The 282936-nt window shown below is 45.8% G+C and overlaps 8 protein-coding genes and 4 pseudogenes across 28 annotated transcripts in view; 8 read left to right on the plus strand and 4 right to left on the minus strand.

Moving 5' to 3' along the window:
* Nucleotides 1–26469, plus strand: part of LOC100299045 (adhesion G protein-coupled receptor E2) — a 295684-nt gene extending 269215 nt beyond the window's left edge. For 3 of the 4 annotated variants that reach the window (XM_059888533.1, XM_059888532.1, XM_059888530.1), the window contains 2 exons: nt 9503–9671; nt 9753–10208. In XM_059888533.1, coding sequence (XP_059744516.1) covers nt 9503–9671; nt 9753–9899 — 316 coding nt within the window. In that variant the 3' untranslated portion in view covers nt 9900–10208. Of the gene's footprint in view, nt 1–9502; nt 9672–9752; nt 10209–23443 lie in introns of those variants that run through there. The other variant, XM_059888531.1, reaches the window with a different exon arrangement.
* Nucleotides 26470–54067: 27598 nt separating this feature from the next.
* Nucleotides 54068–84705, minus strand: ZNF333 (zinc finger protein 333). 4 transcript variants are annotated; one of them, XM_010806678.4, is made up of 12 exons: nt 84621–84705; nt 77304–77347; nt 76146–76269; nt 75074–75172; nt 69642–69724; nt 68305–68484; nt 66792–66879; nt 61990–62078; nt 61115–61241; nt 60598–60693; nt 59823–59899; nt 54068–58673 (listed from the first exon to the last, which is right to left on the minus strand). In XM_010806678.4, the coding sequence occupies exons 2-12, from the start codon at nt 77304–77306 to the stop codon at nt 57555–57557; spliced, it is 2085 nt and encodes a 694-aa protein (XP_010804980.2). In that variant the 5' UTR covers nt 77307–77347; nt 84621–84705; the 3' UTR covers nt 54068–57554. The 4 variants fall into 4 exon arrangements, with proteins under 4 accessions (XP_010804980.2, XP_005208658.1, XP_005208659.1 ...); XM_005208601.5 differs by having other exon boundaries at nt 75074–75175; XM_005208602.5 differs by lacking the exon at nt 77304–77347 and having other exon boundaries at nt 75074–75175.
* LOC101907410 (large ribosomal subunit protein uL15-like) lies at nt 62090–63285 on the plus strand (annotated as a pseudogene).
* Nucleotides 84706–89802: 5097 nt separating the features above from the next.
* LOC100138723 (group XIIA secretory phospholipase A2-like) lies at nt 89803–90336 on the minus strand (annotated as a pseudogene).
* A 9208-nt stretch (nt 90337–99544) lies between these two features.
* Nucleotides 99545–164549, plus strand: ADGRE3 (adhesion G protein-coupled receptor E3). 6 transcript variants are annotated; one of them, XM_024994847.2, is made up of 16 exons: nt 101552–101811; nt 110730–110780; nt 112810–112932; nt 116181–116336; nt 120391–120428; nt 128720–128897; nt 133798–133914; nt 145104–145288; nt 150777–150944; nt 152358–152555; nt 152825–153060; nt 153772–153838; nt 154254–154345; nt 156963–157131; nt 159162–159257; nt 164348–164549. In XM_024994847.2, the coding sequence occupies exons 1-16, from the start codon at nt 101787–101789 to the stop codon at nt 164354–164356; spliced, it is 1908 nt and encodes a 635-aa protein (XP_024850615.1). In that variant the 5' UTR covers nt 101552–101786; the 3' UTR covers nt 164357–164549. The 6 variants fall into 6 exon arrangements, with proteins under 6 accessions (XP_005228688.3, XP_059744520.1, XP_024850615.1 ...); XM_024994846.2 differs by lacking the exon at nt 101552–101811 and adding an exon at nt 101819–102210; XM_005228631.5 differs by lacking the exons at nt 101552–101811; nt 164348–164549 and adding an exon at nt 99545–99572 and having other exon boundaries at nt 159162–161947.
* Nucleotides 164550–164652: 103 nt separating this feature from the next.
* On the plus strand, nt 164653–170611 carry LOC132345689 (thyroid receptor-interacting protein 6-like; annotated as a pseudogene).
* A 6336-nt stretch (nt 170612–176947) lies between these two features.
* Nucleotides 176948–199176, minus strand: CLEC17A (C-type lectin domain containing 17A). Of its 3 annotated transcripts, none has more exons than XM_010806679.4 (12): nt 198932–199176; nt 198715–198789; nt 195776–195808; nt 195643–195693; nt 195518–195559; nt 194853–194894; nt 193503–193640; nt 193259–193321; nt 190934–191029; nt 190557–190708; nt 184530–184639; nt 176948–179275 (listed from the first exon to the last, which is right to left on the minus strand). In XM_010806679.4, exons 1-12 carry the CDS (start codon nt 198972–198974, stop codon nt 179140–179142), a joined length of 981 nt encoding a protein of 326 aa, XP_010804981.2. In that variant the 5' UTR covers nt 198975–199176; the 3' UTR covers nt 176948–179139. The 3 variants fall into 3 exon arrangements, with proteins under 3 accessions (XP_010804981.2, XP_010804982.2, XP_002688782.4); XM_010806680.4 differs by having other exon boundaries at nt 176949–179275; nt 195664–195693; nt 198715–198792; nt 198932–199173; XM_002688736.7 differs by having other exon boundaries at nt 176951–179275; nt 198715–198792; nt 198932–199171.
* Nucleotides 199177–210827: 11651 nt separating this feature from the next.
* Nucleotides 210828–215217, plus strand: NDUFB7 (NADH:ubiquinone oxidoreductase subunit B7). Its single transcript, NM_176660.2, has 3 exons — nt 210828–210960; nt 214498–214666; nt 215022–215217. Exons 1-3 carry the CDS (start codon nt 210849–210851, stop codon nt 215152–215154), a joined length of 414 nt encoding a protein of 137 aa, NP_788833.1. The 5' UTR covers nt 210828–210848; the 3' UTR covers nt 215155–215217.
* Nucleotides 215218–215283: 66 nt separating this feature from the next.
* Nucleotides 215284–242813, minus strand: TECR (trans-2,3-enoyl-CoA reductase). Its single transcript, NM_001034748.2, is given in 13 exon segments — nt 215284–215533; nt 215624–215669; nt 215968–216056; nt 216136–216193; nt 216290–216333; nt 216441–216513; nt 216623–216728; nt 216809–216924; nt 216999–217102; nt 217197–217241; nt 217535–217586; nt 218274–218324; nt 242710–242813. Coding segments are annotated over 13 exon segments (927 nt in total). The 5' UTR covers nt 242725–242813; the 3' UTR covers nt 215284–215405.
* Nucleotides 242814–243268: 455 nt separating this feature from the next.
* On the plus strand, nt 243269–252210 carry LOC100295585 (small EDRK-rich factor 1-like; annotated as a pseudogene).
* On the plus strand, nt 244144–256001 carry DNAJB1 (DnaJ heat shock protein family (Hsp40) member B1). 3 transcript variants are annotated; one of them, XM_059888306.1, is made up of 3 exons: nt 244144–244161; nt 253714–254294; nt 254593–256001. In XM_059888306.1, the coding sequence occupies exons 2-3, from the start codon at nt 253803–253805 to the stop codon at nt 254821–254823; spliced, it is 723 nt and encodes a 240-aa protein (XP_059744289.1). In that variant the 5' UTR covers nt 244144–244161; nt 253714–253802; the 3' UTR covers nt 254824–256001. The 3 variants fall into 3 exon arrangements, with proteins under 3 accessions (XP_059744289.1, NP_001028935.1, XP_059744290.1); NM_001033763.1 differs by lacking the exon at nt 244144–244161 and adding an exon at nt 252321–252567; XM_059888307.1 differs by lacking the exon at nt 244144–244161 and adding an exon at nt 252621–252782.
* Nucleotides 256002–268172: 12171 nt separating this feature from the next.
* On the plus strand, nt 268173–281174 carry GIPC1 (GIPC PDZ domain containing family member 1). 6 transcript variants are annotated; one of them, XM_010806688.4, is made up of 10 exons: nt 268173–268219; nt 268778–268902; nt 271982–272036; nt 273579–273663; nt 277225–277545; nt 278394–278579; nt 278683–278863; nt 279631–279743; nt 280091–280172; nt 280316–281173. In XM_010806688.4, the coding sequence occupies exons 5-10, from the start codon at nt 277258–277260 to the stop codon at nt 280465–280467; spliced, it is 1002 nt and encodes a 333-aa protein (XP_010804990.1). In that variant the 5' UTR covers nt 268173–268219; nt 268778–268902; nt 271982–272036; nt 273579–273663; nt 277225–277257; the 3' UTR covers nt 280468–281173. The 6 variants fall into 6 exon arrangements, with proteins under 6 accessions (XP_010804990.1, XP_015327433.1, XP_010804991.1 ...); XM_015471947.3 differs by having other exon boundaries at nt 268778–268832; XM_010806689.4 differs by lacking the exon at nt 268778–268902.
* The last annotated feature ends 1762 nt before the right edge of the window (nt 281175–282936 follow it).

Consider the following 282936-nt stretch of genomic DNA (forward strand, 5'->3'; position numbering starts at 1 on the left):
ATTGTTTTCCCACCTATTTGCAGTGAAGTGCTGGATCCAGATGCCATGATCTTAGTTTTTGAATGTTGAGTTTTAAGTCAGCTTTTCTCTCTCCTCTTTTCACTTTCATCAAGAGGCTCTTTAGCTCCCCCTTTGCCTTCTGCCTAAGGGTGGTGTCACCTGCATATCTGAGGTTATTGATTTCCCTGCAGTCTTGAATCCATCTTGTGCTTCATCCTGTCTGGCATTTCACTAGACGTACTCTGCATATAAGTTAAATAAGCAAGGTGACAATGTTCAGCCTTAAAATACTCCTTTTCCAACTTGGAACCAGTCAGTTGTACCATGTCTGGTTCTAACTGTTACTTCTTGACCTGCATACAGATTTTTCAGGAAGCAGGTAAGGTGGTCTGATAATCCCCTCTCTTTAAGAATTTTCCACAGTTTGTGTTGATCTACACAGTCAAAGGCTTTAGTGTAGTTAATGAAACAAAAGTAGATGTTTCTCTGGGATTCTCTTGTTTTTTCTATGATCCAACAGGTGTTGGCAATTTAATAGTTACAGAATCACAGAATGGATGCTCATAAGTTTTCACAATTGATAGCCAGACAAAAAATAAAAGATGATTACAATTGCAAACCATAGTGGGAACATGATTAATCTAACAATATAAAATAATTACATACAATTGGGGGGGGGGGGGTCAAGCAGAGTGATGTGGTAAATGGAAGTACATACCTGGACATGTTTTCATCTGCTCAGCCAGTCTATGTCTTTTGGTTGGTGCACTTAATCCATTTACCCTTAAGATAATTACCGATATATATGATCCTATTATCATTTTCATAATTGTTTGGGGTGCATTTTCTCTATGTAGGGCTTTTCCTTTTCTGTTTCCAGCCTACAGAAGTTCCTTTACCATTTGTTATATAGCTGGTTTGGTGGTGCTGAATTCTCTTAACTTTGGTTGTCTGGAAAGCATTTGACTTCATCAAATCTGAAGGAGAGTCTTGCTGGATAGAGTATTCTTGGTTATAGATTCTTCTCTTTCATCACTCTAAATACTTCATACCATTTGCTTCTGGCTTGTAGAGTTTCTGTTGAGAAATCAACTGATAGCCTGATGGAAGTTCCCTTGTATGTCATTTGCTATTTTTCCCTTGTTGCTTTTAATATTTTATCTCTGTCTTTAATTTTTGCCAATTTGATTACCATGTGTCATTGTGTTCCTCCTTGGATTTACCCTGCCTGGACTCAATGTGCTTCTTGGACTTGGTTGACTATTTTCTTTCCCATGTTAGGGAAGTTTTTAGCTATTATCTCTTCAAATATGTTCTCAGGTCATTTATCTCTCTCTTCTCCTTCTGGGACCCCTATAATGTGACTGTTTGCGCATTTAATATCCCAGAGTTCTCTTAGGCTGCCTGCATTTCTTTTCATTCTTTCTTCATTCTTTCATTCTTTCTGCCTATATTCTGTTCTATGGCAGTGATTTCTACCATTCTGTCCTCCAGGTCATTTATCTGCCTCAGTTATTCTGTTATGGATTCCTTCTAGGGTATTATTCATCTCTGCTTCTTTGTTCTTTAGTTCTTGTAGGCCTTTGGTAAACATTTCTTGTATCTTCTCAATCTTTGCCTCCATACTTTTCCCAATATCCTGAATCATATTCATTATCATTATTCTGAACACTTTTTGTGGACTGTTGCCTACATCCACATCATTTAGCTGTTTTTCTGGGGTTTTATCGTGTCCCTTCATCTGAGATGTAACTTTCTGCTTTGTCATGCTGATTAACTCTGTGGTGTGGTTTTGTTTTGGTTGCTGTGGGATTGTGGTTCTTCTTGCTTCTTCTCTTTGTGTAAGCTTCCTAATGGCAGGGACTGGTGGTTGGAAAACCTGGGTCATGCTTTGGTGGGCAGGGCCTTACTCAATAAAGCTTTAATCCAATTATCTGCTGATGGATGGGGTTGCACTTCCTCTCTGGTAGTTTTTTGGCTGAGGTGACCCAACCCTCAGGTCTATGGGCTCTGTGGTCAGGTTAATTTCTCCAAGAGGGTTTACACCAAAGGAGACATTCCGAGACAGCTGCTGCCAGTCCCCTCTGTCCCTGTGATGAGCCCCTGCTGACCCACACCTCCACAGGATACCCTCCAACATTGCAGGTAGTTTTGGTTCAGTTTCCTGTGGAGTCACTGCTCTTTTCCTTTGAGTCTTGGTGCATGCAAGGTTTTGTTTGTGCCCTCCAAGAGTAGAGTCTCTGTTTCCCCCAGTTCTGTGGAAGTCTTGTAATCAAATCCCACTAGCCTTCCCAGTCAGATTCCCTGAGGATTCCCAGTTCTTTTGTTGGGCTCCCAGGCTAGAAGTCTGACGTGCGGTTCCAAACCTTCACAATGGTGGGTGATCTTCTTTTGTATTATTGTTCTCCAGGTTGTGGGTTACCCACTCGGTGGGTATAGGATTTGATTTTATCGTGATTGTGCCCCTCCTACCATCTCCTGCCATTTCTTCTTTATCTTTGGGTGTGGAGTATCTTTCTTTGGTAGATTCCAGCGTCCTCCTGTCTGTGGTTGTTCAACAGCTAGTTGTGATTTTGGTGGTTTTGCAGGAGGAGATGAGAAGAATCCTTCTACTCCTCCATCTTGAACCAGAAGCCCTGGACATGCTCCCTTTCACTTGTAGGTCTCTTCTTGGTTGTGACTCAGAAAGGCCAAGTCCTCATTCTGTATGACTCCAGGTCTGTCTCTTCAATTTTTCTGCCTGTTTGCTAGTTATGATCCTCTCCTCAATCTGGTTAAGTATTCATGTCAAGTATTGTTCTTCTGAAAACAGAATTTCTGTCTCTAATACCAAGTTCAACAGTGATTCCTTGCCTGCTTGCTTAGTCACTAAGATGTATCCAACTCTTTGCAACCCCATGGACTGTAGCTTTCCAGGCTCCTCTGCCCATGGATTTCCCAGGCAAGAATATTGGAATGGGTTGGCATACCCAGGGAATCTGCCTGACCCTGGGTCAAACCTGAGTCACTTGCATCTCCTGCATTGGAAATCAGATTCTTTACCACTCGCCACCATTCCCCAAAAAAGGACACTAATTTTAAATAAAGATTTCTCCAAAGATAAGTAAATGACAATAAGTGCGTGAAAAGATGTTCAACATCATTAGTCATTATGAAAATACAAATCAAAACCCACAAAAGAACACGTCACTTCATACTCATTCACTTAAATGATTAAAGGAAATAAAGACTGACAATTAGAAAAATGAAAAGTTATGGAACAATTAGAACCCTCATATATTGCTTGCTGAAATGAAATTAGTGCAACCACTTGTAGAAAACAATTTCTCAAAAGTTTTGATATGTAGGTACCAAATGACCCAGCAATTCCACTCTTAGGCATATATCCTAAACACATGAAAATCCACACAAAAAATCACATCAGTGTTCATTGCAGCATTATTCAGAATACCCAAAGCCTGAGAATGACATATGTCCATCAGCTGATGAAGGCATACCAAAATGTAGCATAGCCACATAATAGAATATTATTCAGCTATGAAGAAAGACTAAAAATGAGTTTTCAGCCATAAAACCATGTTGCAACATGAATGAACCTTGAAAACATTAAGTGAAAGAATCTAGTCACAGAAGACCACGTACTGTATGATTCCATTTATGTGAGTATCCTGAACAGGCAGGTCCACAGTGACAGAAAGTTGATTAATGGTACCCGGGGGCTAGGATCAGGGTTGGATGCATGGAAGTGGGAATGAGGATTTCCTCATGCTATTGTGAATGCAGTTTCTGTTTGAGGAGTTGAAAGTGTTCTGAAGTTAGACTGTGGTGATGGTTGCACAACTCTGACTATCCAGAGATCGCTCAACTGTACAGTTTTAATGGATAAATTTCATTGGATGTGAAATCATATCTCAATAAAACCATAATTTAAAAAAAAAAGCAGTGGATGAGTTTTACAGTAGACAAAAAATTAAATTGAATAATGCAAGAAAGGTTCAGAGGACTCTCAAAAACTAACACATTTACAGACTTCCCTGCTTCAACCCTGATTATCTCAGAAACATCTATTCATCGGTCTTCTTTCTACTGAAACATGATTTCTTTGGGAATCTTCCTTAACCCATTCTATTTCCTTAGACCCAAAACTGAGCATTACATTCAAACATACATTGTCATAACCTCCCTTTTTTATCATTAAATTGTGTATCTCCTGCCAATACGGGATTTACATGTATAGTCTCTTCACCACTTTATTGTCAGAGAAAATCACAGAATCTATCAAAAAAGAGATGCTCAATACGTGTTGAATAAGGAGTGAATTATATAATTATTATAGATCCCTAAGGATAAATGCATTTTTTAAATTTTTTAAGGGAGTCACTTTTTAAATATCTGGGTCTTTTTATTTTTTATATATTATATTTTATTTTTTAACTTTACAATATTGTATTGGTTTTGCCATATATCAATATGAATCCACCACAGGTATACACGTGTTCCCCATCCTGAACCCTCCTCCCTCCTCCCTCCCCATACCATCCCACTGGGTCGTCCCAGTGCACCAGCCCCAAACATCCAGTATCGTGCATCAAACCTGGACTGGCGACTCATTTCATATATGATATTACACATGTTTCAATGCCATTCTCCCAAATCATCCCATCTTCTGCTTCTCCCACAGAGTCCAAAAGACTGTTCTATACATCTGCGTCTCTTTTGCTGTCTTGTATACATGGTTATCGTTACCATCTTTCTAAATTCCATATATATGCCTTAGTATACTGTATTGGTGTTTTTCTTTCTGGCTTACTTCACTGTGTATAATAGGCTCCAGTTTCATCCACCTAGTTAGAACTGATTCAAATGTATTCTTTTTAATGGCTGAGTAATACTCCATTGTGTATATGTACCACTGCTTTCTTATCCATTCATCTGCTGATGGACATCTAGGTTGCTTCCTTATCCTGGCTATTATAAACAGTGCTGCGATGAACATTGGGGTACATGTGTCTCTTTCAATTCTGGTTTCCTTAGTGTGTATGCCCAGCAGTTGGATTGCTGGATCATAAGGCAGTTCTATTTCCAGTTTTTTAAGGAATCTCCACACTGTTCTCCTTAGTGGCTGTACTAGTTTACATTCCCACCAACAGTGTAAGAGGATTCCCTTTTCTCCACACCCTGTCCAGCATTTATTGCTTGGAGACTTTTGGATCGCAGCCATTCTGACTGGTGTGAAATGGTACCTCACAGTGGTTTTGATTTGCATTTCTCTGATAATGAGTGATGTTGAGCATCTTTACATGTGTTCGTTAGCCATCTGTATGTCTTCTTTGGAGAAATGTCTATTTAGTTCTTTGGCCCATTTTTTGATTGGGTCATTTATTTTTCTGGAATTGAGCTGTAGGAGTTGCTTGTATATTTTTGAGATTAGTTGTTTGTCAGTTGATTCATTTGCTATTATTTTCTCCCATTCTGAAGGCTGTCTTTTCACCTTGCTTATAGTTTCCTTTGTTGTGCAGAAGCTTTAAAGTTTAATTAGGTCCCATTTGTTTATTTTTGCTTTTATTTCCAATATTCTGGGAGGTGGGTCATAGAAGATCCTGCTGTGATGTATGTCGGAGAGTGTTTTGCCTATGTTCTCCTCTAGGAGTTCTATAGTTTCTGGTCTTACGTTTAGATCTTTAATCCATCTTGAGTTTATTTTTGTGTATGGTGTTAGAAAGTGTTCTAGTTTCATTCTTTTACAAGTTAAAGATCATACACCATGACCAAGTGGGCTTTATCCCAGGGATGCAAGGATTCTTCAATATCTGCAAATCAATCAATGTAATACACCACATTAACAAATTGAAAAATAAAAACCATATGATTATCTCAATAGATGCAGAGAAAGCCTTTGACAAAATTCAACATCCATTTATGATAAAAACTCTCCATAAAGCAGGAATAGAAGGAACATACCTCAATATAATAAAAGCTATATATGACAAACCCACAGCAAACATTATCCTCAAGGGTGGAATATAGAAAGCATTTCCTCTAAAGTCAGGAACAAGACAAGGGTGCCCACTTTCACCATTACTATTCAACATAGTTTTGGAAGTTTTGGCCACAGCAATCAGAGCAGAAAAAGAAATAAAAGGAATCCAAAATGGAAAAGAAGAAGTAAAACTCTCACTGTTTGTAGATGACATGATCCTCTACATAGAAAACCCTAAAGACTCCACCAGAAAATTACTAGAACTAATCAATGAATATAGTAAAATTGCAGGATATAAAATCAACACACAGAAATCCCTTGCATTCCTATACACTAATAATGAGAAAACAGAAAGAGAAATTAAGGTAACAATTCCATTCACCATTGCAACGGAAAGAATAAAATACTTAGGAATATATCTACCTAAAGAAACTAAAGACCTATATATATAAAACTATAAAACACTAGGAGAAGGCAATGGCACCCCACCGCAGCACTCTCACCTGGAAAATCCCATGGACGGAGGAGCCTGGTGGGCCACAGTCCATGGGGTCGCTAAGAGTCGGACAAGACTCAGCGACTTCACTTTCACTTTTCACTTTCATGCATCGGAGAAGGAAATGGCAACCCACTCCAGTGTTCTTGCCTGGAGAATCCAAGGGCCGGGGGAGCCTCATGGGCTGCTGTCTATGGGGTCACACAGAGTCGGACATGAATGAAGCGACTCAGCAGCAGCATAAAACACTGGTGAAAGAAATCAAAGAGGACACTAATAGATGGAGAAATATACCATGTTCATGGATTGGAAGAATCAATATAGTGAAAATGAGTATACTACCCAAAGCAATTCATAGATTCAATGCAATCCCTATCAAGATACCAACGGTATTTTTCAGAGAGCTAGAACAAACAATTTCACTATTTGTATGGAAATACAAAAAACCTCAAATAGCCAAAGCAATCTTGAGAAAGAAGAATGGAACTGGAAGAATCAACCTGCCTGACTTCAGGCTCTACTACAAAGCCACAGTCATCAAGACAGTATGGTATTGGCACAAAGACAGAAATATTGATCAATGGAACAAAATAGAAAGCCCAGAGATAAATCCACGCACCTAGGGACACCTTATCTTTGACAAAGGAGGCAGGAATATACAATGGATTAAAGACAATCTCTTTAACAAGTGGTGCTGGGAAAACTGGTCAACCACTTGTTAAAAAAATGAAACTAAATATCTGTTTTTAATTGGAGGATAATTGCCTTGCAGTGTCCTATTTGTTTCTGCCATACAACAATGTGAATCACCCATAAATATGCATACATTTCCCCTTCTTGATACTCCCTCCCACCCACCCCCATCCCATGCCTCTAGGTTGTCACAGGGCATTGGGTTGAGTTCCCTGTGTTATGCAACAATTTCCCACTAACTATTTTACACATGGTAATGTACACGTTTCAATGCTGCTCTCTCAATTCACCCCACATTCTCCCCTCATTGTGTCCGCAAGTCTGTTCTCTATGTCTGTGCCTCTCTTCCTGATCTACAAATAAATTCACCAGTACCATTTTTCTAGATTCCATATATATGCACTAATATGCAATGCAAATTCACTTTTTTTTTAAACTTCACATAATTGTATTAGTTTTGCCAAATATCAAAATGAATCTGCCACAGGTATACATGTGTTCCTTCATTGGAATATAGTTGATTTACAATGTTGTGTTAGTTTTTGCTGTACAGCAAAGTGAATCAATTATCCATATACATATATTCAGCCCCTTTTCAGATTCTTTTTGCATATAGGTCATTACAAAGTATTGAGTACAGTACCATGAGCTCTATAGTAGGTACTTATTAGTTATCTGTTTTAAATATAATAGCGTGTATATGTCAATCCCAGTCACCCAATTTGTTCCCTCCTTTCCCCCTTTGTAACTATAAGCTTGTTTTCTACATCTGCGACTTTATTTCTGTTTTGTAAATAGGCTCGTTTATATACTTTTTTTAAGATACTGCATATAAGCAATATCATATGATATTTGTCTTTCTCTATCTGACTTACTTCACTTAGTATGACAATCTCTAGGTCCATTCATGTCACTGCAGATGGCATTATTTAGTTCCTTCTGACTGAGTAATATTCCACCGTAAATATGTACCACATCTTCTTGACCACAAATGCATTTTTTATTCTCTCCCTTCTCAGCTGCTGGCTCCACTCAGAAAAGGGATTTAAATGGGGTTTCCTTGGACCAGTCTGTGCCATCTTCTCTGTGAGTGATGACATCAAAGCATCTTTAATACTCAGCTTAAGCATCATTTAAAGAGAACAAAAAGTGGGGGGCATGGGTTGGTGACAGAGGGGACAAGAACAGGAGTGTTCCTGGGTTATCATGGGTTTGGTTGCATTTTCTAAGACCATTCTTAAAACTACACACTAATATGGTTAAAAATAGAAACTACTTAAGTGTGGAAATGATGTTGGACAGGCTGGACAGGGACTGAAATTTTACTCAATAAATCTTTTCTGGTTTCCTGAAGGTCAATTTAGCCTTCTTTCTGATGACCCTTTGGATTTTGAAAAGAAAACTCTGTTCCCTCAATAGTGAGGTGTCCACCCTCCAGAACACGAGGTAAGATGGAGAAGAGACTGACAGCCCTGCAGATGTGTGGTTGCAAAAGTGAAGGCATGTGCCTGAACAGGTCCTTGTGTCCATTCTCAGGTTTTCTAAGGAAAGCCAGAGTAAAATGAATGGAGGTGTCCTAAGGCAGCAAGTTCAGACCCAGTGGTGTTCTCTATCCATCTCTAATTCCAGTTTGTGACCTTGTGACTCCCTCAGCAACATTCTCTGGACTTTGTCAGCAGTCCTATGACAAATGTGCAGAGAACAATTATGTTCCCATGAAGCACTTAGAGGAATATGTGACCACTTCCACAGTCTAGTACACTTTCACACCCCACATTTCAAGCTCGTTCTCACCTCTCTCCACTCCTCTTCCTGGTAAAAATCCCAGTGAACATTAAATCTTCTAAGAGGTTTAGGCAGACCTTTGTTCCAGGAAATCTTGTGCATATCTGATGCTCTTTCTTTTGCATTTCTACCATTATCTTTTCTAAATTATGCATCTTACTGTTTTGTTGTATTAGTCATTTGAGTAGATCATGAGCTTTATGAAAATAGATATCTCGCCTTTGTGATGTTTAATGCCCAGGACCCAACACAGAGTGTGATGCATGGTACTTCCTCAGGAACATTGGTTGAATGAAATTAGGTATCTCCACAGAGGATCATAAAGATTTTGCAACTTATGAAGTGTCGCTTCCCTTTCCATCCAAATCAAAATGTCATTCTAGACCTCAGTGGCATTTCTATTGTGGAGCATCATTGACAGCAAAGAATAAAACCAATCACAACCCAGTCTGAGAAGTCATTACCAACAGGGAAAGGAAGGAGCATCCATGAGTGAAGATGAGAATGGCTCTGGTTGTATCAGGAACTTACTTTCTCCTCCTACTCAGGATGCTGACATTTAAAGCCACAGCTCAGCTCTTCATCTTGGGATGCACGTGGTTTCTGGGAATCCTGCAGGTGGGACTGGCTGCCCGCGTCATGGCCTACCTCTTCACCATCATCAACAGCCTGCAGGGCGTCTTCATCTTCCTGGTGTACTGCCTCCTCAGCCAGCAGGTACCACTGTCTTGACTCCCTGTCAGGACCCATCCCACCCTCACTCCTCTCAGGTGAGCTGACTCAGAGCATGCTTTGCAGGTCCGTGAGCAATACAGGAAGTGGTTGAAAAGAATCAGGAAAAGCAAAGCCGAGTCTGAGAAGTACACGCTCTCCAGCAGGACCATGTCTGATGGTTGCAAACACAGTGAGGTAAGATCATGCACTGCCCCCAGAGCACTTCACTAACCAATTCATTGATCAGCACATGCCTAGCACACTGGACAGCTGCGTATGAGCTGTTGCTATCTTAGGATGGCTTACCCTTTGTTTACTGTTTGACTCATTCTCAAGTGGCATTGGTGGTAAAAAATCTGCCTGTCAATGCAGGAAGATGCCAGATACCTGGGTTTGAACCCTGAGTCAGGAAGATCCCCTAGGTAGAAAATGGCAATGAACTCCAGTATTCTTGCCCGGAAAATTCCATGCACAAAGGAGCCTGGCAGGTACAGTCCATTGGGTTGCACACAATCGGACACTACTGAGCATGCACGCATGTGCACGGCGCACACACACACAACACACACTAACCATTAGCAGTGGTCTCAGTTTGTTTACAAAATGTATTTCACTTGTATTCCTTCGGGGAACTGTGTCCATCTTGACTCATATCAGTATTCTTATTGAAAACTTACTATGTGCCATGCATGGTCAACTAAATAAGCAACTATCAATGATCTGAAATGGTGAGGTACATTCTATTCAGAGTCCCATTATCCTACCATTTTGCTGTACACCTGTCTCTATGTAACACTCAGCAGCACCCCTCAAAAATGCAGAAAATGGGGGGAGATTATGTACTTATCTGTGCACCAAAGAGAAAGGTGTTAGCTGGAATTTTAGACTTTCTTAACAAGATTGCCTGATATTGGGGCACTCTCTGTGCTATGCTGTGCTGTGTGCTGTGCTGTGCTGTGCTGTGCTCCATCGCTTCAGTCGTGTCTGATTCCGTGCTTTCCTATGGACTACAGCACGCCAGGATCCTCTGTCCATGGGATTCTCCAGCAAGAATACTGGAGTGGGTTGTCATGCACTCCTCCGGGGGATCTTCCCAATCCAGGGATCAAATGCAGGTCTCCTGCACTGCAGACAGATTCTTTACCCCTGAGACACTGGGAAAGCCCCTTGGTTCCCTCTACCCACCACAGAACCGAAAAAGATAAGCAGTAGTGACACAAGATAATTCATGAGAGTGATGACCAAGAAACAACACTTACTGGTTTAGACTTACAAACTTATTTTCCTTATATTTTCTGACCTCTTCCATCTTCTATTTAATGCCTTCAATCTTCCATCTCACTGAAAGGAAACTACTATTTGCCTGGAAGCCCTTCTGCATTTCTCACATTACCTGTCCCCCCAACTTCCATAAGCACTGATTCCACCATTGAATCTTCTACCACTTTGCCCTTTCTCAACAAATGTTCTCAGCACTTATTTCACAAAGAAAATCAACCTTGTCGTGATGATACTTTGTGAACTCTATGCCATAAAAACTATCAGTGTGCATCCTCTTGTATCATTGAGACAATGAACCTTCTCCTCTCTGAAGACAATTATTCCACCTCTGCTTTGAATACCATTATTAATGCTTATCAATTTCCCTTATACTCTTTTTCACACATATTCTCTCATTCTCTCTTCCCCTTACCCTTCTTCCCTCACTCTTTCCTCTCATTTTCAACAGTATTTTCCCCATAGCCATGGATATATGTTTGGTTCTCTTCTGTCTTACAAACATGTACTACTTGGCCATCTTCTAGCTACCAGCCAAGAGTTGACATTTCTGTCTTTATTTCCCTGCCTTAAACTCATGCCTTCAGCCTACCGGGGTCCCAGCCCTGGTTGGATCCAGGGATTCCCTCGGGAGGACAGCGTTGGCAAAAGAATAGCAAAAGGGGAGAGACAAAGGCTTGATCTAACTGGTTTACCCAGAAAGCCAATAAAACCTGTGACATCAGGTTTGCACTGACCACGGAGGCCACAGGCGCCCTCTCAAATCGTGGAAAGTGCCCCACCTCTAGGCACCTTCTCGAGTGGGTCTTAGAAGCCCGGGCAAATAAGTGGTCTCAGAGGGCCCCCACGCTCCAAGTTAGTCATCCTGAAGGAAGAACAGAGAAGAAAACGAGAGAAAAGGAAACGAGAAAGATGACACAGGGAGACCAAGCCTGATGAGCAAGGCCCACAACTTTATTTTCCAAAGTAGCTTTTATACCTTAAGTTGTGCATAGAGGATAATAGGGGGTAGAGAGTCATGCAAGGTCAGCAGTCCTTGACCCTTATCGAAGCCAGGCTTTCTTTCTGCAAACTTATCACATGCAAAGGCTTTAGGTGATTTACATCATCTTCTGGCCAGGAGGCCTGTTAACATTTTATGACCCTTTCTTCTGAATAATGGTTAGTCAATCAGAAAACTTATTTTCTCTAAAGGTGATTATTCTAAAGTCAGGCACCACCCTCCAAAAGCATTAGATAAAGTTGCATTCCTATAGGGCAAAAGTGTGGTGGGCTATAATAATAAAAGAATTAACTCAAGGGTCCAAGGTTATTAACTCCAAGGTTACTACTTATTTTCCCTGTATACCAACTATATCAATTAATATACTCCCAAGGACACAATACAGGGGATGTGGAAACTTGGCAGCAAGTATTGGCTTAACAATAAAACCCTCCACCAGTGCTATTCTAATAATTTCTTAACTCTTCAAGAAGCTCTGCGTTGTTAGACTATCTTAAGCTTCCTGTGCCTCTCATGGTTGGGAGGCTGTGAACAATCACATGTGTAGCTGCAGGAATCTGAACAAACCTGTCAGGCAAGCTAAAAAGTCATCAGAGGGGTTTGAATTGGAACACACCTATTATACCTTGGAGACTTATTAACTAGAGCTCTAAGTTGATTTTCTTCAAAGAAAGGTGGTCGGGGATAGCCCCCCATTAATGCCAGAAAAGTTGGTGAAAGTCGTGAAATAGTAAAACAGACAGATTTTGGTTTTGGGGTAGATGCTCAGGCAGGTCCAGGCGGCCTCTCGAGTCCTGATTCGCCTTTGAATGTCAGGTCCTCTCCGCATGACCTTTGTCATGGGTGGGAACTCCCATGCTGGCTCCCATGCAAATTAAAGTTTCTTTCCCCTATAGTTCACCAAAACAAATATCTCTTAGATTTACAATGATCTCCATCTCCAAGAAAGTCTTTCACAATTTCTGATCATTCTCTGCTGTTTTCTCATAAAACACTCCATCCTTATCCTCACTAGATTCTACTTACACATTCCTCTTTGTCTTTCTTCCATTCTCTCTTGCTAATCTCTGTCTCCTTTGTAGTTCCATACAAGGGATTGGTTCCAGAACAACTTTAATTCCTGTTTTATTCTTTTCTCCTAGACAACATTTATTCCTTAGATTCAGTCACAATAGCTGCAAACGGTGACCATTAGTTTCTTTATCTCTTACTTCTCCTCTTAAATCTAAAGGAGTATGGAGTATTTGACATTCTTGGTATCTCAAAGTCTTCATCAACTCAGCTTTCCAATTTAAGGCTTGCAATCTTTACCCTAATCCAGTTCTTTCTCATGGTGTCCTTCTCAATCTTCATGATACCACATTCATCCTTTGGCACAAGTTTGGATCCTGAAAGTTACTCTCAACAGCTATCTTATTACCATCACAACATACCACCTTTGATCTTTTTGTTCTTATCTTTTCAATATGTCCACAATCTCTCCTGCTATCTCAACTTCCATCACCTCCTCCTTAGCCAGGCTGCCAGCTTGCCTAAACACCTGCTATGCTCACCTCACTGATTATTCTTTCCATCCTTGTCACCTCCCAATACATCCTTTACCCAGAAATCAGAAAGATCTTTTCAAAACACAAATAAAATCATTGCACTCTTTGGTAAAAACAGTACATATAGGGTCAAAACCAAGAGCCATACATCAGTGAGAATTTGTTTGATTCATCTCCTGCTTTCCTCTCCAGCTTCATATACCATGTACTCACCATTATTCCAGCCACATCAAATTTCTTTCAGTTTTGAAAATTCAGTGTGCCTCTTTGGGACAAAGGCTTTGCACATATTCCTTCTCTTTAAAACACTTTTTTATTCCTTGACTCAAAACTGTGTACGCCTTCAGACATATCTCTATATGTCAATTGCTCCATGAAGCCTGTACCTGCTCAGATTAGATCATATTCTTCCATGTTTCTCTCCAATAGCCCCTAGAGAGTTTTGTCAGTCAATTTGCTCTTGATTTTCTCTATTTGATTAATATCTGTCTCCTTCTAGATTTACCATCTGCAGGCACCATTTTGCTTTTCCTGTCTGTTATATCTTCAATATTTCACACAGTGCCAGACATGTAGAACTACTCAATGCATAATTGCTACATGATTGGTTAAATTAATGAGTGAATAATCTGCACCTGAAAGAAGGGGCAGAAACTGTATTATTCATCAATCTCTCTCTCCAGTGTTTAACATTTTCCAAATGATCAGAAATTACTTACTAAACAAAAATGAATGAATGAATAACTGATCATTAAGGGGGTAAAATATCAGACAAAATTATTGATTATTTTATGGTGCCTCTTTCCTTTGGAAATATCAAGGTAATCTCTCTCCTACTATATTTTTTTTATTATTAACCATCCTGCCTACCAATTAAACCCAAGTATTTCCTTATGATCCCAGAGCATTGTGTAGATCCTAGTTCCCAGGCTGAAACAAATCTGGAATGAAATATTAGCTCAACCAAGTGTTTGCTGTGTGAGCTAGGTCAAATTGCTTTTCAAATTGTTTCAAAATTGTGAAACATTTAAACTCTCAGTTGCCTCATTTGTCTCCTCCCTCCAAATTAAGACCATTTTCTTAGATTAACTCAATCAGAACTAACCACATGCTTCCCTTTGCAGACTCTAAGTGGGTCAAGTCTTGGTGGGAGGGGCTGAACTTCCTCCTCACACTAAATTCTGATTCAGCCAAGGTTGCAGAGTGTAACCTAGCGGGAGTTAATGTGGCTTCCCTCATACAATTGATGCTGTCCACATGGGGAGGACCCCACAGATCTAAGAGATTCAATGACTTGCTCTACCACAGCCCTGTCCCACTCATGGATTACACTCATTCAGAGAGAATAGAACAAATAACTCATGAGTCTCTGCTTAAGGGAATGCTAACGGTGTGTGACTCTCCATGTTCTTGAGTCAACTCAGCCTCAGCAAGGACATTACCCTGTCCCTGGGAGACACAGAACAGAATCTGAGCTTCCCTCACTTTAGAATCCAAGAAAACTTACACTTCCATAGTGTAGTTTCCTACCGTTGCTGTAACAGGTTACCACACACTTGCTGCTAAAAACAAACAAATTCATCCTACAGATCTAGAGGTCAAAAGTTCAAAATGGATCTTATGGAACTAAAATCAAAATGTCTGTATCCCTTCTGGAGACTTTAGGGAAATACACATTTCTTCACCTTTTTGTAACTTCTTGGTGCTGCCTGCATTCCATGGTTAGTGGCCTCGTAATTCACTCAATCTTCAAAGTCTGTTTAGTGTAGCTTTTCAGATCAGTCAGCTCACCTCTATCCTCCTCATCCTTCTTTCCCTTCTTCTTCCCTCCTCTTTCATCTCTCTCTCTCTCTCTTTCTCACCTCCAACATTATATCTTTTCCCACGTCTTACTCTCTTACTTCCCTCTCTCCTTTATGAAGACCCAGATCAGTACATTGGCTCATCAGGGTAATCCAGGATAAATTTTCCACCTAAAGATCATAAAAATTCATTTTTCCATGTAAGCTCATATATTTGCAGCTTCCAGAGTTAAGATGTTGACATCTTTGTGGGACCATTATTCTGCTAGCACATCTATTGTACATTGGGTTTGATTTGTAGTTCAGTTCAGTTGCTCAGTCATGTCCAGCTCTTTGCAGCCCCATGGACTGCAGCACGCCAGGCCTCCCTGTCCATCACCAACTCCTGGAGTTTACTCAAACTCATCTCCATTGAGTCAGTGATGCCATCCAACCATCTCATCCTCTGTCATCCCCTTCTCCTCCTGTCTTCAATCTTTCCCAGCATCAGGGTCTTTTCCAATGAGTCAGCTCCTCGCATTAGGTGGCCAAAGTACTGGAGTTTTGGCTTCAACATCAGTCCCTCAGATGAACACTTAGGACTGATCTCCTTTAGGATGGACTAGTTGGATCTCCTTGCTGTCCAAGGGACTCTCAAGAGTCTTCTCCAACACCACAGTTCAAAAGCATCAATTCTTTGGCGCTCAGCTTTCTTTATAGTCCAACTCTCACATGCATACATGACTACTGCAAAAACCATAGCTTTGACTACACGGACCTTTGTTGGCAAAGTAATGTCTCTGCTTTTTAATATGCTGTGTAGGTTGGTTGTAACTTTCCTTCCAAGGAGTAAGCATCTTTTAATCTCATGATTTATACAAGAAATACTGAAATCTTTTTCATATTATATATATATATATATATATATATATATGAATAAATATTTGCCACTGCCCCCTACTTCCTGCAGAGATGTTATACATAGTGAAGAAACGAAATTTATTTTCTCTATAGAGAAACACAGTAATGGCATCAGATAGCCATTGAAGGATTCTAAACTTCAAGTAATCTGGTCAGCTATTTCTACTATCTATGGGCAAAGGACCAAACAAATCCATGGCTTAATGAAATTACATCTTCTACTTTCTCCTAAAATTTGGTGTCTCTTGTGCTTAAAAGTGGACAAGGCAATGGCAACCCACTCCAGTACTCTTGCCTGGAAAATCCCATGGACGGAGGGGCCTGGTGGGCTGAAGTCCCTGGGGTCGGTAGGAGTCGGACATGACTGAGTGACTTCACTTTATTTTTTCACTTTCATGCATTGGAGAAGGAAATGGCAACCCACTCCAGTGTTCTTGCCTGGAGAATCCCAGGGATGGGGGAGCCTGGTGGGCTGCCATCTATGGGGTCGCACAGAGTCGGACACGACTGAAGTGACTTAGCAGTAGCAGCAGTGCTTAACAGTTAGGGATATCTTTCTTTCATCCTGGAATTTTCTTCTATGGCTTCCTGTCATCTTGTTCAAGAAAAACATAATTTATCTGTGTTCCATTGTGCATAATTTCCTGGAGCACAATATTTGAAACCTTCTTGAGTAAAGTTGCCCATCCCAAACACCAGAAATTACCCTGAGCTTTCTATAGACCTAGGAATAAATAACTCATACTGGGGATGGTAAGGATTGTCCAAAAGGACTTCAGTGATTTTTCCTTTACATCTCAGGCAATTAACAACAGACAACATTTCTAGATTTTTATCAACTTTCAAACTGCCATTTTGTGACTCCATGAAGAAAACATTTCCTAAACTCTGATTGGAGGAATCAAGACATACATTTAGAAACAGATAGATTTTTTTTTTGAAGGACATTTAACTGTTATTATATTCTATAACTTCAGGGTTAGGAAACGTAGGGAGATGGGACTTCTGAGAAAGACCAGGCTCAACCAAATTTCATCCAGTCTGATAGGTATTTTGATCTTATCCTGACAAGTCCATCTGACAAGGAGATTTTTTTTAACTAAAGGCTTCTTAAATTTCTTTTCTTTTTTTCAAAGAAAATATTTATCTTTCTATGGTCTCATGTATCGTTTCTAAAATATTACCTTTCCAAGTTACTTTAAAAGATCTTTGATTTTTCACAGAGCTAGGACAAATAATTACACAATTTGTATGGAAACATAAAAAACTTTGAGTAGCCAAAATAATCTTGAGAAAGAAGAATGGAACTGGAGGCATCAACCTTCCTGACTTCAGACTATGCTACAAAGCTACAGTCATCAAGACAGTATGGTACTGGCACAAAGACAGAAATATAGATCAATGGAATAAAATAGAAAGCCCAGACATAAATCCATTCACCTATGGACACCTTATCTTTGACTAAGGAGGCAAAAATATATAATGGAGAAAAGACAATCTCTTTAACAAGTGGTGTTGGGAAAACTGGCTGACCACCCATACAAGAATGAAACTAGAGCACTTTCTAACACCGTGCACAAAAATAAACTCAAAATGGATTAAAGATCTAAACATAAGACCAGAAACTATAAAACTCTTAGAAGAAAACATAGGTAGAACAGTCTCTGACATAAATCACAGCAGGATCCTCTATGACCCACCTCCCAGAGTAAAGGAAATAAAAACAAAATAAACAAATTGGGCCTAATTAAACTTAAAAGCTTTCGCACAATGAAGGAAACTATAAACAGGGTGAAAAGGCAGCCTTCAGAATGGGAGAAAATAATAGCAAATGAAGCAACTGACAACAAAGAATTGAACTCCAAAATATACAAACAGCTCATGCAGCTCAATACCAGAAAAACAAATGACCCAATCAAAAACTGGGCCAAAGAACTAAACAGACATTTCTCCAAAGAAGACCTATAGATGGTTAACAAACACAGGAAAAGATACTCAATATTGCTCATTATCAGAAAATGCTAATCAAAACCTCAATGAGATACCATCTCACACCTTTCAGCATGGCTGCCATCAGAAAGTCTACAAACACTAAGTGCTGGAGAGGGTGTGAAGAAAAGGGAACCCTCTTATACTGTTGGTGGAAATGCAAACTAGTATGGCCACTGTTCTCTATGGAGAACAGTGTGGAGATTCCTTAAAAAGCTGGAAATAGAACTGCCATATGACCCAGCATCCCACTGCTGGGCATACACACCAAAGAAACCAGAATTGAAAAAAACACGTGTACCCCAGTATTCATTGCTGCACCGTTTACAATAGCTAGGGCATAGAAATAACCTAGATGTCCATCGGCAGATGAATGGATAAGGAAGTTGTGGTACATATACTGAATGGAAAATTACTCAGCTATAAAAAAGAATGCATTTGTGTCAGTTCTAATGAGGGGGATGAAGCTTGAGCCTATTATATAGAGTGAAATAAGTCAGAAAGAGAAACACCAATACAGGATATTAATGCATATATATAGAATGTAGAAAGATGGTAATGATGACCCTATTTGCAAGACAGCTAAAGAGAGGCAGAGGTAAAGAACAGACTTTTGGACTATGTGGGAGAAGGTGAAAGTGGGATGATTTGAGAGACTAGCATTGAAACATGTATACTACATATGTAAAATAGATGACCAGTGCAAGTCTGATGCATGAAACAGGGCACTCAGAACCAGTGCTCTGGGACAACCCAGAGGGATGTGGAAGGGAGAGAGATGGGAGTGGGGTTCAGGATGGGGGGACCTATGTACACCCATGGCTGATTCATGTTAATGTATGGCAAAAGCCACCCCAATACTGTAAAGTGATTAGCCTCCAATTAAAATGAATTAATTAATTTTAAAAAGATCTTTGGAGGGATTCCCTGGCAGTCCAGTGGTTAAGATTTGGCACTTTCACTGCTCTGCGCCCAGCTTCAGTCCCTGCTCAGGAAATTAAGATCCCTCAAGCTGTGCAGAGTGGAAGAAAAAAAATCATTTGGACTGTATCTTCTTATTGCATGGAAAACCTGAAGTGTTATTCTTTGAGCCATTAAGTGAGAACAAAAGATACTTAGTTGTGTGTGTTTCAAGAAATTCATCATGTCATCAGTGTGAAAGAAGTCATGGTGGTGGACTTATTGGTTACTCAATTCCTGCAAATCCGGAATTTTACTGTGTCCCAAGGACTGATGTTGAAGCTGAAACTCCAATACTTTGGGCACCTGATGCGAAGAGCTTACTCATTTGAAAAGACCCTGATTCTGGGAAAGATTGAGAGCAGGAGAAGAAGGGGACGACCGAGGATACGATAGTTGGATGGCATCACCGACTCAGTGGACATGGGTTTAGGTGGACTCCGGGAGTTGGAGATGGACAAGGAGGCCTGGCGTACTGCAGTTCATGAGGTCACAAAGAGTCGGACACGACTGAGCAACTGAACTGAACTGAACAGTGCATTCAAAAAAACTGTAAACACCTAAGACAAATCATAATGGAAAATAATATAAAAAGAATGTATATATGTGCATAACTGAGTCACCTTGCTGTATCTAATTATTAGAGAAACCTTGCCCCACTAAGAGCAGCCTCTTGTGGCCACTAACCATGAAACAAAATTAAAGTTTAAAAGGAATTGCAGGTTATGATGGGGCTACAAAGAAAGTCCATCTAAAAGAGGGGTCATGTTGGGTACTCCCAGATGTCAATCTTGTCCTTGTCCTGCAGGTCCTATGGTAGTAGGGCTTATCTCCACACCTGGGATGGGAAAGTTGCTGGATAAAGTCCCCCTGGTCCTGGATACTGAGGAACAGGCAATTGCACATGAGACACACAGGGGTTTGCTGTGGAAAGTCTCCCCCATCCTGATGTCAGATGGTATATCCACCTTTATCAGCAACAATAACACCCAGAACCTCAGCTCCCCTGTCACCTTGGTCTTCCAACATGTGAGTCCTGCTGGGATGGAACTGTGGATGTGGAAGAGTCCTGAGTCCTTGGCAGAGCCTTGGGTTTCAGAGGGCTCCCCCACAAGTGCATCATATCCCCAGGAAAGCCCAGCATAAGCTAGCTCTGGGTCAGCATTTCTGAGCAATAGACCCACCAGCTCACACCTACTTCCTGTCCCTATAGTCAGTGATCCTTGGGCCAAAGAAGAAGGCGTACTGCATCTTCTGGGAGTGTGGCCAGAATGTAAGTGGTCACCAGGCCACCAGAGGCTGCAAGATGGTGGGAACCACCTGCCAGTGCACCCACCTCAGCAGCTTTGCTGTCCTCATGGCCCACTATGATGTGCAGAGGAGAACCCTCAGAGTGGCTACATTCAATGTGTGCTGCTGGGTAACAAATTCCCACCCATGTAAAACAAGAAAAAAATTAAATCTTGCATGGTACAACTGGGATGGATGCTCAGATTTTTACAATGCTGAAATCATTCTGTCCACCTGGACTGCATTCTTATTGAGGCTCGGAATCCTCATCCAACCCTCTGACTTCTGGCAAGGTTCAGTTCCTTGTGGTTGTTGGACTGAGGTCTCATTGTCTTCCTATCTGTCAGCAAGGGAGCTGGTATAGCTCTCAGGGCCTATATGTGTTCCTTCTCAGGTGGCCTCTCCTGGACCCTCTCACAGTGTCTCTATCTGGAAGCCACCAGGAGAAGCTCCCTTACATGAAAACTCTCTAAACTTTGAATGTTTTCTCCAAAAACAAAGAAAGCTCAGTTTGTGTTTTTGCTTTTTTTTGTAGAGGAAGTTCTTTTTTTGTTTGTTTGTTTGTTTGTTTTTCTCAAACTGGAGGATAATTGCTTTACAATGTTGTTTTGGTTTCAGTGATAAAACAATGTGAATCAGCCATGGTGGTTTAGTCTCTAAGTCATCTCCAACTCTTGCAACCCAGTAGGCTGTAGCCCCCAAGACTGCTTTTCCATGGACTTTCCCAGAAAAGAATACTGGAGTGGGTAGCCATTCTCTTCTCCATGGGATCTTCCCAACCCTGGGATGAAACCTGTGTCTCATGTCTCCTGTGTTCTTTACTGCATTCTTTATCACCACCTTGGAAGCCCACCCAGATTCGCATTTGACTTCAAACCTGGAAGTGGTTATGTATACCACAGGGGACAGTGATATGGTTGTCAATAGAATTCTCAATAACATGAGGGTCTTCTGGAATTGAGTGCACAAGGGCTGTAGAAAGAAAGATTTGATGATGGCAGAGGTCAGAGGGGACCAGAGGAACCAGTGAGTACAGGTGAGTCAGGAGCAATCTTTGCCTCTTCACCTGACCAAGTGAGCTGCTTACTTTCTCTGGTTCATCAAAACCAACACTCTCTGGCAACCTGAAACAATGGGGAATTTACTGAAATACAAATGGCACTCACATGAAAGTAAGCATGAAATGACTGTAGCACAAAATGCTTAAGAATCACAGGAGCCCCCAGAAGTCTGAACAACAATCCAGGGCCATGTTTCCTACAGCCATGTGACTAGATGTCAAAATATCCATACTTAATACACAATTTTACACTTGTTGAAGAGTTAAAATATTGGGGCTTTGAAGGCCAAGACAATAAGAAAGGAACCATCTCCATCTCACTTCGAACCCCAGACACTGAATTCCTCTTGGTCCAAAAACCAAATTTGGCTTCTCCTGCACATGTCAATAGATGTTTTACACAGTAAATACAATCTGTGTATTTCTTATTTGATCCTTCTTTTTTCACACATCTGTTTATTCTCTTGACTCTACAATGAGATTCTCCATTATTTTTTGACCATGTAGTGTTCTGTTGGATAAATTACATATCAAGGCTCTTATAGTGAGTGTTTTTGTTAGATCATTTGCTAATACAAACAATGTTGCAACTGTTTACACTTACTTCATTGATCTCATTTTTGATTTTGCAGTTAGGTTGGATACTGCGTCAAATTCACAACTGCATGTTTGTAGATACTTCCATATTTCAACATCTTGAGGTCATTCCATCGACCCTGACAACAGTAGTATGTGTGTGTGTGCTCAATTTTGGTGAACTCTGTTGTGATTCCATGTACTGTAGCCTGCAAGCTCCTCTATCCATGGGATTTTCTGGGCAAGAATACTAGAGTGCTTTGCCATGTCCACTTCCAGGATCTTGCCAACCTAGGGGTCAAACTCACATCTCTTGCATTTCTTGCACTGGCAGGCAGATTTTTTATCCTGAGCCACATGTTTCCCTACAGCCTCACCACAAGGTTCTTATCCAATTTTGTACTTTTACCCATCTGAGAGGAAAATAGCATATCTAGGGAAAGATGTGTATCTTTGTATCCTTTTTATTATTCAGTGAAAGGGAACATCTTTCTTTATGAGTCAGTAATATTTCAATCTCTGGAAACAATTTGTTCATATCCTTGGTATATTTTTCTATTAGCTTGTAGTACTTTTCTTATGGGTTGGGGGACACTCTTTAGATATGCTGTTGGTGAAACTAAAGACTCTCAAGTCTTACAGTACATCAAAATCATCTGGAGGGCTTGTTATTTATTTGACATTTTACTGATAAATGTCATACCTAACCTAGGACCCAGCATACCAATTCATGCCCATATCTTTATTCATGAACTTCCCACTACCCTCATCCACACTACTGTACCTGGTGAAATCAGGTTCACTGATTTCAGGTTCACTGATTTCCACTTATCACATCTTTTAAGAAGCCAGGGAGGTCCTTTGTTTTCTTTTCATTAACACAGAGAGAATCATCTGGACAGAGAATGCTCTAGGTCATTTCATGGAGAGCAAAAAGATAGGGACATCATTGGAGGGACCAGGCCAGAGGGACCTCCCGTTTCACAAATATAATTGACCATTTGTATTTGTCTTCCCACTAGATGGTAAGGTTTGTGAAATCAGAAATCTTGCCTGTGTTATTTTTAATGCACAGGGTCAGCACAAAGCCATGTGCACAAAACATCCACAGTAATATCAGTTGATTGAAACTGGGGATATTTATTCAACATCATAAGGTTACTGAGATGTTGATAAGGATTGCATTGAATCTATAGGTCAATTTGCTGCAATGCTACCATTTTAACAGTATTGTCTTCTGATCCATGAATGTGGCATGTTGATCCATTTCTTTGGGTCTTCTTTGACTTCTTTTGACAATCTTCTTTAGTTTTCGGTGTAAAAGTTTTGCAGTTTCTAACAAAGTGTCATTTTTACATATTCCTTCTCAGGAGACTTAAATTAACGGCTAAATCAGATGATCTTGTATCCTGTTCGGCAAGGAAAATTCTGAACCGTCATCTTTGGGCAAAACTTTTAAAATATGTTTTCATGTTTGTTACAGGAACTCTTCACAGAACCATTGTGTAAGGAAGTATGATGGGAATTGTTGATATTTAGATTGCTGGGAGAATTTTGCTTTTCTACTCCATATGGTATGCTCACCTCACTCTTGGCATAGTCAAAGGGCTCTGATGTAATTCCCCAGTTGCCTTAGATTAAATCACCTGCTTCAACCTTTTTCTACAAAGTTCCCCAAGTTTGTAGGTATATGAAGATATTTGAAGGTATATGACAAGGAAAATGAGCTTCAGAAAACTGACTTAAAATACCATAACACAGGAAAGTAAGATTCAAATACATACATGGAGGGTAAACAATTGCTATGGTGTCCCAAATTTTTCCTGGATTATGTCCTAAAAACACTTGAGTTACAAGCAAGCAGGACAGTTGGTTTCAATACATACATGCTTCAACTTCTTCACCCTCAAACTTATGCATGAGAAAAATATATTTTACTACTCACCATATGTGTGGGTGTTTGTAAGTCGCTCCATAGTGTCTGACTCTTTGTGACCCCATAGTCCATAGCCCACCAGGCTCTTCTGCCCATGGAATTCTCCAGGCAAGAATACTGGAGTGGATAGCTATTCCTTTCTTCAGGGGATCTTCCTGACCCACGGATTGATGTCAGGCCTCCTGCATTGCAGGCAGATTCTTTACCATCTGAGCCCCCATGGAAGCTCAGTACACACCATGTACTGCACTAAATTAAGAGATCTAGTTTCTAATTTCACAGAGCTTACATGTTAAAGAAAAGGCTTTGTTAAGAATGAAATCAGAATCCTGTAAATAAATAAAATCTCTACATCCTTACAATTGTAAGATGTGCTGGGTTAGAAAGAGTATATTGCTACTGCACATTTTTTAAGTTTTACTTACATGTATAACAAACTATTTCATTCTCAGAATGAGATCTTGGCAAGATCCAAGACCAGTGGGACATAGAAATGTCCCATGGACATCCACTGACCAGATTTGTATCAATTTAAACCAAATGGAAAATGACTTTAAATGATCATAACGTGTTAAATTTAAAATATCCATGAGTACATAATGATACTTAACATATTTGAAAATAAGTGTAGAAGATATGACAGAAGTAGATAATGACAATTTTTCAGTATCCAGTAAATCACCACTAAAAGCACTGGGGGAAATCTTGTTGAAAAACTGGCCAATCTCACAATGCTAAAGAATTCTCTTAAGTGATTATTGATTTATTACAAGGCCCAAAGTGTATTTTTGTAATGTTAGATCAGATAGGCACCAAATGAACTTAATGATCAATCTTAACATCAATAATATCAGTCTGATGTTATATATTTCCTGATAAGACATGAATTAAAACATCCCATTTGTGCTAAATAAAGGTTTGTGTCCATATCATAAGTGTGTGTGTGTGTGTGTGTGTGTGTGTGTGTGTGTGTGTGCTGTCGCTTCAGTCATGTCCAGCCCTCCAGGCCCCTCTCCAGGCAAGAATACAGAGTGGGTTGCCTCTAGTATTGATCTCTTCCAGGGCATCTTTCTGATTGAGGGATAGAACCCTCATCCGCCTGTGTCTTCCTGCATTGCAGGCAGATTCTTTACCCACTAAGCCATTGGGGAAGCCCAGTCAATTTAACCTATATCTAATTGTCACGCCAGTGTATGTTCCTCGGTTCTTTGTCTCGTCACAACAAAGATTTGGAGCAATGGACATTAAAGCCCTCGGCGCATCACAGCTCTTGGGTCTTGGGCAAACCGTGTTACAGCTCTTAGGCAAATCAGTGTTACAGCTCCATTTTATTTAGAAGATAGCAGGAGAATCCAAGACTCAAAGAGAAGGGAGTGGAGGAGTGCGTGGGGAGGGAGAAAGAGAGAGAGAGAAAGAGAGAGAGAGAGAGCGTGCGCATGCACGCGGGAGAGAGAGTCCTTGAGAAAGCTCTTTGGCTCCTCCTTTTATATGTTTTTTTCCTCCACCTGGGCCTGCCCTATGCAAATTGGGCTTAGACAGGAGTGCTGTTTGTTCTGCCTGAAGTTTTCACTCTGGTCCTCAGACCTTCCTTTGACCGTCCTTGTCTTTTAGCCACCGCCATTTTGGACTCCTTTTCCCTATTCTACCTACCTAACATAATCTAACCTTTAGACCGAGGCTTAGCAAATCCAGGAAGCTGCCTGTCTTGAGTGTTTGTGAAACAGTCTGCATTGCGGGCTGATTCTTTACCCACTATGCCATCGGAGAAGCCCAATCAATTTAACCTATATCTAATCTAACCTTTAGACCGAGGCTTAGCAAATCCAGGAAGCTGCCTGTCTTGCAAATAAACTCTTACTGATTCAGAACCACACTGTTCACTGGTTTATTGTGCTTTCAGGCTACAGTGTGAAGTTGAGTGCTTGTGAAACAGTCTGAAAGACCACAAAGCCAAAATTGTTTACTATCTGGCCCTTTCTAGAAAAACCTTTCTGGTACCTGTTCTTTGAGACCAGACTTTCAGTACACATGAAACACAGGGGAAAGACACACAAGTTAAATAACCAGTCTGTTGTTCCATGTCCAGTTCTAACTGTTGCTTCCTGACCTGCATACAGATTTCTCAGGAGTTTTGCTAAGAAAATGCACTGGTCATAGCAAACACCCTCTTCCAACAACACAAGACAAGACTCTATACATGGACATCACCAGATGGTCAACACCGAAATCAGATTGATTATATTCTTTGCAGCCAAAGATGGAGAAGCTCTATAAAGTCAACAAAAACAAGACCAGGAGCTGACTGTGGCTCAGATCATGAACTCCTACCAAATTCAGACTTAAATTGAAGAAAGTAGGGAAAACCACTAGACCATTCAGGTATGACCTAAATCAAGTCCCTTATGATTATACAGTGGAAGTGAGAAATAGATTTAAGTGCCTAAATCTGATAGATAGACTGCCTGATGAACTATGGAATGAGGTTCGTGACATTGTACAGGAGACAGGGATCAAGACCATCCCCATGGAAAAGAAATGCAAAAAAGCAAAATGGCTGTCCGAGGAGGCCTTACAAATAGCTGTGAAAAGACGAGAAGTGAAAAGCAAAGGAGAAAAGGAAAGATATAAGCATCTGAATGCAGAATTCCAAAGAATAGCAAGGAGAGATAAGAAAGCCTTCCTCAGCAATCAATGCAAGGAAATAGAGGAAAACAACAGAATGGGAAAGACTAGAGATCTCTTCAAGAAAAATTAGAGATACCAAGGGAACATTTCATGCAAAGATGGGCTCGATAAAGGACAGAAATGGTATGGAACTAATACAAGCAGAAGATATTAAGAAGAGATGGCAAGAATACACAGGAGAACTGTACAAAAAAGATCTTCACAACCCAGATAATCACGATGGTGTGATCACTGACCTAGAACCAGACATCCTGGAATGTGAAGTCAAGTGGGCCTTAGAAAGCATCACTATGAACAAAGCTAGTGGAGGTGATGGATTTCCAGTTGAGCTATTTCAAATCCTGAAAGATGATGCTGTGAAAGTGCTGCACTCAATATGCCAGCAAATTTGGAAAACTCAGCAGTGGCCACAGGACTGGAAAAGGTCAGTTTTCATTCCAATCCCAAAGAAAGGCAATAAAAAAAGAATGCTCAAACTACCGCACAATTGCTTCAGCAATACATGAACCATGAACTTCCTGATGTTCAAGCTGCTTTTAGAAAAGGCAGAGGAACCAGAGATCAAATTGCCAACATCTGCTGGATCATCGAAAAAGCAAGAGAGTTCCAGAAAAACATATATTTCTGCTTTATTGACTATAAAGCCTTTGACTGTGTGGATCACAATAAACTGTGGAAAATTCTGAAAGAGATAGGAATACCAGACCACCTGACCTGCCTCTTGAGAAATCTGTATGCAGGTCAGAAATGCAAAGGATCATAAGAGACTACCGTCAGCAACTATATGCCAATAAAATGGACAACGTGGAAGAAATGGACAAATTCTTAGAAAAGTACAACTTTCCAAAACTGGGCCAGGAAGAAATAGAAAATCTTAACAGACCCATCACGAGCACGGAAATTGAAACTGTAATCAGAAATCTTCCAGCAAACAAAAGCCCAGGTCCAGACGGCTTCACAGTTGAATTCTACCAAAAATTTAGAGAAGAGCTAACACCTATCCTACTTAAACTCTTCCAGAAAATTGCAGAGGAAGGTAAACTTCCAAACTCATTCTATGAGGCCACCATCACCCTAATACCAAAACCTGACAAAGATGCCACAAAAAAAGAAAACTACAGGCCAATATCACTGATGAACATAGATGCAAAAATCCTTAACAAAATTCTAGCAATCAGAATCCAACAACACATTAAAAAGATCATACACCATGACCAAGTGGGCTTTATCCCAAGGATGCAAGGATTCTTCAATATCCGCAAATCAAACAACACACCACATTAACAAATTGAAAAATAAAAACCATATGATTATCTCAATAGATGCAGAGAAAGCCTTTGACAAAATTCAACATCCATTTATGATAAAAACTCTCCATAAAGCAGGAATAGAAGAAATATACCTCAACATAATAAAAGCTCTATATGACAAACCCACAGCAAACATTATCCTCAAGGGTGAAAAGTTGAAAGCATTTCCTCTAAAGTCAGGAACAAGACAAGGGTGCCCACTTTCACCATTACTATTCGACATAGTTTTGGAAGTTTTGGCCACAGTAATCAGAGCAGAAAAAGAAATAACAGGAATCCAAGTTGGAAAAGAAGAAGTAAAACTCTCACTGTTTGCAGATGACATGATCCTCTACATAGAGGACCCTAAAGACTCCACCAGAAAATTGTTAGAACTAATCAATGAATATAGTAAAGTTGCAGGATATAAAATCAACACACAGAAATCCCTTGCATTCCTATACACTAATAATGAGAAAATAGAAAGAGAAATTAAGGAAACAATTCCATTCACCATTGCATCAAAAAGAATAAAATACTTAGGAATGTATCTACCTAAAGAAACTAAAGACCTATACATGGAAAACTATAAAACACTGGTGAAAGAAATCAAAGAGGACACTAATAGATGGAGAAATATACCATGTTTATGGATCGGAAGAATTAATATAGTGAAAATGAGTATACTACCCAAAGCAATCTATATATTCTATGCAATCCCTATCAAGCTACCAATGGTATTTTCCACAGAACTAGAACAAATAGAACAAAACTAGAACAAACTTCACAGTTTGTATGGAAATACAAAAAACCTCGAATAGCCAAAGCGATCTTGAGAAAGAAGAATGGAACTGGAGGAATCAACCTGCCTGACTTCAGGCTCTACTACAAAGCCACAGTCATTAAGACAGGATGCTACTGGCACAAAGACAGAAATATAGATCAATGGAACAAAATAGAAAGCCCAGAGATAAATCCATGCACATATGAACACCTTATCTTTGACAAAGGAGGCAAGAATATACAATGGATTAAAGACAATCTCTTTCACAAGTGGTGCTGGGAAAACTGGTCAACCACTTGTAAAAGAATGAAACTAGAAGACTTTCTAACACCATACACAAAAATAAACTCAAAATGGATTAAAGATCTAAACGTAAGACCAGAAACTATAGAACTCCTAGAGAAGAACACAGGCAAAACACTCTCCGACATACATCACAGCAGTATCCTCTATGACCCACCTCCCAGAATATTGGAAATAAAAGCAAAAATAAACAAATGGGACCTAATTAAACTTTAAAGCTTCTGCACAACAAAGGAAACTATAAGCAAGGTGAAAAGATAGCCTTCAGAATGGGAGAAAATAATAGCAAATGAAGCAACTGACAAACAACTAATCTCAAAAATATACAAGCAACTCCTACAGCTCAATTCCAGAAAAATAAATGACCCAATCAAAAAATGGGCCAAGGAACTAAATAGACATTTCTCCAAAGAAGACATACAGATGGCTAATGAACACATGAAAAGATGCTCAACATCACTCATTATCAGAGAAATGCAAATCAAAACCACTATGAGGTACCATTTCACGCCAGTCAGAATGGCTGCTATCCAAAAGTCTCCAAGCAATAAATGCTGGACAGGGTGTGGAGAAAAGGGAATCCTCTTACACTGTTGGTGGGAACAAAAACTAGTACAGCCACTAAGGAGAACAGTGTGGAGATTCCTTAAAAAACTGGAAATAGAACTGCCTTATGATCCAGCAATCCCACTGCTGGGCATACACACTGAGGAAACCAGAATTGAAAGAGACACGTGTACCCCAATGTTCATCGCAGCACTGTTTATAATAGCCAGGATAAGGAAGCAACCTAGATGTCCATCAGCAGATGAATGGATAAGAAAGCAGTGGTACATATACACAATGGAGTATTACTCAGCCATTAAAAAGAATACATTTGAACCCGTTCTAATGAGGTGGATGAAACTGGAGCCTATTATACAGAGTGAAGTAAGCCAGAAAGAAAAACACCAATACAGTATACTAACGCATATATATGGAATTTAGAAAGATGGTAACAATAACCTTGTATAGGAGACAGCAAAAGAGACACTGATGTATAGAACAGTCTTTTGGACTCTGTGGGAGAGGGAGAGGGTGGGATGGTTTGGAAGAATGGCATTGAAACGTGTATAATATCATATATGAAACAAGTCACCAGTCCAGGTTCGATGCACAATACTGGATGCTTGGGGCTGGTGCACTGGAACGACCCAGAGGGATGGTATGGGGAGGGAAGAGGGACGAGGGTTCAGGATGGGGAACACATGTATACCTGTGGCGGATTCATTTTGATATATGGCAAAACCAATACAATATTGTAAAGTTAAAAAATAAGATAAAATTTTTTAAAAAAGCATCAACTCTTCGGCGCTCAGCTTTCTTCAAAGTCCAACTTTCACATCCATACATCACCACTGGGAAAACCATAGCCTTGACTAGATGGACCTTTGTTGGCAAAGTAATGTCTCTGTAGATAACTACAGATAAATGCCTGTAGAAAGCAAAGCACTGAGTACCCAAGTATTTTCTGTCTTACAGCTTTTTAGTGAAAGAAGTGCATTGGGTTGGTGGGTTGCTTCTAAAGGCACAGGAGAACTTGGAGAAGGAAATATTGAACTCAGGATTTGAAATGCTTCAGTTCCCAGTTCAAGTTTCAGGCAAGGAAAATCAACAGTCTGTTACCAGAAGTATTTCATAAATTTGTTCTACTATCAAGTGCTTGTAAGGTGCAGAGGTATTGATTCTCTTCTGTACTGTGCTAATTCAATAGACAGATAAGGCAGAGAGTGATGTCAGCAACATGGTGGAGTGAAAAGCTGCCTTTGTCTTTCCCCATCAATCTACAACCAGCAAAACAAACACAGTTCAGCAAACGTGCTCCAGCATACCAAGATGCTGGATTATTACATGCATCTGTACATCTAGAGGTGGATAGACTGAAATATATAGAGGAGGTGAAACTGAGGGAATGATGGAGGCACTGCCTGCAACCCAAGTACCTGTCTGTGATAGCTGAACCTGCAGCCCCAGAGAACCTGGTAGGATTTAGGGGACGAGGAACACAAGACTCTGGCCTCCCAGCCACAAGGACACTTGTGGCCATTGATAACTGAGTAACAGTGGCAGTGGGCCCTTGGATCCTGTTCTTCCAACCAGTGAGGTGGCCATGACTGTGGACCCCCATCCCCACCTTGCAACAGTGGAGCTCATGAACCTTAAAACACTAGGCACAGCAAGGGCACCTGCATGACCCCAGCTCCCCTGGGGTAGTAGTACCTGCAAATCATGCCATCCTGGATATGAAGGACGAACTCAACATCAGCGTGAACCAGGCAGCAATAAATGGTAGCAGCAAGGCACCAGCAACCTCAGAGACACAACAAATGATAATGAAGGCACAGAGCCACACCTTGCAGGCAGCATATAGTTGGGTCTTATTTTTAATCCATCTAACTCCTTGACAGAAGCAGTGCAGGATGGAAAGTGCAGTTTCTCAAACAGGCAGCTCAGGTAAAAGAAATAAACAAACAAAATGCTATATTGCCACCTACTGGAAACAAAAGAGAGGTCTTCAAAGTCTGATGCATTGAATCATTAGAAACAAACAGAAAGGTGTTTCATACTTCAAATGTGCAGAAGTACAACTCATCACCACCCTTATGGCAGAAAGTGAAGAGGAACTAAAAAGACTCTTGATGAAAATGAAAGTGGAGAGTGAAAAAGTTGGCTTAAAGCTCAACATTCAGAATATGAAGATCATGGCATCCGGTCCCCATCACTTCATGGGAAATAGATGGGGAAACAGTGGAAGCAGTGTCAGACTTTATTTTTCTGGGCTCCAAAATCATTGCAGATGGTGATTGCAGCCATGAAATTAAAAGACACTTACTCCTTGGAAGGAAAGTTATGACCAATCTAGATAGCATATTCAAAAGCAAAGACATTACTTTGTCAACAAAGGTCCGTTTAGTCAAGGCTATGGTTTTTCCAGTGGTCATGTATGGATGTGAGAGTTGGACTATAAAGAAAGCTGAGCGCTGAAGAATTGATGCTTTTGAACTGTGGTGTTGGAGAAGACTCTTGAGAGTCCCTGGGACTGCAAGGAGATCCAACCAGTTCATCCTAAAGGAGATCAGTCCTGGGTGTTCATTGGAAGGACTGATATTGAAGCTGAAACTCCAATACTTTGGCCACCTGATGCAAAGAGCTGACTCATTTGAAAAGACCCTGATGCTGGGAAAATTTGAGGGCAGGAGGAAAAGGGGATGACAGAGGGTGAGATGGCTGGATGGCATCACCGACTCAATGGACGTGGATTTGGGTGGACTCCGGGAGTTGGTGATGGACAGGGAGGCCTGGCATGCTGTGGTTCATGGGGTCACAAAGAGTTGGACACAACCAAGAGACTGAACTGAACTGAACCGACAACTCATCAAGCACTATGAAGAACCAGAATAATGTTATCACAGAAAGAAAATTATAATCCTCTAGAAACCAAGCTTAAAGTCACAGAGTATAGAGACTGAACTGACAGAGGATTCAAACAGCTGCCACGAAGAAACTCAACCAACTATGAGAAAATTCAGAGAGGTAGTTTAATGAGCTCAGAAATAAAATTAATGAACAAAAGGAATACTTCAAAAAAAAAAAGATTGAACCTCTAAAAAAGAACCAAACATAAATTTTGGAGCTTAGGAATTCAATAAACAAGGTAAAGAATGCACTAGACAGCATTGGAGATTGAGCAAGGTGATAAACACAGAATCAGGGAACTGCAACTCTTTATCAGCATAGGTTTATAACAATTTAATACAGCATAAAGGCTAAAGGGGGAAATAAAGCAGGAAAATAACTATAGTTACCTCAACTTGGTAACAAATTCACAATATAAAATCAGATAATTTGAGACAACCAGAACACAAAATAAAAAAGATGGAATCCATGTAGGTAGGTGTAGATAAGATGTTATCAACAGAAAAAAAGGACTATTTAATCTGAGACACTGTATACAAACCTCATGGCAACCACAAAACATAAATCTAAGTCAGAGAAGCAAAACATTAAAAAAAGAGGAAACTGAGAAAAACATCTAAGAAAACCACCAAACCAAAATTGGCAGACAAAAATACTTGGAAAAAGGAACAATGAATATATAGAACAACCAGAAAACAAAAGATAAAATGGCACTACTAATTCTTTTATCTACCAATAATCATCCTAAATGTAAACAGATTGAATTCATCCAAAAAACGGAGAGTAGCTAGATTGATTAGAAACAAGAGGCGGTGGGGCGGTGGGGGGGTAGGGGGTGGGGCATGGTCCTAAGATGGCGGAGGAATAGGACGGGGAGACGACTTTCTCCCCCACAAATTCTTCAAAAGAACATTTTAACTCTGAGCAAATTCCACAAAACAACTTCTGAATCCTGGCAGAGGACATCAGGCACCCAGAAAGGCAGCCCATTGTCTTCAAAAATATAAAAGATAAAAAGAGAGGCAAAAGAGGTAGGGATGGAGATCTGTCCTGGGAAGGGAGTCTTAAAAAAGAGAAAAGTTTCCAAACACCAGGAAACACTCTCACCAGAGGGTCTGTGGTGAGTCTTGGAATCTCAGAGGACAACATAACCGGGAGGAAAGATAAATAAATAAATAAAACCTACAGATTACGTGCCTAACAGCAACTCCCAGCAGAGAAGCAGTGCAGACACTCGCTTTTGCCACCAGCAAGCAGGGGCTGGACAGGGAGGCAAAGGCCGCATTGCTTAGGGTAAGGACCAGGCCTGAATGCCCAAGGACAATCTGAGTGAACTAACATGAGATATCAACCCAGACTGGGGGATAGCACAGAAAGAGGAAAAAAAAGAGAGAGAGAGAGGAAACTATCCTGCGAAAAGCCCTAACCTAAGACACCACCCGGCCCACTCACAGAACAAAGGACTGAGCAGAGCTAGCCAGCTGCGGACCGGCCCATCCCCCACCGGAGACAGGCATGCGAGGGCAGGGAAAGCCAGAAGGGGGCAATCACGGCCCCAGAGAGGCATCATCTACCAAACTGCAAGGACACTTCCTTGCTAATCAAGACTTCTTGGGATTCTGAACGGTTGACATCCGCCGGGAGGGTCGCAGCCAGAGATCAGCTCCCCAGAAGGGACACACGGCACACCTGAGAAGGCATGCCCATTGTACACCCAGAAAACCAAGTGCCTGGGATGGGGGAGGCAATAAGACGTACCCCCCAACTGCAGGTGACTACACTCGCCAAGCACCTGGTCACCTGAGCTGCTTGGACCTGGGAAGGGCACAAAACGCAGGCCCAACCAAGTCTGCGCCTTTGTAGAGTACCCAAGAACCTGAACCTGAGCGGCTTAGACCTGGGAAGTGCATGCAACCCAGGGCCCGCCTCAGACAGTTCCCAGCAGAGTAACCTAGAGCCTGAGAAGTGTAGACTGTGAAAGCACACACACCGAGCGGGGGCAAACCCAGTGCGGCTGAAACACTGTGAGCACTCCCCACACACGCCACTGATATTTGTTTGCAGTGTTCCTCGCTCCCCATAGCACGACTGAACAAGTGAGCCTAAAAAAAGTGACCACCATCGCCCCCTTGTGTCAGGGCAGAAATTAGACACCAAAAAGACCAGCAAACAGAAGAAGCTAAAATAAACACAGGGAACCGCTTTGGAAATGACAGGTGCAATAGATTAAAACCCTGTAGTTAGCACCGACTACATAGGAAGGGACCTATAGATCTTGAGAGGTATAAGCCAGATCAAGGAACTATCTGAAAATGAACTGACCCCACACTGTCCACAAAAACACCAGAGAAAGTCTTAGATATATATTTACTATTATCATTCTTTAAATTTTAAAAAAAAAATTTATTTTTATTTTTAAGTCCTCTATTACTCCTTTAATTTTCATTTGTATAACCTACTATTACCTTGCAAAAAAAAAAAAAAAGACCCCATTTTAAAGCAAACTTCATATATATTTTTTATAATTTTTGTGACTTTGTTTTGTTTTTTGAATATTGTATTTTTGAGAATCTAACCTCTACTCTAGATTTTTAATCTTTGCTTTTTGGTATTTATCAATTTTGTACCTTTAAGAACCCAATCTTCAGTACCCATTTTTACTTGGGAGTGAGATTACTGGCTTGACTGCTCTCTCCCCCTTTTGATTCTCCTTTTTCTCCACCAGGTCGCTTCCATCTCCCCTCTCCCCCTTTTCTTCTCTACCCAACTCTGAATCTCTTTGTCTGTTCCAGACTGTGGATAGCACTTAGGGAAGTCATTACTGGCTGGATCTGTCTCTCTCCTTTTGATTCCCCTCTTCTCCTCCTGGTCACCTCTATCTCCCTCCTCCCTCTTCTCTTCTCCATGTAACTCTGTGAACCTCTCCAGGTGTCCCTCACTGTGGAGAAACTTTTCATTATTAACCTAGATGTTTGATCATCGGTGCTGTATAGATGGAGAAGTCTTGAGGCTACTGTAAGAATAAGACTGAAAACCAGAGGCAGGCGGCTTAAGTCCAAAACCTGAGAACACCAGAGAACTCCTGACTCCAGGGAACATTAATCGGTAAGAGCTCATCAAAAGCCTCCATACCTACACTGAAACCAAGAACCACCCAAAAGCCAACCAGCTCCAGAGCAAGACATACCACACAAACTCTCCAGCAACACAGGGACATAGTCCTGAGTTTGAATATACAGGCTGCCCAAAGTCACACTAAACCCACTGACATCTCAAAACTCACTACTGGACACTTCATTGCACTCCAAGGAGAAGAAATCCAGCTCCACCCACCAGAACACCGACGCAAGCTTCCCTAACCAGAAAACCTAGACAAGCCACTCGTCCAACCCCACCCACAGCAAGGAACCTCCACAATAAAGAGAACTCCACAAACTGCCAGAATATGGAAAGGTCACCCCAAACACAGCAATATAAGCAAGACAAAAAGGCAGAGAAATATTCAGCAGGTAAAGAAACACAATAATTAACCATCAAACCAAACAAAAGAGGAAGAGATAGGGTATCTACCTGATAAAGAATTCAGAATAATGATAGTAAAAATTATCCAAAAGCTTGAAAACAAAATGGAGTTACAGATAAATAGCCTGGAAACAAGGATTGAGAAGATGCAGCAAATGTTTTAAAAGGATCTAGAAGAAATTTTAGAAGAGTCAATATATAATGAATAATGCAATAAATGAGATTAGGAACACTCTGGGGGGAATCAACAGTAGAATAATAGAGGCAGCAGATAGGATAAGTGAGGCAGAAGATAGAATGGTAAAAATAAATGAAGTAGAGAGGAAAAAAGAAAAAAGAATTAAAAGAAATGAGGACAACCTTAGAGACCACTGCTGCTGCTGTTGCTAAGTCACTTCAGTCATGTCCGACTCTGTGCGACCCCATAGATGGCAGCCCACCAGGCTCCCCCGTCCCTGGGATTTTCCAGGCAAGAACGCTGGAGTGGGTTGCCATTTCCTTCGCCAATGCATGAAAGTGAAAAGTGAAAGTCAAGTCTCTCAGTCGTGTCTGACTCTTCGCGACCCCACGGACTGCAGCCTACCAGGCTCCTCCGTCCATGGGATTTTCCAGGCAAGAGTACTGGAGTGGGGTGCCATTGGGATGATGTTAAATGCCCCAACATTCGAATCATAGGAGTCCCAGAAGATGAAGACAGAAAGAAAGACCATGAGAAAATACTGGAGGAGATAATAATTGAAAATTTCCCTAAAATGGGGAAGGAAATAGTCACCCAAGTCCAAGAAACCCAGAGAATCCCAAACAGGATAAACCCAAGGCGAAACACCCCAAGACACATATTAATCAAATTAACAAAGATCAAACACAAAGAACAAATATTAAAAGCAGCAAGGGAAAAACAACAAATAACAGGCAATGAGATTCCCATAAGGATAACAGCTGATCTTTCAATAGAAACCCTTCACACCAGAAGGGAATGGCAGGACATACTTAAAGTGATGATAAAGAAAAAACTACAACCCAGATTACTGTACCCAGCAAGGATCTCATTCAAATATGGAGGAGAAATTAAAAGCTTAACAGAAAAGTAAAAGCTGAGAGAATTCAGCACCACCAAACCAGCTCTCCAATGAATGCTAAAGGATCTTCTCTAGACAGGAAACACAGAAAGGGTGTATAAACTCGAACCCAAAACAACAAAGTAAATGGCAATGGGATCATATTTATCAATAATTATTTTAAATGTAAATGGGTTGAATGCCCCAACCAAAAGACAAAGACTGGCTGGATGGATACAAAAACAAGACCCCTACATATGTTGTCTACAAAAGACCCACCTTGAAACAAGGGACACATACTGAAGAAAGTGAAGGACTGGGGAAAGGTATTCCACACAAATAGAGACCAAAAGAAAGCAGGAGTAGCAATACTCATATCAGATAAAATAGACTTTAAAATAAAGGCTGTGAAAAGAGACAAAGAAGGACACTACATAATGATCAAAGGATCAATCCAAGAAGAAGATATAACAATTATAAATATATATGCACTCAACATAGGAGCACCGCGATATGTAAGGCAAATGCTAACAAGTATGAAAGCGGAAATTAACAATAACATAATAATAGTGGGAGACTTTAATACCCCACTCACACCTATAGATAGATCAACTAAACAGAAAACTGACAAGGAAACACAAACTTTAAATGATACAGTAGACCTGTTAGACCTAATTGATGTCTATAGGACATTTCACCCCAAAACAATGAATTTCACCTTTTTCTCAAGTGCACATGGAACCTTCTCCAGGACAGATGACATCCTGGGCCATAAACTTACACTTGGTAAATTCAAAAAAATTGAAATCACTCCAAGAATCTTTTCTGATCACAATGCAGTAAGATTAGATGTCAATTACAGGGGAAAAACTATTAAAAATTCCAAAATATGGAGGCTTAACAACACACTGCTGAATAACCAACAAATCACAGAAGAAATCAAAATATGCATAGAAATGAATGAAAATGAAAACACAACAACCCAAAACCTATCAAATCAGATCAGATCAGTCGTTCAGTCGTGTCCGACTTTTTGCGACCCCATGAATCGCAGCACACCAGGCCTCCCTGTCCAACACCAACTTCCGGAGTTCACTGAGACTCACGTCCATCGAGTCAGTGATGCCATCCAGCCATCTCATCCTTTGTCGTCCCCTTCTCCTCCTGCCCCAATCCCTCCCAGCATCAGAGTCTTTTCCAATGAGTCAACTCTTCACATGAGGTGGCCAAAGTACTGGACTTTCAGCTTTAGCATCATTCCTTCCAAAGATATCCCAGGGCTGATCTCCTTCAGAATGGACTGGTTGGATCTCCTTGCAGTCCAAGGGACTCTCAAGAGTCTTCTCCAACACCACAGTTCAAGAGCATCAATTCTTCGGTGCTCAGCTTTCTTCACAGTCCAACTCTCACATCCATACATGACCACAGGAAAAACCATAGCCTTGACTAGATGAACCTTTGTTGGCAAAGTAATGTCTCTGCTTTTGAATATGCTATCTAGGTTGGTTATAACTTTCCTCCCAAGGAGTAAGCGTCTTTTAATTTCATGGCTGCAGTCACCATCTGCAGTGATTTTGGAGCCCAAAAAAATAAAGTCTGACACTGTTTCCACTGTTTCCCCATCTATTTCCCATGAAGTGGTGGGACCGGATGCCATGATCTTCGTTTTCTGAGTGTTGAGCTTTAAGCCAACTTTTTCACTCTCCACTTTCACTTTCATCAAGAGTCTTTTTAGTTCCTCTTCACTTTCTGCCATAAGGGTGGTGTCATCTGCATATCTGAGGTTATTGATACTTCTCCCAGCGATCTTGATTCCAGTTTGTGTTTCTTCCAGTCCAGCGTTTCTCATGATGTACTCTGCATATAAGTTAAATAAACAGGGTGACAATATACAGCCTTGACGAACTCCTTTTTCTATTTGGAACCAGTCTGTTGTTCCATGTCCAGTTCTAACTGTTGCTTCCTGACCTGCAAAACCTATGGGACACTGTAAAAGCAGTGCTAAGGGGAAGGTTCATAGCAATACAGGCTTACCTCAAGAAACAAGAAAAAAGTCAAATAAATAACCTAACTCTACACCTAAAGCAACTAGAAAAGGAATAAATGAAGAACCCCAGGGTTAGTAGAAGGAAAGAAATCTTAAAAATTAGGGCAGAAATAAATGTAAAAGAAACAAAAGAGACCATAGCAAAAATCAGCAAAGCCAAAGCTGGTTCTTTGAGAAGATAAATAAAATTGAGAAACCATTAGCCAGGCTCATCAAGAAACAAAGGGAGAAGAACCAAATCAACAAAATTAGAAATGAAAATGGAAAAATCACAACAGACAACATAGAAATACAAAGGATCATAAGAGACTACTGTCAGCAACTATATGCCAATAAAATGGACAACTTGGAAGAAATGGACAAATTCTTAGAATAGTACAACTTTCCAAACTGAACCAGGAAGAAATAGAAAATCTTAACAGACCCATCACAAGCAGGGAAATTGAAACTGTAATCAGAAATCTTCCAGCAAACAAAAACCCAGGACCAGATGGCTTCACAGCTGAATTCTACCAAAAATTTAGAGAAAAGCTAACACCTATCCTACTCAAACTCTTCCAAAAAATTGCAGAGGAAGGTAAACTTCCAAACTCACTCTATGAGGCCACCATGACCCTAATACCAAAACCTGACAAAGATGCCACAAAAAAAAACAAAACTACAGGCCAATATCACTGATGAACATAGATGCAAAAATCCTTAACCAAATTCTAGCAAACAGAATCCAACAACATATTTAAAAGATCATACATCATAACCAAGTGGACTTTATCACAGGGATGCAAGGATTCTTCAATATCTGCAAATCAATTGATGCTATATACCACATTAACAAATTGAAAGATAAAAACCATATGATTATCTCAATAGATGCAGAGAAAGCCTTTGACAAAATTCAACATCCATTTATGATTAAAAAAAAAAAAAAACCTCCAGAAAGCAGGAATATAAGGAACATACCTCAACATAATAAAAGCTATATATGACAAACCCACAACAAACATTATCCTCAAGGGTGAAAAATGGAAAGCATTTCCCCTGAAGTCAGGAACACGACAAGGGTGCCCACTCTCACCACTACTATTCAACATAGTTTTGGAAGTTTTGGCCACAGCAATCAGAGCAGAAAAAGAAATAAAAGGAATCCAGATTGGAAAAGAAGAAGTAAAACTCTCACTGTTCACAGATGACATGATCCTCTACATAGAAAACCCTAAAGACTCCACCATAAAATTACTAGAGCTAATCAATGAATATAGTAAAGTTGCAGGATATAAAATTAACACCGAGAAATCCCTTGCATTCCTATACACTACCAATGAGAAAACAGAAAGAGAAATTAAGGAAACACTTCCATTCACCATTGCAACGAAAACAATAAAATACTTAGGAATATATTTACCTAAAGAAACAAAAGACCTATGTATAGAAAACTATAAAACACTGGTGAAAGAAATCAAAGAGGACACTAATAGATGGAGAAATATAGCATGTTCATGGATCGGAAGAATCAATATAGTGAAAATGAGTATACTACCCAAAGCAATCTAGATTCAATGCAAACCCTATCAAGCTACCAATGGTATTTTCCACAGAACTAGAACAAATAATTTCACAATTTGTATGGAAATACAAAAAAACCTCGAATAGCCAAAGCAATCTTGAGAAAGAAGAATGGAACTGGAGCAATCAACCTGCCTGACTTCAGGCTCTAATACAAAGCTACAGTCATCAAGAAAGTATGGTACTGGCACAAACACAGAAATATAGATCAATGGAACAAAATAGAAAGCCCAGAGATAAATCCACACACCTATGGACAACTTATCTTCAACAAAGGAGGCAAAAATACACAATGGAGAAAAGACAATCTCTTTCACAAGTGGTGCTGGGAAAACTGGTCAACCACTTGTAAAAGAATGAAACTAGAACACTTTCTAACACCATACACAAAAATAAACTCAAAATGGATTAAAGATCTAAATGTAAGACCAGAAAATATAAAACTCCTAGAGGAAAACATAGGCAAAACACTCTCCGACATACATCACAGCAGGATCCTCTATGACCCACCTCCCAGATTATTGGAAATAAAAGCAAAAATAAACAAATGGGACCTAATTAAACTTAAAAGCTTTTGCACAACAAAGGAAATTATAAGCAAGGTGAAAAGATAGCCTTCAGAATGGGAGAAAATAATTAATTATTCTTTCTGAGAAAGAATTAATCTCAAAAATATACAAGCAACTCCTGCAGCTCAATTCCAGAAAAATAAATGACCCAGTGAAAAAATGGGCCAAAGAACTAAATAGACATTTCTCCAAAGAAGACATACAGATGGCTAACAAACACATGAAAAGACGCTCAACATCACTCATTATCAGAGAAATGCAAATCAAAACCACAATGAGGTACCATTTCACGCCAGTCAGAATGGCTGCGATCCGAAAGTCTACAAGCAATAAATGCTGGAGAGGGTGTGGAGGAAAGGGAACCCTCTTACACTGTTGGTGGGAATGTATGGAGAACATTCTCCACTATGGAGAACAATGTGGAGATTCCTTTAAAAACTAGAAATAGAAATGCCATATGACCCAGCAATCCCACTGCTGGGCATACGCACTGAGGAAACCAGAATTGAAAGAGACACATGTACCCCAATGTTCATCACAGCACTGTTTACAATAGCCAGGACATGGAAGCAACCTAGATGTCCATCAGCAGACAAATGGATAAGAAAGCTGTGGTACATGTACACAATGGAATGTTACTCAGCCATTAAAAAGAAAACATTTGAATCAGTTCTAATGAGGTGGATGAAACTAGAGCCTATTATACAGAGTGAAGTAAGCCAGAAAGAAAAACACCAATACAGTATACTAATGCATATATATGGAATTTAGAAAGATGGTAACAATAACGCTACATGCAAGACAGCAAAAGAGACACAGATGTATAGAACAGTCTTTTGGACTCTGTGGGAAAGGGCGAAGGTGGGATGATTTCGGAGAATGGCATTGAAACATGTATATTATCATATGTGAAACGGATCGCCAGTCCAGGTTTGATGCATGATACAGGGTGCTTGGGGCTGGTGCACTGGGATGACCCAGAGGGATGGGATGGGATGGGAGGTGGGAGGGGGGTCAGGATGGGGAACACATGTACACCCATGGTGGATCCATGTCAATGTATGGCAAAACCACTACAATATTGTAAAGTAATTAGCCTCCAATTAAAATAAATTAATTTATAATAAAAAAATAAAAACAAGACCCAACTATATGCTGCCTGTGGGAGACTCACTTCAGTTCCAAAGGACAATATAGGCTCAAAGTCAAGGGACAGGAGATGATACTTCAAGCAAATGATAGCCAAAAAAATGTGTGTAGCTATACTTATATCACACAAAATATACTTCAAGCCAAAAAGTAACAGGAGGTAAATACAGACAGAATATAATGATAAAAAGGACAATTCATCAAGAAGAAATGATTGTTATTAATATTAATATTTACAGACCTAATAAAGGAGCACCAAAGTATATTAAGCAATTATTCAGTTCAGTTCAGTTCAGTCGCTCAGTCATGTCCGAGTCTGCAACACCATGACCTGCAGCACACCAGGCCTCCTTGTCCATCACCAACCCCCGAAGTCCACCCAAATCCATGTCCATTGAGTCGGTGATGCCATCCAACCATCTCATCCTCTGTCATCCCCTTCTCCTCCTGCCCTCAATCTCCCCCAGCATCAGGGTCTTTTCAAATGAGTCAGCTCTTTGCATCAGGTGGCCAAAGTGTTGGAGTTTCAGCTTCAACATCAGTCCTTCCAATGAACACCCAGGACTGATCTCCTTTAGGATGGACTGGTTGGATCTCCTTGAAGTCCAAGCAATTATTAAGAGTCCTCAAGGGAGAAAATGCCCTTTTTGCCACTCTTTTTTTACTTCTTCAATTTTTGAAATTATGAAAACACATTTACAGGAGATTTGGAAAATACAGAACAAACATACATATAGTTCCACTATATATTACAATTGTTTTTTAAGTAGATAAATTAAATTTTTACCACTATGAGCCAATTCAACATAATTAATATTTATACAATTTTCACACAACAGCAGGATACAAATTCTATTCAAGTTCCCATAGACTATAAGCCAGTAGACAATAGAACATTTCCAGGGACATAAAACAAGGTGTAAAATTTTCATGGTCCAAAGGTATTAAAATCATACAGAGTCTGTTCTTTTATCACAGGAATAATGTTAGAAATCAATATCAAAATCTATTTGAAAATAATGCACATATTTTCAAGTGCTATGTGACATTTACCAAGAGAGATATTTTATTTGAATTTGAATTTGATTTTAATGATTGATACCCTCAATAAAGTTAAAAGACTGAAAAAAAAAACGAGGATGATTGCAGAGAAGAAAGTATATAAATGAGAAATTAATATCACAGCTACTTTAAAAACCACATGTATTTGGAAATTAAATGTCCACTTTTAAATGATAGGTATATCTAAGAAGCCATAACAAGGAAAATTAGAAAATATTTATAACAGAATAAAAATGAAAAGAATATAGACTTCAATTGAAGAAAGTGGGGAAAACCACTAGACCATTCCGGTATGACCTAAATCAAATCCTTTATGATTATACAATGGAAGTGAGAAATAGATTTAAGGGACTAGATCTGATAGACAGAGTGCCTGATGAACTATGGAAGGAGGTTCATGACATTGTACAGGAAACAGAGATCAAGACCATCCCCATGGAAAAGAAATGAAAAAAAGCAAAATGGCTGTCTGAGGAGGCCTTACAAACAGCTGTGAAAGAATGGAAGTAAAAAGCAAAGGAGAAAAAGAAAGATATAAGCATCTGAATGCAGACTTCCAAAGAATAGCAAGGAGAGATAAGAAAGCCTTCTTCAGCGATCAATGCAAAGAAATGAAGGAAAACAACAGAATAGGAAAGACTAGAGATCTCTTCAAGAAAATTAGAGCTACCAAGGGAACATTTCATGCAAAGATGGACTCGATAAGGACAGAAATGGTATGGACCTAAGAGAAGCAGAAGATATTAAGAAGAGGTGGCAAGAATACACAGAAGAACTGAACGAAAAAGATCTTTATGACCAAGATAATCACGATGGTGTGATCACTCACCTAGAGCCAGACATCCTGGAATGTGAAGTCAAGAGGGCTTTAGGAAGCATCACTACGAACAAAGCTAGTGGAGGTGATAGAATTCCAGTTGAGCTATTTCAAATCCTAAAAGATGATGCTGTGAAAGTGCTGCACTCAATATGCCAGCAAATTTGGAAAACTCAGCAGTGGCCACAGGACTGGAAAAGGTCAGTTTTCATTCCAATCCCAAAGAAAGGCAATGCCAAAGAATGCTCACACTACTGCACAATTGCACTCATCTCACATGCTAGTAAAGTAATGCTCAAAATTCTCCGAGCCAGGCTTCAGCAATACGTGAACCATGTACTTCCAGATGTTCAAGCTGCTTTTAGAAAAGGCAGAGGAACCAGAGATCAAATTGCCAACATCCGCTGGATCATGGAAAAAGCAAGAGAGTTCCAGAAAAACATCTATTTCTGCTTTATTGACTATGCCAAAGCCTTTGACTGTGTGGATCACAATAACCTGTGGAAAATTCTGAAAGAGATAGGAATACCAGACCACCTGACCTGCCTCTTGAGAAACCTATATGCAGGTCAGGAAGCAACAGTTAGAACTGGACATGGAACGACAGAGTGGTTCCAAATAGGAAAAGGAGTACGTCAAGGTTGTACATTGTCACCCTGCTTATTTAACTTATATGCAGAGTACATCATGAGAAACACTGGGCTGGAAGAAGCACAAGCTGGAATCAAGATTGCCAGAAGAAATATCAATAACCTCAGATATGCAGATGATACCACCCTTATGGAAGAAAGTGAATAGAAACTAAAAAGCCTCTTGATGAAAGTGAAAGTGGAGAGTTAAAAAGTTGGCTTAAATTCAACATTCAGAAAACGAAGATCATGGCATCTGATCCCATCACTTCATGGCAAATAGATGGGGAAACAGTGGAAACAGTGTCAGACTTTATTTTGGGGGGCTCCAAAATCATTGCAGATGGTAATTGCAGCCATGAAATTAAAAGACGCTTACTCCTTGGAAGGAAAGTTATAACCAACCTAGATAGCATATTGAAAAGCTGAGACATTACTTTGCCAACAAAGGTCCATCTAGTCAGGGCTATGGTTTTACCTGTGGTTATGTATGGATGTGAGAGTGGGACTATAAAGAAAGCTGAGCGCTGAAGAATTAATGCTTTTGAACTGTGGTGTTGGAGAAGACTCTTGAGAGTCCCTTGGACTGCAAGCAGAGCCAACCAGTTCATCCTAAAGGAGATCAGTCCTAGGTGTTCATTGGAAGGAATGATGCTGAAGCTGAAACTCCAATACTTTGGCCACCTCATGGGCATAGTTGACTCATTGGAAAAGACTCTGATACTGGGAGGGATTGGGGGCAGGAGGAGAAGGGGACGACAGAGGATGAGATGGCTGGATGGCATCACCAATTGTTGGACATGAGTTTGGGTAAACTCTGGGAGTTGGTGATGGTCAGGGAGGCCAGGCATGCTGCAATTCATGGGGTCACAAAGAGTCGGACACAACTGAGCGACTGAACTAAACTGAACTGAACTGAAGTTACTCAGTGCAACACAATACAATATGAAAATCTTGAATAAGGTATGAAAACAAATAATGGATGCAACACTAGCAAAAAATACTGTGAAATTTGATCAAAATTTGTACTTTAGTCAATAATACTGTTTCACATGTTAGTATCCTGGGGTTTTTTTTTTACAGCCTAGCTTCTCTTTATATTCTCAGAAGTGGATCAGAAATTGCAAGCCTCATCAAATTTATTTTTAAAAAATCACTAAAATAATAAGCTTTCTAGATTTTTAGCAGTAATACTAGATGCCAGAACAAATGGAACTATGCAAAGTTTTGGATGAATATAAGTTAGAAAACTAGCATTCTATTCATATTTAGTCAAAGCGTGAAGCCAAAATGTCATATTTTTTAACTAAGCAAAAATTTGTAAGTTTTCTAAAATATGGATATTATATATATAATATAAATGTTTTATACACACACACACACACACATATTTGTTGTTCATTCACTAAGTCACATTCTGCTCTTTGCAACCCCATGGACTGCAGCATGCCTGGCTTCCCTTCCTTCACTATCTCCCAGAGTCTGCTCAAACTCATGTCCATTGAGTTGGTGGTGTTATCTAACCATCTTATTCTCTGTCGCCCCCTTCTTCTCCTGCCTTCAGTCTTTCCCAGCATCACAGCCTTTTCCAGTGAGTCAGCTCTTTACATCAGGTGGCCAAAATACTGGAGCTTCAGCTTCAGTCCTTCCAATGACTATTCAGGGTTGACCTCCTTTAGGATTGACTGGCTTGCTCTCCTTGCAGTCCAAGGGACTCTCAAGAGTCTTCTCCAGCACCACAATTCAAAAGTATCAATTCTTTGGCACTCAGCTTTCTTTATGGTCCAACTCTCACATCTGGACATGACTACTGGAAAAATGATAGCTTTAACTATACAGACCTTTGTTGGCAAAGTAATGTCTCTGCTTTTTAATACACTGTCTAGTTTTGTCATAGCTTTTCCTCCAACGAGCAACGTCTTTTAATTTCATGGTTGCAGTCACCATTCACAGTGACTTTGGAGCCCAAGAAAATAAAATCTGTCACTGTTTCCACCTTTTTTTCCAACCCAGCTAAGCCAGCTTACCAGATCCCTGACACAGAGAAAGTCATATAATAAATTTGTGTTGTCTTAAGCTGGTAAGTTTGGGGGGTAATTTGTGATAAAGCCATTAAAAACTAATACACCCCATAAGAGAATTCTCCTTGATGAGGCTTGACATTATCTTCTCAGCCTTATCTTCCCCTCCACACTAGACAGTGCTCCTCTGACACCTGAATGTTGGAAGGCCAGGTTTTATCTTACACTGTTCCTGTCTCAAGGAGCCTCCAACTCCATCTAAGAAATGATCCTTTCTATGTATTGTACAAATAGGTAATATAGCTAATATTCTGTAATAACTGTAAATGGACTGTAACCTTTAAAATTGTATTAAATGTTTTACATTTTTATGAATTAAAAATTATATAGACTTATGGATTGAATAGATTTATAATGCTGTGTTAGTTTCAGGTGTAAGGCAAAGTGAATCAGTTATTCAGTTATGTGTATAAATATAGATATATATTCATTCTTTTTCAGATTATTCTCCCATATAGGTTACTACAGAATATTGAGTAGAATTCCTGTGCTAAACACTATGTCCTTATTAGCTATCTATTTTATGTATAGTAGTGTATATGTCAATCCAAATCTCCTAATTTATTACTTCTCCCCATGTTTCCCCTTGGGTACATTTGTTAAGTTTGGTTTTTATCTTTTATAATTTTTTTGGGGTTATAGTTGATTGTGTTTCCCTGGTGGCTCAGAGGTTAAAAAAAAAGAACCCCACTTGTCAGTGTAGGAGATGTGGGTTTGATCCCTGTGTCAGGAAGATCCCCTTGAGAAGGAAATAGCAACTCACTCCAGTATTCTTTCCTAGAGAATCCCATGGACAGAGGAGCCTGGTGGGCTGCTGTCCATAGGGTCGCACAGAGTCAGACATGACTGAAGCAACTTAGCATGCATGCATGCATTGGAGAAGGAAATGGCAACCCACTCCAGTATTCTTGCCTGGAAAATCCCAAGGACAGAGGAGCCTGGTGGGCTGCTGTCTATGGGGTCGCATAGAGTTGGACATGACTGAAGCAACTTAGCAGCAGCAGCAGCAGCAGCCAGTATTCTTGCCTGGGAAATCCCATGAATAGAAAGAGCCAGGTGGGCTACAGTGCAAGGGGTCATGAAGTAGTCAGACATGACTAAGTGAATAAACAACAACAATAGTTGACTTACAATGTTATGTTCGTTTCGGTATACAGCAAAGTGAATCTGATTTTTTTAATTTTTTTTAACTGATGAACATAGTGGTGCCCAGGACCTCAGCTGCAGTGAGGTATCTGTCTGCACTTCCATGACAAGCCTCTATTTTTGGAGTTCATAACTCAATGATAGAAATATGCTTTGCATTGAACAACAACAACAACAAAAAAAAATCCTTTCTAACCAAAGCCTACATGTCAGTCAGTTCAGTTCAGTTCAGTCGCTCAGTTGTATCCAACTCTTTGTAACCCCATGAACCGCAGCACACCAGGCCTCCCTGTCCATCACCAACTACCAGAGTCTACCCAAACCCATGTCCATTGAGTCGGTGATGCCATCCAACCATCTCATCCTCTGTCATCACTTTCTCCCCTTGCCCTCAATCTTCCCCAGCATCAGGGTCTTTTCAAATGAGTCAGCTCTTTGCATCAGGTGGCCAAAATATTGGAGTTTCAGCTTCAACATCAGTCCTTCCAATGAACACCCAGGACTGATCTCCTTTAGGATGGACTGGTTGGATCTCCTTGCAGTCCCAGGGACTCTCAAGAGTCTTCTCCAACACCACAGTTCAAAAGCATCAATTCTTCAGCGCTCAGCTTTCTTTATAGTCCAACTCTCACATCCGTACATGACCACTGGAAAAACCATAGCCTTGACTAGATGGACTTTTGTTGACAAAGTAATGTCTCTGCTTTTCAATATGCTATCTAGGTTGGTCATAACTTTCCTTCCAAGGAGTAAACGTCTTTTAATTTCATGGCTGCAGTCACCATCTGCAGTGATCTTGGAGCCCAAAAAAAAAAAAATAAAGTCAGCCACTGTTTCCACTGTTTCCCCATCTATTTGCCATGAAGTGGCAAATATATTAACGCATATATATGGAATTTAGAAAGATGGTAATGATGACCCTATATGCAAGACAGCAAAAGAGACACAGATGTAAAGAACAGACTTTCGGACTCTGTGGGAGCAGGCAAGGGTGGGATGATTTGAGAGAATAGCACTGAGACATGAATATTACCATATGTGAAACAAATCACCAGTCCAGGTTCGATGCGTGAGACAGGGTGCTCAGGGCTGGTGCACTGGGATGACCCTGAGGGATGGGATGGGGAGGGAGATGGAAGGGGGATTCAGGGTGGGGAACACATGTACACCCATGGCAGATTCATATCAATGTATGACAAAAACCACTACAATATTGTAAAGTAATTAGCCTCTAATTAAAATAAATAAATATTTTTTTTAAAAGAAATAAAAATCAAAATTGGAAAAAAAAAAAAAGAGCCTGAACTTAAACTAGGTCTGTGATCTCAGTTGGAAGACCATGGGTTTTAGCTGGGTTTGAATCCCAGCCACGTGGGTAAGAGTCCCAAACAGCATTTTGGCTGGGTTTGAGTCCCAACACACAGTTTCAAGTCCCAATCTGAGGTAAATTGTTTCACTCTCACCATTGATTACTTTTTCCTGTTCTTAAACATTCCCAAGTAGTTTGAAATGGACCATACATGTGATTATAATCCTACGGATTCTTTACCAGCTGATCTAGCAGGGAGGCCCAAGCTTCCTGGGAGAAATGGTAAATAGCCACTCCTTAGGGTGCATGAATTGGAGAAGGAAATGGCAACCCACTCCAGTGTTCTTGCCTGGAGAATTCCAGGGACGGGGGAGCCTGGTGGGCTGCCGTCTATGGAGTCGCACAGAGTCGGACACGACTGACGTGACTTAGCAGCAGCAGCACGGTGCACGAGCTCTCAAGCTCAGCTGTGGAGAAATTTCTGCTTTTGATTTTAAGTGATAAAAATACTTCTTATTAAAATAAATCACATGAGAATTTACATGTATGTGTCCGTAGATGAACTGACAGGAAATATCTAGCATACATGCTTTCTTCCTCATGGTTTATTATGAGACCCACAGTTCTGCTTTTTTTATTCCTGGTATTACCAGCAAAAGTACAGCCTGCCTACTTGGTGGTGGTTCAAGTTTCCTACTAATAAGGGAGCTAAGGATGCAACTGCCTCCAGCTCACCCGCAAAAGAAAGTTTTGTGAATATCTCACTAAAGGATTCCCTCAACTCTGAAACTGGCATCAATCTACTGGTCATTCAATGAGGAGACAGGTCTGATATCACAAAACTAGTGACTGGCAGGGCCAAGCATCAGATTCTGTTTAATGGCAAAGCTTGTGCTCTTTCTACTAAATTGCTCTCTTGTCTAACTAACATAACTGGAGTAGATGCAAAGAAAAACAAAAAAATGAAAATGAAAACGGCTGGGATAGAAAACCTAGCTTGGTGCCTGGCAATGCACAGGAATGGTCATCACATGTGAGCTTTACGGCATTATTTGTAAATGAGGCCTGAGGGGTGGATAGGCAGTAGGCACTGCAGGCTGAGGGATAACAGGATGGAGCATCTCAGGGGTGGATTGTTTTCCAGATAAGTAACTGGGATCATGGAACTACGATTCTTCAGGGCTAGGCTAGGAAATGTGAACCTCTTTCTGAGAGCAGTAGAGATCTATAAAAGAATCTTAGGGGACAGATGTTTGAAAGCCCAGAATCTATGGGAAGCAGTGGGACAGTCAGTTGGAGTCAGCACAAGCACCAGAATGCTCTAGGATGAAGTACAAAAGTCTAGTTGGCATTCACCCTAAATTAGGAAACTCCCTAGGCAAGTCTATTCCTACATAGAAATCAAACAGGCACCCAAATGCCAAAAAAGGGGGGGCTTCTTTGTTAAGCTACCAACATTGGGGTGGTCATGACAGCATCATTTGCATCTCTCCAGTTACTAGGTACAGTTGTCAAGCAGCAAGCTGATGTAGGAGAAACACAGTCTCTACTTGCCCTCTTCCAAGGAGTCACAGCATTGCACATACATCCTCCATTTAGGAGCATTTGTCCATGTGAATGCATGTAGACTTAATGAGTATGTTTAAAGTTTATTTTCTGTCAGGCACGGTGCTAGACTTAAAGGAAGTGATACTGAACAGGCTCCACGTGATCTCTAATCTCAGGGACCTTACAGAAAAGAGGAAGATAAAGTCCAGTAAACAATTCCCAAAAGCAGTGTGATTTAGGAAGTAAAGAACCTCGTTTCTGGCTTCCATCGTGGATAGAGAAAACTGGTACACTTTGCTGCTACCACAGCAACAAGAAAAGCCTGAATAATTGGCAGAAACATAAATTTCTTGGAGGGAAGGGATTGTTAGGGAGTTTAGGACGGACATGTACACATTGCTATATTTTAAATGGATAGGACTTCCCTGGTGGTCCATGGGTTAAGAATCTGCCTGCCAACATAGGGAACATGGGTTCAATCCCTGGTCCAGGAAGAGTCCACACGTCACGGGGCAACTAAGACCATGAGCCACAACTACTGAGCCTGCGCTCTAAAGCCAGTGCTCTGCAACAAGAGAAGCCACCACAATGCGACGCCCGTGCCCCTGCTCATCGCAATTAGAGAAAGCCCACATGCAGCAACAAAGAACTGCCTCAGCCAAAACTAAATAAAAATTTTATTAGAATAAATTAAAAATGAGGTGGATAACCAAGGACCTACTGTATAGCACAGGGAACTCTGCTCAATGTTATGTGGCAGCCTGGATGGGAGGAGAGTTAGAGGGAGAATGGATACACGTATACATATGGCTGAGTCCCTTCCCTGTTCACCTGAAACTATCACAATATTGTTCATTTTCTATACCCCAATATAAAATTAAGTGTAAATAAAATATAAAAAGAAACACACACACAAAAAAAAAAAAAAAAACTCACATAACTTTCTTGAACCCAGAAAGTGTAACCAACTAACCTGAAATCTAGGGGATGAGATATGGACAGAGATATGGATATGACCACTGGCTCACCCATAGCACAGGATGAAGACAAGAGAGTAAGATGCGTGCTAGAATTTGTAATCAAGTGCTAAATGCCAGACATGTGTCTGATAGAGACTCTGGAAGCTTCACACACAAGGCAAGTTCTAACCCACTCAAGATTCTTCTTGCACCACCAGGCACTCATAAGGAAGATTATGGAGAGGGCCAGAGATGGGGAGAAAGTGTCCCTCCTCAGCCAGATCCACAGAATCACTAGGACATGTTCTATCTTCTAAGTTACTACAGACAACATTACCACCAGTGGTTTCCCTACCACATAACCACAAAACCTTTTCCTAACCTCTAGCGGCAGTTTTCTCACCATATTTATAGCCATTAAGTTTCCTCACCCTTCTCATCTGCTTACTTGCTGCAAAGTTCTAAAGTCAATGCCACACTTTAAGCTTTTGTTTCAGCCACATCCTATTTCTGATACAAACGTCTGCGTCAGTTATGTATTGCTGCCTAACCAGCTTATATGCTCACAATTCTTTGAGTCAGCATTTGAGATGAACTCAGCTGGGCAGTTCTGATACCCAGGGTCATTCATGAGACTTAAGTCACCTGATGGCTTGTCTGGAGTCAGATGGTCTAAGAAGGCCTCACTCACCTGTCTGAGGATTGTTGCTGACCATCAGCAAATCCTCTCTCTCTATGTGGAGTCTACTCCTAGAGGAGGCTGGCCCAGGCTTCATCATGCTGCCAAGAATCTAATCTTGAGCTAAAAGATGGCAAAGGCTAATGTGTTTTTCTTCTTTTTTTAATCATTTACATTTGGCTGCACTGGGTCTTCGTTGCTTACTCTCATTGCAGTAAGCAGAGGCTCCTCTCTAGTGCGGTGCACAGGCTTCTCATTGCAGTGGGTTCTCTTTGTTGCAGAGCACAGGCTCTATAGGATGGGCAGTTTTCAGTTAACTGCAGCTCCCAGGCTCTAGAGCACAGACTCAATAGTTGTAGCTCACAGAGTTGCCCCATGGCCTGTGGGATCTTTCTGGACCAGGGATCAAACCAGTGTCCCCTACACTGGCAGGTGGATTCTCAACCATTGGACCACCAGGGAAGTCCCCCAATGTGTTTTTCTAGTTTCTATTTCTATCATGTTTGATAACGTTTCACTGACCAAAGAAAGTCATGTGATCAAGTTCATCTTCAAAGGGTAGAGAAATAAACTCCACCTCTTGACACAAGGAGCATCAAAGTCACACTGAAGAGAGGTGTGCATAAGAGAATGGATGAAATTACCATGTAGCAATCTACAACATCGCTATTCACACACACAAAATAAAGCAAGACAAAACATAAGAAATTACTCACCCACTAATACAGCTATAAGCAAATTGACAGTAGCATGTGCTGTCCAGGATATGAAGCAAATGAAACTTTACTGATGTGGTGGTTGGTTACTTGCTGAGTCATATCCAACACTTTCTCAACCCCACGGACTGTACCCTGCCAGACTCCTCTGTCTATGGGATCTCCCAGGCAAGAATACTGGAGTGAGTTGCCATTCCCTTCACCAGGGGATCTTCCCAGCCCAGGAACTGAACTGCCATCTCCTCCTGGTGGCTCAGAGGTTAAAGCGTCTGCCTCCAATGCGGGAGACCCGGGTTTGATCTCTGGGTGGGGAAGATCCCCTGGAGAAGGAAATGGCAACCCACTCCAGTGTTCTTGCCTGGAGAATCCCATGGACGGAGAAGCCTGGTAGGCTACAGTCCACGGGGTTGCAAAGAGTCAGACATGACTGAGCGACTTCACTTTCTTTCTTTCTTTTTCTTTCTTTCTTTCTCTTTCCCATTGAAGGTGGTTTGCTCCTTTACCATTTAACCACTGAGTCACCAGGGATTCCCAATTGTTGATGGAAGTACGAACTGTTTCAACCACTCTGGAAAACTGTTTAGCAATATCTACTGAAGCTAAAAATATGCCTATGCAATGACCCAGAAATTCCACGTCTAGGTTTTATACCCAAGAGAAATAAGAAGATATGTTCACAATAAGATGTACACAAGAATACTCATAGCAGCTTTATTCATAACAGCATTGGGAAAGAACCCAGATGTCCATGAACAGAGTGAAATTTTTTAACTGTAGTGTATTCAGACAATGGAATATTACACAGCAATTTTAAAAGAGCTCTACTGATAATGTGACAAAGAAAGTTCATAGGCACTATATTAAGTGAAAACATCAGACACAAGAAGGCGTACTGTGTGGTTCTATTTTTCTGAACAAGAAAAACAAATCTATGGTGCTAGAAGTCAGAATACTGGTTAACTCTGGAGATGGGGCTTATCGACCTGGGCTGGGCCCAAGAGGACTTTCTGGAAAGATAGAATATTTTCTTTTTGATGTGGGTGGTATGAAAGTGTCACTCAATCGTGTCCAACTTTGTGACCCTATGAACTGTAGGCTACCAGGCTCTCTGTCCATGGACTTCTCCAGGCAAGAATACTGCAGTGGGTAGCCACTCCCTTCTCTAGAGTGGTATAGATATAGATATAAAATTCACTGAGGTGAACACTGAGACTTATGGACTTTTACATAAGTTATGTCTCAATTAAAGAACTTTAAGGGAATTCCCTGGCAGTCCAGTGGTTAGGACTCTGCACTTTCACTGCCAAGGGTGTGGGTTCAATCCTTTGTCAGGGAACTGAGATCCCACAAAGCCTTTCAGTGTGGGGGAAAAAAAAAAAAAACTTTGAAACACAAAAACAGAACTTTGAGTACAGGGGAAAATGGAGAACAGCTCCCTGCAGTGAAGTTCTGTAGAGACAGCCAAACTGTCACTTACCACCTGCAGGACCTCAGTTAACTCATCAGGCCTCAGTTTCCTCATCTGTGAATTGGGTATAATAACAGTACCTTCCTCAAAGTGTCATTGTAAGGACTAAATAACTTAAAAGATACAAAGTTTAGGGTAGTAGCTATAATACTATCTAGCAATAGTAAGCACAAATAATCATTTGCTATTATGATGACGAATGGCTAAATATTCATTGCTAGGGAGAAAGATGGCCACTATAAGAATAAAAGGAACAATTAACTGAAAGCTTACAAGATGTCAAAAATCTTTTAATTCCATTGCTTCAAAATATATGAAATTTAAAATGAACAGAATTAAAAGACTCACTCAGCAATTCATATGTATGGTGGGAGAGTTTAACCTTCTCAGTAAATGACAGACTGGAAACTGCTAAGGACTAAATGTTGGTGCTCCCAGGAGTTGACATGCTGAAGCCTAACTCCCAAGGGGATGGTGTTAGGAGGTGAGGCCCTTGGGAGGTGATTAGGTCATAGGGATGGAGCCCTCATGAATGGGATCAGTGCCCTTACAAAAGAGACCCCAGGGAGCTCTCTTGCTCTCCTGCCATGTGAGACATGGCAGGAAGATGGCCATTTATGAACCAGGAAGTGGGGCCTCCCCAGACATCAAATCTGCCAGCCGTGATCTTGGACTTCCTATCTCTAGGAACTGTGAGAAATAAATTTCTGTTGTTTGTAAGCCACCCAGTATTTTTGTTATAGCAGCCTGAGCTAAGACAGAAACCAGTATTTTAAAATGTGTAAAAGACTTTTATACACAAAGAGCATGCTCCATCTAGTGGACATCTGTAGGATACAATACATTGACTTCCACTGTTCAAGAAGCATTTCTAAAAATGAATCATATATTAAGTGCATCAGTTAGAGACTGCATTCAGCCACAATAAACCCATCCCTGCCCTCCCCCAGATTCCCCTCCCCCCAAAAAAGACAATGTCATGTACCAGTAAGAAGTGCATCTTTTTCGTGTAAACAAGATGTCCAGAAACAAACAACCCAGGGCTGGTACACCCTCACGAGGGTACCAACCGGGGAACCAGGATGGTTGTAGCTCTGGCCACAATCTATTATTTTTTAATCTATTATTTTTATATGTTTAATTTGGCAGCACCATACAGTTGTGGGATCTTAGTTCCCTGACCAGGGTCAAACCCTCAGCCCTGTATTGGAAGCTCAAAGTCCTAACCACTGGACCACTAGGGAAGTCCCCCACACTCTAGACTGTGGCTTTCGCCCTCGTGGTCACAGGATGCCTCCTCTAGCACCAGATATGGTGCCCGCTTGTACAAAAGGCAAGAAGGAGAGAAAGTGAAAGCGTTAGTCGCTCAGTCGTGTCTGAAGACTCTTTGTGACCCCATGGACTGTAGTCCGCCAGACTCCTCTGTTCATGGAATTCTCCAGGCAAGAATACTGGAGTAGGTAGCCACCCTTCTCCAGGGGATCTTCCTGACCCAGGGATTGAAGCTGGGTCTCCCGCATTGTGGGCAGATTTTTCACCGTCCGAGCCACCAGGAAAGGAGGAGGGGGATCTGGCTAAATGAAACCATTCCTTTGTGACATCTTCCCCAGGACTCACACTCAATGATGTCTCCTGCTGGCCAGGACTGGAGAAGTGGCCTCCCCTGCCAGCAAGAAGCACAGGGAGGTGGAAGTATTTTAGTCATGCACATTCCCTGATGGTGTAGTGGTTTGAATGTGGCCCCGACCACCACCATCACCAAAAGACATGCCCACCCAGAAACTCTGGTGGTGAACTCAGTTGGAAAAGAGTCTTTGTAGATGTCATTAAATTAAAGATCTTGAGATGAGGCCATCCTGGGTATCTGGGTAGACCCTAAATCCGATGATGTGTCCTTATAAGAGACACTTAGGAGACACAGGAGAGGACACTGACACACAGAGGAGAAGGCCGTATGAAGATGGAGGCAGCGACGGGGACGACGCTGCTACAAGGCAAGGCACACCTGCGGCCACCAAAAGTGGCAAGAGGCAAAGAAGCCTCCTCTCCTAGAGACTTTAGAGGGGACGTGGCCCTGCAGACACCTTGATTCAACTTGTGCCCTCCACAAGTGTGAGAGAATAAAATTCTCTTGCTTTAAGCCACAAAATATATATATATACATTGCATAGTCTCAAACTGAACAAATAAAACCTAGGTGCTTTTGCAAGTAAGAAGGGGCAGTTTTGGCAGGCAACTACCGAGACATGCCATTTTCCAGGCAAGAGTACTGGAGTGGGTTGCTTTTTCGTTCTCCAGGGGATCTTCCCAACCCAGGGATCAAACCCAGGTCTCCCGCATTGCAGGCAGACACTTTACCGCCTGAGCCATCAGGGAAGCCCTAGCCCTAAAAGCAAATCTCCACAAATACTTAACATTCAACAACATAAAGATCACACACTCTGCTTGTGGTGTGTTATGTGTGTGTGTACACATGCTCAGTGGTGTCTGAGTCTTTGTGACCCCAGGGACTGCAGCCTACCAGGATCCATGGGATTTCCCAGGCAAGAATACTGAAGTGGGTTGCCATTTCCTTCTCCAGGGGATCTTCCCAACCCAGGGATACACCCCTCCTCTCCTACATTGGCAGGCGATTCTTCACCACTGAGCCACCATATAGGATGTCACTAAAGGAGTACTATGGGAGATGATTACGGCCCCAGATGTTTAGTCTGTAGAAACAGGAAGTTCATCAGCAAGGGGCCCTTCCATGGGAAGAGACACAGATAAAGGAAGGTTGTCAGTCCTGACGTTTTCTCCCCTGGCGTGAATCCTCTTGTGCACGCTGAGTGAAGAGCTGTGTCGGAAGGCTTTGTCACACTGAGTGCATTCGTAGGGTCTCCCCGTGGTGTGGGTTCTCACATGGACGATGAGGTGCGAGGACTGGCCGAAGGCTCGCCCGCACTGCGGACAGACGTAGGGCTTCTTGCCGGTGTGGGTCCTCGCGTGTTTCCTGAGGGATGAGGGCTCCCCGAAGGCTCGTCCGCACTCTGGGCACGGGTAGGGCTTCTCTCCGGTGTGGATCCGCATGTGACTCTTGAGGGTGGAGAGCCGACTCAGGACCTGCCCGCAGGTGGCGCACTCGTACAGCTTCTCACCAGTGTGGATCCTCTTGTGCACGTTCAGGTTGGTGCTCGTGCGGAAGGGCTTCCCGCAGTGGTTGCACTGGTAGGGCTTCTCTCTGGTGTGGGTGCGCACGTGCGTCTTCAGCGACGAATGCTCCCGGAAGGTCTTCCCACAGTGGCCGCATTCGAAGGGCTTCTCTCCGGTGTGGGTCCTCATGTGGCTCCTCAGGGAGGATGGCTGGGTGAAAGCCTTCCCACAGTCCTTGCATGAGTAGGGCTTCTCACCCATGTGGTTCCTCTGGTGCAGGATCAGGTTGAAGTTCCTCGTGAAGGTCTTCCCGCACTGGCTGCACTCGAAGGGCTTCTCGCCGCCGTGGGTCTTCAGGTGGCGCCGCAAGTTGGAGAAGTACTTGAAGGCCTGCCGGCACTCCTGACACTCGAAGCACTTCTCCGCGGTGTGCGTCTTCTCGTGACGGATGAGCTCGGAGCTGTACCTGAAGGATCTTGCACATTTGTCGCACGTGTAGGTTTTATCCCCGCTGGGGACTTTCTCGGGCACGATGAGGCGGGTGGTCCGGAGGAAGGATTTTCGGCTCTCTCGGCCTTCAAAGGGGTTTCCTTCAGTAGGAAATCCCGGGTACTGAAAAAGCGGTTTGATGCTGTCAAAGGGCTTCCCAAGCTCATCGTATTTATAGAGGTTTTCTCCGACCTGAGGTGGCTCCTGTCAATTGAGGAAAATGGGAAGACCAGAGGCTTTACTGCAGTCACAGGTATTCTCCCACAAGCAAACTGTGTGTAGGAGAGAGGCAGTCCTATAGCTCAAACTTTTACCGACCTAGTGTATCTCTGCCATTGCTACCCTGAGTTCCTTCAAGAGGATACTCTGCCACAAAGAGCCATCATTTTCATTACCTTCATGGGACTTCTTAGAAGAAGATTTTTTTTTTAATTGTTAAAGGCTAAATTAAGTCTTGAATGTTCTACATCTATGTCAGATTTACAAAAATGGTAAACTTTGCACTGTTTACAACAGCCAAGACATGGAAGCAACCTAAATGTACATCGACAGAGGGATGGATAAATTAGATAAAGTAATGGACTACTACTCAGCCATTAAAAAGAATGAAATAATGCCATTTGCAGCAACACGGATGGACCTAGAGATGGTCACATCTGGGTCAGAGAAGGAGAACTATCGTATGACGTCCATTGTACATGGAATCTAAAAAGAAATGATATAAATGACCTCACTTGCAAAACAGAAACAGACTCACAGACTTAACAGTACAAACTTTGGATGGTTGCTGGCCCGGGGTGGGGGGAGGTGGGGGTGGGGGGGGCGGAGGGGGAGGAAGCAGGGGGTGGGGACAGAAAGGGACAGTTAGGGAGTAGGGAATTTGGGTTGCGATGGACATGATGGACATGTACACACTGCTATATCTAAAATGGATATACAGACCTACTGTATAGCACAGGAAACTCTGCTCAATGTTATGTGGCAGCCTGGATGGGAGGGGAGTGTGGGAGAGAATGGAGACATGCATATGTATGGCTGAGTCCCTTCACTGTTCACCTGAAACTGAACATTCTCCTGAAACACAATACTGTTAACCGGCTATACCCCAACACAACATACAAAGGTTTTAAAAACGGCTAGCTTTGGGGACTCTGTTAAGATACATCTTGATCTACATTTAGAGTTTTTTCCCCCAATTCATGACATTCATAGACTCTCTCCCAACAAACTGCTTTCTCCTAGGTGAGTACCACTGGCCTTGAGTCTCTCTCTGAGCTTCTTGAGTTTCTAGCCTCCAGCAATCCCAGGCTTTTCCTACTGTAGAGGACCAAGAATAATCCCTTTATGCCTTACCCTTTTCATGCCAATGGATGGAATTGCCGCCAAAATATCTTGATTAGGAATTGAGTCTTGGTGTTGAAAGTGAGGACCTGGAATGAATTAAGGGGGAGGAAATATCAAGTGCACAGGGAAGGAAACTCTGGGATAAAAAGGACCAGTAAGCTAGATACATGCACATTTTTTTAAAATATTAATCCTAAATATGTGAAGAAACTGAATAAGAGGAACATATCAGGACTTCCCTGGTCCAGTGGTTAAGACACCACACTTCCAATGCAAGGGGTCCAGGTTTGATCTCTGGTTGGGGAACTAAGATCTCACATGCCACATGATGTAGCCAAAAAATAAAAATATTTTTTTTTAAAAAAAGGAAAATATTAAGGAGCAAAAACAATTTTTAAGGTGTTTGGCTATGTGAAGAGTTAAGAAGTAATCACAGGAACAAGGAGTGGAAATCGTAGATAATTTTCTAAGAAAAGATTCCATGAAGACTGAGCCTGATGTTGAGAGAAAGTCTTAGTTAAAAACAGAGTGGGGAGGAACTGGATGAAATATACACATGAAAGTGCTAAATGTAAATAGGAGGTAGGATAATTTACTATGTTCTATGAAACCAGAGTAAAGTATTAGAGGTAAAAAGGCAAGGGAAAGAGGAAAGAAAGTGAAATTTACTGAGGAAGCTCAACCCAACAGCCTTCCCCATCAAGGATTCTGAAAGTGTTTCTAAATCTAACACACTCATCTTAGCGACCAGAGCAGGTGCTCCCCTCGCCTGCCTGGTGCTCACCTAAGTGGGCTCCTGGGAAGATCCCTCTCTCGGTGACGCACAGCTCTTCTCTTTGCTCCAAATGGGAAGACATCCTGGTTTTACAGAGTTGATCACCTGCTCATGGGAAAAGATACAGGGTGTGAGCAGACTGTGCCTGCCACGCAACTGGGGCTGATACTCTAAAGTCTTCAGGGTCAATGCAGATGGGAACAGCAAAAAGGGCACGCCTACATTCTGATGTAGGCTTCCTTCACAAAGGAACTAAAGTGCAAGCTCCCTCACTGGGTCCCGAAGAACAGTAGGGCTCTCTAATCCCCACAACCCAGGGCCTGGCTCAAGGAGGCACTTAAGGAGCCCAGGGAGAGCAGACAGGCCTTCATTTCCATAAGGAAGCCACAAGACCATAATGAGCACCATGAGGTGCTATCTCTTCACCCGTATGTCTCTTCACCTCTGGATTCCCCAGACCAGCACAGTTCTGGGAACCCCCAGTGGCTGCAAGAATGTGTGCATGAAGCAGCAAGGCTGGCCTTACCCACAGAGGCCAGGTTCCTGTAGTTCTCCAGCATCACGTCTCTGTAGAGGCTTTTCTGGGCAGAGTCTAGAAACAGCCATTCTTCCGGTGTGAACAGCACAGCCACATCCGCGAAGGTGACTGGCTCCTAAAATGTACATCCAGGGGTTCAGCCAGAGGCCAGGGGTTCAGCCAGAGGCCAGCGCCCCCAGGACTCGAGAGGACAGTGAGGGGCTTGCAGGCCTGGGGAAGGGAGACTCCCACACACAGGATGTTCAGATATGGTTCTAAGGTCCCTCAGCTCAGGCCTCAGAACTGGAACTTTTCTCCATCTATTCTTCCCTCCAAAAATGAGAGCATCCCGAAGTGTGGCAGCCAAGGACCTCAACTTCATGACATGACTTAGCTACTAACAACTAGCCAGGACTTCCCTGGTGGCATAGTGGGTAAAAATCTGCCTGCCAATGCAGGGGACACAGGGTCAATTCCTGGTCCGAGAAGATCCCACATGCCACAGACTAAGCCCACGTGCCACAACTACTGAAGCCCGTGCACCCAGAGCCCATGCGCCACAAGAAGAGAAGCCAGTGCAATGAGAAGCCCGTGCACTGCAACGAAGAGTGGCCCTTGCTCGCTGCAACTAGAGAAAGCCTGAGCGCAGCTACAAAGACCCAGTGCAGGCAAAAATAAATAAATGATTTAAAATAAAACAACAACTAGCCTGGAAATCCTTGCCCCTAACCCCAGGGTCCAGCAAGTGAAGTCACTGCTCACCCACCACTAGAGGCCCAGTGCCTGGAAGCCTAGACACCAGCCCTGTGGGGTTGAGAAGCTCCCAGACACGGGGAGGGGACAAGGAGGCAAAGCAGCAAGAAGAGCAAGGACTTCTTGCTTACCTGTGGATAGGTGGTCAGTCCCCCAGGAGTCATGGCTTCTTCTTCTATGCTCCCCTTCTGGAGCCAGGCAGGGCCTTGAGCGGACAGAGCTGCAGGAGAATAGGAGAGCCATGAGGGTCTCAGCAGCAGGGCTGAGGCTGCCCACCTTGACTGTGAGTGACCACAGGTGCACACACTCCCTTGGACAAACACACACACGTACTGTACACTGAGACAAGCATGCACATACGCTTGCAAACACCCACAGCTACTTGGGCACGTGGGCACACTCACCCACACCAGTACACACACATGCATACACTACGTGCAGAGACACATACACAGAGACGCACCACACATACACAAGCACACATACAAACACACAGAAATATACAGAAACACACACAGCTCTTTCATCTCAGACACCAATATGCCATCCAGACTAAGGAAGACCCGAAAACTTAGGGGCCACATGAGCCACGCCCGCATCATGGGAAACACCCAGGAAGCTGAGCTAACACTGGTGGCCTGCTTCACCACAGGATCGACTTGGATGAATATCATGCAGGAGACTTTGGGAAAGTCGGTACAAGGCATTACCACTTAAAGAGGAACTAGAGCCTCTGTCCAACTGTCAAACTTGATAAACTGTTAACCTTGGTCGGTGAGAAGATCCAGATAAGTACTGTTGAGAACAAGACTGAAGCTGTCCCTATCACTGATGTGGTGTGATCAGAAAGATCTGGGGGAAAAAAAACTCCCAAAGCAGCCTGTCATCATGAAGGCCAAATTCTACAGCAGAAGAGCTGAGAAGAAGACTATGGGTGTGGGAGGGGCTTGCAGAGAAGGAAATGGCAACTCACTTTAGTATTCTTGCCTGGGAAATCCCAGGGACAGAGGAGCCTGGCGGGCTACAGTCCATAAGGTCAAAAGGGGTTGGACATGACTTAGCAACTGAACACCACCACACCAGCTTGAAGCCACATGGTGGGAAATTCATTAAATGTCATCAAATGCTCCCGCATGGAACTCTGTTCAATGTTATGTGGCAGCCCAGATGGGAGGGGAGTTTGGGGGAGAATAGATACATGTATACGTATGGCTGAGTCCTATATGTATATGACTCAGCTTCACTGTTCACCTGAAACTATCACAACATCATTAACTGTCTATACCCCAATAAAAACTAAAACGTTTTTAACGTTAACGAGTACTTTAAAAAAAAGAAAAGAAACACACACACATTTCCTCCATTCCAAATTTCTGAAGCCACAGTCTCGATTCACCAACAGACTCTGAAGTTTCTAAAGCGCTCCTTTCTCCCCCTTGACTCAGCCCTGGGTCAGCCGTTCCTCCCTGACTGCAGGGCCCCTTCCTCTGTCCTGACTCTGCAGGGTTGGTACCGCCCAGGACTTACCACAAGCCGAGCACAGAGAAACCACCACTTCCCTGGGAGCCTGCCTGAGAAGGAAGTGTCCTTCCCTTCCTGTCTTCAGATCGATAACATTCCTCCCCCACACCAGGCTCCTCACTCTGGCCTGCCACAGAGGAGAAGTGATGCCCGCCATCCCATCTCCCTATACCCCCACCTCCTCTCTCAGTGGGACTTTTCCCTCAGTCATTAAATCTGAACCATGTCCAATCCTGATCCCATGTTATCAGTTTCCCAGGGCAGCTATTAAAAAAATAATAATAATACCACAACTGGGTGGCTTAGAACAACAGAATTGTATTCTCTCAGGGTTCTGGCAGCCAGAAGTCCAGGATCGAGCCGTCAGCAGGGCCAAACTCCCTCTGAAACTCCGGCTGAGTCATTCCTTGCCTTTTCTTGGCTTAAGGTTGTTGTCGTTATCCTTAAGTCGTATCTGACTCTTTGCAACCCCATGGACTGCAGCATACCAAGTTCCCCTGTCCTTCACTACCTCCCGGAGTTTGCTCAGACTCATGTCCATTGAGTTGGTGATGCCATCCAACCATCTCATCTTCTGTCATCCCCTTCTCCTCCTGCTCTCAATCGTTCCCGGCATCAGGGTCTTTTCCAGTGAGTCAGCTCTTTGCATCAGGTGGCCAAAGTATTGGAGCAACAGCTTCAGCATCAGTCCTTCCAGTGAATATTCAGGACTGATTTCCTTTAGGGTTGACTGGTTTGATCTCCGTGCAGTTGAAGGGACTCTCAAGAGTCTCCTCCAGCACCACAATTCAAAAGCATCAATTCTTTGGCACTCAACTTTCTTTATGGTCCAACTCTCACATCCATACATGACCACTGGAAAAACTTTGGCTTCTGGTAGTGAAGGTCAATCCTGGGCTTATAACTGTGTCCCTCAAATCACTGCCTCTGTTATCATGTGACCTTCTCCCCCACGTGTCTCTGTTTTCACAAGGCATCTTCCCCTTCTTAAAATGGCACAATTCATATGGGATTAGGGTCACGACCTCATCTTAACCTGATGTCATCTGCAAAGACCCTATTTCCAAACAAGGTCACGTTCACAGGTAACAAGGGTTAGAACTTCAATATAGTCTGGTGGGAGGGGGGCCCACAATACAGCTCTAATACTCCACCTTTCCCTCTGGCTACTGTTTTATCTCTTTGTTCCCCATCATGGGCAATCTTTGTACTCATTCCCTCACCTTGTATTCAGTTCCAAAACACTACCATTCAACAACCAGCACCTCACTAGGGTCCCCTGTGACCTCCATCTACAGGGAGGATCTAGTAGAAATGTTCAGTCATCCAATCCCTCTATCTTAAAACCCACCACCCCGGGCTTCGGAGGGCTTCCCTGGTGGCTCAATTGGTAAAGAATATGCCTGCAATGGGGGAGACCTGAGTCAGGAAGATCTCCCTGGAGAAGAAAATGGCAACCCACTCTAGTATTCTTGCCTGAAAAATCCCATGTACAGAGCCTGGCAGGCTACAGTCCCTGGGGTCACAAAGAGTCGGACCTGAATGAGTAACTAAACACTTCCACTTTGCCAGGCTTCGGCACCTAACTCCCAGCCTCCTACTCCACTCCTGTTCAAGTTCCTGCCCCATCACTTGCTGGTGTCCCATAGGGATGCCAGCATGCTTCTCCTGCATTGGCAGGTGGGTTCTTTAATGCTGAGCCACCAGGGAAGCCCCCAGTTCCCCTCCCATAAGTGCCCCAAATTGGTAAATGAATGTATACATAACCCACCAAACTATCTCAACTTGACCTCCTGAATACATTTTACATAGTTCCATGCTTCCCTACTGTGCAGACAAAAGTTAACATAGCCCTCCTGACTGCTCTCCTTAGCAAAGCCAGCTGGCAAGGCTGGCCCTTAGCTGGCCGCACAGCATGTGGGATCTTAGTTCCCCAACCAGGGATCGAACCCATGCCCCCTACATTGGAAGCATGGGGTCTTAACCACTGGACCACCAGGGAAGTCCCAGAACTTGGATTTCGAGACAGTTCCCCTGACCCTAACTGATAAGAGGGGCTCACTCTGCTTAAACTGTCTGTACAAATAACGCAGTCCATGTTGGATGCCTGCTTTCTTTCCAGAAGCCTGGAGTTTAGATATGTGCTGGGCAGATGGTGCCTACATGACCAGCCCCCAGGGAAAACCCTGGGCTCTGAGTCTATAATGAACCTCGGTGTAAATTTCACTGTGCACGTGTTGTCACAACTTGCTGCTGAAGGAATTAAGCGTGTCCTGTGTGACTCCACTGGGAGAGGACTCCGAAAGCTTGTGCCTGGGTTCCTCCAGGCATCACCCCAAAAGCCTTTTCCCTTTGCTGGTTTTGCTTTGCATTCCTTCACTGGACTAAATCAGAGCCATGAGTACAACTGTAAGCTGAGTTTGGGGCGTGGCCTTAGGGACCCCTGACACGCCTACCCCATACTCACTCCCCAGACTGCAAGGCCCCAGGGGGAAGGTGTCAGGGGTTTGTCTGCAATTGCTTCCCAGTGTCCTTCTCACCACAGGATGACAGTCTAGAGCCCTTCCAGGGTAATTTAAGAGCAAAGAGTACTCCAAGTACTCCACGAGTACTTTATAGCACAGATGGCCAAAAAGCACGTAAAAAGATGCTCAGCATCGCTGGTCATTAGAGACATGCAGATCAAAACTACAGTGAAGTTATCACCTTGTACCTGTCAGAATGGCCATCATCAAAAAATCTACAAACAATAAATGCTGGACAGGGTGTGGAGAAAAGGGGACCCTCCTTCACTGTTGGTGGGAACGCAAATTGATACAGTCACTATGGAGAACAGTATGGAGGTGCCTTAAGAAACTAAAAATAGAACTACCATATGGCTCAGCAATCCCTCTCCTGGACATATACATGGAGAAAATCATAATTCAAAAAGATACATGCACTCCAACGTTCACTGCAGCACTTATTTACAATAGCCAGGATACCGAACCAACCTAAATGTCCATTGAGAGAGAAACGGATAAAGAAGACATATGTACGATGGAACACTGTTTGTGCTACATTTCCAGACGTGTCCAACTTTTGCAACTCCACAGCCTGTGGCATGCCAGGCTCCTCTGTCCATGGGATACTCTAGGCTAGAATACTGGAGTGGGTTGTCATGCCCTCCTCCAGGGGATCTTCCCAATCCAGGGATCAAACCCACATCTCTTTTGTCTCCTGCATTAGCAGGCAGGTTCTTTACCACAAGTGCCACCTGGGGAGCCCATAAAAAATAAGATGACTTTATATATTCTCTCCCTAAGACAACGACTGCAGTCAGAAGAAAGGAAGGTGGATCCAAGTTCCCAGACACAACAGAACACAACACAGGAGGGCCCTCGGGCTGTAATTCCACCAGGCTCTTACTCACCAGCACCCCCAGCCCTCCACAGTCTGGGGAGGCCCAGCGCAGGCTCCGGCGTGGCCACCCTCTGCATCTGCACAGCCACCTTCAGCCCCTGGACAAAGTGACAGGAACAGATTGTAGAGTCACAGCGTGGGTGGGATCCGCTCACACCTGTTCACCCAGACTGAACTGGTGTGACTGGCCCTGCTTTGGGAAACATGCTAAGAGGAGGGACAAGGCTCGTTCACCACGTCCAGGTTTACAACTCCTCAACACAAAGCTAATCAGTGTCATGGAATTTCAAGTCCAAGACAGGACAGACAGAGGGGGCCCAGGTAGGGAAGGCCGCATCTAAGCAGCCTCTGGGCAGGGTCGGGGGTTGATTCTGGGGCACAGAGAAGCAGTAGATGGCCAGTAGACTGAGGGGTGAGGCAGGAGGCATGGGTGGAGCCCTGCAAATGAGGGGGTGTTAGTAAACTATTCCCAAGGGGAAAATCCCTGCTGTGGGAGAAGGGACGGGAACCCTCCTATACCAACGGCCACTCCCTCGGGAAAGGTGTTTGAACCAACTTGTATATATTTTTTTTTAATTTCTATTTATGTTTAGCTGTGCTGGGTCTTCATTGCTGCGCCTGGGCTTTCTCTAGTTCTGGTGTGCAGCACTCTCTAGTTGTGGTGAGGGGATTCTCACTATGGTGGCTTCTCTTTTTGCAGAAAACAGGCTCAATAGTTGTGGCTCTTAGGCTCTAGAGCTCGGGCCCAATAGTTGTGGTACACGGTCTTAGTTGCCCCGTGGCACATGGAATCTTTCTGGACCAGCGATCGAACCCGTGTGCCCTGCACTGGCAAGTGGATTCTTAAACCACTGGGCCACCAGGAAAGCCCCTGACTTGCTTTCTATAGGATGTCTCTGGCCTCCATGTCCAGCAGAAGGCTGGGTCGAGGAGAACTAACAGTGGCTCTGGGTAAGGTGGTGGCACCAGGGCCAGGAGGAGCAGTCAGAGGCAAGTTTATATTTTGGAGGAAAAGCTGGCAGGATTTGGTGAAGGTTGGGAAGCAAATGTGGCTGGTTCCTCAGGGCAGGTGATGGGTGGGAGACAGGGGAGAATAGGCCCCTTCTCCTCAGGGCAGGGCTCCAAGCACACCTTAAAGTATCCTTCTCTGTAACTCTCTCCACCTCAGAACCAAAACATAAGGCCCTGAGCCCAGAGCATGATTACCAGCCTGAACACTCTCCACACAGCCCTTGGGTCACAGGACCTGCTCATTCCTGCAGGTTTCCTGGCCATGGAAAGGATGGAAGGATTGAAGAAGGAAATCTGGACCCAGAGAGGCAAGACCTGGATCCTGGGTGCCACCCCCTCCCCCAGGACTGCCCTGGGCATGACATCACGCTGGGGATATTTACACTCAGTGCAGAAACACCAAGGCCTGTTCAGTAGTTCTCACCAGGAGCTAAGCTTGGGTCTCCAGCATGTTCCCAATTTCCTATCTAGTTGGCCTTCCATTCCTCCCTCCCTCCTGGCTCCCCACTTACAGACATATCCTGAACCTTGGGCCTTCTTGGCAGGGGCTGGGGCCCTCCTGGCAGACCACTTTCCAGGCCTACCGCATATTCAGAAGACTGCTGGAGAGCTGACCAGTCCTCTGGAGCTGGAGGCATCACCTCCTCTTCCATCTCAGACTTGATCTCTATCTTCAGGTCCAGCTCTGGCCCCTGGGAAAAGGAGTAGAGGGTGCTAAGCAGGAAGAGGTGGTATGGAGGCTGTCCTCACCCTAAGAGACCCAAAGTTTGGGGGTAGTACCATCAGAATTTGGGGTCCGTGGGACTTCCTTGGCGGTCCAGTGGCTAAGACTCTGCACTCCCAATGCAGTAGGCCTGGGTTCTATCCCTGGTCAGGGAACTAGATCCCACTTGTCACAACTAAAGTGTTAATTGCTCAGTCATGTCTGACTCTTTGAGACCCCACGGACTGTAGTACGCCAGGTTCCTCTACCCGTGATTCTCTAGGCAAGAACGCTGAAATGGGTTGCCATTCTCTGCTCCAGGGGGATCTTCCTGACCCAGGAATTGAACCTAGGTCGGTCCCACATTGCAGGCAGATTCTTTACTGTCTGAGCGACAGGGAAGCCCATGTCACAACTAAGACCCAGCCAAATTAATTAATTAAGAAAAGAATTTGGGCAATGCGGGTCTGGCAGTTTCAGACCTGGAAACTCTCCTACTTCACTGTGGGCACCAACTACCAAGGGTCTCTGAGGACCGACTGAACCAGGGACTTGGACGCACACACCTGACCCTTTTCTGGTTCTGGGGGGCCCGTGGCTGGAGGGTAGACCACCAACCCTCAGAGGCACTGCGAGATATTTTACTAGAAAGGTTTTTGCTTTGTTCCAGGCAGCACTGCACAGCTTGTGAGATCTTCTTAATCCGACCAGGGATTAAACTTGAGACCCTGGCAGTGAAACTGCAGAGTCCTAACCACTAGCCTGCCAGGGGAGTCCCTAAAAAGGTTTTTATAGAAAAGTTGGGAGCATTTAGTTCTGAATATGAACACACTGTTCTGTGTTTTCCTAGGTTCTGTATCTGCCTACCTGGTATCTGTCAATCACAGGGCCACAGTTAGTTATCCACATCTCCCGTGACCCACAGCCCACACTCTGAACCGCCTCCTTTATGGAGTTCTCACACACCAAGCCAATACTCCCCCCACCCTAAATCACCCAAAATGGGTGCTCCCTCTAGATACTTCATGTCCTGGAGGAAACACCTTGGCTCAAGTGTCTGCCTGGCCCTGGTGTGTGCATCCAACTCAGCTACTCCTCACCTTCTCCTATGAAAGGGAATGAAGAATCGTCCCACATGAATCTTACCATCTGCAAATTATAGGATGAGTTTTCTTCTGAAATATCCTGCAGAGAAGTAGGCTCTTTGGGTGTAAATTGAGATTCCCAGTCTAAAATGAATGGGGAAAAAAAAAATTACCTTATTTCAGAAAGAAGTCATAGTATGAAACTGACACACACCTTTTTTTTTTTTAATACTGACCCTAAACTTGGGACAATACTGAAAGGTAGAAGGTATCAATGAGCAAGGTATCAATGTGCTGTGTGCTCAGTCATGTCCAACTCTTTGTGACCCCATGGACCCGCCAGGTTGCTCTGTCCATGGGATTCCTCAGGCAAGAATACTGGAGTGGGTTGCCATTTCCTCCTCCAGGGGATCTTCCCGATCCTTGAGAGTCTCTTGTGTCTCCTGCATTGGCAGGCGGATTCTTTACCACTGCAGTGAGCAAAGGGAGATTCTAAAGATTAGGGCTGTGTGTAGAGTTGGGCAGTGATGGGATGAGGTAGAAACCAGAGGCCTTTCCTGGTAAAAGAATTCATGGAGACTTCTTTTAATATTTATTTATTTTTGGCTGTGCTGGGTCTTCACTGCGGCATGCGGGATCTTTCGCTGCAGTGTGTGCGCCTCTCTAGTTGTGGTCCACAGGCACATGGGCTCTGTAGTTGCAGCTCAAGGGCTCTCCAGTTACGGCACTGGGGCTTAGCTGCCCTAGCTATGTGGGATCTCAGGTCCCTGACCATGTATGGAGCCCGCGTCTCATGCACTGGAAGGTGGATTCTTAACCACTGGAAGTCCCCTCCATGGAGATTTAGACTGATATTGCCAAAAAGTGTGTTATCAGAGAAACAAGCAATCAAACAAGAAATATACATAGAAATGTTCAGTATAAAGATTAACTTGGTTATACCCCAATACAAAATAAAAAGTTTGAAGAAGAGAAAAAAAAAAAGACAAACTTGTGACTTCCCTGGTGGTCCAGTGGTTAAGGCTCCACACACCCAATGCAAGGGACCCGGGTTCAATCCCTGGTGAAGGAACTAAGATCCCATACACCACTGCAAGTAAAGACCCTTTGTGCTGCAACTAAGACCTGCCACAACCAAATAAATAAATAAATATTTTCAAATTAAAAAAAAAAAAACTAAACAAAAAGTGTGTATATGACACGGAGAAATCAGAATCCTCACCCACGACTGGGGGAAAGGTAAATTAGTGTCCTTAATCTCAAAAGAGGGCAACAGAGGATCAGACAGTTGGATGGCATCACCAAAACCACAGACATGGACTTGGGCAAACTCTGGGAGATGGTGAAGGACAGAGAAGCCTGGCATGCTACAGTCCACGGGGTCACAAAGAGTCGGACATGACTTGGCGACTAAACAAGAACAACAAATCTCAAAAGCAGTTTGACTGAAATTGAAGCTGTGATCAAAAATCTCCCAAAAAACAAAAGCCCATGACCAGATGGCTTCACAGAATTCTATCAAACATTTAGAGAAGAGATAATGGCTGTCCTTCTAAAACTCTTTCATAAAACTACAGAGGAAAGAACATTTCCAAACTCATTCTACGAGGCCACCATCACCCTGATACCAAAACTAGACAAAGACAACATAAAAAAAAGAAAACTACAGGCCAATGTCACTGATGAACATAGATGCAAAAATCCTCAACAAAATTTTAGCAAACGGAATTCAGCAACACATCAAAAAGACAAATTTGTGACTCCCCTGGTCAAGTTGGGTTTATTCCAAGAATGCAAGGATTCTTCAATATATGCAAATCAATCAATGTGATATACCATATTAACAAATTGAAAGATAAAACCATATGATCATCTCAATAGATGCAGAAAAAGCCTTTGACAAAATTCAGCACCCATTTATGATTAAAACTCTTCAAAAAATGGACACAGAAGGAACCTACTTCAACATAGTAAAGGTCATATATGATAAGCCTACAGCAAACATTATTCTCCATGGTGAAAAACTGAAAGCATTTACTCTAAGATCAGGAACAAAACAAGGGTGTCCACTTTCACCACTATTATTCAACATAGTTCTGGAAGTCCCAGCTACAGCAATCAGAAAAGAAAAAGAAATAAGAGGAATCCAGATCAGAAAAGAAGAAGTAAAGCTCTCACTGTTTGCAGATGACATGATACTGTACGCAGAAAACCCTAAAGATAGTATCAGAAAATTACTAGAGCTAATCAGTGAATTTAGCAAAGTTGGAGGATACAAAATCAATGTACAGAAATCACTTGCATTTCTATATACTAACAATGAAAAATCAGAGAAATTAAGGAATCAATCCCATTTACCATTGCAACAAGAAGAATTAAAAATCTAGGAATAAACTTACCTAAGGAAACAAAAGAACTGTACACAGAAAATTATAAGACACTGATGAAAGAAATCAAAGACAACATAAACAGATGGAGAGATATTCTATGTTCCTGGGTAGGAAGAATCAATATTGTGAAAATGACTCTATTACCACATGCAATCTACAGATTCAATGTGATCCCTATCAAACTACCAATGGCCTTTTTCACAGAACTAGAACAAAAAATTTCACAATTCATATGGAAACACAAAAGACACCAAACAGCCAAAGCAGTCTTGAGAAAGAAGAATGGAGCTGGAGAAATCAACCTTCCTGACTTCAGATTATTCTATAAAGCTACAGTCATCAAGACAGTGTGCTACTGGCACAAAAATAGAAATATAGACCAATGGAATGAGATAGAAAGCCCAAAAATAAACCCATGCACCTACTGGTACCTTATTTTTGACAAAGGAGGCAAGAATATACAATGGGGCAAAGATAGCCTCTTCAATAAACAGTGCTGGGAAAACTGGACAGCTACATGTAAAAGAATGAAATTAGAACACTTCCTAACACCACACACAAAGATAAACTCAAAATGGATGAAAGACCTAAGTAAGACCAGAAAGTATAAAACCCTTAGAGGAAAACATAGGCAGAACACTCTCTGACATAAAGTAAGATCCTCCATGACCCACCTCCGAGAGTAACGGAAATAAAAACAAGAGTAAACAAGTAGGACTTGATTAAACTTAAAAGCTTTTGCACAGCAAAAGAACTTATAAGCAAGGTGAAAAGACAACCCTCAGAATGGGGAAAATAATAGCAAATGAAAGAACTGACAAAGGATTAATTTCCAAAATATATAAGCAGCTCATACAACTCAATACCAGAAAAACAAACAATCCAATCAAAAAGTGGGAAAAATACCTAAACAGACATTTCTCCAAAGAAGACATACAGATGGCTAACAAACACATGAAAAGATGCTCAACATCACTCATTATTAGAGAAATGCAAACCAAACCACAATGAGATATCACCTCACACCAGTCAGAATGGCCATCAAAAAGTCTACAAACAATAAATGCTGGAGAAGGTGTGGAGAAAAGGGAACACTCTGGACTGCTGGTGGGAATGTAAATTGATACAGCCTCTATGAAAGATGGTAAGGAGATTCCTTAAAAAACTAGGAATAAAACCACCATATGATCCAGCAATCCCACTCTTAGGCATATACCCTGTGGAAACCAAAATCGAAAAAGACACATGTATCCCACTGTTCATTGCAGCACTATTTACAATAGCTAGAACATGAAGCAACCTAGATGTCCATCGACAGATGAATGGATAAAGAACTTGTGGTACATATACACAATGGAAAATTATTCAGCCATAAAAAGGAACTCATTTGAGTCAGTTCTGATGAGGTGGATGGACCTAGAATCTATTATACAGAGTGAAGTAGGTCAGAAAGAGAAAGATAAATATCATATTCTAATGCACATATATGCAATCTAGAAAATGGTACTGAATAATTTATTTACAGGGCAGCAATGGAGAAACAGACATAGAGAACAATCTTATGGACATGGGGAGAGGGAAGGAGCGGGTGAGATGCATGGAAAGAGTAACATGGAAACTTACATTACCATATGTAAAATAGATAGCCAACAGGAATTTGCTGTATGGCTCAGGAAACTCAAACAGGGGCTCTGTATCAACCTAGAGGGGTGGGTTGGGGAGGGAGATGGGAGGGAGGTTCAAAAGGGAGGGGATACATGTATACCTATGGCTGATTCATGCTGAGGTTTGACAGAAAACAACAAAATTCTGTAAAGCAATTATCCTTCAATAAAAAAATAAATTAAAAAGAAAAAATAAATTTTTTAAAGCAATTTGGCAGTTCTTCAGAAAGTTTAACAAAATGACCCAGCAATTCCACACCTAAGTGGAATTGTCACACTCAAGGCAAACGAAAACACATCCACAAAACTTCTTGCACACAAATGTTCAGAGTAGCACTACTCACAGTCACCAAAAGTAAAAACAAACACCCACCACCTGATGAATGGATCAACAGAATGTGGTCCTTCCACAAGGCGGACGGCCATTCGGCCTTAAAATGCAATGAAGCCTCTCATGCTATGACATGAAGGAGCCTCAAAAAACACGATGCTGAGTGAAAGAAGACAGATACGGATGTATGAGTCCATCTGTATGAAATGTCCAGGACAGGCAAATCCACAGAGACAGAAGGTGGATCAGCGGTTGCTGGGGGCTGCGGGAGGAGGGATGGGAAGTGACCGCTAATCAGTACAGGGTTTCTTTTTGAGGTGATGGAAGTGTTCCAGAGCTGGATAGTGGTGATGGTTGCACAACTTTGTGAACATACTAAAAACCGGTGAACTGTACACTTTAAAAGGGTGAAGTTTACAGTGTGTGAATATCTCAATTAAAAAAAAAAAAGACAAGTTGATTTGCAGGGCAGGAATAGAGACACAGATATAGAGAACAGACTTGTGTACACAGCAGGGGAAGGAGAAGGTGGGATGAATTGAGAGAGGAGCACTGAAACATATACACTACCGTATGTAAAACAGATAGCTACTGGGAAGTTCTGTGTAACACAGGGAGCTCAACCAGTGCTCTGCGACAACCTAGAGTGGTGGGATGGGGTCGGGGGGTGGGAGGGAGCTTCAAGAGAGAGCAGGTGTGTGTATACTTGTGGCTGATTCATTTGTGGAAGAGCAGAAGCCAACACAACACTAAAGCGATTATCCTCCAATTTTAAAAACAGTATACACTTTAAAAAAAAAAAAAACCTTAAAAAAAAGGAACTGAAACAGATCTTTTTTTAATTTTTTTAATTTATTTTTAATTGGAGGATAACGGCTTTACAATGTTGTGCTGGTTTCTGCCATACATCAACGTGAATCTGAAACCAACAATTAGAGGAGAGTTAGAAAGTGAAAAAGAGAAGTTAAAGGAACTCACCCCAAACAGTCTTATTTCCCCTCAGAATACAGAATCTTACAAATACTCTCAAATGGACACTTCCCAGCAGCACCCACCCCTCAACGTCAGTCTGCGTGGGTCACGACACCCTCTGTCCCCGGGTACTTACCCACACCCGTGGCACAGAGAACACCGTGCTCTGCTGCTTTCAGCTCTTCTCTTGGCTCCACCTGGGAGACGAGACTGGCTTTGCATGGTGGAGTCCCTGCTGCTGGAGAAGGACATATGGGCTGAGGGAGGAAGGGCTTGCAGAGGAAAATAAATGCTTCCCCAGCCTGCCCACTCTCCACCTGGGCCTTAGCTCCTGAAGCCAAGCAAGTAGGCGGGGACCTAAGCAATCACATTCAATTTTTTTTTTAATGAATTCAATGAGGTTCCTTTACAAGGGCCCAAACCACAAACACTCTCCTCTCTGTCCTTCTGAACTGAGGTTCTCTAAGTTCCAAGGCCAAACTCAAGGAGACCTATGCAGGTCCTGACCATGGAGAAAGTATTAGTCACTCAGTCGTGTCCAACTCTTTGCAACCTCTATGAACTGTAGCCCGCTAGGCTCCCCTGTAGTTTCTATGTCCATGGAATTCTCCAGGCAAGAATACTGAGTGGGTAGCCATTCCCTCCTCCAGAGGATCTTCCTGACCCAGTGACTGACCCTGAGTCTCCCACAATGCAGGCCGATTCTTTACCATCTGAGCCACCAGGGAAGCCCTGACTATATAGAGAATGAAGTCCACTCAATGCATGCAGCTGTTATCCTATGAAAGCCCATGAATGACAAACCTTCTGAAACCCACACTGCATCACTGTGGCCATGTGGCAAGCACTTAAAGGGCATTTGCAGGGCTTCCCCACCTACCAATGCAGGAGACGTGGTGGGTTCAATCTCCGGTCCAGGAAGATCACTCATGCTGTGGGGCCACTAAGCCCATGCACCACAACCACCGAGCCAGTGCTCTAGAGCCAGGGAGCCACAACTACTGAAGCCTGCGCATCCCAGAGCTTGTACTCCATAACAAGAGAAGTCGCTGCAGTGAGAAACCCGCGCACCGCAACCAGAGAGTAGGTCCCCCTCGCCCCAAGTAAAGAAAGACCCAGCACAGCCATAAATAAATAAATAAGTAATTTAAAAAAAAGAAAAAAAGAGCATCTGCATACAGGAAGAACCAGAGTAGCAAAAGCCTTACCCCTGGGCGCTGGGGTCCTGCAGTTGTCCTGCAGCACGTGTCTGCACAGGTTCCTCCCAGCATCGTCCAGCAACGTCCACTCCTGGATGAGCTCCATCGCCACATCCTCTAAGGTGACTGATTCCTAAGGCAGTGCATGTATTGCGGCTCAGCAAGGACCACCCCCACCATTCTACAGAATGAGGGTTTATCCCTTGGGGAAGGCAGACCCAGTGCGAGAATATTCAGTGTTCTCTGCAAAGCTGGGCTCAGCAAACCTGGCCTGCCTCCTGTTTGTCTAAATAAAGTTTTATTGGCACATGGCCACACCCATCTGTTCATCTCTGTGGTTGTCACTGTGCTACTAGGGCAGAACTGAAGAGTTGCTGGGACAGAGCTCATATGGCGTACCCAACCAAAAATAATTACTTTCTTTTAACATTTGAACAAATCTGAAAGTATAAGCATTGGCTCTCTGCTGCTCCAGTATCCAGTGATGACAGAGACTGTTCTCAGCTTTACTGAGTTTTTCCTGAACTCCTTATTCAAGGCATCAGAAGTTTGAGCTTGCTCTTTTCATTTTCATGAAGTCCCTAGGATGAGTCATTGTTTTATGCCTGTTAAAACTGGACTTCCACTGCATCTGAGAAACGTGATGGCCTTTTAATCTCGGAATTCTCTAGAACAGCACTGACTGGTAAAGCTCTCTGTCATGAATGGAATGTTCTATGCCTGCACTTTCCAAAAAAAGGCAGCCACCAGCACGTGTGGCTCCTGAGCACTTGAGAAATGTGGTTTGGTAACTGAGAAGCTGAGGTTTAAATTTTGTTGGATTTTAATTAACCTTAATTTTTAGAGCCACGTGTGTTTTCGGTAGGTCTCACAAGCGATGGCAGGGATGGCCGTGGAGGAGTTCTGTGGCTGCCGGCTCAATCTGAGCCCCCTCACTGCCATTAGACTCCGGAATTAGGTACCAAACCCCAGGGTTGCTTTGGGAACCCTCCATCCAAGCCAGTTCCCTCCAGAACTGTAGGTCATGCACTGAAAGAGGCTAAAAAGTACCAGGGACGGGGCTAAAGATGCTCCACACTTCCCTCCTGTTTCCGAGAGAGCAGACAGGGTCCCGAGTACAAGATTATCCCACCCCCACAACCATCCAGACTCAGTCTTCCCCCTCACCATGATACCAGCGCCAGGGTTTAAAGTTTCAGTGTGTGTCCTTCCTGCAATAAGAAAGACGGAGGTAAGAGGAGAAACGAGAGTGGAAGCAGAACACCAAGCCGGGGTTTGGCCTGGGTAATTAATTCCATTTCTGTGGACCATGAGCAGGGCGCCAATCCAAACAGCCAAATTACTCAGAAATTTACTTCAATACGCAACATACTGGGCTCCTCATCGTCTTTCACACCACAGGCCTGACCATTTCCACTGACTCCTCTCACGTAATAAAAGGACCACATCTCCTCTTTGTTGTTGTTGTTGTGCGGTCACTAAGTTATGTCCGACTCTGTGACACCATGGACTGTGGCCCACCAGGCTCCTCTTGTCCATGGGATTTCCCAGGCAAGAACACTGGAATGGGTTACCATTTCCTTCAAACTTGAGTCTCCTGCATTAACAGGCAGATTCTTTACCACTGAGCCACCTAGGAAGCTCCCTTAAAACACAAGGGACTTCCCTGGCAGTCTGGTAATTAAGACTTCGCCCTTCAATGCAGGGGGTTTGAGTTCTATCTCTGGTCAGGCAGCTAAGATCCCACATGCCTCATGGCCAAGAAACCAAAACAAAACAGAAACATCATTGTAACAGATTAAATGATTATAAAAAGTCCACATCAACAACAACAACAAAATTTTTTAAACAAAAAAACCTCTAACACTTTCTACTTTTCCTCCATTACTTTTATCAAGTTGGGATTTTTATATGCATTTGTTTAGGTGAGTTTGCCTCTCTCTCTCCAACCACGACGTAAACCCTCCAAGTACAGAACTGTGTCCCTCACCTTATCTTTGACAAAGGAGGCAAGAATATACAGTGGAGAAAAGACAATCTCTTTAACAAGTGGTGCTGGGAAAACTGGTCAACCACTTGTAAAAGAATGAAACTAGAACACTTTCTAACACCATACACAAAAATAAACTCAAAATGGATTAAAGATCTAAACGTAAGACCAGAAACTATAAAACTCCTAGAGAAGAACAGGCAAAACACTCTCCGACATACATCACAGCAGGATCCTCTATGACCCACCTCCCAGAATACTGGAAATAAAAGCAAAAATAAACAAATGGGACCTAATTAAACTTAAAAGCTTCTGCACAACAAAGGAAACTATAAGCAAGGTGAAAAGACAGCCTTCAGAATGGGAGAAAATAATAGCAAATGAAGCAACTGACAAACAACTAATCTCAAAAATATACAAGCAACTCCTACAGCTCAATTCCAGAAAAATAAATGACCCAATCAAAAAAATGGGCCAAAAAACTAAATAGACATTTCTCCAAAGAAGACATACAGATGGCTAACAAACACATGAAAAGATGCTCAACATCACTCATTATCAGAGAAATGCAAATCAAAACCACTATGAGGTACCATTTCACGCCAGTCAGAATGGCTGCGATCCATAAGTCTACAAGCAATAAATGCTGGAGAGGGTGTGGAGAAAAGGGAACCCTCTTATACTGTTGGTGGGAATGCAAACTAGTACAGCCACTATGGAGAACAATGTGGAGATCCCTTAAAAAACTGGAAATAGAACTGCCTTATGATCCAGCAATCCCACTGCTGGGCATACATACTGAGGAAACCAGAATTGAAAGAGACACGTGTACCCCAATGTTCATCGCAGCACTGTTTATAATAGCCAGGACATGGAAGCAACCTAGATGTCCATCAACAGATGAATGGATAAGAAAGCTGTGGTACATACACACAATGGAGTATTACTCAGCCATTAAAAAGAATACATTTGAATCCGTTCTAATGAGGTGGATGAAACTGGAGCCTATTATACAGAGTGAAGTAAGCCAGAAAGAAAAACACCAATACAGTATACTAAGGCATATATATGGAATTTAGAAAGATGGTAACAATAACCCTGTATACGAGACAGCAAAAGAGACACTGATGTATAGAACAGTCTTTCGGACTCTGTGGGAGAGGGAGAGGGTGGGAAGATTTGGGAGAATGGCATTGAAATACGTATAATATCATATATGGAACGAGTCGCCAGACCAGGTTCGATGCACAATACTGGATGCTTGGGGCTGGTGCACTGGGACGACCCAGAGGGATGGTATGGGGAGGGAGGAGGGAGGAGGGTTCAGGATGGGGAACATATGTATACCTGTGGCAGATTCATTTCGATATTTGGCAAAACCAATACAATATTGTAAAGTTTAAAAATAAAATTAAATTAAAAAAAAAAAGAACTGTGTCCCTAAAATTAAAAGACACTTGCTCCTTGAAAGAAAAGCTGTTACAAACCTAGACAGTGACCTAAAAAGCACAGACATCACTTTGCTGACAAAGGCCCGTGCAGTCAAAGCTACGGTTTTTCCAGTAGTCATGTACAGATGTGAGAGCGGGACCATAAGGAAGGCTGCGCACTGAAGAATTGATGCTTTCGAGCTGTGGTGTTGTAGAAGACTACTGAGAGTCCCTTGGACAGCAAAGAGATCAAACCAGTCAATCCTAAAAAAATTCAACTCTGAATAATCATTGGAAGGACTGATACTGAAGCTGATTCTCTAATACTTTGGCCACCTGATGTGAAGAGCTGCCTCACTGGAAAAGACCCTGATCCTGGGAAAGATTGAGGGCAGGAGGAGAAGGGGGTGACAGAGAATGAGATGACTGGATGGCATCACTGACTCAATCAATGGACATGAGTTTGAACAAACTCCAGGATACGGTGAACGACAGGGAAGCCTGGGGTGCTGCAGTGCATAGGGTCACAAAGAGTCGGTCATGACTTAGCGACTGATCAACAACCACTTTCTTCAGGACTCCAAATCCTGCCACCAGCAAGGCACTTGATGTGTACTTTATGTGTTAGAGGTTGGCAAACTTTTTGTATAGACAGCTAGATAGTAAATAGCTTAGGATTTGTGGGCCACAGGACTTCCCTGGTGGTCCAGTGGCTAAGACTCTGCACTCCCAATGCAGGGGGCCCAGGTCTGATCCTGGTCAGGGAACTATATCCTACATGCCACAACTAAGAGTTCACCTGGTGGGCTTCCCTGGGGGCTCATGGTAAAGAATACACCTGCCAATGCAGGAGACACAGATTCGATCCGTGATCAGGGAAGGTCCCACTTGGCTCACAGCAACTAAGCCTGTGCACCACAACTACTGAGCCTATGCTCTAGAGCCTGGGAACTGCAACTACTAAGCCCACGTGCTACAACTCTGAAGCTCACATGCCTAGAGCCTGTGCTCTGCAACAAGAGAAGCCACCACAATGAGAAGCCCGTGCACCGCAACTAGAGAGTAGCCCCTACTTGCCACAACTAGAGGAAAGTCTGTGCAGCAACAAAGACCCAGCACAGTTAAAAATAATAAATAAATAATGAAATCAGGAAATTGAGGGGAAAAAGTCTGTGAGCCACATGTATGGCAACTATTTAATTGTGATTGTAGCACAGAAACAGCCATAGGGAGCATATAAACACATTGTTCCAATGAGTGAATGAGTGAGTCACTCAGTCGTGTCCAACTCTTTGTGACCCCGTGGACTGTAGCTTGCCAGGCTCCTCTGTCCACAGAATTCTCCAGGCAAGAATATTGTGTTTTATCCTGTTCAAATAAAACTTTATTAATAGAAACTAGCACTGGAGCAGTTTTGGCTCACAGGTCACAGTTTGCCAATCCCTACTCTGTATCATGGGCTTCCCTCGTGGTTCAGATAGTAAAGAATCTGCCTGCAATGCGGGAGACCCAGGTTCAAAACCTGAGTTGGCAAGATCCCCTGGAGAAGGGAATGGCAACCCATTCCAGTATTCTTGCCTGAAGAATTCCATGGACAGAGGAGCCTGGCGGGCTCCAGTCCATGGGTCACAAAGAGTCAGACACGACTGAGCAACTAACTTATACACTTACTCTACATCATGTGGTAGAGAGAATACACCAAACACCAAATACTCTAATTCTACCTCCTACACATCTTAAACATCCAAGCTTTTCCAATTTCACCATCATCACCAAACCCCAACTTTTTCAGCTCCAAAATCATCTGAGTTCTGAACTTACCCAAACTTCTACATGTGTGGACTCTGCATTCATTTTTATTCATCCTAAACTCCATGCTGAATCCAGAAGCTAGTGTTTTGTTTAAATCATCAACAAAATCATATTACTCTGTATTTAAAACTCTGATTCAATGGCTTCCAAATGGCCTTAGAACAAGGTCCAAAGCTTACCATGATCTTCCATGCCCTCCCTCCTCTCCACCCAACTCTTTCACTCCACACTTGGTTTTCTGTTTTAACTATCCCCATCTTTTCTCAGCTCCTGGAACACACCAGGCTTTGTACTGCCTAAGAGATTATGCTTCTATGGTTCTTTCAAATCTCCTCCCTACTCCGATTCCATAGCCTGACTCTTTGTCTAGCTATATACAACGCATCTTTCAGGTTCAAACGTTTGTCCCTTTTAAGATACTTTTCCTGACTTTCTTACGTTCTCCCCCTCTGTGTTTTCTATTGGTTTGGCCAAAAAGTTCAAATGGAATTTTGTGTGACATCTTACAGGTGTGTCAACTACAACTGGCACTTGTCAAGGGCATCAGCCATCTGCCTCTCCTGGGACTGTATCCTGTGATGCTGCTGGGGCTGCCACTGACCTTTGACGGGCCCTGAAGAGAGTTCAGGGTGGAGAATACGAATGAGGAAATATGCCTCAGGGAAACTGGTGGAACAGGTCTTCAGATAGATATTTTTAGGAACTGGTTTTATGAACCCAATCTTTTCATCTCCTCATATCTAGAAAAGCACTAACTCCCTTCATGGTGACATCAGCTTCTCATGACTAGCAGACAACTTTCTGTAAAGTAAGTACCTGGTTGCATTGAACTCCCCCTTCACCAAAATCTTATATATTGACCTTCCTCCCCTACCTCTTGGGAACAGTTTCTCAGAACTATCTGAGGTGCTGTCTCCTGGGCTGCGGTCCTCATTTTGCCCCAAATAAAACAATGCACAACTCTCAAGTTGTGCAATTTTTCACATTGTGCAATATTTTTAAGTTGCCACACATATCACCCTTATTGTTAATTTAAAATCTGTCTTCCCAGCTAGACTAAAACCTCCACAGAGGCAAGCGCTACATCTATTTTAGTCACATTGTTTCCCCTGTTCAGGTCCAGTTCATTAAACATCGGCCCCCCTCCAATGAAAATGTGCCCAAAAAATCAACTCAAGAATAAATCAGCACAGCTAGATTAAAAAGGCACATGCCTACATAAATACATACACACACACACACACACACACACACACATAACACCACCACCACCACAAAAGTCAAAAATAAAAATAATTTTAAATGTCTGATATAAAACCACAACACCAGATTTCAGGTATCTTTAAGAAACATTGATTCTTTCTAAAAAGACACAGTGGGACATGAATTCTCTGAAAAGAAATACCTCATTCATTAAATCAAAATCTGACATTTAACTTTCCTCCAGTATTAGTTTCTTCCTCATTTCTTATTAGAAGTGAGTCTTAAATGCAAATCAAAACCACAATGAGGTACCATCTCACGCAGGTCAGAACGGCTGCCATCTACAAACAAAAGTCTACAAACAAATGCTGGAGAGGGTGTGAAGAAAAGGGAACCCTCTTACACTGTTGGTGGGAATGCAAACTAGTACAGCCAGTATGGAGAACAGCATGGATTCTCTAAAAAACTGAAAACAGAACTGCCATACAACCCAGCAATCCCACTGCTGGGCATACACACCAAGGAAACCAGAATGAAACAGACACATGTACCCCAATGTTCATCCCAGCACTGTTTACAATAGCCAGGACATGGAAGCAACCTAGATGTCCATCGGCAGATAAATGGATAAGAAAGCTGTGGTACATATGCACAATGGATTAGCCATTAAAAAGAGCACATTTGAGTCAGTTCTAATGAAGTGGATGAAACTACAGCCTATTATACAGAGTGAAGTAAATCAGAAAGAAATACACCAATACAGTATATTAACACATATATATGGAATTTAGAAAGATGATAGCGATGATCCCATGTGCAAGACAGCAAAAGAGACACGGATATAAAAAAACAGACTTTAGGACTCTGTGGGAGAAGACGAGGGTGGGATGATTTGAGAGAATGGCATTGAAACATGTATATTACCATATGTGAAACAGATGACCAGTTCAAGTTCAATGCATGAAACAGGGCGCTTAAAACTGGTGCACTGGGACAACCCAGAGGGATGGGATGGAGAGGGAGGTGGGGGGGTGGGGGGTGGGACAGGGAAAACATGTACACCTGTGGCTGATTCATGTCAATGTATGGCAAAAACCACCACAATATTGTAATTAGCCTCCAGTTAAAATAAATTAATAAAAAAAAAAAAAAGAAGTGAGTCTTAACCCTATTATTTTAAAAAGACATTCAATTTACTGCCAACTCAACTTCAGTTCCCAGTACTAACAAACTTATGTTCTTTTTCCTGGAGTCGCAAGTTTTGAAGCCTTCTGGTGATTTACAGGCTGGAGCCAACTTGAAAAGAACTAAATAACCTTACTTTTCATTGACGTTAGTAAGACTTGTGACATAAGTGAAAAATAGCTTTTATTAAGACTGGCTTCCCTTGCAGTAAGTAAAATTGATACAAAGTAAGTCACAAATTTAAAGCGCTTTTTAAGGAAAGAAAGGAAAGAAGGAAGAAGGAGAAAGAAAACCAAAGGGAAAGGAAAACTAACAGGTCCTAAGCTAAGGAACTGCAAATTGTCAGTTGCAAAAAAAAAAAAAAATCATCTAATTCATCCCTCGATAGAAAGTACATTCCATTTTTCAAATCCACATGCCAAGTCACTCAAACGAATCTGCACACGTAGACTCAGCCCTAAATTTCCTTGAGCAGAGCTGGATAATCTGAAACGCAATATGCAACAAAACGTGATTTATTAATAAAAAAATTATCCTGCATAAAAGAGATACAGTAGGCCTACAAATCCGGAAGGACAAGTGAATGCTGGAGCCAGCTGGTGCACCACTCCTTCGCTGCGGGACCTGGACTATACTTCGTGATTTCCCGCTCAATAAGTGGATGACAGTCCTGTCTCCCCAAACAAGGAGTACCTGAGCGCGACAGACTGGAGAGGGGGAGCTCAGCTGCACAGCCAAGCTGTGCGGTAGCCGCCCCAGACCCAGGCGGACAGCGGGGAGGAAGTCCCTTGGCCAGCTAATCCATTCTAGGCCCTCAGACCCCTCCCCGCTCCCGCCGAGCATTCCCGAGGGGATGGGCCGCACCTGCAGACTGGCCGGAGACACTCCCACCGCAAGGCGCCGCGCGGTCCAGCACAGCCACCTCCGTCCGCGGCCGCGGCGCACTTCCGCTTCCGGTGTCAGGGACCCCAGCAGCGGAAGTGGCCGAGACACTGGCTTTCAGGGCCGAAGGAGCTGCGGACTGTGACGAAAAGGCTAACTCCTCTTTATATGACTTTGGAGGAGAAATTCTAGGTTCTTTCCCCCGGTTGGGGGTAAGGTTAAGGTCTGGGGTGGGGTCTGACCGGACCTAGAGGGTGGAGTTAGGGGCGGGGCGTATGCCACATGGTCCGGGCTAGTTATTGTTTGTTCAGTTGCTAAGTCGTATCCGACTCTGTGACCCCATGGACTGCAGCGCGCCAGGTTTCCTGTCCTTCGCTATTTTCCAGAGTTTGCACAAATCCACTTCCATTGAGTCGGTGATGCTATCTAACCATTTCATCCTCTGCCGGCCTTCCTTCTTCTTTTGCCCTCAGTCTTTTCCAGCATCGGGGTCTTTTTCCACTGAGTCGGCTCTTCGCATCCGGTGGCCCAAGTATTGACGCTTCAACAACAGTCCTTCCAATGTCTGTTCTCGGATGAACTTAAGCCTGTGGAGTGGGGATTGGGGCGGGACCTAGACTTGGTGGGTGGGGCGGCGCTTCGCTGGCACTTTGGGATGCTCAGTGTTTGACTTTCCTCTCCTCTTTCCTTCCGCCCCCCACCCCTCGCCTGCCCCGCCCTGCCTTTCTCCTTTGTTTTTGGTTGGGTTTAGGGGTTCGACGGGGGGCGGTTGTTGTTTTCTTTTTGGCTTTTTTAGAAGAGAATAGAGTTTTTTAGACCAGGAGAGGATGTAAGAAGGGAGAGCCGACCTTTTTCGCTGGATAGTAGCCAATTGTTTGGGGTTGGGTTTTTTTATGTTTTGATGCCTTATACACAGGAATGATATATTTTACAAACTAGTCAGTTGCAACATTAGCCTGTAAAATCAAAAACATTTCTTAATATGTCTCAAAGGAAAAGGGAACTTTATAATGACACGCTTTCACATTAACCAGTATGACAAATCATAAGAAACTTAACACCATGTTCAAAATAAAATATACAGAACAAGCATTTTGAAGTCAACTATTGTGTGTAACTCACAGTTAATATAGGAGAAGGCAGTGGCACCCCTCTCCAGTACTCTTGCCTGGAAAATCCCATGGACCGAAGAGCCTGGTAGGCTGCAGTCCATGGGGTCGCTAAGAGTCGGACACGACTGAGCGACTTCACTTTCACTTTTCACTTTCATGCATTGGAAAAGGAAATGGCAACCCGCTCCAGTGTTCTTGCCCGGAGAATACCAGGGACGGTGGAGCCTGATGGGCTGCCCTCTATGGGGTCGCACAGAGTCAGACAGGACTGAAGCGACTTAGCAGCAGTAGCAGCACAGTTAATATTATGTGTACACGTCTCATTATTTCCTCCAAGGTTATCAACCAATGAAGCAAATATTCCTTTGATACAGAAGCACAAACACATATTTGTTTTTTAGTTGAGCAAGTTTTATTGAGTCTCATCACTAGAATTTGGTATCTAAATGAAACATATATTTGCCTTTTTTTTTCCTCCACATTACAAAAGAAAAACAGACTAACTGAAAAAAAAAACTTGTGAAAAAAAACCCAAACTATGTATTATAATCACTTAATACCTGTTTTGAATTGTATCATTTCTTCCAAAGCAATTTTGGCTTACTAGCAAAAATCATTTATTGTTTTTCTTAACTTCAATTCTTTTAGTTTTTTTAACCTTTTTATTGATCTGTAACATACATATAGAAAATTGCTTTGCAGTGTACATACAGAAACATACAGGAATATACAGAAATCGACATAGCTCAAAGAATTTTCACAAAGTGAACACACTCAGAAAGTTCCCTCATGTCTGTTTCATTTACTGTCTGCTTCCTCAAAGGAAAATCACTATCCTGATTTCTACTACTATAGGTTGGCTTTGTCTATTTTAATATTTTATATAAATAAACTCACACTGTATGAATTCTTTTTTCTTTGATTTCTTGGCTCAACATCATGTTTGTAATCTTTGTTCATGTTATTGCACATTGAATAAATAATTCCATACAGTGCAATGTGGTGAAGTCATTAACGTTTAAGTGGTATATAGTTTACAATAGCTACTCAAAATATGTCAGTGTTATGAGTTAACTACACAACAACATCTTTATTTTAATCCCCTGGTGTTTATCTATTCCCAAATTTAATCTGCACCATCTGATTTTATTGCCTAGAATTATTTGCATGAAAAAAATATTTTTTAACAAAATCAAATTTTGTTAGTGCCATAAACATATTTCTTTCCCCTAAGGAATAAATGATTTGGCAAGATTAACCTCACTTGAAATGTGAAAAAATTGAGAGTGAATAAAATCAACCACCTTGACATAAAATCACTGAGCACAGAGAAGGTTTTTCTTAACCATTTGTTGGATGGATAAGAAGAAGATGGGTGAATGAATGGGCGGGTGGGTAAATGATGCATGGACAGATAGGTGGGTGGGTTATGGATGAGTGGATGATGCATGGATAGATGGATGGATGGATGGATGATGAGTGGATAGGTGGAGGGATAAATTAATGTGATGACCAGGTTCCTAAATCCCATTTTAATGCACTTGTTAAAAAAATTAGCTTATTAATGAGTATCCTTAGACCTGGATTTTCAAGGGCAATAAGAATATATTAGCAGATTTTAAATGATGTGAAAGTCGCTCAGTCGTATCTGACTCTTTACAGCCCCAAGGACTGTAGCCCACCAGGCTCCTCTGTCCTTGGGATTCTCCAGGCCAAAATACTGGAGTTGGTAGCCATTTCCTTCGCCAAGGGATCTTCCCAATCCAAGGATTGAACCCAGGTCTCCCGCATTGCAGGAGCATTCTTTGCCATCTGAGCTACCAGGGAAACCCAAAGGAACCAGTTAATATATCTGTAGGATTTTCTTCAGTTCCTTATACCCCAAGATTTAGATCTTTCATACCTCAATCCTGCTTCATAAACCCAGCTGCTTTGAATTTCTTATTCCTTAGTTTCCCCAGAAGATGGCAGCAGGGTGTAAAGACTAAGTGGGCTTCTCTAGTGGCTCAGACTAAAGAATCTTAAGTATTAATGTCCCAATAGGATTCAACCATCATTCTTATCAATAAAATAATATTAATAACAAGGGAGGGTTTTCCCAGGTGGCTCAGTGGTAAATAATCTGTCTGCCAATGCAAGAGACATGGGTTCAACCCCTGGGTTGGGAAGATCCCTTAGAGGAGGAAATGGCAACCCACTCCAGTATTCTTGCCTGGAAAATCCCACAGACAGAGGAGCCTGGCAGACTCCATGGTGGTGGCAAAGAGTCTGATATGACTTAGCGACTGAACACATACACAGATAACAAGGGATATTATTTGCACCCTGCCGTAATCCAAGTACAGTATTTCTTTTTTCCAGGCATAAATGTATATTAAAATTTTTACAGTAAATAAACTGACTTCCTTTTTTGGAAGGCAGTCAAATTCTATTTTTGGAGTTCCCTGATAGCTCATTTGGTAAGGAATCCACCTGCAATGCAGGAGACTCCAGTTCGATTCCTGGGTCAGGAAGATCCCCTGGAGAAGCGATAGGCTACCCACTCCAGTGTTCTTGGGCTTCCCTTGTGGCTCAGCTGGTAAAGAATCCGCCTGCAATGTGGGAGACCTGGGTTCAATCCCAGGGTTGGGAAGATTTCCTGGAGAAGGGAAAGGCTACCCTCTCCAGTATTCTGGCCTGGAGAATTCCATGGATTGTATAGTCCATGGAAAGTTATGACCAACCTAGATAGCATTTTCAAAAGCAGAGACATTACTTTGCCAACAAAGGTCCGTCTAGTCAAGGCTATGGTTTTTCCTGTGGTCATGTATGAATGTGAGAGTTGGACTGTGAAGAAAGCTGAGAGCTGAAGAATTGATGCTTTTGAACTGTGGTGTTCCAACCAGTCCATTCTAAAGGAGATCAGTCCTGGGATTTCTTTGGAAGGAATGATGCTAAAGCTGAAACTCCAGTACTTTGGTCACCTCATGCGAAGAGTTGACTCATTGGGAAAGACTCTGATGCTGGGAGGGATTGGGGGCAGGAGGAGAAGGGGACAACAGAGGACGAGATGGCTGGATGGCATCACCGACTCAATGGACATGAGTTTGGGTGAACTCCGGGAGTTGGTGATGGACAGGGAGGCCTGGTGTGCTGCGATTCATGGGGTCACAAAGAGTCAGACACTACTGAGCGACTGAACTGAACTGAACTGATAGTCCATGGGGTCACAAAGAGTGGGACACAACTGAGTGACTTTCACTAAATTCTATTTTATTTGATCTTTTTTTCTTTTTCTTTTTTTTTTTTTTTGGCCTTGCTACATGGCATGTGGGATCTCAGTTCCCCAACCAAGGATCAAACTTGCACCCCCTGCATTGGAAGCATGGAGTCTCCACTGGTCCACCAGGGAAGTCCCCTGTTGGGACTTCTAAGTGAAGTCACATACTTCTAAGTGAAGGTTCCCCCATACTTCCAAAATAAGATAATGTTGAAGATACCTTATAATGAATTTCACATTTGACCTTATTTTTTTTGTAACAACAGTTGTGAAAATTGAGTTACAGTCTTAAAAAAAAAAAAAAATTCCTCCCTTAACATGCACCTTTTCTGAAGCTTGTCAAGACAATTAGACACATTACGACAGCAATATTCAGAAAGATAACCTTTTTTTTTCTTGAGTTTGAAGTTTTAATGTCAAAATAAAGTCTTAAAATAACCCTTTCACAAAAAATAAGGTAGGTTTATGCTGTAAAAACATTAGTTCTTTGTCAAAGATTATGTTCATCTGTTTTCATGTATGTTCTGCTGTCACCACCTGTCAGCATCATCTTTAATTTTTATGTATTTATTTATTTATTTGACCACCTTGGTCTTAATTGCAGCACATAGGGTTTTGGGTTTTTTGGGTTTTTTTTTCCCCCACATGTGAACTCTTAGTTGCAGCATGTGGGATTGAGTTCCCCTACCAGGGATCAAAGCCAGGCCCCCAGCACCAGGAGTCTTAGCCACTGAACCACCAGGGAAGTCCCTAGCATCTTCTTTAAAGATCTTTTTTTCTTTTGTATGGAGAGCTACATGGAGGCTCCTTGGCTATCCAGGTATGCTTTGCAGCCTAAATGTATAACACTGACAGTGAAGAGGTCAACTGTGGTTTCATTCACATGCTGAGTTGGTCCCAGTGTTGTCTGCACATCTCAACAGATCTTGAAGGAAAAATACTGGTACTCCTCATCACAGTCCTTTTTAATTTTGCCACAAATCCCATAGCACCTGCCACATTGGCTGCAGCACTTTGTCCGGGAAGGAAAGCTAATATTCAGATGGACACCAAACAGTGAAGAGCCAAACCCATTTCGCGGGGAGGATTTATCATCATAACACGGGAAAGGCTTAGATCCATCCCCTCATTTATACTTGGAAAGCTGGTGCTCACCTCCCAGGAAGTTCAAGATGGCGTTCAGACGTTTGTCTGTCTTGTGAATTCCCTTCTAGTTAGTCTGCAAGGTAGCCCTCCAGTCAGTAGCCTGGGCCTGCTCCTGGCACCTGAAAGCTGTGGTCAGGAGAGGGATGAGGAGGGTGGGAGGCAAAGGCCATCGGTGGAGCATGGAATCCCACGGGTCCCCAGAGCCTGCAAGGTGGGTGCCCCTCCCCGGAGCCCCCAGGCCGCCCTCAGTAGCAGCCCCAAACCGCGTTCAATGACCTTGTGCATGCGTGCCAAGTCACTTCAGTCGTTTCTGACTGTTTGCAACCCTATGGATCATAGCCTGCCAGTTTCCTTTGTCCAGGAGATTCTCCAGGCATGAATGCTAGAGTGGGTTGCCATGCCCTTCTCCAGGAGATCTTCAGAACCAGGGATCGAACCCAGGTCTCTTATGTCTCCTGCAGTGGCATGCAGGATCTTTGATCCACATCCATGTGTCCTTCCTGGCTGCAGGCTGGTCCTCACCGCCTCCACTGGGCTTCCACCAGGGAGGCGATCTCACTGTACAGTATTTCTAAATCTTGTTTCAGAATAAAACCAGAAAGAGCTGGAAACTTTGAATTCTCTTTTCCTGCTTTGATGACATAACCAAATAAGGGAGAGATTGTATTAGGTCAGGTTCCTGTAGTGGGGGGCTGAGTGGTTGGGATTTGTTGGGAATGCTACCAGGAGACGGAGAGAAGGAAAACAGGATGAAGGAATGGAGCAAAGATGTAGGTTCAGCCAGAGTCAAAATCACCCTGTGGCTTCCCTGGTGGCTCGGTGATAAAGAATCCACCTGTCAACGCAGGAGACACAAATTTGATCCCTCTTCTTGGAAGATACCACATGCTGTGGAGCAACTAAGCCGGAGCACCCACAACTACTGAGCCTGTGCTCTGCACAAGAGAAGTCACTGCAGTGAGAAGCCTGCACACCACAATTAGAGAAAGCCTGTGCACAGCAATGGAGACTGAGCACAGCTAAAAATAAATAAATGAATACACAGACCAATTTTTTCAAAAAAATTTTTTAATTTAAATGTAATGAAAGGGGAAATGACATTCATATTCTGTGTAGCAACTTTTGAGGCAGTGGGCAAACATAACCAGACAAAGGTTTGATCAGAGTAGTGGACACCCTTGATGCTCTGCCCAGATCCCATCCATCACTTTCCCTGTCAGGTTATGTCCCCACCCCACCCCAGGGGCAGTCCACGGTCAATGACTGACACAGGGGGATAAAAAGGCCCCACCTCAAGACAGATCATCTCCATGGTATTCAGTACATACTCCAGAGCTCCCCCACAGAATTAGCTGCGGTGACCTCTAGCGTCCCTAAAAAAAAAATGTACATCCCAACCCCTCTTCCCCCGAACAAACCATATATATCCCAAAATACCCTCAACAAATTATTTGCATGCTAACCATTACTCCCCTCAACACAGCATATGCATTCTAATCCTTACTCAAAAACAACAAAAAAAGATCATTTGTATGCCAACACTTAACCATCCAACAAATTATGTCGTCCTAACCCTTACTACCCCAACAAGTCATGTGATCACAACCCTAGCACCTCTGACAAATTATGTACATCTGAGCTCTTAACCTCCCTCCCCCAACAAAGCATGGGCCTCTTAATTCCTGTATCAAGATCTGCTGAAAGGCAACTGGCCTAAGATGACCACCTTATGAAAGGATTTCTACCAATTAGCAGAGGCTACTTTGGGAGCTATTACGAAGGCTTCCTGAGAGGAAATATCTTTCCTGGGTCTGAGAGTTGGAAGGGGAGTTGGAAGAGAGAGAAACGGAATTTCAGATAGTGGGAATATCATATACAAAAAGACTCCATGAGAATGGGGGACTTTGTCTGTTCAGTTTTATCCCTTGGACCTGAGAATGGAGAGTGTCCTCTAGGGTGAGGCTGGAGGTTGAGCCTAGACTATACGATATGTAGATGCCCAGAGATCCACATTGTTGGGAGTTACTGGCCCCTACCACCAGGAGACCTCTCAGGAGCTAGACTTCTCTGAAGCAGCTGATAACTACTTTCTGCAAATCTTTATGTTCATGCATTCATTTAAATAAATATTTATTGAACACCTACTGTGTGCTAGACCCCATGGGAGGTGCAAAGATTATAGCAATGCATAAGCTAAACAAAAACCCTTGCACTGTGGAATTGGCATTCCAGTAGTGGAGAGAGACAATAAACAAAATAAATCAAGTAAGAAACTTCCCTGGTGGTCCAGTGGCTAAGATTCTTCATTCCCAATGAAGGGAGCCCAGGCTTGATTCCTGGTCAGGGAACTATATCCCACTTGCAGCAATTAAGAGTTTGCATGCTGCAACTGAATATCCCACATGCCACAACTTAAGACCTGGCACAGCCAAATAAATAAATATTTACTTATTCATTCATAAATAAATAAAGTAAATAAGCAGATTGCTCTGTATATTAGGCTTTCCTGATAGCTCAGTCGGTAAAGAATCCACTTGCAATGCAGGAGACCCCAGTTCAATTCCTGGGTCAGGAAGATCTGCTAGAGAAGGGATAGGCTACTCACTCCAGTATTGTTGGGCTTCCCTTGTGGCTCAGCTGGTAAAGAATCCACCTGTAAAGCGGGAGACTTGGGTTCCTTTTCATATATGCAAAAGTGATATATTATAAAACCTTATTTCTGAATAAATCTATAATAGCTTGTTCAGTAAGAATAAAATGAAAACTATAAAGAATGAGAAAGGCATCATGTCATAGTTTAAATATTACGTTTGGTGGTATGTAAAATAATGGTGGCTTCCCTGGTGGTTCAGATGGTAAAGAATACACCTGCAATGCTAGAAACCTGGGTTCGATCCCTGAGTCAGGAAGATCCCCTGGAGAAGGGAATGGCAACCCACTCCAGTATTCTTGCCTGGAGAATTCTATGAACAGAGGAGCGTGGTGGGCTACAGTCCATGGGGTCACAAAGAGTCTGACATGACTTAGTGACCGAACGACAAAATAATGGTGCCCCTTAAAGTTGATAATGCTTTGGGTTTGCTTACCTATAGAATGCATAGAGAGGGGAAATGTTAACTCTACCTTAGAGTAGGGAAGAGGGCAGAGTAGAGCTCTGGGGGATCTACTTTGGGAGTCAAGGAAGGATATATAAAAAAAAATGCACACATGGAAGTTGTGGCCATGGGCAGAGCAGTGGAGGAAAAAGGGAAATTCCAGATGGGGGTGACCACACGGAGGCTGGACCACGAACGTGTGTGCAGAGGGTGCCTAAGCAAAGTTGCTCAGGAAAGGTGGGCAGCCTGAGGGAGAAGACTGGGAAATGAGGCTGGAGAGGTGAACTTGGGCCAGAATAAGTGGGACTTACATGCCTATGATGCACATTTAGCCTTCAAAGTATCTGTGGGGCTGTGAGGCAGGGTTGTGATGGGCTCAGATTCATGTTTCTGAAAGCTCTCTCAGCTGCAGGACAAAGAATGGGATGAAAGAACAACCATTCTGAAGACTGTTAAAGTTATTCCAGATCAGAGATGTCTGAGGGACAGAAAAATGGAGTAATTTTCCCGAAGTCACATAGCTAGTAACTGGCCAAGCCAAGATTTGAAACTAGACAGTCTGACTCTAGAACTACCACTCTGCAACAACATTGGTCTGACCATTAGGTGGCGCTGTCTGTCCTTCTTGATCAACTCTTGCCTCCAACTCTCTCTCCACCTCCAGAGGGCCACTAGGAGAAAGATCAAGAAGGCCCACCTCATGGCTGCTGGGCCAGTGAGACATTGAGAACCCAACAGTCTTACTGTGCAAGATTCACGGCCTTGTCGACCCCAAGTGAAAAAGTGAAAGTGTTAGTCACTCAGTCATGTCCAACTCTTTATCACTCCAGGGACTGCCACCAGCCAGGCTCCTCCATCCATGGGATTCTTCAGGCAAGAATACTGGAGTCAGTAGCCCTTCCCTTCTCCAGGGGATCTTCCTGACCCAGGGATCGAACCCAGGTCTCCTGCATTGCAGGCAGATTCTTTATTATCCGAGCCACCAGGGAAGTCAACCCCAAGAGCTGGCTAATTCCACCAAGCTCCAACCACCCAAGGAAGTCCCTCTTCATCTTCTCTCATTCACACACTAGTCTCCAACTCTCTCTAGAGTTAATGTTGACTGTACTTGGTGTCTCCACTTCTTCACCTTCCATTTTTTCCTCAATCTACTCCATTCTGGCCTCCATCATCATCTCCATCACCATGATGTCTGCCACCAACCTCCACTGTTATCAGTACCATCACCATCACAACCACCACCTTTATTGAAATGAAGCAGGACCCCATGGTCCTTACCCTCCCCCCAACATGTCCTCTCCCTGCCTTTTGTCTGTGATAAACTTTAGTCAAAGAATATGTTTAATTAGAGAAGTGAGAAATGTGGAAACAAAGGAAAACAGTCAAAGGAGGCTAAATAATAATAATGTAGTCATTAAGTACAGTCAATGACCTTTTGTTCTTTCTCAAGGGCTGTAGATAATATTCTGAGCAATATCCTGTGAGCGATATCAGTGTCTTATAGATACTGAAACACGAGGTGGAGAAGTTAACTACATGATGACCAGACTGTACCCAGAACTTCAGCTGCCACAATTCTGAGAACTGACTGCAAAGTACCCTGGAACTGAAGATAACTATATCTAAAACAACCAAGATGATGCTGGTCAGACCAATTGATGACCAATTTAAAGATAACTGTTAGAGGTTACTATGCTGTTTCTGCATGAAGGCCCCGCCACCACCCACCACCACCCCTGGACACTATAATGCTCTCACTCCCTGCTTCTCAGCATGGGTGGGACAGGCCTTTGGAGAGATGTCGGCCATCCTCCCCCCGGCCCAAGTGGCCAGCATCTGAAATAAAGCAAACTTCCCTTTCCACCAACCTGGCCTGTTTATTGGCTTTTGAGCAGCGAGCAGCCGGACCCACACACTCCTTTCAGTAACATTATCACCACCAGCACCACCAATACAACTGTCCCCGCTGCCACCATCACCTCCGCCACCACCTGTACTATCTTTCTCCACCAGTATCCTCGTCACCACTATCATCCTCACCACCGGAGCTGCTCTTCCCAAGAATAGAACAGCCTCCTTACTGCTCTGTGCTGTGAATGCTTTCAGTCAATTCACTTTGGTCTCTTTCTTTGGTCCTCCATGAAACTGTACTCTACTCATCTCTCCCCATCTATCTGGCCATTCTTGCCCTGTTTTCTCTATTAACAGCTCCTCCACTCCCTGATTTTTGGGGAGGGGGCTGTGGCTGAGCTGGATCTTCATCACTGCTTGCAGACTTTCTCTAGTTGCAGAGAGCAGTGGCTATTCTTCATTTCAGCACCCAGGGTTCTCACTGCGGTGGCTTTTCTTGTTATGGAGCACAGCCTCCAGAGCACAAGGGCTTCAGTACTTAAAACACATTGCCTTAGTTGCTCTACAGCATGTGGGATCCTCCCCGGCCAAAGATTGAACCTGGGTCCCCTGCTTTGGCAGGCAGATTCTTAACCACTGAACCACCTGAGAAGTCCCTTCACTCCTTGATTTTTAAAATGCTCAGGACTCTATTCTCAGTCTACAGTCACTCTCTCAATGATTTAATCTATTATCATGGCTATAATTGGGCTTCCCTGGTGGCTCAGTCAATAAAGAATCTGCCTGCAATGTGGGAGACCTGGGTTCAATCCCTGGGTTGGGAAGATCCCCTGGAGGAGAGCCGGGCAAACCACTTCAATATTCTTGCCTGGAGAATCCATGGACAGAGGAGCCTGGAGGGCTACAGTCCATAAGGTGGCAAAGAGTCCGACACAACTGAGCGACTAACACTTTCACTTTCATGGTTATAATTACTATCTATTGGCCAGGAGTGGAAGGGGAAAACTCTCCATTTTGTGATCTAGACTACATATACAATGTATATTGAAATCACAACACCTCAAAATCAACTTATCCAAAGCTCAATTCTACCTCTCCCCCCAAACCTGCTTTTCCTCAAATGTATCCTTTCTCTATAGTTCTATATAGAAATTATTGTGCTAATTTTGTTCACTGCTATATCCCTAGAAAGTAGCACAGATCCTGACATTCAATAATATTCATCTTAGGCATTTCCTTGGTGGTCCAGTGGCTAAGACTCCACTCTCTCCCTGCAGGGAGCCAGGGTTCAATGCCTAATCAGGGAACTAGATTCTCCAGGCCCCAACTAAAGATCTAAGACCCGGCGCAGACAAACAAATAAAAAATAATAAAAATATTCATCTTAATAAACATTTGCTGAGAGAGGGAATGATTCCCAAATCCTACATTGGTCTAGACAGCCCCAAAAGACTAAATAATTCATCACCTTCTACTATACTTTGAGACTCCAGCCAGATCTGATGAGTGCTGTCATCTGAGGGAGAAGGGGAATCCTCAGATTTGTAAAGAAAAAAAAAAAAAAGACTCTTCCACCAGATTTCCCTCTGGCACAATTTCACGTCTGTCTAAGAAACTTCCTTCTTTAATTTTTTTTTATGGATCTCTGTGATCAACTAATTTTAGTTTTTCTTTATAAGGATACATCTTTGTTTAACCTTCATTCCTCAATGATATTTTCACCAGATATAAAATTCTGAGTTGACAGTCTCTTCTTTCATCATTTAAAAATACTGTTCTACTCTGTTGTGTGTTATGTCGCAGCCTGGATGGAAGGGGAGGCTGAGAGGAAATGGATACATGTACATGTATTGCTGAGTCCATTTGCTGTCCACATGAAAGTATCACAACACTGTTAATCAGCTATACTCCAATATAAAGTTTTTTTTAATAATTAAAAAATTTAAAAATGACTCTTCCAAATCAGTATTATGAAAATGACTATACTACCCAATCTACAGATTCAATCAGTTTCTATAAAATTACCAAAGACATTTTTCACAAAACTAGAACAAAGAATTTTACAATTTGTATTGAAACCCAAAAGATGCCAAATAGCTAAAGTAATCTTGAGAAAGAAGAATGTAGCTGGAAGAATCAACCTTCCTGACTTAAGACTATACTGCAAAGCTACAGTAATCAAGTACAATACTGGCACAAAAATAGAAATATAGATCAGTGGAACAAGACAGAAAGCACAAAGATAAACCCACACACCTTTGGGCACCTTATCTTTGACAAAGGAGAAAAGAATATACAATGGAGAAAAGACAGCCTCTTCAGTAAGTGGTGCTGGGAAATCTGGACAGCTACATGTAAAAAAATGAATTTAGAACACTTTCTAACATCATGTTTATAGATAAGTTCAAATGGATTAAAGACCTAAATATAAGACCAGAAACTATAAAAATTCTTAGAGGAAAACAAAGGTAGAACATTTTGGACCTAAATCACAGTAAGATCCTCTTTGATCTACTTCCTGGGTCATTTGTTTTAATGGAAGTAAAAACAAAAATAGACAAATGAGACCTAATTAAGCTTAAAAGCTTTCACGGTGCAAAAGGAAACTAAAACAAGAGGAAAAGACAACCCTCAGAATGGAAGAAAACAACTGCAAACTAAGTAACTGACAAAGGATTCATCTCCAAAATATACAAGCAGTTCATGCAGCTCAGTATCAGAAAAACAAAGACCCAATCAAAAAATGGGCAGAACACCTAAACAGACATTTCTCCAAAGAAAACATACAGATGGCTAGTAAATATAAGAAGAGATGCTAAACATCAGTGATTGTTAGAGAAATGCAAATTAAAACTACAATGAAGTAACGTGACACAGCAGTCAGAACAGCCACCATCTGCAAACGGAGTGGACAATGACTAGTGGTGTGTCTAGGCCTCCTGGGGCCAGGTTGACCACAGCAAGGAAAGCACCACAAGGCCCACCAGAAATCTACAGGGATACAGCGTTCCCATCCCTGCAGTCCACTGCCAGGCATGTAGAAAGCAGAAAATACCGAGACTTCGTAAGGGCTGACTACCTCAGATTTGCTGCACTCGTGGGTTTCATGTGGATCACAACTTCTGGATAAAAAGATTGCAGATATTAAGTGTCAATGTGAAACTAGAAATGAGCTCTATTGAATTCCTATCAGAAATCTTGCAGAAAGTATGCCATTTGGGTTCTGATCTGCTATAAAAGATGAAGATTTAAGTGACCGTAATTAACCTGTCCTGTGCCCCATCCATAAGAAATTCTCTGTAGTAGGTTGTGGCTGGATTAGGCTTCCTGGAACATTCCACTCTCAAAAGAACTGATGTGCTTGGATAATCTGTGGAGGGTTCCGACTTATAATTTAAACTTTGAGTTGTATCCTGAGGTAACCACAAATTGAATTCAACCAAACTGGGGTCATCAAGTGGCGAAAGGCATAGGAGGGAATAATCTTATTTCTTTTAGTAATATTTTATTTGGGTAGTGCTTCTTCTGTGTTCCATATTAAAGTGTTTTGTTTTTGTGTGTGTTTTTTTGTTTGTTTGTTTGTTTTGGCTGTCACTTGGAATAGTTCTTTGACAGAGCATATCGCTTAGCTAAATAACCTGAAGTATGCATTGGAATTATGAAATGTCTCATGAATTTGCAGATCCCTAGAGAGGAAGTGGCAGCCCACTCCAGTGTTCTCGCCTGGAGAACCCCAGGGACGGCAGAGCCTGGTGGGCTGCTGTCTATGGGGTTGCACAGAGTCGGACACGACTGAAGCGATATAGCAGCAGCAGCAGCAGCAGCAGCAGCAGAGAGGAACCAAATGGCTTTAACATAAAGGGCAGTAAATGAAGGGGGCTCTAGTTCAGGTGCTGCTAAATCTCCCCTAATCAGGTCTAAACTGCATAGGAAACTGGTGCAAAGAGTTTGTATAGCTTCTGCTCAGGCCAAAGGAACACACTGACCTTTGTTCAAATTCAAAACAGTGAGAGCAGAACCTCAACTTAAAACACACTTAAGTTTCACAGATCTTGAATGATCTTTGACAAGAATTCCGGATGCATTTATACCCAAACATTTACGGTATTAGGTATTCTGTAGATGCAGTGGTTGTCCCAGACTAGCTTTGTTATCAACTTTCTGGGGTGTCTTTACATAGTTCATTTGGAGAATCAGGGGTGAAAGGCAGGTGATGTAGCACTTCTGTCTTTAATAATCACAGCTTCAACTATCCAGTAATTTTTAGTCCTGAAAAGGGACACCAGGACACTGCCCAGGATTACTGAAAAGTCTTTCTATCTGGTAATTTCCTGGTTTCATATCTTCAGTTCAGTAGAAACATTTCAAACTGGCATGTGACCACTTGATGCAGAGTCTGGGTTTCTCTAAAGAAACCCTTTGCTAAACGTAGGAGTTGCCAACTGGCTACTAGCAAGCATGAAGCAGATGGGTGAGTAAAACTATCCTGATGTGGGAGTATCTCCCTCTAGGAGTTGAGTCTTGATAAAAGTGTCAATGCAGGAATCCTACTCCTGGGAGGCTTACGGAATCACCTGATGGGACCTGCAAACTGTATCTGAGCAACAATGTTGGGGTTATTTGAGGTGGCGGGCAGATGTCTACGTTCTGATGTGCTTGGGTGAGTAGTAGAGCGTGTCAAGCCAAGGAGAAGTCAGATGATTGAGAAACAAAGGATTCTTGGTTAATCTAAAGACTTAATTTGGAAACCAGAACTCTTTTAACAAATAATCTCTTGGATCTTGAGCCACATATTTCCCCTGAAAAGTGCATTTCTTTTCCAGCAAAATTTTGTCAGGGATTATTTCATTAAAGAACTGAGATGAATATGTTATTTAATGGCATAAAAATCTGAAGACCTGCAGGAGACTTAAAAATTCCAACCCTTGTTATAACTTTTTTAAAGAGTGTAGAATTATCAAAATGCATACGAATCAAGTTTCAAGGTGCTGTATGATGGGTGGATGAGGCTGTCCATTGTACTATTTCTTTGAATTCTTAGGCATGGTTTGGCAGTGCAAATTCTGTCATTAACAAATTCAATAAAAAGTAAATAAATGGAAACATCTGCAAACAATTAGTGCTGGAGAGGGTGTAGAAAAAAAAGAAAACCCTCTTGCACTATTGGTGGGATTGCATATTGATACAACCACTATCAAGAACATGGTGATGTTCTTGGAGATTCCTTAAAAATCTAGGAATAAAAATACCATATGACCCAGCAATCCCACTATTGGGTATATACCCTGAGTTAACCATAATTCAAAAAGACACATGTACCCCAATGCTCATCGCAGCACTACTTACAATGCAACCTAGTTGTCCATCAACAGATGAATGGACAAAGAATTTGTGATACATATATACAATGAAATATTACTCGACCATAAAAGGAACAAATCTGAGTCAGTTAAACTGAAGTAGATGAACCTAGAGCCTATTATACAGAATGAAGTAAGTCAGAAATAGAACAACAAATATGGTATATTAATGTGCATACATAAATATATATGAAATCTAGAAAAATGGTACTGATGAACCTATTTGCAGGGCAGGAGTAAAGATACAGAGAGAGAACAGAGTTGTGGACACAACGGGGGAAGAAGAGGTGGGACAAACTGAGAGAGTAGCGTGCAAACATACACACTACCATATGTAAAATAGATAGCCAGTGGGGAGTTACTATGTAACACAGGGACCTCAACCTGGTGCTTTGTGATGACCTAGAGGTGTGGGACCACTCCAGTACTCTTGCCTGGAAAATCCCATGGACGGAGGAGCCTGGTAGGCTGCAATCCATGGGGTGACTAAGAGTAGGACACAACTGAGCAGCTTCACTTTCACTTTTCACCTTCATGCATTGGAGAAGGAAATGGCAACCCACTCCAGTGTTCTTGCCTGGAGAATCCCAGGGACGGGGGAGCCTGGTGGGCTGCTGTCTATGAGGTCGCACAGAGTAGGACACAACTGAAGCAACTTAGCAGCAGCAGCAACAGAAGGGTGGGATCGGGGGATGGGAGGGAAGTTTAACAAGGAGGAGATATATGTATACTTATGGCTGATTTCACATTGTTATACAGCAGAAACCAAGACAACACTGTAAAGCAATTCCTCCAACTTAAATTAAAAAAAAAAAAAAGAAATACACTTTAGCTGCATTAAGCTAGGAAAAAATGACTCAGAAACTTCAGATAACAATAGAGACACTCTAAATTCTGGTTTATCCAGCTCAAAACCACAGGGTTATTTAAAGTTTATTTTGACATCAAAGTCACTTCCTGCTCCTCAGATGATGCTCTGTAACTAAAGGGCATTCCTTTCCTAGAGTCAGTTGATTCTGTAATCCCAAAGATGATTAACAATAGCTAGGAAAAACTACTACACAGAGAGCATATGAAAATGTATATAAAGGTGAAGAAAAGGTATATAAAATAAACAGATGAAAAGCAGAACCATGAGTCTGATGGTGAAAGACAGAAGAAGTTCACTTTTCTGATAGTGGTTTCCTAAGTCAGCTGACATGAGATATGTGTCAAGACTCATGAAATTTCCTTGAAATAGGAAAAGTATCGAGAGCCCAGTAGGGAACTTCGAGAGCCCAGTAGGGAACTTCGAGAGCCGTGGTGAGGGTTACCTGCACACAGGAATGCGAGGGTCATCGCTTCTTCCAGGTATATGTAACCTTGACAATGACCGTACCTTAACCTGCCCCATATCAGGGGCTCTTTAGTAGAATAATTAGTTGTCTTTTCCTTCTCCTTTATCTTCTGTTCTCTTTGAACACTCTTCTTTCCCCCTTAGATTATGGTTTTCTTCTTCACCACCCTATTCAAACTATACTCTCAAATATCCCTAAAATTTTCCTTATGGTCCAGTCCAGTGAATTGCTCATCTTCCTCTTCATGCGTCTTACTTTCTAACTGATATCCTCTCCTCCTTCATAAGTTAAATAAACAGGTGACAATATACAGCCTTGACATGCTGCTTTCCTAATTTGGAACCAGTCCCTTGTTCCATGTCCAGTTCTAACTGTTGCTTCCTGACCTGCATAGAGGTTTCTCAGGAGGCAGGTAAGGTGGTCTAGTATTTCCATCTCTTTAAGAATTTTCCACAGTTTTTTGTGATCCACACAGTCAAAGGCTTTAGTATAGTCAATGAAGCAGAAGTAGATGCTTTTCTGGAATTCTCTTGCTTTCTCTATGATCCAGTGAATTCTGGCAATTTGATCCTTGGTTCCTCTGCTTTTTCTAAATCCAGCTTGTACATCTGGAAGTTCTCTGTTCCCATACTATTGAAATCTAGTTTGAAGGATTCAACGTGACCTTACTAGCATGTGAAATGAGTGCAATTGTGCAGTAGTTTGAACATTCTTTGGCATTGCCTTTCTTTGGGATTGAAAGAAAACTGACCTCTTCCAGTCCTGTGGCCACTGCTGAGTTTTCCAAATTTGCTGGCATATTGAGTGCAGCATTTTCACAGCATCATCTTTCAGGATTTGAAATAGCTCAACTGGAATTCCATCACCTCCACTAGCTTTGTTCGTAGTGATGCGTTCTAAGGTCCACTTGACTTCACACTCTAGGATGTCTGGCTCTAGGTGAGTGATCACACCATTGTGGTTATCCTGGTCATTTAAAATCTTTTTGTGTGTAGTTCTTTTGTGTATTCTTGCCACCTCTTCTTAATATCTTCTGCTTCTGTTAAGTCCATACCATTTTTGTCCTTTATTGTGCCCATCTTTGTATGAAATGTTCCCTTGGTATCTCTAATTTTCTTGAAGAGATCTCTAGTCTTTCCCATTCTATTGTTTTCCTCTATTTCTTTGCAATGACCACTGAGGAAGGCTTTCTTATCTCTCCCTGCTATTCTTTGGAACTCTGCATTCAAATGGGTATATCTTTCCTTTTCTCCTTTGCCTTTTGCTTCTCTTCTTTTCTCAGCTATTTGTAATGCCTCTCCAGACAGCCATTTTGTCTTTTTGCATCTTTTTCTTGGAGATGGTTTTGATCACCACCCCCTGTACAATGTCACGAACCTCCATCCATAGTTCTTCAGGCACTCTATCAGATCTAATCCCGTGAATCTATTTGTCACTTGCACTGTATAATTGTAAGGGATTTGATTTAGGTCATATCTGAAAGGCCTAGTAGTTTTCCTTACTTTCTTCAATTTAAGTCTGAATTTGGCAACAAGAAGTTCATGATCTGAGCCACAGTCAGCTCCTGGTCTTGTTTTTGCTGACTGTATAGAGCTTCTCCACCTTTGGCTGCAAAGAAAATAATCAATTTGATTTCGGTATTGACCATCTGGTGATGTTCATGTATAGAGTTGTCTCTTGTATTGCTGGAAAATGGTGTTTCCTATGACCAGTGTGTTCTCTTGGCAAAACTCTGTTAGCCTTTGCCCTGCTTCATTTTGTACTCCAAGGTCAAACTTGCCTGTTACTCCAGGTATCTCTTGACTTCCTACTTTTGGAGAACTCTGGAGGATGGTGAAGGACAAGAAAGCCTGGCATGCTGCAGTCCATGGGGTCACAAAGAGTCGGACACAACTGAGCAACTGAACAACAATAGCCTCCTTGATAGGGCATTCCAGGTGGTTCATTGGAAAGAATCCTCCTGCCAATGCAGGAGACCCAAGTTCAATCCCTGGGCCAGGAAGATTCCCTGGAGCAGGAAATGACAACCCACTCTAGTATTCTTGTCTGGGAAATCCCATGGACAGAGGAGCCTGGCAGGCTATAGTCCATGAGGTTGCAAAAGAGTTGGATGTGACTTAGCAACTAAACAACAGCAACCACCACCTCCGTGATAATTTCTGTGACCCAGCACTGCCCTGACATTTCCTCTGCCTCTCCTGGTATTCTTTTTCCCTCCTCCTTTTCCCTTTTCCTGAATATTAACAATAATAACCAACATTTTCAAGTACTCACTATGTACCCATTAACCCCCCTAATGGGCTTATTAGGTGAATACTAATATTATTTCCATCGTGTGGATAAGAAAACTGGAGCACAGAGAGGTTATGGTAATTGTCCAATGTCACACAGCTTGTAAATGACAGAACTAGGTTTTGAACCCAAGCCACCTCACTCCAGATTTTGTTATTATGCCTTTGGTTGTTTTTTTTCTCTCTCTCGTTTTCTACTCCTTCTCTCTAGAGGTATCTCAATACTCCTTGACTTCACCTCTGCAGATGGTTCTCCAACTTCAAATAAAAATATCAATAGCTGCAATATCAGCCCAAACTAACATATATTTGAGCACCTACTTTAGGCTGGTATCAGGCTACCATTGTTCTATATTCATTATCAGACAGGACCTCCATATTATACATACAAAGTGGCACCACGGGGAGGTTGCTCAAAATCTCAGTTATTTAGTTGCGGAGGCAGGTAACAGACCATAGAGTCTATCAAAATAGTATAATATTAATATAAGCCACTTGAAGGGAAATGTCAGGCCTCCTTACCCTTGCAGCCCCTTCTGCACCATCTTCCATGTAAGAGGTATCTGGTATATATCTGTGGAGTCAAATTTAAGTGAAAGAGTGTGCAGCTTTGTATATATCAATTATGCCTGCATGCATGCTTCCTAAGTTGTTTCAGTCACGTCCGACTCTTGGCGGCCCCATGGACTGTAGCCAGCGAACCTCCTCTGTTCATGGCATTCTCCAGACAAGAATACTAGAGTGGGTTGCCATTTCCTCCTCCAGGCGCTCATCCCAATCCACATATCAAACTCGAGTCTCCTAAGGCTCTTGTATTTCAGAAGGATCCTTTACCACTAGCACCACCTGGGAAGCCCATCAATTATGCCTAGAAAAGTTTAAAAGTTATTTTAATGAGAGAAGTTCAAACAAGGTGTTTCCTGCTTTGCAGCAACTGCAGGCAGAGTTCTGGAAACTCCTGAGATGGATCATTTGTGAATGTCAGTTATCCATGAACTCTCTGCCCTCATCCTTTGATGAAACAGGCAGGGTAATAGAATGAGCAGCAAGTGAAGAATTAAAATAGAATTCTGCATTTACAGTTACCAGGGGGAAGGATGGGGGGAATTGGGTAGTTAGGGAGTTTGGAATGGACATGTACACACTGTTATAACAGGGTCCTACTGTACAGCACAGGAAACTCTGCTCAGTGTTATGTGGCAGCCTGGATGGGAGCGGAGTTTGGGGGAGAATGGACACATGTATATGTTTGGCTGAGTCCCTTTGCTGTCCACCTGAAACTGTCACAATGTTGTTAATCAACTCTGCTCCTATATAAAATAAAAAGGTCAGAAATAGAAATCTATTGCAAATAAAATGGCAATGGAGGCAGCTAGCCTTTATGGAGTGATTTCAGCCAAACATTGAGCTTTACACATTCCCTCATTTATGTCCTCACCCCAAGCCCAAGAGACAGGCAACACTGTCACCCTGTTCCATATATGGAATCTTAGAGAAGTTAAACAACTTGCTCAAATTTGCACAACTGGTGTCAGAAGTACTTGACCCCTAGGGGACCTGTTTCTTCATGAACAGAAAGAGTCAGCTGAAGATTTCTAAAGTCTCCTAGAATTCTGGGATTCTGACATGCTAACAGCTCTTTGAGAACTCTAAGTCTCATGTGCATATTATTGAGCATAGGACTGTGGGCGGGGGCTGAAAGGAGACCCTTGAAGACTAGTCTTGAGGAAACTTGATGGTGCCCAGACTGCCTGCGTTTGAGGAACCAGGAAATACTGTCCAGCCACATGTTTGACTAGCTGCCTCTGCAAGCTATAGTCACCACCGGGGCAGATGTGACGTTAGTGTTGTTGTTGTGAATGGGAGCTACTCTCTAGTTACAGCGCACAGGCTTCTCACTGCTGGTGGCTTCTCTTGTGGCAGAGCACAGGCTCTAGGCACGCGAGCTTCAGTAGCTGCGGCTCACGGGCTCCAGAGCATGAGTTCCTAGTTGTGGTGCATGGGCTTCGTTGCTCTGCGGCATGTGGGATCTTCCCAGACCAGGGATCGAACCTGTGTCCCCAGCATTGGCAGGCAGATTCTTAACCACTGAACCACCAAGGAAGTCCTAAAACGTTCATTATGTTCTTTGGTGGAAATGTTTTTCTTTTCTTCTTTCTTTTTTTTAAGAATGATTAACATGAGATCTATCCTTTTAGCATATTTTAAATATGTTATTCTGTGTACCACACTGAATTTTAAAATGTACAAAACTGGGAATGTTATGTTTTACAGCATATCTCTAGAACGTGTTCATCTTGTATAGCAAAAGCAGTGTACCTATAGAAAAACAATTCCCTGATAACCACCTTTATATCATCTGCTTCTGTGAATTTGACTACTTCAGATACTTCATATAAGTGAAATCACACAGTATGTATTATGCTTAATTTCACTTAGCATGATATCTTCTAGGTTCATCTATGTTGTGGCAAATGGCAGGACTGCCTTATTTTTAAGGTTGAATAACATTCCAGTGTGTGTGCATATCATGTATGTGTATATATATGCGTGTTTGTGTGTGTGTTTACCATCTTTTATCCATTAATCTGCAGGACCCACTTTCTTAGGGGATAACTAAAGTTGCCAATAAAGTTACTAGTCACTGGACCTGAATTGTTTTATTATTATTATTTAAAAATTTTTAAGTGAACCATTTTTAAAGTCTTTATTGAATTTGTTGCAATATTGCTGCTGCTTTATTTTTTTGTTTTCTTGGTCATGAGGCGTATGGGATCCTAGCTCCACAACCAAGGATCAAACCTACACCTCCTGCATCGGAAAGTGAAGTCTTAACTTTTAGACCACCAGGGAAGTCCTGGGACTTGAATTTTAGCAAGTGCACACTAGAAGAGCCACACTGGTTGTTCATATTGAAATGTCTCCACATCATTTATAAATAATCATGTCCCCAGACCAACTCCCAGGACACTCTTATCAGCCCAGAACATACCCTGCTGCTGCTGCTGCTAAGTCGCTTCAGTCGTGTTCGACTCTGTGCGACCCCATAGACGGTAGCCCGCCAGGCTCCCCAGTCCCTGGGATTCTCCAGGCAAGAACACTGGAGTGGGTTGCCATTTCCTTCTCCAGTGCATGAAAGTGAAAGTGAAGTCGCTCAGTCGTGCCCGACTCCCAGCGACCCCATGGACTGCAGCCTACCAGGCTCCTCCATCCATGGGATTTTCCAGGCAAGAGTACTGGAGTGGGGTGCCATTGTCCTCTCCGAACATGCCCTGGGAACCCATCAAATGCCTCATAGTTCAGCAGCTGAAAGATTGACACCTGCTGTCTCAGAGAGAGTCTCCAATGTCCATTCTACTTGGTTGGTTTCTGAACCGTTGTTATTTTTGTTTAGTCACTAAGTCTTTGCAATCCCATGGACTGCAGCACATCAGGCTTCCCTGTCCATCACTATCTCCCAGAGTTTGCTCAAACTCATGTCCATTGTGTAGGTAATACCATCCAGCCATCTCATCCTCTGTCATCCCCTTCTCCTCCTGCCCTCAATCTTTTTCAACATGAGGGTCCTTTCCAATGAGTCACCTCTTCCCACCAGATAGCCAGACTATGGGAGCTTCAGCTTCAGCATCAGTCCTTCCAATTCAGGGTTGATTTCTTTTAGGATTGACTGGTTTGATCTCCTTGAAATTCAAGGGACTCTCAAGAGTTTTCTCCAACACCACAATTCAAAAGCATCAATTCTTCGGTGCTCAGCCTTCTTTATGATCCAATTCTCACATCCATACATGACTATGGGGAAAATCATAGCTTTGACTATACGGACCTTTGTCAGCAAAGTGATGTCTCTGCTTTTTAATATTCTGTCTAGGTTTGCCACAGCTTTTCTTCCAAGGAGCAAGCATTTTTTAATTTCATGGCTACAGTCACTGTCCACAGTGATTTTGGAGACTAAGAAAATAAAATCTGTCACTGTTTCTACTTTTCCCCCTTCTATTTGCCATGAAGTGATGGGACTGGATCCCATGATCTTAGTTTTTTGAATGTTGAGTTTTAAGCCTGTTTTTTCACTCTCCTCTTTTACCTTTATCAAAGGGGTTTTTAGTTCTTCTTTAATTTCTGCCATTAGAGTGGTATCATCTGCATATCTGAGGTTGATATTTCTCCTGGCAATCTTTATTCCAACTTGTGATTCATCCAGCCTGGCATTTTGCATGATGTACTCTGCATGTAAGTTAAATAAGCAGGTGACAATATAAAGCCTTGATGTATTCCCAGTTAAAAAAAAAAAACAGTAAGTTTTTTTTTTTCCATGTCCATTTCTAACTGCTGTTTCTTGACCTGCACACAGGTTTCTTAGGAGACAGGTAAGGTGGTCTGGTATTCCCATCCCTTTAAGAATTTTCCACAGTTCTTTGTGATCCACACAGTCCAGGGTTTTTGCATAGTCAATGAACCAGAAGTAGATGCTTTTCTAGAATTCCCTTGCTTTTTCTATGATCTAACAAATGTTGACAATTTGATCTCTGGTATCTCTACCTTTTCTATATCCAGCTTGTACATCTTGAAGTTCTTGGTTCACATACTACTGAAGCCCAGCTTGAAGGATTTTGAGTACTGCTTTGCTAGCATATGAAATGAGAGCAATTGAATGGTAGTTTGAACATTCTTTGGCATTGCCTTTGTTTGGTATTGAAATGAAAACTTACCTTTTCCAGTCATACCAGTTGTTAAATATATTGTACTTGCAAATGGAAAATTATTCTAGACATTAGTATATGATAAGAGAATGAAAAGGAGGTAAGGGGAGAACTAACGATGAGAATGGTGTAAGATTTATTAAGAAAGGAAGAAAAAACCCGCCTAGCCATCCAGTTCCTTCAGGTCTTTGCAGAAGCAGGAACATGACTGATGACACCACCAGATGCTGGGAAGGTTTGGGGAAGAAAAAACTGCACTTTAGCAGCCACAGTAGAAGCAGACTTCACATAGAAGCAGCCTTTGTTTTCCAAACAGGCAGAAACAACACTTCCCTTTCAAGATACAGTTCTGGAATCTTGCCAATCCTCCATCAAAAGGAAGACTCTGATTCTGGTCCACAGGAATCTGGGTGGGCATATGGCTTGCTTGTAACCAAGAGAATATGGTGGAATGGAGCTGCATGACTTTCTGGACTGAATCTTGAGAGGATATGAGCTCTCATGCTTAGAGCGCTGAAGCACCATGGGAGCTGCCCAACCAACGCTGCCACAATGGGAGGAAGCCCAACTATCCCAGGCCCTGAGATTACAAGAAGGGACAGCAATCCTCTGCCAGTTCCCAGCTGCTTCAACCCATTCACAGTCTAGCAGCAACTGCCTAAAAAACCTCAAGCTACAAACGCTCAGCTGAGTCTTTCCCAGATTCCCAAATCACAGAAATCATGAGAGATAATAGAATAAATGTTGCCTTTTATATACATTCTTTGCTTAATATTCTTTGCCATTATGGTTTATCATAGGATATTTTTTTTAATTGGAGGACAGTTGCTTTACTGTCCTATTGTGTTAGTTTCTGCCATACAATAATGTGACTCAACTATGCAAGCATGCTAAGTTGCTTCAGTTACGTCCGACTCTTTGCAACCCTTGGACTATAGCCCTCCAGGTTCCTATGTCCATGAGATTCTCCAGGCAAGAATAATAGAGGGAATTTCAATGCCCTCCTCCAGGGGATCTTCCTGACCCAAAGATGGAACGCATGGCCCCTGCATTGCAGGCAGATTCTTTACCACTAAGCCATTCGAGAAGACCTCAATCAGCTATATGTATACATATATCCCTTCCCTCTTGAGCCTCCCTCTCAGTCCTTGCATTTGACCCTCCTAGGTCATCACGGAGCACCAGCTGAGCTCTCTGTGTACACAGCATCTTCCCACACGCTATCTATTTTACACATGGTAGTGTATATATATCAATGCTACTTTCTCAGTTTATCCTCCCTTTTCTTTCCCCTGCTGTGTCCACAAGTCCATTCTGTCAGTCAGCACCTCTATTCCTGCCCTGCAAACAGGTTCATCAGTACCATTTTTTAAGATTCCATATATATGTGTTAATATACAATATTTTTCTCTTTTTGTCTTACTTCACTCTGTATAACAGACTCTAGGTTCATCCACATCACTACAAAAGACCCAATTTCATTCCTTTTTATGGATGAGTAATATTCCATTGTATATATGTACCACAACTTCTTTATCCATTCATTTGTTGATGGACTTCTAGGTTAATTCCATGCCCTGGCTTTTGTAAACACTACTGCAATGAACATTGATGTACATGTGACTTTTTGAATTATGGTTTTGCTCAGGGTGGGGTTTCTGGGTCATACAGTAAATTTATTCCTAGTTTTCTAAGGAATCTCCCTACTGTTCTCCATACTGACTATATCCATTTACATTACCACCAACAGTGCAAAAGTGTTCCCTTTCTCCACATCCTCTCCATTATTTAATGTTCATAGTTTTTGGATGATGAGAATGTTGTTTTTTAAAGAAATAATTATCATTATTCAGCAATCGATAACTGATACCCAGCCCTTGGGGAATATCCTGGAATCTTTCCTCAACCATTTCACGTGTCTCCCTTCTGTTTCACTGTTCCAGGACTCTGCTTTCTGCTAAGCCTTTCAGGAGTCGTGGCTCAGAAAACCAAAGGTGAGTGCTCGAAGTCTTACTTTTCCATAGCCAGAGACCACTGAGTGTGCATACCAATGATGCACCCGAGGCCACTCACATCTTCCATCAGGATAGAGAAAGGGGGCTGCTTCTGGGAACAGAACTGGGAGGCTCACTCCTGTAACTCTTTTTAATTCAACATTTCATCAAACTTAGGTATCTTTTTTTGGCTGCACTGGGTCTTCATTGCTGCCCAAGAGCTTTCTCAAGTCGTGGTGAGCAGGAGCTGCTCTCTAGTTGTGATGCGTGGGCTTCTCATTGTAGTGGCTTCTCTTGTCGCAGAGCACGAGCTTCAGCAGATGTGGCTCCTGAGCTCTAGAGTAGTTGTAGTACGTGGGCTTCGTTGCTCTGTAGCATGTGGAAGCTTCCCAGACCAGGGATCAAACCCGGGTCCCCTGCGTTGACAAGTGGATTCTTAACCACTAAACCACCAGGGAAGTCCTCAGTTACCTTTTTTATTTTACTACTATGTGCCCAAGGTAGAAGTAGAACAGTGAATCAAACACACAAGTCTCATGAAGTGAACATTCTGGTGGGGAGAGACAGAGCATGATGATAATCATTTCATCCCATTCATAAGCAAGTCAACAAAAAATGAGCAAGGTCGTTTCGGGTTAACTTTAATCCCTAGGCCGACTCCCTAGATTCTGAGTCACCAAGTCTAGGGTGGGTCCTGAGATTCTGCATTTCTAGCCAAAAGACAGAGGATGCATTCTGAGCAAAGACTCTGCATGTTGTCCTCTGTCATATTCCCAGCCTCCACTCCCCATGAACCCTGGCAAGCTCCAAGATTTCTCCACTAGACCTACAGCTTCCTCAGCTCCATTATTCCCATTCATTTTCTTTTTTTAAGATCTTTTTCTTTTTTAAAAATAATTATTGTATTCATTTTTGGCTGTGCTGGGTCTTTGTTGCTGCACACGCTTTTCTCTAGTTACGGCCAGTGGGGATTACTGTCAAGTTGTAGGTACGTGGGCTTCTCGTTGCAGTGGCTTCTCTTGTTGCAGAGCACGGGCTCTAAGTCCTTCAGTGGTTGTGGCTCACAGGCTCTAGGGCCCAGGCTCAGTAGTTGTGTCACAGGACTTAGTCGCTCCTCAGCATATGGGATCTTCCCAGACCAGGGATTGAACCCGTATCTCCTGCATTGACAGGTGGATTCTTTACCACTGAGCCACTAGGAAAGCCCCCTCCACTCATTTTCAATGGGCCACAAATAAGATCCTTAGCCATCTCCATCTAAATGAAGTTATACATAGCGTTACAAATATAACTTATCAGAATATACCTTCTGTGGTACCCTACAAATTCAAATGTTTGTAATCACAGCTGACACCGGTCATGTGCCAGGCACTGCCCAAAACATTTTATATGGATTAATCCCCATAATAACCCATTTTACAGATGAGGAAATTGAGGCACAGAGAGGTTAGGACACTTGTGCAAAGACACACAGGTAGGAAGAGGTGGAGCCAGAATCAAATCCATTGTCCAAGCTCTTAACCAGCTCATCTCCCTTTTCTATATTCTGCAATGATCTTGAGAATAGCATAGTCATATTGCACTGAAACGTTTGTGTCAAAAATTAACTGGTTTAATGCCAACCCCAGTCCTTTATCATGCACAAGAATCACATGTGCATAGTTTGCGTTTGGTGTCTTTCATTCTTTAATGTACTAGCATTTCACAAAAGGAAAAGGGTGCAGCTTCCTCGCCCTTGAGAGGCCCTGGCTCAAATAAAAAACCAAATAATAACAGGAGGGGTTTTGACTCAAAACATAGTTCAGTTGCTCAGTCATGTCTAACTCTTTTGCGACCCCATGGATTGTAGCACTCCAGGCCTCCCTGTCCATCACCAACTTCCAGAGCTTGCTCAAACTCATGTCCATCAAGTTGGTGATGCCATCCAACCATCTCATCCTCTGTTGTCTCCTTCTCCTCCTGCCTTCAATCTTTCCCAGCATCAGATTTGACTCAAATGACATCTGACCTAACTCTCTTTTCCTTGCAGGGACCTGTACCCATTGCCCCCAGAATGCTTTCTGTGTCAATGCTACTCACTGTACCTGCAACCATGGATACCGTTCTGAATCCAAGGAGAAATACTTCAGCTACCGCTTTGAGAGATGTGAAGGTAAAGGAGTAATTTTCTTTTCTTTGTTGTTTTTTGTTTGTTTGTTTTTTGGCTGTGCTGGGCCTTAATTGCAACAGGCAGAACTTTTTAGTTGCAGAATGCAAACTCTTAGTTCCCTGACCAGGGGTCAAACCCAGACCTCCTGCACTGGGAGCTCAGAGTCTTAGTCACTGGACTACCAGGGAACCCCAAGGGTAATTTTCAAATCATCCAGAGGTGGATGTGGAAGCATAAAGGCTGTGAGAAAGTAACTATAATACGCAATGCTGAAAACTCTGCCAACTCAACCTTCACCAAGAAAAATGCTTTCATGGTGTCAAAAGTGGGCTTTTCCAGAACTTGCATGTGTCTGACTCTTTGTGACCTCAAGGACTATAGCCTGCCAGGCTCCTTTGTCCACGGGATTTTCCAGCAAGAATACTGGAGTGAGTTGCCATTTCTTCCTCCAGGGAATACTCTTGACCCAGGGATCAAACCTGCGTCTCCTGTAGCTCCTGCATTGCAGGCGGATTCTTTACTGCTGAGCCACCAGAGAAGCCCCCTTCCACAGTTTAACTAGGTCTCACTTTTTTCCTCCATATTGTGTGGATAATAATGCTGACCTCATGAGGGTGGAAGGGGAATTGAATAAGGTACTTAATGTGACCATACTTCATGAATTACAAAGCACAGTTCAATTTTTTGTGCAATTTTTAAAATATTTTCTTGGCTGCCCAGCACAGCATGTGGGATATTAGTTCCCCAACCAGAGATCAAACCTGCACCCAGCTTTTTTACCACTGAGCCATCAGGAAAGCCCTTGTTTTCTATTTTATTGATTTCAGCTCTAGTATCTCCCTAATTTCTTTTTTCCAAGCTCTTAAAATAAATACCTAGGCACTTTATTTTTCATCTTTCTTCAAAATAAAGACATTTAAGACCATAACTTTTCCTGTGGTACAGGTTCAGATATATTCTACAGGAAGAAATATTATTTTTATTAATCTGTGAACAGTTTGTAATTTCCTTTTGATGTTTTGTCACTCCAAGAATTATATGGGAGGTGCTTCCTAATTTCCAAACAGTTAAGACTTTTCATACATGTTTTAATTATGTATTCTTAATTTTAAAATTTTTATTTTTATTGACTTACAATGTTGTATCACAAAAAGATACAATGTTGTGTTACTTTCTGTTGTACAGCAAAGTGAATCAGTCTCGCATATACATATAGCCACTCTTTTCTATATTCTTTTCCCATATAGGTCATTACAGAGTACTGAGTAGAGGTCCCTGTGCTACACAGCAGGTATTTATTAGTTATCTACTTTATATCTAGTAATTAGATAACTAATAAAAACCTGCTGTGTATTAAAAGACGCTTACTCCTTGGAAGAAAAATTATGACCAACCTAGATAGCATATTGAAAAGCAGAGACATTACTTTGCCAACAAAGGTCCATCTGGTCAAGGCTATGGTTTTTCCAGTGGTTATGTATGGATGTGAGAGTTGGACTGTGAAGAAAGCTGAGCACCAAAGAATTGATGCTTTTGAACTGTGGTGTTGAAGAAGACTCTTGAGAGTCCCTTGGACTGCAAGGAGATCCAACCAGTCCATTCTGAAGGAGATCAGTCCTGGGATTTCTTGGGAAGGACTGATGCTAAAGCTGAAACTCCAATATTTTGGCCACCTCAGGCGAAGAGTTGACTCATTGGAAAAGACTCTAATGCTGGGAGGGATTGCGGGCAGGAGGAGAAGGGGACGACAGAGGATGAGATGGCTGGATGGCATCACTGACTCGATGGACGTGAGTCTGAGTGAACTCCGGGAGTTGGTGATGTACAGGGAGGCCTGGCGTGCTGCGATTCATGGGGTCGCAAAGAGTCAGACACGACTGAGTGACTGAACTGAACTGAACTGAACTGAATGCGTACATATCAATCCCAGTCTCCCAATTTACCCCTCCCCTCCCTATCCTCTGGTAACCATAAGCTTGTTTTCTACATTCATGACTCTACTTCTGTTTTGTAGATAAGAATACATTTTTTTTAGATTTTAAATACCATTTTTTAGATTCCACATATAAACAATATCATATGGTACTTGTCTTTCTGTGTCTGATTTACTTCAACTCAGTATGACAATCTCTAGGTCCATCCATGTTTCTGCAAGTGGCATTATTTTGTTCTTTTTTATGACTAATATTCCATTATATGTATGTACCACATTTTTTATCCATTCCTCTGTGTTTCCATGTCCTCCCAAGAGGCCCCATGTCCAAATACAGCCACAGTTGGAGTTAGGGCTTCAGCATATGAACTGGCCAGGGCAGGCTGCTGGGTGGTGCAAACACAGTCAGTATCCCATTTAATGTCCTTGGCATTTTCCATTCCTTTGTACACGAAGTCTGAGGCTTTCTCTGGCTCCTGGAGACCACTCAGTCCACACTCAGGACAAATAGAAGTAATGGGGAGTTTATACCACCTGTAAACATTCCTCCACCAACACATGATAAAATTAAGTGGATAAATACCCCGGTTCCCTCACCTCTCTTTCATTCTGAAGGAGAGCAGCCCTGGGATTTCTTTGGAAGGAATGATGATAAAGTTGAAACTCCAGTACTTTGGCCACCTCATGTGAAGAGTTGACTCATTGGAAAAGACTCTGATGCTGGGAGGGATTGGGGGCAGGAGGAGAAGGGGACGACAGAGGATGAGATGGCTGAATGGCATCACTGACTCGATGGACGTGAGTCTGAGTGAACTCTGGGAGTTGGTGATGGAGAAGGAGGCCTGGTGTGCTGCGATTCATGGGGTCACAAAGAGTCGGACACAACTGAGCGACTGAACTGAACTGAACTTAACTCCCTCACCTCTCGGTGTCACTTGAAGTGCCTGCTCTACATTGCCTCCCAGAGGTTCCCAGAGGAATTGAGCCTCAGTTGTCCACAGTAGAAATTTGCTAGATAATACCCCCTTTATTTTCTGCCTTCCCCTCTCTGTTTCATTTCACCATTTCCCTTCCAGTGATTTCTAGGATCATTTCCTAAATAAAATACTTGCACTAGAATCCTTGTCTCAAAGTCCACTTCCTGGAGAACCCAACCAAAGTCAGCAAAGAAAGGAAAGAACAAAGACAAGCATTACCTTAACCAAGTTGTTTTGAAAAGCCAGGATAGACTGGTGGAAAGGATACAGCTTCTGACACATATTAGATGCTCAATAAATCTTTATCAAACAAATTACCAGCTTTCTCCTATGTGTTCCAGATGTTGATGAATGTAAACCACCCATTAGTGTATATTGTGGAGTGAATGCTGAGTGTCAGAACATCATTGGAAGTTTCTACTGTCACTGTATTGATGGATATAAACTCCTCTCTGGGAAAGCACAATTCAACAATTCCAATGAGAACACTTGTCAGAGTAAGAAAAATTTTTGTTTTCTTATCTCCCCTCCTAATTTTTAAGTGAGTCTAACACGAGCATGTGTGTGCTCAGTCATTTCTAATTTTTTGTGACCCCATGGATTATAGCCCACCAGGCTCCTCTGTCCATCGAATTTTCCAGGCAAGAATACTAGAGACAGTTGCCACTTCCTCCTCCAGGGGATCTTCCCAACCCAGAGATCGAACCCGAGTCTTTTGCATTTCCTGCATTGGCAGCCGGATTTTTTTTTTTTACCAGTGTACCACCTGGGAAGTCCGAAAATATATATTTGTGGTGGGGCCAGTGAATATCTATTCTCTGGAAGGAAATGGATGATGTAAAGAGGAGGTAAAAAGAAAAGTAGGAAATTTAGATAAATGATGGGGTTAAGAATGCAAGTGAACTTTGGAGGTGATGTCACAGGTCACAGGATGATGGTTGAGAAAGGATTCTTTGAATTGCAAAATAGAGAAACCCACTCAGGTTAACTTAAGGGAAAATATGAGTTTATGATAAGATTCAGGGGCTTTCCTAATGGCTCAGTGGTAAAGAATCCATCTGCCAGTGCAGGAGACACGGGTTCAGTCCTTGGGTCGGGAAGATCGTCTGGAGGAGGAAATGGCAACCCACTCCAGTATTCTTGCCTGGAGAATTCCATGGACAGAGGAGCCTGACAGACTACAGTCCATGGGTGTCACAAAAAGTTGGACGTGACAGACCACTGAGCACGCACACACACATGTGATGAGATGCATGGATATGTCTTGGGTAAGAATACAGCTGGGTACTGGAATGAACTGAAGTTGGGGACCCAACACTGTCACGGCACCCCCATCTCTCATACTCTGAATCCGCTTCTTCTCTTCCCCTTGCAAACTGGTTTCTCTGCTTCCTAGTCCACAGAATAGGAAATATGGCCACCAACAGATCCAAACCTTACCATTGCTACTGATCCAACCCTCAAAAAAATGGTAACTGATTCTCTCTCTTAAATATAATTGCATATTCTTTGGAAATGTAAAAATTGACACAGTTTGAATCATATGCCCACCCTTGGATCTGTGATCTTGGATAAGCATGGTAACTGTCATAGAAATCATATAGGTAGAGAAAGTCTATACATAAGAAATACAGGACTTGGCAGAGTATCCATGAGGTACTGGCTACAGTTGAAGTCGTAAGAGAGAGAGTCTCTAAATCTGAATGCTAGGAAACTGATTCATGGAGAAACAATAATGCTGATTGACATGTATATATATATATACACTCGTACATGGGTGCTTAGGCGTGTCTGACTCTTTGCAACCCCATAGACTATAGCCCACCATGCTCCTCTGTACCTGGAATTTTCTAGCCAATAATACTGGAGTGAGTTGCCATTTCCTACTCCAGGGGATCTTTCTGACCCAGGGATTGAACCCGCCTCTCTTGTGCCTCCTGCATTGCAGGCAAATTCTTTACCACTGATCCACCAAGCAATAATACTGATGCTGCTGCTAAGTCACTTCATCATGTCCGACTCTGTGCGACCCCATAGAGGGCAGCCTACCAGGCTCCCCCGTCCCTGAGATTCTCCAGACAAGAACAGTGGAGTGGGTTGCCATTTTCTGCTCTGAGGCATGAAAGTGAAAGGTGAAAGTGAAGTTGCTCAGTCGTGTCCAACTCTTAGCGACCCCATGGACTGCAGCCTACCAGGCTCCTCCGTCCGTGGGATTCTCCAAGCACGAGTACTGGAGTGGGGTGCCATTGCCTTCTCCAAATAATACTGATAGACAATATTTATTTCAACTGTACGATGTGCCAGAACGGAAGAGCCTGACGGGCTACAGTCCGTGGGATCACAAAGGGTCAGACACAACTGAGCACAAACACATATGTACCAGGTACTGCACTAAGTACTTTACATTCTTTATTCCATTTACAATAATTGCATGAGGTAAGCACTGTTATTACAGATAAAGAAACCGAAGCACCCAAGATTTAAGTAACTTGTGCTCCTGCCCATCCAGCATTAAAGCCATGAGGTTGCAGACTCCACAGTAGAAGGAGCTTAGTGGAAGACTAACAAGGGTCATTGTATCCCACTCACCCCGCAAGATCCCCTAAGGAGCTCGGGGTCATGAGAAGCACAAGCCTTCAGCTTTGATATCAGGAAATCTCATATCAGAATTATCAGGTCATCTTTATACCAATAGGATTCATACCAGGTCAGTTCTGAGATTCCTTCCAATGGGAGGGTCCGGGACCCCACGATCCTTCCACAAAACTGAGTCTCAGAACAAAAAGGAACAATTATGCCAAAGGGAAGCAAGCTACAACTGCCGAAGCCCACTCGCCCTAGAGCCTGTGCTCCGCAACAAGAGAAGCACCACGAGAAGACTGCGCTCTGCCGTGACTAGAGAAAGCCCCCGTGCAACAACAAAGACCCGGCGCAGACAAACACTAATAAATAAATTAATTAATTCTTTAAAAAGGGGAGCAGGACTATTCAGGGACCTAAGACCCAAACTCCCTTTAAAAAGATTAAAACATGATTCCAAGATCAAACTGGAAAGGAACGGTGGTACAAAGGCCCCCACAGGTACAGAGATGACTTTTCCAGAGACCAGCACTGAATTACAGAGGCTTGGCTATTCCACATCAGGGTTCTTAGGTAGCGAAGGGGCCACAGGCCGTCTTCATCAAGGGTGCCTGTGAATGACTGAACTTGCTTACACCTCCTTCCGATTCTTGTGTGTGCAGTCTCTGCACATGTGAAGTGGTACAAGCTTTGCTTCCCCCTTGCCTCAGCATTAAAAATCCACCTGCAATGAAAGAAATGCAGATTTGATCCCTGGGTCGGGAAGATCCCCTGGAGAAGGAAATGGCAACGCACTCCATATTCTTGCCTGGAGAATTCCATGGACTGAGGAACCTGGCGGACTATAGTCCATGGAACCACAAAGAGTCGGACACAACTTAGCAACTAAAAAACAGCCACCACAATGAGCCTTGCACTTAGACAAGTATGGATTTAAATCTGGGCTCTACTGCTTACCCCCTCATGACTACAGACATTTCCTTAACAACCTGTGCCTATTTCCTCACCTGCTTAAATAACAGAACCTGACTCATGGAATTATTTCAAGGATTAAATGAAATGATGCATATGAGGAGGCATTCAGCAAGTGGTAGCTGTGATTTTTGTGCATGGTGCATTTTTCTGCCAGATGCAGCCACATCTTCAAGAGACAATAGAGCAGAATGGTTAAGAATACTTTCCAGGTGGACTTCCGTGGTAGTCCAGTGGTTAAGAATCTTCCTGCCAATGCAGGGGACATGGGTTCAATCCCTGGTTGGGGAACTAAGATCCCACGTGCAACAACCACAAGTTCTCATGCTGCAACTAAAAAGATTCCACATGCTGCAAGGAATTTCGAAGATCCTGCATGCCACAACTAAGATCTAGTGCAGCCAAATACATAAATAAATACTTATTTTAAAAAACAGCTGATGGTTATAAACTGACATTCCTGTCTCAGTTATAATTCCCAGCCAGACTGAATTTTAAAACCTAAAGTATCTAGTCTTCTGTTTGCTCAGCCATTTCAGTTATAATGCCCAGCCAGAGCCAGATCTGAATGAAAGAGCTTGGAGCTTACAATTTTCTGCTTCTTCTATGCCATGGTATCTCTATCACAGCAATATTGACACTTGGGGTCCCAAAATTATTTGTGGTCAGAAGCTGTCCTCTGCATTAAAGGCATTGAGCAGCATCCACCCACTAGATCCCAGTAGCATCCCCACTCAAGGCCATGAGTGACCTCCAGAAATGTCTCCAGCCATTGCCAGTGTCCCCAGGAGGCAAAACCACCCTAAGTCGATAAACACTGCTCTCCATGACAACAAGGAATTTGGACTCTGATCCCCCTAAAGAGCAAATGAACTCATCAGAGAACATGAAGTGTATGATTTCAGACCTTCTAGATGCAAAGTTACCCACCTTACCTGCCGACTTCTCTACACTTTCATTCTTGGTTCCAACAATAACTTCTCTTTATGTCTTTTTCAGAAATCACCCCCTCAAAGACAACCAACAGCACAAAAGAGGTGAGTGGAAGCTGAGTCCTGGAACCTAGACAGGTAACAAATATTTACAAATCTCAAAGCTAGCAAATGGAGGTGAATACTATATATGTGTGCTATATGTCTTATATCATATGCTTGATAATATAAAATACTTGATATGATTATGACAAATATTGTGAAGTGAAGTGAAGTGAAGTGAAGTCGCTCAGTCGTGTCCGACTCTTTGCGACCCCATGGACTGTAGCCTACCAGGCTCCATCCATGAGATTTTCCAGGCAAGAATACTGGAGTGGGTTGCCATTTCCTTCTCCAGAGGATCTTCCTGACCCAGGGATCAAACCCGGGTCTCCCGCATTGCAGGCAGACAATTTACCGTCTGAGCCACCAGGTATTAAACTATTATATTTTGATATATAATATGTATTGTATAACTGTGATATATATATATATATCATTATGTTTATCACTATATATCTCACTATAGAGATAAATGATAGATCAATACAGTGTGTATGTATATATGGGGGTGTGTGTATGATTGTGGGTGTGTGTGTGAGTGTGTGTGTGTGTGTGTGTGTGTGTACTACCCCCTGAAGACAGGATCTATCCCAGACCAAGAAAGAGACTAAGTAAGACTGTATTGGATTCGCTGAGCTGCTGCAACAAAGAGACCCAAATATCCAATGGCTTTAAAAATATGGATATTTATTACTTTCTGAGTTATTAGTCCAGAGGTGAGCAATCCAGGCTGGTGAAGGAATTCTGCTCCATAAGGTCATTCGGGTACCCACGTTCTTTCCATACTGCTGCTCCAGCATCCCCTGGCATCTTGTCCTCAACTGCATAGTCAAAGCTGGGTTGCTGCATGCTGTATTCATACTGGTGGGTAGAAGGGAGGGGGAATCCAGGGCAAGCTCTCTGTTGTACAAGGTGAAGGGGGAGAGTGGAGAGAGGGCCTCTCTCCTCATCTACTCACTATACAAAGTGCTAATAAGGTCAGGAGAACTTCTTTGGAAACATGTCTTACGGTGACAATCCAGAAGTTGCATATATCACAGTAAAATCTAGCTGCAAAGGAAGCTGGGACAATACTATCTATGATTGGGTGGCACAGCCCAGATAAAATTTGAGAAATTTATTCAATTATTAAAAATAGGAGGACAGAACTTCCCTGGTGGTCCAGTGGTTAAGAGTCTACCTGCCAATGTAGGAAACATGGCTTCTATCCCTGGTCTGGGGAGATTCCACATGCTGTGGGACAACTAAGCTTGCATGCCTTAGAGCCCGTTCTCAGCAGCAAGAGAAGTGACCCCCAATGAGAAGCCCGCACACTGAAACTAGAGTGTAGCCCCCCACTTGCTACAACTAGAGAAAACCCAGGTCAGCAATGAAGACCTAGTATAGCAAAAAAAAAAAAAAAAAAAAAAGCACAGGAAGGGAAAATGGATATTGTAGGATAATTAAGAGAGACCAAGAAAATGATTATAGGTAGTAATCATTAGTGTCTGTAAATTGACTCTGAACTTTAGCAAAGAGAATGATACATGTCTCTCAGGATCTATTGTCTAACAGAATGAACTCATCCCTCCCTCTGGCCACTCCCCAACTTCACCCTTCTCTACTCCCAAGGGACTCTTCATGCCTTGCCCTCCCAAGCTCCACGTCTCAGATACACACCATTCTCTCTACCTAAAACTCCTCTTTCCAGTTCCTCACCTGGCTGCCTCCTTCCACTCTTCTTTACTCAAGACCCAGTTCAGGTGTCACCTCCTTCTGGATGGCCTCCATCACTCCCTCCATCTGAGTTAATATTCCCCCAATATGTTCTTATTTATTTATTTATTTGGCTGCACTGGCAAGAAATGGCAACCCACTCCAGTATTCTTGCCTGGAAAATTCCATGGACAGAGGAGGCTAATGGGCCAGTTCATGGGGTCACAAAGGGTCAGACACAACTGAGCAGCTGAGCACACACACACCGGGTCTTAGTTGCGGTCGCTGGGATCTTTAGTGGTGGTGTGTGAAGTCTTAGTTGGGAGAACTCTTGGTTGCAGCGTGTGCGATCTAGTTCCCTAATCAAGGATCAAACCCAGACCCCCTGCACTGGGTGAGCAGAGTCTTAGCCACTGGACCACCAGGGAAGTCCCCACCAGACTATGCTCTTATGGTAGGGATTTCAAATCCTAATACCGCAGTGGCAAGTGACTTGGGCAAGATGATGACCTCACAGCATTAGGGTTCTCCAGAGAAACAGAACCAATAGGAGATAAGCTATAAAGAGAGCTGTTATAAAGAATTGGCTGACAAGTCCCAAAATCTGCAGTCAACAGGCTGGAGACCCAGAACAGTTGACGATATAGTTCCAATTTGAATCCAGAGATCTGAGACCAACCCAGGAAGAGCTGATGTTTCAGTGTGAGTTTGAAGGAAAACAAGAATGTCCCAAAATTGGGTCGTTTGTAGAGATGCAGATGGACTTAAAGAGTCATACAGAGTGAAGTAAGTCAGAAAGAGCAAAACAAATATTCATGTATTATATGTGGAATCTTAAAAAAAAAAATGATACCGATGAATCTATTTGCAGGGCAGGAATAGAGACATAAATGTAGAGAACAGACGTTCAGACATAGTGGGGTAAGGGGTGGGTGGGATGAATTGGGAGATTAGGTTTGACATAAATACACTACCATGTGTAAAATAGATAGCTAGTGGGAAGTTGCTATACAGCACAGGGAGCTCAGCTTGGTGCTCTGTGATAACCTACAGGTAGGCTGGATGGGCAGAGGGAGGTTCAAGAGGGAAAGGATATATGTTAGAAATAGCTGATTCACTTCATTGCACAGCAGCAACTAACAACATTGTAAAGCAATCACACTCCAATAAAATTTAAAAACAATGTCCAATTAAAATAAATAATTTTTTTAAAAATAAAGCTAAAAAGCAGTGTCCCAGCTCAAGGCTGGCACAGGCAATCAGGCAGGAGGAAATTCCCCCTTACTCAGACTTCTTGTTCTAATCAGACCCCCAAACTGACTGGATAAGCCCCAACCACATCAGGAAGGGCAAAGCCGCTTTACTTCCTCCATCCATTCAGATGTTAATTTTATGTCAGACCCAGAATGACGCTTGGCCAAACATCTAGGTAACCCATGACTCAGTCTAGCTGACACATAAAATTAACCATCACACTTTTTAAGAACAATTTACTCATCTTTAAGATGAGGGTGGTGATGACACCCTTGGATAATGAGCAGGTTAAATGAGATAATACATGTATATATTCAGCACAGTGCTGAGTCCAGAGTACACATTCCATCCATGTTATCTATTGTTATCTCCCCCAGACTGATGACATTTAAGTGGTGTGCTGTCACTCACTAGACAGGGAGCTTCTTGAGGAGGGGAATCAGACCAAGCCAGCCTTGGGAGTTCAACATCTGTTCATTGCAGTAATGAACAAATAATCGTGCTATCAAAAGGAACATTTATTTCATTATAAAAGTCACTGTCAGGTTTCTCAAAAAATTAAACATAAAATTATCAGGTGACTCTACAATTATCTGAGCTTCCCTGGTGGCTCAGACGGTAAAGCGTCTATCTGCAATACAGGAGACCCGGCTTCCATCCCTGGGTTATGAAGATCCCCTGGAGAAGGAAACGGCAGCCCACTCCAGTAGTCTTACCTGAAAAACCCCATGGACGGAGGAACCTGGTGGGCTACAGTCCATGGGGTCGCATAGAGTCGGACACGACTGAGTGACTTCACTTTCTTTCACTTTCTACAATTCTACTTCTAGGAATAAACCCAAGTGAATTGAAAGCAGGGACCCAAACATATACCTGGACAAAAGTAGAATTCAAAAAGATGCATGCATCCCTATATTCATAGCAGAACTGTTCACAATAGCCAAGACATGGTAACAACCTAAATGTCCATTGACAGATGAATAGATAAAGAAGATGTGGTACGTGTATATGATGGACTATTACTAAGTCACTTTAGTTGTGTCCGACTCTGTGTGACTCAGTGGATTGTAGCCTGCCAGGCTCCTCTGTCCATGGGATTCTCCAGGCAAGAATACTGGAGTTGGTTGCCATGCCTTCCTCCAGGGGATCTTCCCAACCCAGGGACTGAACCCTCGTTTTTCATGTCTCCTGCATTAGTAAGCAGGTTCTTTACCACTAGCACCACCTGGGAAGCCCAATGAGATATTATTCAGGCATAAAAAATGTTGAAATAATGTCATTTGCAGCAACATGGATGAAGCTCGAGATTATCATACTAAGTGAAGTAAGTCAGAAAGTGAAAGACACGTGCCATATGATGTTGTGTATGTGAAATCTAAAATATGACACAAGTGAACTTAGTTACAAAACAGAAACAGGCTCACAGACGTAGAGAACAGACTTGTAATTGCCAAGGGGTCAGGGGTCAGGGAGGATTGGATTGGGAGTTTGGGATTAGCAGATGTGAACTATTATATGTAGACCAGATAAACAACAAGGTCCTACTTATAGCACAGGAAGTTACATTCAATATCCTGTGATGATGAAAAAAATATGAAAATGTGTATATAAAACTGAATCACTTTGCTGTACAGCAGAAATTAATACAACACTGTAACTCAACTCTACTTCAATAAAATAAATTTTTAAAAAAAGAGAGAGAGAGCAGGGACCCAAATATATACTTGTACAACTGTGCTCTTGGCAGTCCTATTCACAATAGCCAAAAGACAGAAACAGCCCAAATGTCCACTAATTGATGACAGGATGAATAAAATGTGGTATACCTATACAGTGGAATATTATTCAGCCATAAAAAATGAAGTTCTGATTTCCAGTACAATATGGATGAACCTCAAAAACATTATGCTCGGTGAAAGAAGTCAGACACAAAAGATTACACTGTATATGATTCCACTTACATAAAATGTCCAAAACAGGCAAATCCAGGGAAACAGAAAGCAGATTTGTGCTTTCCAGAGGCTGGGGGAGTGGAGAATGGGAAGTAACTGTTTAATGGGTTTTATTTGGAAATGATGGAAATGTTATACAACATTATGGACATTCTAAATTATTACTGACTTGTATACTTTAAAAGGATGAGGAACTTCCCTGAGGTTAGGACTCCATGCTTCCAACTGCAGGGGGTGTGGGTTTGATCCCTGGTTGGAGAACTAAGATCCCACATCCTATGTGGCCCAAAAAAAAAAAAAAAACTACTTTAAAAAAAGGATGTATTTTATTTTACCTGAATTTCACTTCAAAAAAACAAAATGCATTGCCAAAGAAAGACAGGTACAAAGTCATCACGTTAGATCAGACACTAAAACAGCAATTCTGACGACCCAATACTCTGGCACCTGCTCTGTACAAATGAGTTTAAACCAAGAAGACTTCTGCTGCCATTTAGAAGAGAGAGAGGCGTTTTACATCAGGTGTGGCTGAGGAGGGAGCTGCCCTTTCACTAGAAAACTCAGCTCAGAATTTCCACTAACACTGGTTAGACTGAAAGAGTAGACCATTAAAAAGGCTTATTTGAACCTGATTCTGAAAGTCCCTCCAATCCTTCTTTGCATATTACTCTGCTTATAACTCTTTAGCATGATATTTTCCTATTAAAAACATCCATTTAACCCATGAACACTTACTGAGCCCCTGCTATTCACCAAAGGGGCTTCCCAGGTGGCACAGTGGTAAAGAATCCGCCTGCAATGCAGGAGAGACAGGAGATGCTGGTTCAATCCCTGGGTCAGGAAAATCCCCTGGAGGAGGGCATGGCAACCCACTGTAATATTCTTGCCTGGAGAATCCCATGGACAGAGGAGCCTGGTGGACTGTAGTCCATAGAGTCGCAAAGAGTCAGAAACGACTGAAGCCACATAGCACTATTCATCAAGGACTGTTCTAGGTGCTAGGAAATAGCCGTGAAGACAAAACTCCTATCCCAATGGGACTTACTGTCTAGTACTTTGTGTGCTGTGCTTAGTCATTCAGTCGTGTCTGACTCTTCGCAACCCCATGGACTGTGGCCTGCCAGGCTCCTCAGTCCATGGGGATTCTCCAGGCAAGAATACTGGAGTGGGTTGCCATGCCCTCCTCCAGGGGATCTTCCCAACCCAGGGATCAAACCCAGGTCTCCCACATTACAGGCAGATTGTTTACCGTCTGAACCACTAGGGAAGCCTATGAATACAGGAAAGGGTAGTCAATCTTCTCAAGGGGATCTTCCCCACCCAGGAATCAAATTGGGGTCTCCTGCATTGCAGGCAGATTCTTTACCACCTGAGCTACCAGGAAAGCCCCCTAGTACTTTGCTGCTGCTGCTGCTAAGTCACTTCAGTCATGTCCGACTCTGTGCGACCCCATAGATGGCAGCCCACCAGGCTCCCCCATCCCTGGGATTCTCAAGGCAAGAACACTGGAGTGGGTTGCCATTTCCTTCTCTAATGCATGAAAGGGAAAATTGAAAGTGAAGTCGCTCGGTCATGTCCGACTCCTAGCGACCCCATGGACTGCAGCCCTCCAGGCTCCTCCATCCATGGGATTTTCCAGGCAAGAGTACTGGAGTGGGTGCCATTGCCTTCTCCACCCTAGTACTTTAACATACCACAAATCCCTTAGAAGCTTGTTAAAGTGCAGGTTTGGATTCAGAATATGTGGACCGGGACCTAAGAGTCTGAATTCCTAATAAGCTCCCATGTGATGCTGATACTTCTTGTCTGAGGACTATACTTTGAGTAAAAGCATGTAGAGATCAAAATAATAATTTTTCAAATCACATATACTACAGTTTTTATTGAAGCATAGTTTTTTTTAATTAGAGTGTAATTGCTTTACAATGTTGTGTTAGTTTCTGCTGTACAACAGCGTGAATCAGCTATGAGTATACGTATACCCCCTCCCTCTTACCGCTTCTTCCCTCATACCGCCCCCATCCAACCCCTCTAGGTCATCACGGGGCACCAAGCTGAGCTACCTGTGCTACACAGCAGCTTCCCACTAGCCATCTATTTTACACGGGGTAGTGTATATATGTCAGTGATACTCTCGCAATTTGACGTACAGTTATTTTACTGTTTCAGGTGTACAGCAAAGTGATTCAGTTATGTATAATCTTTTTCAGATTTTTCCATTATAGTTTATTACAAGATATGGGAATATACATTCCTGTGCTATACCGTAGGTCTCTGTTGTTTACCTATTTTATATATAGTAATGTGCATCTGTTAATCCCATATTTCTAATTAATCCCTCCTTGCCCTTTCTCTCTATGGTAACCATGAATTTGTTTTCTATAACAACAGTTTTAAAACTTCACCTTGACCCTTCAGTCTTCTTCAGCCACTGGCCCATCTTTTTTGCTATTTTTCATAGAACCACTATATTGTATGGCTGAAACTAACATAGTATTGTAAATCAACTATACTTCAGTAAATCGGTAAGATGGATAGATAGATAAAATGAGTTTAATATAGCATTTAAAAAAACATACATTTCTTGATACAAAAAGGCCAGTTAGAGTTCCTTCTGAGCTATGATACTACTAAATGATTTCTCAACTTTGGCCCTATTGACATTTGAGACTGTGTCATTCTCTGCTGTGGGGGCTGTCACATGCATTATACGATGTTGAGTAACATATCTGGCCTAATTATCAGTAGAAATAGCAATCCACAGTGGTGACAATCCAAATGTCTTCCCATCTGGGGAACGAAAATTGCCCCCAGCTGAGAACCACTGGTCTATTTCTAGAAATCTTACTACTTTCCTGTTGGTAAAAGATGCTCACAGTAACTAACACTTATATGATGTTTGAGCTTCCCTGGTGGCTCAGTGGTAAAGAATCTGCCTGCAATGCAAGAGACCCAGGTTCAATCCCTGGGTCAGGAAGATCCCCTGAAGAAGGAAATGGCAACCCACTCCAGTATTCTTGCTTGGAGAATCCCATGGACAGAGGATCCTTGTGGGCTACAGTTCATGGGTCGCAAAGAGTCAGACACAACTGAGCGACTAACGTTTCTGTGGTGTTTACCAGGCTAACACTGTTCTAAAAATAAAATGTCTCTTCATTCATTTAATCTTCCCCCAAACTTTATGGGGTCTTAGTACCATCCTCATCCTAAATGGAGAACCTGAAGCACAGAGTGACTGACTGACTTTCCCAAGGTTGCTCAGCCAGTGAGAGGTGGAGTCAGTATTTGAACCAGTCGTCTGACCCCACCGCCTTCTTTCTTGGGTTTTCTTCTGACCCTTGGGATGTGGGACCTATTGATTGGATTTTTTCTTAATTCTTTCTCTCTTCAAAGATGCAACAGGTTGTTGAGGATATCGAATCTCATCTCACCGGTAAGACTGTATTGGGAGTGGAGAGAAACTTCACATCCACGGTCACAGCCTTTCTCCAGAAAGTGGAATCAGATGTTCTAAAAACTGCCTTGAAAGCCCCAGACCAGAAAATCCAGAAAGTCCAATACAGCACTGTGGGTAAGAAGACAGTAAAACCTGAGACACACAGTGGGGTGGTTACTAACTGGGGTCCACGTGAAGCAATGAGAGAAGTAAATAAGGACTGTGTTTGTCCCATTTATAGGGCTTCCCAGGTGGCACTAGTGGTAAAGAACCCGCCTGCCAATGCAGGAGACATAAGAGACGTGGGTTCAATCCCTGAGTCGAGAAGACCCCCTGGAGGCGGGTATGGCAACCCACTCCAATATTCTTGCCTGGAGAATCCCCATGGATAGAGGAGCCTGGGGGGCTACAGTCCTTAGGATCACCAAGAGTCAGACATGACCGAAATGACTGAACGCACATGAACACATCCATTTATATAAAATTCTAGAAAATGCAAACTAATTTCTAGTGACACAGAGGGTAGAGTCAGTGAAGGGATGGAAAGGGGATGTGAGAAAATCTGGATAAATTGGTGGTGGTGACAGAAATGTTGTCTACCTTGACTGTGATGGTGGTTTTACAGAGGTACACACGCGATGAAACCTATCCAGTTGTACACTTTAATATGTGAGATTTGCTGTACCTCAATTACACCTGCATAGAGCTATTTTTAAAAATTGCCAATGGGGGAATTCCCTAGTGGTCCAGTGGTTAGGACTTGGCATTTTCACTGCTGAGGTCTGAGCGTGTCCGGGAACTGATAATATTCCACAAGCCTCCTGGTGTGACCAAAAAAATTTTTTTAATAAAAATGATGTTTTGTTGTTGTTCAGTCACTCAGTCATGTCCCACTCTTTGCAACCCCATGGACAGCAGCATGCCAGGCTTCCCTGTCCTTCACCATCTCCCAGAGCTTGCTCAAACTCATGTCCATTGAGTCAGTAATGAAATCCATTGAACCATCTCATCCTCTGTCATCCCCTTCTCCTCCTGCCTTCAAATCTTTTCCAGTCTCTGGGTCTTTTCTTATGAGTCAGCTTTTTTAATCAGGTGACCAAAATGTTTGAGCTTCAGCTTCAGCATCAGTCCTTCCAATGAATATTCAGGATTGATTTCCTTTAGGACTTATTGGTTTGATCTTCTTGCAGTCTAAGGGACTCTCGAGAGTCTTCTCCAACACCACAGTTCAAAAGCATCAGTTCTTCGGCAATCAACTTTCTTTAAGGTCCACACTCACATCTATACATGACTACTGGAAAAGCCATAGCTTTGACTAGGTGGACCTTTGTTGGCAAAATAATGTCTCTGCTTTTTAATATGCTGTCTAGATTTGTCATAGCTTTTCTTCCAAGGAGCAAGCGTCTTCTAATTTCATGGGTGAAGTCACCATCTGCAGTGATTTGGGAGCCCAAGAAAATTAGTCTGTCACTGTTTCTATTGTTTCCCCATCTATTTACCATGAGGGGATGGAACTGGCATGCTGCAATCCATGGGGTCGCAAAGAGTCAGACACAATTGAGCAACTGAACTGAACTGAACTGATGGGACTGGATGCCATGATCTTAGTTTTTTGAATGCTGAGTTTTAAGCCAGTGTTTTCACTCTCCTCTTTCACTTTCATCAAGAGGCTCTTTAGTTCCTCTTCACTTTTTGCCATAAGGGTGGTGTCATCTGCATATCTGAGGTTATTGATATTTCTCCTGGCAATCATGATTCCAGTTTGTGCTTCACCCAGCCCAGCATTTCTCATGAGGTACTCTGCATAAAAGTTATATAAGCAGGGTGACAATATACAGCCTTGTCATACTCCTTTCCCAATTTGGAACCAGTCAGTTGTTCCATGTCCAGTTCTAACCGTTGCTTCTTGACCTGCATACAGGTTTCTCAGGGGGCAGGTCAGGTGGTCTGGTATTCCCAACTCTTGGAGAGTTTTCCACAGTTTGTTGTGATAATATTTAGAATTAAATAAATACCTGCATGCTAAGTCACTTCAGTCATGTCTGACTCTTTGTCACCCTATGGACTGGAGCCCTCCAGGCTTCTCTGTCCATGGGATTCTCCAGGCAAGAATACTGGAGTGGGTTGCCATGCCCTCCTCCAGGGGAATTTCCCAACCCAGGGATCAAATCCACATCTCTCATGGCAGGTGGGTTCTTTACCACCAGTGCCACCTGGAAAGCCCAAATAAATACATGAATAAACAAAAATTGTCAATGGTTTCTAATCCTGAGTCTAGGATTCTGGCTTAAAGGTAGTTTTATTTTTTTCTTTTTTTTTAAATGATTCAGTGCTCACGGAACCTAACAGCACATGTTACGGTGATGTGACTTAAACCACCCCAGAAGGAACATCTTACTACATATTTTTTAAGTAGAAATACTTTTTTTTAAGGAACTGAAAGCAAACTTTTATTTAAAGACTTCTTCGGGTCATGGTCATTTGGACTCATGGCCTCAATTTGCTGCTCAACTCTCTGGTGATTCAGATAGTAAAGAATCTGCCCGAGACTCAGGTTCAATTCCTAGGTCCAGAAGACCCCATGGAGAAGGGAATGGCAACCCATTTCAGCATTCTTGCGTGGAGAATTCCATGGACAGAGGACCCTGGGGAACTATAGGCTGTGGGGTCACAAATAGTTGGACATGACTGAGTGACTTTCACTTTTGCTAGCAGAGCTCTGGCAACAGTGAAACAAACGTGCTGAATTCTTTCTAAAACAGAAATAATTTTATTAAGGAATCCCCTAGCTGTCCAGTGGTTGATGCTCAGCACTTTCACTGCCTTGGGTCTGGGTTCAGTTCCTGGTTGGGGAACTAAGATCTCACAAGCCACGTGGCATAGCCATCCCCCCCAAAAAATTTTATTATACCTGTCATATATAGTCATTATATATCCGTGTGCTGCAGATATGTCAGTTAGCTTGACTGCAGTAATCACTTAACTATGTATATGTGTTTCAGACACAACTGAGCAACTGAGCACACACACACATGCACACATGTGTCAAGTCTTCATATTGGACACCTTAAATATATTTACTTTTTGTTTTTGAAAATAAAAAATAAAATGCCATAGCAAAGCCAAGTATTAAATTTTTAATTAGGAAAAAACACATACACAAAACTAAACTGAGTCCAGCAAAATCTGCCCACAATTCAGTGCTCCAATCCCATACCCATGTAGGTACATGTCTGATGAAGAAACACATATTTGTTATGTATGTTACACTTATATATGCATGCCAAATTGCTTTCTCACTCATTACGTGACTAACATCTTTCATGTACGTCATATATATCATCAGCTATGTTATTGTCTTCAATGGTTTATATAGTTGCCTTGTACATATAATTTATTTACACGATAATTTATTTCCCTATTCTGAGAAATGTGGGTAGTTACAAAACAACCCTGTGACAAAGACCATTAAAGTTTTATCTGTATCTATTCGTTAAATGTTTTCTTAGGATAAATTCATAGAAGAGGAATTGTTAGATCAAAAGGAAGAAAGCATTCTATGAACTTTTGATACATATCACTATTTTGGCCTCCAGAAATGCTGTTTACTGTGCTTTTTATTAGTATTCAGCTCAGAGATGCTAATGTATTTGTGTGTGCCTAACTAATCATTTCATTTTACCAACTTTCATGATAAAATACTTCATAAAAATAATCATTTTTTATAGTCTTTAATAAGATAAAATCCAGTGCCTAAACTTCTCAGGAAACCAGAATCTGGACACTTTTATTTAAAATTAAACCACATTACAAGTAATTCTTATATTTTCTGATTTGGCCAATTCCTAATTGATTTTTTGGTTTGGTTTGGTTTGGTTTTTGGCCAAGCCAGGAGTCATGTGGGATGTTAGTTCCCTGACCAGGGGTCAAACCTGCAGCCCCTGCATTGGAAGGGCACAGTCTTAACCACTGGACTACCAGGGAAGTCCCCCTCATTGTTTAATCAATGATATAAAGTACCCTTTCTTCAGTGAGCTTTCATCACCTCACCTGTAAAACGAGATCGTAATGCTGCACTCAACGCACTTAGAACCAAGGCTGGTAATTGTCATAACTTTCTGCTCTTTATAACTGCTTTCTTTAATTTTTTTAACACACTCAAAAGGAGACATAATAAGACTACTGCACCCCTCACCTACCTTCAATAATTTCCAACTCATGACCAGTCTCATATCTTCTGATTTTTAAGATAAATATTTTCATGAACTTATTGTTTGTTATTCTGTGACTTCATTTTTACTGGAAGCACGGTTCCCCATTATAGAGATAAACCATAAGTCATTTAACCAATTTCTTCTTAAACTTTAGGTCACTTCACCTTTATCATCTTTACTGCCATGGACTTTCTCGTAGCCAATTCTGCCCTCTTAGTCATTATTGTTTTCCAAGAATAAATTCCTAGAAACAGAATCGTGGCTTCAAAGACAATGTGCTAAAGAATGTTAGTTAAGAATACGGTTTCAGGGGATGTTCTTGGCAGTCCAGTGGTTAAGACTTCACCTTCCAATGCAGGGGCTGTGGGTTCAATCCCTGGTCAGGAAACTAAGATATCACATGCCTCTCAGCCAAAAAACAAAAACATAAAAAACAGAATCAATATTGTAATAAATTCAATAAAGAATTTTAAAATGGTCCACAGTAAAAAAGAAGTCTTTAAAAAAAGAACACAGAGTTCAGTAAGTTCCTACTCTTTGCCACCCCCATGGAGCCTGCCAGGCTCCTCTGTCATGAGATTTTCTCAGCAAGTATACAGGAGTTAGAGTCCTACTTAAATTCTGAATTTCAGTTTGCTTTTCTGACAGGTCCTTCATTGTGTTACATGAGGCTGCTATAAGATGGCAATGTATCAATGTAAGGCTCTTAGCCCAGTGCCTGGCACATTCTAGACCCTCAGTAAAGTTAAGCTGTTCATGTAACTACGCACATTTTTAAAACTTATAATAATGGCAAGTTTGCCCTTTGTTTTTCTTACCAGCTGTTGAAACTCAAGTTGTTACAGACAACTGCTCCAAGAGAGTCATCTTAAGCTTGAACGCCCAAGTGAACTCCATGAAAATCCATTGCAGTGATGTCATCCAGAGAAACATAAAAGGTACGTGGGGTGGCTGCTTTCAGAATCCCTAAGACATGCAGAGCAGCATCACTGTGTGAGTAGTGAGGAAAATGTCCCCCAGTAGGCTTCTCTCTAATGGGTCTGTTACCCTAATGTTACTGAACCCAGGTCCAGCTACTCGCTGCTCAAAAGTCATTAAAGAGGCTAGGTTAGTGGAAAGGAAAGTTGGCTTTATTTTGGATGCTAGTGACCAGGGAGGAGGGTCACTAGCATCCAAACCTGTCCAAAGGCCAACAGCCCCCACCGCAACAACCCGGGGGCTAGAGCTTTTATAGACAGAGAGAGAGGGCTACATGCAGAAACAGCACAGTAGCTCAGACAGTCATCTTGAAATTGGTCACTGGTGGTCAGTTCTAAGCACAGTTAGTCTTGGTTCCAGGGTTGGTTTGTTCCCATTTCCTTGAGGCCAGTTCTTGGAACTGCGACAGTTTACGTCATGGCTACAGTCTGGTAATCATGTAGTTAATTTTTCCACCTGGTGGGGGTCTCTATCTATAAGACAGCTCAAAGGATATGGCTCAGAATATTACCTATTCTGAGAAGGAACTAAAGGTCCTTGACTTTGCTTACTGACTAAACTATTATCATTTGATCTCCTTTAACTATATTCCTTTGTTTCTTTATGTTCTCACTTCTCTGATTGAACTAACTTTTGGCTAAAGTTTTCCCACAGACAAAAAAGGTGGGCTGAGGACTTGGGAAACAAGAACTATAGGGTTCTGCTCCATTTCACTAAGACTGTGCCATTTGAGTCTTTCCTTAAAAAAAAAAAAAAATTTTTTTTAATTACAAAAAAGACATATTCCTACCTAAAATGGAGGTTTTTTGTTCTTCAGCATGAAAGAGAGACTTCTTTGTAATTTAGGGGTTGTTCTATCTGGTTCTCAGTTTGGGTTCCCTTAGAAGTAGTGCATGGATAAGTGTAAGGGGAACAAGAGTGATGATTTTATATGGGAGATGATCCCAGAAAGAATCAGTAAGCGTATTAATAGGGATTCTCCAGAGAAACAGAACCAATAGGCTGTGTATATGTAGAGAAAGAGAAACAGAGATAGAGAGAGATGGGCAGGGACAGAGAGAGATTTAAGAAGAATTTTGCTCATGCGATTGTGGAGGGCAGCAAATCTAAAATCTAGCCAGCAAGCTGAAAGACCCAGGGAAAAGCTGTTGCTGCCTGAGTCCAAAGGCAGTCTCTTCCTCAGGGGGAGCTCAGTCTTTTTCTTAACACCTTCCACTCATTAGATGAGGCCCACCAACATTAGGAACTGTAATCTGCTTTATTCAAAATCTACTGATTTAAATTTAATCTCATCTAAAAATATCCTCACAGCAATATCCAGACTGGTCTTTGACCAAATATCTGGGTCCTAAAGCCTATCCAAGTTGACACATAAAATTAATCATCCCAACAGGGAAAACAGGAAGTGAGACAAGGAAGAGAGGGCAGCCCATACAGGGATTATTATGTTAGTGAGCAGGTTACTGCTGGTGGTGACTGGGGTTCAATCCCACTAAGTTACCCCATTCAAAGAGAAGTAGCCAGAGGACTTCCCTGGCGGTCCAGTGGTTAAGATTCTGCACTTCCAATGCAGGGGGCAGGGGTTCAGTCCCTGGTCAGGGAACTAAGATCCCACATGCCACTTGACATGGTTCAAAAAAAATTTTTTTTATAATAAAGGGGGCTTCCCTTGTGGCCCAGTGGCTATGACTCTGCACTACTAATACAGGAGACCTGGGTTCAATACCTAGTCAGGGAACTAGATCTCACATGCTGCAGTGAAGATCCTGAATTCCAAAACTAAAATAATAATAACAGGGAGAGGGAGCTGAGCTGAGCTCTTTATCCACCTGCTCTGATCCATCACTGGTTAAGAGCCCTTCTGGGAGTTGCAGGCAGAAGTGAACGTCTAAGCTTTTACAGCCTGCCCTGTGTACAGATCAAACATGTTCACTCCAGGGAAAGCTCCCAGACAGAGAGTCGCAGCTGCTTGCAGTAGAATCCATCAGCATGTTAAAAAAAAAAAAAAAAACAGAAGTGCCAAAGGAATAAAGCTATGCTGCCTACAGCATCTGCTACAGCCTGTGTAGAAAGAGAAATTGTTACTATTAACTATCCCAGCATTGCCAGACTGTCTGATTTTTCAAGAGAAACCAAACTTTGGGTTGCCTGCATGAACACCTCCAATATTTTTTTTCATTTGGCAGGAAGACTTCTGTTATAACTGCCATATGTTACAATTGCTGTAGCACAATAAATGAGGGCCTTAAAATCCAATTACATGAATGTGGGGTCTGTACAGACAGCTGGTCTGTGCTATCACCCAAAGTTCCAAAGAAAAGATGATAAAATGCAGGCAACTAAGCACATGCTGAACTGAGAAAGTCTCATGTGGCAATTAGTTTCTCACTTCCTCTCCTCCCCCAAGATGAGAACTTGAATCTGCCTTCACTGGAGGATGGGCCAGGAGGAGGATGGAAGCCAAATTCCAACCCTGTGATTTCATGCTTGCGTGCTCACCAGGTTCCCCCATTACTCACAGTGTGGAGAGGGAGCCTGCAAGCTTCCAAACATATCTGCAGTCCAGTTTGTTCCTTGGTCACATTCTGGGGTACTAGGGATTAGGAAGTCAACATTTTTTTTTTATTTTTTTATCAGGATGTAATTGCTTTACAATGTTGTGTTAGTCTCTGCTGTACAACATCATGAACCAGCTGTATACATATGCCTCCTCCCTCTGAAGCCTCCCACCCACCACCCCGCATCCCACCCGTCTTGGTCATCACAGAGCACTGAGCTGAGCTCCCTGTGCTATACAGCAGCTTCCCACTACTTACACATATGGTGATGTATATGCTTCAGTGCTATTCTCTCAATTTGTCCCATCCTCTCCTTCACTCTGTGTTCACACATCTCTTCTCTATTTCTGTGCCTCTATTCCTGCCCTGCAAAACGGTTCATCTGTACCATTTTTCTAGACTTCATATATATGCTTTAATATGCAATATCTGTTTTTCTTTTTCTGACTTGCCTCACTCTGTATGACAGGCTCTAGTTTCATCTACAAAGAGGTATGACCTCATGCGGGCCAGAATGGCCATAATCAAAAAATCTGCAAACAACAGATGCTGGAGAGGGTGTGGAGAAAAGGGAACTCTCTTACACTGTTTGTGGTAATGTACATTGGTACAGACACTCTGGAGAACAGTATGGGGGTTCCTTAAAAAAACTAAACGTAGAACTGCCATCTGACCCAGCAATTCCATGACTGGACATACACACTGAGAAAACCATAACTGAACATATGAATTTGAGGAGAACAGAACTCAGTCCATAACAACTGTCTAGGCTGAATTGTCTACAGGAACTGCACACCTCATAATGTAAATGCATGTGTCTCGGGGAGCACTTGGCATAGACATGCCCGTGCATTCGTGCATGCTCAGTGGTGTCTGACTCTGTGACCCTATAACCCACAAGCCTCCTCTGTCCATGGAATTTCCTAGGCAAGAATACTGGAGTGGGTTGCCATTTCCTCCTCCAGGGGATCTTCCAGGCCCAGGGTTAAAATCTGCGTCTCCTGCGTTGGCAGGCAGATTCTTTACCACTGAGCCACCAGGGAAGCACCATAGACATGCCCAGCAGCAGACTATTTATCTTTCCTAATGACCCTTGCGGTTTCATCTTGAAGCATTGCACTGGCTGTCCCTCTGCCAGTAATGTTAACCAACACTCCACAGGGTGGACTTTTATTCTTTCAACACAGCTCAACTTTTTCCTCCTCCATGAAGCCTCCCAGGACCGCCTATTTCCATCACAGCACTAGAGTCAGGCTTTCCCTCTCCTGTGCTCCTCCAGCACTTTGAACTTACCGTATCCTGGTATCTAATGTGTTAACATCTGTTCATCGACATGTCCCCTCCCCCACCCCGCCTCCCCGCCAGGGAGGTAAATTAGTACTTTACCAGCAGAGAATTGGAGAACAGAAATGGTCATCGAATTAAATCCACATCTAGGTTGAGGACTGAACGTTCCTAAAGAAAGAAAAGAACGCATTGATGGATTCATGACGAACTCATAAAGGGACATTTTTGTGTCCCTCAGGTTCTGTCTTGGACTGGATCATTCTTCATTGTAGGGAGTCATCCTGTGCCCAGTAGGATGTTGAACATCCCTGGCCTTAGACTAGACGTCTATAGCAGTTCCCCAGTTGTGACAACCAAAACTTCCTCCGGACACCACCCAGTGTCAGCTGAGGTGAGAGAGCAGGATAGCCTGCAGTTGAGAACCTCTGGTCTAAAGCAACCTTATAATTTATCTCCAAAAGGTGGATAATTTTAATACCAGAAGGGATCCTATTAAGTTACACCATGACACCAGGTGTGAACTGGGACTGTCACAGGTAACCCAAGACATAGAATCACATGATTCCTCTCCCTATAAACTATCTCAGAGAGCAAACCCTGGCCACAGAGGTCAACCTTGGAAACCTCAATAACCATTCTTTTCTTTTCTACTTGTGATTTGCTCTTACACCAGAATATTTCAGCTCAAAAACAAGCAATTTCCAAGCATCAGATCAGGTAGGCTGATCACCTGCTGATGCCTTCCAACCACCCACCTTTGTTTCTTTCTGATGAACAGAAACTGCCATCAACTCAGAGAAGCAGAAGTGAATCTCCTACTTCTCATCCCTTGAGAGAAGCCAGAAAAACCTGGTTAGAGACACCTGCTAGGGGATTTATTCCAGTAGGATGAACCACACAGCTTGTTTCTTATTGTTGTTCAGTCGCTAAATTGTGCTCTTTGTGACCCCCATGGACTGTAGCCCTCCAGACTCCTCTGTCCATGGGAATACTCCAAGCAAGAATACTGGACTGAGTTGCCATGCCCTCCTCCAGGGAATCTTCCCAACCCAGGGATCAAACCCAGGTCTCCTGCATTGCAGGTGGATTCTTTACCAGCTAAGCTACCAGGGAAGCCCATGTTATATGCTAGGCTGTCATAAAATACCAGACTGGTGGCTTAAACAATAGAAATTTATTTTCCCACAGTTATAGAGGCTAGAGATACAAGATGAAGATGTTGGCCAGATTGGTCTCTCCAGAGGCCTCTCTCCTTGGCTTGAACATGGCCATCTTCACACTATGTCCTCATACGGCCTTTCCTCTGTGTGCATGGGTCCCTAGTCTCTTTTCATGCGTCCAAATTTCCTCTTATATGGACACCAGGGAGGCTGGATAAGGCCCACCCTAACATTCTCATTTTAACTTCATCACCTCTTTGAAAGCCCTATCTTCGAATACAGTCACACTGGGAAGTACCATTAAGACTTCAACATACGAATTTTGGGGAGGAACACAATTCAGCCCATAACACTATTGATATAGAAAATGTCTGCTACATATAAATCTTCAAGGTGGGAACCTGCATTCCACCAGCATCAGGCAGGAGTGAAACTGCAGCTCGTTCTCCAGCTCCTATTGCTGAAGATCCTTCAGCTCCATCATCTCACTTCCTCTCCCTCCTCCAGTCAGTAACTCTTCTTGCCTGTTCACTCGATGCCAGCCCCTGCATGTCAGCTATTGTCTTGTGCTACTCTACTTTTCGAGGTACTATACTGTAAGATTTAAAATGTTTCTTTTATTTTCTGTTTGTTTTTTATATATTATTCATGTGAAAAGTATTAGAAACTTATTACAGTATGACGCAGCTGATCGTGTTAGTTGGGTAGCTAGGCTAATCTTGTTGGACTTAGGAACAAATCGGGCTTGCAAACATGCTCTCCGAACAGAACTTGTTTATATGTAGGGGACTTACTGTAAGTTATGTGCATGCCTTAATATGTAATAAAATTATAAATGTATAATATAAACATATCATGTGCATATATATTTTTAGCCTATCAAACTGTTAAATTATGCCATTCCCTTGCTTAAAACCCTCCAACAGTTTTCCCACTGGCTTAAAATAAAAGCAAAATTCTCCCCCAGGCCCTACAAGGTCAACCCCCACCATGCCCTCACTTCCTCCCACTGCCCCCTCACTCACTCTGCTTCAGCCATACTGGCCTCCTTGCTGATGGGCACAGTCATGTCTCTGGGGGGGTTTCCTCTGCTATTTTCTCTTCCTAGAGCACTCTCCTCTCAGATATCCTCCTTCCTTTCACCCTGCTGCCAGAAAACTGTCTAAAATAGCATCCTCCACCTCTTGCTGTCCCCTAGCATGAGTGCTAAGTCGCTTCAATCGTGTCTGACTCTTTGCAACCCCATAGACTGTAGCCCACCAGGCTCCTCTGTTCATGGGATTTTCCAGGCAAGAATAATGGAGCAGATTGCCATGTCCTCCTCCAGGGGATCTTCCTGACCCAGGGATCAAACCCACATCTCCTGCACTGGCAGGCAGCTTCTTTACCACTAGGGCCACCTGGGAAGCCCCACTGTCCCCTACTTTACTTAATTTTCTCCATAGAATTGAGCACTAATCCTATATCAGAGCAAGGTGTCTTTGATATATACCTTTGTTGAGTGGGCTCCCAACACTTGGAAATGAATTGTCCAAGGAGACCTGTGCTTGGACAGCAAGAGACTTTATTGGAAAGTGGTCCCCAGGCAGAGAGCAGCAGGAAAAGTGCTTTGCCACATGGCTCACTGTCTCAGGTTTTATGGTAATGCGATTAGTTTCCAGGTTGTCTCTGGTCAGTCATCACCCTTGGCCCATAGTCTGAGTCAGGGTCCTTCCTGGTGGCCCGAGCATCTCTCAGCCAAGACGGATTCCAGTGCAAAGGATTCTGGGAGGATGGTTGTCTCCTCCCTCTTTTGGCCCCTCCCAAATTCTCCCGGTTAGTTTTCAGGTGGTAGTACCAAGTTCCTCATTGGGACCTCCTGTTGTGAGACAACTCACCCAAGTGGTTATCATCATGCCTGGCCAAGGTGGGCAGCTTCAGTTGACGATTATCTAACACCTTTATTTGCTTATTTATGTTTGTTTCCTGCACCAGAAAGTAAGATCAATAAGAAGAGAAATTCAGGCTATTTTGTCCCCCACTGTATCCCCAGAATAATGTCTGGACACAGTAGGCACTAGAAAAAGATGGATAGGTAGATAAATAGATAGATAGAGGGCTTCCCTGATGGCTCAGCAGGTAAAGAATCTGCCTGCAATGCAGGGGACACAGGTTCAATCCCAGGGTGGGGAAGAGCCCCTGTAGGAGGAAATGGCAACCCACTCCAGTATTCTTGCCTGGGAAATCCCATGGACAGAGCAGCCTGGAGGGTTACAGTCCATAGGGTCGCCAAGAGTTGGACACAACAGAGCGAGTAAGCACATAGGTAATGATTTCCGTATATGTTATCTATATCTGGTTTATACTATATAATATATACCAGTTCAGTTCAGTCGCTCAGTCATGTCCAACTCTTTGAAACCCCATGGACTGCAGAGCATGCCAGGCTTCCCCATCCATCACTAACTCCCAGAGCTTGCTCAAATTCATGTCCATTGAGTCAATGATGCCATCCAACCATCTCATTCTCTGCCGTCCCCTTCTCCTCTTATAACTTTATTATATATATAATATATATGGAAAAGAAATAATTAGATTTCTATCTAAAGAGATTGAAATACTTGTACCAACTACAAATGGATTTCCTTGGGTCCAGTCTCAACATTTTGTTTCATACAAAAGAAACACAAAACCAGTTCTAAAGGTCTTGCAAAACAAGTTAGTCATTACTGAAGTCTTCAAGAGACAGCAGAGGAAGTGGAATGATATCACACAAGACTTACCCAATTTCTTTTTATAGCTGTCCTTTAGTCTCCAAGAGGGATTGGTTCCTGGACCCTCCAGACATGAAAATCCATGAACGCTCAAGTCCCTATATAAAATGGTTTATCAATAGTATTTGACATAGATGTGCATATAACCTTATGCACATGCTCCCTTATATTTTAAATCATCTCTAGATTATTTATAATACCTAATACAATGCAAAAGCTAAGAAAATAGTTGCGGATGCAAAGCAAATTCAAGTTTTGCTTTCTGAGACTTTCTCGAATTTTTTATGTTTATTTATTTATTTGGCTGCACTGGGTCTTAGTTGCGGCACGTGGGATCTAGTTCCCTGACCAGGGATTGAACCTGGGCCCCCTGCCTTGAGAACGCAGAGTCTTAGCAACTGAAGCACCCTGGGATTCCCTGGGAAGTCCCTGGGATTTTTAAAAATATTTTCAATCCAAGGTTCATAGAATCTGTGGATACAGAACCTGCAGATATAGACGGTTAACTTTACTTTCCTTTTCCTCTTTATGGCTGACCCAGTCTCTTTCCTCTCCTTCCAAATTCCACCTGCCTCTTCTCTGCCCCTCCCTCCCAATTGTTATACTGTTCATGGAGTTCCCCAGGCAGGAATACTGGAGTGGATTGCCATTTCCTCCTCCCGATAGTGGAGATAGTGGAGGACAGAGGAGCCTGGAGTGCTGTAGTCCATGGGGTCGCAGAGAGTCAAACAGCACTTAGCGGCTGAAAAACAACAATAACACAATTTTTTTTTATTTAAGTATAATTGCTTTACAGTATTGCATTGGTTTCTACCAAATATCAACAGGAATCAGCCATAGACAGCCCAGCCTTTATATCTTTTTCTCCTAAGGGTAGATTTATATCCCTTCTTATGTAAATCAGTTTAGCCTCTCTTAGTTTTTCCAGTTTCTCTTGTCTCTCTAGTCTTACCCTATTCAATACAACAAAGGATTCAGGTCCAGAAATACTTTGTATGCCTCAGAATATGAGAGGAGACACTGAAATCTTTTATTTTGACCCTCATATATGCGAGTAAGCGTGCCTATGTGCGTGTATATACGTTTGTGTTTTTGTGTGTGTATGTGTATACATCTATACCATTTTCAAAGAGATACATAATGAAAAGGTAAATACCATTTTCAAATATAAATGAAGGTACATCAAAGATCATATGAACTCCTAGGACATCCCTGGTGGTCCAGCGGTTAAGACTTCGCCTTCCAATGCAGGGGCTGCAGATTCCATCCCTGGTCTGTGAGCTGAGATCCCACATGCCTTGGGATGGCCAAAAGACCAAAACATAAAAAACAGAAACAATGTTGTAACAAATTCAATAAAGACTTTTTCAAAGTCATGAAAAAAATTCCATCAGCTCATTAATTGATGAGGGAATCTATGAAATGTTAAGACATGCTCAGAGGGAATTCAAAGAGCAGATACACATGTATACAAACATATTGCTATATAAATCAGTCACAAATTCTGAAATGATATGCTAACTCATGCAAAAGCTGGTTAATATTCTATAGGGCGATACTACAATGCAATGTTCAGAATTATATTTTCTATAACAGAAAACTACATGTCTACCAGACAAAATGCATCTTTGTCTAGGGAAAGAGCCATTTCCACTACTATCAAGTTTCTTCATGTTATCTTCTATGCCTACAGAGTTGTGAAATTGCTTGGCAATAGAAAGTCCATAAAAGGTGAATCGCAACGCCCCATAGAATCAGATAATCCTTGATACTCAGCTCTCCATAAAAGGAAACTCGGTCACATTGTTACTGAGTCCAGGCTCGCTCTGCTTACCACACAACCAGCCAATAAATTTGAGAGATGAGGTGTTGAGACAAGGAAAATCACTTTATTTGAAAGCTGGTTTATTGAGAAAATGGCACACTGATGTCTCAAAATAACTATCAGGGTCTAGATTCCAGGTTCCTTTATAGAATAAAGATGTCGGATGGGGGTAAGGAAGCAAAGAAGAAAGCCCATTGCGTGTGTGTCTGCTCAGTGCAGGCTCCTCTATCCATGGGATTTCCCAGGCAAGAACACCAGAGTGGGTTGCCATTTCCTCCTTCAGGGGATCTTCGCAACCCAGGCATCGAAGCAATGTCTCCTGCAATGCAGGCAGAGTCTTTTACCACTGAGCCATCAGGGAAGCCCTACAAAGTCCATTACTCTGACAAATATCTCCTGGAGGATGTCTGTAGCCATCCACAGGTGGACAAGGTCTTGAACAAAGGACACTTTAGTTTAATATTCAGGCAGTAGGGCAGGGTTCCCTGTGGCAGGCCATTATGTACAAGCAGTGAACAAAAGCAACAGGAAGCAAAGGTTAAAGTAACAGATCCAACCTGGAGTCAGAATGGGCTCTTCCTTGCAACATTTTGTCCATTAACAAATCTTGGACATGAGGTGTATTTGGATGCAATATATATATACCTAGAAAAAAAATCCATAACTTAAACAGCAGTTACCTCTAGGTGTGTATTTTTATTAAAATTTCACTTTCTTTTTTGTCCTTTTCTCATCAAAATTGCATCATTTATGTTTCCAAGAAATAAATTGTGGCATTGTTGCAGAAACCAGTACTCGAGAAACCAAGCACCACACTCAGAGAGTTGGAGAGCTCAGGTTTATTACGCTGGCGGGCCCAGAGGAGTTAACACTCCAAGCTCTGAGCCCCGAACAAAGGGATTACAGAGTTTTTATAGACAGACTATAGTGGGAAACATTAGCTGTTAATAGGCTGGTTTAAACCAAGGGGTTTTGTGTACTCAGGAACATTGGTCACGATGGGGAGGGGGATGCCTGACCTGGACAGGCATGATTAAGCAGGTTTGCAGGGGCTGGGCAACTGCAAAGAGCAGGACAAGGGTGAGTGAGACAAACTTCAGCTCCTAGTATTACCAGTCCCCACTTTCTGAGACTATGTGACCTACGTGACCTAGACTTTGCAAGGGGCAAGCTGAGTTACAGAGGCAGAAGGAGCAGGAGGTTACGTCAAAATTTAACTTTTCCTATTCAGCATAACATATAATGTGATGCTCGACATCACATTAATTGAATTCAACAAACTAAATATATATGTATTAATATGACTAAGGGCTTCCCTGGTGGCTCAGTGGTAAAGAACCTGCCTATAATGCAGGAGACACAGGTTCAATCCCTAGGTCAGGAAGATCCCCTGGAGAAGGAAATGGCAACCCACTCCAGTATTCTTGCCTGGAAAATCCCATGGACAGAGGAGCCTGGTGGGCTACAGTCCATGGGGTCACAAAGAATCAGACACAGATGAGCGACTGAGCCTGCACCACGAGTGTGTATATGTCAATCCCAATCTCCATTATTCTGTTTCCTCAGGTACTAGTGCAGTTGCCTTCGTTTCATACTCTTCTCTTGGAAACATCATAAATGCAAGTTTTTTTGAAGAGATGAATGAGAAAGATCAAGTTTACCTGAACTCACAAGTAGTAAGTGCTGCTATTGAACCCAAAAAGAACACATCTCTCTCCCAGCCTGTGATTCTAAATTTTCAGCACATGAAGGTGAGTCAAAGCTGCAATTTGTACTTGCTTGGGTTTCATGGATGTTAGGCCAAACAATTGCATATACTCCCTGTCGATGGTTCTGGACCTGCACTGTCCAGTGTCATAACCAGGAGCCAACCAGATTTATTGAGCATTTGAAGTATGTGAGTCTGAATTGAGATTTTTGAAGGGTTAGCATTTCCAGATTTAGAATTAGTATTTCCAGACTTTGAAGACTTTGTAAGAAAAACAATGTGTTAAGCATCTCAATAATTTTATAGTGATTACATATATTGATTTATATTGACACATTCAGTTCAGTTCAGTCGCTCAGTTGTGTCCGACTCTTTACGACCCCATTAACCGCAGCACTCGGGCCTCCCTGTCCATCACTAACTCCTGGAGTCCACCCAAACCCATGTCCATTGAGTCAGTGATGCCATCCAACCATCTCATCCTCTGTTGTCCCCTTCTCCTCCTGCCCTCAATCTTTCCCAGCATCAGGGTCTTTTCAAATGAGTCAGCTCTTTGCATCAGGTGGCAGAAGTATTGGAGTATCAGCTTCAACATCAGTCCTTCCAATGAACACCCAGGACTGATCACCTTTAGGATGGACTGGTTGGATCTCCTTTCAGTCCAAGGGACTCTCAAGAGTCTTCTCCAACACCACAGTTCAAAAGCATCAATTTTTCGGCGCTCAGCTTTCTTTATAGTCCAACTCTCACATCCATACATGACCACTGGAAAAACCACTGACTAGACGGACCTTTGTTGGCAAAGTAATGTTTCTGCTTTTTAATATGCTGTCTAGGTTGGTCATAACTTTGCTTCCAAGGAGTAAGCATCTTTTAATTTCATGGCTGCAGTCACCATCTGCAGTGATTTTGGAGCCCCCAAAAATAAAGTCTGACACTGTTTCCACTGTTTCCCCATCTATTTGCCATGAATTGATGGGACCAGATGCCATGATCTTAGTTTTCTGAATGTTGAGCTTTAAGCCAACTTTTTCACTCTCCTCTTTCACTTTCATCAAGAGGCTCTTTAGTTCTGACACATTCAGTTCAGTTCAGTTCAGTCGCTCAGTCGTGTCCGACTCTTTGCGACCCCATGAATCGCAGCACACCAGGCCTCCCTGTCCATCACCAACTCCCGGAGTTCACTCAGACTCACGTCCATCGAGTCAGTGATGCCATCCAGCCATCTCGTCCTCTGTTGTCCCCTTCTCCTCCTGCCCCCAATCCCTCCCAGCATCAGAGTCTTTTCCAGTGAGTCAACTCTTCACATGAGGTGGCCAAAGTACTGGAGTATCAGCTTTAACATCAGTCCCTCCAATGAACACCCAGTACTGATCACCTTTAGGATGGACTGATTGGATCTCCTTTCAGTCCAAGGGACTCTCAAGAGTCTTCTCCAACACCACAGTTCAAAAGCATCAATTCTTTGGCGCTCAGCCTTCTTCACAGTCCAACTCTCACATCCATACATGACCACAGGAAAAACCATAGCCTTGACTAGACGAACCTTTGTTGGCAAAGTAATGTCTCTGCTTTTGAATATGCTATCTAGGTTGGTCATAACTTTCCTTCCAAGGAGTAAGCGTCTTTTAATTTCATGGCTGCAGTCACCATCTGCAGTGATTTTAGAGCCCCAAAAAATAAAGTCTGACACTGTTTCCACTGTTTCCCCATCTATTTCCCATGAAGTGATGGGACCGGATGCCATGATCTTCGTTTTCTGAATGTTGAGCTTTAAGCCAACTTGTTCACTCTCCACTTTCACTTTCATCTAGAGGCTTTTTAGTTCCTCTTCACTTTCTGCCATAAGGGTGCTATCATCTGCATATCTGAGGTTACTGATATTTCTCCCAGCAATCTTGATTCCAGCTTGTGTTTCTTCCAGTCCAGCATTTCTCATGATGTACTCTGCATATAAGTTAAATAAGCAGGGTGACAATATACAGCTTTGACGTACTCCTTTTCCCATTTGGAACCATGTTTTTCCATGTCCAGTTCTAACTGTTGCTTCCTAAATGATATTATTTTGAATATGCATACATGCATGCTAAGTCACTTCAGTCATGTCTGACTGTTTGTGACACTATGGACTGTATCCCTCCAGGCTCCTCTGTCAATGGGATTCTCCAGGCAAGTGTACTGGAGTGGGTTGCCATGCCCTCCTTCAGGGGATCTTCCCGACCCAGGGATCGAACCTATGTCTCTTTTGTCTCCTGCATTGGCAGGCAGGTTCTTTACCACTAGTGAAACCTGGAAAGCCCTATTTTGAATATAGGGGGCTAAATAAAATAGGTTCCTAAAATTGATTTGATCTGTTTCTTTTCCTTTTTTAATGTGGTAGAAATTTTCAAGTTATTAATACATAAGTGATTTACATGATATTTTTCTTGTGCAGTGTCATTTTAGTACATGGAATTATTTTAGTTGCAGGTACCTCCTACATCTGTGAAATCTGAATTGAGACATAGTGTTTATTCTTGCATAGACACATGGAATTAATTACTAAGACTACATAATTCAATTAGAAGGAAAATTTTTATATAATCCATTGCCTTCTTGCATTCCCTGCCCAAACTCTTAAAGGCAGGAGGGTTAATAGCCAGACATAGCCACCTCCATTTAGAAAGTAAGAGTTGCAAGAAATCCTGCCATTGTTTCACAACATAGATGAACCTTGAGGGCATTATGGCTAAGTGAAGTAAGTCAGACACAGAAAGAAATATCAAATGATCTCATCTATATGTGGAATCTGAGAAAACCAAGCTCACAGAAACAAAGGACAGATTGGTGGTTGCCAGGGATGGCAGGTGGGAGAAACAGGTAAAAATGATCAAAGGTTACAGCTTCCAGTTATAGATGAATGAGTTCTGGGGATGTGATGGAGAGAAGGATGACTCCAATTTAACAATACTGTATTGTATATTTGAAAGTTGCTGACAGAGTAGCTTTTAAAAGTTCTCACCACAAAATGCAAATTGTAATTATGTGAAGTGATGGACATTAACTACCTTATTGCAATAATTATTTTGCAGTAGATACATATATCAATCATTACATTGTATACCTTAAACTTATACAATGCTATATACCAAATCACAATAAAACTAGAAAAAATAATATTTTTTACATTTTAAGAAAACAAGAATGAAGTGAGGGAAGATGAAGAAACATAGGTTTTCTCCATCTGATGCATGAAATCTAGGTATGAAATTTTTGATGTAGGGCATGGGACAGCAGGCATGGAGTGAGATATCTAGGGATGGTCTGGCGGATTATCAAAGGAGATATGGCCCCCAAACAGGAGAACATCTAGCTCATCTCCTTGGCCCAATTAAATGATGCTCTGGACATCCTTGAGACCAAAAAAAGAGAGAGAGAAACTTAAGGCTGACTTTCTTCTCTCTCCTGGTGATGTCTCTTCCCTACACTAGCCCTGTCATCGCAAGAGCAATTACTGTGTTGTAAGAGGTCAAGGCAGAATTGATATAGAAATCAAGGAAATTTGACTTAGAGAGTACTTGGAAGAAAACTTTCAGTTCAGTTCAGTTCAGCCGCTCAGTCATGTCCGACTCTTTGCAACCCTATGAATCGCAGTACGCCAGGCCTCCCTGTCCATCACCAACTCCCGGAGTTCACTCAGACTCACGTCCATTGAGTCAGTGATGCCATCCAGCCATCTCATCCTCTGTCGTCCCCTTCTCCTCCTGCCCCCAATCCCTCCCAGCATCAGAGTCTTTTCCAATGAGTCAACTCTTCACATGAGGTGGCCAAAGTACTGGAGTTTCAGCTTTAGCATCATTCCTTCCAAAGAAATCCCAGGGCTGATCTCCTTAAGAATGGATTGGTTGGGTCTCTTTGCAGTCCAAGGGACTCTCAAGAGTCTTCTCCAACACCACAGTTCAAAAGCATCAATTTTTCGGCGCTCAGCTTTCTTTATAGTCCAACTCTCACATCCATACATGACCACTGGAAAAACCACTGCCTAGACGGACCTTTGTTGGCAAAGTAATGTTTCTGCTTTTTAATATGCTGTCTAGGTTGGTCATAACTTTGCTTCCAAGGAGTAAGCATCTTTTAATTTCATGGCTGCAGTCACCATCTGCAGTGATTTTGGAGCCCCCAAAAATAAAGTCTGACACTGTTTCCACTGTTTCCCCATCTATTTGCCATGAATTGATGGGACCAGATGCCATGATCTTAGTTTTCTGAATGTTGAGCTTTAAGCCAACTTTTTCACTCTCCTCTTTCACTTTCATCAAGAGGCTCTTTAGTTCTGACACATTCAGTTCAGTTCAGTTCAGTCGCTCAGTCGTGTCCGACTCTTTGCGACCCCATGAATCGCAGCACACCAGGCCTCCCTGTCCATCACCAACTCCCGGAGTTCACTCAGACTCACGTCCATCGAGTCAGTGATGCCATCCAGCCATCTCGTCCTCTGTTGTCCCCTTCTCCTCCTGCCCCCAATCCCTCCCAGCATCAGAGTCTTTTCCAGTGAGTCAACTCTTCACATGAGGTGGCCAAAGTACTGGAGTATCAGCTTTAACATCAGTCCCTCCAATGAACACCCAGTACTGATCACCTTTAGGATGGACTGATTGGATCTCCTTTCAGTCCAAGGGACTCTCAAGAGTCTTCTCCAACACCACAGTTCAAAAGCATCAATTCTTTGGCGCTCAGCCTTCTTCACAGTCCAACTCTCACATCCATACATGACCACAGGAAAAACCATAGCCTTGACTAGACGAACCTTTGTTGGCAAAGTAATGTCTCTGCTTTTGAATATGCTATCTAGGTTGGTCATAACTTTCCTTCCAAGGAGTAAGCGTCTTTTAATTTCATGGCTGCAGTCACCATCTGCAGTGATTTTAGAGCCCCAAAAAATAAAGTCTGACACTGTTTCCACTGTTTCCCCATCTATTTCCCATGAAGTGATGGGACCGGATGCCATGATCTTCGTTTTCTGAATGTTGAGCTTTAAGCCAACTTGTTCACTCTCCACTTTCACTTTCATCTAGAGGCTTTTTAGTTCCTCTTCACTTTCTGCCATAAGGGTGGTGTCATCTGCATATCTGAGGTTATTGATATTTCTCCCAGCAATCTTGATTCCAGCTTGTGCTTCTTCCAGCCCAGCATTTCTCATGATGTACTCTGCATATAAGTTAAATAAGCAGGGTGACAATATACAGCCTTGATGAACTCCTTTTCCTATTTGTGTGGGTCTTATACTCTTTTTTCTATTTGACCCCCATGGTGGAGGACAAAGTCCTGAAACCAGTAACATCTTGCAAAATTCTGACTCCCAGAGAGAGAGATGAGCTTGTTTTCTGTTATGTGGAATCCCTGGGATTCTGGGGGCAGGTATATGGTGGTCATCTTCTTCACTTAAAATAGAAATCAGCTGATCCTCTTTAACCCATGGTGTCACCAGCCAAGGCTGACATGTAGAGTTGTCCGTCCCAAGGAACGACATGAGGAGCCTGTTCTATTTTCAGGTGAAGCCCGGGGTCAAGAAGATCTTCTGCGTCTACTGGAAAGACACAAAGGAGGGCGGCCGCTGGTCCAAGGATGGCTGTGCTCTGAGACAAGCGAACAAGACTCACACGATATGCAGCTCCACTCACCTGTCCAGTTTCGCTGTTCTCATGGCCTTGCATGGCCAGGTAGGATGTAACTATTGAATTCCTCTAGCTAACCCCTTTTGAGGCCCTGCTAGGTGGCCCTATGGTAAAGAACCTGCCTGCCAGTGCAGGAGATGTAACAGACGTGGGTTTGATCCCTGGGTTGGGAAGATCCCCTAGAGAAGGAAATGGCAACCCACTCCAATTCTTGCCTGGAAAACCCTATGGACAGAGGAGCCTGGTGGGCTACAGTCCACAGGATCACAAAGAGTCAGACACAGCTGAGCAACTCACACTACTACACTACTGGGTGGCCATCACTGCTATAAAGAAAAGTTTAACAGATCAAGTCTGGAGTGATAGGAGAAGCATACTGCTTTAGATAGAGTGATCGGAGGAGAATGAGCTATTCAAGCTGAAATCTGAATATTAAGTCAGCAGTGTTACAACGTGGATGAATCTCAAAAATACCACGCTGAGTGAAAGATGTTAGACACAAAGGACCATATACTGTAGCGTTCCACTTACATGAAATGTCTAGGATAGGCAAATCTGGCCTTCCCTGGTGGTCAGTGGTTAAGGATCTGCCTTATACAAGGGACACCCTTGGGTATAAGACATTCTTACACAGGGTTTGATCCCTGGTCTGGGAGGATCCCACATGCTGAGGAGCAACTGAGCTTGTGCTCTGGAGCCTACTAGCCACAACTACTGAGCCCACGTGCCACGAGTACTAAAGCCGACTCGCCCTAGAGCCTGTGCTCTGCAATAAGGGAAGCAGCCACAGTAAGAAGCCCTCACACAGCAACAAGAGAGTCGCCCCCACCCGCCACAACTAGAGAAAGCCCACAAGCAGCAATGAAGACCCAGCACAGCCAAATATAAAATAAACTTTAAAAATAAATGTTTGGAATAGGCAAATCCATGAGACAGAGCACACAAACCCAGTGGGTTCTAGAAAGAATAGAGTGAATGAGAGGGAAGTGGGAAAAGTCAGGTTTGGAGAGAAGGGAGCAGAGGAAAAGTGTCAGACCACAAATGCCATAGTCAGGAGTTTAGATTTCATTCAAATTGCAGTGGAGAGACAATAGAGGATGTGCATCAGGGATGCTACAGATTTATGTTATTAGAAAGTATCTCTGGCTCCTGAGTCAAGAATGGTCAGCAGTGCAGCAGAAGTAGCCCGGCAGAGAGATGATGGTGCTCAGGATTTGGATGGCAGCTGCAGAGTTGGTGGGAAAAGGTCACCTATATATATATATATCCTAAAGGTGGGTTCAGAGGACTTATTGATGACATCGGCTGGGTGACAGCACACAGGAAGTCTGCACCCCTCCCCTCATTGCAGAGATATAGGTGGTCTGCCTATTTTGGGATGCCAAATTCCAAGGGGTGGGAGAATATAATCCCAGGGCAGGAAAGCATGACTGTGGTCCCCTCTCTGCTGGGTCCCAGGAGGAGGATCCCGCACTGACTGTGATCACCTACGTGGGGCTGAGCCTCTCCCTGCTCTGCCTCCTCCTGGCGGCCCTCACCTTCCTGCTGTGCAAAGCCATCCAGAACACCAGCACCTCGCTCCACCTGCAGCTCTCGCTCTGCCTCTTCCTGGCCCACCTGCTCTTCCTCACAGCCATCGACAGAACTGAGAACAAGGTACTTATACTGTCCCAGAATGTGCCTGCCTCAGGGGATCCTGAATTCATGGGGCCATGCTGCCTCGGACCCCTCAATAAAATAGCCTAGGGTCCTAGATGGAGGATGCATGGTGAGGTGAGCAGTGCTGGCATTATCAACCATCTTTACTTTCAACGACCATGATCTAATAGCAGTGCTTCTGAACTCAATGCCAGTATTAAGGAGAGGTCCTGGGGCCATTCTCCACCCTAACAGACCCTCCTGGTGACACCTTCCTCCTCCCCCAGGTGCTGTGCGCCATCATCGCAGGTGCCTTACACTATCTCTACCTGGCCTCCTTCACCTGGATGCTGCTGGAGGGTCTGCACCTCTTCCTCACTGCACGCAACCTGACGGTGGTCAACTACTCCAGTATCAACAGACTCATGAAGTGGCTTATGTTCCCAGTGGGCTATGGAGTCCCAGCTGTGATTGTGGCCATTTCTGCAGCCTCCAGGCCTCATCTTTATGGAACACCTGATCGGTAAGATTGACTCTCACCCTCTGCCATGGACAGATTTGAGGGCAGTGTTATTGGCAATGATTCGGATAAACACAACAAATGCACTCTACTTTCCCTTTGAGTGTAAGGGCTCTAACTTCTTTCCCAGTGAGGCAGGGAAAGATGATGTGGAAAATTTTGCAGTTAGGTCCCAGCTTTATCCTTCCCATAATTTGTGACCTCAAGTCCTCAAGTCTCATGCTCAGTTGCTAAGTCATGTCCAACTCTGTGATCCCATGAACTGTAGCCTGCCAGGCTCCTCTGTCCATGGCATTTCCCAAGCAGCAATACTGGAGTGGGTTGGCATTTTCTCCTTCAGGGGATCTTCCCAACCCAGGGATCAAACCCATGGTTTCTGCCGTGTATCCTGCATTGCAGGCGGATTCTTTACCCCTGGGCCACCTGGAAAGCCCCCTCGAGTCTCAGTGCCCTCGTTACTGAAACGGGGATAATAGTCATCTCCATGGTTCACCACCCTCGAAATACTGGTATTAAAATTCAACAGGTCTGTGCTTGTAAACTGTTTCATGTAGCAGTAACACATGGAAGCAAACAATCAAAGCCTGCATTGTCATCAGCTGACATTTTCAAGAAACATTGGTAAAGTTCTCTGTTATAAAAAGATGTCATTTCGTGTCCATTTCATGTGCTTTCTTTTATCTCCCTTCGTGTTCCTTTTCCCATTGTTCCCAGATGCTGGCTTCACCTGGACCAGAAATTCATCTGGGCTTTCCTTGGACCTGTCTGTGCCATTATCTGTGTGAGTGAATACGTGGCTCCAGTGTTCCTGACCTAAGCAGAAGCACCAGACATGCTGGGTGCAGAATAGAACAGGGACACGCATTTTCTCAATTATATGGTTTGATTTTTCCACCTGCTACCAATTCAAATCCATGTGCTGGGAGGTAGGGGTCGTGTGCAATCTATAGCAGACATGGTACATTTTGTTTAATGGCTTTTCAATTTTTTTTCAGTATAGTTGTTTTACAATGTTTTGTTAACTTCTACTGTACAGCAAAAGGAATCAGCCATACATATATGTATATATGTCCCTTCCATTTTGGGTTTCCCTCCCATTTAGAAGACCACATTGTGCTCTACAGTATGTTACCACAAATTGAATAGACACAGTACATTTTAACTTGTATTCTCCATGGTCTGTGTCACTCTTGCAGGTGAATTTTGTATTTTTTGTCATGGTTTTTTGGATTTTGAAAAGAAAACTTTCCTCTCTCAACAGTGAAGTGTCAACCATCCGGAACGTAAAGTAAGTTAAGGTATTTTCTAAATAAAATGGTATTTTCTAACCCCCTTTTCTTCTACTCACTTCTTACTGGTCCCTCCTACATATCCACAGAGACATAGATGCACAGTCAGCCTCTAGGAACTAGCAAGATCACTGCCGCCTTCCACTGCCACAATGAGAAGCTATATTCAATTACCGGGACTCAAAAAAAGAAAGTGAGATAGATATTATACATGTTATAAAATTTAAAAAAAATTAATTAAAAAAAAAAGTGAGATAGAAGTTTATATTACTCTCATGCCACAGAACAGAGCTCCACAGAGCGATCCAGGACTCAAGCTCTTTCTATTTTTGTTGCTCCGCCAGCCCGTAGGATGTTATATCCCATCCATGGGAAGGAAGTGACATGCAATTTGCCAAGTTCCATATTTACTCATACCCCATTGGTTAGACTTTGGTCATGTGGTGACACCTAGCTGCAAAGGAGGCTGGGAAATGTAGTTCCTAACTGGGCATGCATGTGTCCTTGATGAATCTCAGAAAGGAAAGAGATCTAACACTAAAAACAAGAGGAGGGACTTCCCTGCTGCAAAACACAAGAGGCAATAGTTCAGGAAAGATTTAGGTTAAAATATATTTTGTATAATACTGTTTCCAAAAATTGGGGACTATGAGTATTTTTTTTATTTTGCAGCATCCATCTTTTTTTTAATTTATTTTTAAGTGGAGACAATTGCTCTTCAGTGTTGTGTTGCTTTCTTCCATACAACAATGTGAATCAGCCATGAATATACATATATCCCTCCCTCTTGAACCTCCCTCAACCCCCCGCATCCCACCTCTCTAGGTCATCACATTGAGCTGATCTCCCTGTGCTATACAACAGCTTCCCATTAACTATCTTACCCATGGTAATGTATATGTTTCAATGCTACTCTCTCATTTGTCCCACCCTCTCTCTCCTTCCCCTGCTGTGTCCACAGATCTATTCTCTATGTCTCTGTCTCTATTCCTGCCTAGCAAATAGGTTCATCAGCACCATTTTTCTAGATTCTATATATATGCCTTAATATATGATATTTATTTATTTATTTGTTTTTCCCTTTCTGACTTACTTCACTCTGTATAACAGGCTCTAGGTTCATCCACTTCAGTTCAGCTGACTCTCATTTGTTCCTTTTTCTTGCTGAGTAATATTTCATTGTACCTTTGTTATGTATGTACCACAAATTGTTTATCTATCCATCTGTCAACAGGTTGCTTCCATGTCCTGGCTATTGTAATTAGTGTGCACCATCCGTCTTAATTTGAACTTGTAGTTTGCTGAGGTTTTCATTGTAATCACAAAAACAGCACATTTGTTACTTGTTTATTATTTGTCAAAAGTTTTCAAAATATATAAAGTTAAAAGTGACAGCCCCTTGCTCCCAGTTTTCCTACTACTTTACCTACCAGGAAATCCAGAGGTAAGAAACTGTATGATATGATGTATCTGATATTTTCCCAGGCCTTTTTCTGTGCATTTTCTATAGAACAGAGCATACATACAATAGCATCACACTACACAAATTGTTCCTCAACTAGCTTTTCTCAGTTACATACTATATTTTAAAATTAGAGATATATAGATATATAAATAAGGTGACCTTGCATCTCAGTTTTCCTGGAATGGTCCCAGTTTATGTTTGCTGATGCATTATGTTTTAATAACATCCCTTTTTTATTGAAGCATAGTTAATTTACAATGTTCTGTTAGTTTCATGTGTACCACAAAATGATTTGGTTACACACACACACATATATATTATATATTCTTTTTCAGATTCTTTTCTATTATAGCTTGTTACAAGATAATGAATATAGTTCCCCTGAATTGCACTCCTTTTGATCTCAAAAGCCTTCCTGCTTGAATAACAAACTATAAGACCTCCCCATCTATAAGTGATATAGACAGAATGAGACAAAGAACTTTATAGTTTTAGAATGTTCTGCATGTGTATGGTACTAATTTGGGTGGCGCTAGTGGTAAAGAACCCACCTGCCAATGCAGGAGACACAGGTGATGCGGATTCGATCCCTGTGTCAGGAAGATCCCCTGGAATAGGAAATGGTAACCCACTCCAATATTCTTGCCTAGAGAATCCCATGGACAGAGGAGCCTGATGGGCTACAGTCCATGGGGTTACAAAGAGTCGGACATGACTGAAGCAACTTTGCATGCACAATTTTGTTCTACGTGCTGTCCTAAATATGTCCCATATGTTAAGTCTCAATATTTTCAGCAACCCTATGAAATAGGACTATTACAAATATTAGAGAACTGAGTTACAGGAAAGTAGGAAAATTCCCCCGCAGTGCAGGGATTAGGATTCATCGCTTTCACTGCGATGGCCCAGCTTTGACCCCTGATCAGGGAACTAAGATCTCCCAAGCTGCATGATATGGCCCAAAAAAAGGTGGGAGGGGTGGAAAGAAAGCCAGAAAGTAACTTTCCCAAGGTCACAAAGTTAGTTAGTGCTGGCTTGGATTTAAAACACAGGCATTTTAGCTCCAGAGTTGCTCACCATTAACAACTATGCTGTAGGAATGGTCACAACCATTATCAGGTTTCTTTACATTATCAATTATTCCTACCCAGGATGCTGACACTCAAAGCCACAGCTCAGCTCTTCATCTTGGGATGCACGTGGTTTCTGGGACTCCTGCAGGTGGGACCGGCTGCCCGCGTCATGGCTTACCTCTTCACCATCATCAACAGCCTGCAGGGCGTCTTCATCTTCCTGGTGTACTGCCTCCTCAGCCAGCAGGTAAACAGTGGCCTCTTTCTTTGTATATATATAAATTAGTTCTGTCTGTTCATTTTTCTAAGTCTATTTATTTTTGGCTGCATTGGGTCTTCACTGCTTTGTGTGTATGGGTGTGTGCGGGCTTTCTCTAGTTGCAGAGAGCTGGGCACACTCTACACTGGAGGAGTTCCTCATCACAGTGGCGTCTCTCATTGTGGAGCACAGGCTCTAGGGTGCTCGGGCTTCAGTAGTTGCAGTACGTCGGCTCAGTCGCTCCATGGCACGTGGAATCTTCCCAGACCAGGAATTGAACTGATGTCCCCTGTATGGGCAGGTGGATTCCCATCCACTGTACCACCAGGGAAGTCCAGCAGATGCTGCTGATGGCCCCCTCATAGCCCTTTGGCATTCTATTCTACATGCCCATGATTGTTTATTATAAACACCTGTGCCAGTGCCAGTGGGCTTCTTACTGCCCACAAGACATGCCTGGTTCATGTGCAGGGAAAACTGGTATTTTCAGAGAATAGTGACCCTTGAAAGCAGCCTCAACCAATGACTGATGGGTGCTAGTAGACGGATGCCCCAGCTCCCTTGTCTCTGAGGTGAATAACCCTGAAGTATGTCCTATGCTCTCTCCAGAACCCCACCCCCCCGTGACACTGAACCCCAGCTGTCCACAGTGGAAACACAGAATGAAGGGTTATACATCTTTTATTAGCTCTCTTTCTTTCCCTGTCTCACTTTTGCACAGATCTACTGGTGTTTCTTGGGTGTACCTGTGTGCTCAGTTGTTCAGTTGTGTCTGACTCTTTGCAACCCCATGGACAGTAGCCCACCAAGTTCCTCTGTCCATGGGATTATCCCAGCAAGAATACTGGAGTGGGTTGCTATCTACTCCTCCAGCAGATCTCCCAACCCAGGTATCAAACCTGCATTGACAGGTGGATTCTTTACCACTTAGCCACCTGGGAAGCTCCTCTGGGTGTTCGTGTTCATGTTCAGTTGTTCAGCTGTGTCTGACTCTTTGGAACCCTATGGACTGTAGCCTACCAGGCTCTTCTGTCCATAGGATTTTCCAGGCAAGAATACTAGAGCACGTTGCCATTTCCTACTCCAGGGGATCTTCCCAATCCAGGAATCAAACCCGTGACTCTAGTGTCTCCTGCATCGGCAGGTAGATTCTTTACCACTAGTGCCATCTGAGAAGCCCTGAGAGCTAGATTGAGGAATTTTCTTCCTCAATTTTCTTCTATCTTATTCCTTTGCATATGCACATTTTGTTAATTTTCTATGACAAATGTGTATCCTGTAATATGAAAAAAATTATTGTGGTAAATTATACATAACAAAATTTGTCATTTTAACCTTGTTAATTGTACAGATCAGTAGCATTAGGTACATTGACATTGTCATGCAACCATCACCACCATCCATTCTAGAACTTTTTGATCATCCCAAACTGAAACCTCGTATCCCTTAAACAATAATGCTGTATTCTCCCCTGCCAAGCTCCTGGTAACCACTACTCTACTTTCTGTCCCAGTTAATTTGACTATTACAGGTTCTCAACATGTGGAATCATACAGTAGTTGTCCTTTGGTGTCTGGCTTATATATTTCCTGATGGCTCAAATGATAAAGAATCTGCCCTCAGTGCAGAAGACCTGGGTTCAACCCGTGAGTTGGGAAGATCCCCTGGAGAAGGAAATGGCTACCTACTCCAGTATTCTTGCCTGGAAAATCCCGTGGACAGAGGAGACTGGCAAGCTACAGTCCATGCGGTCTCAAAGAGTCAGACACAACTGAGTGACTAACAGTTTTTTTAACACATATATTTCACTCAGTGTAATGTCTCCAAGGTTTATCCATGTTGTAGCCTGTTTCAGAATTTTATTCCTTTTTAAGGCTAAATTACATTCCATTGTATGCATATATCACATTTTGTAGGAAAAGGTTTTTCATAATGTTCCCATCCTCTTCCTAACTCACTGACTTTTCTCTTCTCCAACATTAACAAAAATAATCCTGGTATTTTCTTCGATGTTCCAGGTCCAAAAGTGGTTTGGTGAGATCATCAAATCTAAATCTGAGTCTGAGGCTTACACACTTTCCAGCAGGTTTGGTGCTGACTCAAAACCCAGTGAGGTAAGACTTGGGGTTTATTCTAATGTGCCACGCCTTGACACACCAAACTTCCTTTCCCTTGTCTTAGAACAAGCTCCTTTTCATGCCGAGTGTGGGGAGGAGTCCTTTTCCTGATGACTTGGTTTGCATTCCTCATTCCCATCATATTGTTTCTCACTGTTTCTTTCTTGCTCACTAATAGTGCCTAACCTGGCTGTTGTATTAATATATATTCTCATCATTCCAAGTAGGGGATAGTTAGGGAATTTGAGACTGACATGTACACACTGCTGTATTTAAAATGGATAACTAACAAGGATCTACTTATTATACAGGGAACTCTGATCGATGGTATGTAATAACCTAAATGGGAAAATGATTTGAAAAAGAATAGATACATTCATATATGTAACTGAATCACTTTGCTGTGCCCCCGAAACTAACACAGCATTGCCAATCAACTATGGTAGTGGTGGTGGTTTAGGGGCTAAGTCATGTCTGACCCTTTGTGGCCCCTTGAACTCTAGACTGCCAGGCTCCCCTGTCCATGGGATTTCCTAGGCAAGAATACTGGAGTGGATTGCCCTTTCCTTCTCCAGTTGATCTTCCCAACCCAAGGATTGAACCTGTGTCTCCTGCTTGGCAGGTGAATTCTTTACCACTGAGCTGCCTGGGAAGCCCCAATATAAAAATAAAAGCTTTTTAAAAAATAAATAAAATAGATAACTAATAAGAACCTGCTGTATAGCACAAGGAACTCTACCCAATACTCTGTAATGATTTATGGGAATAGCATCTAAAACAGTGGATACAGGGACTTCCCTGGCGGTCCAGTGGTTAAGACTCCATGTTTCCAATGCAGGGGCCATAGATTCGATCCCTGGTCAAAGAACTAAGATCCTGCATGCCGCATGGCATGGCCAAATTTTTTTTTTTAAGTGGATATGCTGAACAGGAGAAATAAACACAACATTGTAAATGAACTATAGTCCAATAAAAATTAATTTTTTTTAAAGTATGGGTAAAACATATCACCAGCACCACTACCATCTAAAGTAGACTCCTTTAGGGGGAGACTTACAATCACAGACATAGCAGAGTGGTCATCGTCCCTCGAAATATGGCTGTTTCAAAAAGAGGTGGACTTGAGCCCCATGGAGGTAGTGGATACTACAGAAAGGGATCCAGAAGAGGAAGCCCACCCCAAATGTTCTACATAATTATAGAGGAGGAGTGCATGTAATAATGGGACCTTCCTGGGAGAGGAAATGGTCCTGTTAGAAAGAGAACCTGTCTGGAACTTGGTTGTTGGTTTTGTTTGTTCTTTCATTGAGCTAACTCAGGATTGATGGCATCAAGGAATGCGCTCCAAGTACTACCTGAGACTTCTCTCCACAGTTGTCCCCTAACTGATCTTTTATAGAAATGAGAGGACATACTTGTAAGAAGGTATGTCACTAGACAGGCTCCAAAGATTCTAATCCATAAAAATTCTCCCAATCTTATTTGGCTTTATGTCTTCCATGTACATGCCTACCACATCTGCTAACCAAAAAGCCTTAGAATGTGTTACTTTTAAGCGAACCAAAATTGAGAAATTTCTGAAACACTGTTTCTACATTTCTTGAGAAAATATGGAATTTTCTTCAGCAGTGGAAATATTGAGGTCACTGAAGAAACAGTGACCTCCAAATTCTTTCTTGGGGGAAGGGAAGGGGAATTCATTCTAAACCTTTCCAAAAGGACCAAGAAGAAAATGGAACCAGGAAAAAGTGTTAGGGCAGGCATGTCAAATGATCAGAACATTTCTTTTTGGAAAAATTTTTTATAAATATTAAGCTTACAGAGAATAGAGCCAATCAAGTCATAAGAAAAAATATTAAGTTTAATATTCTCAATAAGAGTAAAATTGTTATAGCTGCTAACCACTGGCTGTGACCTTTGAAATGTTTCCCAGATAACCCAAAAGAATTCCCAAAGCTGCCAGCACTCCAACTACTAGTTTCCCACAATGAATAAGGATACGTTGTTATTATTATTATTATTGCTTAACACTATGGAAATTGAATGAGTGTATCTTTAAAAAAGAAAGGATACATGATATATTTACATATTATATATTTATGATATATTTTATATGTAGCTACATTTAAGAAATATAATTGCTTTAATTAGAAGAATTTCTGAAGTTTTTCCTTTTTTTATGCAGAGAGTATGAGTAAAAAGCTAACAAAACCCTTTGTCCTTTATAGACAAACTTGATCTTGGGTTAACTTTCTAGCTCTGCTCCCCACAAACTTGATAACATTGGAAGGCCGGTTGTATAACCAGGGAATACTGCTTATGGGAAAGTCTTGCTCAAGCACAAGAAATTCTGCAAATGAACAATAAATACCAGGAGGGAAGGCATAGCTTTGGACTTCCTGTAATAACAATCAGGAATCCTATCTTCGTGGGCAGCTGTAGGGAGATACTTGTTCCTCTGTGGAGCCTGAAACTTCTAAACCAAGCTACAACTTGTAGGCGGCAAAGAGAATATTTATTGAGTTCTAGAATATGTCCAACAGTAAAGGAGAAAAGGAAAGATATAAGCATCTGAATGCAGAGTTCCAAAGAACAGCAAGAAGAGATAAGAAAGCCTTCTTCAGCGATCAATGCAAAGAAATAGAGGAAAACAACAGAATGGGAAAGACTAGAGATCTCTTCAAGAAAATCAGATATACCAAAGGAACATTTCATGCAAAGATGGGCTCGATAAAGGACAGAAATGGTATGGACCTGACAGAAGCAGAAGATATTAAGAAGAGATGGCAAGAATACACAGAAGAACTGTACAAAAAAGATCTTCACGACCCAGATAATCACGATGGTGTGATCACTGACCTAAAGCCAGACATCCTGGAATGTGAAGTCAAGTGGGCCTTAGAAAGCATCACTATGAACAAAGCTAGTGGAGATGACAGAAGTCCAGTTGAGCTATTCCAAATCCTGAAAGATGATGCTGTGAATATGCCAGCAAATTTGGAAAACTCAGCAGTAGCCACAGGACTGGAAAAGGTCAGTTTTCATTCCAATCCCAAAGAAAGGCAATGCCAAAGAATGCTCAAACTACCGTACAATTGCACTCATCTCACACGCTAGTAAAGTAATGCTTAAAATTCTCCAAGCCAGGCTTCAGCAATATGTGAACTGTGAACTACCTGATGTTCAAGTTGGTTTTAGAAAAGGCAGAGGAACCAGAGATCAAATTGCCAACATCCGCTGAATCATCGAAAAAGCAAGAGAGTTCCAGAAAAACATCTATTTCTGCTTTATTAACTAAGCCAAAGCCTTTGACTATGTGGATCACAATAAACTGTGGAAAATTCTGAAAGAGATGGGAATACCAGACCACCTGATCTGCCTCTTGAGAAATTTGTATGCAGGTCAGGAAGCAACAGTTAGAACTGGACATGGAGCAACAGACTGGTTCCAAATAGGAAAAGGAGTTCGTCAAGGATGTATATTGTCACCCTGTTTATTTAACTTATATGCAGAGTACATCATGAGAAACGCTGGACTGGAAGAAACATAAGCTGGAATCAAGATTGCCAGGAGAAATATCAATAACCTCAGATATGCAGATGACACCACCCTTATGGCAGAAAGTGAAGAGGAACTAAAAAGTCTCTTGATGAAAGTGAAAGTGGAGAGTGAACAAGTTGGCTTAAAGCTCAACATTCAGAAAATGAAGATCATGGCATCCGGTCCCATCACTTCATGGGAAATAGATGGGGAAACAGTGTCAGACTTTATTTTTTTGGGCTCTAAAATCACTGCAGATAGTGACTGCAGCCATGAAATTAAAAGACGCTTACTCCTTGGAAGGAAAGTTATAACCAACCTAGATAGCATATTGAAAAGCAGAGACATTACTTTGCCAACAAAGGTTCATCTAGTCAAGGCTATGGTTTTTCCTGTGGTCATGTATGGATGTGAGAGTTGGACTGTGAAGAAGGCTGAGCACCGAAGAATTGATGCTTTTGAACTGTGGTGTTGGAGAAGACTCTTGAGAGTCCCTTGGACTGCAAGGAGATCCAACCAGTCCATTCTGAAGGAGATCAGCCCTGGGATTTCTTTGGAAGGAATGATGCTAAAGCTGAAACTCCAGTACTCTGGCCACCTCATGCGAAGAGTTGACTCATTGGAAAAGACTCTGATGCTGGGAGGGATTGGGGGCAAGAGGAGAAGAGGATGACAGAGGATGAGATGGCTGGATGGCATCATTGACTCGATGGACCTGAGTCTGAGTGAACTCCGGGAGTTGGTGATGGACAGGGAGGCCTGGCGTGCTGTGATTCATGGGGTCGCAAAGAGTCGGACACGACTGAGCGACTGATCTGATCTGATGGTAAGCCAGGAACATACAAAATTCAACAATACCAACACAGTAGCTGCCTTCAAGGAACTTAGAGTCTAGCCCTTCTTTATGGACAAAAAAACCAACATCCCAGGGGTTGAAATTCTAGAGTGGGATACTATAGCCACACTTTTTTTTCCAAAAAAAGAATTCTTCATCCTGTAGAAGGGGAATCTAGGGGAGAATGGATACATGTATATGTGTGGCTGAATCTCTTCACTGTTCTCTGGAAACTATCACAACATTTTTAATCAGCTATACCCCAATACAAAATGAAAAGTTAAAATTAAAAAAAAAAATAGTAAGTGAATCTGGGTAAAAGTTTTTGTTTTTGTTTTTTTTTTAGCCCCGGCCGGCCCCCGCGCCCGCCCCCGCGGCCCGGCCGGGGACCCCGCCCCGCGCTTCCGGGAGGGGTAGGAGGCTCGCGGCCGCCCGGCGCCCTAGGCCGCAGCCGCCCTCGCCGCCAGCCGGGCCGGGTGGAGGTAAAAGATTTTAAAAAAGAATTCTTCACCCTGGATTTTTGAGAAGTCCTCCCACTGTAATCTAAAGACGTGCAAAATGCTAGGATTTCAAGCCATCCTTGCCTGCTGAATGGAGCTTTCTGGCTTTAACCCACTCCAACTGTTCCTGTCTGTTTTGTTGTTCATTTCTTTGTTTTTTATCCTGACACCTAGCTTTAATCTAAACATCTTTGGGGTGGGATGTTTTCTAGGCCAAGTGAAGAGAAAATACTATAAGTAGAACATTCAGCTCTACACGTCATGCATGTGGATCTGGTTGGTATCATGAAGAATGAAGGTGCAGACAAGGAGAATCATTATACATGTCATTCCTGGAGAGGAAAAGTTTGACCTTTACTTCCTGAAGTGTTTGTTCTGCATAATGGAATCTCAATAAATGTGCATTCAATTGGATTTCTCTTCACTACTGTTTTCAATCAATGCTTATTCCTGGATACCCAAATCATGACCATTGCAAATACTCCATGGACTTTTTGTGAATGAGGGAGCCCTTGTCAAGGCCTTTTTCTCAAGTTCTTTCTCTTATCCTAAACGTGCTTTTTAAACTCAAACCATCAGCTTCTTCCGAACCATCACCTGTACCTCCTTTCTTATCCAGGCTAAATCTCACGATCACCCAAGTCGAATGATTCTCCCTCATACTTTCAACACCTTTGCTTCCTCATTCTGATTCCTTACTTAGTTTTGCTATTCAGTCCCCAAGTGGTGTCTGACTTTTTGCAACCCCATGACTGCAGCACTCCAGGCTCCTCTGTCCTCCACTGTCTCCTGGAGTTTGCTCAAATTCATGTCCATTGAGTTGGTGATGCTATTGAACCATCTCATTCTCTGTCACCCCCTTCTCCATTTGTCTTCAATCTTTCCCAGCACCAGGGTCTTTTCCAATGAGTCAGCTCTTCACATCAAGTGGCCAAAGTATTGGAGCTTCATCATCAGTCCTTACAATGAATATCCAGGGTTTATTTCTTTTAGGATTGACTGGTTCGATCTCCATGTAGTCGAAGAGACTCTCATGAGTCTTCTCTAGCACCATAGTTCGAAAGCACCAATTTTTCAGCACTCAGCTTTCTTTATGGTCCAACTCTCATATCCATACATGACTACTGGAAAAACCATAGCTTTGACTATATGTACCTTTGTCAGTAAAGTGATGTCTCTGCTTTTTAACACACTGTCTAAAGAATGTTCAAACTACCAGACAATTGCACTCACTTCCCATGATGGTAAAGTTATGGTCAAAATCCTTCTAGCTAGGTCTCAGCAGTAGATGAACCAAGAACTTTCAGATATAAAAGCTGGGTTTAGAAAAGGCAGAGTAACCAAATTACCAATATTTGCTGAATCATAGAGAAAGCAAGGGAATTCCAGAAAAACATCTACCTCTGTGCAAAAGCCTTTGACTGTGTGGCTTATAATAAACTGTGGAAAACTGTTAAAGAGATGGGAATACCAGACCATCTTACCTGTCTCCTGAGAAACCTGTATGCTAGACAAGAAGCAACAGTTAGAATCTTATATGGGACAACTGACTGGTTCAAAATTGAGAAAGGAGTATGACAAGGCTGTATGCTGTCATTTTGTTTATTTAAACTTATACAAGGAACACATCATGCAAAATGCTAGGCTGGATGAGCTACAAGCTGGAATCAAGATTGCCAGGATAAATATCAACAACCTTAGATATGCAGATGATACCACACTAACGGTGGAAAGCAAAGAGGAACTAAAAAGCCTCTTGATGAGGATGAAAAAGGAGAGTGAGAAAGCTGACTTAAAACTCAATATTAAAAACTTAGATCATGGCATCCTGTCCCATAACTTCATGGCAAATAGAAGGGGGAAAGGTGGAAGTGACAGATTTCCTCTTCTGGGGCTCTAAAATCACTGCAGATAGTGACTACAGCCTTGAAATTAGAAGACAATTGCTTCTTGGAAGGAAAGCTATGACAAACCTAGACTGTGCTAAAAAGCAAAGACTTCACCTTACCGACAAAGGTCCACATAGTCAAGTCTATGGTCTTTCCAGTAGTCATGTACGGATGTGAGAGTTGGACCATAAAGGAGGCCGAGTACTGAAGAATTGATGTTTTCAAACTGTGGTGCTGGAGAAAACTATTGAGAGCTCCTTGGACAGCAAGATCAAACCTGTCCATCTAAAAGGAAATCAACCCTGAATACTTTTTCAAAGGACTGTCGCTGAAGCTGAAACCCTAATACTTTGGCTACCCGATGCGAACAGTCAACTCATTATAAAAGACCCTGAAGCTGGGAAAGGTTGAAGGCAGAAGGAGAAGAGAGCAACAGAGGGTGAGATGGTTGGATGGCATCACCGATTCAATGGACATGAACTTGGGCAAACTCTGGGAGATAGTGAGGGACAGGGAGGCCTGGTGTGCTGCAGTCCGTGGGGTCACAAAGAGTTGGATACGCCTTGGCAACTAAACAACAACTAGTTTTGTCATAGCTTTCCTTCCAAGGAGCAAACATCTTTTAATTTCGTGGGTGCAGTCACCATCTGCAGTGATTTTGGAGCACAAGAAAATAAAATCTGTCACTACTGCCACTTTTTTCCCTTCTATTTGCCATGAAGTAATGGGACCAGATGCTATGATCTTAGTTTTTTAGTGTTGAGTTTCAAGTCAGCTTTTTCACTCTCCTCTTTCACCCTCATCAAGAGACAATTTTCTCTTCACTTTCTGCCATAAGGATGCTGTCATCTGCACCCAGGACTGATCCAATCATAGGAGGCACTGTGGATTATTGCCATCATTACATGTTCCTTTTTAATAGAACCTTGATTATTTTAATATTTAGGACAGCAACATACCTGGTCCCAAGGGTCAGTAGAGATTGATTTCAGCCCAGTGATTCTGAACTGGAGATGATTTATCCCCACCATTAGTGACATATGGCAATGTCTGGAGACATTTTTGATTGCAGTAACTTGGGCAAGGGGGGATGATACCGGCATCTAAGCAATAGATGTCAGGGATGCTGCTAAACAGCTGCTAGACAGCACTCACATACACAGCAGAGTTATCCATCCCTAAATATCAGTAGTGATGAGGTTGAGAAACCCTAGTATAAACTAGCCATAGTGATGTCCTTTCCATTTGCTAGAAATTGGTTTAGGACCATTTGGACCAGTTCTAGCCACTGAAATGTAAGAGACACCTACTGGAACATACTTTTTCTCCTTGATAAAAAACAGACACTTTCCTGGAGTCCCAAGCAAGGTGTGGGAAGGAAGAAGGGATCCAAGTCAGAGCCCCGGGGCTCCGTGGGGCCCGACCCGCTGTCTGGAGTCCCCCTTTCCAGACCATGTCCGGGCCCACCTGGCTCCCCCCGAAGCAGCCGGAGCCAGCTCGAGCCCCTCTGGGAGAGCGCTCCCCAGCTCGAGCCCCTCTGGGAGAGCGCTCCCTCGAGGGGCCGAGGGGCCTCCCCCGCCCACCGAGCAGCGCTCCAGCCCCACCCCTGGGTCAGTTTTTGCCCCCTCCCATCTGAGCAGTGTTACCAGACCCCCGGGGGACCGGAGGACCGGGGGCTAGCTTGGCTGGGGTGCCACGGAGCACCCCAGCACTCGCAGGGCCTCCTCCCAGACAGGGGAGGCTTGCGCCCGGAAGTCTGGATGCTGAGATAGACTCCCTGACCAGCATGCTGGCTGAGTTGGACGGGGGTCGAGGTCACGCCCGCGGCAGCCTGAACGGCAGGCTTACGAGCCCCCTGAGCCCCCTGCCTACCGCTCAGGGTCAGGCCCCTTGAGGCCGAATGGAGGGGCGCTTCCTCCCCCGCCGCTCCCAGGGTCCCCCTATGGGGGCCCCACTCCGGCCTCCTATGCTACGGCCAGCACCCCCGCCGGCCCTGCCTTCCCTGTGCAAGTCAAAGTGGCACAACCCCTGAGAGGCTGCGGCCGTCCCAGGCGGGGGGCCTCTCAGGCCTCCGGGCCCTCCCTGGGCCCCCATTTTCCTCTCCCAGGCCGAGGTGAAGTCTGGGGGGCTGGCTACAGGAGCCACCGCGAGCCAGGGCGGGGGGTTAAGGAGGAGGCCCCGGGGGTCTCCGGCCCTGCAGGCGAAAGAGGAGGCGGGTATGGGTCCCAGGTCCCTCTGAGCCAGCCTCCCGAGAAGGAGCTTGAAAGGCTGACCAAGAAGCTGGTGCACGACATGAACCACCCGCCCAGCTGGGAGTACTTCGGCCGCTGTGGTGGCTGCGGAGAAGACGTGGTCGGGGACGGGGTCGGGGCCGTGGCCCTGGATCGCGTCTTCCACGTGGGCTGCTTTGTGTGTTCTGCGTGCGGGGCCCAGCTCCGGGGCCAGCATTTCTACGCCGTGGAGAGGAGGGCGTATTGTGAGAGCTGCTATGTGGCCACCCTGGAGAAGTGCTCCACGTGCTCCCAGCCCATCCTGGACCAGATTCTGCAGGCTATGGGGAAGGCCTACCACCCGGGCTGCTTCACCTGTGTGGTGTGACACCGCGGCTTGGACGGCATTCCTTTCACTGTGGATGCCACGAGCCAGATCCACTGCATCGAGGACTTCCACAGGAAGTTTGCCCCAAGATGCTCAGTATGTGGTGGGGCCATCATGCCTGAGCCAGGTCAGGAGGAGACCCTGCGAATCGTAGCTCTGGATCTCAGTTTTCACATTGGCTGTTACAAGTGTGAGGAGGGTGGGCTGCTGCTGTCCTCTGAGGGTGAGTGTCAGGGCTGCTACCCACTGGATGGGCACATCTTGTGCAAGACCTGCACTGCCTGGCAGATCCAGGAGCTCTCGGCCACCGTCACCACCGACTGCTGAGTCTCCCCAGGAGCACCTGCTGTGCCCTCCCTTCCCATCCACCACCTTCCCCAACAACTACCTTTATAACTTTGTCACCAAATGTTGTCTCCTCGTTCTCCAGTCATGAAATAACAACCCTGCCAGAGTTTACAAAAAAAAAAGACAAATTCAAGGAGAGCTTGCCAATTACTACCTAGTTTTAGCTGCTATCATATAATAATATGATGCTTACAAAGGAGATAGCATGGAAATCCTAAGGATGGAAGAGTGGAAAGTCAGAATTAAGTTGGGCCTTATGATGTTGTTAGGTTATGACTGTAACCAACCCTTGAACTTTTCAATATGTAAGACAAATGAACTCCTTTTGTTAAGTCACTTTGGGTCAGGTAATCTGTTACTTGTAGCCTAAAGCATTTTTCCTTATGAACCAACCATTTTTCTTCTCCACTCTCCATCAAAGCAGTGAGATCCCAGAATCATTCATCTAGGAGCCATTACAAATGTGTGCTTTCTGGGCTAAACGAGACCTCTCAGGCTACCTGGAACTCACTCTTCCTATCCCTCGTCAACTTCCCCATGTGTGGAGTTCCAGTTTTTCAGTTCTTTCTTCAATCTGCATCCCCTTTCTCTATATAAGGTTAGAGACCTCATTTCCTACTTCTCAGAGAAAATAAACAACAGCTGATGGAAATTCCCTCAGCCTTCTGACATCTCTTACAGACATACCTACATCCATACTCATCTTTGATTCCTTCCCCCATTGATGCTCATCATCTCCTCTCTTCTTCCACAATGGCAGAGGGGTCCCTCCTCTTGTTTAAAACTAACCTCCCCCTCTGTGCTTTGGATCTTGTTCCCCTGATGCCTCTTTGGGAACCTCTCTCCACCGATTATCTCCCCCCTCTCCTGAGTCTTTCACCTTTCTCACATCCTCACCTTCCTCGGGTGAGGAAAGATGCTCTTTGCTCATGCTAAAGATGGATGAGCAAACTTTTTCTAGATTTTTCAGGCTAAATCCAGTGATAGATAGATGATATACTTGTGCTCTGTTGCTTCAGTCTTGTCTGACTCTTTGCAACCCTATGGACTGTAGCCCGCCAGGCTCCTCTGTCCATGGAATTTTCTAGACAAGAATACTGGAGAGGGTTGCCATGCCCTCCTCCAGGAGATCTTCTCGACCCAGGGAAGAGACCTGTGTCTCTTGCATCTCCTGCATTGCAGGCGAGTTCTTTACCACTGAGCCACTGGGGGATCCCAGAGGATAGCATAGACAGTCACAGATCCATTTGTGTGATGTATGTATAAAGGGTTATATGTGTACATCTCTTTAGAAACGCAAAGACTTTCTCTAGCTCAATGACCATATAAAAACAGGTTGCGGGAAGGATTTGACAGCCCCATCCCAAGCTATGGGCTTCCCTGGTGGCTCAGACGGTAAAGAATCTGCCTGAAATGCAGGAGACCTGGGTTCAATCCCTGAGTCAGAAAGATCCCTGAAGAAGGGCTGCTGCTGCTAAGTCACTTCAGTCGTGCCTGACTCTTAGTGACCTCATGGACCTCAGCCTACCAGGCTTCTCCATCCATGGGATTTTCCAGGCAAGAGTACTGGAGTGGGGTGCCATCGCCTTCTCTGCTGGAGAAGGGAATGGCAACCAATTTCAGTACTCTTGCCTGGAGAATCCCATGGACAGAGGCTACAGTCCATGGGGTCACAAAGAATCAGACATGACTGAGTGATGAATGTTTTCACTTTCACACTTTCCCAGGCTATAGCTTGCTGGACCCCATGATAAAGAGAGAAAGATGGCAAATTATAGGAAAATGGCCACCTGCACCTGTCTCAGTTCCCCTTCACTCTCTACCTTAATATATCTGCCTCTTTGAACCCAAAATCTGCTGGGACCCATAGCAGATGGGTGGGCATGAGAGAGATATCTCGGGGGGAAGCCCCAAAGGGAAATCTGGGGTTGAAATGTCTTCCCCATGCACCAGGTGGAAAGTTTCAAGATAAACTGAAGAGAACTCTGGGTGAAAATTAGACATAGTTCATCCTATGAAGAGTTTGACTCCTCAGGGTCCATGAACCTCCTGGATAAGGTCAGCATCATTCGTGTGTGTGTGTGTGTGTATCTCTGATCCATCTGGATCCCAAGAACTTCAAGAGGAGCTCTGCTCCTGAATCTAGAAGCAAGCAAGGAGATTGGGGAGCATGGAGGTGCCTCTGCACACCTGCCTAGTATACATATGGACCCCCTTGGGTGAAGAATCCATCTTCTTTCATCACTTGGGAAACTGTCACCACTCAGAGTTCTCAATTCCCAAGTCTGAGTCCCTAAGAAAAATGACAGCCCTTGAAAAGACTCAACAGGTGGAAAGAGTATGGTCAACATAATTGTCACCCAGCAAAGTTGAGCTGCTGGAGTAGACAGACAACAACTTTAAAAAATAATAATAGGGCTTCCCTAGTAGTTCAGTGGAGAAGGCAATGGCACCCCACTCCAGTACTCTTGCCTGGAAAATCCCATGGATGGAGGAGCCTGGAAGGCTGCAGTCCATGGGGTCGCTGAGGGTCAGACACGACTGAGCGACTTCACTTTGACTTTTCACTTTCATGCATTGGAGAAGGAAATGGCAACCCACTCCAGTGTTCTTGCCTGGAGAATCCCAGGAATGGGGGAGCCTGGTGGGCTGCCGTCTATGGGGTCACACAGAGTCGGACACGACTGAAGTGACTTAGCAGCAGCAGTAGTTCAGTGGTAAAGAATCCACCTGCCAATTAGGGAGACACAGGTTTGATACCTGACCCGGGAGGCCCATGTGCCGCAGAGCAACTAAGCCGGAGCACCACAACTCCTGAGCCTGTGCCCTAGAGCCTAGGCCCATACTCCACAGAGGAGAAGCCTCTGCAATGGAAGCCCATACACCACAACTGGAGAGAAGCCCCCACTCCCCACAACTAGAGAAAAGTCTGAGCAGCAACAAAGACCCAGCACAGGCAAAAATAAAATATGTAAGTGAATCAAAATTTTTTTTAAAGAATGATAAAAAAGAAGGATGCAAAGAGATTCGAGTTCAGCACCAAATGTTCTATGGAAATAAATAGAATAAATAAAAAGAGTCATTTTACTGGATGAATCAAAGAAGATGATCACTGTTAAGAGACAAATTAATGAGTTAAAAGACCATGTGGAAGAAGCATTTCAAAAAAAAAACAGAGCACAATTCCAAAAGATGAAAACCATGAAGGGAAAAAATCAGCCTTGAAGACCCAGGAGATCTGCTACGGGAATAAGTGGGGGTAGGGGCTGGAAGAGTATGGAGCACCCATGTTCAGGTCTCTTCTACCCCAGAAGTTCTCTCTGCTACAATAACATTCTAGTTCTCTTCCTAGCCAAAATTGTAGAAAAACTGTTTACACACTGCTGTCCCCACTTCCTCCTACCCCCTCACTGCTCAGCCCACTGTAGTCGGATTTCTGTCCCCAATACATCCAAGAATGGCTCAATGTCCCAAATGCTCCTTCAGTACCAAGTCCACTGACTGCTTCTCAATTTTTCTAACTTGACCTTTGGGTCACATCTCACTCTGTTCACCCTCATTTCTACTTTCTTTTTTGACAACCAAATATTTTAGGGGTTTTTTCCAGCTTTATTGAGATTTACTTAACAAATAAAATTTGTATATATTTAAGATGTACAATATGATGTTTTATCTATATATGCATTATCCCCCTTTTTTTTTTTGTTTTTTGTTTTTGCTTTTGTTTGTGGCTGTGCCGGATTGTTGTTGCTGCCCACAGGCTTTCTCTAGTTGCAAAGAGTGTGGGCTACTCTCTCGTTGCGGTGCATGAGCTTCTCATTTCAGTGGCTTCCCTTGGTACAGGTCACAGGCTCTAGGTGCACAGGCTTCAGTAATTAATTGTGCCTCTTGAGCTGTAGAGCTTGGGCTGAGTAGTTGTGACACACCAATTTAGTTGCCCCACAGCTTGTGGGATCCTACTTCCCAGACCAGGGATCAAACCCATGTCCCCTGCATTGGCAGGCAGATTCCTGACCACTGGACCACCAGGGAAGTCCCCCCTTTCCTTCTGGAAGCACTCTCTTCTCTTGGCTTCCCAAACACGACGGTGGTCAACCTATCCCAGCTTGCCCAGGACTTCGCCACCTCTGGCACAGAAAGTCCTGCATCCCACGAAGCACTCAGTTCCAGGAAAACCAGAAACATGTTGCAAACTCATCTTTCTCCTTTCCCATGGTGTCTTAGTTTGGGCTCTCCCAAGAGAAAACTCTGAGACGAGGATTCGAGTGCAAGTAATTTATTTTGGAGGTGATCCTGGGAAATACCAGCAGGGGTGCAAAGAAGTGGATCAGGGGGAAAAAGACAGCAGGTACAAGGTGGGGGCTTAATCCCAGCAGGGACCGCTGGGCAATAACTGGGACAAGGATCTCAGAGTCATCTCACCTGAGAGGTGAGGGAGCTGGGACATGTGTACACCAAGTTCAAGGTTTTGGTTGAGGGTTGTTCCAGGAAGCGTTTTCCCCCAACACTTCTCACCTGCCATCTGCCAAATAAGGACTCCAGTGGCAGCTGCTGGCCATCGGAAGTCACTGAAAATGTGAGGACCAAGGATGTAAGTTGGATGTGACCACACCTGCTACACACAGGATTGTATCCTTGGGGTTTCCCTGGTGTCTCAGTGGTAGAGAATCCCCCCACTGATGCAGGAGATGTAGGCTCCATCCCTGGTCCCCGAAGGTCCCACAAGCCCTGGAGCAGCTCAGCCTGTGCTCTAGATCCAGGGAGCTGAAACTGCAGAGCCCATGTGCCACAACTACTGAAGCCTGAGCCCCCTAAAGTCCATGCTCCACAACAAGAAACACCACCATGAGAAAAGCACACGACAGTTAGAGAGTAACCCCTGCTCTCTGCAACTAGAGAAGAGCCCTCACAGCAACAAAGATCCAGCACAGCCACAGAAATAAATATCTAAATAAAAAAAAATTTTTTAAGATTCTACCCTTGACCCAAGAGAGGTTCTTAGAATCTGGCAGAAGTTCACAAACCACCTAAATGTAAATGTGTTGTTTGCATGAGCATTTTTTCTTCCCCATCTCTAGTAACAGTAACTCCTTCTTTTCCATGATTTGAGCGGAAAACCTTGGAGTCATTCTTCACCCTGCTCTTTCTCTCACACCGAGCGTACAGTTCATCAGCAATCCCACTAGCTGTATCTTCAGATGTAGAGTTCTTCCTGCTTTTGCCATTAGCTCCCGGGTCCCCATCACCCCTCACCCGCATTATTATAACAGCCCCAGGAGGGCCACAGAGGACCATCAACAGAGCCAGAGCCCAGTTCCTTTTCTCCTACCCCAATCCAGGATGTCTGTTCTACCACATCACATTGTTCCTTTCCTAGAACTGCAGTCTGAGGCAAGAGCTACAAGGTTAGAGTTTTCAGGGATAATTCAGGTTTGTAGACAGCCCTTTGAAAGGCAGAAAGTGATATAGAAAAAAATCAACCATGCAAGGCACATTGCTTTGCCAACAAAGGTCCGTCTAGTCAAAGCTATAGTTTTTCCAGTAGTCATGTATGGATATGAGAGTTGGACCATAAAGAAAGCTAAGCACTGAAAAATTGATGCTTTCGAACTGTGGTGCTAGAGAAGACTCATGAGAGTCTCTTTGACTACACGGAGATCAAACCAGTCAATCCTAAAAGAAATCAACCCTGGATATTCATTGGAAGGACTGACGCTGAAGCTGAAGCTCCAATACTTTGGCCACCTGATTCGAAGATCTGACTCACTGGAAAAGACCCTGATGCTGGGAAAGATTGAAGGCGGGAGGAGAAGGAGACAACAGAGGATGAGACGGTTAGATGGCATCACAGACTCAATGAACATGAATTTGATCAAACTCTGGGAGATAGTTGAAGGACAGAAAGCCTGGCATGCTGCAGTATATGGGGTTGTAAAGAGTCGGACATGACTGAGTGACTGAACAACAACAAGAAATGCAGAATCCAAATCCCAGCTCTGCTCCTTATCCACTAAATGACGATTGACAAGCCATGAGCCCCCTCTGAGCCTCAGTTTTCCCAGCTATAAAATAGGGCTGGTGATTATTCCAAACTCAAAGAACCATCATGAAGATTAAATGAAAGCTACTCCATCTATCTAGTGCACAATATATGCTTGATAAATCATGGCTTTTTTATGGCTGGTTTGCTTTTTTATGGCTGGTTTGCATTTTTGTGTGGCAGAAACCAACACAATACTATGAAGCAATTTGCCTCCAATTAAAACCTATGGCTTATTCATGTTGATGTTTGGCAGAAAACAACAAAATTCTGTAAAGCAATTATCCTTCAATTTTAAAATAAATAATTTTATTTTAATTGTGGCTTTTTTTTAACCACCAAGAATGCCCAACCTTTGGTCCCCTGGACCCAAAGTGTTAAAGAAGACCTCCTTCATGTTGTCCTCACTACCTGAAATTGGACAATGGTGAGAGATGCAGAAGGGAGATAGTTCCACTGTGAACCACTCCCCAAGAGTGTGACTCAGAAAAGTGACCACAGCCCCCTTGTTTCCCCATTTCTCAACACACGTTTTGGAAGAAACTGGACCTTCCTCTTCTGAGATGGGCGAACTTTCCCTGACCCCAGGTAAACAGTTGCTTGGGCCAATGGTCCCCTGGGTGGAGAGCTTAGAACAGGATGCCCACCCACTCTGAAGTCCTGGGCTGTTGTTGTTCAGTCGCTAAGGTGTGTCCGACTCTTTACAACCCCATGGACTACAGCACGCCAGCTTTCCCTGTCCTCCACTGTCTCCTGGAGTTCAAGTTCATGTCCACTGAGTTGGTGATGCTATCTAACCATCTCATCCCCTCCCGCCCTCTTTTCCTTTTGTCTTCAGTCTTTCCCTACATCGGGGTCTTTTCCAATAAGTCACTTTTCGAATCAGGTGGCCAACGTATTGGAGCTTCAGCTTCAGCAACAGTCCTTCCAATGAATATTCCTTTAGGATTGACTGGTTTGATCTCCTTGCAGTCCAAGGGACTCTCAAGAGTCTTCTCCAGCATCAGAGTTCGAAAGTATCAATTCTTTGGCGCTCAGCCTTTTTAATGGTCCAACTCTAAGGGCTGTGTAGAGCATTAATTTTGATACTGATGAGCTAGGGGCAGGTGTGAAAATGGGAGGAGACAAGTACAGAGGGAATAGGAAGTGAAGTGAATGCCAGTCCCCTACCCGCTACTTCCCCTGCTCAGAATCTGCTTGCCTTAATCACTTGCTCTTAGTCATAACAGGAATGATTGTGCTAACTCAGGGCACTTGTTGACCAATACATTGATTGGTTTATACCCACCCCGATACAGGGACTATCTGAAGAGATTGATGTATTGAGCTGTGCTCAGCTAGGGGTAGTACCAGCTCTCTGGGGGAGGGGGGCTGATTGCCACAGTGACTAGGAGGGGCACCTCTGGAATTTAATGGGTGTCACAAGCTGAATTGGGTCACCCCGAATTCACTTGTTAAAGTCCCAACCCCCGACATCTCAGAATGTTAAAACATTGGAGATAGTGTTCAAAGAGATAATTAAATTAAAAGAAGTCATCAGGGTGTGTTCTAATCCAGTATGACTGGGGTCCTTAAAGGAAGAAGAGATTATGACACAGAATTTATAAAGGGAAGACCTCCTGAAGACATAAAAGACAGCCACAGACCAGCCATGGAGAGAGGGCTCACCAGAAATCAACCATGCCAACACCTTGATCTCAGACTTCCAGCCTCCACAACCGTGGAACTTCCCTGGTGGTCCAGTGGTTAAGAATCCACCTTCCAATGCAGGAGACTCGGGTTCAATCCCTGGTCAGGGAACTAAGATCCCACGTGCCTCTGGGCTACTAAGTCTGACTGCAGCTACAGAGCCTGTACACTCTAGAGCTGGTACATTGCAACAAGAGAGATGCCCACGTTCAGCAACGAAGACCCAGTGCAGCCAAAGATTTTTAAAAATAAAAATACATTTCTGTTGTTTAAGTCAGTTTATGACACTTTATTATGACAGTCCCAGCAAACTGACACAGTAGGCAAGGACCTCACAATGAACCGATAGTTTGAAAAGATCTAACACTGCAAGAGGGCTTCCCTGGTGACTCAATGGGAAAGAATCCACCTGCCAATGCAGAAGATTCGGGTTCAATCCCTGGATAGGGAAGGTTCCCTGGAGAAGGAAATGGCAACCCACTCCAGTATTTCTTGGGAAATCCCATGGACAGAGGAGCCCGGCGGCCTACAATCCATAGGGTCACAAAGAGTCAGAGATGACTTAGCAACTAAACAAAAACATTGCAAGAGCTATTGGAGACAGTAGCATGGAAACATATATATTCCCATATGTAAAATATGTCAGCGGGAATTTGCTGTATGATGCTGGTGCTCTGTGACAACAGAGGGGTGGGATGAGGTAGGAGGTGGGAGGGAGGGCCATGAAGGAGGGGAAATATATATGCCTATGGCTGATTCATGCTGATATATGGCAGAAACCAATACAATATTATAAAGCAATTATCCTTCAATTAAAAATAAATAATTTTTTTAAAGAGATAATAGTCCAAGAAGATCCATCCATAGTAAAATGAATTACTTCATCAAAGAGCTTCACAAACCACCTAAAGGCACAAGAGGGTAGGAAGATGTCTCCATTATTGTCCTGAGGATCTCACAAAGTCATGGCCTGGCCTGGGTGAGGAATTTTGACTTTCAGCTGGTCTGCCTTTCTAGAAGTTCCACAGCTCAAGTCTTGGCAGAGGTCTGATTCCACCAACTAGGTTGGGCAAACCTCACTCAGGACATGGAAACAGCTGCATGTCAGGAATTATTGCCCTTATGCTTCCTAGAGGGAAATGGTAAACCAGTCCAGTACTCTTGCCTGGAGAATCCCATGGACAGGGGATTCTGCAGAGTCAGACACGACTGAGCATTGAGCATGGCACAGCTTCCCAGAAGTTGGTTCACATCAGGTAGACAGCAAAGGGTCCGAGTCCCATCACATTATGATCATGGTCCAAAGGAGCCATAGTGCTTTCAGTCCCAGCTCAAATAATGTCAGACCTGGAGCTCCTGAAGTCCATACGGTTTCCTAAGAGCCATGATCAGGGACCCAGTGAGTTCCCTCCAGACCCCAGAACTGAGAGACCATTACTAAGACCTGGTGTCGCTCCTGCTCATCTACTCTGGACGGAGTTGTGTCCCACCAACCCCGCCCCCCCCAAAAAAAAACTTCCATGTTAAATCCCAAACCCCAATGTGATGCTATTAGGAGGTAGGGCCTTAGGGGTGATTAGGTCTTGGGGTAGGTGGAGCCTTCATGAAAGGGATTAGTGTCTTTAAAAAAGGGACCTCAATATGATTATGACAGCCCTTGTATGCAGAATCTAATAAGAAATGATGCAAATGAACTTACAGAACAGGAAGAGACTCACAGACTTAGAGAATGACCTTAAGGCTGCCTGGGAGAAGGATGCAGGGGAGGGAGAGTTAGGGAGTTTGGGATGGACGTGTACACTCTGCTCTATTTAAAATGGATAACCAACAAGGACCTACTGTAGAGCACAGGGAACTCTGCTCAATGTTATGTGGCAGCCTGGATGGGAGGGGAGTTTGGGGGAGAATGGATACAAGTGTATGTATGGCTGAGTCCCTTCGCTGTTCACCTGAAACTATCACAGCATTGTTAATCGGCTATACCCCAATACAAAGTAAAAAGTCTTTAAAAAATAAAAATGGACCCCAGAGAGTTCTCACCCCTCCCAGCATGTGAGGACACAGTGAGAAGATGACATCCATGAGCCAGGAAGCAGGTCATCACTAAACACTGTATCTCCCTGAGCCTTGATCCTGGGCTTGTCAGCTTCCAAAACTTTGAGAAAAAAAAATGTCTGTTATGTATAAGCCCTCCAGTGTACAATATTTTGTAACAGCAGCCTGAACAGACTAACACAATGCAACTGAACACGCCCCCAAGTCCTCACCCCAGAAATGATCTGACTTGCACCCCAGAGACCTTGCTGCATCCAGGCTGCTGATTCCACCTTTGGTGCTGTCAGTTCCCACTGTTCGCATCAGAAGGGCAGGAGGTTCTCACCTCCAAGAGCCGAGGGGCATGGGGTACGGATGGACCTCCACCCAGCCTCAACTCTGGGGTTCAACAGGAACATTTCCGCTCACAAATCCAATACGTGGTTTTGTCACAGGAGAGGTCATTCCAGGTGCCACCTTTGTTCATGCTGGCACAGTTCTCATTATTATAGAGGTTGTTGGGTTCCTGTGGGTCCCAAAAGCTGGATAAAGGAGAAAGTGGATATAGGGTGAGGTGAATAAATGGAGCACAGCGGATTTTTCAAGGCAGTGAAACTACAGTTCTATATAATACTGTGATGGTAGATACATGACATCATGAGTTTGTCAAAACCCATAGAATTTTGGGAAGGTCCGATGGCTCAGCAGGTAAAGAATCCACCGGCAGTGCAGGAGCTGCAGGAGACATGGGTTCGATCCCTGAGTCAGGAAAATTCCTTGGAGGGGTATGGGCAACCCACTCCAGTATTCTTGCCTGAAAAATGCCATGGACAGAGGAGACTGGTGGGCTACAGTCCAGAGGGTTCCAAAGAGTCGGACACTACTAAGCAAGCATAGTATTTTACAGCACTAAGTGTGAACCTTAATCTGACCTATGGACTTAGGTTCATAATAATGTGTCTATATTGGTTCATCAATTGTAACAAAACTATGCTAATGCAAGATGTTAATAATGGGGGGAAAATGTGTGCAGGAGAAAAGGGATGTGGGAAACAGCGCTCTGCACCTTCTGCTCAATTTTTCTAAAAAATAACGCACTACTCAGCCATAAAAAGAATGAAATTTTGCCATTTGCAACCACACAGGTGGACTTGGAGGATATTATGCTAAGTGAAGTAAGTCAGAGAAAGACAAAGACTATACGATATCATTTAATGTGGAATCTGAAAAATACAACAAAATAGTGACTACAGCAACAAAGAGGCAGACTCACAGCTGTAGAGCACAAACTAGCGGTTACCAGTGGGGAGAGGAAGGGAGAGAGGGGCGATATAGGATTAGGCGAGAAAGTGGTGGAAAGTATTAAGTATAAAATAAGGTACAAGGTCCTTGTTGGTAGCACAGGGACCTCTCCTCAATATTCTGTAATAATCTAAATGAGAAAAGAATTTAAAAAAGAATAGGTATACTTATATGTATAACTGAACCACTTTGTGATACACCTGGAAAGCAAATATAAAGCAACTATACTCCAATATAAAATAAAAGTTATTGGGGACTTCCCTGGCAGTCCAGTGGTTAAGACTTCAACTTCCAATTCAGGGAGTGTGGGTTCGATCCCTGGTCAGGAAGCTAAGACACCACATGCCTCAGTGGCCAAAACACAAATCAGAAGCAATATTGTAACAAGTTCAATAAAGACTTCAAAAATGATCCACACCAAAAAAAAAAAAAAAATCTTTAAAATTAAATAAAAATTACTTTTTAAAAGTAAACAATTTTTAAAATAATAAAATTTAAAAATAGCTTTAAGGATATATTGTACAACATAGGGAATATATCCAAGATTTTATAACTTTAAATGGAGTATAACTTTAATAATTGCAAATCACTATGTTGTACGCCTGTGACATATAATACTGTTTATCAACTATACTTCAACTTAAAAATAGCGATAAAAGGAAACATAAAGTCTATTAATTTAAAAAAATATATCAGAAAAAAGAACAAGAAAAGCCTTAATGGCTCAGGGCTCTTTCTTCCACCGAATCATTCCTTCAGCCTTTCAGAATTACATGAAAATGCTGTGCTGTCCCCGTAACCCCAGCAGCTTGTCTGTGCTAACTCAGCCCCATCTTCCTGTTCACCAGGAATTCTCCAGGTTCCTGAATCAGTTTCCTGCATCTGGTCAGTTTCTGTTCTCTTCCAAAAAACATTTTTGTTAAACCACGTCCCTCTCAACCTTCCAAGTAATGTAGTGTTTTAGGTCATGTTCCCTTTTTTTTTTTAATTGGAGTATGATTGCTTTACAGTGCTGTGTTGTTTCTGCTGTACAGTGAAGTCAATCAGTTATATGTACACATATATCCCCTCCCTCTTGGACCTTCCTCCCACGCTATCCCCCGTCCCACTCGTTCAGGTCATCAGAGGGCACACAGCAGAGCTTCCTGTGCTTTATAGCAAGTTCCCACTAGCTATCTGTTTTACACGTGCCAGTGTATACATGTCATTTGTTTGGTTTGTTTTGTTCTGCTTTTATCTCACAATTTGTTCCACCCTCCCCTTCCCCTCAACCACCACTGTGTCCACAGAGCCAAATTTGGCAATTCAGGTGCATGGGATTTATTAAAGGGTGTTCTCAGGAGAGGGGGATGGAAAGAAGAAGGATGAGGCAGGGGATAGAAGTGAGCAAGGGTATGGGTTTAGCCTGGTCTAGACTCCGCCTGAACCCACAGGGAGCTCTGGAATTTAAATAGCACAACAGAGGTTTTCCAACTTGAAACAAGGGGTCCAGGCAGCTCTTAGCCTGTCATTGTCTGTGGCATGACTTCAGTGGGAGTGGAGTAACCTTCTAGCTGAACAGGCTTCCATTCAGCTGAGGTCACCTCTCTGGAGAAAGTGTAACTGTGAGCCTTTAGCAGCCAATGCCCCCTGCTGGGGGGTGCCTGCACCAGCCCCCAAAAGGGATCTGAGCTGAGGACCTGCAGTGACACACCATCCCATGCCATCTCTATTTACAGAATTCTACCCCGCTCCAGGAATCTTCAATAAAAAAATAAAACCCACAGACAAAACACTAATATCTCTAATATATAAAGAGTTCCCCGAAATCAATAAGAAAAAGACCAAAACTCCAATATAAAAAACACACAAAAATCTTTCCATGTGCTGCAAGGAAAGATCCCATGTGCCACAACTAAGACTCAACAAAGACCAATAAATAAATATTTATTTAAAATACACAAAAGATATGAATAGATAATTCACAGAAAAGGTAATACATATGGCTATCAAACATATGAAAAGACACTCAACCTCAAGCATAACAGAAATGCAAATTAATACTACATTGGCCTCTCAGTACCCTGTAATGACCAATATGGGAAAAGAATCTTAAAAAGAGTTAATATACATAAATGTATAACTGATTCACTTGCTGTACAGCAGAAACTAACACAACATTGTAAATCAACTATACTCCAATAAAAATTAATTTTAAAAAATACTGCATTAGTATTCCATTTTTCACCTATGATTAAAACAACAAAATTCCAAAAGTTTGATGAGCGTGTGGGGAAAAAAAAAAAATGTAAGTCCAGCTGGTGAGAGAATAAATTGGTATAATCATATGGGGGACAATTTGTTAATATTTACTTAAAATACAAATACAGACATGGCTGTATTTATATTTTAAATAAATACAAATTTAATACATACAGTATAAATAAATACAAATTTTCCCTGGTGGCTCAGTGGTAAAGAATCTGCTTGCCAGTGAAGGACACATGGGTTCGGTCCCTGGTCTAGAAAGATCCCATATGTTGGGGAGCAGCTAAGCCCGTGCACCACGCCTACTGAGCCTGTGTTCTAGAGCCCAGGAGCCACAACTACTGAAGCCCTCACCCCCAGAGCCTGTGCTCCGAAACGAAAGAAGCCAGTACAATAAGAAGCAGGCGGACTGCAACTAGAGAATAGCCCCCACTTGCCACAACTAGAGAAATCCCGCAGGCAGCAACAAAGACCCAGCACAGCCAAAAATTAATTTGTTAATCAATTAAATTATTTTAATAAATAAAATTAAGTACAAATACATATTCTCCTTAAGAAGATAAAGCATGATGGCTGACAGCATGGACTCTGAAGCCCGGGTGCGTGGCACTACCACCTGCCAGGTGTCTGACCTTGGGACGATCACGTAACCTGTCTGTGCCTCTGTTTCCATGTCTTTAAATGGAGAGGATAACAGTACTTTCCTTATAGAATTACTAAGAAAATTAAATAAATCAGTTAATATAAAGAATGCTTCCACAAATGAGATCCTGCTCATTCTTTTGGCAAATCAAAAATCTTCCTCTTGGGACTTCTCCAGTGGTCAAGACTCTGAGCTTCCACTGCAGGGAGCACGGGTTTGGTCCTTGGCCAGGGAACTAAGACTCCAAATGCCATGTGGCATAGCCAAAAATAAATAAATGAAAGATCTTTAAAATAAAATTAAAAAGCATGCATCTTTAAAAAAAATAATCTTCCTCTTCCTCTTGTCCTATAGCCATGGCATGTTTTCTCTCTTTTTTTCCCCTCAACCATTGGTCTGGGGACTCGATATGTTTGAGCAGTTGTGCTAAAAGGCTGAGATGTTTTAAGGAGGAAAAAAATGTTCAGGCACCAGAAACCCTACCAGAAAAAAAGCACCCTTGTGCTTCCCTTGTCCAGCTGTGCCTGGGATGTGTGTGTGTGTGTGTGTGTGATTGCTTTTGTTTACTGTTTTAATTTTTAAATTTATTTTTAATTGGAGGATAATTGCTTTACAATATTGTGTTGGTCTCTGCCATATATCAGCATGAATAAGCCACAGGCATACATATGTCCCCTCCCTCTTGAACCTCCCTCCCACCTCCCGCCCCATCCCACTCCTCTAGGTTGTCACAGGGCACCAGGTCTGAGTTCCCTGAGTCACAGAGCAAATTCCCACTGGCTAGCTATCTTACATACGGTAATGTATATGTTTCTACACTGCTTTCTCAGTTCATCCCACCCTCTCCATCCCCCACTGCCTCCTCAAGTCTGTTCCCTATGTCTGCATCTCCATTGCCGCCCTGCAGATAGGTTCATCAGTTCCATCTCTCTAGATTCCATATATATGCATTGATACATGAAATTTGGTTTTCTCTTTCTGACTTACTTCACTAGGTATAACAGACTCTAGGTTCATCCACCTCATTAGGACTGGCTCAGATGTGTCCTTTCTTATGGCTGAGTAATATTCCACTGTGTATATGTACCACAATTTTTATTGAGTGTAGTTACTTTACAATGTGTTAATTTCTACTGTACAGCAAAATACATCAGCTATACATATACATATATCCCCACTTTTTTGGATTTCTTTCCCATGAGGTCACCACAGAGCACTGAGTTCCCTGTACTATGAAGTAGGTTCTCATTAGTTATCGATGTTATACATAATATCAATTCCAATCTCCCAGTTCATCCCACGACCCCTTTCCCCCTTGGTATCTGTACATTTGTTCTCTACATTTGTGTCTCTATTTCTGCTCTGTAAAATAAGATCATCTATATTAAGTTTTTCAGATTCCACATAAATGCGTTAACATATGAATTTGTTTTTCTCTTTCTGATTTACTTCACTCTGTATGACAGTCTCTAGGTCCATCCACATCTCTACAAATGACCCAATTTCGTTCCTTTTTATTCAACCTGGGATTCTAAAGAATCTGCTGGTTTAGACTTCACAAAGACCTACAAGGAAGAGAGACCCAATAAGCCCTGGATACTTGCCTCAGTGTGACAGGTGACCCATCCAGCCACCTCCAGTCCCCTTCGACATTTCTGTCATTCAGCCCCAGCCAGTACACCCGTGGAGATCCGTGAGCCTTGGCTACAAAGTCCTGCAAGTACAAATATCATTCAGCCGTCAGTTCTTCTACATACACCCTGCTTGTCTCACATATATTCAGGGCTTGTGAATGCCACCCCAGTACCCATCCCAAATCCCCATGGCATACAGAACAAGATCAAAACCTTCCTCCCACTTGAGCACCTGCAGTGGGAATAGTCATGCTGCTTTCTCGAAAAACCTATGAGCCACTCTGTGCCTCAGTTTCCGCCTCGGTAAAATGGGATAATAGTAGCTACCTCCTTATAGAGTTATTGAGAGGATTGAATGGATTAATATGCATAAAGAATTCAAAACAGTGTCTGACATGCTGCAAGTCCTGTGACATCTTATTTCATGGGAGTATAGTAGATTTTCAACGTTGTGTTAGTTTCTCCTGTACAACAGTGAATCAGCTATACGTATACATATATCCCTTCCCTCTTGAGCCTCCCTCCCACCACCTCCATCCCACCCTTCACAGAGCAGTGAGCTGAGCCCCCTGGGCTCCCTGTGCTGTACAGCAGCTTCCCACTAGCTAGCTGTCTTACACACGGGGGTGTATATATGTCAATGCTACGTTCTCAGTTCATTGCACCCTCTCCTCCCCACCCTGTGACCGCAAGTCCGTTCTCTATGTCTGCATCTCTATTCTTGCCCTGCAAATAGGTTTGTCACTACTATTTTTCTGTATTCCATACAGTACTGCAACATCTTAACATTTAACATATATTTAAGGAACAATTCTAATAATAATAACTGATATCTTGGATTTCCTGGTACTTTCACACTCCCAACCCCTGCAGTCCTAAGCGACATCCAGGCAGAAAAGGAATTCATTGCTTCAAAAAAAGAACGTGGAGGAGGGGAGAAATAGGAGATTCCCAGCTTTTGCATTTCACAAGCCCAGGCCTTTGGGAAGAAAGAAAGGACTTGGATCAAAGACGAGAAGAAAACATCATGATTTAAAGCAACTCCTGGAGTTCCCTGATGGTACAGTGGGTAAGAACCCGCCTGCCAACATAAGGGACATAGTTCGATCCCCGGTCCAGGAGGACCCCCACCTGCCGCAGAGCAGCTAAAGTCCATGTGCCACAACTACTGAGCCTGCATACTGCAACTACAGAAACCCGCGCACACAGAGCCCGTGCTCCACAACAAGAGAAGCTCCCGCGATGAGAAGCCCAAACGTCACAATGAAGAGTGGCCCCTGCTCGCTGAAACCAGAGAAACCCCACATGCTGCCATTTGCAGGAACGTGAATGGACCTAGAGAGTGTCATACTGAGTGAAGTCAGACAGAAAAGGAGCAAGATCGTATGACATCTCTTATACATGGAATCCGTAAAGAAATGATACAAATGAACTTACAAAACTAGAGACTCACAGACTTAGAAAAGGAACTTATGGTTGCCAAAGGGAAGTGACAGTTCAGGAGTTTGGGAAGGTGATGTATACCCTGCTATATTTAAAGTGGTAATCAACAAGGACCTACTGTATAGCACAGGGAACTCTACTCGATGTCATGTGCCAGCCTGGATGGAAGAGGGGCTTGGGGGAGAATGGACACATGTATACGTATGGCTGAGTCCTCTCACTGTTCCTTGCACCTGAAATTATCATGCCATTGCTAATCGGTTATACCCCAATACAAAATAAAAAATTAAAAGTTTGAAATAAATCCATAAATTTTTTGAAGAGAACCAACATAGCCAAAAATAAATAAATAAAAGTTGAAAAATAAAGCAACTCCTCTCCAGGCAAACTGATCTATGGTAAGGAAACCAGATGTGTAGTTTCCTGGGATAGGCGGGGGTGACTGGAAGATGGCATGAGAGAACTCCCTGGGCTGTGGAAACATTCTAAATCTTGGCTGGGTTGACAGTTACACAGATGCCTACATATGCCAAAACTCAGTGAATGTACACTTAAGATCTGTGCATTTTACTCCATGCAAATCATATCTCACTCACTCAATCTTATTCAAGACCAAGATTTCCTAAAAGGTAAAGACAAAAGATGGCAATGGGAAAGAAGCTATGGAGATGTAGGAGTGGTGGGTGCCAGGAAGAAGGCTCTGCATTTCATTCTCTAGTAGAGCCCGAGGTGATGGCCAAAACCCCAGATGGATATGAAAACTCTAAAAAGTAGAGGGACTCTGGACCTTGTTTCTTGGGTAAAACCCCAGAGAAGTATCAGGAAATCAGAAAGAGCAAAGTGCTGCTCAGCCCATCAAATCATCATAGTGCCCTGAAGCTGAAATTCCAATACTTTGGCCACCTGATGTGAAGAGCCAGCTCTTTGAAAAAGACCCTGATGCTGGGAAGGATTGAGGGCAAGGGGAGAAGCAGGCAGCAGGAGATGAGATGGTTGGATGGCATCACTGACTCAATGGACATGAGTTTGAGTAAACTCCGGGAGGTAGTGGAGGACAGAGGAGCCTGGCATGCTGCAGTCCATGAGGTCACAAAGAGTCGGATGTGACTTAGTGACAAGATAACAACGACAACTAGCACATAGGAGGTGTTCAAGAAATGTTGATTGAAATAACAAGTTAATAAGTGACCTACACAGGCTCCCCAGGTGGCTCAGCAGTAAAGAATCCACCTGCAAATGCAGGAAACACAGATTCAATCCCTAAGTCAAGAAGATATCCTGGAAAAGGAAATGGCAACTCTCTCCAGTATTCTTGCCTGGAAAATCCCATAGACAAAGGAACCTGGTGGGCTACAATCCATGGGGTCACAAAAGAGTCGGACATGACTTAATGACTAAAAAATGAGCTACACACTTTGTACAGGTCATCTCATTTGATCTTCATGGTAACCCACTGAAGCAAGGATTGTTAACCCCATTTTACAGATGGGAAAATTGAGGCACAGAGCAGTTAAGTAATTTGTCCAGGATCATTCACCCAGTGGATGTCCCAGTGGATACCAGCTTGGAACAAAGATGTTGAGGACCAGATATGCACTCCCCTCCACCTTGACCCCATATAAGCCATCCCTACTCAGAAGAAAAACAGATAATCCCAACTGATTGAGATGAAATCTCCACCACCTTGGTATAATAGGAGCTCAAAGAGGAAGGAAATGAGTTATTTAAAGCAAAGTTATATTTCTTAACTACCTGAGTTTAGTTGTTGTTTAGTTGGAATATGACTTACACCTGCCCCATTCACATCATCTAATCTAATCTCCAAAAAAAAAACCCTGTATTTATTCAATACAAATGATGCTATGAAACAGAAGGATTTTTTTAAAACAGAGAAGATACAGAGGGAAAAAATAAGATGGTAGCCTAAATCCAACCAAATCAATAATTACATTAAATGTAAATGATCTTTTGCTGGGTCATAGAGAGTTGGACTGTGAAGAAGGCTGAGTGCCGAAGAATTGATGCTTTTGAACTGTGCTGTTGGAGAAGACTCTTGAGAGTCCCTTGGACTGCAAGGAGATCCAACCAGTCCATTCTGAATATCAGCCCTGGGATTTCTTTGGAAGGAATGATGCTAAAGCTGAAGCTCCAGTACTTTGGCCACCTCATGCGAAGAGTTGACTCATTGGAAAAGACTCTGATACTGGGAGGGATTGGGGGTAGGAGGAGAAGGGGATGACAGAGGATGAGATGGCTGGATGGCATCAGTGACTCCATGGACGTGAGTCTGAGTGAACTCCAAGAGTTGGTGATGGACAGGTAGGCCTGGCATGCTGCGATTCATGGGGTCACAAAGAGTCGGACACGACTGAGCGACTGAACTGAACTGACTGATGGCAGTTTTTCCTTTTTTTCTCTTTTTTTAATATTTAATATTTTTATTTATTTATTTGGCTGTGCCAGATCACAGTTGTGGCATGTGGGAATCTCCAGTTGCAGCATGTAGGATTCAGTTCCCAAACCAGGGCTTGAACCCAGGCCCGTTGCATTGATAGCATGGAGGTACCACCAGGAAAGTGAAAGTCACTCAGTCATGTCTGACTCTTTGCGACCCCATGGACTATACAGTCCGTGGAATTCTCCAGGCCAGAATACTGGAGTGGTAGCCTTTCCCTTCTCCAGGGGATCTTCCCAACCCAGAGATCAAACCCAGGTCTCCCTCTTTGCAGTCAGATTCTTTACCAGCTGAGCCACCTGGGAAGCCCAAGAATACTGGAGTGGGTAGAAGTTCCCATATGGTAGTTTTAGTCCTAGTTTTTTAAGGACTTGCCACGTGTGTGAATGCTCAGGCATGTCCAACTCTTTGCAACCCCATGGACTATAGACTGCCAGGCTCCTCTGCCCATGGGATTTCCCACGCAAGAATATTGGAACAGGTTGCCGTTTCCTACTCCAGGGGATCTTCCCGACCCATGGATCAAACCTGCGTCTCCTATGCCTCCTGCATTGGCAGGTGGATTTTTTTTTTTTAATTTAAATTTAATTTAAATTTTAATTTAAAATTCCCACTGAGCCACCTGGGAATTGCCATACTATTCTCCATAGTGGTTGTATCAGTTTACACTCGCATCAATATTGTAGATAAATGGATAAAGACAATGTGGTACATATGTACAATAGAATATTACTCAGCCATAAAAAGAATGAATTTGAGTCAGTTGCAGTGAGGTGGATGAACAAAGAGTGAAGTAAGTCAGAAAGAGAAAAACAAATATCATATATTAATGCATATATATGGACTCTAGAAAAATGGTACTGATGAACGTATTTGCAAGGAAGGAATGGAGACATAAATGTAGAGAATGGACTGTGGACACAGCTGGGGAGCAGAGGGTAGGACAAACAGAGAAGGTAGCATTGACATATATACACTATCGCACGTAAGACAGTGAGAAGTTGCTGTGTAACACAGGGAGCCCAACCTAGAGCTCTGTGACAACCGAGAGGGGTAGGATGGGAAGGGAGAGCGAGGCCCAAGAGGGAGGGATATATTCATATAGTTATGACTGATCTGGGCTGCCCTGATAGCTCAGTCGGTAAAGAATACGCCTGCAATGCGGGAGACCTGGGTTCAATCCCTACAGAACCAACACAACATTGTAAGGCAATTATCTTCTAATTAACAAATTTTTAAATATCTGTAAATGATCTTATAATACCAATTAAAAGCCAGAGATTCAAAGATTGAATTAAAAAAAAAATAAGACCCCACTATATGCTGTCAACAAGAAATCTTAAAATAATGACATAGGTTGAAATTAAAAGGATAGGGGAAAATAAACCTGGCAAACACTAATAATCAAATAGTGCTGTGAGTTTTATGGTCAAGAACAAAACTAGCTTCCTGGGCTCCAACCCCAGCTCTGACATTTACTAGTTGTAACAAGCAAGCTGCTTGAGTGAAACAAGCCTCAGCTTTGTTCTCTGTGAAGTGCTGATAGGTAATGATATGCACAGCTTTGGTAGTATTAAGTCATTAAAGTTATCTACACTTATTTCAATTCTCCTCGTACATACACACAGATGAAACTGTCTCTTTCTATAACTTTAAAACATAACAGTGCCCATCTGACTTTCTTTGTGAGTGCATGTAGGTAGAAATTTTGCCTCATACACTTCCACCATTGAGCTATAGGGACTGGCTGTCATTTTAACGTAACATAGCCTCTCCTGACCCTCACCTAATTTATAGGTCTGTTGTTAGAATTATGTTAATGCGTGTAAAATATCTGGAATACAGCCTAGAGAACAGAAAGTGCTACCAAAGAGATAGCCATTATTATACCTCCATGTAAGAGAGGAAACTGAGGCTCAGATTGGATAAGTCAACACAATCGGGATTTGAACTCAAGCAGTAACCTCAATACTAAAAGTTCTAGTGATTCAAAAGCAATTCCAGTTTCTTTACATTCAGGCCAGGGAAGGATGTGTAAATCCTAGGAGAGAGGCAGGCTGGCCCTGCTGGTTCTCAAGGGTGTGGAGGGGACAGCTCACCTGTTCATCAGAGTTACTGATGATGACCAAGTGAGAGTAATTCTCCTGGCAGAACTTCCGGGCTTCATCCCATGACTTGGTGCTTGGAGAGAAGTAGTAACACTTACCCTGAAAAGGGAGCCAGCCTTCAGGACAGGTGACCCTGGTACAGTCTGGGGACAGGATAGGATTCTGTCAGAGTGGCCCCAGAACCAGAGTAATGTACATGGTATGCCATGTACAGGTGTTCAGGCTGGGCACTGCTCAACTCTAGCGGGGGTTGGGAAGGAACCATTCACATAGATTGCACTGAGAATCACTCCCAAGGATTTGTGCTCTGTACCGGCTCCACCATGCTCCCCACCCCAACTCAGGGAAGTTCCCCAAGTCCCACTTACCTAATAAGCCCCGAAGTTCTAGCAGGGACTGGTTGGTGTCAGCTCTTATACGCTCAATGTCCTTCTTCAGGCCAGCTAACCCCATCATGCCAGTCACTGTTAGCAGGAACGGGCTGAACGGTTAGAGACCCAAACCCCCATCTACCCACCTACCAATCACTGACTGCAGACACACCAGACAGAGGCAAGAGTTGTGCTCCCCACCACACCCATGTTCTAGTGGGTGAAACTCAAAAACAACATGGTCAGTGCCCAAGAGGAGTCCTAGAGTTACTCAGAGGAGAGATTAATTCCTGAGGCTTGAGGGAGAGTAGAGATGGTGGACTTCCTGGAGCAGATGGGTTTTAAAGGGAAATGGTGGTTCTGTATTAGTGAGGAGGCTCAATAGTCAGGGGTCACCTTGCCACCTTGGAAGCAAAGATCCAGAGGCAAGCATGTTGAGAAAGGCTCGTACAGTAAAAGTCAAGGAGAATCTCACAGGAGCTTGAGCTCCAAGTGCAACGAGGTCTGGCATCTGGGTCCTTGAATGCCAAGCCAAAAGTTTTGCACTGGACTCTGGGCAGTGAGAAGCTGATGGTTTCTGAGTGTAAGAGTGGCTTGGTCTGAAGTGTGGGGTGAGGGAGTGTGGAATGGAGCAATTTTCAGACATCACCAATCATAGTGAAGGCCTCTTCTACAACTACTGTGTTCCCACTACTCTCAACAAATTGGCCCTCCGCCAATACTCCCCAGGGCCATCAACAGATGATGCTTCAATTAGACAAAATAGAAATATTAGATAGATAACTCAATAGGTAGGTAGATAGATGATCTATAGATGATTGATAGATAGGTAATAGATAGATGCTGCTGCTGCTAAGTCGCTTCAGTCGTGTCCGACTCTGTGCGACCCAATAGACGGCAGCCCACCAGGCTTCCCCGTCCCTGGGATTCTCCAGGCAGGAACACTGGAGTGCGGTGCCATTTCCTTCTCCAATAATCTATCTGTCAATCATCTATCTATTATCTATTTATCAATTGTCTATCATCTACCTATCTAGTTTTCTATCATCAATTATCTATTTCTTCATCATCAATAGATAGATGATTGATGAAGAAATAGATAATTGACGATAGAAAACTAGATAAGTAGATGATAGACAATTGATAAATAGATAATAGATAGATGATTGACAGATAGATAATAGTAGACAGACAGATAACATGTATGTTATCCTTGACACTCTTTCCTCGCACCCACCACCATTCCCACTCACCCATCCCCAGGGTCAGTCAATTTTACCTCCTAAACCTTTCTACGCTACCTACTTCTCTTCAACCCCACAACCACAATCCTCAGCTAAGCAACCATTCTCTCTCAACTACCCATCCTCCTCCCTGTACTTAAATGTTGCCTCCTACTACAGGACCCCTGCATATGCCTGAGATTCTCAACTCCTTACCTAGTTAATTCCATATTTCCTGAGTCTAACGGATTCACTGCATTCCCTGCCCTCATTGGCCATAAGGTTCCTGATGAAGCAGACAGTTCATCACATAACTGATTTATGATAAATGTCATGAAACAGAAATTCAAGAGGCAAGGAGAGACCCTAACAGGGTCTGAGCCTCAACTGCAGGTGTGGAAAGGCTGCCCTCGCTATGGTAGGTTAAAGACGGCTGCAAATTCTTGGCCCTTCCCCCAAGGAGTGACAGGATTACCTACCCTCCTTCTGAATCTAGGCTGGTCCTGTGACTAATTCTGACCAACAGAGTGCAGTGGACCTGTGGCTGTGTAATTTCTGAAGCTGAGCCCTAACACCACCATGCTATGAGGAAGCTCAAGTTACACATGTGGGTAGAGGTGCACCCAGGCACCAGCCACATGAGTTAAGCTTTCTGGGACCTTCCAGCCCAGCCCAGCTACCCAGTGACCCCAGCTCACCCCACAAAGAGTGGATGTACCATGCTGAGCTGTTCTGAATTCCTTCCTTGTAGATTTGCTGGGACTATAAGTGACAACGCTGGGAGGAAATAAAATCCAAGTTTCTTTGCAACCACCCCCCAGAAAAATGACCACATTTCCAGCACTTGACAACCACAGTGACTCCTGGCCACCATATTGGAAAACAGTGGAGGTCTAGATACACGCATGTACACGCACACACACACACTCCACAGGGACAGGGACTCTGTCTGTTGTGTTCACCCCCCTATGTACCCATCCCCCACCCTGGGACCTAGCACAGTGCCTGGCAAACATGGGGTTGGGGTTGGTGATGAAGCTGGATTTGACAGTCATGTTGGTGCTCAACGTGGCTTGAAGGGATGATTGACACCACTCACCATTCGCTCGCCATGCCATCTGCTGAAAGGTCAACATCCTCAGCTCTTCCACCACCTCCTGGTCTATGAGAAGGAGTCCAGCTTGAGCCCAAGTTGGACTACATATCCTCCCGTTTGTTGTTGTTGTTCTTGTTTAGTCACTAAATCATGTCCGACTCTTTTGCGACCCCATGGACTGTAGCCCCCAGGTCCTCCCATACCCCTTTCCCGGTTTCTCTGCAAGCCCCTTTCTCGCCTTACTCACACTTGATCAGGGTCACAACCAGACCGGTGCAGCCCATGAGCAGTGACACCACCACCAGCAGACACAGGCACACCATCAGTCTCTCCTGGTAACACCTAAGACCTCCGAACTTCTGACTGATCCAGGGCACTGGAGTTGCTGTGGGGTGGAGACGGGGACAGGGACACTGACGCTGATACTTCAGTGAGGAAAGGACCCTTGAACTTTTCTCCAAGAGTGGGGATGGGGTGGAAGGGGGCAAAAGATTAGGGTCGTGACTATATCATCAGGTGGGGTCAGCAAGAGAATGTCAAACACAGCAAACCCTGAAGAAGCCCGGAACGTTTGTGGAATACATTCTATGGGCCCAGCATTCTGTCACACCCTTACTATCTTCTTGAATCCTCACCCTTATGACAGAGCTTTAATTGCTCCCAGTAAACTGAAGGCTTAGAGAGGTTGTGCATAACCTGGACCCAGTTCTCTTTTTCATCCTTTTTTTAAATTGGGGTATAACTGCTTTACAATGTTGTGTTAGTTTTCTGCTGTACAGTGAAGTGAATCAGCTATACACACAGATCAGTATATGTACAGTATATACATCTCCCTTCTCTTGAGCACCCCCCACCCCCCATCCCCACCCCTCTAGGTCATCACAGAGCACCGGCCGAGATCCCAGTGCTATACAGCAGCTTCCCACTAGCTGTCTATTTACACAGGGTAGTGTATACACGGCAGTGCTATCGCTCAATTCATCCCACCCTCTCCTTCCTCCACTGTGTCCACGTGTCCATCTTCTACGCCTGCGTCTTTATTCCTGCCCTGCATATATCTGTACCATTTTTCTAGATTCCATGTATATGTGTTAATATGCAGTATTTGTCCTTCTCTTTCTGATTTACTTCACTCTGTATGACAGACCCTAGCTCCACCCACATCACTACAGATGACCCAGTTTCATTCCTTTTTATGGCTAAGTAATATTCCAGGATATATATGTACCACACCTGCATTATCCATTCATCTGTTGATGGACATTTAGGTTGCTTCCATGTCCTGGCTATTGTAAATAGTACCCAGCTCTTCTCTTTAACATTTAGGATGTATCGTCTTTTATGCTCCAGCAGCCCCCCACCCAAGTTGCTCTGCAGGGGCCCAAACTATGGACACTTGCATCCCCTAACTTACATGCAAACAGGAGGTAGGGCTCGAGGAGTAACTGGTAGCCATCCTGGGTCCCTATGGGTCTGGTCTAGACTTAAAAAGGCGGAGCTTCAGAGAGGAAATGTTTCTCTCCCAGGGTCTAACTCCAGAGCTCACACACACTGGCCACCGTGGGAGGGGAGACAGAGGCACACCCAAAGGACTTACTGGCTACGGGCGGCTGGGATGCAGGATGCATCAGATCAGTGCCTAGGAGAAAGGCAAGAGACGTTTATTCAGAAGTTACTGAAAGACTTTGTCTTCCAAGATTAACAACCTCCCCCAAGCCCTCTGATTTGCTCTTTGGTTAGAATTGGGGAATGGAGGGGACTTCCCTGGTGGCACAGTGGTTGAGAATCCGGCTGCCAACGCAGGGGACATCGGTTCTATCCCTGGTCTGGGAAGATCCCCACAGTGGTTGAGAATCCGGCTGCCAAAGCAGGGGACATCGGTTCTATCCCTGGTCTGGGAAGATCCCACATGCCTCGGAACAACTAAGCCCGTGCACCACAACTACTGAGCCCATCTCTAGAGCCCAGGAGCCACAACTATTGAGTCCGAGTGTGCCAGCTCCTGAAGCCCACGCACCCTGGAGCCCATGCTCCAGGGCAACAAGGGAAGCCCACCCATCTCAACTAGAGAGTAGCGCCCGCTCGCCACAACTAGAGAAAAGCCTGGGCAGCAAAGAAGACCCAGCTGAAAGACTTTGTCTTCCAAGATCAACAGCCTCCCCCCCAAGCCCTCTGATCTGTTCTCTGGTCAGAATTGGGGGCTGGAGTAAGGACTTCCAAGTGCCCCTCTAGGACATCGTAATGGGTATTCCTATGGCTTACCCAGATGAGGAGTCAAGCTGGTGACAGGGGTGACGTTCAGGCCTGGAAGGGATCAGAAAGACAGCAGTCAGGCATATCAGGACCTCAGCCAAGGGAACAGGATGCTCCCGGCCCTGGATCCTCACCCGTGTTCTTCGGGAGCTTACAGGGAAGTGGGGGTCTCTCCGATTTCTTTCCTGAGGAGGGAGGAACGGTTGCTCAGGCTCAGAGCAGGACCAAGCCAGCACTGGGTCTCTGATACCCCCAGCCCCAGCTCACCTGCCCTGGGAGGTCTTGGTGGAGCCATCCAACCTGGAGAAGAGAAGCTCAGAGTCAGGGCTGGTCCAAGGATGGGAATGGGGTGGAAGTCAGTGATGCAAACAGGAGTGAGATTGCAGTGGAGGGTTAGGGATGGGGTTGTGCATGAGAATGGCTCTGGACTTAGGGATGGGGACAGGGTTAAGATGCAGTGACCAGGGACTTCCTTTGTGGTTCTCCCAATGCAGGGGGCCCGGGTTTGATTCCTGGTCAGGAAACTAGATCCCATAAAAGAAAGAAAAAGGTGAAAGTGTTAGTTGATCAGTCATGTCTGACTCTTGAGACCCCATGGACTGTAGCCCACCAGGCTCTTCTGTCCATGGAATTCTCCAGGCAAGAATACTGGAGTGGGTAGCCATCCCCTTCCCCAGGGGATCTTCCTGACCAAGGGACTGAACTCGAGTCTCCTACATTGAAGGAGAATTCTTTACTGTCTGAGGCACCAGGGGAACCCACAAAGATTTGGCTTGATGAAACTAAAGAAAGATCCCCTGTGCCACAATTAACACCTGGTGGAGCCAAAAAAAAAGAAAAAGATACAATGACCAGCCATTCTGAATTACTAGGATGTTCCTAATTTTAAAGCTGGAAGTCCCAGATTCCAGGAAATCTTTCATCCCTGGATAAACTGGGACAGTTGATTACTCTAAGTTAAAGACACAGGTGAGGTTGAATATGGGAATAGAGTAAGGTTAAGGTTGGGGGTCTTCCTTGGTGGTCCAACAGCTAAGACTCCATGCTGCCAATGCAGGGGGCCAAGGTTCAATCCCTGGTCCGGGAACTAGACCCTGCATGCCACAGCTAACTGTCACATGCCGGAACTAAAGATCCCATGTGCTGCAACTAAGACCTACTGCAGCCAAATAGATAAATAATTTTTTTTTTTTAAGGTTAGGGGACTTCCCTGGAGGTCCAGTGGTTGAGAATCTGCCTCCCAATGCAGGGGATACAGGTTAGATCCCTGGTCAGGGAACTGAGATCCCACATGGGGCAGCTAAGCCCACAGACTCTAGAGCCTGAGCACCACAAGGAAGAGACCCGCATGCCTCAACTAAGACCCAACTTGGCCAAATAAATTAATTTAAAAAAAAAAAAGGTTAGGATTGAGATGAGGGTTTGGATTGAAATGAGGATGGGGCTGAAAGAAAGCTCATGGGAGTAAGGTGATGATGATTCAGGATGTGGTTGGGGGGAAGAATGCAGTTGTAGCTGCATTTGGGTAGGGGAGAAGCTGAAGCTGGTTTGTAGTTGTGTGGGGCCTGGTGACAGCTTTGGATCTGGACATAGAGATGGGACGGAGCCAGGCCTGATTTTGGAGATGATGGGGTCTAAATCTGGGGAAGAGGTGACCCTGAAGACAAGGATGGGGGACTTCCCTGGCAGTCCATTGACTGTGATTCTGCACTTCCACTGCAGGGGGTGAGGGTTCAATCCCTGGTCAGGGAACTAAGACCCCCCTCTGCCACATGGCACAGCCAAAACAAATAAATGCATTTTTTAATTAAAAAAAAGACAGGTATGGGTTGGGGGGCATGGAGTTGGGCTTGGAGATCATCTTGGGACCAGGCTGGAGTTGAAGACGGACAGTAAAGAGCCAAGCCCAGGGCACCTCCCAACTCCTACTGAGCCCATGGTGCTCTGGGACCTCCCAGGCTGACTGCCCTCTGGACTCATAAGTAGGGGACGTGGATCCACCTGGAATGCCAGCCGACCCCCACCCCATCCAAGGACATTCAGGGGCCCTGGTGGGAGTTGCTTCAGGGAAACCTCAAAGCCTCCACTTCATTTTTTTTTTTTTTTTTTGACTGCACCACGTAGCCTTCAGGGCTTCCCTGGTGGCTCATCGGTAAAGAATTCATCTGTCAATGCAGGAGATGCAGGTTCAATCCCTGAGTTGAGAAGATACCTTAGAGAAGGAAATGGCAACCCTCCTCAGTATTCTTGCCTGGGAAAATACATGGACAGAGGAGCCTGGCAGGCTACAGTCTGTGGGGTCACACAGAGTCAGACACGACTAAGCGACTGAGCACACGTACGCGTAGCTTTCAGGATCTTAGTTTCCCAACCAGGAATTGAACCCAGGCCAAAGCACCAAGTCCTTACCACCACACTGCCAGGGCCTAAAGCCTCCACTTTTATATACACTTATCAGACTCTTGTTGAATCCCCAGCCGGGTGTGGATCACTCAAGTCTAATTTGGGTCCTGGGTGTGAATGCAAAGAGATTGGAAAAATACTGGTCCCTGCACAGCTTCTAAAACCCTGGCACTCATGTCTCAGGGCTTTGCATCCACCAGTTCTTTTGGGAGCTTCTTTCCTTAACAAACTCCTATTCACTCCTCAAGTCTCACTCCAATGACCCTCGTCTGACCCCCAATCCTCCCACTAATGCAGGCAGAGCCCTCAGTTACCCTCAGGATTTCCCCAATTTCCTACTCCCTCCCCTCTCTGACTTGCTCACCGAAGACTGTACACAGAACTGAGTGTGTGTGTGTTAGTTGCTAAGTCGTGTCTGACTCTCAGCGACCCCATGGACTGTAGCCCACCAGGCTCCTCTGTCCATGGAATTCTCCAGGCAAGAATACTGGAGAGGGTTGCCATTCCCTTCTTCAGGGGATCTTCCTCGCCCAGGGATAGAACCCAGGTCTCCCGCACTGCAGCCAGATTCTTTACCATCTGAGCCACCAGGGAGACCCCTGTGCACAGAACTGCCTCCCCTGTCAGACTGAGAGACCCTCAAGATGGAGGCATGGACGCTCCCACCATTGCGGTGCCCAGCGTGAACAGGCTGACTGTGTGTGTCTGCTATGCCCAGCTAACTTCCCCTGGGGAGTCTGATCCCCGCGCTTCATCCCTCAGGCTGCACATCTCTTCAGCCGGCCTCAGAGAGGTCCTCTTACCTGGCTTGGGAGGAAGGTCCTTGTAGGGTGGCGTCATGTTCTCATAGTCATCGTCATCATCTTCTTCCCTGGACCCTTCTAGAGGAAAGGCATGTGAGAGCCCAGCCCACCCTCCCCTCTGTCCCTCACACCCTGGTCTCCAGCCCCAAGGTGGGGACACTGCAACCTGTGTCCTGACCACCCCCGGCCCCCACTCCACGCCTGGCCAGGGCCCTACCCGGCAGGTCCCGGCACCCGGCGTTAGTATACAGGGCGCACATGGCTGCAGCTAGCGCCAGGAGCCTGACGGAGCAGGCAAAGCCTGACAGCTTCTGCTCCTTGTGTCCCCAGATCAGGTGTCTGGGGCTTTTCTCAGTTCCTTTTTTCTTTTTCTTTAATAGTCAAGAACATGCAAATCCATCTGGAGGGAAACACCCCAGACCACACACACACACACACACACACACACACTTGTATTTCCCCCCAGTTTGAATTCATGCATAGAAGTAACAATGACAACAGCCCCTGCATTTGAGTTCCCACAGAGCACCAAGCCCTGGGTGAAAAAGATGGAGAAGCTCCTTTCTACATGGAACCATCAGTTGAGACAGGAAAGACGATACACCTGTAAAGAAATACAGAAATAAGCGATACAGTTTGTTTTTTCATTTTATTTCCAGTAGTAATAAAGTATTATTTTAACATAAGATAAAATAGGGTCAAGGGATGGGATGGGGGCTAAAGTAGAGAGGTGATCAGGGAAGGCCTCCCGGAAGCAGTGACATTTGCAACAAGATGTTAAAGTGATCGGTGCTAAGTACTCCCACATTCCACAGTGAAGTTCTAGGCTCCCTATTGCTACAAAAGACATAACCCCAAAACTTCATGACTGGGCTTCCCTGGTGACTCAGTGGAATCCACCTGCCAATGCAGGAGACACAGGTTCGATCCCTGGTCTGAGAAGATCCTACATGATGGGGAGCAACTAAGCCCGTGTACCACAGCTACTGAGCCCGCATGCCCTAGAGCCCATGCTCCGCAACAAGAGAAACCCTTAAACAGCAACTAGGGTACCCCCCATTTGCCACAACTAGAGAAAGCCCAGCTCAGCAATGAAGACCCAACACAGCCAAAAATAAATAATTTTTTTTGAAAAGCAAAAAAAAAAAAAAAGAAAAAGATGTCCCCACTGAAGCCTCAGACAGACAGTGGTCCTGCTGACCCCTTGGTCTCAGCCATATGAACCAATTTTGAACTTCTGACCTCCAGAACTATAAAAGAATTCATTTTCATTGTTTTAAACCACTACATTTGTGATGATTTGTTTCAGTAGGCATAGCATATTACATACCCCAGAGGGCAAGACCCCAATTCCTCTTTTGAGGGGCTTTCCACTAAAAGTTAAAGGAAATGCAACTCAGATTGGCTTAAACAATAAGGAAACCCCGTCGGTCACATCCTTGTACATGTTAGGATATTGGGCTGGGTGGTCATAACAAAGATTCAGAACAAAAAGGTGACTTAAATGAGGTGGAATTTACTTCTCACCTCACGGTCTCAGAATAAGCAATTCACAGTCTCCGCCAGCGGAAACTCTTCACCGGCACATGCCCAGGGGGATGGCCCCAGCCCTACTTGAGGTGGGAAGGCGGCAGCCGACCGGACCCCCTCTCCAAAGAAAGCTCACCCCAGGGGCTGGACTTTCCCCTGTTTCCATGATGTCACACACAGAACCTCTCCCATCTACCTGAGGTGTAGGTGGGCTGTTCCCATTCTATGGATGGGGAAATGGAGGTTCACATGAGAAGGAAGACCCTGTCTGCCCAGCAAATACCCACTGAGCAATGAGTATCAGATTCCAGATGGATATGGGGGGTCAGGGTGGAGGGGTAAGGAAGGGATGGGCTGGAGGCACCAGCCAAGAGGACAGCGAGGATCTCTGGCCATCAAGAGCATCCTTTAAGGAGTGTGAGCCTGGGGAAGGTAAATAAGGTGAAGGCCAGATGGTCTCACTATGCGAGGGTGATGTCCACACAGCCAAGGTCCTGCCTTGAGACTTGACACACAGCAGATATGCAGGAACTGGTAGTGAAATCCAGTCCTATCAACTGGGTATAATGTAAAGCCATGGGCTCAGGCTGACCCAGCTCTGTCCCTCTTGCTGTGTGACTTCAGGGGAGTAGAACAACATCTCTGAGCAAAGGTCTCCTGATATGTCCAATGGAAATTGGGAACATTTATCCATTCAACGTTTATCCATTCATTTATCCGTTCAACAGATGTGTATTGACCACCTACTATATGTTAGGCTCTGTTCTAGGAACTAGGGAGACATTGGTGAACAACAATAACAACAAAAATCCCTACCTTTGGGAGTAGTTGTTGTTGTTCTGACTCTTTGTGACCCCATGGACTGTGGGACGCCAGGCTTCCCTGTCCTTCTCTATCTCCCAGAGTTTGCTCAAACTCATGTCCATTGAATTGGTAAATGTAGGGTAAGGGAGTTAGAGAAGACAAAGTTCGGAAAAAGAACGAGACCGGCACTTTACAGGAACAGATCACCTTTAATGAGGCGAGAAGGGGCAGCAGTCAGATTAGTGAGCTGTTGCACTAACCCAAGAAAAGAGTAAGTATATATAGGCATATACGTGGAAAGCTACTGTCTTAAGGGAGCCTGTTCTTCTCCAAGGTTGTTCGGAGTAGTTATCTCTTAAAGGGCTGGGGCAAGGAATTCTGGACATCGGCCAGAGGCTGGACTGGCTGGGAGCTGGGTGTAATCAACCTTAAAGTCCTTTTTTTTTTTTCTTCCTTCGGGTGAGAGAGGTCTTTGTTTTGCTTAGAATGGTGGGGAGGACCTGGAGGGGAGTTTCAGCTCCAGGCTATTTCGAGCCATGTAACTTCCCTTCAGTGATGCCATCCAACCATCTCATCCTCTGCCACCCCCTTCTCTTCCTGCCTTCAACCTTTCCCAGCATGTCAGTGAGTCAGCTCACTGACTTAAGCTGGGAGTCATAAATCAGTGAGTCATCTCTTCGAATCATGTGGCCAAAGTATTGGAGTTTCAGCTTCAGCATCAGTCCTTCCAATGAATATTCAGGGTTGATTTCTTAGGGGACTGATTGGTTTGATCTCCTTGCAGTCCAAGGGACTCTCAAGAGTCTTGGGAGTAGAGATAATGAATAAAATAAATTAATAAGATATCTTGTATCAAGAACAAACTAGTGGTCACCAGCAGGGAGAAGGAAGAGAAGAGGGTCAAGATAGGGATAGGCGATTAAGAAATAGAAACTACTATGAATAAAATAAATAAGCAACAAGTATATATTGTACAGCAACAGGAAATATAGCCAGTATTTTGTCTTTTTTTTTTTTTTTTTTTGGCTGCACTGAATCTTTGTTGTTGCTTGAACTTTTCTCTAATGACAGCGAGCAGGGGCTACTCTTCCTTGTGGTTCGCAGGCTTCTCATTGCGGTGACTTCTCTTGTGACGCACAGGCTCTAGGCGCACGGACTTCAGTAGTTGCGGAGCCTGGGCTCAGGAGCGGCAGCTCAAGGGCTCTAGAGCTCAGGCTCAGTAGTGTGGCACACGGGCTTAGTGGCCCCGAGACATGTGGGATCTTACCAGACCAGGGATCGAACCTATGTCCCCGGCATTGGTAGGCGAATTCTTGGCCACTGGACCACCAGGGAAGTTCTGTTATAACTTTAAATGGAGTATAATCTATAAAAATGTTGAGTCACTATGTTGCACACTTGAAGTTAGTATAATATTGTGAACCATCTATACTTCAATAAAAAATATATCTTAGAAATGTTGTTAGATAGGCATAAGCAGAAAAAAGAAAAAAAATAAAGCAGGCAAGAGGAATCGAGTGTGCATAGTGGTGGGGTGCATGGCAATAGTAAGGAAGATCACAGAATATAGATCACACAAAACATGGTCTTGGACCACAACCAAACTACACTAGAAATCACAGAACAAGAACTGGAAAATCCACAAGTAGGTGGAAATTAAATCTCACCCACAGAGTCAAACAGAAAGTCAAAACTTGAAAATATCTTTAATTAAATAAAAGTGAAAATATACCATACAAAAATATGTGGGGTGTAACTAAAGCAGTGCTAAGGGAAAGGTAGGGAATTATACACGTTTAAGGTGTTCCTTCTTAATCAGGGGCGTTCCCTGGCAGTCCAGTGGTTAGGACTCCAACTGCCATGGCCGAAGTTCAATCTCTGGTCAGGGAACAAAGATCCCACAAGGTGCATGGCACAGAAAAAAGGAGAAGAAGAAAGAAGCAGAAGGTGGTGACTGGGTATATCTGAAAGTTGGTAAAAGAGTAGATGTTTTTTCTTTTCTTTTTTTCCTCAAGTAACACTCATAGGAACATCTTTTTTTTTCACCTGCATTTCTAGACATTTCTCTACATGCGTTACAGAATTATCTACATATCCATTCACTAAAGTAAAACTGTTCACAACTGGATGAGCAAGGAACACTCAAAAAAACATGGTTTTTGATTCTTTGTTTTTGGACACACCATATGGCATGTGGGATCTTAGTTCCCTCACCAGGGATCGAACTTGTGCCTCCCGCATTGGAAGTTTGCAGTCTTAACCACTGGTCCACCAGGAAAGTCCCCCCCAAATACATTTTTATACATGAGTTTTTAAATATACTTCTACAAGCAATGGGCTTCCCTGGTGGCTCAGAAGATAAAGAATCCATCTGCAATGCAGGAGACCTGGGTTTGATTCCTGTGACAGGAAGATCCACTGCAGAAGGGAATGGCTACCCACTCCAGTATTCTTGTCTGGAAAATTCCATGGACAGAGGAGCCTGGTGGGCTACAGTCCATGGGGTCTCAAAGAGTCAGGCATGATGAGTGACTTTTTTTTTTCACTGTATTTCTCCATGCAATAAAAAATGGTCAGCACATCATTTACTGATGTAATGCCCTTCTAATCTTGCTGAACAATTAGCACTCTTAGAACCACATTTTTTACGTGTCTATATGTGTATTACAGTATAGCACATCCATGCCTTGAAATAATATCACTTTCATTGAGTAAGCAGTTCTTATTACAAGAAATGTACAGTATTGAGAACAAGAAAGTTCTCATTACAAGAAAATAAGAAGTGTAGCTATGTGCTGTTATGGATGGATGTTAATTAGACTTTATGCAGTGATCATTTCACAGTATATACATATATCACATCATTATGTTTATACAAAAAACTAATATACTATCATATGTCAATTACATGTGCATGCTCAATCGCTCATTTGTGTTGGGCTCTTTAAGACCCTACGGACTATAGCCCACCAGGCTCCTCTGTCCATGGGATTATCCCAGGCAAGAATACTGGAGTGGGTTGCCATTTCCTTCTATAGGTGAGCTTCCCAAGCCAGGGATCAAATCCCTGTCTCCTGTGTCTCCAGCAATGGCGGGCAGATTCTTCACCACTTCACCACCTGGGAAGCCCATGTCAATTATATCTCAGTTTATAAAGAAGAAGAAGGGAGGAGGGGGAGGAGAAAGAGGAGGAGGAAGTGGTGAGAAGGAGGGGAAGAGAAGCTGATCAGGAAACACCTGACAATTGAAATCCACAGAAGGAGGTGGGGGGAAGGCCCTGTAAATATGTGGAGAAAAAGCATTCAAGTCTGTGCAAAGGCCCTGAGGACAGCAAGCTTCTGGTGTCCTGCAGAAACTGGAAGTCTGAGATCCAATGTCTCCCTCTCAGTGAGACTTTATAAAACTCAAGTTGCAAGACTTCCCTTTTCCATACACTCCACTCATTATGTTTTTCCTCAACAGGTATCACCATCTTGTCACACATTAGGTGTCCAATAAGATGACTGTTGAATGAATGAGTGACTGTCCAGCCTACCAAACCCTGACTAAAGTCAGGCCCCTCCGGGCTCACTGATTCCTCCACTACCAGCCAGCCTCCTTCCACGTAGGCGACAGAATTCCAGGGCAGCTCATGCTACAACTGTTGTTGATGTTCAGTCCCTAAGTCGGGTCTGACTCTTTGCAATCCCATGCACTGTAGCACGCCAGGTTCCTCTGTCCCTCCACTGTCTTACGGAGTTTGCTCAAACCCATGCTCATTGAGTCAGTGATGCCATCCAACCATCTCATCCTCCATCGCCCTCTTCTCCTCCTTCCCTCAATCTTTCCCAGCATCAGGGTCTTTTCCACTGAGTTGGCTCTTCTAATCAGGTGGCCTAAGTATTGGAGTTTCAGCTTCAGCATGAGTCCTTCCAATGAATATTCAGGGTTAATTTCCTTTAGGACTGGCTGGTTGGATTTCCTTGCTGTCCAAGTTACCCTCAAGAGTCTTCTCCAGCACCACAGTTCGAAAGCATCAATTTTTCAGCATTCAGCCTTCTTTATTGTCCAATTCTCACATCCATACATGACTACTGGAAAAACAATAGCTTTGACTACACGGATTTTTGTCAACAAAGTGATGTCTCTGCATTAAATACGCTGTCTAGGTTTGTCATAGCTTTTCTTACAAGGAGCAAGTGTCTTTTAATTTTGTGGTTGCAGTCACCATCCACAGTGATTTTGGAGCCCAAGAAAGTAAAATCTGTCACTGTTTCCACTTTTCCCCCGTCTATTTGCCATGAAGTGATGGGGAGCGATGGGACCGGATGCTCTGCCCTTATTTGGCTACAATTACAGGCGCCCATCTGGTCGGTCTTGGGCGTCTCCTCGGTGCCTGGCAGGAAGCGCTTTTCACGCACCCATCAAACTGAGGCGAGGTCTTCCCCAGGGACTGTCTGGGACACGCTGACTTATTTCGCCTCCTCCTCCGGAACTGAATTACCCAGAGCTTCCGAACTCCCATCCAGCGGACCGAGGCGAGGCTCAGACTCCACCCAGAATTTTCTCCCCATTCTTGGCCCCACCTGGGGCCTCTGAGGCCGACCTGCCCACAGTTCTAATACAGCCCTGCCTGGTGCCGAGTGGGCGGGGTGGCTAGCGCCGCCGATGAGGAGGCAGGAGGGGCGGGGAAGCTGTGCGCTCTGATGCAGGGAACACGGGCGAGGAACACCGGAAACTCTCCTCGTCAGATGGCTGGTAGAGAAAAAATAACAGGAAGGCTGTGGGGCACGGGTGACTGAGGCCCGGCCCCTCCCTCACCCCTTAATACCGCAGTCACTCTAATATGATCCCCCCCAGGTCTCCAACTCTGCGTATAGACAAACCGGGCTGAAACATTTGAGTCCTGGGCCTGCAGGACAGAATGGTCCAGAGTCACCGCCCCCCACCTCCCCCACCGCCTCACTAGGACCTCCTCATTCTCTAGTGAGACGACGGGTCGTGTGAAGTGAAGTCTCTCAGTCGTGTCCGATTCTTTGCGACTCCGTGGACTGTAGCCTACCAGGCTCCCCCGTCCATGGGATTCTCCAGGCAAGAGTACTGGAATGGGTTGCCATTTCCTTCTCCAGGGGATCGTCCCGATTCAGGGATCAAACCCGGGTCTCCCGCATTGCAGGCAGACGCTTTAACCTCTGAGCCACCAGGGAAGCCTAGTGGCTTAGTTAGAGAGTGAGCGCCAAATTAAAATAATAAGAATGATAGAACTTCCCTGGAGGTCCAGTGGTTAAGACTCCGCACTTCCAACGCGGGGAGGCGGGGAGTGCGCTTAGAACAACCAAAAAAAAAAAATGTTTTAAATAGAAAAAGTTAATAAACACTTTGATAGATAATAGTAGTGAGCGTGTTTGGGGCACATCCTAGATGCCTGACAGGAAACTTTCCAAACGGCCATCAAACTGACTCCTCCATACGACCCTGTTCATGTATTCCTGTGTTGGTTTTGACAACTACTTACTAAGCACCTACTGTGTGTCTGTTCCATTCCTGTGTTCCAGGAATATAGCAGTGAACAAATCAGATGAAATTCCCTGCTCCTCAGAGCCGATATTCAAGAGAAGAGAACAACAGGAAACGAGATAAATAAATCAAATGGATCTCAGGTTAGAGGGTGCTAAGTGCTAACAAGGAAAATAATCATGAAGTGGGGAGGAGCTGTTTAGTAGGGACCCATTTTTCAGGAGAGTAAACTGCATCTTTGAAAGGGAAGTCACTTCCCAAGATCACACAGGGAGAGTGAGCTGGGCATGTGATTTGCCCCTCTGGGTCTCCTTCCTGCTCTGGCCGCTGAATGAGCAGAGAAAGGGAGTCAGAGGAGACACATGGAACCGGACGGCCTGGTACAGCTGTGGAGGCTGTGCACTGCACAACTCCAGGAGTGCCATTCACGAAGACCGGAGTGGGAATGCTGCCCCCTGGCGTCAGGAAGTGCACGGAATCACAAATCTATGCCATGTTCTGGAGACAGGGCACAGGTGGCCCTGGAAAGGAAGTCTCAGTCACCCATTGGACTGTCCTCTATAGTTTGTGTTCTGTACTAGGTTTGTCGGCCTGACACACAGCAAGCCAAGCCTGAAACACCAAGATTTGTAGCAGAGAAAGGGTTTGCTCACAAGGCAGCTAAGCAAGGAGAAGGGGGAGCAAATCTCAAACCCACCTCCCTGAAGGTGAGGGGCTCAGGATATTTATAAGAAACAGCTGAGGCTTGGGGAGCGAGGGAAAAGGGATCTGAGATTTTTTTCATATTTATTTATTTATTTGGTTGCACTTGGTCTTAGTTGAGACCATGTGAATCCTTACCTGTGGCATGTGGGATCTAGTTGCTTGACCAGAGATGGAACCCAGGCCCCCTGCATTGGGAGCACAGACTCTTAGCCACTGGACCACCAGGGAAGTCCCTGGAGCCAAAGAATTAAATTAAATTAATCCAAGACAATCTCATCTCAAGATCCTTAATTACATTTGCAAAGGAATGTTTTCCAAATAAGATCACATTCACAGGTTTCCAAGATTAGGGTATGGACATACCTTTTGGGGCACCATGATTCAACCTGCTGAAGGTCGTATTTAAAGCCCCACATAGGACTGAGTGTGCGTGGAGATAGACGCCATCCAGCCCCACTCTGATCTTCTTGTTCACCTCTGTGTCCTCAAGGTCTGATGCAGCTGTTCATAAAAGAAAGATGTAGTAGTAATAAGTAACACTTATCTAATGCTTTGCCAAGAACTGGGCTTCCCTCATGGCTCAATGGTAAAGAATCTGCCTGCCAATGCAGGAGACACAGGTTTGATCCCTGGGAGGGGAAGATCCCCTGGAGAAGGAAAGGCAACCCACTCCAGTATTCTTGCCTGGGAAATCCCATGGACAGAGGAGTCTGGCAGGCTACAGTCCGCGGGATTGAAAAAGAGTCGGACACAACTGAGCGACTAAACAACATGCCAAGAACTGCTGTAAGTACTTCACATAATTAACATTCAATGTTGCAACATAAAAATTGATATTTCATCTTACAAAAAAGCTAAATAAACTCAACCAGGCCACACAACTAGCATTCTAATCCAGGACACCTGTTTTCTCAAATAGAGGAAAGCCCCTTGGCCAAGTGGAGGGATCTGGCTTGCGTTAGAGAACCACACATATTACAAACACAAAGTAAACTTACTGAAGGATGCATGATGCTGCTGTCACCTGAGATCTTGCAAAGGAACCTGCATAGAACAACCATAAGTCTAAACATGACATCTATGGGAATTCCCTGATGGTCCAGTAGTTAAGACTCTGTGCTTCCACTGCATGGGACACAGGTTTGATCCCTGGTCAGGGAACTAAGACCCTGCATGCCTCGGTGTGGCCAAAAAACAAAACAAACAAATAAAAAACACATGACGTGTCTTGGTATCAATGTCACTCAGGCCCCAGGAGGGCCCTCCTGGGTGTGAGTGTGGTTCTGCATCTGCCAATGCTGGAAACAGGCTGCTTAGGAATGTGAGGAGGATTTAGGCACTAGACAAGTTTAGGTGTTAAGTTTCTCTGATGGCTCAGTTGGTAGAGAATCTGCCTGCAATGCAAGAGCCGTGGGTTCGATCCCCAGGTCAGGAAGATCCCCTGGCGAAGGAAATGGCAACCCACTCTAGTATTCTTGCCTGGAGAATCCCAGGACCAGAGGCACCTGGTGGGCTACAGTCCATGGGGTCGCAAGAGTCAGATATGATTTAGCAACTAAACCAACAAACCAAGTTTAGGTAAGAGAAAAGACAAATGATTGTGTGTCTCCATGTTCTAAGGCTGCCATAACAGGGTACCACAAAGCAGGTGACTTAAAACAAGAAAAAATTACAGTCTCACAGTTCTGGAGGCTGAAAGTCCAAAACAAGGTGTGAGCAGGGCCGTGCTCACTCCCAAGGCTCTGGGGGAAGAGCCTTCCTGGCGTGGGATCCTTGGTGTCCTAGGCTTGTAGATGCATCACTCCAGCCTCTGCCTCCAGCATCACATGATGTTCTGGGTGTATGTCTGCTTCCACATTTCACTCTCAGGGCTTCCCTGGTGGCTCAGTAGTAAAGAATCCCCGTGTCAAGCAGGAGACGTGGGTTCGATCCCTGGTCCAGGAAGATCCCACATGCTGAGGAACAACTAAGCCCATATGCCACAACTACTGAACCTGTGCTCTAGAGGCTTAGGGCTGCAACTATTGAAGCCCGTGCCCCCTACAGCCTGTGCTCTGAAACAAGAGAAGCCGCTGCAATGAGAAGTCGGTGCGCCACAACTGCTGCAACTAGAGAAAAAGCCCACAGCAAGGAAGACCCTGCACAGCCAGAAATAAATACACAAAATTACAATTTAAAACATTTCCCTCTTATAAGAAGGGCAACAGTCATTAGATTGGGACCCACCCGAGTCTGCCATGACCACATCTTAACTTGATTACATCTGCAAAACCCTGTTTTCAAGTAAGATCACATTCGCAGCTTCTTGGTGGTTAAGACTTCAACGTGTATTTGACAGGAGGTGGGGGATCAGAGGGTGGAAGATAGTTCAACCCACAGCACCTTGTCAAATGAAATCTAATCTTGCACAGCCAAGTATCATTTCCCAACACTGACAAGCATCCAGTGAAAATTTTTTCTTTTGTGTTCCAATCCTGTGCTGAGATTCCAGAGATAGTAACAAATTAACACATCATTTGCATTTGTTACTGCTGCACATGGAGGCAGGATTTGGCCGAGAAGTATTAAGCAATATATATGTGTGTGTGTATATTGGAGAAGGAAATGGCAACCCACTCCAGTGTTCTTGCCTGGAGAATCCCAGGGACGGGGAAGCCTGGTGGGCTGCCGTCTCTGGGGTCGCACAGAGTCGGACACGACTGAAGCGACTTAGCAGCAGCAGCATATATATATATATATATATATATATATACAAAAAATATATGTTTGTATATTTAAAATACTTTTAATCTGTTAGGTTAACACTTCTATATGTGCTAACCTAACAGATGTGAAATGTAATACCAATTCTTTACAGTGGCAAGTAGAGGAATACTAGAATCACAACTTGCTTCATTTTTACAAAGTATTCAGTAGGATTTATTTAAAAGCTCAGTTTAATAGGAACTTCCCTGATGGTCCAGTGGCTAAGATTCTGTGTTCCCAATGCAGGGGCCCTGGGTTTGTTCCCTGGTCAGGGAACTAGATCCCACATGCTGCAATTAGGACCTGGCACAGCCAAATAAATAAAAGTATTAAAAAAAAAAACTCAGTTTATAAATAGTGTATTGATAAATAACTTTTATTTGCTTATTTAAATTAAAATATTTAAGTAATTTTATTTAAACCTTTTATATTCACTAATATCAGCAACTGTGCAAGCGCTTATGAAAACTTTGAATGTTTTAGAATAAAACTTTTTAAAATTATGATATAAAATATATTTTTCCTTCGTACTCTAGCTTCAGTAGACCAGTGGAGCCCAGGGAGGGTGAGAGGAGACCCCAGGCTCCTGTCGTCCACCCTTCCCGAGCCAAGATATATTTTCCGAGGCAGGGAGGCTCCCTCTGGCGGTAGCCAGAGTAGGGGGTACGCGCCTTGCTGTCCTCTCCTGGCCGCTAGGCGGCGTCAGAGTTACATGAACCCCTCTGGAGTCATTCATCTCTATTATCCCTGCGGCGGCGCAAGCAACCCGGAAGCCGTAGCTGGCCTAGGGGGAATGCTTCCGGGTAGGAATTAGGTGACCCCGGCTGCCGCTGGAACCTGCGGTGACAGCAGCCATGGGGGCTCACCTGGCCCGGAGATACCTGGGCGATGCATCGGTGGAGCCCGATCCCCTGCGGATGCCCACTTTCCCGCCCGACTACGGCTTCCCCGAGCGCAAGGAACGCGGTGAGGCCCAGTGCGCAGGAGCGGCCGGCGGGAGTGGGGCACGGGTGCGGGAACCCCTGAAACTCGGAGTCTCCACTGCTGGGCTCGAGCATCGTGCGCTGTGTCTGGGTTCAGCCCTGACTTCGGCCCGGAGAAATTCAGAGGACGTTCGTGACCTTGCCGGAGTGTGGAGGCATTGCAAGCAGAGGGGGCTTGTTGTTTGAACAAAAAGCCTAGGGAGCAAGAGAGCAGAGATACGGGGCTAATGAGGCGATCGAACCTGGGCTTAGTCCTGGAGTGAGTGGGGAGCCATGGGAGAATTTAACACGGAAGAGATGTGCTCACTGTACCTCTGGGTAGATGTCACTGCTCTTTTTAGGTATGCCCGGGAAAACAGAAGGGGGGTGGCGGGCGACCGGCGGGGGTACTCAGGTCGCACAAGCTGTCCTGCACTTTGCTTTTTTTAATGAGTTAATATCACAGACATATCGGGCGCCAATCCTGGACCAAGCCAGTTTGGGCACAGAAGACACAGCAGGCACTGACTGAAGAGAACTCACTGTCCTGTAGGGGAGACCGTGGAACCTGGGGGGTCTTCATGATGGTGCCTGGGAGTATCATGGCGGGCTTCCAGGGTGGGGAGCTATAACTGGAAGCTAGACGTGAGGGAGTTGCAAAAGAGCTGACCACACCGAGACTAAGGAGAGGGGCTCTCCCCTTAGTGCTTCGTGCTTCTAAGCTGAGGAGCCATGCGACCTGATTTGTTTTGTCAAAAGGTCACGTTGTTGGCTGCCTGGTGGGCGATGATGACTTGGAGACAGGGAGACCCCTAAGGGAACGTGCGTGGTGCAGAGAAGTTGGGATTTAGGACAACGTTGAAGGGTACACTCCTCTCGATTCCTGGTAGTCCCTTCAGCCCCACCAGAACCTGTAGTCCATCAGTACGCCCACCTCCATGTCAGTCTTTCCCACTGCTCCATACACCCTTCTTTCCCTTGATGTTTTGCAGACACCCAGAGCCACCCCCACTCTGCTCTCTCTGGCTTAACAAGAGCCCTGGTTAAGGCCAGCTCTCCTCCTTGGCTCCTGTCCCTCTGCAGCTGAACATCACAGGAGAAAAACACTCAGCCTCCCTGACGTCTCCTGATTGCTCCCCTACTTGTTCCCTAATGCTACTGGTTTTCTTGTCACATTCCCTGGCCTCTGTTCTCTCTTGCTCCCCCCTCGACCACAGTGTCAGGCCGTCTCTCTCAGACTCCAGCATCTCCTTTCAGCTTCTCACTTGGCATCCTCTTAAGAAAACAGATGCAGGGACTTCTCTGACATGCCAGCAGTTAAGACTCTGCACTTCTAATGCAGGGAACGAAGGTTCAATCCCTGCTTGGGGATCTAAAAATTTTAAGAAAACAGATGCAGCCAAAACTCTCTTGGGCTCCCTTCATCTCTGCTTCCTGCTGGACTCCACCTTCTCTCCCGTTACTCAGTCTGCCCCAGCTTCAGCTAAACCTCTGCTCCAGTTGAACTCTGATGCCCTTCATCCCATCCTCTCACCCACCCAAGCACTGTCCCAACCAGTCTCTCCTCGTTGGACATTGGTTTTCCCATCAGCATGCAAATACACTGTTATTTCTGCTGTTTTTAAAATATTCTCCTGCCCCGCCTCCCCATCCAGCTGTCTCCCCCCACTTCAATGACCGGGCTCTGGTCAGGCTTCCTCCCCACCACCACTCTACTGTATTGCCAAAACCCATTGTCAGATTCTTAGTTTTAACTCCATTACAGCGGCAGCAGACACAGCCCTTCCTGGGGGCTCTCTTCACATGGTTCCAAGACCCAACAACTCCGTCCCAACTCCCTGCCTTGTAAATGCCCAATATAAATCCACACTGCCTTCTGTCTCCACTCACTCTCACCCCTCCCTGGGGGTCTCTGCTCATCCCCTGGTTTCAAAGGGCTTTTGTGAGGGCTGGAGTTTTTGCTTTGTTTTTAATTGGAGGATAATTGCTGTACAGTGTTGGTTTCTGCTGTACAACGTGAATCAGCCATAAGCGTACATATGTCCAGGCTACCCAGGTGGCACTGGTGGTAAAGAACCTGCCTGCCGACGCAGGAGACATGAGAAATGGGTTATTCCCAATCCCTGGGAAGATCCCCTGGAAGAGGGCATGGCAGCCGAATCTGGTGTTCTTGCGTGGAGAATCCCACGGACAGAGGAGTCCTTGGGGTCACAGTCAGGCACAGCTGAGCATGCATGCCCACGTGCAGTACTGAGCATTGCCAAGCATCTTACAGCATTTCTACCTGTTTGTTCAGTGTCTCCCTCCCAGAGCAGGATCCATTCTTGCATAGCATGTTCCCCTGTGGGTCCCCAGCACCTAGCACCCAGTGGGTGCCCCAGAAATTCTGGCTGCTGACCGATTATGCCGAAGCATCTGGTATGAGTGCCAGCACACTGACGTGGAAACCATCCAGGGCTGCAGATGGACACGAGGCCTGGGGCTCAGACAAGTTGAGGGTGGAGGGCCCAAGATGGGGTCTAGGTTACAGATTGGAGACCAAAGCCATGAATTAGAATGAGCAGAGAGATCTTAGCAGGAACCACCAGAAGCCATCGCTTCAGGTTTGGGCATAAAATGTATGGACAGCCATAGAGATGGGAGGAAACCTGGGGAGAATATGGTGGAGATGAGGGCCACGGGAAAAGAATGTTCGAGAAAGAAGCAAGAGGCTGAGGAAGCATGGTGCCCTGGGGTCCCGAGTGGCTCTGGAAAGAACCAGCGTGTGGGCATTGCTGGGGTAGAGTGTGGACGCTGGTGGGTTACAGACTCTGGGCCAGAGTGAGACAGAAACTCGGCTGGGAAGCAGAGGGGAGAGGAGCCAGTGGAAGTGGATTGCAGGTAAGCAGTGGACACTACTGCTTGTAGTGATGCTACTTGTGAGGAGACCTTCTGAGACAACAAAGATGCTGGTGTAAGCTGGGAGAGTGGTTCCCTTGATGCAGGAAGGCTGGTCCTGAGCGCCCCCTGCCAGAGGGCGCAGCTCGGGATCACCCGCACAGCGGGCACAGGCAGGGGTGTGCGCCTACTGTTTCTTAGGGCCCAAACCAGCCCCAGTTGAATGAAGGTTTATTTCATCCAGGTCAGGTTTTCCGGGTGGGTGGGGCAGCAGGACCTGAGGGTTATTAGTTCAGCTCTCCAAGAGGCGGGCACTTCAGCACTTTACATGTAGTTACTCAGCTCACTTCGGAGCCAAGTCTATGCAGTAGGGGAAGAAGCTGAGGCTCTGAGAAGTTACAGCTCCAACAAGGGCGGAGCTGGGATTCAAGTCCCACAGGCAGCCTGCCCGCCACCCTCCCCACACACACCGGGTTGTGCCCAGCAGAGGGGAGTGCAGGCTTTGCTGGTAGGACTGTCTGCAGAGTGACCCTGGGGGTGGAGCGGCAAGAATCTCGTGTGGGTGTTGAGGGCAGGAGAGGGACTCTGCCCTTGTTGCTTTTGTGTACATCAGAAGGATCCTCCCACCCTGGCTGAGCCTCCCTGGTTCCCCCTCCACCCGCAGAGATGGTGGCCACTCAGCAGGAGATGAACGACGCCCAGCTGGTGCTCCAGCAACGCGACTACTGCGCCCACTACCTCATCCGGTTTCTCAAGTGCAAGCGCGACAGCTTCCCCAACTTCCTGGCCTGCAAGCACGAGCGGCACGACTGGGACTACTGCGAGCACCTCGAGTGAGCCCCAGCCCGCCCCACACCCCCACCCGGCGGGGCCCTGGGCCCACGACTCCGGAGGCAGAGGACCATGAGCTCACACTGAGTTTCTAGCCATGCCCCCCTTAGTAGAAAGAGGAGGCCGAGGGGGCTGTTGGGTGGGCGGGCCTGGAGGAGTGGCCCAGCCCGGTTCCAGGTGGGAGCCCAGTCCTTGCTCTTGGCTCAGTGGTGTCAAGGTGGGGGGTGAACCCCAGACCTAAACCGCAGGCACATGGGTCTTCCCTACTTGGGGAGAGTCCCCCCCCCCCAGGCCCATCAGCTCCCGGACCACAGGACGGTTGTGTCCTGACATCCCTCCTTGTTGCTGTGCCTGCAGCTATGTGAAGCGCATGAAGGAGTTTGAGCGCGAGCGGCGGCTGCTCCAGCGGAAGAAGAGACGGGAGCAGAGGGAGGCGGACATGGCCAAAGGCCTGGGGCCCGGCGAGGTGGCCCCCGAGGTGGCCCTGTAGCGAACCTGCCCACCACTCTGTGGACCAGTCAAGAAATAAAAGCCTCCAGGCCCCTCGGCCCAAGTTCCGCCTGCCTGTGGTGTGCTGGTCCCTGAACCAACCCCCCAAAGAAACACGGCCGAGTCCGAGTCCAGCCGGGCAGGCAGCTTTTATTCCAGACCCTGGAGAGCAGTGGTCCCCACTCTTCCTCCAGGAGTGGGGGGTGGGACGGGAGCCGGACCTGGCTGGGCCCAGGTGTGGGGAGCCGCTGTTCAGAGCAGGAAGGGGATAATGGGCATGCGCAGGGGCGGGTAGTCCCGGAACTCCTTCAGGTAGCTGCGGTGCTTGCCTTTAGCCCAGATGGTCATCTGGGTGAAGCCCACCAGGGAGAAGAGGGCCACTGTGGGGCGGAACCGGGAAGTCAGGAAGAGCGGGCTGCACACGGAAGGGACCAGGGGGACCCCAGAGAAGGACGGGGCCAGGGGCTCACCTGGGAGACACTGGGTCATGATAGCAAAGCCAATCCAGGACCCCACCTGTGGGCAGAACGGCCAGGTGAGGGCGGGCAGGGGTGTTCTGTTGAGGCCTCGCCCACCCTCGGGGCCACTGGGGATGGCAACCGACCTCCAGTGCTGGAGCAGCCAGCAGTGAAGTGGGGGCTGCACGGTGAAGCTGCCCAGCCTGACAACCGCCCACCCTAGGCCCCAAAAGGCCACAGTCTCCCTCGCCAAATGTTAAAGTTCAAACTGCAAAAGCAGCTACAGAGCCAGGCAGCACGCCCCCCACCAAAGGTAGCCCTCCCCAGGGAACCCCAAGCCCAGCACAGACCCTCACCTCATAGGTGTAGTTGGGGCAGGACACCAGCAGGAAGAGCCAGGTGAAGGGGTTCCTGGTGGGGTACGGGATCTTCCTGGTCTTAGACCCTGGGAAGACAAGGCAGGAGCAATGAGCCCCCGAGGGCCTACTCCGGCGGCCACACCCCTGCCCGCGTCGGCCACTCACCAGCCGGTCGAAGGTCCCGCAGAGCCATGTGGATGGAGAAGTTGCCAAGCTGGCAGATCTGAGAGAGAGACCGGGTCAGCTCAGAGCACCCCCCCACCCTGCCCCCCTGCCCCGCGACTCCCCCCAACCCCGCTGTCCATCCTGGCCTACTTACCACAAAGATGGCGAGCGCCAGTTTAACCTGCTGAGCTCCGTACGCTGAAGAGGAAGCCGAGAGGAGAGGCCCGTGAGGGGAGAGCCTGGGGGGGAGTGTGGGGGGGGGGGGGGCGGTGTTCACAGCGGGAGCAGGGTCCCCGGCCACTTACTGGGGGGTGTGTAGAGAGGGTGGTTGATGTAATAGGCCATCCACGCAGCGAAGCCCCAGTAGTAGGTGCAGTTCTGAAAAAGTGGGGCGGGATGGAGGCCCCGTGGAGGGCAGGACCCAGGCGAGGGGCACCAGGGAGGGCGGGGCGGAAGGGCCTGGGCCGATGTGCAGCTGGGGGCTCACCTTGAAGATGTTTCGCAAGGGCATGGTGCCGTGGGAGAAGCGGTGCACGAAGAGCGTCTCCAGCAGGCGCTTGATGTAGTGGAATGAGTGGCAGATGCAGGCGAGGCTGGGGGCGGGGAGCCAGCTCAGCGCAGGCGGGTCCGGCGGGCCCCCCACCCCACACCTCCTCCCACCGGCCCCACTCACTGCACCACCGTGTGCCGACTGGACGTGAAGTCGTATTTGCGGCCGTAGATGAAGGGCACCCGGAAGTAGAAGAGCAGGTAGATAAAGAGGGGCCCGGCGTACTCTGTCAGGAAGACCTGGGGAGGGGAGGGCGAGTCACCCGCGGGGCACCGGGAGGCAAGACTGCAGGGGAGGAGGGCTCGGCACTCACCGTCACCCAGCTGATCTGGGCCCCCAGGTCCCGGAAGTAGAGTGTGGCCGTGGTGCCCACGGGCAGCTTCTGCAGGACATCCTCATCCTTCAGGGACTTGCCCTCTGAGGAGAGTTGGGCCAGGGCTCAGGGGCTGCTGGGCCTTCGCCCACAGCCACCCTGGAGCCCGGGGGCAGCCCAGCAGACAGCTGTACTCACTGGGGTCCAGGCGGAGGGACTGGCGGGCGGGGTACCACTGTGGGTCTGTAGGGAGAGTGGGGTGTCATGGCACACAGCCTGGTGGGGCTCCTCTGGGCCCCGGGACACGGACCGGAAGCGCAGGAATAGCGGGATGTTGTCCTTCCGGAAGCCCTGCAAGGGCGTTCCTGCGGGTGGCCACAGGGGGGCGGCGGCCCCAGGCCAGCCCCGAGAGGCTTGGGCCACACCAGGGGCATCTCTGCAGGGCCTTGAGGGAGAGGCAGGCAGGATGGGGTCCCACCTGGAGGCCCCTGCCCAGAGGGGTCACAGGGGGCCGTGTGTCTGGGCCCTGGACTTACGGGTCTTGGTGAAAAGGTTCTTGATCTCGGCAATGGTGGCTTGGGGCTCCACCTGGGGGAAGCACAGGCCGGAGACAAGTCAGCTGTGGCAGGGAGTTTGGAGGGCCAGGGGCCCAGGATCTCTCTTGGTGAGGTGGGATGGACTGGGGTCCTAGGCAACTGCTATGGGAGGGGGAGGGTTGGAGACCAGGCCCCCCAACCCATCCAGCCGACACCACAGCCATGGGCCGGAAGGCCATTTTAACCAGGCAGCCAGGACGCCTCTGGACCAGCTGGGGGATGGTGTGAGCATGGAAGCCAAGCCTGCTTTGCCCCTCCTCTCCACCCCACCCACAGCTCCTCCCAGAGTGAAGGCCCTCAGTCTGTTCCAGCCCTCCCTGGGATGGGACCACCCCCCTCCCCTGGCCTGGCCTCAGAAAGGGGCAGGTCTCAGGACCCCACCTCCTTCCCAGGCCCCAGAGCCCTGCAGGGTCCACTGAAGCTGCACGGCCTCCTCATGCACCATGAGCTCCAGACCACACCCAGGGAACAGGGCGCTCTGCCCCCAAGGGCCAGGCGGCAGGGGCAGGCCCAGGCACAGGGACACACCCGTCCTGCACACCCTGAAGGGCAGGGGGTGGGTGTCAGGACACAGATGGAGGGGCATATGCATCTCCCTGGGGGCCAAGAGCTCAGGAAAGGAGGGGTCCCAGGCCCAGCACCCTCGGGCCCACGAAGCTGGCGCCATGGCTGGTCCTACCTTGTCCAGGAAGCACAGCTTCTCCCGGGTCTTGGCGTCCAGAATCTCCACCTCAAAGAAGAGAACGGCCTTTTTAGGTTTCTTGGTCGCTTTGGGGGGCGCAGGCCGGGGGAGGCCGTTGAGGCCAAAGCCGGGGCTGAGGCCCTGGCTGCTGTCCCTGGCCGCCAGGCTCACGCTCAGGTCCATGCTGCCCCGCTCTGCCCGCAGCAGCCAGAGTCCCCAGCTGCCGGCCGTCAGCCCCCACCACAGACCTCCCCACGCGAGGCGCTCTGGGCCGGGCCAGCGCGATCAAATTCTGCCGCGGTGCTGGAAGGAAGCCCGTGCCTGCCCTGGCACTGCCAGCTTCTGTGCAGATGTAACCTGAGTGGCCCAGCAGCCACGGCCCAGCTAAATATAAAACTGCCCCACACGGAGTCCCCCAGGAGCCACGCCGCAGACCTCCTGGGGAGGAGGGACCTGGGAGCAGCACCCCCCCCAGGCCTGGGGGGCTCCAACTGTAAGACTTTCCAGTGGACATGGACCCCCAACAGCACGGTGGGGAGATGCCCAGGATGGGCACCGAGGCGGGTCCCAGCCCAGTGCAGAGCAAGGGCCAGTCCACCAGGAGGAGGGGGAGAGGTCAGCGGGCAGCCCAGGGCCCAGCACAGCCCTCAGCGCTCCCTGGGCTTGGAGAAATCCCAGCTATTCTGAGAATCTGTGAGATAGATCATCCATTTCCCCTTCTGAGCTGCAAGGGACACTATGGATTAGTTTCCTCGTGCGTTCGTGTTCCCAGGGAAGGTGACAGATTCCAGGGTTCCCGGTGCAGAGAGCCTCGCTCTAAGTGTGGCAAGGGTCTGGAAATGCAGAAGCTTCCAGCAAGCACCCCCAGCCAATACTGAGACCTTGACCCCCACCTCCCTGGCCCCCCTCTCCACCTACTTCTCATTAGGTCCACCCAGGCCTCATTCAAAGCCACCACCAGGGCAGTCCTTCCACCATGCCAGCCCAACACGGCATCTTTGTCCAGGCTCTGAGCCCCCAGAGCCCAGAGCAGACATCCCAGGCACCCCCCAGTCTCTGAGCCCCAGGCAGGGGTGCACGGGGGCAATGCTGGGAGAGGCAGGGCTCCGAGGGGGTCTGACCCAGCCACCCTAAGCAGGCAGGCAGGAGAAGGCATGCCAGCCAGCAGTGAAGGGTGCAAACTTGGGGGAGCTGGAGTGAGGCCTAGTGGCCCCAGCCCGTCATGAAAGGTCTGAGGGCCCCAGGGCAGGGCTTGGTGCGGATCTTCATCAGGCACCGGATGCGGCAGGCAGGACTGGGTCTGACCCCGTCAGCCCTTCCCACCTGGTAGGCCCTCGTCGGAGGCAGCATGGAGAAAAGGAGTAGGACGTGGAACCCAGGGCAGGGCCCTGGACGAGGCTCTCTGAGGGCACACCCACCCACCCAGAGACCCCCACCCAGGGAAAGGGTTTCTCTCTGACACCCCCCACTGCCAGTAGGAGAGGCAGGGGGCACAGCAGGCGGCACACAGGGCTGATCCCAGGCTTCTCTCTCGGTCCCAGCCTGGGGGCTGGTAGGAAGGTGTGTGCCTTGAGGGGCTGGCATGGTGCCTGACAGACCAGACATACCCCAAAACCTCAGGACGTGAGGAGACCCTGAGGGCCTGCAAAGAGGGAAAGGGGATGGGCCTGGGTTCAGGTCCCAGCTCCCTGTGCCAGCCAGGGGTGGCTGTAGGCCTGTGAGCCATCCATGCTCCACCTGTCCCTCGTCACGGAGCCAGGGCAGGAGAGTCCAGAGCCCAAGAAGTGCTGGCCAACATTCTTGTTACCATGCTAGAGCAGGAGCCTGCCATCACCTGGGGCACGTTACTGAATGCCTTGGAGTCACACAGATGACACAATCAGACAGAAGGGCCAGGAGGAGGGGGCTGGTTGTGCCCCCCAAGCATCTAGCCCCACCCAGGGGACTCCCGGCAAAGGGGAGGGGCACAGGCGAAATGTGCCAGAAAGGGCACTGACAGCAGGTCCCCGGGCGGGCAGAGGGCCCGCAGCCCCGGGGCTGCAGACATATTAATAGTTGCCGGGTCCCCGGCGGGCAACACCCACATGTCTTCGGGACCCGTGTGGTCTGCAGGACGGCTGCACCACGTCTCCTTGGAGAGCAGGCCTCCAAGTTCCTGCTGAACCACTCAACAGCTTAAAATACAACCAGCCCCTCTCCCGGCCGGCCAGCTGCTGGGGGAGGGCTGAAATCCTACCCTCTCCCCAAACCCGGGCACCAGACCAGGACCCAGGAGGAGACAGTGGGCTGTAGAAGCCCCAACTGGCTGCTGGGAAAGGAAGCAGGGCAGCAGGAGGGGGCAGCGGGGACAGGGGCCACCCCTCCCAGCGGCCGCCGCTGCAGCTGCCGCCACCACTGCCACCGCAGCGACCGCACCCGGGCTGCAAGGAGCAGCGGCGCCCTCGCGGAGGTAAGCCCGCCCGGGGCGGGGGGTGGCGGGGGGGCAGCAAGCAAGGCCCCTGGCCTGCTGGGGAGGGGGCGGCCCCAGCTCAGGGCCACTGTGGCTGGTTGTGTCCTCCTTTCTCATGTCCTGTCCCCAAACCTCCACCCCAGAGAGGTCTGCAAGGCTCTGGGAGGGTGGGCGGGGGCTGGAGGGGTGGGTACCTATTTTGCAACTGTCTGTGCCTCTGCAATTACTTCAAGAAAGGTAAATTTTTAAAGTTTAAAAGCCAGGTAGGAGAATACACACACACACACATGCACACACACGTATGCCAGGTAGAATACAGACACACACACACACGCATGCGCACACACACACGCACACACACGTGTGCCAGGTAGAATACACACACACACACGCCAGGTGAAAAAAGCCAGATACAAAGGGGTCGCCTGTCCTGTGAAATGTCCAGAACAGGTAAACGGAAGCAGACACACAACAGAACGGTGGGAGGGGGAGGGGAACGTCAGCTGATGGGGACCTGTCTCTTTCTGGGGTGACGAGAAAGCTGTGGAATGAGACAGAGGCTGCCCAACACTGTGAATGTACTGAATGCTGCCAAACCACTTACTTTTTAATGGTTTACTGCATATTATGCGAAATTCACCTCAATAAAGTAGGGTTTTTTTGGGGGGTGGGTGTATAAACCAGTTCTAATTACCCAGAAAAAGAAAAGGTAAGAGACAAGGAGCAGCAAAGGCTCCCCACGACCCCGCCTCACCCAGACTGAGGGCCTAAATGTGGTGAACCCCACCATGCACTTCCAATCTTCAGCCCCTGAGTTACCCCCCACTGCACCCCTCCCCACCCTCTGCTCTGTGCCAAGCACGCACTCACCCCCATGCTTGTCACATACACACCCCAGTGCCCGGGCCTGAAGCCAGCCTGGGTGGGGGCCCAGGACTGGGGTGAGGTGACCCGGGCGGCTGCCGAGCAGAGATCCTGAGCACGGAAGAGAAGGCTGCAGGCTCAGGACGCTCCCCGCCAAGGGAGAAGGCAGGCTAGGGACAGGGAGGAGTGAGTGGCAGAAGTTCCTGAAGGGGTGGCGTCTCCTTCTGTCCCCCATGGAGGGAAGGGACTGGGGGGACGTGGAGCAGGGCAAGAGCTTGGAGGATGAATGAAACAAAGCCCATCAGGCTGACCTGAAGTCTGGGCACTGGTGAGGCGGAGGGTGTGGCCCCAAAGCCTCGGGCACCATGGCCAGGCAGAGGACAAGGGCAGGGCAGGAGTCTGGCCTGGGGCACAGGGGACAGCTCAGCGATGGCGTCACCCAGCCCAGGAGGATTTCTCGCTCGGAGGCCCCAGGCTCTGGGCTCCAGCCAACAGCGACTCATGGGAGCACAAGGTCAGGGCTGGTGGGAGGGCAGGGTCGGACAAGGGGCAGGGTGCTGCCCACCCTGCAGGAGGGGTGGGGGGGGCGGGCTGCAGACTTGCCCCACCCCAGGGGAGTACCCAGAGACACTGCCAGGCAGTGGGGCCCGCCATTTTCCCCGCCTTCGTGGAAATGGGCAGATGCCGCTGATCAAGGCTCCATTGTAGAAAGGGGCACCCACTCCTTGAGCACCTGTTTCAAGCTAGCTCGAGGACCATAGCCTCAGGGAGGCAAGGCTCCCGGGGTGATCCCCACGTGGCAGATGAGGGAACCGGGCTTGAGAGCAGGACAGACTCGGGGCCTTTGCACATGCAGCTCTCAGTACCGGCGCTGCTCTCCCCCAGACCCCACAGGGCTCTCCCTCGCCACCTCAGCAAGGTCCCTCCTGACCATCACCTTAAAATAGCAACGCAGACATTTACCGTCTGCCTCCCACTGGATGGTCAGCTCCAGGGGGCGGAGACTGTCCTGTCCTCGGCCCTTCCCTGGCACCTAGAACACAGCCCGGGAAGAGCCGTGCTCCAGAAACACCTGCGGGAGGCCCCCTGCCCAAGGCCACGGAGCTGGGGCATAAAGCCCCTTCCCCACCAGCCTCTGAGCCAAGGCCTTTCCCTCACCCCTCCGTCACCATACTGGGGGGCTGGGGGGCCTGCCCACCACGCCAGACCCCAGAGCAGGAGCTGCTGCGGGGAGCTTTCCCCAGCCTCGTTCCAAGGAGGCCTCTGTGAGGCCTGCAGGCCACGGCCCAGCTCCGGCGACCCTGCGGGGCCCAGCATTCTGGCCGCCAGACCCTCCTCCCAGGCCCTGGGGCACCACTGACTGAAGCAAAGGGTCAGCAATGAGCCTGCTTTGGCTCCAAGGGAACCCTCTATTTTCCTTCACCAGCACCCCCAACACAGAAGGGGTTCCCCGCTGACAGGCTCCACACACCCTGCCTGCAGGCAGCACCACAGGCCCAGCAGCCCCTGACAAGGAGGCGCTGAGGTCAAAAAGACTCACCTATTTTCGGGCTGTGTGGCGCTGGGCAAGTTACCCAACCTCTCTGAGCCTCCATTTTCTCAGCTACCAAGTGGGCCGCCCTCACCTGCTATCTCACAGGATTACTTTAAGACTTACAGATAATCAGCACCACCATTCTAGTCTGTATGTGCTTGTGGGGGGGCGGTGAGGGGCGGGGCGGGGGGGACAGACAACAGTGGCAAAGTTTATAACAAGAGATAAGGGGAAAACAGAGAACCGGGGATCAGGAGTGGGGAGGACAGCCATTTTAGACAGAGCGGTCAGGGAAGGCCTCCCTGAGAAAGCACACAAACATGTCCGGTCTAGAATAACTCTCACAGAAAAGTAAATGTTATCAGACCGATACTACCAAAATACAAGTGGCAGACACACGGGGTGCCAGGTCTCTTTCCTGCAAAACCTGACGATGACCCTGAAGGGGCCCGACCACACCAAGGTCAGAGGGGTGGTGCGAGGAGCTGGTGACATTGAGCCCGAACCCTAACAATAGCAAGACACGTGCTGATGGCGGAGGCGGGGCGGCACCAAGCGTCCCTGCTCTAGCTCAGCACCAGCGCTCGAGTCAGCAGCCGCGGACGCTGCCGCGCTCTCCACTGCCCCCTTGCGGCCACGGCCCGAAGGGTGCGCACAGCGGCCGGCGCTCCAGGTGAATGACCAGCGTACCTCCGTCCACGGCAGGATGAGATCAGGAGAATGTGCACTAACTGTTCTCCCACTCACCAGCCAGGCGGCCTTGGGGAGCCACTATCTCACGCTCATTCCTTCATTCGCGTATCCTTTCCCGCCTCCCCACTTCCCGCGGGCACTGCCATGACCTGCATGCGTTCTGGCGAGGGCAGGGGACAGGGAGACAGATGGTCAATAGTGGCATGTTTTAAACCAAGAGTTGTGGAGAAAAACAGAAAGGAGGCGGGGTGGGGGAGTCAGGAGCGGGGAGGATGGCCACTTCAGAGTTGTCAGGAGGCCGGCCAGTGGAAGTGGGAACACACCATGCACATGGCCACGTAGACAAGCGTTCCAGGCAGCGGGAGCAGCAAGTGCAAAGGCCCTGAGACTGCACCAGCATGTTTAACTCATTGCTGACCGAGGGGGTTTTGCAGAAACTAACGCCTGTGGCTGGTGACCTGTTATGTAAGTGATACTCATCTGTCTCTGATCAATAACAGGCAACAAAAGCCATATTAATATGTCCCTGACCAATATAATGCAAGCAGCAGACCCGGTGTGGCAGAAGCAGTGTGTGGAGGGGGAGAGCAGGAAGGCACAAATGGGGAGTGAGGGGGCTGATCACAGCGGGGGAGGGAAGGCGCAGGCACTGTGTGCCACAGGAGGGACTCTGGCTATTACTGATGCAGGTGGGAGCCACGGAGGGTTCTTGAGCAGGGGAGGGGTGTGACCTGATTCAGTTGTTCAGAGGCACCCCCTGCAAAGTGAAAGACCAGGGCAGAGGCACCAGTGGGGGCAGGAGCAGGGAGGTGACCATGGAGTAAGAAGTGGACAGACTGCGAAGACGGAAGTGACCAGATGTGCTGAGGGTCTGGATGTGGAGGTGAGAAGGGAGGGACTCTGAGGTTCTGACCTGGGCCTCAGAAGGGAGAAGCACCAAGCAGGAGGGTGGCAGGAAGGGGAGGCACCACCTAAGCCCGGGCTGGACGAGTCTGCAACTGCTGCTTTACCCCGTGGGAGCTGCCACACAGGGCCCAGGCGCCAGTTCCCAGGAGGGCTCCCGAGCCAGAAGCCAGACCCCACTCCAGCTTCCATTTCCCCATTTTCACTCACACAGCCGGGCCCAGTGTCCCTCTGGCCCCTCCTGGATGTAAACAAGACCCAGGGGCCCCAGGGCAGTCTACATCCCAGGCCCAGGCCTGAGAGTCAGCGTGGACTCCAGGTCACCTTTATCACCACCCAGTTCTGTGTGTCCTACAAGGGAACCCTCCCAACAGGAGAGGGTAAGAACTGCAGCTGTTACCCAGACACCTCTCCTCACCCCCCTTTATAGTCCCCAAGGCGGCCGAGGGAGCAGGCGCCATTAACTCCATCTCACAGATGGGGAAGCCGAGTTCCGAGGGGTGCTCCCAGCTCATGCAGCAGTAAACTGACCCCAGACTGCCCACCACACAGACTTCTAGAGCTGTGCCCCCAGCAGGCACATGCCCTGGGGAGACCCCCAGGCAGCAATGGCACAGGCCCCCTGTCTAGAGCAGGCTCTCGGGGACCCCACAGGGGCTGCCTGCCAGAGAAGGGCCCTTCGACCAGGCTGCCTTGTGCTGGGCAGCCTGGCACATCGCAGCCGGTGCCAGTGCCTGCACCAGGCAGGACTGTCGGGGTTGGCGGTGGAGGGCTCCTGAGGCTGGGGTGCAAGAGGCCTGTGGTGGGCGCAAGCCCTGCTCAGTGCAACCTCAACTCCGGATAAAGGGGCAGAGGGCCCCATGGGTCCCTCAGCCACTGACCTGGGCTCTCCCGGCCCCTACAGGCCCCACACAGGGCACAAGGGCAGCCACACTCACAGGATGGATGGAGGCCTGGCCCTGAGCAGTGTGGGCCCAACCGGCTCACCCCATTCACTAATGCAGAGTCTTCAGCACGTTCATCTAGACTCGGCAGCTCAGCGCTTTCGGCTCCCTCTCCCTTCCACTTTCCAGAAATGTCGAAGTCACACTACTCCTGCCAGGGCAGCTGAGAAAACCTTGGGCTCAGCTGCCAGGAAGCCAGCACAGGCCGCACCTGCTGGGCCAGAAATACCTCCTTCCCCGGTGGCTTCAGCTCTTGACCCCATTTCTCCAAGGTGCCTGGGGGCACTGCACAGCCTCCCTGAAGTGCTGCAGTGGGGAGGCGGGGAATGTCACCCAGGGTAGGAAAGGCAGAGACTGACCACCCACTCCTAGGGCCTCAAGCGGCCAGACGTCCCACCCCTGCTGGCCAGACGATTAATGGCAGGGTCTGAATGCCAATGTCCCTGGGCTCTGGGATCCAAGGCCAGAAGCTGGTGGAGCCCCGCCACAGGCCAGTAGTAGCCAGCCTTGCAGGGCATTCTCTGGGCACCCAGGTGCCCTGGCTGGTTGCTATGACCACGGAAGGCCCAAGATGAAGGAGCTGGAGCAACACAGCAAGACTCTGGGTCTGGGGCCCAAGAGGGCCACCACACTCTTTGACCAGCAGCCCACTGGTTCCCATGGCTCAGACCCCTCCCTGGGCAGTTACAGGCCTCCGGGGCCTCCAGAGGGCGCTGTCCTGGACACAGCTGCACCGTGAAGGCCCATTTCATTGGCAGTGCCGCCTCTAGTATGGTTTATCAAATGCATGCTTACGTTGTGCTGAGATCTTTACCTGCACAATCACCTGGGCCTGTACACTAAAGACTGCAACCCCAGCTAAGCAGCCCAGAAAACCAGGGCTGGGAAAAGAGGTTGCTCTTGCCTGAGGCACAGAACTAGGTCAGAGCCAGCCAACTTGGGCCGAAAGAATCCCACTGCCCACCCTCACACACACACACACAAAAACCACTTGCATTCTGGAGAACAGGACTAAACGCTAAATAAAGAAAGGGGGAACAAAGCCTGGCCCTGATTATCTGGAAAGCACCCAGCTCCTTGCTGATGTTAAGTTCCAGAGGTTTGGATTCTGCATAACAAGTCACCTCCCCAGGGAGTGTCCTTGGGAGGCTTATCTGTTCAACTCCGGGCCCCCGTTGAACCAGGCCATGCCAAGGGCAAAGGGCCTGTCACCCCAACACCACCCAGAGGGGCGCAGGCAGGGTCAGCAGCTGTTTTGCTGTTTTCTGCCACAGGCTAAAGCCACCAATGAGCTTGGAAAACCAGTGCCATGGGGGCAGAGAGCTGCAGAGACCACAGCCAGACCAGCCTCTGTTCCTGCCCGCGCCCTGACACGGGAATGCTCGCAAGAGGGCCTGACAGAGCGCATCCCCGTGGGAGGTGTGGCAAAGGGCCCCGCCCAATGACCCTGAATCCTGCCCACCTACAAAGCCCACCTCAAGAGCCCTGACCTGGACAATGCAGATGAGAAAATAGGGACCTCTGATGGAGTCAGGCACCCACAGCTTCGAAGTTCCCAGCGACAGATGGAGGTGGCCAACTCACCCTGGGCTGCCGTCCTCAAATAGGCTCTTGCCCTTTGGACAATGCTCCAAATCCTTATCATGACAGACAGACTGCCTGACTGACTGACATGCCCTCGGTGAAACTCTCAGCCAACCCCCCTGCCCCAGTCGCTCCCTACCCAGTCCCTGCCCCCTCCCTCAGCCGTCAAGCAGGGTGCCAGCACCCAGCCTCCACCAGCTCGAGCTGGCCTTGTCACCCCACTTTACAAACAAGGCAGCGGAGGCTCAGGAGTCACAGGCTCCAGGGGCAGGGCCCCACCTGTTTTTGCTCCGTAGAACTGAATGCTCGTCCTCCAGAACCGTCCCTGACCCCAGACTCTGGGAGGACAGCCCAGACCTGCAACCCTGCACACCCTGGCCAGGTCAAGGTTGGTGATCACATCTGGTCTCTCTGCATCTCTGGCAGGAAAGCGCTGTCGGGCCAGGGAGCTGGAAGAAGGGACGCTGGAGCCCTGTGGACACAGGCTGACAACACGCTGACAACAGGCTGACCAGCAGGGGGCGCTCGTCCAGGCTGACTCCCGACCCGCGCACAGCACGCCCAGCTCCACGTGCAGCAGGAAGGTCAGTTTTGCGCGCGACAGCCCAGTCTGAGACCCATGTGGCCGGCCTTAATGCCCACAGCAGCAACAACAGCTAACACCTCCTGTATACTCCCAACGTGCAGGCGGGGAGGCAGGTCCTGACACAAATTATCTCCTTTACTATTACTCCCCTCTTCCAGGTGAGGACACTGAGACTCATTCCACTGTAAAAGCAGTGACTGAATAGTGACTAAATACCTACTACACACCAGGCACTGTTAGGGACTCTGGGGAGTTCAGCCCTGGAAGGACAGCCCGGAATCCTTGCCCGTGTGGAACTGCCACTTTAGCAGGGAACACAGACCATAAAATAGTTATAGGGACTTCCTTGACCTCCAGAGGTTTAGACTCCATGCATACACTGTAGGAGACATGGGCTTGATCCCTGGTAAGGCAATGGCATCCCACTCCAGTACTCTTGCCTGGAAAATCCCATGGACGGAGGAGCGTGGTGGGCCGCAGCCCACGGGGTCACTGGGAGTCAGACATGACAGAGCAACTTCACTTTCACTTTTCACTCTCATGCATTGGAGAAGGAAAGGGCAACCCACTCCAGTGTTCTTGCCTGGAGAATCCCAGGGATGGGGGAGCCTGGTGGGCTGCTGTCTATGGGGTCGCACAGAGTCGGACACGACTGACGTGACTTAGCAGCAGCAGCAGCAAGGGAACTAAGATCCTACATGCTCTGTAGCATGTCAATAAATAAATAAAACGGGACAGGGAGTGGCAGGTGAAGGGAGCCGGCAGTTTCACATAAAGTGGTCAAGAAAGATCTCCCCCGAAAGGATGTTGAGCCAAGCCCTGAAGGTGATTAAGGAAAGGGCAGTTGAGAGATCGGAGGAGAGCGTCCACGCAGAGGAATGCCCTGTGCAAGGGTCCTGAGGTGCCGCCTGCTCGGTGTGCTTAAGCAACAGAGCCAAGGCTTCTGTGGCTGGGGATCAGGGTAGTGGGGGGAGGAGAGGAGGTGAGGACAGGGAGCTGATGGGTCATGCAGGGTCTCCCAAGCCCGGTGAGGACTATGGCTTCTACTCTGACTGAAGTGGGAGCCATGGGGGTTCTGGGCACCAGAGGGATGTGACATGACAAGTTCTTAAAGGACCCCTCTGAACTATATATGGGAGAATAAGGATGGAACCCGGAAGACCAATAAGAAGTTATCAAGATAAAAAAAAAAAAAGAAGTTATCAAGATAAAGGATGGCTTAAACCAAGAGGCCAGCAAACTATGGCCCACAGGTTAATTCTGGCCCACCACCTGTTTTTGTACAAGCTAAGATGATTTCTACACTTTTAAGTGGTTAAGAAAAAAATCAGAAGCCTATTGCATGGCACATGGGAATTATATGAAATTCAAATTTCAGTATCCACAAAGTTCACTGGAACGCAGCCATGCTCCCGGGTTGACAGATCGTCCAGGGCTGCTTCTGTGACAGCCGCAGGGTTGAGAAGCCGTCAAGAGGCTGTATGGCCAGAAAAGCCTTGGGCTTTACCATCTGGCCCTTCCCAGGTAGAGTCTGCCAATCCCTGGCCTGGGCCTCATGATGGCAGCAGGGTTGATGAGAAGCAGTTATATTCCACAGGTATTCCCAAGGCAGAGGTACATTATTTGCCAATTCCGGGACATGAGGCGTGAGGGAAAGAGGTGAGTCAAACAGCCTGGGGCCTGGTGATGAGAAGACTGGAACTGCCATTAACTGGCAGGCGTGGGTGTGGGGAAGTGGGAGTCACGCAGATCATGCAGGCTGAGGTTGGGGTGGGGGGTGGGGGGGAATCCAGGCTCAGTTTTGGACATGTTAAGTCTGAAATGCTGACTGAACACCCCAAAGAGATTCAGCTCACTGAGAAACACCACTCCTCCTTCCTGTAATCACATGGAAGCATCTGTGAGCAATCTGGGTGCTCTATGAACACGGGTCATGTATGTGGCTTCCCAGGTGGCTCAGTGGTAAGGAACCCGCCTGCCAATGCAGGAGTCCCAGGAGACGTGGGTGAATCACTGGGTTAGGAAGATCCCCTGAAGGAGGAAATGGCAACCCATTCCAGTATTCTTGCCTGGGAAAATTTCATGGACAGAGGAGCCTGGCAGGCTACAGTTCATGGGGTCGAAAAAGAGACTATGACTGAGTAAATGAGCACGCACACATATCCCTAAAATAATTTTGCTGATTGAATGTATCCCCCAACACATTTTTAAGTTGACAATACTTTTTCACCTGAGCTTGAACAGTTGCAAAAGATGTCATTTCTGGCCTACTGCAGATATTGCAAATTCTATATAAAATTTATGGGGCTCTGTTAAATCTCACCAGGGTCTAAATACCTAAGTAGCTTCCTATCTACCATCATTCCACTTAAAAAAAAAAGGCTATAAACAAGCTCCTTAATATTTGCTCCTTTTTTGCCTTGAAGTTGAATTCTATTCGCTACCCTCCTGCATTGAATTTTATTCAAATACAGGATCGTGATTGAAGGTTTGTGGGGTGTTTTTTTTTGGCTGTGCTGGGTCTTCATTGTGACTCACTAGTTATCTCCAGTTGCAGAGCACAGCAGCTACGCTTCGTGGTGCTCGGGCTTCTCACTGCAGCGGCTTCTCCTGTTTCGGAGCACGGGCTCTCAAGTACGTGGGCTTCAGGAGTTGCAGCACATGCGCTTCCTTGCCCCCAAGGCATGTGGGATATTCCCAGACCAGCGATGGAATCTGTGTCCCCTGCATGGCAGGCTGATTCTTAACCACTGGACCACCAGGGAAGTCCCTGATTGAAGGTTATTACTGAGCATCATATCTACTGCTCAAATTGAAATTTCTTACGAACATTTTCATGACCTAAGGTTCTAAGTGTAAAGAGAAAATCCTTCAGGATGAGTTATCATTACATTATCAGCTAAACATAAACTATGAATCAACAACCATCACTAAACATTAACCATAAACAGCAGGTTATCAGCACTGCATCTCTAGATGGCATGGATGTACCATTTTCCCAATCAGGTCATGTAGCCAAGGTGACTATTTCTTATTGCTAGAATGAGATAGAGCTTTTATTCTGACATTTCTTTATTCAAGTAAACACTAAGAAGCCATATTCACATAAACAAGCAGATGAGTATAGACAGGGTCTTGTTAAAGCAAAAAAGTCCCCAATTCTGTGAACTCCTTCTGAGTTACTGGCCCAAAGTCTCACGGTGACCTAGTCTCAGAAATATCTGTAAGGTCTTCCAGCTACCGTTAGGCACCACTCCACTGTTTTTCTGAAAGCAGTGACTCGTGACCCGGTCCCAGGGCCTGGCGTTGCTCACTTTCTCAGCCCCGCGCAGGTCCCCAAGAACACACAGTACGGCAGCCACTGCCCAGTCAGGGTGTGAAAGAAAGAGTCCGTATCCCAGTCCAGTCTCAGCCCCAGGAGCTGCCCAGCTCCCAGGCAACACGTGGCCCAGAGGAGCTCCGAGCAAGCCCATCAAACCTTCCCATACATAAGCCAGAGGGCTCTGCCCCACAGCGATCCCGCTCCCTGTGCTCCTTGCAGACGCCTGGCCCAGGCCAGGGAGCCCACAGAGCCCTGGACCCTGTGTCCAGTGCCCAAGCAGAGCAGGAAGGGGTTCCTACACAGAGACCTGCGAAGGGCTCAGCCACATATGGAGGGCATCTCAAACCCCCAAGAACCCCTTCTGCTGGCTGAGAAGTTCCCGTTCTTCATCTGCTCAGGCAACACTGACTGAGACCCTCACTGCGCCAGGCCTGTGCAGGGTGCTAAGCTCGATGATGAACAGAAAGACCTGTGTGCAGCATGCCAGGCACTGGCCCAGATGCTCGGATACCATGGCCAAGTGCCCCCTCACCCCCCGCCCCAGCCCACTGGGTCTGCTCAGGCTCAAGGGGAATATGGGCAAAGAATCTATTACATAACACGAGGTCAGGATGAACCAGCTGCTGGGAAGAAAAGAGCTGGGCAGGGAGCCCAGAGGACCACAGGAGGCGGTCAGGAAAGGCTTCTCTAAGGATGTGAGACTTGAGCCAAAGTGATGGCCAGCATGAGGCTCCCGGAGGAAACTGCAAAGGCCCTGGGGCAGCACACAGGTCGGCAAGGCTCGGGAACATCCAAAGACTGGATGCAGCCCAGTGTGCTCAAAGGCACGCAGCTGCGGAGCAGCCTTGGAGTGGAGGCCGAGACGAGTCCTCCAAGTGTGAGTCCCGGGAGCGGCAGTGGCTCAAGTGCCACAACCCGGTTTGGTTTGAGAAGGAACCCTCTTGCTGCTCGGGACAAGCGTGGAAGCAGTGACCGTCTTGCAGACAGCCCAGGCCAGAGACCCTGGCGGCTTTGATGAGAGCATGAAGGTGGCAAGCACTGAGAAAAACGCCCTAATTCCTGGATCCTTAAGTGTCACTGACTCAAAACAAGCTGCTCTTTTTTTTTTTTTTTTTTTTTGAGGGGGGACACATATGCCAACATTAGATAAATGGGTGGACAGATACAAATCATAAGATGCATCCCAACTTCAGGAACATGAAAATGCTGAGGGGAAAGATGTACATCGTGGAACAAAGAGAGGAGAGTAACTACCAAGTGAAAGAAGACTCTGACGGAGGAGGGCAGGGTTTCTGGAATACTGAACAGGCCTAGCCACGTCCATAAAGGGAAAGGTAGTTTAACAGAAAATACTCAGCTACAGCTATTGCAGGAGGGGCGCTGGAAGCTGCCCTTGGTTGCCTGCCCCCGTCCAGTGCTGCCTCTGAGCAGCTTCACAGGTCAAGACCCTCAGAGCCTCCCCCAACCCCACAGGGCTCGGCCAGCTCGGCTCCAGCAGAGAGAGTGAAATGAAGCAAGAGGAAATGAGCCCCGGAGTCTTCAGACACCGCTCCCCACGCTTTCTCCCCAGATGGTGCAGGTTCGCAGGCCCAGCTGGAGAGACGGGAAATGCTGCCATCTACCGAGGCCCCCGGGGAGCCCGGATGCAGTGCTCAGAATGCGTAGTCGCGGGGCCCACTTCTCAGATGGCGCCTGGAGGAGCCTGGCAGGAAACATTACTGGGGCCTGCCCGTCACGGTTAGTGCTTCCTGTAGAATTTCCATGTCATCCCTACATGAACATTCAGAGTTCAAGCAACTTAGAGTCAAAAACAGGGGGGCAGAAATGGCCAAGTTCCAAAGTACCAAAAGATAAGCAGGCGCCCACACTAACGCACCAGAGCTACAAGTGCCCCCAGTTAAATCCACCAGTTCCAGGGAACTGCCAGGCACCCCGCAAGCCGGAGGGTCCTCCTGATCGCTGGACGTGGGACAGTTTGGGGGGAGGCATGGACGATGCAGCTAACTGCCTGAGCCCGCCCGGCCTGTTCCCGTGGGTCTCTAACAGGCAGGGACACAATCACTTGATCCACAGCGGGTGTGACAGAGGACAGCCTCACACTAACAGCTCTCTGAAGCTGCTAAGTGCCACTCGGAGAACCAAAACAGGAGCGGCGAGAAGGTGACAAGTGTGGCCTGGGTGGCTCAGAGGGAGCCTTTCGGAGGAAGTGACATTCAAGTTGAGACCTGAATGATGGGATGTGAGGATGGGACGAGCAGAGCTACCTCTCTGGAATCTGGCCCAGCACTGGGATTTCCCGGCTCAACCCCAGCCTGTCCCTCTGTGGATGCCACCTCCAGCCAGGAGACTGCAGGAGATCTCATTCTCCAGAGTGGACTCAACAACACACTGTTCCAGGCTATACGTATCTTCCCGAGAATTCTGCTGTTACCCTCACCACCCCCCACCAGAGACACGCTCTGCCAACCGCACCTCCTGAGAAGCATCAATTCGGCAACTCCCCCAACCCACCCCTCTTCTTCTAGATTAGCTTCCTGAGGTGTCCTGGGAGACAGCTTCTCCTAACAAGAAGACCAGAAGCTACAGCTCTCGGACCCACTCCAGTTCAGCCTGCCTCCGGTTACTCTATGAAGCCCCAGCTGCTAGTGTTAAACTGTGTGTGTGCTCAGTCTGACTCTTCAACCCCATGGACTGCAGCCTGCCAGGCTCCTCAGTCCATGAGATTTTCCAGGCAAGAACACCAGAGGGGGTTGCCATTTCCTCCTCCAGGAGATCTTCCCGATTCAGGGATCAAATCTGCGTCTCCCGTGTGATTGGCAAGCAGATTGTTTACCACTGCCCTCCCCACCAGCTTGAAAGGCCCACTCACACCCAAAGGCCAGGTAACGTTCCCTCAGGCCCCTCACACAATGGGCATGGTCCCCAGCCATTGCTCCCTGGTCCTTTTAAAGAGGAAAACAAGAATTCAGAAGGCCCTGAGACCAAGAACTCTGCAGTCTCCCGGGGTACCTGAATGGCCCATGAGCTCTGCTTACATAAGAGACTGGTTCGAGCAGGGACAGGGCAGGGAGAGGGCTATGCCAGCCTGCCAGTCACCACAGGCTACTGAGAGGCCCTTTATCCCCCAGAGGACTGAGAGGCTCGTGGCCCATCTCTAACCACTGGACTGGGGGTGGGAGCAGGGAGTGCTGAATACCACCCACAACACAGTTGTCAGTAATAAGGAACAACTACTCTCACATGTTTATATAACACACACCACAGTGGGAGCACTCTCCAAGGACTCAATAAACTGCTCTCTGAAAGTTAAGCTTTTGGGCAACATCAACAGGAAAAAGGACCTCCATCGCCAGTGAGTCCACAGATATCGTTGCAAAGCCTGGCCTGATCAGCCCCATCACTCATCATACAACCACTTAGCCTGGCCTCCAGACCTCTGCCCAAGCTGAGCTCCTCCCTTCCCGGAAGACTTCTTTCAGGCTTCGGCTTAGACGAAGAGACCCTGAAGGTAGAGTCCACTTTCCTGGCATACAATAGGTACAGAGAAGAAAAAAAAAAAAAAATGTCAGAAGGAATGAACTAGTAAATAGACAATGGAGGACTTCTCTTGTGGTCCAGTGGTTAAGAATCCACTTTCCAATGCCCGGGACCTGGGTTCAGAAAATAAGACCCCACATGGCTCGGGGCAACCAAGCCCACTCACTGCATCTACAGAGCCCGGGTGACACAACAAAGACCCAGGACAGCCAAGGGGGAAAGAAAAGGGAGATGGGCTGGAGAACAGGTGATTGGAGCCTGCACGGCAAAGTGTCCAGACCAGCAGGAGCTGCTAGCAACCTGTGCCAAGACGAGGAGCAGGCCCACAGGCCGGCTTGGCAGGTCCTGGGCTCGTCATGCCCAGGTTCCAGGAGGAGGGGGACAACAGGAAACAGTGGCCAGGGTGGACCCAGGGCTTAAAACCACCTGTAAAGCCAACTTCCCTTGGTAGGAACCATTAAGAATGGGTCACACGGGGCCACCTCAGCCCAATACACGCAACACTGGACTCATCCAGTGCAGCAAGAACCCACTCGCCCTTCTACACCCGGTGGGCCTGACCCCAGGCAGAAGATACATTCACCCACCCGTTCACAAACCTCCCTCAATCGTCCAGGTGCCAGGGAAGCTGCAGGAACAAGACACCAACAGCCCCTCCCCTCACGGAGCTCACTCTGTCCAGGTAGGAAGGCCATCAAGTTCCCAAATGAAACCACAACCACAGCCCAGGGAGGGCCAGAGGAGAGGAACAGGCTGCAGCGGTCCCTCTCCAGCAGGACAGTCAAGGAAGGCCTCTATGATGACAATGAAGGTAAGCTCTCAATGAGAAGAAAGCAGGCACAGGAAAAACAGAGGGAAGAGCATTTCTGGCCGGGAGAAGGGCTTATGTGCAAGGCAGGAATGTGGCGGTATATGTTCAAGATGAAACCAGCCCAGCAATGAGTGAGGTCAGCAGAGGGCAGAGGACAAGAAGCTCTGAGGGTGGTGTTCTGAGGTGCAGAGTGCTACGATCCTCCCTGCCCCAGAGACCCTCTGGCTGCTGCTGGGCGAGGGCCAAGAACAGACACAGTGGTGCGCCTGTAAGGAAGGAGGTTGTGACAGGCATCAGAGGGGACCAGGCCCACTCTGGGCACCTGTTTCCTGGAATGGTTCTTTCTCTCGATGTTAGAAAGTGGGTTCTGACTGTGCTGTGACTTCACTGACAGTCCTCCCACAGAGAAGGACAGAACAGCTCATTCCAAAACGTGGCTTCAAGGTGTGTGACATCAGAACCATCATGGGCTTCTGGGCTTCTTCCTCCATCTCTGGGCATACTGTTTGGCACAACTCCATCTCCAGGAGCCCGCTGGGTCTTGTTCATTAACACATCTGGAGATGTTCTAGAAAGAACGCATGCAGAAAGTATTCCAGGTAGCCTCACTGATACAGCTCTGTCCTTGACCACCTAATGATCTGGACCTTGACCCCGGACCAGTGTGCTGACACTTCAGATGGCCCAGGGGCTCCATGAGACAGGTGTCTTTTTAGTGGGGGAAAAAAAATATTTATTTATTTAGCCATTCTGGGTCTTAGCTGCAGTACACGGGATTGATGATCTTTGTTGCGGCATGCAGGATCTTTGGTTATAGCAGGTAGGATCTAGTTCCAGACCAGGGATGGAACCCGGGCCCCCTGCATTGGAAGCATAGAGTCTTACCCACTGGACCACCAGGGATGTCCCAAGACAGGTGTCTTTACCCTGGCTTCACGGATGAGACAACTGAAATGTTCCAAGACAGTCAAGTAACTGTCCTGAGGGTAGAGCTGGTGGCCTGCCTTTAAAGGGCACGGCCACTGAGCCACACTTCATTCCTTCCGCAACGCGTGGTCGCTTGGGCCCACCCACAGCAAAGCCCACTTTGGGTCTAGTAGAATCCAGGCCCTGCCATTCACCAGCTGTGAATTCACACTGCTTCCCTACTCTGGGTCCCAGTTTCCCCATCTCTCAAATAAGGGTAAGAGTACCAGCTTCACAGGTTCATTTTGAGGAGTCGATAGATAAAAAGCACTTAGAGTAAGCACTGTATCAGTAGTGACTTTCCTCACAATGCTCTGGCTGTGGCCAGGTATTAAAACATTCTCAGCTGCCACTGTCAATATCAGCAGGAGGGTGTTAAGATCTAGCTTGAACTTGACCAACCAGCCCAAGGTCTCCGGGCCTTTCTCATCTGGCCAAGCCTGTCAATCAAAGTACAGGGCTCCCCACCAAACTCAATTGCATTAACAATGTTACCACACGCACAGCTGTCAACTCTCCACCTTTCTCACTGCTCAGGAACCAGTTACTCAAGAGGCTCTGCCAGGCTCAGGGTTCCCCATCCCCACTCGAGCCCCTCACCATTCTCTCCAACAGCTGTCCCACCCTGCGCCCAGCTGCCCACCCACCACCACCCGCCACCCGTACTGCCACCCTTACCACTTTGGTTCTTCCCACCCACCTCCTCACCTCAGCCCCGCCTCCTCCCCCAGGCCCCGCCTCCTTCCCCCAGGCCGCGCCTCCTCTCCCTCTCTCAGGCCTTAGGACCACGGTGTAGTTCAGCTGCTGCTAAGTTGCTTCAGTCATGTCTGACTCTGTGCGACCCCATAGACAGCAGCCCACCAGGCTTCCCCGTCCCTGGGATTCTCCAGGCAAGAACACTGGAGCAGGTTGCCATTTCCTTCTCCAATGCACGAAAGTGAAAAGTGAAAGTGAAGTCGCTCAGTCCTGTCCGACTCTTAGCAACTCCATGGACTGCAGCCTACTAGGCTCCTCCATCCATGGGATTTTCCAGACAAGAGTACTGCGAGTGGGGTGCCATTGCCTTCTCCGGTGTAGTTCAGTAGAACTAGTTAAATGTTAGCTGCTGTGCTGCACCCATCTAATGCTCACCAGAGCAGTAATTCCTTGAAGGGATAACCTGTGAGGTAGGGCCCATGGTGCCCAGCGGTGTGCAGGTCATGAGTAACTTGGGACTGGAGAAGAGGGAGGGTCTGCCTGTAGCATCTGCCTCAGTCCATGGTGTAAATACAACCCCTACCCACGCCCTCTGCTGATTTCAAGCTTAGCAACCTGATGTCCCTGAAGGCAAGGTTGGGAAGAATGGAGCCAAAGTCAGCCACCGAGGGCACACCACCACCAGGATCCCCATTTTATAGATGAGAAAATTGGCTCGAGAGGCTACAGAACCTACGGGCTCCATACTTCGTGCCGGGCAGTTATGGATCTGAACCTAGCCCTGACCCAAAGCTTGGTAGGCTTTTCTGTCTTCCCAGGGAGGATACCACCCCACCCTGTGTGGCTCTGGGGAAGCACCCCTTATCTGAGAGTTCTAGAACTCACTGAGGCCTGGGGGCAATGAGATTCCAAGAAGCAAGGGGGTGAGTAGCTGAAGTGTAGAGCCACAATTCTAATGGTCAGAGAAAGGGGCTCACCAGGAGAATCGCCAGTGTAAGCCTCCACCTGCTCAGAGCCTGCAGGGCATAGAAAAGCCTAAAAACCACCCCAACCCCACAGGCTCCTGGTCTGACACACGCTAACACAAGAAAGGTCCCAAAAGCTCACCATGATCTGAAGCTACCCCATCCCATCTAATTCACCTCTGGAACTCCAAGGGGCAGCCCATCCAACGTGAGGGCAGAGGGGCTCTGTCTGTCAGAGGACCCCACAGGGGCCCTCCCATCCTCCCTCCAGGGATGCTGGGTACTCAGAACAGCACTGCACAGCCACCAACCCAACTAGCATCAGCAGGGAATCATCACAGGGACAGAAACTGGAGCCAGGCAAACAAGAGACCAAGGCCCAGCACCACTGCTTGCTGGTTCCGTGACCTTGAGCAACTTAACTGACTTCTCTGGACCTCAGTTTCCTTCCCTGTTAAGTAGAAGTAACACTAATGCCCACCTGATCAGGTGCTCACAGGCCTCAGCAACCACCGGTGGCTCTTACTACCAGCACTGCCAGCATCCCCAACATTACCATGGCTCTGGCTCTTCTACAGACAAACCTAGGTCTGGATCCTGTCTCCACCACGATGTGACCTTGGACAAGCTCCTTCACCTTTCCAAGCCTCAGGTTCTTTATCCACAAAACGGAGGAAGGAGGAGTATCCAACTCTCAGGGGTTTTGCAAGGACACAAGAAATGTGACCTGCCCCTGGTATCCGGCAACAAAAAGGAGCCCAGGGGCTTCCCTGGTGGCTCCGTGGTAAAGAATCCACCTGCCAACGCAGGGAACACAAGTTTGATCCCTGATCTGCGAAGATTTCACATGCGCTGGAGCACCCATTGAGCCTGCATGCTGCAACTACTTAAGCACAGGCAGAGCCTCTGGTCTGCCACAAGAGAAGCCACTGCAATGAGAAGCCTGTGTGCCACAACTTGAGAAAGTCTGTGAGCAGCAATGAAGACCCAGCACAGCCAAATAAAAAGGAAAAAAAAAGTGACCCAGAAAGAGGCGGATCATAACCAGGCTCCCCCCCCCCCCCCCCCCGTCTGTAATTAAACAATCAATCCCAAAAGCGTTTTCAGAAGGCCTGCTGGATGCAGCACACAGCAGGGTGTGAGTGAAGAGATCAAGCAGGCCCCATCTCAGAACACAATGCTGCTGCTGCTGCTGCTAAGTCGCTTCAGTCGTGTCCCATAGACGGCAGCCCACCAGGCTCCTCCGTCCGTGGGATTCTCCAGGCAAGAGTACTGGAGTGGGTCGCCACTGCCTTCTCCGTCAAAACACAATACCTTCCTACAAACAGGCACCAAATTTAATGTGCAGAAGTCAGAAACCTGCATGTTAACACAGCGCTTGATGGCTACAAAAACCCAAATTATCCCTCACCTTCTACTTCAAAGGGACCCAAGGATTCAGAAGGAAAAAAGTACATGAGACAGCAGACACTTAAGATCCCACCTCCCAGGTTAAACAGATTTATATTTCACTCTATTTATTACAACAAATTCCTTAAAAAAAGAAAAAGACATATCTGAAGCCCTCACTATGCCTTTTCCTCCCGTTCCATCCCTCCCCAAGCAATGGTTCCTCTTACTGTGTAATTCCCATACATTTCTAACCTCATATTACAATTTATCCTTTAATTAGGTGTCTATCCACAAAAAAAACACATATAAATCTCATTTGGTATGTTTTTTTAAATTTAAAAAACCTTTTGCTATTTGCTTTTTTCTACTCAACATGATGTCTGGAGATTTATTAAAAGTGAAGTGAAGTCGCTCAGTAGTGTCCGACTCTTTGCGACCCCATGGACTGTGGCCCACCAGGCTCCTGAGTCCGTGGGATTCTCCAGGCAGGAGTACTGGAGTGGGTTGCCATTTCCTTCTCCAGGAGATCTTCCCAACCCAGGGATAGAACCCAGGTCTCCCACATTGCAGGCAGGCACTTTACCATCTGAGCCATCAGGGAAGCTTAAAGGACCAAGTAAATCAAACTAAATTGCTTTTCATGTGAAGAAATCATGCACAACAGTTAAAATAAATGAACCAGTGCTGTGTGCAGCACTCCTCTTTTATAAACACCCCTTATGATATAGTTCCAGCAATTTCATAATGTTATTATTGGCCTTTTCTGTCACAATTATTTTGCTCCGAGGAGCTCAGAGAGATTAAGTAATCTGCCCTAGGCTAGTTATTTAGTGAGTGGCAAAAATCGCCCCTCCAGCCGGAATCCTAGCTGCCTCAAACATCAGATATCAACCCTCATTCACTTCACTGTGTCACTGAGCGAGTCCCGAACCTTTCTGAGCATCAACTCTCTCTCTTGTAAATTACACTCCATAGTCTCCAAGGGCTCTATCCCAGTCAAAAAGGTCTTTCTGGTGGGTGTTAATCACCCAGTGGTTTAGGGGTTGCTTTGTTGGGGCGGGGGGGGGGGGCGTTGGGCAGGTGGAGGGATGTGGAAGAACACACTTAGTCCCAAATAGAAATACAGTCTTTCTCAAGGTGTTAAATGTGAAGGAAAGAATCTCTGCTATTTTTATTGATCTGCAACAAACACCTGTAATAGAGTTGATCAGCCTGCTGTGCAAACTGGGCTGAGAGATATTTTACCCTTGTACAGCAACCCTGGAGCTACCACCTCAGTGCTTATGTGTCAAATGTCAGCAGAGAATGATAACACAGAACATGGAAATATAACAACTTTATTTTTTTCCTCCAAGGTCACTTTGAACAGTGGGTTTGAAGCTTCTACTTCCAGGAGGGGCAGGGTTTGAGTGTCCTCCTGATCAAGCCATGACCCTAAGGCTGTGACAAGCTTGCAGAACAAAAGTGTCCACCCCAAGGATCCTTAGGGGCCTACCTTATCTGCCTGCCAACTACTAAAACTAACTCCATTTTGTCAAAGGCCACATGTATCTCCCATCCTCCGTCTTTCAAACTGAATGTGGTTTTTTCTCCAGGGTTACAGAGAGGCTTTGAAAGGTAAAACTGTATTAGAAGAACTGTATTAGAAGAATTTCACTCTACAATCATAAAGTTGAAAGAGGCATAAGAGATTACTAAATTCTACCTCCTCATTTTTGTGCCACGTCAAAAAATCATTAACAACTTCTGGGTTAAAGGTTTCAAAAGATTCTGGGTAAATTACCACAGAAAGTAATAACAGTAATAGTAGCAGTAGTAAAGGGAGTGGGCAGAAGCAGTGGTATTTCACTAGCAAACAAAAATCAGACTGTCTCCTTACACTTATATGAACCACCTAACATGATTAAATTCAAAGAGACAGAAAGTAGGATGACAGTTGCCAGGGGCTGGGCAGAGGAGAGAAGGGGGTTAGTGTTTAATGGGTAGGATTTCTGTTACGCAAGATGAAAACAACAGAGTTCTGGAGGTGGATGTGGATGGTGGTTATGGTGGCACAACAGTGTGAATGTACTTAATGCCATTGAACTGCACCCTTTAAAATGATTAAGACGGTAAATTTTATGTGTATTTTAACACACTTTTTTAAACCCGGGAAGGGGAAAAAAAAGTTTCTCACCTGGCTAATTTTCATTTGGGGACCAGTATGGCAAAGTGGTTAGCAACTGACACTCTGGAGTCCTGAGTTTTTCTCTGTCCTGCATTTACTAACTAGCTGGGGACCTTTGAGCAAGTCATTTGACATCTCTGAGACTGTTTCTTCATATACAGAAACAATAATAAGTCTCCTATCTCACAAGGCTGTGAGGCTAAGAAAACAAGGTAACAGACACTCACTGGCAGAAACGTAACACTCTCTAAATTATTATTATGAACTTTAATAATAAATTAATCATTTAATGCTACTTATAAGCCAGCAATAATGAAATTATTAATATTATATTATCAGCTAGGTTGATAAGTTCATCAGAACACTTCGTTTTAAGGGTAAAAGAGGCCCCAGTTAGGAGTCAGAAGCCCTGAACCTCAAAAGTGGCTGTGGGTGTGAGATTCCTCCTCGGTGACACGCAGGACTTGACGGAGATGATCTCTTAGATTAACAGAAAGCAAAGATCAGCTTTGCTGTTCAGCAGGAGCCAGCATTGCAGCTACACCTCCTTCACCGCCTAAGCCGCTCAGGGAGCCGTCCCGGGCGAGGGAAGGGGTCCAAAGGTCATGCCAGAGAGGACAGACTGCAAAGCCCCTTTCTAAGCCCGAGGCGAAGGCACGGTGCAAGGTTTGTGCAAGACACCCTCAAGAGTGAGAGCAAGGGTTCCACACCCTCGTTCCTCCCCTACCTACAATTCATCCTGCGTGGGGAGCTGCGAGGAACCTGCAAGCTTCCCAGGTCCTGCAGAGACCCCAAGAAAAGGCACCCCCAAAACAGCCAGGGTTGCAGAATTATAAATACCTCCCCCGCACATGCGCACTGAAATTTACGAGTGGTCCTGGGCACAACGCGTGCCTACTGCGCCTGCGCCGTCCGGCTCCTTTTCTGGGCACAGGACGTAAAACGGGGAGCCGATTGTCTCACGAAATCGAAAAATAAGGTCTGCGGCAGTCGCTCAATCCCCGTTTTCTCTTTTCTTACCTCATAGTGCTTCATGGCTCCCCCGCACGGCAGCTGCTTCTCCTGCTACCTGCGCACGCTACACCACAGAGTACCTCACGCGGGGACGACCGCCGCGCGAGACTAACCGCGGACCCGCATCCGCCCCGCCCCTCCCTGCCGCTCGCGCCCCTCCAGCCAATCAGTGCGCAAGGCGCCCACCTTCGTCCCCGCCCCGCAGAGCCGGTCTGCGCAGGAACTAGCCGCTCTCGCCACGGGGCTAGCCAATCAGCTTCCGGGACCCACCGTTGGGGGCGGAGCACGGGCAAGAGGGAGGAGGATGGAGGAAAAAGAAGGGTCTTGGCTATCCACCAATCAAAGAGGGCCTCCGGTCGCACGAGCCCGTTGCCCCGCCCCTTAGTGGCGTCTCTGTGGAAACCAAGGGAAGCGACGGTTATTGCAAGACTGGGGGAGGGAGCTAGCAGTTGAGTGACAGGGAAGGCAACATCAACAGGGCCCGCAGCTCGACTGGGTGAATTCGGAGGTGGGCGGCCCCCGGGGAGTACCGGGGAGCAACGGGAGATAGCAAGGGGTTGGGGGCATGGGCTGGGGCACCTGGATGGAGAGGCTGCTCCGGCGAGGGAACCCCTGTCACGAATGGGAGGAAAGTAAAGGGGAAAGAGGTGGGGAAAGCTCTCAGGCACACACCCCGCGACTTACATGTAACCTGAGCTCTCTCATTATTCTGGGGGTGTCTTCACTGCCCTTTCTAATGCACGCCCCCGGCCCACCTTGCTAGACCCCATAGGCAGGGAGCCCACTTTTGTCTCTACCTGTACTGCCCGGTATGGTCACCTCTGGCCACATGTGGCTACTGAGTCCTTGAAACGTGGCTGATCAAAATTGAGATGTGCTGTAAAGGTGAAACACACAGAGACTTAATATAAAAAGGAAGATGTAAAAAAAAAAAACCTCATTAATCAACTTTTATGTTGATTAGTGCTATTATTACTGATGATATTATCAACAATAATATTATTAGTTATGTAACTAATGGTATGCTGAAATATTATTTTGCATATATTAGGTAAAAATACATTATTAAAATTAAATTCCTGTTTCTTTTTACTTCTTTGATATGCCTATTGGAACATTTAAAATCAGACACAGCTTGGATGTGGCTGGCCTGGCAGTTGTGTGTCTCACACTGGACAGTGCTGGTTTGGGGTCATGTCATGCTTTTGTTCCATTGATTGTTATAAGCAGGCTGGGGAGGTTGGTTGCCACTACACACACATACAGACTCAAGCAGACACTTAAAACAGGACTTGGCACCCCTCCTTACCTTATCTCCTTTCTCCTGGTTCCAGACCCCACCCCTGAGCCTTCTTCAACTGTTGAGCGCTCCAGAACTCAGAGGCCTGGCATCAGAGACATGGTGAGAAGTCCTCAAAGACAGATTGTTGGTTCACAGGAGAGCAGGGCGGGGAGAAGGTGAGTCAGTGCTCAGCACTTACTCATCCAGGTTAGGCTCTAGAAATTTCTAAAGCTACAACTTTTGGGGACCCCTGTCTCAGAATAAAGGAAGCTAGGTCATTACCTTTTTCTGGACTTCCTTGGTGGTCCAGTAATTAAGACACTCTGCTTCCACTGCAGCAGGCCCAGGGTTCAATCCCTGGTTACTGAAATAAGACCCCAAGAAATTAATTACCTTTTTCCTCGGGCCTATCTGGGCAAAACAGGATTTTTTTTTGTCTTGGCTGCGTGGGTCTTCGTTGCTTTGTGCGGGCTCTCTCCAGTTGCAGTGAGTCGGGGCTACTCTTTGTTGTAGTGCTCAGGCTTCTCACTGTGATGGCTTCTCTTGTTGTGGGGCATGGGCTCTAGGTGCATGGGCTTCAGTAGTTGTGGCACACAGGCTCAGTAGTGGTGATGCACGGACTTAGTTGCCCTGAAGCATGTAGGATCTTCCCTGATCAGGGATCAAACCCGTGTCCCCTGCATTGGCAGTTGGATTCTTATCCACTGCGGGAAGTGTTTTATACCTGTACTTTCCAAAGCACAGATCTTTCCCTGTTGGCAATTGTGGAGCTCATAGTATCAGGAGAGCCTTTGTGTACCAACAGGCCTTGTTTCCTGGCTTCATGGAGAAGGGTAGGAGATTACTCACTCAGAAGCCACAAGTTTAGCGACTTCCCTGGTGGTCCAGTGGCTAAGACTCCATGCTTCCAATGCAGGGGACCTGGGTTCCAATCCCTGGTCAGGGAACTAGATCTTACATACTGCAACTGAGGCCCAGTGAAGCCAAATAAATAAATGTTAAAAAAAAAAAAAAAGAACAAGCCACAAGTTAAAATCCTACCAGGTTGAGTTACTTGAAGCATCTACTTCTGAGATGTTGAGGGGGGAGGGTTGAACCCCTAAAATCTAGCCACGTTTTGCTAGCAATTTCCAGGTTCTCCAGTGTGGTCTGAGTAGGTATGTCTTCCCTACGGCTGGGTTCCAGCTAGGTAAGGCATATGGTGTCCAAAAGGATGTCATTTTTGGAGATTCCACACACATTCCTACAGGCTTGGGACATTCTGGAATTTCCCTTTGGAGGCTGCTTTCCTGAGCCCTGAACTCACTCAACAGGCACCAAATAATTTTGTGAACTGTGTGCCAGCTGGGGCATATGAATAGTTTCCACCCGCCTCCTCACCTACAAGAAACTGATAGAAAGGCATGATCCAGCCTGCAGAGGGGAAGTCCTCTTTGGTTTTGATGGGTATTACAGGTGGAGGGGTGGATTTCCCAGGTGGCTCAGTGGTAAAGAATCTGCCTGTCAGTGCAGGAGACGTAGGAGACTCAGGTTCAATCCTTGGGTTGGGAAAATCCCCAGAGGAGGAAATTGCAACCCACTCCAGTATTCTTACCTGGGAAATCCCATGGACAGAGGAGCCTGGTGGGCTACAGTCCATGGCGTCATAAAGAGTCAGACATGACTGAGTTCCTGAACACACACAAGTGTGAGGACCCCTTGTTGGCCTCATCTGGCTTCCAGTAATCAGGCTGCCAGCACGAACAGAATTCATCCTCGGAACAAAGCCTGACCACTTTGTTGACACCATACCATGGCTCTGTCTGTACCTGTTGATAGGGACAGCTAGTTTCCCCAGCACACTGGCTGATTCCTAATGGTGACAAGTAAATACGTTTGGTATTTGCTGAGCCAAATGTAACAGGCCCCTTAAAGCAGTTTCCAAAGGGGGAATTCCAGAAAGGTCTTATGCTGTGGCACTGTTGAAGAGTGAGCAGGGCCTCCTTAGGTCTCAGATTCAGGCGAACCCATGATCGTTTGGAGCTGGAAGATCTGGTGTGTTTGGTTGTGTCAGTCTCACAAATTCTTTTTCTTTTTTTTAATTCCAGAGTAACTGCTTTACAATGTTGTGCAGGTTTCTACTGTACAACAATGTGAATCAGCTAAAAGTATACATATATCTCCTCCCTCTTGAACCTTCCCCATAACCCCCATCCCAGCCTTCTAAGTCATCACAGAGCACCAAGACAAGCTCTTTTTCTATTTCCCAGGTGCAAGTAAGATAGGATCTTGATTCTTCCAGAAACCTGGCTTGGCTTGTTTTGGGGTTTGTGATCAAACTGGTTCAGAGCTGTGTGAGGGAAGGTAGAGCCTACAGTAGACAAGCCAGGGCTGATTTGCAACTTTCCCCTGTGTCAGGAGCCCCGGAGAGAAGTTTCCCAACCTTTCTGCCTTTTGAATTTTTAAATTCATGGGATGGATTTTCTTTCTTTTTATTAAGATATAGTTTACATCCAGTAAAAATCACCTTTTCTGCTATACAATTCTGAATAAATACAGACATGTAACCAGCATCGCAGTCAAGATATGGAACATTTCTATCATCCCCCCAAATTCCCCTGTCTCCCTTTGTCAAAGATCCCAGCCCCTGGCAACCACTGATCCAGTTTCTGCATCAATACTTTTACCTTTCCCAGAAGTACCTTAAAATGGAATCACACAGTGCACAGACTTTTGAAACTGGCTTCTTAATATAATGCATTTGAGGTTCCTCTGTATTGCTTCCTATGTCAATAGCTCAATCCTTTTTTATGACTGAATAGTATTCAGTTTGTTTACATTTCACCCATGGAGGGACATTCAGGTTTTAATGGCTGTTGGTAATGACAAATAAAGCCTTGATAAGTATTTGCTCACTGGTTTTTATGTGAACATAGGTTTTTATTTCACATGGGCATTCTACCAGGGCAGATTGTTAGCTTATATGACTGTAATGCTTTTGAAGTTCTTTTTGATGAAGAGAAGAAGAGTTGAAAAGAGTGGTGATGCTTTAAAAAAAAAAAAATTAAGGCTTTATCATCATCTGAATCACATCTTACACAAGATTACCATAAACACTCAATATGCTAAACAGTTTACACCTCAGCATTTTATTCACTAAGTGGCCTCAGGCAAGTCACATAACCTCTCAGAGCCTTGGTTTCCCTACCTGTAAAACGAGGTAATGACAGGCCAACCTCATAGGATTATTTTTTTAAATGAAGTTCTTTTTGGCTATGCTGGGTCTTCATTGCTGCACTTGGGCTGTCTCTAGTTGCAGAGCTTTGGCTTCTCATTGTGGTGGCTTTTCTTGTTGCAGAGCATGGGCTTTAGGCACAAAGGCTTCAGTAGTTATGGCTCTCGGGCTTAGTTGCCCCACACACGTGAGATCTTCCCGGACCAGGGATGGAACCCATATTCCCTGCACTGGCAAGCAGATTCTTAACCACTGGACTACCAGTGAAGCCCGTCACAGGATTATTGTCAGGATTAAATGAGTTCATACACATTGAATGTCTGGAACCGATTTGACACAGAGTAGGACATTGTCAGTGTTAGCTATTATTATAAGGTTTATTGCCTGGGCCCTCTCAAATTCACATAGCAACCCTGGGAGGTAAGATCTACTCTTATCCCAATTTTATGGAAGACATACTTAGCAATTACAGAGAACAAGTTGTGCAAGAGCACATGGGCAGTAAATAAGCAAACAGCAGGTCCAGGTTTTCAACTAAGGCTGACTGACTCCAGACTGACCTGCTTAGTTCTTATATTCTTATATTCTTAGTTCTTAGTTCTACCAATGAAACGGAAGCAATAGGATATATGTGTTTGTGAGTGTGTCTGTGTATTAAGAGACTTGTTTCAGGCATTGGCTCTCACAGTTGTGAGGGCTGGCAAGACAAGTGTGAAATCTGTAGGGCAGACCAGCAGGTCTTGGCCAGGAACTAATGCTTCATTCTCAGGCAGACCTCCATATTTGCTTTTAAGGTCTTTCAGTGTTTGCTTTTAAAGCCTTTCAAGTGACTGAATGAGGTCTACCCACAAAATCAAGGGTCATCTCCTGTACTTAAACCCAACTGATTATAGATGTTAACCTAACCACATCTGCAAAACACCTTCACAGCAGCAGTTAGATTAGTGTTTAATTGAATAACTGGGTACTATTGCCTAGCCAAGTCTGTGCATACAACTACCCATCACATCGTCTCCTCTTCTCTGAGTTGATAGCTCAAACCTCTGCCAAGTTTCTGTGAAAGTCACTTTTCCAGTAACATTCCAACGTGCCTGGTGAGGGAATTCCCTGGAAGTCCAGTGGCTAGGACTCTGCACTTCCATTGCTCAGGCACAATCCCTGGTCAGGGAACTAAGATTCCACAAGCCACTCAGCCTGGCTGGAAAAAATAAAACAACAGTGCCCAGTGAGTATGTGTCCAGGTCAAAGAGCATAATAAGAGAAGTTGAGTTTGGGCTCTTTTTTTTTTTTTTTTTTTGGTGGGGGTTGGGGGTTAAACAATTAAAACTTCTGAGTATGATCCAGGCTTACTCAAGGAAGAGAGATTTCCCAGCCCTAAGGTTGCCCCCAAATACAAGGACACCCCTTGCATGATGTTTTTGGTCCACCAGAGCTATGTGAAGACCTTTAGAGGCCTCCACATCTGTTAACTTTTTTTTTTAGGGTGGGTTTATTAGTGGCATGTGGGATCTTAGTTCCCCGACTAGGGATCAAACCCACGCCCCCTGAAGTGGAAGCAGGGAGCCTTAACCACTGGACCACCAGAAAAGTCCCCACATCTGTAACTCCCTTTTTTTTTTTTTTTTTAATTTTTGGCCACACAGCATGTGGGATCTTAGTTCCCTGACCAAGTACTGAACCCATACCCCCTGCATTAGAAGCAGAATCCTAACCACTGGACTGCCAAGGAAGTCCCCACATCTGTAACCCTTAAATTTATAAGTGTGAAGAAATCCACAAGCTCTGGGTTTTTTCCCCCATTATGACTCCCCCACTATCTCTTTATGTAACTTTATATAAAAAAAAAAAATCAAACTCCCTCCCCTCCATGATTAGTTCAGGACCCCTGCAGTGCTGTGCCCCTGGGTATCCAGCCTAGACTCATCCTCCCAGGTTGGCTGGTGTGTGTGGCTTAGTCCAGAGTCCTTTGATGGTGGTGGTTTAGTCACTAAGTTCTGTCTGACTCTTTTTGACCCCATGGACTGTAGCCCACCAGGATCCTCTGTCCATAGGATTTTCCAGGCAAGAGTACTGGAGTGGGTTGCCATTCCCTTCTCCAGGAGATCTTCCTGACCCAAGGATCGAACCTGGTTCTCCTACACTGCAGGCAGATTCTTTCCAACTGAGCTACCACGGAATCCCTTCCTGACACGGTTACACTGGGGTCAGGGAGTGGCCAGGGATGGCCGGAAGGCCATGGCGTCTTTCTCAAGAGTTCCAGTTTGCACAAGGACAGTGGTTACCAGAAATGTTTTGTTGTGTCCTGCCAGGAAGGGGGATCCTCAGCAGCCCACCATTCAACTGGATGGTTAGTCACCCCTTTGACAGAACTTCCTCTAAGCTAGGTCTGTCCCAGGCACTTTACAAATGTTGACTCAATGCCAACTTCAAAGCCCTATGAGGCTGGTACAACTACTACCCCCATTGTACAGATGAGGACGCTAAAGGCCCTAGAAGGCTCAGTAACCAGCCCAAGATCACACAGCCACAAAGTGCTAGAACCAAGAATGAAACGTGACTATTTGGCTCCAGCACCAGTGTCACACCGCCCAGACTTCCCAAGCAGTTCTTCCAAGAACCTTTCCCCACTGTAGGCCGCCACCACCTACTCCCCTCTTCCCTTCTCAGGTGGTACCTCTTTCTGAGCCTCCTTTCCACGTCAGCCCTGTCCTTGACCACAGACACACCAGACTATAGGAGCCAAAAGGGATCATGTTGCCCAGAGATGAAGATACTGAGGCCCTGAGAGGTGTATTGCATGCCCATGTCTCCCCCATATCATGAACGTAGTGGGGCGGGGGTAAAGAACCAGGTGCATTAAAAACAGCCAGGACTTTTTAGTCTGCGGAGGGAGAGGAGCAATTGAGTCTGGCCTGGCCTGAAAGGTCGGGCAGGTGGAAATCAACGAGAACTTGCCCGCCAGAAAAACATGAAGAAATCCCAGGAAATTAGTAAGGGAAAAAGAAAAGAGGATAGCCTGACTACCTCTCAGAGGAAGCAGCGGGACTCTGAGATCATGCAAGAAAAGCAGAAGGCAGCCAATGATAAGAGTCTATGCAAACAAGAGAGAAATAATGACTATGTGGAAAACCTGGGTGCTACTGCAAACTAGTTGTATCATAAGCTCTATGATCAAGATTTTGTAGAGTGAACAGTCAGTACTTGCTATGCTAAGTCACTTCAGTCGTGTCCGACTCTGTGCGACCCCATAGACGGCAGCCCACCAGGCTCCCCCATCCCTGGGACTCTCCAGGCAAGATCACTGGAGTGGGTTGCCATTTCCTTCTTCAATGCATGAAAGTGAAAAGTGAAAGTGAAGTCGCTCAGTCGTGACTGACTCTTAGCGACCCCATGGATTTCAGCCTAACAGGCTCCTCCGTCCATGGGATTTTCCAAGCAAGAGTACTGGAGTGGGGTGCCATTGCCTTCTCCGATGTTATACCTTATAAAACTATTTTAAACTTTTCCTTTCAACCTGACTTAGTCTGATGTTTCAGAACCATTCTTCAAAGAATAAAACACTAACCATACATTTGAAAAAAAATAAAAACAGCCAGGAATATTTATGAAGCTTTGGTTCCAGACACTTCCTGGCACTGGAGACTCAGCAGTGACAGGACCCAGTCCCTGACCTTATGGTGATTCCAGGCTAGGAGTGGGGGAGACATTTAACATGAAAACCAAGGAACAATTTCAGATTTCAGTGGCAGGTGTTCTTGAGAAAACGGTAAAGTGAGAGGCTTGAAGGGCTGGACTGAGAAGACCTCTGCAGGGAGGTGAGCTTTGGCTCCCGGTGCTCACCTCACTTTGCAGGGTCCTTTATGACTGAGGACGCAGATAATACTGGAGCTCCCACCTGCATTCTGCTCGCAAAGAGTTGGATATGACTGAGCATACACACACAGCTGGTAGAACAGGGCGGGTGACTATTTTTATTTCCAGAAGGAAGCGGGTATCTGGGGCTGGGGAAAATTAGGCAACTCCTGGAGACACCTGGCAATAACTCATTCCTGGCCCTGTGAGATAGGGGCGGGCATATTTGCATCTGCTAGTGAAGGGGCTAATAGATGGGGAAACAATGGAAACAGTGAGAGACTTTATTTTCTTGGGCTCTAAAAATCACTACAAATGGTGACTGCAGCCATGAAATTAAAAGATGCTTGCTCCTTGGAAGAAAAGCTATTACCTACCTAGACAGCACATTAAAAAGCAGACACATTACTTTGCACACAAACGTGCATCTAGTCAAAACTATGGTTTTTCCAGTAGTCATGTATGGATGTGAGAGTTGGACCATAAAGAAGTTGAGCACGGAAGAACTGATGCTTTTGAACTGTCGTGTTGGAGAAAACTCGAGAGTCCCTTGGACTGCAAGAAGATCAAACCAGTCAATCCTAAAGAAAATTGGTCCTGAATATTCATTGGAAGGACTGATGCTGAAGCTGAGGCTCCAATACTTTGGCCACCTGATGCGAAGAACTGACCACTGGAAAAGACCCTGATGCTGGGAACGATTGAAGGCAGGAGGAGAAGGGGACAACGGAGAATGAGATGGTTGGATGGCATCAACCACTCGATGGGACATGAGTCAGAGCAAGCTTCGGGAGTTGGTGATGGACAGGGAAGCCTGGCGCGCTGCAGTGAGGTCGCACAGAATGGGACACGAATGAGCGGCTGAACTGAACAGTGAAGGGGCGGTGTCTTCCCCAGACCCGCCCCTTCCTGGAGTAGCGCGTCGTAACCTATTGACCCAAACAGGAGGCGGGCCGCAAGGCCGGCCTGGTTGCAGGAAGCAATAAAACATGGTCGCTATTGGTGCCCGCTGAGGGTGGGCGGGGCCTCCGTCGCCCGGGGTCCGCGCCGCTGAGAAGCGTTGCCCGGGAGGGGGCGGGGCCGCGCGCAGGCGGCCGTTGGCGGCACGACCCCGCCCCGGATGTCGCGCGTCGCAGCCTGGACGACGGGGATTGGCCAAAGCCGCGTGGGGGGCGGGGCGGAAGGTTCTGGAGGGGGCTGGCGGGCTCTGGAAGCTTCCGCCGGACGGGTATATAGAGTCCGGGACGGGGCGGTGGCGGAGCCGGGGGACGGCGACAGCTGGGTGGCGGGCCGCAGGCGGGGGCAATGGGAAAGGACTATTACCAGACGCTGGGCCTGGCCCGCGGTGCGTCGGACGAGGAGATCAAGAGGGCCTACCGCCGTCAGGCGCTGCGTTACCACCCGGACAAGAACAAGGAGCCCGGCGCTGAGGAGAAGTTCAAGGAGATCGCCGAGGCCTACGACGTGCTCAGCGACCCGCGCAAGCGCGAGATCTTCGACCGCTACGGGGAGGAAGGTGCGTGCGCGCGCGCAGCCGGGGGCGCGCCCTCGCCGTTTGACAGGCGGAGAAACCGAGGCAGGGCGGCCTCGCTGCAGCATCTCCGGGGGGCGTTTCGGACGCAGGGGTTGAAGCAGCCCCTGTCCTCTGGCCACAAGGGCCTCCGCCCTCGGATTGGCGGCCGCCCGATGGGAGGAGGGGCCCTGGCCGCGCTGCTTGTTCAGAAGCTTCTAGTATGTCTGGGGCTGCCCCTCCCTGGGCGCTCGCCTCCACCCACGTCCGAGATCGGTCCGGGGGTGCGGGTGCGGAAGGAGAGGATTCGGAGGCCTAGCTTGGCTGCTGGCGTTGCGGGCCTGGGCTCACCTGGGCGAGGTGGGAGGCTCTGCCACCCCGGGGTTCAGGGCAGGGCCTCTGGCTGAACCCTGGGCACAGGCTGCGAGTAGTGAGCCTACAAATGAGGTGCCAATTAGCGCCGAGCGACCTTCCGCGCCTCTCCGAGGGTGGAGTGAGGTAATCCTTGTAAAGTGCTTACCTAGTCGGCCGTCAAGGTGCAAGGAACAGTGGGGCCAGCCCTCTTCAGGGTAAAAGAAAGAAGCTTTCTTGTCCTGTCTCCCATTGATGACTCAGGCAGGTTGCTGGGCTTAGTCCTCAGGAAGAAGCGGCTTATTATATGAGAAAGGGGGCAGTTAGTGCCAGGGTGCGAGAATTTGAAAGGCTGCATTTTGCAGTTTAACGTTCCTTTTACTCTCCCACACGTCTCTAGCAGTAGGGGATTTAAGAGTAAGCATTTAGTGAAAACTGATCGGGGGTTAAGCATTTTTTTCATTGGATCTCTTAGTGAGTTTTTCGTACTCATTGTAACAGTGCAAGGGGAATGAGTTACTCAGATGTGAGGACCTGAGTGGCCCCAAGAGATGCCTGTCTCAGAGCTTGAACCCTTCACCGCTGTCTTGCCACAGTGGACTACCTGCCATAAGTGGCTGGGGGTTCTGTTTCTGCTGCTGCAAGTGGAAGGTAAAAGCTTGGAGTTCTTCCTTGTTCTTCCCTGACAGGCTAAAAAAAATTTCTCCCCCAATGGCTCCTAAGCTTTTTTCCTTGAAGGAAAGTTCCTGGAGAGTTAAGTTCCCAGCCCGCCATCTGATTTCTTCTGCTTTTGCTCCTCAGGCCTGAAGGGCAGTGGCCCCAGCGGTGGGAGCAGCGGCGGTACTAACGGTACCTCCTTCAGCTACACATTCCATGGAGACCCTCATGCCATGTTTGCTGAGTTCTTCGGTGGCCGAAATCCCTTTGACAACTTTTTTGGGCAGCGCAACGGGGAGGAAGGCATGGACATCGATGACCCGTTTTCTGGCTTCCCCATGGGCATGGGTGGCTTCACCAACATGAACTTTGGCCGCTCCCGCCCTGCCCAAGAGCCCACCCGAAAGAAACAAGATCCCCCCGTCACCCATGACCTTAGGGTCTCACTTGAAGAGATCTACAGCGGCTGTACCAAGAAGATGAAAATCTCTCATAAGCGGCTGAACCCCGACGGAAAGAGCATTCGCAATGAAGACAAAATCTTGACCATCGAAGTGAAGCGGGGGTGGAAAGAAGGGACCAAAATCACCTTCCCCAAGGAAGGAGACCAGACTTCCAACAACATTCCAGCCGATATTGTCTTTGTTTTAAAGGACAAGCCACACAATATCTTTAAGAGAGATGGCTCTGATGTCATTTATCCAGCCAGGATCAGCCTTCGGGAGGTAAGGCACTAGGCAGGGCAGCGTCTGGGGAGGGAGAAGCTGTTTTGTGATGCCGTTCAGTGTTTGCTTGACAGATGTTTCTGGGCATTTGGTGCGGCCAGGCTTGGACAGTGCAATGGCGACAAGACCGTCCAGGGCTCTGTTTTTACGGAGCTTCTGTGCTGGTGACCTGGGTAGATCTTAAGGCAGGGTCTTAGCTGCAGAGGCCTGATGGCGCTTACCCTCCAGTCAGCAGCCTCTGGGCAAGATGTGAGCTTCCTAAGCTACTCTTTCTAATGCTGTCCCTTTGCTTTCCAAGGCTCTGTGTGGCTGTACAGTGAATGTCCCCACTCTGGACGGCAGGACCATACCCGTTGTGTTCAAAGATGTCATCAGGCCTGGCATGCGGCGAAAAGTTCCTGGAGAAGGCCTTCCTCTCCCCAAAACACCCGAGAAACGCGGGGACCTCATTATTGAGTTTGAAGTGATCTTCCCTGAAAGGATTCCCCAGACGTCAAGAACCGTTCTTGAGCAGGTTCTTCCGATATAGTCAACCCGTGTTCCCCAAGGACTGACCAGGGACCTTTCCAGAGCTCAAGGATTTCCGGACCGTTCCACCAACTGTGGACCCGCGAGAGGGCGGGAGGGCCCAGGGAGGGCTTTCATACTGCTGAATGTTTTCCAGAGAATATATTACAATCTTTCAAAGTCGTGCACTAGACTAAAGTTGTTTTTCGAGCGGTAGGGCGGCAGGTGGTGGGGACAGCAAGCAAAGGCAATGCAGTCTGCCCCACTGGGTCCTTGCAGCCCTCCTGGGTGGGCAGCACCCGCCTCCTCCCTCTCCAGGCCCTGCCCAGAGGGAGAGGCAGACCGCAGACCCACAGTTGGACTTGATCCCCGTGTTGTAGTTCCTCCGCTTGTAGACGTCCTGTGGTGTGGACCTGCCTTCATGGTTACCAGACCCTGTACACTCCTCAGTTTCTATTGTGTGATCAGTTTGTGTTTTATTTTGTATTTGTCTCCCCCATCTTGCCCTTCTTCTAAGAAACCCTATCTTCTCTTTTGCCATCTCAAATTGAGAATCTCAACTCTGGTTGCTGAACTGCCTGGCCAGCTCCCACAAGCAATACCTCCCTTGTTCCAGCAGGACCAAGGGAGCCGGCCTTCACTGAGTGAGTAACTTGTGCAACTGCCTCTCCCTCAAGGGTCGGGGACCTTGGCTGGAGTCCTGACCCTGGGCTCCCAGACAGAGATCTTCGCCTTCCTTTGCTGTGAGGCAATCTTTTGGCACACCTGGGATTTCCCCATGACCCAGGTCATTTTTTTTTTGTTCAACGGACTCTGGACTCTCAAAAGGATCTGATCCTTTTGAATTTTGCACAGCCCTAGCTATAATCCCTTTTGATAAAAGGGTCTTTGCTTCTGATTACAGGAGCACTGTGGAACGTCTGTAAATATGTTTTTATAATTCTGTGTAAAGTTGGTGTGCAGTCAGACGAAACCGGTCCACAGCAGCTGCTGCTCTCTGTATAGGGCCATGATGGAACTGAGAAAGAACCTGGGGGCGGGGGGGTGGGGGGGATGTTGGAACAAGTGTTTGTTCCTTGCAGGTTAGTCTGGTGCTCAGACTTTTAGACTCATTGTAAGTTGCCACTGCCAACACAAGACCAAAGTGTGTGACTTGTCAATGTGCAGCGTGACAGCATTAAAGACTGATGCTAAACCTCAGGGGAGCAGTCCTGCGACTCTGTTTGAGGGTTCTGCTGACGGGATGGGGTGGGGTCCGGGCAGCCCTCCAGAGGCTGCCAGGGTGGGTGGGAGGGAGGGGCAGGCAGGAGGTAGGAGTCCTCTGCAATGGAAAGAGAAGTTGCCCTCCTGAGCTAAATGTGGGGTGAACAAGAGAAACCCGCCGGACTGGATCTGGGCATCAGAAGAGCCCAGTGGATTCAGAGCTTGTTTTTTGGTGAAGGTTGGGGCCAAAGTTAAACAGATCCCTTCCCAGTCTTGTAAGATCTGGTTGCTAGGGCCAAGGAGATGTGTGTGCCCTACTCTCTTAATCTCCACCCACCCCCCAACCCCTGCTTTCTTGCTAGAACAAGCTGGTGTCAGGCAGGCCCTGGCCAAACCAGATTAGGATTCCAGCCCAGGGCCACCCCACCCTGGTTAGGACCTATTTCCTGCCCTCCCTTTATTTACAGGCCACTGAAACTGCTTTTACTTTGTAACTTTTTTTTAAGGAACTGGTTTTATTATAAGGTAAGTAATTACACAGGCCAAAAACCGCATTGCTATTTTGCTACAAGATAATCTGGGTGTAGAAACTTAAATAACTATATTTAACATAACCTTGGAGGGCTTTCCCTTCCCACTGAAACAGTTTAACCACTGGAAGCAATCTAAGTCCAGTGCTGTCCCAGAGAACCTTCTTCAGGGATGGAAATGTTCTTCTTAAAACAAATTCTTTAAGATTCAACAGAACACAAGTTGCTTAGTAGCTACAGGCACATTTCAAGTGCTCAGCACCCACCCCTGGTGGCTAGCAGTGACTATTGGACAGCACAGATCTTAGACGGCTTTTCACCCAAACCTAAGCCATGGGTCTCTTAGAGGAGTAGCTGCTTCAAGCCCAGAGAGGCCATCCTCGTTCGGAGGTGACCCCTGGAGTATTAGAGCCAAAAGGAACCCTATCACCACTTCCAGGATGAGGAATGATATTTACTGCAGAATTGGCCCTGGCCTCAACTGGGGTCACAGACCGCCTTGAGCTGCCATCCGCCTGCCCCAGCCTCCCTCATTAACATAGCTGGTCTGTATGGGGTTCTTACCCAAGGGCTGTGGGCACAGATGAGCACAAAGCTTCAGTGTGTCACACGCAATCCTGGTAAGTTGGAGAAATAACCTTCCTGTGGTGGTGGATGGGACAGTGTCACTCTTGAGGAAAATGACAAGGACCCTAGTAAACAGGCCTGTCCCTCGGATGCACAGCCTTTGCCGACACAACTTTGCTGCACATGGGTGTCACGTGTTTGGTTTGTCTGCAAGCTGGCTTCTCCCCTCACTCCCTTAGCTCCCCTTTTAATGGATTTATTTTCCCACGATGCCTATCTGACCACATTTCGTAGTTTGCTCCTTCCACAACAGTGTGAGGGGAGCTGCCTCTGTTTTGCACCCACCTCATAGGGTCGCAAAGAGTTGGACACGACTGAGCAACTAAGCACAGTATCTTTATCCATCACACCAGGAGCGCTGCATTTTTCCCTGATTCAAACAATAGAAAACAAAAATTCACATTCAGCCTGTGGTGAGTAGTTTCCTCAGGACCACTGTAGACAAGCCATGGCATTAGAAATTTTTTTTTCCTCTTTTAAAAATGTTTTTTTGTGCAGCCTCCTAGAGACAATCTGCTTATATAAGCATAAACATAATTTCTAAATTTTCAGTTTCGATTTTTGGCTATATAATCACAGTACTGAATTTGTAAGGGCATATAGAGTTAAAAATTCTCCTTCCCATGCTGCTTTTGGGTCCACCGCCAGGAAAATTTTCCCAGTTTTCTCCTGTGCCTTTCCTTCTGCGATGTTGCATGAAGACATTTTTCTTTTTTTACACAAGTGGTACATACTGTATGCTCTGCCCGCCCCCTTTTTCTCTTCTCACATATGGAAATAGCTTCTTCTCTTCTGTTTTTCCATATGTTGATTCTACCAGACACGTGCAGGTGGATGTGAAAATCTAGTTTCATGTTTGGTGGCTTCTATCTCTCCTCTATCATTGCTCCTGCTTCCAGGTTTGAATCTCAACCACTTTGTAGCTGTGTGATCTTGAGCAAGTGACTTGACTAATCTGTACCTCAGTTTTTTCAACTGTAGAATAAGCACAAAAATTGTACTTCTACGGTCGTGAGGATTTTCAGGTATAGATACATGGAGGCACACAGCAGAGCCTGACACAGAACAAGTGCTGTGTGTCAGTTACTGTACCCTAATGTGAAAACACCCCTCAGCCCACTCCAAAGAAACCTCTGAGTTGTGTCCACGGTCTTTCGGGTCTGTGTTCCTGGCTAAGCTCCAGGAACCAAACCCCCAGGCAAGCCCCTGAGACCCACAACTCCACCCTGGCCTTCACCCCATTTGAGAAGGCTCACTCCGGGAATTCTCTGCTGGTCCAGTGGTTTGGGCTCTGTGCTCTCACTGCCAAGGACCTGGGTTCAATACCTGGTCGGAACTAAAATCCCACAAGCCATGCAATGCAGCCAAAAAGAAAAAGCAGGCTCACTCCCATACTGTTTGGTCACAACCTGCTCACTTGACACCAGCAGTGGAACAACAGGCCCTAGGACTGAGCAGCCTGGGTTTGAGTCCCAGCTCTGTCACTCAGCTGCTGTGTGTGTTCTCAGGCAAGTGACTTCGCTTCTGTGAGTCTCAGTGGCCACCTTTGAAAACAGGGGGACTGAAGTTACAGACTTCATAGAGGTATTGTGAAAACTGGGCAAGGTAGGGCACTGGGGAGGCAAAAGAACATGGCATTAAGAACTTGGTTTCCCAAGACTTCCTGGTAGTCCAGTGGCTAAGACTCTGAACTCCCAACTGAGGGGGCCTGGGTTCCATCCCTGGTCAGGGAACTAGATCCCATATGTGACAAGACCAGGTGCAGACAAATATTTAAACAAAGAACTTGGCTTCTGAACAGTGACCGTGCTGAGTTCAAGTTCTGCTCACTGCATTCCCTTGGACAAATGAGAAACCTCTCAGCCACTGTTTCCTCTTATGTGAAACAAGATTAAGCATAGCCACTCCCACCTTCTCACAACCCCAGGGCCACAACTCAGAAAGCTAACCCCTGCCTGAGAATTTGACACAGGCCCAGCACAGGACAATTGTGAATTAACATGAGGAAAGAAATACTAAGGAACTTGGGGAAAAATTTGCCCCAGGTCTCCTTCAATATTGGTTATTCTCATTAGCTGTTAATTATTGAAAAACACAGTATAATGCCTGATACGTAATAAGCATTGTCCATTCAATAAACATTTATTGAATGCCTCCAGTGTGTCCAGTCCTGTTCTTTTTTTATTATTTTTTTCTTTTTTGGCCATACCCTGAGGCATGTGGGACCTTATTACCCCGACTGGGGATTGAACCTGCACCCCCTGAAATGGGAGGTGGATTCCCAACCACTGGACCACTTAGGGAAGTCCCCTGTTCAGTACTGCTCCTGATGCTGAGGAGACAGTATTAGACAAAACTGGCAAAAATTCCTGCCTTTGCAGAGCTGACAGTCATGTGGGGTGAGAAAGAATAAAACCAAAAATAAATGGTGGTGCTAGTGGTAAAGAGGGCTTCCCTGGTGGCTCAGACAGTAAAGAATGTGCCTGCAGTGTGGGAGACCGGGGTTCGATCACTGGGTCAGGAAGATCCCCTCTAGGAGGAAATGGCAACATACTCCAGTATTCTTGCCTGGGTAATCCCATGGACAGAGGAGCCTAGTGGGCTATCCATGGGGTCGCGAAGAGTTGGACATGACTGAGCAGCAGCAGCGGCGGCAGAGAGTGATGGAGAAATATGGAACAAGTAGGTAGAGAGTGTTGTGCTGTGTGCTTAGTTGCTCAGTTGTGTCCGACTCTTTGTGACCCCATAGACTGCAGCCCACTAGGCTCCTCTGTCCATGGGTGTTGGGTGCAGTTTTAAGTGACACGGTCAGTGAATGCCTCACCCTGAAGGCAACATTTGAACAAAGAGTTGAAGGAAATAAGAGGAGAGCCACGTGAATACTGAGGGAAGGACTTTTCAGGCAGAGGAAACAGCCTGTGCAAAGGCGCTGAAGCAGGAGCCTGAGTTTAAGGAACAGCCAGGGGACTTCTAATGCAGGGGGTCTGGGTTCCATCCCTGGTGAGGGAATTAGATCCCACATACCACGATAACAACAACAAAAGATCCCACATGCTGCAACTAAGATCCTGCACAGCCAAATAATTTTTTTTTAAGGAACAGCTGGGAGTCCAATGAGGCTGGACCAGAGTAAATGAGGGGTGCTGCTGCTGCTGCTAAGTCACTTCAGTCGTGTCCGACTCTGTGTGACCCCATAGATGGCAGCCCACCAGGCTCCCCCGTCCCTGGGATTCTCCAGGCAAGAAGACTGGAGTGGGTTGCCATTTCCTTCTCCAATGCATGAAAGTAAAAAGTGAAAAGTGAAAGGGAAGTCGCTCAGTCAAGTCTGACTCTTTGCAATCCCATGGACTGAAGCCCACCAGACTCCTCTGTCCACGGGATTTTCCAGGCAAGAGTACTGGAGTGGGGTGCCATTGCCTTCAAGTGGGAGGCAAAGGCAGACAGTACAGGGCCCATGGGCCACTGGAGACTTTTGACTTTTCCTGAGTGAGGCAGGAGCTTGCAAAGATTTGGGGTTTTGTTCTGTCTTAATATTCCTTCCGGAGGTGGGGGTGGGAAGGGGAGAGAGTCATTTGATTATATAACAACTAAAAGTACCTGAGCTATATATATGATCAGTCTCTTGAAATTTCAATGCACCAACCTATTTCCAACTAGCATAACACAAGCAATAAGCATCTATTTTCTATTAAAATCTACTCCTTAAAGTACATGTTCCCCCCACACAACCTGAGAATTCTTTCACAGTCTGCTGATTCCATGCTTGGTGGCGGAGAGGAGTGTGGTGGTGTCTGATTTCTTCTGAGTTCTGAAACTCTCTTGATTACTCAGATGATTTCCTCTTTGTCATGAAGAGAGGAGAGAGCCTCAGGAACACTTCAGAAGATTCTCCTCCTGAGCAACCCCAGTTTCCTTGAGGTTACTGGGTCTGACTCTTTGTGACCCCAAAGAGGTCACTCTTTGTGACTGCCAGGCTCCTCTAGGGGTTTTCTAGGAAAGAATACTGAAGTGGGTTGCCATTTCCTTCTCCAGAACATCATCCCTACGCAGGGATGGAACCCATGTCTCCTGCATTTACAGGTGGATTCTTTACCACTGAGCCACCTGGAGAGTCCAAGGTCACCTACCATGCCCTAATAATTTCGCATCACTGGTATCCAGGGTAACACTTGACCCAGAGCTGCCCCTCTGAATGTTTGTTGAAAGAGTAATTGAGTGACAAAGTGATTCAGACAAGAGGACCTGCAACATTTGCCCTGTCACCGCTCATGTCAGGGAGTGTGCCAAGGAAGAACAACCCAGCCTTGAGGTCTGCTGGTGGTTCCCCCAAGAAAGGGGTCCCCCACACCCCACTGCCTCCAACTCCCACCTGGGAGAAATGGATATTCTGTCTGGCTCCAGGAAAGGCCCTCTTTCCTAGGATTCTGTTCCTACAACACAATTCATGCATCAGTCATTGGGCACAGTTCCTGAGGGCCAGCTCACTAGCCCCAGGAGATCCAGCTAGAGGCAAACAAAGCAGTTGGGGAGGAACTCGTGGAGCTCATAGTCTGCCAGGAAACAGAGACTTCTGTTTTAGTTTCCTGCGGCTGCTGTGACAAAGTACAACGAACTGGGAGGCCTAAATCAACAGGATTTATTCTCTTGCAGTTCAGGCAACCACAGGGCCAAAACTAAGGTCTCAGTAGGGTTGGCTTCTGCTTTAGGCTCTGAAGGAGCCTAAAGTGAGTTCCACACACCTCTCCCAGTTTCTGGGGGCTGCCAACAATCCTTGGCCTTCCTTAGCTTGTAGCTACCTCACTCCAATCTCTGCCTCTGTCTTCACAAGAAGCCATCTCCCCTTCCTGTCTCTGTGTTTTGTTTTTTTTTTTTAATTTTATTTATTTATTTATGGCTGCTCTGAGTCTTCATTGCTGCTCATTGGCTTTCTCTAGTTGCAGCAAGAGGGGGCTACTCTCTAGTTGCAGCAAGCATGGGCTTTCCATTGCAGTGGCTTCTCTTGTTGTGGAGCTCAAACTTTGGGACATGCAGGCTTAGTTGCTCCTCGGTATGTGGAATCTTCCCAAACGAGGGATCGAACCCGTGTCCCCTGCATTGGCAGGCAGACTCCTAACCACTGGACCACCAGGAAAGTCCTCTGTATCTTCTTTTCTGTCTCTTTAAAAGGACACATTGCATTCAGGGCCCATTTAAATCCAGGATGATCTCATCTTGAGATGCTCAATTTATTTAATTACTTCTGCAAGACCCTGATGCCAAATAAGGTTATAGTCGCAGATTCAGGCACACGGGCATGTCTTCTAAGGGTCCACTATGCAACCTGTAGTGGGCAAAGTATGGTACTTCCCATCACCAGAGAGCTTGGAGAGAGGACGCATACGTGGCAGGTCCTGGGCATACCATCCAAGGTACAGGAACTTGTCAGGGCTCAGAGACAGGCCATTGGAGCAGCAGCCCCATGGATAAAGCTCCAAGGAAGACCAGGGGCATGCATAAAGCAGTTCTGAGCTGAAGAACATGAGGCCCTGGAGGCCTGGTGTGGGTGGAGCAGAGACAGCAGAAGAGAGTAACGTGGGGTGTGCCCAGGAATGAGACAGGCCCAGAGTCAGGGCCCTGCTGAGACAGGCCCACATGCCTGAGGCAGAAGAGAAGCCAGTTGAAAGAGTTTGAGTCAGGAGGGACATGACATGATCTGCTTTTACCCAGAAATTTGAGTTGAGGTCTGGGTGGTTTGTCTCAATGCGGGCCCAACTTTCCTTGGGAAAATAATGCTGGACATCAGTGTGGCTGGGCCTGACTCCAGATGAAATATTTCACTGAAGTATTTCAAGGGCACATGGCCTCTTGGTGTGGGGGTCATTAGCAGCGAAAGAATGGGAGCAGACTTGGGTGCTCACAGGTGCCCCCTGGCTGCCAGTGGGGGGAATAGATTGGGGCGGGGGGCGGGGGGCAGGGCGGCGGTAATCCAGGGTGGAGCTGGGAGATCAGGGAGAAATTGGTTGGGGCTGGACCAGGTGGGGGTCAAGGAAGAGATGGGTAGTGACTGAATATGTATTTTGAAAGGAGACCTGCTCATTGTCCCTCCAGAAAGTAGCCCTACTGTTTTAGGAGTTGTCGTTTATTTCTAAAATATTTATTTATTTATAAACCCATTGGAAGTTTGCCTTTGGGGATGGGAGGGGAGTAGAAGTATTCGTTTCAGGTATTTATTTTTAAAATTTCAAAGCTAGGGCTTCCCAGTGGTCTAGTGGTTAAGAATCTGCCTTGCAACGCAAGGGATGACACAGTTTGATCCCTGATCCAGGAAGATCCCAAATGCTGACGGGAAACTAAGCTCGTGGACCATAACTACTAAGCCTGCACTCTAGAGCCCTCGAGCCACAACTACTGAAGCCCACGTGCCCTACAGCCGATGCTCCGCAACAAGAGAGGCCACTGCAATGAGAAGCCTGTGCTGTGCTTATTCACTCAGTCGTGTCTGACTCTTTGCAACCCCATGGACTGAACCCTGAGTATCACAAATAGAGTAGCCCCCACTTGCCACAACTAGAGAAAGCCCGTGCACAGCAACAAGACCCAGTGCAGCCAAAAATAAATATATATATATATATATATATATTTTTTTTTTTTTTTAATTTCAAAGCTTAGAAAACTTACAGGAATAGTAAAGTGATACCCATATTCCACTCTCCTGGATTCAGCAGCAATTGTTATTATTTTGTTACATTTGTTTTCTCTATCTCCCTATATGTTCATAGGGATGTATACAATATTATAATATGGTATATAAAATGTTTTATACGTGTATAATTTTTTCTGAACCACGTGACAGTTGCGGGCATCGTGACTTTAACACTTAGTAATTCAGTGTTTGGACTTCCCAGGTGGTGCTAGCAGTACAAAATCTGCCTGCCGATGAAGGAGATGTAAGAGTCCCAGTTTCAATCCCTGGGTTGGGAAGATCCCCTGGAGGAGGGCACGGAAATTCACTCTACTATTCTTGCCTGGAGAATCCCATGGACAGAGCAGCCTGGCGGGCCACAGTTCATGGGGTTGCAAAGAGTTGGACACGACTGAAGCGACTTAGCACACAAGCAAATCAGTGTGTATGTCCTGAGTAAGAATATTCTCTTGTGTAACCCAGAGAAGGCAATGGGACCCCACTCCAGTACTCTTGCCTGGAAAATCCCATGGATGGAGGAGCCTGGTGGGCTGCAGTCCATGTGGTCACTAAGAGTCGGACATGACTGAGCAACTTCACTTTCACTTTTCACTTTCATGCATTGGAGAAGGAAATGGCAACCCACTCCAGTGTTCTTGCCTGGAGAATCCCAAGGATGGCGGAGCCTGGTGGGCTGCCGTCTATGGGGTCGCACAGAGTCGGACACAACTGACGCGACTTAGCAGCAGCAGCAGCTTGTGCAACCACAACACAACACTCACACTTAGGAAATTTAACGTGGATATGGTATTATTGTCTAATATTCAGGCAACATTCAAATATCCTGGATTATCCCAAGAATATCCATCATAACTCTTTTACCATTCTTTGAAATTCTTATCAAGGATCCAATCAAGAATCAAAGACTGATTTTTGTTGTCTTCTATCTTTTATCTCCTTCAATCTAGAACCATTTACCAGTCATTTATTCATTTAATTAATGGATTGATTTTGCCTTTCATGACATGAATCTGTTTGAAGAGTCCAGACCATTTTGTTTTTGTTTTTTAAAGAATGTCCCTCCATCAGGTTGTGTCTGTTGTTGTTGTTTTTTTCCCTAGTAATTAATTTGAGCAAACTCCGGGAGAAGGTGAAGGACAGGGAAGCCTGGCATGCTGCAATCCAGGGAGTTGCAAAGAGTCGGACACAACTGAGTGACTGAACAACAACAATCAGATTCAGGTTAAACACTTTGGGCAGGACCAAGTTCTTCGAAGGTGATGTGTCTTTCTGAGTAATACATCACAGCAGTAATAGTGAGACAGCCTATTCTATCAGAGGTCATATCTTTTTATCACTTGGTTACAGTGGTGACTGCCAGCTTTCTCCACTGCACCTTTTCCAAGGTAACTTTTTCACCGCTGAAATTAACAAGTGATATGCGGGCTGGTTCTTTGACAGTGAATATCTACTGCCCCATTTAACAAAGAACTGTCTGAATCAATCATTCCTCTGGTAGATGAAAAATGGTGTTTTTCTAACCTGATCTTTCCTTCTGCATCTATTAGTTGGCATTCCAGAACTCCACCCCCAACTCCCCACACACAAGGGTAGAGGTAGCATTCAAATCTGAGCTCCTGACAAGGGCGTGGGGGACGAATTGAGAGAGAAACACGGAAACATTTACAGTATCATGTGTAAAACAGATGGCCAGTGGGAAGCAGCTATATAGTACAGGGAGCTCAGCTCAGTGCTCTGTGATGACCTCGATGGGTGGGATGGGGGTGGGTGGGAGGGAGGCTCAGAGGGGGATAATATATGTATACTTACAGCTGATTGTTGGACAGCAGAAACCAACACAACATTGTAAAGCAATTATCTTCCAATTTAAAAATAAATATTAAAAAAAAAAATCTGAGCTCCTCGCCAGCTGGGCCTCCCAACCTCTTGAGCTATAAAATCAAGAAGGAAGGAGATACCCAGTATTGCTCTGTGCCCTTGGGCAACCTGCTCACCCCTCCCTGGGCACTTCCTCATCAGTCAACAGGTGGCTTCAGGTGGATTCTGCTCAGGACTCTGTTATCCCCATGTCTCACATACCGTCTCTCCAGATGTGTAGAAGGAAGCAGCTCAGATGTCAGGCACAAGCAGCACAATGGAGACAGTCCCACAGAGGGCACTGGCCTAGCCAGAGGCAATTGATAGCTCAGTGGGGGTGGCAGAGGTCAGCAGAACAGGAAGAGAAGGACAATAGCTGTGCCCGCTGCCACAGCAGTTTCAGTATTTGCCAGCTGGGTGGGGCTGGCCAGGCAGCCCTCAGCAACAGCCCAGGGCCCACTCTCCCCTTCACTTTACCACTCTGCAGGCCCTAGCCCAGCTGGAATGTGCAGCAGCTCACCCAGGGAACTGCAAAGACTCATTCCATGAGGCTTGAACAGTTAAAGTCTCCAAGAACTACAACTCCCAGAACACACAGTGAATCCTTGATCTGGCCCCAGCTGTCCGAGTGGCTGTTGTTCCTAGAACAAGGAAATGTCATCTGTCCTGGGAACTGACAGTCCTGGCCTATTGTTGTTCAGTCACTAAATAGTAGCTGACTCCTTGCAACCCCATGAACTGCAGCACGCCAGGCTTCCCTGTCCTTCACTCTCTCCCAATAGTGAGATAATCAAAATCATGATTTGCTCAAAATCATGTCCACTGAGTTGGTGATGCCATCTAACCATCTCATGTTCTGTCGCTCCCTTCTCCTCATGCCCTCAGTCTTCCCCAGCGTCAGGGTCTTTTCCAGTGAATCGGCTGTTTGCATCAGGTGGCCAAAGGTGGAGCTTCAGTATCAGTCCTTGCAATGAGTATTCAGGGTTGATTTCCTTTAGAATTGACTGGTTCAATCTCCTTGCTGTCCAACGGACTTTCAAGAGTCTTCTCCAGGACCACAGTTCGAAAGCATCACTTATTCGGTGCTCAGCCTTCTTTATGGCCCAACTTTCACATCTCTACATGACAACTGGAAAAATCACAGCTTTGACTATACAGACCTTTGTTGGCAAAGTGATGTCCTTGCTTTTTTTAAATATGCTGTCTAGGTTTGTCCTGGCCTGGGAAGGGTGCATTTGTGTCTTTGTTTCTTGTACCTGCTTCTGCCTAAGAAATTCCAGTTACAAGCCAAACCTGGAGATGGTGAGATTACCTAGTTCTTTCATCCACGTATGTATACGGAAATCCCGCTCTGTGCCATTCTCAGGACTGGAGGGTGGGGGACGGAGGGCCAACAGAGATGAAGGAGACAGACTCGTGAATGTCAGCTCCCTGAGGGCTGAGACTTGGGTTGGCTGGCTATCCTTTGCAATCTAGCACAAAATATGTGCTCAATAAATATTCGCTGGTCAACCAGCAAGCGAACAGACCGTTTTGCCCTTGTCTTTCGTACCACTGCAACCTAAAGATGCTTTGGTAGCTGCTTTGCAAGCTCCTTCGCTATTGCCCTCTTCTAAAGTGTGCTGTATCTCTCTGTCCGCCCTCCAAGCCTTTGCATGCCCTGTTTCCTTTACCAAGAGCACATTCATTCAGCTTACTGGTAGACGTATCTGTTGAGATAGGACAGAGCCTGGCACGGAGCAGGAGCGCCTTAAATAGTTGATGAGTAAATGAATGAATGAATGAATGTCCTTGTCCATTGTCCATCCAGGACGCCGGACACGCGGGACCCTCCCTATTCATCTCAGTCCCCCGCCCTCCCGCCCAGAATGAATACATCTTTTTATCCGCCCTGAGGATGGCCGAGCTGGGGCATGGGCAGGCCGAGTGGAGGACTGGATTAGGGACAGCCCTTGGCTTCCTCCGGGTATCCGAAAGGGTTCCATTTTCTGGACTTTGGAAGTTTGTATCCTTCCCACCCCCCCCCCCCGCCCACCCCCAAACTCAGTATCGGTCACCTGACTTCCACGACTGGTCCCCCGCCTCTTAGCACCCACAGCACCCTACACGGACACTTAGCCAAGAACACGTGGTCCGGGGCCCCCAGCTTCCCATTGGCCGCTGGCCTCCTTCCTCCCAGAGATTGGCTCGGGCTCGGCCTCAGCTCCCCCTTCCGCAGCCTCGCGGTGGTACAGCCCGCCGCGGCTTAGGAGGGGCGGGAAGGTCCAACGCTTCGCGGCGCGGGGGAGGTGTCATGAAGAATCGAGTGAAGCGCAGGGATCCCTCTGGAATGTTTCCTTCGGGTTCCACCCGAAGGGGGGCGGCGTGGAGTGGATTGGCCGCGAGCGCCGGGCGGCCGCTTCTGATTGGCCAGATGTGGGCGCCAGCCCCGCCCGCTGGCGGTGGCTGCGGGAGAGGCCCGGGCCAGAGTTTGCGGAGAGAAGAGCTGGGCGAGCTGGGCGGCGGCTAAGGAAGCTCAGGTGAGTATACCCTGCAAGGCGGCGGGGAGGAGAGTCCATCGCGGCCGCTCGCGGGGACCCCGGAGCAGACCCGCGAGATCGCGGACCCGCGGGGATTCGGCCTATCCTGCGGGGTGGGGTCGGCCCCATGGACGCAGCTGGAGGTCTAGGCTGAGTGCGGTGGAGGGGCGGGACGCGGGGAAACGTCCGAGTCCCATTCCGGGAGGGCCGCCTGCCTTCCCTCTAGGGTCAGGGGTGAACGCCTCCCGGCGCCGGGATGGCGTCTCCAGCGGCACCCCAGCCCCCTGCACCTCTGGAGAGTACCCGTCCCGGTGGGGACAGGCGCAGAGTCGGTATTTCGGGCAAGTCCCCGAAGCTGGCCTTGTCCCAGAAGCTGGCCTTGTCCCAGTCGTCCAGGGCCTGGGGAGGGGGTGGGGTGCGCCTTGGGAGGATCGAGGTCCCGATTGTAATAATGAAAAAAATCACCCGGGCTAGCATTCATTGAACACTTCCGTGTCAGGTATTTACCATGCGGATCATTGAATCACCCCTCATGGAAGTTGCTGTTACTTCTTTCAGAGGTGAAGCAGCAGACCCAGAGAGGTGGAGTGTCTTGCCTAAGGTCACACAGCGAGTAAGTGGCAGATCTGGGACTCAAACCCATGCCTCGGAGTCCAGAACTGGAATCTCCGCCACTAGACTAGGTATCCAGTGGCTTCAGGGCTCAGGTGTTTCTGACCAGCTCCTCCCACTCCATTCCCTCCAACCAGACAGCCATCTGGGGCACACCTGCTGGTCTTTGCTTTCACCAGCTGCTCAGACAGGAAGCTGCCCCCATGTCCCTTTTCCCCAAAGCTGGAAAAGCAAGACCAGAATACTGGGTCCTGAGAAGAGAGTGACATCTGTGGGAGAGATAGGTGGGTGGTGGGGACCACTGGGGTCCTGTGGCTGCTGGGCCCCTGGGGAGGCCTGGGCCCCGGACAGTAGGCGTTCTCCCTGGAAACACCCATGAGCCGGTTTTTCAAGACTGATTCAGAGGCCTCCCGCCCTCCTCTTCCAAGCAATACACTGCCGAAAAGGGGAGCATGGGCGTGGTGTCCCCTTCCCTATCTTGCGTGAGCTCTCAGGAACCCCCTTCCCCATTTCCTGCTCCTCCCATTGCAACTCTGTGTGGCTGTAGGCTTGTTAAGTTCCAGGCCCTTCCCAGTGAAGAGAGGGTAGGGATGTGGGATTCCAGCCAACCTGCTCAGTGCCACTAGCTGACTTGAAGCTCATTTCCTCCATACCTATGTTCAAGTTTAAGAGGAGACTGGGAGTGTGGTAGGGAGGTGGCAGTTTGAAACTGTACAGTAGGCATGTTCTGAGGATAGGGGGGCTCGGAGAGTAGTCAGAATGAGGGCATAAAACACATTATTCATTCGTTCTGTACATATTTATTAAGTATCTACTATGTGCCAGGTGGGCTTCCCTGGTGGTTCAGTGGTAAAGAATCCTCCCGCCAGTGCAGGAGACACAGGTTTGATCCCTGGGTCGAGAAGATCCCCTGGAGAAGGAAATGGCAACCCACTCCAGTATTCTTGCCTGGAAATCCCATGGACAGAGGAGCCTGGTGGCCGTCGCAAGAGTTGGACACAACTTAGCAACTAAACCACCACCACCACCACCACAGGCCAGGTACTGTTCCTGGCATAGAGGGTACAGTAGTGACCACAAGAGAAATCCCTGCTCTTGGGCAGCTGCCATTCTATTGGGGGGTGAACAGGCAACAAACAAGTTGTTCAGTTCAGTTCAGTTCAGTCGCTCAGTCGTGTCCGACTCTTTCTGACCCCATGAATCGCAGCCCACCAGGCCTCCCTGTCCATCACAAACTCCTGGAGTTCACTCAGACTCAAGTCCATCGAGTCAGTGATGCCATCCAGCCATCTCATCCTCTGTCGTCCTCTTCTCCTCCTGCCCCCAATCCCTCCTAGCATCAGAGTCTTTTCCAATGAGTATGAGGTGGCCAAAGTACTGGAGTTTCAGCTTCAGCATCATTCCCTCCAAAGAAATCCCAGGGCTGATCTCCTTCAGAATGGACTGGTTGGATCTCCTTGCAGTCCAAGGGACTCTCAAGAGTCTTCTCCAGCACTGCAGTTCAAAAGCATCAATTCTTTGGTGCTCAGCCTTCTTCACAGTCCAACTCTCACATCCATACATGACCACAGGAAAAACCATAGCCTTGACTAGACGGACCTTTGTTGGCAAAGTAATGTCTCTGCTTTTGAATATGCTATCTAGGTTGGTCATAACTTTCCTTCCAAGGAGTAAGCGTCTTTTAATTTCATGGCTGCAGTCACCAACTGCAGTGATTTTGGAGCCCCAAAAAATAAAGTCTGACACTGTTTCCCCATCTATTTCCCATGAAGTGATGGGACCAGATATCATGATCTTCGTTTTCTGAGTATTGAGCTTTAAGCCAACTTTTTCACTCTGCACTTTCACTTTCATCAAGAGGCTTTTTAGTTCCTCTTCACTTTCTGTCATAAGGGTGGTGTCATCTGCATATCTGAGGTTATTGATATTTCTCCCGGCAATCTTGATTCCAGCTTGTGTTTCTTCCAGTCCAGCATTTCTCATGATGTACTCTGCATAGAAGTTAAATAAGCAGGGTGACAATATACAGCCTTGACGTACTCCTTTTCCTATTTGGAGCTAGTCTGTTGCTCCATGTCCAGTTCTAACTGTTGCTTCCTGACCTGCATACAAATTTCTCAAGAGGCAGGTCAGGTGGTTTGGTATTCCCATCTCTTTCAGAATTTTCCACAGTTTATTGTGATCTACACAGTCAAAGGCTTTGGCATAGTCAATAAAGCAGAAATAGATGTTTTTTTGGAACTCTCTTGCTTTTTCCAGGATCCAGTAGATGTTGGCAATTTGATCTCTGGTTCCTCTGCCTTTTCTAAAACCAGCTTGAACATCAGGAAGTTCACGGTTCACATATTGCTGAAGCCTGGCTTGAAGAATTTTGAGCATTACTTTACTAGCATGTGAGATGAGTGCAATTGTGCGGTAGTTTGAGCATTCTTTGGCATTGTTAATAACAAGTAAATAAAGAAAACACTTACAGAGGTTGATAAATGCTATGAATAAAATATGAGGGAGTGGCATGGTAGAATCTGTAAGAAAGGGGGATCTCAGAAGAGGTAACTTTGGAGCCAAGATCTAAATGACAAAAAGAAGCCAGCTTTCTAAGGATCAGGTAGGGGGCACAGCCAAGGCAAAGGCTCTGAGGCTGGGCCAAGCTTGGCATGGTATGTCTGGGGCAGGAGAGAACCCAGAATGTGATTCTGTGGGGATCTGTGGGTCACATTAAGGAGTTTAGAGCTTTTCTTCTATCATGTGGGAAACCGATGTAAGACTTGAGGCTGGGGAGCAACACAATCTGGTTTATGTTTTAAAATAGAGACATGAATTTAAATAACAGCCTAAGACTGGAAGACAAGAATTCTGCCAGAACAGCATGTAATTAAGTCCATGGTCCTGAGTTGTCTGGACCACAGGGGTGGTTGTAACAGGCAGGGACAAGCGGAGGAGGCTGCTTGGAGGAGGTGGCCAGGAGTAAGCCTTGACAGGCAGAGAGGACTGGGATGTTCCTGGGCAGGGCAAGGGAAGAGGCAGTAATAACAGTGAGAGTAATAATTTTCTTAAATCAAATTTCAGGCAAAGTGCTAATTGAGTTACTTGCATAAACTCTTTGGATTCCCATAAGCACTCTGAGAGACAGTAATTCTGCCCATTTTTCAGATGAGGAAACTGAAGCCCCATCAAGTGAAGTGACTTGCCCACAGCCACTCAGCTGGTAAGTGACGGGTGGGATTTGAACCCAGGCCACTCTGCCTCTTCTGGCCTGGAAAACAAATTCATAAACCACCCACTTACCACCATTATTTCCCTGTCCTGGGTAAGACATGAAGCCAGCCTGAACCAGGGCATCAACTGTAGGCAGAGTAAGGAAGTTGGGAGTTGGTGAGCAGGATGTAGGGGCCCTAGAAAAAGAGGGAGTTTGAATCTTGGCAGCTGACTAAAGATGATACAGACAGAAATAGTAGTAATTGTCACCAGCATTTGTGGAACTCTTACTGAGTCCCAGGAACTGTTCCAAACACATGTATGATTTCTTTGGAACTCAGAAAGGTTAAGACATTTGCTCAAGGTTGCACAACTAATAAGTGGCGAATCCAGGTTTAATATTTATGTTCTTTGCATTCTGCTAAGATGTACAGGGAGTGGTAGGAGGGGAGCCAGGGGAGGTGATGATGTGGGGGGTTTTGTTGTTTTTGGTAGCATCATTAAGGGAGTCAAGTGAAATAACTTGACAGAGCAGTACCAGTTTATTCATTCAGAATGTATTTTATTTCTAGTATCTAGAATATATAAAGAGTTCCCACAAATCAATAAGGAAAAAGACTAGGCATTGCAATTAAAAACAGACTATGCAGTTTTAGAGAATTCCCTGGTGGTTCAGTGATTAGGACTCTGCTCATTGACTGTTGAGGGCCAGGATTCAATCTCTGGTCAGGGAACTAAGATCCCATGAGCCACATGGCATAGCAAGAAAAAAAATTGTGGTTTTTAAAAATGGGCAAAGACTTAAGTAGTTTACAAAAGGGCAAATCCAAATGGTTTCAAATGTTTTAAAGGTTGTTTAGTATCACTGATTAGAAGGGGAGTAAAAAACAAAATCTCACTGTCTTCATGGTTAGATGAAGCACCTACTTTGTGTCCAGAATTATGCTGGGAAGCAAGGAATAAGGGACCCCAGAGGTAGGACTTATACTGTTGCTGGGGAGACAAGATCCTACTGAGGGCAGATGCTACGGCCTGTGCTTTTTTGTCTCCCCAGAACTGGGCATAGAGACCGGTGGGCTGGTGACTATTAGATTCATTAATCCATCCACTGATTAATTCCCCAAGTATTTAGTAAGCAGCTGCCCTGTGCCAGGCCCTGTGTTCTCTGAGCTAATAGAGGAATGAGTAAGACAGGCAAAGTTCCCTGCCCTTTTTGGAAAACAGACAATGAACAAGCTAAATGAATGAAGTATGGCTTCCACCTGAAAGAGGTAAGAGAGTGAGTTGGGTGGCTACCAGAGGGCACAGCCAGTGCAAAGGCCCTGAGGTTGAACTTCATCCAGTGTGTTGAAAGACCAGGGAGGAGGCCCTTGTGTCTGCAGGGAATGAGCAAGGGGGGACAGAGGCAGGGAGTGAGGGCATATGGCTGATGTGGGCTGGTCATTTGGGGCCCATAGGCCAAGGGGAGGACATTGACTTTTATTCCAAGTGAGGTAGAAGCCCTGGGAGGGGTTGGAGCGAGGACAAATGTGACCTGACTTATGTTTTACAGGATCACTCTGGCTGCTGTCTTGAGAGACCATTGAGGGCAAGGGCAGAAGCTGGGAGACTCAGAGAAGGCAGCTGCAGTGGTCTAGGTGAGTTGTTTTTGCTTTTAAGATTTATTTATTTATGGTTGCTCTGGGTCTTCGTTGCTGCACTGGGGCCTTCTCTAGTTGTAGTGTACAGGCTTCTCATCGCAATGTTTTCTGTTGTGGAGCATGGGCTCTAGGACATTTGGGCTTCGGTAGTTGTGACGCATGGGCTGAGTTGCTCCATGGCATGTGGGATCTTCTGAGCCCAGGGATCAAACCCATGTATCCTGCATTGGCAGGGGACTTCTTTACCACTGAGCCACCTGAGAAGCTCTAGGTGAGTGTTGATAGGACTGGACCAGGTGATGTTAGAGGAGGTGTTGGAGAACAGATGGATGAATGAAAATGGGTACAGCTCAGGGGCTCTACTGAATCCAGGAAAGCCCTAGAGAAGAGGTGATCTGAAAGGAGGGAGCAAGAAGTCCCCCTTACATAGAAAAATATAATTTGGCATAATCTGATCCTTACCACAACCTGGCCAGGTGGATGGAATGTCCCCATTTACAGGTGAGGCATCTGAGGCCCAGGGAGACTGAATCATCTAGGGGACAGCATCACTGTGATGAACTTGGGCTTGGGAGTCAGACCTGAGGGTTGGGGCCAGTTTCTGTGACTTTGGACTTAAACATGAACTCTTTGCTTGTCTATAAAGGCCTATACAGTTGACCTCCATTGCTTCTTCTTTTTTTTTTTTCTTTTTTAATATTTATTCATTTGGCTGCACCAGGTCTTAGTTGGGCATGCAAACTCTTAGTTGCAGCCTGTGGGATCTATTTGCCTGACTGGGGATCGAACCTGGGCCCCCTGCATTGGGAGCGTGAAGTCTTAGCCACTGGACCACCAGGGAAGTCCCTCTTCATCACCTCTTTTACCTGCCCTCTTCGTGTTCTTCCATTGCTCACTCCACTCTAGCCACACTGGTCGCTCGCTTAATTGTGAATCTGCTCAGAATCTCCCATGACTGCCATTTCACTCAGATAAAAAGCCCAAGTTCAGCCTCTGGCCAACAGGGTCCTGCACAGTCTGCCTGTTACCTCTCTCAGTTCAGTTCAGTTCAGTCGCTCAGTTGTATCTGACTCTTTGCAACCCCATGGACTGCAGCATGCCAGGCTTCCCTGTCCATCACCAGCTCCCAGAGCTTACTGAAACGCATGTCCATCGAGTCAGTGATGCCATCTAACCATCTCATCCTCTGTCGTCCCCTTCTTCCCCTGCCTTCAGTCTTTCCCAGCAACAGGGTCTTTTCCAGTGAGTCATTTCTTTGCATCAGGTGGCCAAAGTATTGGAGTTTCAGCTTAAGCATCAGTCCTTCCAGTGAATATTCAGGACTGATTCCCTTTAGGATTGACCGGTTTGATCTCCTTGCAGTCCAACGGACTCTCAAGAGTCTTCACCAACACCACAGTTCAAAAGCATCAGTTTTTTGGTGCTCAGCTTTCTTTATGATCCAACTCTCACATCCGTACATGACTACTGGAAAAACCATAGCTTTGACTAGACGGACCTTTGTCAGCAAAGTAATGTCTTTTCTTTTTACATCTCTGCCCTCACCTTTTCCCACTGTCCCTCTTACTTGGGGATCCAACCACACAGGCCTCCTTGCTGATCCTCAAACATGTCAAGGAAATCCCCACCTCAGGGCCTTTGCGCTAGCTGTTCTCACTGCCTGATGTTCTTGCCTCATATCCTCCTATGGATATTTCCTGCTGTCTTTCAAGTCTCAGCTTCGCCTGCCCAGAGAGGCAGGTCCTCTGTGACCTTGTCTGTAAAACTTGTTTTATTGTCTTTATAGCACTCTTAGAAATTATATTGAATATTTACACATTTGCTTGCTCACTGTACAGCTTCTCTGAACTGTATGCTTCTGGACAGCATGGACGGAGCCCCAGCTAGCTCACCTCTGCAGCAACTAGGAGTGAATTCGAAAAATGCAACCCCGGGTCTGGTGCTTTGGCACAGTGAACAACCTGTGTAACTGCTCATGATGGCCCTAGTCAGGGACCTTACTGCTTGTCTTTTTTTTTTTTTTAAAGAATTGAAGTTATTTTAATATTTGCAGCATACATTTTGCTCAGTGGTTCAGTAATGTGCTTGAGTCATTCACAGAGATTTTCTCTTACCTTCACAGGTATACTGTTTAGCAAACTTTTATGAAATTATTAATTACAGCTTTGAATTATTAAATAAAGCATTTTTTTTTTGACTGCACCACATGCTTGTGGGATCTTAGTTACCCAACCAGGGATTGAACCCATGCTGGGTCTTAACCACTGGACTGCCAGGGAATTCCCTAACTAAAGCTTTTAAAAACATACACACACACACACACACACACATGCATGTATCCACTTAAACACATACACCCATGGTGTATACACACACACACACACATACATATGTGTGTGTATTTGTAAACTTTTAGAATTTACCCATATAAGATTGTTTTCTTCATCCATTAACCCTTCATCACAGGCTCCTTATTTACTCTGGGTCAGGAAATGTGGGACCTTGCTTATCTTATTGAAGGCAATATCTACAGTGGTGCATGGAATATAGTTAGTGCCCAAAACATATTTGTTTGAAGGGAGGGAGGGAGGAAGAGAGAGATAGAAAAATAGAGTGGAGGGAGAGGAAAGAAAAAACGTGTATCAGTCAGGATAAGTTTTGCTGCAGTAACAAGCATCCCCCAGAATCTTAGCAGTCATAATCTACAATGGTTTATTTTTTGTTCCTGCTACATGTCCAGTGCAGCTTAGCAGGGGGGTTTCATTCATTGTAGTCACTCAGAGCCTGGCCTGGTGGGGCTGCCACCACATCAAATGTGGCTGGTCACCCTACCGGGAAAATTAGATCTGTGGAGGTTCTTGCTCCAGTAATTAAATGCTTCAGCCCAGAAATGTCACGTGTCACTTCCTCTCACAACTCATTGTCCAGAACTGGTCGTATGCTTACCCAGTCATAAAGAGGCCAGGAATGCCATCTGCTTACATGCTTGGAAAGGGAAGAGTCAGAAATTTTTTTGTGCACAGCACTAATGATTGCAACCAATAGAAAAATAGAGAAACGTAGGCCGTGAGCCTCCATTTTCTCATCTATTAAATGGGCATAATCACATATTATGGTACATCATGTAATCACATCAGGACAATAATATGGTCCCCATGATTGATGTAGGGATAAAGTAAGATCACAGAGCAGTTAGCAGTTATGGTAGATATTAGCTGATATTATTTCTGTGCAGTTGTGTAAGTGCTAGGACCAGGTTTTTTGTGTTTTTTTTTTTTAAGTGAAACAAAGTGTTTATTAGGAGGGAAAAGAGTGTGAATAGGCACACATGAGGGACTTAGAGTGTCATGCCCTCGTGGTAGTTTGAATCACTTATATGAGGCATTTTTCCCAGGTTCCCTTTGGCCAGTCATCTGGCTGGGTGATTGCCTGGCTCTGAGCTGGCACCCGATTTTGAACTGAGGCCAGCCTGTTCTCTGATTAATTTCATTGGGCCTGTAGGGGCAAGGCGGCGTGAGGCTTCAACGCAGGCCCTGAACACCTTTTCCTGTCCTGCAGATTTCCTGGGCGCGCCCCCTCCTCTCACTGCTCATGCCACTAGGACTGGGGCGGCGGAAAAAGGCGCCACCTCTGGTGGAAAATGAGGAGGCTGAGCCAGGCCGTGGTGGGCTGGGCGTGGGGGAGCCGGGGCCCCTGGGCGGAGGTGGGGCAGGGGGCCCCCAAATGGGCTTGCCCCCCCCTCCCCCCGCCCTGCGGCCCCGCCTCGTTTTCCACACCCAGCTGGCCCATGGCAGTCCCACTGGCCGCATCGAGGGATTCACCAACGTCAAGGAGTTGTATGGCAAGATTGCTGAAGCCTTCCGGCTGCCAGCTGCTGAGGTACCTACTGGGGAGCTGGGCACTGGGGTTCCCTGATGGTGAGCTAGAGAGAGGCCGGAATGTGCATCCTGTTTGTGAGCTGTGGCTTAGGTGCTGAAGCTGCAAATACTGAGGCTTTACCCCAGTGAATTATGGGGAACTGGAGGCAGGGCTGGATGCTGAGGTTCATCAGGCATTGGGAGGCCTGTGCCCCAGTGGATTATGGGGGCTGGTAGCCACAGCTGGATACTGAGTTCCAGTCAGGCATGCATTAGGAGACCTGCAGCCCAATGTATTGTGGGTAACTGGAGACCAGAACTGGGTGCTGAGTTCCTGTCAGCACTGGGAGGCCTCAGCCCCAGTGGATTGTGGGAATGGACAGCCAGGGGTGGATGCTACATTCCCATCTTACATTGAGGGGTTTGTAGCTCAGCGGATTGTGGGAGCTGGAGGTCAGATGCAAGATCACCCTGCTGTGATTCTTCGGGAGGTCCGACCCTAAGGATTTCAGGGGCCAAAGGAATGGAGGAAGCAAGGAAGGTGACAGTGAGATCTTGCAGGAAGTAGATGCAGGGGTCTCAGTAGGCAGGATGGGTATCTGTGCCCCTTCATTCATTCCAAAAGCATTTTCTGATCACCCACTGCATGCCAGGCTCTATGCCCTGGAACCAGTAGGGAGTTTTTTCTAGGACAGAAACCCAGCCCTAGCAGAGCTGACATCCTAGTGGGGACCTTCACTGAGCTCGGGGTGGTCAGGCACTGGGGGGATACCTCCAAGCCCTTCTCAGCACCCCTTCCTTCCCCCTCAGGTAGCAGTTGGCAAAGGGCATGGGAGAAAGGTGAGGGTTTAACGTTTCCCACTCCTGCAGGTGATGTTCTGCACCCTCAACACCCACAAAGTGGACATGGACAAGCTCCTGGGGGGTCAGATCGGGCTGGAGGACTTCATCTTTGCCCACGTCAAGGGGCAGCGCAAGGAAGTGGAGGTGTTCAAGTCGGAGGAGGCCTTGGGGCTCACCATCACAGACAATGGGGCTGGCTATGCCTTCATCAAGGTACCTGGGGGTGGGGCACCCAGAGTCTGGAGGGTAAGGCCTAGCCTATGATGGTAGGACCCAAGGGTGGCGCCACAGGGGCTGACAGCTCCCTTCCCCACAGCGCATTAAGGAGGGCAGCGTGATCGACCACATCCAGCTCATCAGTGTGGGTGACATGATCGAGGCCATCAACGGACAGAGCCTGCTGGGCTGCCGGCACTACGAGGTGGCCCGGCTGCTCAAGGAGCTACCCCGAGGCCGCACCTTCACATTGAAGCTCACAGAGCCTCGAAAAGCCTTTGGTGAGGGGCTGCTGCCTACCCCCTTGCCAGCCGCCACCCACCACCCCACGCCTGCTCCCGCATGCAGTACCAAAGGCCACCAGCAGGTGGTGCCCAAAGCCCAGCTGGTGGTAACCGTGAGAAAGGGGGTGGGGCAGCCCCACCCTTTCTGCGGGGAGACAGGGAGAGGGTGTTGGCTTTCTGCCCAGCTCAGGAGGAGGATGGAGGCAAGGAGGAAGTTGCCCCCACACCCAGCTTCCAGGAGCCATTAGCCTAGCCAAGCGCCCCCAACCTGGCCAACCCCTTAGCCCCAAGAAGCCAGGCTTGGCTGCCCTATGCCTGCCCCTCTACTTTTCTGTCCAGCTTCATTAACTCTCAGGAATGGGCTCAAGGTCCCTGGCGTGGGGGTGGGGGACTCTAAAACACTTCCCCAGGCAGATGGGGTTGGTCTGCTGCCCAGCAGCTAAACCCCCTTGGCCTTGGGGAAAGTAGCTAGAGACGCAGGACCCATTCCCTTCCCGTCCCTCCGGCCCCGGGGACAGGAGTGGTCCCCTCCAGCCTCCCAGCCCTTTTCCATTCCTAGCTCCTAGCTGTGCCTCCTACACCCCGGCCAAGCCAGAGTCAGGAGACCTGCCTCCTGGGGTCACCTCAGTCCCCAGTGCCCCCAAAGCCTACAGAAGCTTGGAGAAGGTGGAGGGCGGTCTGAGGCCGGGATGTCTGGGTTTCTGCCCAGAACATGCTGGAACTGGGCTCCTCCAGTCCTCACCCCTTCCCCCTATCTCCCACAGACATGATCAGTGTGCGTTCAGGGGGTGGCCGCCCTGGCTCCGGTCCCCAGCTGGGCACCGGCCGAGGGACCCTCCGGCTCCGATCCCGGGGTCCAGCCACAGTAGAGGATCTGGTGAGTGTTCGAGCTGAGCCTGAGTCCCTCCCCACTCCCCCCCGCAACCACCACTTTCCTGTGAAATAGGTGGCAGCATCACTCTTAGCTGAGGGCCTCTGGGCACTGGATGTCCGTCCACCTCTGCCACCTCCCAGCTCTGGGACCTTTCTTGAGCAAGTGGACCTCAGTTTCCTAATCTGTGAAATGGGGCTAATTATACTGCCACTTTTGGGTTTGTCATGAGGAAGAACCATGGGTTTCTATACCAAAAGTGGTATTAAAAAAAAAAACTGCGCCCAGCGCTCAGTATAATTACAGGTATATTCACATTATCATAATGTCATCGTCCCTCTTCCCACCCCCAGCCTTCAGCCTTTGAGGAGAAGGCCATTGAGAAGGTGGATGACCTGTTGGAGAGTTACATGGGCATCAGGGACACAGAGTTGGGTAAGTGAGGAGGGGGTCATCAGGGTCTGGGGATGGGTGGGAGTGTGGGAGAAAGGGGCTTGTAGGTCCTGTGGGGCCGAGTCTGCCCTGAGCCCCTCTGTCATCTGTGCCTCCATTCTGCTCCCCCGTCCTTCCCCCTCCAGCGGCCACCATGGTGGAGCTTGGAAAGGACAAAAGGAACCCGGATGAGCTGGCTGAGGCCCTGGATGAACGGCTGGGTGACTTCGCCTTCCCGGATGAGTTTGTCTTTGACGTCTGGGGGGCCATCGGGGACGCCAAGGTTGGCCGCTACTAGGCCTTCCGCTGGACCTCAAGATGACTTGGGCCAGTGGGCCAGGCCCGGTGGGAGCCTCTGGGGCGGAGACACCATAGCCTGGACCCCAGCGTCTGGCTCGGGCCCAGCTCAGTAGCCCGGAGATGATGCGGAGCGGAGGTGGGGCCGGGCCTCTGCCTCTCCTCCAATCGGTACCACCCCCTCGTCAGTTCCCAGCCTGGCTGGGGCGCCCAGCCCTCTGCCCCCGCCCTTCTCCCCACCTACCTCAGCCAGGGTCAGGCACAGCGGCGGAGAGGGACCAGCCAGATTGGGTGGCCACCCCCACCTCCCCGCCCCCAATACTTTCCGCCTCAGCTGCCAAACTGGTCCCTCCTATCTCCCTGGGGCCTCGGGTTCTGTTTGGGGGTCATGACCTCCCTAGTTTCCTGATGCAGGGAATGCAGGAGGGGGTGTGTCTCCCCTCAGCAAATGCAATAATACCCTCCTCTTCCACTCCCCACCCCCCACCCCCATCTCCCCAGAGGAGCCCCCTCACTGTGGAGTCTGTTACCTCCGCATTTGAAACACTAGTCTGCTGTGAAACCCCCCCAAACTCCCTCCCTCCCCAGCCCACCTCATGTCTCCCTCAGCTCAGCCCCAGACTGAAGGGGCAGGAGGGAGGGATGATGGTGGTGGGCTTTTGTACCTGAATTTGCTGTCTGGAACATAAAGAATCTATCTGCTGTTGGATCTGTGTGGTGGCTTCGGGGTGGGAGAGGAGGGTGGGTCGGGGCTGGGAAAGAATGTAGCAGCTGAAATCCATCTTCTTCGGGCTCCAAATTGAATTAAGAGCTGGCCCCAGCCACCCACCCCCTCCCACCCGTTCCGCCTGATGAGGCTCTTGGCTGCAAGCCACCAGGCTTCCAGGCAAGGCCGGAGCTTCTTCTCCTACTCAGGGTGCAAATCTTGCTCCCTTTTGAACAAAGCTTCCCGCCACCCTCTGGCCTGATGTAAACAGTGGGCAAGAGGCAGTGGGCCCTTGTCTGTTCCGACCCAGTGGCCTGGAGAGCCCCCAGGCCAGAAAGTGAAAGTGTTACTCGCTCAGTCCTGTCCGACTCATTGTGACCCCGTGGACTGTATAGCCCGCCAGACTCCTCTGTCCATGGAATTCCCCGGGCAGGAATACTGGAGTGGGTTGCCGACCCAGGGATCGAACCCCAGTCTTCTGCATTGCAGGCAGATTCTTTGCTGTGTGGGCCAGAAGGTATGGAGAAAGAAAGATGAGGTGGGCTTCAGATGGGGTCTCAGCCTGCCCCAGTCAGTGCTGATGGGGAGGAGCCCACCCCAAGGCTCGGCGTTGGGGGGTAGCAGTCACGATGCACCCTCACTCACCCCACGCCCCCTGCTCCGCCTAGGCTGACTGGATGTGTGGGGTCTGCCAGCGTCCAGGGCACACCATACTTCTGTGCTGGATGTAATAAACCTGGAGTGCTTGTTTTGACAACCCACTTCATCCTTGAGGATTGAGGGGGGACCAGGGCAGGGGTGGGTGGGACCCTCACCAGACCTGGAGGGAAGAGCAAGGATTGAAGCAAAGGGAACCCAGCCAGAGGTCCCCACAGGAATGTCTGGAGGCGAGCTGAGAGGCAAGGTGTGAGCCTGCCTGCTCCCCACTTCCAACATGCAGGCAATGGGTCCTGGGAGGGGGGCACGGGGACAGAGGTTACTCCAGGATTCCCCGGGCACCTGTGCGCACTTTGCATGTCTGTGTTAATTGCTCAGGTTGTGAAAGGGTGAGGCTCTGAGTCTGGGTGTTGAGAGGGGTAGGACTGTCTCTCGGTGGTGGTGGTTTGTACTGTGTTGAGGGAATAGGGTGTGACAGCTGTCTTTACGTTCCAGGGTGTTTGTAACTGGCAGGGCTTGTGTGTGGAGTGTGGCTTTGTGACTGCATCTTGGGGTGTCCAGTGCCGTAAGCAGGCTTCTCTGGGTGTTGCTGTTACTAGGGGTGTGACCGGCTAGATCTCGGAGTATCTAGGCGGTTACCATCCTTATGTCTCAGGCATATACAGTGTGTAACCTGTGGGGCCTGTCTTGGACTGTTAGGGGGCATCTCTGGATGATTTGGGGTGTGGCTGAGGGGCTCTGTCAGTGTTAGCGGTTGTGAGCACTGCTCAAGGTGCTGGGTCAGACTTGGACTTCCCAGGTGGCTCAGTAAAGAAACCACCTCCAATATAGGAGTCGGGGGTTTGATCCCTGGGTCCAGAAGATGCCATGGAGAAAGAAATGGCAACCCACTCTAGTATTCTTGCCTGGGAAATCCCATGGACAGAGGAGCCTGGAGGGCTACAGTCCATAGGGTTGCAAAAGAGTCAGACACAACTTAGTGACTCAGGAACAAGGGGTGTAATGGTCCCTTTCTCAGGGGCCTGTATTTCAGGCTGTTGGGAGTCTGTAACTATGGGTGTATCTGGTGTTGGGGGTGACACTGTCTCAGGGTGACAGAGGCTGACG

This window comes from Bos taurus, chromosome 7 (assembly GCF_002263795.3).
Source record: "Bos taurus isolate L1 Dominette 01449 registration number 42190680 breed Hereford chromosome 7, ARS-UCD2.0, whole genome shotgun sequence".
NCBI classification, from domain to species: Eukaryota; Metazoa; Chordata; class Mammalia; order Artiodactyla; family Bovidae; genus Bos; species Bos taurus.

Excerpts from the sequence above, each read along its gene's own strand:
- ADGRE3 (XM_059888536.1), top strand. The coding sequence starts at position 102,156 with ATGTCCAGTTCTAACTGTTGCTTCCTGACCTGCATAGAGGTTTCTCAG. Across the intron at positions 112,933-116,180 it reads CCGCTTTGAGAGATGTGAAG|ATGTTGATGAATGTAAACCA; the intron begins GTAAAGGAGTAA and ends TATGTGTTCCAG. Across the intron at positions 133,915-145,103 it reads CATCCAGAGAAACATAAAAG|GTACTAGTGCAGTTGCCTTC; the intron begins GTACGTGGGGTG and ends CTGTTTCCTCAG.
- GIPC1 (XM_010806687.4), top strand. The coding sequence starts at position 268,728 with ATGCGGATCATTGAATCACCCCTCATGGAAGTTGCTGTTACTTCTTTC. Across the intron at positions 277,546-278,393 it reads TCCGGCTGCCAGCTGCTGAG|GTGATGTTCTGCACCCTCAA; the intron begins GTACCTACTGGG and ends CCACTCCTGCAG. Across the intron at positions 279,744-280,090 it reads CAGCCACAGTAGAGGATCTG|CCTTCAGCCTTTGAGGAGAA; the intron begins GTGAGTGTTCGA and ends TCCCACCCCCAG.
- DNAJB1 (NM_001033763.1), top strand. The coding sequence starts at position 252,357 with ATGGGAAAGGACTATTACCAGACGCTGGGCCTGGCCCGCGGTGCGTCG. Across the intron at positions 252,568-253,713 it reads CGACCGCTACGGGGAGGAAG|GCCTGAAGGGCAGTGGCCCC; the intron begins GTGCGTGCGCGC and ends TTTGCTCCTCAG. Across the intron at positions 254,295-254,592 it reads CCAGGATCAGCCTTCGGGAG|GCTCTGTGTGGCTGTACAGT; the intron begins GTAAGGCACTAG and ends TTGCTTTCCAAG.
- CLEC17A (XM_002688736.7), bottom strand. The coding sequence starts at position 198,974 with ATGTGCGCCCTGTATACTAACGCCGGGTGCCGGGACCTGCCGG. Across the intron at positions 198,793-198,931 it reads CGGGTGCCGGGACCTGCCGG|AAGGGTCCAGGGAAGAAGAT; the intron begins GTAGGGCCCTGG and ends CCTTTCCTCTAG. Across the intron at positions 195,560-195,642 it reads TAAGCTCCCGAAGAACACGG|GCCTGAACGTCACCCCTGTC; the intron begins GTGAGGATCCAG and ends GATCCCTTCCAG.
- ZNF333 (XM_005208601.5), bottom strand. Across the intron at positions 75,176-76,145 it reads CAGGACCCCAGCGCCCAGGG|CAGCAGGGACTCCACCATGC; the intron begins GTAAGGCTTTTG and ends GTCCTTCTCCAG. Across the intron at positions 68,485-69,641 it reads CATCCTATAATTTGCAGATG|GGGCCAGAGCTGGACCTGAA; the intron begins GTAAGATTCATG and ends TCCTTTTCCCAG.
- NDUFB7 (NM_176660.2), top strand. The coding sequence starts at position 210,849 with ATGGGGGCTCACCTGGCCCGGAGATACCTGGGCGATGCATCGGTGGAG. Across the intron at positions 210,961-214,497 it reads CCCCGAGCGCAAGGAACGCG|AGATGGTGGCCACTCAGCAG; the intron begins GTGAGGCCCAGT and ends CTCCACCCGCAG. Across the intron at positions 214,667-215,021 it reads GACTACTGCGAGCACCTCGA|CTATGTGAAGCGCATGAAGG; the intron begins GTGAGCCCCAGC and ends CTGTGCCTGCAG.